Consider the following 225,811-nt stretch of genomic DNA (forward strand, 5'->3'; position numbering starts at 1 on the left):
CCTCCCTAGTAGCTGAGACTACAGCTGTGTGCCACCAGGCCCAGCTAATTTTTTTTTTTTTCTGTAGAGAAAGGGTTTTCCCATGTTGCCTAGTCTGGTCTCAAACTCCTGGTCTCAAGTTATCCGCCTGTCTCAGCTTCCCAAAGGGCCGAGATTACAGGTGTGAGCCACTGCGCCCAGCCTTCGCATCATTCAGCAGCTCCACTGCCTGGGGTAAGGTCCAGTCCCCATGCTGAGGCTCCATGAGGCTCTGCTGCCAGGTGTTTGGCTGAGGTCCCCTTGTCACCTTTGGAAATGGAACAGTTGTGGGCGGCCCCAGTCTCTGTCCCAAGAACATCAGCCCAGACCCTTGGTCAGAAAAGACTCGGAACGGATTTCGAGGAGCCGCCAGTTCTCCTCTCTGCCTCACAGTATCCCACTGGGTCTGCCAAGTCGAATTCCGAATTGGATGAAGCGACCACTGGTTTGCGCATCGACTAGTCCAAGCTTCAGAGGCAAACAGTACAGGTTTCAGGTCACCTCGCTGTGGCTCCCTTACCTCATCCACGCGCCGGGACAAATCGACAGCCTAGCCTCCGCCTCTCACCGGTTGCATTAAGACAGAGAGAGAGCAGCTGGCTTTGCATCTCCAATGGGTTAAAAAAGAGAAAGCAATTCCATCTATTTACAAAATAGGATTACAGGGTTGCAGAATCCTGCTGGGGCCTGGGGGGAAACTTTGAAAACACATTCATTTTGTTTCATCCTTATCAGAGCCACCTGGTCTCCCTTCCCCCACACCAGCCATGTTGATTACTCAGAGACCAAGCCATGAGCAGGAGCTCCTGGTACCCCAGCCTGCAAAAGTGTCGCTGTGGCTCCTTGGGGCTCCTCAGCCATTTGGACTCCTGGCTGGGAGGCTCACGTCCTCGTCAAAAAAGTGCCCCTCCGGAGAAACAGAGGCACCAGCAGCTTTCCCACCAGAGCAGGCCTGCGGAGACCTTGGCCCCTCCCCGAGACCTCCACAGAGCCCTGAACCTACAACGGAGGAGGAATTGATCTTCCTCGGAGACTCCGTTTGTCTATAGGAAAAAAGAAACAAGCCAAAGAAAAGCAAGGGCAAGGGAATCACGTTATTGTGAAGGGTGTTCGGGCTCCTGAAATAACAAGCACGTTGGTTAAATTGCAGTTTCACTGTGGAACGACTCATCTTGATGCAAAGCCTTTCTTCCCTGCACCAGAGGGGGAAAAAACCATAGTAAACAGGAGGTGGGGAAAATCAATTCCTCATGCACGTTGCTCATTGAATGAGGGAATCTCAACCCGACTCTGTCCTTTCCTGTCTTCTATTAATTTGTCAATTTCCCACCTCCTGAGTTGCTGGCTTTGCATGATGAGGTGGGTCAAGGTTTGCGGAGGTGAGCCGGAGGAAGTTGATGGCCCCTTGGGCTGGGCCATGGCCTTTTAACTCTATTATGTTTCTGATGGGGGGCTTTGTCTTCAGATTGGCTGCAAGAAATCACAGAAAACGAGGGACCTTAGAGAGCATCTATTTCAACCACCTTATTTTACAGATTAGGAAAATAAATCTCGGAGAGCTTAAGGTCTCACCCAAGGTTGTTTAGCCATGAGTGGCAGAGGCAGCCCATAAAGGAGCTAAATGAATGGAGAGTCCAGTGGGCAGGTACTGCCCGGGAGCAGAGGGAAGCGCTTCTGCAGCTCCTTGGATTTTGTTGCCTGAGGTCGAATGAAGAACTCTTAAAGGGATAATGGCTCAGTAACTCAGGCGCTAAAGTAATGGAAGCGAGAGGGAAGATCACCTCCTGACTAAATCTCTGGGGGACAGGGGGCGGTGGGAAGGGGAGAGAATTGATGGGGGCCTCCTCCTGTGTCCCTGAACAAACACAGAGCACTTGCTAGAAAAGTGCTTAGGAACTAATCACACCTACGAGTGGGAGGGGTGCCCTTCAGATGGTAAATCTCCCCATTACCAAGGATGCTTCCTTTATTGTGGATGCACAGGCTCCTCAGAGCACCCAAGGCGCTTGGCATCTCCCTTGCTCCTGGTGAGACCGGAAGGCAGGCTGGTCTCCAGCTCTGCAGAGTGGAGCTGGGAGGAGCTGCAGCTGCCCCAGCCCTGGGAAGTCACCAGTACTTAGGGTTGCTAGGTTTAGCAGACGAAAATTCAGGATCGGCCAGGTGCGGTGGCTCACACCTGTAATGCCAGCACTTTGGGAGGCCAAGGCAGGTAGATCACCTGACTTCAGGAGTTCGAGACCAGCCTGGCCAACATGGTGAAACCCTGCCTCTACTAAAAATACAAAAATTAGCTGGGCGTGGTGGTAGGTGTTTGCAATCCCAGCTACTCCGGAGGCTGAGGCAGGAGAATCACTTGAACCCGGGAGGCAGAAGTTGCTGTGAGCCAGGATTGCGCCACTGCACTCCAGCCTGGGTGACAGAGCAAGACTCCGTCTCAAAAAACAAAAAAATAAAATAAGAAAAGAAAGGACAGGACGGCCACGTAAATCTGAAAACCAGCTCTAACTGCGTACCTTTTGTAACGTTTTGGTGAGAGAAAGCTAAATAAGAACATTTAGGGTATTCCGACAGGGTCAATATGGGTCAAAGGACAACATCTGTTAGCTCAGAAGAAATCTGTCAGCACAGAGCATATCATGTGCTGGCTGGGCGTGGCGGCTCATGCCTGTAATCCCAACACTTTGGGAGGCCAAGGTGGGAGAATCACTTGAGCCCAGTTCAAAATCAGCCTGGGACAACGTAGGGATATCCCTGTCTCTACAAAAATAAAAAAATGAGCCATGCCTGATGGCACTACCTGTGGTCCCAGCTACTCGAGAGGCTGAGGTGAGAGGATTGCTTGTTGAAATCAAGGGTGCAGTGAGCTGTGATCACGCCACCGCATTCCAGCCTGGGAGACAGAGCAAGACCCTGTCTCAAAAAACAAACACACACACAAAAAAACAGTGCATACACAGGGCCCCTGGCCACCCTCCCCACTCCAAACCCCAAGCAAGTGTGTGGGAAGTGCCCCGCCCCACACACAGTAATCTGTCTGCTCCTCCTGGAGTGAACTCCATATAAATACCAGCCTGGCAGTCTGTGTGTGCTTCCCCACTGGGGTAGGGGCCCAGAAAAGAAGGGCTCTCAAAAGTGGGCTGATAACCTTCTAGACTTGCTAGTCTTTTCATCCTAGGGGGCCTTCCTGGTGGAAGCAGGCTTCAAAGAAAGGAGATTTACATACACCACAGAGCTCCAGCATCTCCTACATTTAAAAGTCTGGGACACTCTCAAAGGACCAGATAAGTTGCACTGGAATAAAAGTGTCAAACGGGAAGGCGGGGCGGGTAGGGGGCGGGTGGAGCCATGGGGCTTGGACATTGTGGCTGGCAGGTCACTTCACCTTTCTGAAACTGGCTTTTTTATTTTATAGTTACGGGATCTCGTTATGTTGCCCAGGCTGGTCTCAAGTGCCTGGGCTCAAGCGACCCCCCTGCTTTAGCCTCCCAAAGCTTGGGGATTCCAGTGGCCGGCTTGAAACTCTCTTTCTTATTTGTGGGATGAAGACTGCCCAGCCCACAGGTTGGTTTGAGGATCATGTGGGGTGATGGAAATAAAAATGCTTTTAAATAGCAAGCTGCTGTGGGGCGCAGTGGCTCACGCCTGTAATCCCAGCACTTTGGGAGGCCGAGGCAGGTGGATCACAAGGTCAGTAGATTGAGACCATCCTGGCTAACACAGCGAAACCCCATCTCTACTGAACAAAAATAGAAAAAAATTAGCCGGGCGAGGTGGCGGGCGCCTGTAGTCCCAGCTACTTGGAGGCTAAGGCAGGAGAATGGCGTGAACCCGGGAGGCGGAGCTTGCAGTGAGCCGAGATCAAGCCACTGAACTCCAACCTGGGCGACAGAGGGAGACTCTGTCTCAAAAAAAAAAAAAAAATAGCAAGTTGCTACGGACTGGCATATAAGCTCCTAATAAAATTGAACATGACCTGACACCGAGCACCACGCTAAACATTTCACGTGCTTTGTCTCGGAGCCGCTCAGTTAATCTCATCATCACATGCCTATGGGGCAAATCCATGACTTCTTCACTTCGCATCTGTGGAGCTCAGAGGTCTCATACTGCCTGGCCCCACAGTCGGTAAATGAAAGACAGACCCTGGCCGGCCGCGGTGGCTCAGGCCTGTAATCCCAGCACTCTAGGAGGCCGAGGCGGGCAGATCACGAGGTCAGGAACCATCCTGGCTAACACAGTGAAACCCATCTCTACTAAAAATACAAAAAAATTAGCCAGGCATGGTGGCGGGTGCCTCGGGAGGCTGAGGCAGGAGAATGGCGTGAACCCGGGATGCGGAGCTTGCAGTGAGCCAAGACTGCACCACTGCACCCCAGCTTGGGCAACAGAGTGAGACTCCGTCTCAAAAAAAAAAAAAAAAAAGACAGACCCTGATTCCAAATCTGGTGTTCATTCATTCCTTTTTCAACAACAATTCAGCAAGCGTTTGCTGCTGTCAGCAAAGTTCAGGGTATCAGAGAGAACGCAGAGGATGGGAGACACCCACTCTTGCTCTCATAGAACTCACAGTCTATTGGAACCATAACCACAAGAGAAAGGATCCTTTTCCAAGCCTTTACAAGGCACCAGGGACTGTGCCAGGTGCTTTCCATGATGTAGGAACTAATGTTATTCCCATTTTATCAATGAAGAAAACCGAAATTGAAAGAGACGAAATGATAAGCCCAGGGTCACACGGCTACGGTGGAGCTTGGATTTGAACCCAGGTCCTGGACCCCAGAGGACTTGTTCTCCCTCACTGCTGTGCTAGATAAACAAAAAACTTTTATTATGATGATTTAAAGCTTAACCTTTACTCTCAGGATAGGGTCCCCATATCTTACCATGTCAGGTTTTCAGAGTCTAAGTTTGTGAAATTAGAAAGAAGAGGAGAATCGCTGGGTACAAAGGTGAAACAATGCTTTGTAGGAAGGATCTAACATTTTCTTTCAGGATGAGGGCAGGAGTGCGTATCTGAGGCTTTGGCTCAAAGACAAAGAGGTTCACTTCATGATCTACAACATTTCCACGTTGTACCACTGCATCCCGGCTCCCCGATCCCCTTGGAAGAACTTGTTCTCTCAGAGCGAACTCGCATGCTTATCTGTCAGAGGGACCTGCCATGCTCAGGGCTCAGCACCCCCAAGTTAAGGAGACAAGAGCAGCCATCTCCTGGCCCCCAAGCACCCAGACTCACACCCGCCTCTGCTGCGACTTCACTGAGGAAGGAAAAATGGTTCGCACCGCCTGTACATTAAGAAGCATATAATTAGGCATAATAAAAAGACGCCGGCGCTTGTGTATATAAACATAGCTTTGACTGAGTGCCTTCTCCCAAACAGCCCTTCCGGCTCTCAACAGCAGCCGTGGAACATCTTAAACATATGGTGGCCACCCAGGCCGGGAGCCAGTTGTTTGGGGAAGGGGGTTACATGGAAAGCTGGTGAGCCAGGAGTCAGGACATTTACAATCAGGGAATAATCTGTGACCTGCTACCCCAAGTTGAGCTGTCCTTCTCTCTGTCCCTCCTCTGCCCCAGGCTCAATTTGCCCCCAAAGACAATACTAGGGAATTCTGCCACGTGTCTCCAGGGAGGGGGAAGGAGAGCTGCTGAATGGCAGGAATATTTCCTGGTTTTGATTTGGGGGTCCTCCCATTTCTATCTGCACTGATTTCGGCACCTGTCACCTGCAAGGTGCCGAGTAGGCTAAGGAGGGAATCCCCCAGTGGATAAGCCACTTCTGACGGTGTAGCAGTTCAACAGGTGATCAAATGCACCCCTAATTTCAGTCAAGCTCCCAGCCTTGGGTTCTCCAGCCTCAAGCTTTGCCTGGCCTGCCCATCAGGGTGTGCTCTTGCTGCCAGCTGCTCCTGACCAGGGCGGTGAGTCTTCAGGCTGGTGCTAACCCGGAATTTGTGCAGTGGCCCCCAGGCTCCTGGAGACCTCATGCTGCACCATGAAAGGGCCTGCTCGCCACAGTAGCGGGCTCTGTTCCTAGCCTTCCCCACCATCACCGCCACCTCTCCACACAATCCACCACTTCTCTGCAAAACTGGACAGCAGAGCAAAGCTGGCTCCAAACTGGGAAGCTGGGGAGCCAGTAGAGCTGGTCTCCTGCACGTCCTCCTTGGGCCGTCACTAGCGGGCCTCTCTCAGGCAGGCGTGTCGCCCAGCTACGCTGTCACTCTATTTGGGGTGGGGGGCAGTGAGGAGGAAATGAATGCTGGAGGGGACAGTGCTTGGCCTCCTCAACCTGCATCATATGTAGTGTCCTCTCCACACGCCAGACAAACTGGAGATGCTGGTCCCAGTTAGGTTCCGCTGAAAGCAGAGCCTGAAGCGAAGACTTGGATGCAAGTGGTTTATTTGGGAGATGGCCCCAGGAAGCAGGAGTGAGGGGCAGGGAGAGTGAGACTCTCGGAAGGGAGAAAAGCAAGGAGGGGTGCGTTCTTGGGCTTGTCACTACTGCGGACAATGGGACTCAACCCCACTGGGGCCCCTCTGCAAAGCCAGGCATGGGGTGCCCTGTCATGGTTCCTCTGGAAGACCGCAGACTAAGGCATTTTCCCTCTGCCCATCGGCTGAGGTTTGATTCTCCTGCTTTTCCACTTGCACCTGCAGTGACACTCCTTCCTGCTTTGGGGACAGCCCCAGGCAGAGACTCAGGGTACACTTGAGGTTGGGGGGTGGTTTCAGCATACACGGACTGCCCCCCACAGCTATGGACAAATCAGAAGGGGCGAGGCATGCAGACTCAGAGCACGGATGGGTAAGCGAATGAAGGAGTGAAAGAGTAACTTTAAGAGTTTCAGGGAGTGGACCTTGGAGTGCAAAAGCGGCCTCTTCTCTGCCTGAGAATCACCTCTGTGTGAACCTCAGCTTTGTCTCTGAGAAGGGGACAATGCAAAGCCACAGGCGGAACATCACAGCCAGGACAGCAGGGATGTGCTAAGAGGGCACGAGGCTCTGGGAGCAGGAGAAATGGCTCAGGCAGGAGCTGCAACTCTCTGGCACCATGCTAAGGAGTTAGGACTGTATTTTCTTCCCATCACAGGCACGTGGGGACATCCTCCTATGAGCAAAGCCAGGAGATTTACAGTCTGTGGCTTGGGTGAGGCAGGCTGCAGGTCAGGGGCAACCCCTGCCAAGGAGCGGTAACGCCCACATCCCCTCCACTCCCTCCGCCCACACCTGCCCCTTGCTGTGTAGACACGCCCTCATGCTGGCCGTGACAATGAGACTGAGAAGTGAGTCCCTGGGAGTCAGCAAAGGTTTCTCAGGAAAATATGAAAATGATTTGATTTTAGAAAGATCAGACAGCTAACAAGAGAGTGTCTGGGAGAAGGGAAGGGAGTCAGTGTTTCTCAGCTAGGATGGCACCAAACTCCCAGGCACTTGAAAGGTGTTGGGCATTTTTCCTTCTTGCTATGACCGGGGAGGGCACTCCTGAATCAAGTGGTCATGAGAAAGGCATCCTGCGATGCGCACGACAGTCCCCCAGCAGCAAAGAGCAGCCCACTCAGTCCAGGGGCATCTCCCCTGGCCCCACAGTTGGTAAATGAAAGACAGACTCTGATTCCAAACCCGATGTTCGTTCATTCCTTTTTCAACAACGATTCAGCAAGTGTCTGTTGCCATCAGTAGAGTTCAGGGTATCAGAGAGGAAGCAGGGGATGGGAGACACCCACTCTTGCTGTCATAGAATTCACAGCCTATTGCAACCATAACCACAGGAGAAAGGATCATTTTCCAAGCATTTACAAGGCACCAGGCCCCTGGCTCCTGGAAAAGTCACCAGTCTTCCAGGAGTCCCTGTTACTCTCCTCATGACCCAAATGTCACAGCTCCCCCATTGAACACCCCTGAAAGAACACTTAGAAACAGCCCAGGGGAATGATACAGGGAGGGTTGCTGGACTTCCCATTCAGCCAGGAAGAGGAGTGGGAGGCAGGTTAACTGACAAAGGAAGGCAAAGCTTCTAAGCTGTGTGCCCAGCCGGCTGAGTGTTTAGGGATACGATAGAGGACAGCAGCTGAGAGGTACCTGAAATGGGATTAGAGGGAGACAGTCTTGATGTGCAGTTGTCACAGGAAACCGTGAAGGAGCTGGTGTGAGCACTGCTGAGCCGGGCCAGGTCTCTGTAGAGGCAGAAATGAGAGATGAACAAACAGAACCGACCACTCCTTTTGGGGCCCCCCTGCAACGTGGTCACTGCAGCTCGGGCGGCACTGGACAGGTGGGCACCACAGAGCAAGGGGGCTGGCAGAGAAGGGTGGGACTCCCTTGCAATTCTGACATCTCCCTTCAGCAGTCCATCCAGAGAGACGTTTTTATGTAAGCAGTAGCCAGAGAGGGATTGGAGATGCTAATTCCATTTCATTAGATCCCAGCAGCTTTCGATTACAGCAGGCCAGAGGGAGGAAACAGAGCTGATGTGTTTTTAAAAGCCGCAGTTTTGCGCTGTTTTTAATTTAATGCTGCTGGTAAAAAGATGCCGCCTTGGAGTCGCTAATGATTCGCGTGAATTATTTTGGTTGATTTACACACCCCTTCGACTTTAAATAACAAGGGAGGAAGGAGAGCTGGGTCCCCCCTGGAGCTGCGAGCCTGCAGCTGGAAGAGGATGCTGCCTACTTGAGGGTTTCTTTTTTCTTTTTTTTTCAATTGTTTCCTCCATGTGGGGCTGGGCCCTGAGCATTTATAAACAGGACACAAACTTGGGACACCAGACACCGTCGCCCTTGGACCACTCCCCTCCAAGCCATGTCTTGCCTACCAACCTTTGCCAGAAAAAGCCAGTGGTTAGTGTATTAGAGTCAGTAAAATGTGTCAGGCTTAGGACGAAGCTCTTAGATGCACAAACTCTGATGCTCACATTCATGCTGAGAATTAGTGTGACTTTCCCTGTGTCCCTGAGGAAGAAAACAAAGCTCTGAGAGGTGAAGGAGCTTGCTCAAGGTTGCCTCGCTAGGAAGTGGCAGAAACAGCATCCAGACTCATGCACAGCAGGGCCCTTCGGGTTTGGTTCAGTATTGCACCTGCAGGCCTGCAGGAAATGAAAAAGCAAGGGACCCAGATTTGTCTGAATCCGGAGTCAGAACCCTTCTCATTTTTCCAGAGGTCCAGTGCTCTCCAAAGGGACTGGGCTGACCAGAAAGGCCAAGACCAAAGGCTGAAGGGAGTGGAACCCTCCCTTCCAGACCCCCAGCATCCGATAGGCATCTGAGCAGCAGTTTCACCCAGGGCCCCCAAGCAGGGGCTTGATCACGTGCCTGTCTACCAGGAAAACAGTTTGAGGGTTGGAACAAGTGTCCAAAAGGAGCCTTCATTTATCTTGATTCCCAGCTCATCTCCATCAGGGGAAACCTCTCTTGTCTGCCGGTGCTCCTCTCCTTCTTCTTCCCTTCAAAATAAAATTAGAGGCAGCTGGTAAGAGCATTAAGTCCTCTCCAAATTTCCCCTTCTCATCCGTCATGTCCAGGCCCGAACTTTGAGGCTGCACTGGGGAGTGAGGGTCTGTCTGCTGGGAGCAGCAAAAGGCAGACAGGGGGCTGGCGGGGAGGGAGGAACCCAGCTCAGGCAACTAGGGAGAGGCCTGGCCTCGCCATCACCAGGCGGTCAGAGCAGCTGCATCTGTGATTCAGGCCAGCGGGAGGCTTTGAGGCCGGCTGAGCCAAGGCAATCAGGAAAACCACCAGAATCAGGAGGAGAGAAATAGAGGCCCCTGGAAGCCTTGTGGCTTTCCCATCAGGGAGGAGCAATCAGTGTATATGCAAAGCGCTGCAGATTGACATCACAGGCGTTTCATCCGGGGTCTCAAGCCGGGAGAAACAGGTTACAAAGGTGGAAGTCCCAGGTTCAAATCCCAGCTCTGCTACTTACTAGTTCTGCGGTCTCAGGCAAGTTATTGGGCTCCCTTCAACCTCCATTTGCTGATGAAAAACGAACCCAGCAGGAAGCAGATGGCACCCGCCAATAGGCTAAGCAGAAGGCCTTAGCCAAGGGACCAGGAGCAGTGACATAACCTGCAGATCTGGAGCAAAGTGAAATGTGGGCCCCATGGTTAAAAAGTGTTAAGAATTTCCAGATGATGCCAGCAGAGCATCAGACCAGGCATGGGCCCTTCTAAGCGCTGGGCCCAAGATGATGTCATGGATCACAGGTCCACAAAGCTGGCCCTGGAAGGGGCTTTTTACCAAGATGTGGGCGGGGTTTAGGAAAACCACTCCTTGTGTGACAAGTGAGTGACCTGGAGAAAGCGTATCTGTCCCTTCGCTGTAGAAGGCCTCAGAATGGGAACAGAGCTTTGACAGGGGTCGGAGGACTGGGGAAATTCCCACTCTCTCTCTGTGACCTGAATCGAGAGGCTAGTGATGCGGTCCACGGAGCTCTGCCTCGCAGCGCGGAGCAGCGGGGACGGGCCGAGGATGGCTGTGGCGATGAGCAGCTCTCTGCCTCGCTGGGAGGCCCTCATGAATGTTTGTGCATGAAGGCGTCTAGCACAAGAAGGCCCTTATGAGAGCTCTTCGGCTTCTTCCTGGGGCACTGATGACATCCCCCACTCTGTTCTTGTTCCTCTGCTCTATCTTGCTTCCTCTCTTGAGGGTGGACCCACTGGGAGATGTCTTTACACTCCCTGTGGCATCGCCCAGCTGAGAACACAGCCAGTGCCTAGGTAATGGAAGTCACTGAATGAATCTGGTTGTGAGTGGGAGACACCGGCTCAAGCTCTTTCACAGTGAATCTGGTGCTGCCCTGGAATCTGCATTCCCTGGTGAACAAGGACAAGGAGGGAGACACCGAGCAGGCCAGTGCCCACCAAGCTCTGGGTCTCATCTGTCAGGTGGAAACCGAGCCCCGCAGGACACAGCAGCCACACCCCGAGAGGTAAAGAAAGGGACTAGGATCGAAGTGGGAGAACTAAAGGCAGAGCTGAAGGGGCTCCAGGTGGAGGGTGAGGCTAGTAAAAATTGGGGTGTTCCGGAAGCCAGATGTGGTCTGACTCCCTCCTGTAACCCCTCAGGGGGAGCCCCTGTGAGGGGCACAAACACTCAGCTCTGGAAAGCATGCGGTCACATCGCCAACATGTTAGCAGAGTGCCATCTGCCTGGGAACAGCCTCCTCTGTGCAGAAAGCTTGCCATGCCTCCTGGTGATGCCAGCTGCAGGCTATGTGCTGGGGCAGCTGGCACCACCCTTGGACCTGCTCTCCCCTTCCAAGCAAGACAGAGACCCTGCTAAGGTCAAAGTATGAAACCAAGCACAGGGCTCCCAGATCAGAGGTGTGGCTCAGTAATGCTCTAAAATTGGGTCCAACTTTGGAAGACCCAGCGTCCTCTCTGCTGGTCAGGCAAGGTGTGAGCCCACCAGGGGCTCAGCTCCCCAGATGCCCTCATGCAGTGCTGAGCCCTGAGCTGGGGGGCACTTTACTTCTCCACATATCCAAGCTCTGCCTCTCCATAATCATGGTTTGGGTCCTTAAGAAGCAGTTCCTGAGTGGATTTGAGCACAAATCGTTTATTTGAGAGGTACTGGCTATGGGGGGAGCCCCAGCAGGAGAGCAGGCAAATGACCCAGAGAAGGGAAGGCGGCCAGGGAAGGGCTATTCTAAGCCCACTGCCAAAGCAGGTACTAGGGCTGCATCCTGTGGGGAAACTGAGAAACAACACAAAACACAGGATCTGGAACCATCCACTCCCAAACCTACGTAAGGGGTAAGCTGAGATGTTTATATGTCAACTCATGATGATCTTCAGCTGAGGGCTGCTTCTGGGGGATGTTCATTCTAGGCTTTTCTGGGGTCTCCCAGTGCAGGGGTTGGGGGTCCCGAGGCTCTGAGAGACCAAAGCTGGCAGTTGAAAGTTAGCCCAACCGTGTAAAAAGGGATACAGTCATAACACTTATGGTGTCTGCTTCACCCTCTGAGCTCCAACATGTGTTCATAGCACCCCAAAAGCATTTATTAAGCACTCCCAGTTTGTACCAAGTTTAGAAGAAGATACAAAGAAGACTCAGTTATCTCTGAACCTAATGGTCAGATAGGCACAAGGCAAAGCCATTGCCGTGCAACCTCACAGCAAAGGCAAGCCAACATCAGAGCACAGAGGAGGGAGTGGGGAAGTAGAGAAAGCTTCCATGAAAAGAGAAACCTTTGCTCCTGATGGCTTTTAATATCACCTATACGTTAATAACTGTCAAATTTACATATCAGCCTGAACTGCTTCCCTGAATTTCAGACTTGTAGACCTGACTGCCTACTTCCTTCTGCTTGTATGTTTCATACGGATCTATATTTGTTATCTATTGCTAGCTAACAAATGATCCCAAAACTTAGCAGCTTAAAACAACTGGCATTTATGATCTCACATGGTTTCTGAGGGTCAAGTTTCCAGGAGAGGCTCAGCAGGGTGGTTCTGGTCTGGAGTCTCTCATGAGGCTGCAGTTGAGATGTTGACCAGGGCTGCAGTCATCTGAAGGCTGGACTGGGGCTGGAGGATCTGCTTCCAAGATGATGCATTCACATGGCTGCTGGCTGGAGACTTCAGGTTCTTCCCACACACCCTCTCCATAGGGCTACTCATCATATGACAGCTGGCTTTCCTCAGAGCAAATAACCCAAGAAAGAAAGGGAGACAGAGAATGAGACAGGCAGGGCGTACAGTCTTTTACAACCTAATCTAAACACTGGCATAACATCACTTCTGTCACATTTTATTGTTCACACTGACCAACCCTGGTACAGTGTGGGAGGGGATACCAAGAGGTGTGAATACCAAGAGGTAGGGCCTGGCCAGTCACAGTGGCTCACGCCTGTAATCCCAACACTTTGGGAAGCAGAGGTGGACAGATCACTTGAGCCCAGGAGTTTGAGACCAGCCTGGGCAACATGGTGAGACTGCATCTCTACAAAAAACATTTTTAAAAATTTATCTGGATATGATGGTGCATGCCTATAGTCCCAGCTACTCAGGAGGCTGAGGAGGATCACTTAAGCCCAACAGGTTAAGGTTACAGTGAGCCATGATCACACCACTGCACTGCAGCGTGAGTGATGGAGTGAGACTCTGTCTCAAAAAAACACAAAGGGTTATGGTCATTGGGGTCATCTTGAAGACTGGTGACCACAGGATCTTAAACTTAACACGCCCAAGATGGAACTCCCGAAGTTTCTTCCTTCGTGCACAAAGCCGGCTTCACTGTCTTCCTCATCTCAGTGAGAAATGGCAAATCCATCTTTTCAGTTGCTCAAGCCAAACCCTTGGAGACATCCTTAACTCTTTTCCTTCCATCCACATACATCCAATCCTTCAGCGAATCCTAGTAGCTCTCCCCTTAAAATATGTTGGAATTCTGACCGTTTTCCACCACCCCCATTGCTACCATCCTGATTTAAGGCACCTGGTTTATCGTCTCTCACCTGGATTATTGCAATGGCCTCCCAAGTGGTCTGCCTGCTTCCATGTTGGAGCCCCACGCAGTCATAGCGATCCTGTTAAAATGCATTACTCCTCTGCTTGAAACCTTGCCATGAGGGCAAAAAGTCCTCACAGGGCCCTTCAGCATCTGACCGCACCACCACCGTCCTAATCTCACATCCTATGACTGCCCATCCTAATCTCACCCTCCATCTGGCCACCCTGGATATTCCTGGCACACTCCAAGCACACCCCTGCCTCTGGGCCTTTGCACTTGCTGTTCCCTCTGTCTAGAAAGCGGTTCCCCCAGGCATCCACTTGGCTGGCTCCTCATTGCCTTCAGGTCTTTATGCAGTGCCTCCTGCTTGGAAGGCCTTCCCCTGACCACCTATTTATAAACTTTCTATTTCCTTCCCTGCCTTTGTTTTTCTTCTTAGCATTTTTCGCCACCTCCAAATCATCTATTTTATTTATCTTTCTTACTTGTCTGTCTCCCCCACAGAACGTAAGCTCCGTGAGGATCCCTGTCTGTTTTTTCACTACTCTATTCATAGCATCTAGAATTGTGGCTGACTCATTCAGGATGCTAAAAAACATTTGTTGAATCACCAGAAGGAGGGAACATGAAGAAAGGTATTTCAGTTATCTACCACTTCAGACCTATCCACCTTAACTGGGATGCTTAAAACAACAATCACGTATTTGGCTCCTGAATCTGCAATTTGGGCAGAACCTGGGAAGACAGCTCATCTCTGCTCACATGACATAGACTGGGGCAGCTCAAAGTCAGAGGTGACCCAACCGTGGGGGCTGGAGTCATCTCAAAGCCATCATTGCTCTCTGGTGATTGTTACTAGCTGTCCCCTGTGACGTCAGCTGGGGTCATCAGCCAGAACCCTACTCTGGCCTCTTCATGTGCTGTTGGCTTCCTCACAATATGGCGAGTTCTAAGAGCACTGCCCCGAGAGGTAAGTAGGGCAAGCTTCCCATTTCTGAAGGCCTTGTCCCAGAAACAAATGCAGTGTCACTTCCACCATTTTCTACCGATGAAGGGGTCACAGAGCCTGGATTCCGGGGGAAGAGACATAGACTCCACCTTCCAATGGAGAAGCAACAAATAATTATAGGGCCATGTTTTCAAGACCACCACATAAAGTAAGAGAAAGAAAACCTTTCCCAGGCCCCTCCCTTGTGCCGAGCTCAGCATAGGATGTTTGCAATCATCAACACACAGGGAAGGACTTGCCCGCGTGCTGGATCATAGAAAGCGGCAAGCATCTGGTGTGCTTCTGTCCTGGCCCATGAACCCAGCGCTCACTAGGAACTCTAACTTCTTTCCGCCAAATCACACTGCCTTTCAGAGATCATCTAGCTTTCTCGTTGTAATATTCCAGGAGGATAACACACTATTCCCCAGAGAAGGTATTCAGTATCAGGCCAGAGTGTGCTGAGACATTCCCAGAGGGATAAGTTACAGACTAACCCAAATGACTTTTTTTGAAGGCAGTGCCGTATCTCCAGCCCAAAGAAAAAGCTAGATCAGGATTTCTTTTTATTTTTTTTTCCTCTTTTTTTTTTAGACAGAGTCTCACTCTGTCACCCAGGCTGGAGTGCAGTGGCATGATCTCAGCTCACTGCAACCTCCACCTCCTGGGTTCAAGCAATCCTCCAACCTCAGCCTCCCAAGTAGCTGGGATTACAGGCACCCACCACCATGTCCGGCTAACTTTTGTATTTTTAGTAGAGACGGGGTTTCACCATATTGGTCAGGCTGGTCTCAAACTCCTGACCTCAGGTGATCCACCCACATCGGCCTCCCAAAGTGCTGGGATTACAGGCATGAGCCACCATGCCCGGCAGGTCAGGATTTCTTCACTGGGGTTCTGTCGACATTCTGGGTCAAACCATTCTGTGTTTAGGGGCTGTCCTGTGTGCATTATAGGATGCTTAGTGGCACCCCCAGCCTCCACTCTCTAGATGTCAGTAGCAAGCCCCTCAATCTTTCTGCAGCTATGACAGCTAAAATGTCTCCAGACATCAGTAACCTTCACCTTGGGGGCAAAATAACCCCCAGATGAAAACTACTGGGTTAGAATGATGCTTAAAGTATTATTTGCAGTATTTTCTCAGTTCTGGATCTGTTTGAAGTTTTCTCCCCCGGCTCACTTGTAGCTCCTGATCCCTTTCATCTTCTAGACACCGTGAACCATGTACTTGACCATGTGGCCCACTTCACTGTGATGATTGGAAAACTTCGAATCAAAGTTGTTTCCGGGTATATTCCACAGGGACATGCCTCTTTAGTCTTATGTCGGCTCCATTTTACATCATTTCTTCTTTGACCAAACTCTTCATTTATGCCAGTCTTCTTATATGTTATGCATTCTTTTTATCTGTCCTAAATCTTTTCTAGAAGAAAGGAGAGTACAAAGAGCTAAATAAATAACTGCAGTCAGGGTAAATATTCATGGAGATGACGTCACAGAGAGGCAGACACCTGCCTGGAGGGAAATAGGACAAACGGAGCATGAGGGCTTGGCGAGAAGGCAAAACCAGGCAGATGGGAGCCAGATGATGTGTCTGGGCAGTGTGAGTCACCAGAGGGGTGATTAGAGAGGGGAAGATTAGAGAGAAGATGGACAGAGGCTGGGGTGTCAAAACCCTTCCCCCAGGAAAGGATCTTGTTTTGTTGTATTTTCTGTTCACAGGAAAGTCAGGGGAAGGGGTTGTTTGTTCACTCGTTATTTTTGTTTTAGAGACAAGAGTCTTGCTCTGTCTCCCAGGTTGGAGTTCAATGGCACGATCATGGCTTACTGTAGCCTCAACATCCCAGACTCAAGCAATCCTCCCACCTCAGCCTCCCGAGCACAGCTGGGACTACAGGCATTTGCCACCACATCTGGCTTTTTTTTTTTTTTTTTTTTTTTGTAGAGACTGGGTCTCACCATCCTCCTGCCTCAACCTCCCAAAGTGCTGGGATTACAAAGGTGTTTGCCACCATGCCGGGCCAGGAAGCTCTTTTAATCAATAGCGCTTGCCGACAATCAGACCCCACCTGCCACGTGAATAAGTCACCGTGGAAATGAATCTTCCAGCCCCAGTCCAGCTTCCTAAAGTGATGCTGCGTAGAGCAGAAATGGGCTGTCCCCACCACACCTACCCAAACTGCAGATTCTTGAGCAAAATATATGCTTATTGTTTTTAGACACATTTTAAATTGGCTTGTTGCACAGCAATAGATAACTGGAACATCTTTAAATAACTGTCAATCAACCCCTCCCAGACTGTTTCCTTATCTGAATTGTGAGCCTTCAAGGGTCCATGGAGTGCCTGGCATGGGGAAGGGCCTCCTCTGCCATCAGGTATTGGATATGACCGCAAAGGCAGGCAGGTACTAAGCCAAAACACAGCCGTGCCTCCAGTGCAGCTGACGGACAACACAGATGTGAAACTGAAAGACAGTGGAATAAGCGTGCATTCACTCAGAAATGAGGGCTGGAGCTCCTACCGTGTGCCCAGGGAAGGAGTAGAAGGAAGTACAGAACTGTGGGAAGCAGACAGCAGGGAAATCCCACACTGCTCAGTCCTGGCCCCTTTCCTCCCTCTCTTCTCTCTCTCTGGGGTTCTCATCTCTGCCAGCCACATCTTAATTTTTGTGTATGTCCCAAGATAGTCTTTCCTATGAGTCCCCCACCTGTATATCCAACATCACCTCCTGGGTACATCGAAGACCCTCACCCTCAACAAGTCCAGATCCAACCTTGTACCTACCCCCACCTCCCAACATCAAGTTGATCTTCTTCTGCTCTCCCCAGGTCAGACAGTAGCTTTGTCCAGGGCCATAAGTTATCAGCTGACCACCCTGCCTCCTCCTCCTCGCCCTCCTCCCCATATCCTAAATGTCACTGAGTCCTTATGGTTTTGCTTCCTAAATACCATTCAAACTGGTCCACTGCTCTCCGTCTCACAGCCGTCCCCCACCACCATCTCCTGCATAGCCATCGCAATGGCTTCCTTAATAGCCTCCCCCACGCCCATTGCCTCTCCCCTCTCACCTGCCCACACAGCAAGAGCAAGCTTTGTAAAATACCAAATCATCTCTCTGCTTAAAACTTTCCACTGATTTCCTGGTGCACTTAGGTTAAAGGCCCATGTCCTGTCACTATCTACAGCGGGTCCTGCAAGGCCCGGCCCCTGTGGAACCTACCCACTCCACCTCCTCTGTAAGCCCCTCCCACTCCCTGCACTGCTGTCTGTGTTTCAGCCGCCTGGAGCACAGAGCTCACCAAACTCTCCATGCTCTGTCCTGCCACAGGGCCTTTGCACGTGCTGTTCCCTCAGCCTAATATGTACTTGACTTACCCCCTTCCAACATACACCTTTCTTTTTTTTTGAGACAGGGTCTTGTTCTGTTGCCCAGGCTGGAGTGCAGTGGCACAATCTGGGTTCACTGCAACCTCAACTTCCTGGGCTCAAACAATCCTGCCTCCCAAGTAACTAGGACCACAGGCTCACACCACCACATCCAGCTAACCAACACATACCTTTTCTTTTTTTTTTTTTTTTTTTTTTTTTGAGATGGAGTCTTGTTCTGTTGCCCAGGCTGGAGTTCAATGGCATAGTCTTGGCTCATGCAACCTCCGCATCCCAGGTTCAAGCAATTCTCGTGTCTCAGCCTCCCAAGTAGCTGGGATTACAGGCGTCTCCCATAACGCCTGGCTAATTTTTGCATTTTTAGTAGCAATGGGGTTTCACCATGTTGACCAGGCTGGTTTCGAACTCCTGACCTCAAGTGATCCACCCGCCTTGGCCTCCAACACTTTGAAGAAGCTTTTCCCGCTCTCTCTGACCAGACCAACCCCACTGGTACCAAATGATACCTCTTTCCTGTCATTAATCTCCATTTAATTTTACATTCCTTTGTGTGATTCTTTGATGAATGTCTTCCTTTTATGCTAAATTTAAGCTCTTGAAGATTATGACTGTTTTTTGGTACTGTTATAACCCAAAAAGCTAGTTCAGTGCCCTGGCCAATAGTAAGCACTCAATAAATATTTGTAGGCTGAGGACCATGGCTCACTCCTATAATCCCAACACTTTGGGAGGCTGAGGCAGGAGGATCACTTGAGTCCAGGGGTTAGAGGCCAGCCTGGGGAACATAGCAAGACCCTGTCTCTACCAGAAAAATTTTTTAATTAACGGGGTGTGGTGGTGCATGCCTGTAGTCCCAGCTACTCAGTAGGCTAAGGCAGGAGGATTGCTTGAGCACAGGAGTTTGAGGCCGCAGTGAGCTATGATTGTGCCACTGTACTCCAGCCTGAGCAACAAGGTGAGACACTGTCTCAAAATAAATAAATAAATAAATATTTTTAAAATAAATATTTAAAAAATAAAATTAAAAATTAAATGTTTTAGAAAGGGCAAAAATAATTGTAGGGGAGATGCTGAGAGGCGAGATGGTTAGTACTCGCTAGAAAACCTGGGCAGCACTTTATGAGGTGGGTGGGACTTGAGGTGACCTTAAAGGAGATTTTTGTGATGATGGAGGCATTTGGAAGGACATTCTAGGTGGGTGGACCAGAATAAACCAAGAGGTGAATAGTGTGTGTGTGTGTGTGTGTGTGTGTGTGTGTGTGTGTGTGTGTGTGTGTGTGTGTGTGTGTGTTGGATAACAGGAGGATATGGGCCAGGCTAGCAGAGAGGCAGGTTGGGAAAAGGTGGGACACCAGGTAAGCCAGCAGGAGTAGATGACCAAGGGTCTTGAAGGCGGGTGGAGGAGTCGGCATGTAAAAAGCATGGGAGATTTCAGAGCAGAGTGGTAATCCCAGGCAGGCACTCAGCAGGGCAGCGAGTAGCAAAGCCTCACAGCAGAGCAGGAGGGACCCAGGAGTGTGGACGGCTGGAGGCAGAGAGGAGGCTGGTCAGCATCCAGGCATGCACCACCAAGGACCTGGAGGGAGGGCAGAGAGGACAGAGAGGGCAAGGTGGATAAGGAGGCATTCAGGAGAACGCCATCCCCCAGCTGGGTGGCTGCTGTCTGCAAAGGACCATACAGGAAGGTCCCCCTCCACACTGGAGTGTCAAGAACTGGTCTGTCAGACAGAAGGCAAAAGACACCAGTGCCATTTCCCCGGCTCCGACACTGCCTGGCTCCATGCTCTGCTCTGTGCCCCCTTCCAGCTGAGTGGATCAATATCAGCCATCAGGGCTGAGCCAAGAGACGGAGGACAAGGTTAGCTGTCTGTAGGGAACACATGGAACACCCAGAGCACGCCTGCCTGGGTGACTTATTGCTTATTAATAATATAAATATGTAAATGTTACGAGGGCCATATTGATCCCAACATATGAGCCATCCATCATGAGAGTGCAGAACGGGGTGTTATAAATATCAAATAATAAGTCTGCAGCCCAAGACGTATCAATATAGGTGGGCTAAGGCTGGGACAGTCCCCAAGGCAATTTTATAATGAGAGCAACTCCAGCAACCTCCGGCCACCACCCCCGCCACAGTGTGTGTGAAGGGGAGGGGGAGACAGAGGACCCCTCAAATGGAAAGAAAATATTCATATGCAGGGATTCTAGAGAGAGAGCCTCCCCTTTTCTCCTTTACCATGGCAGGAAAAGCTATCATCAGAGCTTCCAATATCTCCAACCTGGCGTAGAGAGGGTTCTCATCCCCACGTATCCTGAGGCAAAATAGCCTAAGGTTTAGCATGTGGGTGTGAAGTCAGGGAGACCTGGGCATGGAATCCTGCCCTGCCCACTGTTCACCAGCTTCGTAAACTTCACAAGTTCAACTGCTTGGAGCATTGGTTTACTCATCTGTAAAATGGGAATGTTGACAGCAATCGGCAAGGTTGTAAATATTAAATGGGACAATGTCTATAACCACCAGTGTCCGTGGTAGGTATGACAACTATGGCAGAGTGGCCAGGGGCTCCTGTGCCGTGAGACCAGGGACTGTATTAGCCCGTTCTCACACTGCTATGAAGAAATACCCAAGACTGGGTGATTTCTAAAGAAAAGAGGTTTAATTGATTCACAGTTCTGCATGACTGGGGAGGTCTCAGGAAACTTATAATCATGACAGAAGGCACCTCTTCACAGGGTGGCCGGAGAGAGAACAAGTGCCAGCACGGGAAACGCCAGACACTTATAAAACCATCAGATCTCGTGAGGACTCACTCACTCTCACCAGAACAACATGCGGGAAACTGCCAGCATGATTCAATTACCTCTGCCTCGTCCCACCCTTGACACATAAGGATTATTACAGTTCAAGGTGAGATTTGGGTGGGGACACAGAGCCAAACCATGACACTGAACAGCTCCAATCCAGAGTATCCCATCACTACCTCCAGAAGATGTGCCCAGTAAAAGTGACATCACACTTGAGGAAGGAGCAGTCTAACCCCAGTCATACCCCAGCCAAGCCCCAGTTTGGTTTTCCTTGTGAATTTCAGGTTGAATGCCCACAAAGCTCGTGAAGGCACAGGGAATGGGGCTCGGAAATCAGCCGGTCCTTACACGGTCTCGGCCTTCAGGAATTTCAGGCTACAGTGGGGGAAGGGACACCTAAAGCCTGAGGCTGAGCAAGTGCTGTTAGAGGGGTGCTCAGTGCCCCAGGGGCCTAAAGAGCAAGGTCATGTCCAGCTGAGGGGAGTTGAGAGGGGCTTCCTGGAGATGAGCCTAGAGTGGGCAGCAAGAGGAGGGAGTGGATCCAAGCTCACCCACCAGCCTGGGCCCTGTGCAGAGCAGGAGCTGGGTGGGATGTTCCCATTCTTAGCAAACCTGGAGGGAGCTCAGGCCTGTGGCTATGAGCCTCATGCCCAAGCCTGGGGGCTACTTCATTCAGCATGAATTTTTTTGCATTAATGTTGGATTTTGATTATTTTTTATATTGCGTGAAAATATTGTTTATCTTGATGACTGCATTTTTGGTGCCCCCTTAAATTTTGAGGTATCCAGCGTGATGCCTCACCCTGCTCCCAGCTCTGCCAGTGACTGCATTTTCTGGGCTTACTCCCCTTGCTCACCAGCTCTCGGCTTCCAGTTATCCAACCCACTTTCAGCTGGCTCCAACTCGGCCTTCCGAGTCTTCTAGACTCTGACTCCGTCTCCCCATTCCGCACCCCAGCCCCCGTGGTCTCACAACCCACCGCAGTGATGATCAGCCTTTGCACCTGGTGGCGGAGGCAGTGCAGGGAGGAGAGCTCCTGCCATCAGTGCCTCCTCCCTAGGGAGCACCCGCATCACCCCAGGCTGCATGCTTTCTGGCACTATCTGGTTGTCTGCCCCCACCCCAGCTCCTGAGAGGTGGACACCGTCAGCCTCCTTTGTCAGGTGGGGAACCTGAGACCCAGGGAGACTGTGGGACTCGCCAAATTCACACAGCTGGTTGAGCAGTGGTGGATCTGGGATGTGGTTCTGGCAAAATGCTCTTTTCACCAGAACCCAACATTTCCCAAATTGTGATCCTTGGAACCCATATTGCATGGGCTGTATATTTGTGAGACCTGAAAGGATCGGCTTGATGGTCAGAGAAGCTTGACTTTAACTCAGCATTTTCCAAACTCATTGACCTCAAAACTCTTCTTTCGTGGAACATCTCCCTGGGCCAGTTGTGCATCTTATACAGTCAAAAAACACTGACCTGTTTTTAGCGTGAGGGTTTTCCAGCAGGTCCAAATGGGTCCTGCCAGGACCCATACTTGAACCTTGACCTTGTAGGGGAGGGAAGCTTTCTTTTCTCACTCCTAGATTCATGGCTGAGACACCTGTAACAAAAGACAGCTTAATAAGAGAAGAGCATACAAACGTATTTAATGTAAGTGTTATGTGGCACAGGAGCCTTCGGAAATGAAGACCCAAAGAAACAGACGAACCTGTGTATTCCTGTGCTTAGGTTTGCTGAAGAGTGGACAGTTGCACAGAAGTGAATGGGACAGAGAGGGTCTGATGTTAACGGTCATAAACTAGGGGGGCTTAGCAAGGCCCGTTTGTTCAGATTCTTCTCTGTGTCCCTGGGTCTTCAGGTCTAAGGATGCTCCTTTTCTCTGGATACAGGGATCGTGCCTCTCACATTAGGGTCTTATGACCTGCTTCAGAGGAAGGGCAGAGGATTCCTTTATGGCCCGTTTCAGGGGAGAAGGGCAGGAGAATGCCAGACAGACCTTCCCTCTTCTTCTGTTCCTCAAGTGCCAGGTGCCATATTTCAGGGTAGTGGCTCCTAAACCCCACCAACCTCTACGCTGTACTCCATTTTCCGACTTAGCTTGCCTTGGTGGAAGAGGAAGGAAGAGGAGAGAGGGGCTTTAGGAGAAGCCCAGAATGGACTTTCAGATTTTACATTAACTATTTCTATATTGTTTGATTGTCTCACACTGCACATGAATTACTTTGTGAGGAGGGAGGGAAAGAGGGGAGAAAGAAGAGAGGGGAAGGTGGGGAGTGCTGTGCTGACCCCTATCAACTCCAATGGGAATGGCACCAAGTTCAAGGGGCTGAAGAAGAGATCCGTAGCCAGCAAATGAGACACGGGGTTTTACTGGGGCTTATACAGAGAGGAGAGAGTGCAGTTGGCAGCAGGCTGGGGAGAAGAATCGCAACCGTTTGCAAAAGGCATGCAGTTTCTATGGCACTTTCACTTAGCACCCTCTCGGCTCAGATGTTCCTCATAGATAAGGAATGAATCTCTGGGTTGGACACTCGGGATTCCTTAGCTCGGAACTCCAAACCTCATTCAGGTGTGTCTGCAATACAAGGTCGTGCTCGGGGCGTGCTTAAGATATTGCTATCAGGTGCATTGACCAAACGGGGAAGGAGAGAAGAAAAAAGAAAACAGGAGAGGAAAGAAAGGAGGGAGGGAAGAGAGAAGGAGAGAGGGAAAGGAACAGAAGAAGAGAAGGAGGAGGAAGGGAGAGAAGAGAGAAGTGGGGAGAGTGAACGTGATCCTGGGGTTTGCAGCTCCGACAGCCCATCCTCAAGTGAGAGGAAATCTCAGGAATGAGAGCAGGCTCAGCAGGCACAGGCATCCCCCTCCCAGGTGCCCCCTTCATCTTCCTCAGTTCCCACCTCCACCCTCTCCCAACCAAACACCACCAATCACACATGAATTAAAAGCCATTTCCAGGTGAGCCCAGTGGCTCACGCCTGTAATCCCAGCACTTTGGGAGGCTAAGGCTAGTGAATCACTTGAGGCCAGGAGTTCAATACCAGCCTGGCCAACGTGGCAAAACCCCATCTCTACAAAAAATTAGCTGGGCATGGTGGTGCGCGCCAGTAGTCCCAGCTACTCAGGGGGCTAACGCATGAGAATCGTTTGAACCTGGGAGGCAGAGGTTGCAGTGAGCTGAGATCGCACCATTGCACTCCAGCCCGGGTGACAGAGCGAGACTGCCTCAGAAGAAAAAAAAAAAAAAAGCAATTTCCATGACAGAGGCTTTGCATCTGCCCCGGGCCTCAGCCACACAGGCTTTCACAGTTTGCAATCTTTTTGTTCAACTCCCCTCTCTCCCCAGCCATTCTAGGTAGGGTGGAGGGGGCAGCTCAGGGTCTTCTCCCTGCCCCCCAGGCCTGGGCACCATTAGTATTCAGCATCTTCTCGGTAATGGTCCCTCTTCATGCTGGTTTGATTTTATTATTATGCCAACACACTTGCTTAATTCTCTGCTGTCTTTCTTCTGCACTGTTGATTTACACTGTTAGTGTTTTAATTATACAATTCAGCACTCCTTAAAACATGAAAAACTGCTCAACTTTTCAAGCAATTAAAAGGCAGCAGAGTATATCAGCAGATCCGAGACGAGATAAGTAAATCAAGCAATTAAAAAACTCGTTTGGTGAAAATGTAGCAACCCATCCAAAACGAGCGAGGCCGGTGGGCCCTCCGGACCAGAACTTCGGAGAGCGGCGCCTCCTCCATCTCACCTTCCTACCCGGGAACGTGGCGCCTTCTGCCTTACTCTCCTTCTTACTTTCCCTGGGTTGAACGTGAGGCCTCGCTGACCTCAGCCCAGCCTGGCTAAGAGGGCCTGCGTGGGATGACCTCAGGACTGGGCCGACCACAGAGTCAGGTTTTAACCTGGTCGCCGAGCAGCTCACAAACTTGGCCGCATTCCTCCTTTCTCTCGGCCTGTTTCCCATCAGCAAATGGGACTGTACCATGACGTTTTTTGTGTGGGGGTGAGTAAAATATACATAACAAAACTTACCATCGTAAGGGAGAAAAAAATATCTTTTCCTCACCATCCTAGGTTCACGGCCAAAGCCCCAATAACAAGACAGATTAACAAGAGGAAAGCGTAGAAAGCACACACATTGATTTAATGTTTTACATGAAACAGGAGACTTCATAAGGAAAGGAAGATCCAAAAAAACAAATAAACCTATGTATTTTTTATGCTAGGTTTGATAAAGAAGTGAATAGTTGTGGAGAAGGATGATCAGATGAAAAAGCACGATCTAGGCCAGGCACGGTGGCTCACACCTGTAATCCTAGCACTTTGGGAGGCCTATATGGGCAGATTTCCTGAGTTCAGGAGCTCAAGATCAGCCTGGCCAACATGGCGAAACCCCGTTTCTACTAAAAATACAAAAATTAGCCGGGTGCGGTGGCACGTGCCTGCAATCCCAGCTACTCGGGAGGCTGAGGCACGAGGATTGCTTGAACCTGGGAGGCGGAGGTTGCAGTGAGCTGAAATTGCACCACTGTACTCCAGCCTGGGCGACAGCAAGACTCTGTCTGCAAAAATATATATGATCTAAAGGTCATACACTGGGGGCACCTAGCAAAGCCTGCTTGTTCAAATTCTTCTCTGCATCCCTGGGTCTTCAGAGATAAGGCCGTTCCTTTCCTCTGGGTACAAGGGAGGGTACATCTCACATGAGGGTCTTATGACCCACTTCAGGGTAAGGTTTCGGAGAAGGTGAGAGAGACCTTCCCGTTTCTGCTGTTTCCTCAAATGCCAAGGTGCATATCTGGGTGTAGCCTGCCTGAACGCCATTATCATCTTTCCCATTTTTAAGTGTACAGTGCAGTGGTGTTACATTCATATGGGTCATTCACATTTGTATGGTACAGTCATACCGTTGCCTAATTGTCATCACCATCCATCTCCAGAACTCTTTTCATCTTGCAGAACTGAAACTCTACACCCATTGAACACTTCCCATTCCCCTTCTCCTGTATCCCTGGTTTCTAAGCTGGTTTCCATGGAGCCCCAGGGTTTCATCTCAGGCCCCTAGAGGGCTGCTAAGAGCAGAAGCAGGTAGCAGGGAGATGAGTAAGCAAAGCTCCATTTTAATCTGTTTAAGCTATTAGGCTTCCAGATTTGATTGCATTTGAGTATAAGGCTCTGAAGATTATTTTTTGAAGTCAGAAAATGACTTTATGAGACCATCTGAAAGACCTAGATTGGGAAGGACTGACTGAGAGGCTTGAGTTTTTTCTAAAGGAAAGTTCTGCCCACGAGCAAGAAGGATGGGTCCTGCTTCTCTGGGTCTAGGGCAGGGCAAAATACACTCCCCCCAAATGAGCTGGGCTCACCACAGGAATCCAGGCTCCTCCCAGGCCTTAACCAGTTCCCTCCCTCACGAACTCTTGGCATCGTGACTTCAGGCTCCAGGGGACCCAGAGAACCAGGGACTCTCCGTTGCACTGAAAGTGAGGGTGAGGAGGGTGGGGACAGGGTGAGGAGGGTGGGGACAGGGTGGGAGCAGGGACAGGAGGTGTGCAGCCCACTTGTCCATCACACAGAGAGCTGGAAAGACCAGTGGTGATACCCAGCGCCCACTCGCTGGCCAGGCTGTCTGGGAGGTGGGTATTGACCCAGGCAAGAAGGGAGGCAAGGTGGCAGGTGCTCTGGAGTGGGCACTGAAGAAGATGGAGGGGCCGAGAGACAGCTTCAACCCGCAGCATATGGCTCAGGGCACAACCTCCCTGAGTGAACACACTTCCCCATCCTTCATCAGCCGCTGTCAGGAGGATTATAAATGCGGAGAGTCGGTATCCAGAATCTTAACCATGTTGGTCACAGCAGGAAGAGGCAAGGCCAGTGCCCCTGAGCTCTTGGCCCTGGGACCCGGGTTCAGGTTTCCTACAAGAGAACAAGCACACCCTGGAGTGTGCCTGGATCCAGCCCTCCCAGAAACTCTCCCCGTTCAGGGGAAGAGGTACAGGATACCTTATCAAGGAAGCAGAGGGCTTCTCTGACATTTCCTTTTCAACCTGGTACCTTCCCTTTAATGACACCCAAGGGACTAGGCAATCAGAATCTAGAAACGGTATCCTTTCAAGAAGTGGCTATTTGCTGGTGGTGTATCTCTCCACCGGGTCTTGTTCAGCAGACAGAGCCTCCCAGCCACCAACGACAGCGGAAAGTAGTCATGGGTCACTATCCAAATGAGGTGGGGGATGGGGGCACAGACAGGTCCTGTCTTTATGATCTCGTCCATCCCCCCAGCTCCAACCCTGTCCACACACTGAGCCAGATCTTCCTGGGTCACCTGCTGGGCCACAGCTCACCCTGGTTCCAGTCACATGTCTGCCCTTGGACACTCAGGCCAGCCTCTCCCCTGGGTTCTGTTCACAAACCCTCCCAACCTGTCCTGCAGTCTCTTCAAGGTTACTCTCCCTGAGCAATTTCTGTTCCAAACAGTTTCAACCGGCTGTTCTTTGTAATTCCAGAACCTCCATTAATCATTCTTAAGCTCTTTGAATACAATATTTTCTCTAAGAACTGAAATTTCTTCACAACTCTGTACTTTCCTGCCATCTCCAATTAACCACACTCATCAGTCATTAACATAAAGCATTAGCATATCTATAACTTCTGTATACCTTGATTAATCTGGCTTGGATTTTTCTCCCAATTGCACCTAATAGGCTGAGGAATGACCAGGATGTAAGGGAGTGTGCACCTCACCCAGCCTCAGCATTAAAATGTTAGAGCAGAAATGAAGTCCCAATGTTGTTAAATCCAACTCTTTCTTTTTGCACATAAGGAAACTGGGCATTGGAGAGGTGAAGTAGTATCCCTCCTCCTCCCACCAGCCACCCCAGGTAGCGTCGCCCCTAGCGTGCCTCCTGCAAACTAGTTCCCAGAAATGCTCTGCAAAAAGCAAAGGGAAGGGGTGGTATATAGAGACCAGGGGACCTGCAGTCAAGTAAATTCAAGAAGGTCTGAATACTAAGTCATTCCCTTGCACATTCATGTTAAAGGCTTTTGAGAAGTCTTACAGTAAAGAAGCCTGTTATCTTTATTTAACCCAAAATTTGTTTAAGCATTAGCTCTTTTTTTCCTCTATGCCACCTATATTATTTATATATTGCTATATTTAAAAATTACCCCCGGCTGGGCAGGGTGGCTCACACCTGTAATCCTAGCACTTTTGGAGGTCAAAGCAGGTGGACTACTTGAGGTCAGGAGTTCAAAACCAGCCTGGCCAACATGGTAAAACCCCGTCTCTACTAAAAATACCAAAAAAAAAAAAAAAATTAGCCAGGTGTGGTGGTGTGCACCTGTAATCCCAGCTACTCAGGAGGCTGAGGCAGGAGAATAGCTAGGACCCAGGAGGCAGAGGTTGCAGTGAGCCGAGATCACACCACTGCACTCCAGCCTGGGTAACAGAGCAAGACTCCATCTCAAAAAAAAATAATAAAAAATAAATAAAATAAATAAATAAAATTATCCCCAAAGCTAAGTAGCTTAAAAGAATAGACATTGCTATCTCACATAGTTTCTGAGGATCAGGAATCTATAAGTGATTTAGCTGGGTGGTTCTGGCTTGGGGTATCTCATAAGGCTGCAGTCAAAATGTTGGCAGGGGCTGCAGTAAGCCAAAGGCTTGACTAGGACCGGAGGGTCTGCTTCCAAAGCCAAAGGCTTGACTAGGGCTGGAGGGTCTGCTTCCAAGAGGACTCAGTCACTCACATGGAACTGATTGTTCGCAGAAAGCCTCAGTGCCTTGCCATGTGGGCTCTCCATAGGACTATATAAGTAAACTCATGGCATCGCAGCTGGCATCTCCCAGATGGAGCCAGAAGAGAGAGAGAAGCTTTAGTGTCTTTTATGACATCATTGGAAGTCACACACCATCATTTCCACAATATCATATTGGTTACACAGGTCAGTCGTACTTGGTGTGGGAGAGACGACAAGAGGGTGTGAATACCAGGAGGTGAGAATCATTGGCCGCCCTCTTGGAGGCCAACTACCACACCAGCTATTAACTCTACACATCTAGAGAACCGCTAACCCAGAACCTACTCTATGGGGATTAAAATACAACCAAAAAAGGTATGAATGTCCCAGATCCTTGACCTGATGTGACAAAGATCAAATGCTACTGGTGTCCTCGCCTGGCCCCACTTTCTAAGGACCAGCAATTGCCTTCATTGCTCGGCTTTCTCTGGTTCCCCCCTTCCATGAGGCTCTGCTCTTCCTCCCTGCTGGTCCAGGCAGACACCAGGGCCTGGTGCCTCTACTGAGCAATGGTCTCTGGGCTCCAAGGCAAGGCCCAGATGCCAACCTTCTCTCCACCTCAAGTCAGCTCCCAGCCTCAGATAAGGCAAGACTGGCTCCCCTTTTTGATATGGGAAGCCCCTACTGAATTGAGTTCCTGATTCCAGTGTGAAAGCAGCTATAATAAGAACAAGAATTGCTGACACTTATTAAGTGCTTATGGTATGCCAGGCACTGTTATGGCCACTAATATGTACTATATTATTTAATCCTCACAATATATACCCATTTGATAGATAATAAAATCGAGGCTCTGGCCAGCCAACGAATATGGCCAACAGCACATAGGTGAAAGTGGCATGACTGAGATTAAACTGGGACTGTCTGATTCCAGATCTGAGGTTGCTGACTATTCAGCTATGTTACCTCCAGCTACCAGGTTACCCATAAAGCAGAGATGACTCAAATATTTGAGGCTGTGTCATGGGAGACTCTCTTCTTACTCAGGTAACCTTCTCCTCCCACTGCTCCAGGAGTTTCAGTGACCCCACACACACCCGCCCATCTCCTCTAGGAGAATGCTTTTGAATCATAAGATTTTAGAAGACCAAAATGCCATATTCAAATAATATTTACAGACAGTCCTCCAACAACAACAACAGAAAGGTTGTTTCCTCATGTGCTCCTTTAAAAAGAATTTTGAGAGATATATTTATTGAAAGATAGCTAATTGTTTAAAGTAAAAATATTAGCATTGTAAGTTGGGGCGTATTATATGCATAGTTGTAAAATACATAATAACAGTAGCACAAAGGAGTAAATAGAATTTTCCTGTACTAAGATTTTTATATTTCATGTTTAGTGTTACAATATTAATTCTAAGTATACTGTGATAGGTTAAGGATGCGTAGAACAACCACCAAAAATAGACAAAGAAATGTAGATAAAAAGCCAATTGAGTTCTTAAAATTAAATTTTTTTTTAATCAAGAAGGCAGGAAAAGAACAAAACACAGTTGAGACAAGACAACCAGAGAACAAAATAGTAGGTGTGGCTGATAGACTTTAAGATGGTCCCCAAAAATCCCCACCTTCTAGAATTTACACCCTTGTGTAAGATACTCCCTGGAATGTAGGCAAGATTTATGATTTGCTTCTAACCAATAGAATACAGAAAGATGACAGGATGCCCCTTCCATGACATCCATTGTATTACCAGATTCTCTCCTTTGTTGACTTTGCTGATACAAACTTCTATGTTGTGAGCATTCCTCAAAGGGCATGGAACTGAGGGTAGTCTCCGGCTAACAACCAACAAGAAACTGAGGCTCTCATTACTAACAGCCTGAGATTAACCAAATCCTACCAGCAACCTCATGACCTTGGAAATAAACTCTTCTCCAGTCAAGCCTTCAGATCAGACTCTAGCCCTTAATAAGACCGTGATTGTGGCCTTGTGAGACATCCTGAAGCAGCTAAGCTATGCCCAGATTCCTGACTCACAAAGACTGTGAGATAATAAATATGTGCTATTTAAGCAAGTAAATTTATGGTACTCTGTTATAAAGCAATAGATAACTATTACAACAGAACAGTAGACCTACATCAGATCATACCAATAATTACATTAAGTATAAATGGACTAAAAACTCAAAATAAGAGGGAAGAGTATCAGATTGGGTTACTTACTATTTAAAATAAAAGGGGTGTATTTTAAATTACACACTTAGGTTAAAAGTGAAAGTATGAAAAAAGATATATCATGCAAACAATAAACATCAGAACGGTGATGTCTCTATAATACTATGAGATAAAGCAAACTTCAAGATGAAGAATATTACCAGAGACAGAATGGAACATTCCATAATGATAAAAGGATAAGTCCATCAAAAAGACATAGCAGTCCCAAAATGTATGTATCTACTAATAGAATTTCAAAATATATGGAAGGAAACTAACAGAACTATATAAAGAAATTGACAAATTTGCAATCATAATTGGAAATTTTAACATTTCTCTCTTAATACTTGATAGGACAACTAGAAAAAAATCAAAGGACATAGAAGATGTGAATAGCACTATCAATCAACTTGGCTGAATCGATGTTGATAGAACATTCTATCCAACAATTGCAGAGCATACAGTCTTTTCAAATTATCACAGAATATTCACCAAGATAGACCATATTCTGCAACATTAGTCTTGATAAACTTGAAACATTCAAATATTACAGCATACTTCTCCATTGAAAGAAAATAAGAAAACATGTTGAATTGAATGAATTCATGAAAACATGTTGAATTTCTGGTTGTAATCAACCAGAAAACTGGAGAAAATATAAAAAACAGCTGTTTTTAGATACTGGACTACGGACAGAACATAACAGTGATCCCTTAAATAAAAGAACAAACAAGGTAAGGCCCAGCTTACAGCTAAGAGGATTTCCAAGCCTCAGCAAAGCGAGGAGGAACTCCAACAGAGCAAAGGGTCTGGCTAAGGTAAGAAAAGAAATGTTGGAGTTTGTGGAATCTGAGGGGCCGAAATTGGGGGCATAACACTGGGCAGAAAGGAGACACAAAAAGAGAGAGCATGCAGAAGATGTCCAAAAGAGTCACTGCAAATCTTCAGCTAAGCATTGATCTGCATGTGTGGAGAGTAAAATTCCATGAGGCAGGGGAAGGAACCACTTGAAAGCAGTGAATTCAACCATTCCTAAAGCTCACACAGGTCTGGGAATGTTTAGCAAGCTTGTTTTCCCACGAACCAGAGTGGCAGGACTTGATAACACACAGAATCTCATAGAGTCCTCAGAAGGGTATTGATTTAGTAGTGGGGATAAATTAGCTCTAGACTAAGTGATGTTCTGAAAAAGCCTGAACAAAGACTAAGAGCAAGCCTCAAAGGGATCAAACTGATCCCCAAGTTAATTTAATTGTATGCCAGAATGAAATCCAAAACATTTTAAAGAAATAAATAAAATCCAGCACAAATTCACAATGTTCAACATTTAATCAAAAATAGCAAGTCATGAAAAGATGTAGAAAAATGTAACCCATGACGAAGAGAAAACAGAGCAAGAAATTACAGAAATAATGGCATTAAGACATTTAAAAATGATGACAAATACTTTAATAGGCTTGAGTGGCAGTCCCCAACCTTTTTGGCACTAGAAACTGGTTTTGTGGAAGACAGTTTTTCCATGGACAGTGTGGGGGATGATTTCAGGATGATTCCAGTGCATTACATTTATTGTACACTTTATTTCTATTATATTACATTATAATATTTAAGGAAATAATTATACAACTCATCATGACGTAGAATCAGTGGGATCCCTGAGCTTGTTTTCCTGCAACTAGATGGTTCCATCTGGGGGTGATGGGAGACAGTGACAGATCATCAGGCATTAGATTGTCATAGGGAGTATGCAACCTAGATCCCTCACATGCACAGTTCACAATAGGGTTCATGCTCCTATGAGAACCTAATGCTGCCACTGAGGAGGTGGAGTTCAGGTGGTAACGTGAGCAATGGTAAGCAGCTGTAAATACAGATAAAGTTTCACTAGCTGGCCAACTGCTTACCTCCTGCTGTGCAGCCCCATTCCTAACAGTCCACAGCCCAGTACCAGTCTGTGCCTCAGGGGTTGGGGACCCCTGGGCTAGAGACTATAAAATAAAACAAGAACATGATGAATAGAGAAATACAATATTTGTAAAATCCCCAAAATATCTTTTAGACACACAAAAAAATGCAATCTCCAAAAGAAAAAGTAAAAATGTATTTGAGGGGACTAACAGCAGATTAGATACTGCAGAAGATCACTGATCTTGAAAGTGGAGCAATAGATCCTATCTAAAATTGAGCACAGAGAGAAAAAGAATAGAAAAAAAGAGAACAACCAGAAAATAAGTGACCTGCAGGACAATATTAATGTTCTAACCTATGTGTAATTGAAACTCCAAAAAATATATATATTTGCAGATGTAATAATTGGCCAGGTGTCGTGGCTCACGCCTGTAATCCCAACACTTTGGGAGGTTGAGGTGAGTGGGTCACTTGAGGTCAGGAGTTCAAGACCAGCCTGGCCAACATGGTGAAACTCTGTCTCTACTGAAAATGTAAAAAATTATCCGAGCCCTGTGGTGCATGCCTGTAATCCCAGCTACTCAGGAGGCTGAGGTGGGAGAATTGCTTGAACCCAGGAGGCCTCTGTGAGCTAAGATCACACCACTGCACTCTAGCCTGGGTGACAGAGAGAAACTCCATCTCAAAAAAAAGAGAGAGAGAGAGAGAGAACAAGAGAGAGAGAATAATCAAATTATTTACAAATTGGATGAAAATGATAAACCCACAGATCCAGAAGCTCACTAAACCCCAAACAGAATAAACATTAAAACACACACACACACACACCAAGGCACATAATCAAATTGCTTAAAAGTTGTGCTAACAAGCCGGAGGGGAAAAGACACATTTTGAAGAGGATTAAAGATAAGAATGACAGTAGACTCTTCAACAATTGTGCAAACCAGAAGACAGTGGAATGACATCTTTAAAGTAGGGAAAGAAAATAACTGTCAAACTAGTAATCTTCAGTTAGTGAAAATATCTTTCAAAAGTAAAAGTAAAACAAAGACTTTTTCAGACATACAAAAGTTGAGAGAATTCCTCACCAGCAGTTCTGAACTTTAAGAAATGTAATAGGAAGATATTCAGGGAGAAGGAAAAGGATATCAGATGGAAATCTGAATCTACACAAAGGAAGAATGTCAGAAATGGTTAATATGTGTGTATTTATAATATCCATTTTTCAATCTCTTCAAAAGATAACTTGCTGCTTAAATCCACATAATAGTTCCACTTCTGGCCAAGATGGAGTAACAGAAAATTGATTTACTCTAAAATGCTAAATGGTATGACTGCTTTCGAATATTAAGAGGCCAGCCGGGCATGGTGGCTAACGCATGTAATGCCAGCACTTTGGGAGACCAAGATGGGCAGATCGCCTGAGGTCAGGAGTTCGAGAGTAGCCTGACCAGCAAAGTGAAACCCTGTCTCTACTAAAAACACAAAATTAGCCAGGCGTGATGGTGCCTGCCCAGCCTGGGCAACAAGAACAAAACTCTGTCTCAAAAAAAAAAAAAGAGAGAGGTCAAACACATACTTACCATATGACCCAGTGATTCTAATATCTTTTCTACCGGATATAAAAGGATATGTCCACACAAAGACTTATACATGAATATCTGTAAGAGCTTTATTTATAATAGCCTCAAATTAGAAACAACCAAAATACCCATCAACAAGAGAATGGATAAAAGGATAAACCATTTGTGGTGCAAAATGGGATTCTACACAGCAATAAAACGAACAAACTACTGATACATACAATAACATGGGTAACTTCAAAAGCCTTATTTGTAGTGAAAGAAGCCAGACACAGAAGACTACAAGCTGCATAATTTATTTATATGAAATTCTAGAAAAGGCAAAACTGTAGTGACAGAAAACAAACCAGTGGTTGGCATAGCAGTTGGAGTGGATTGACTAAAACAGCCACAAGGGAATTTTTTGGGGCGATGAGAATATTTTACACTTTGGATGTTGTGGTGGACCCATGAGTAACAACATTAGTCAAAACCCAGTGAATCATAGACTGAAAATGGGTGAATTTTGTTGTATACAATTTATACTTCAATAAAGTCATTTTTCAAAAACTGTGGGATGTCACTAAAACAGTGATTGTTGAGAGATTTGTACCTTTAAATGCCTTTATTAGAAAAGAAGAAAGCTTTAAAAATCAAATATCTAGGTTTCTACTTTCAGAAGCTAGAAAAAGAAGAGAAAATTGAAACCAAGTAAGCAAAAGAAAGTAAATAAGAGAGACTGGGCATGGTGGCTCATGCCTATAATCTCAGCACTTTGAGAAGCTGAGGTGGATGGATCACCTGAGATCAAGAGTTTGCCTGACCAACATGGTGAAACCCAGTCTGTACGAAAAATGCAAAATTAGTTGGGTGTGGTGGTGCATGCCTGTAATCCCAGCTACTTGGGAGACTGAGGCACAAGAATCACTTTGCATGAGAATCAAAGGTTGCAGTGAGCCATTGCATTCCAGCCTGGGCAACACAGCAAGACTCCATCTCAAAAAAAAAAAAAAAAGATAAGAACAGTGATAAATGAAACAGAAAACAGACAAACCATAAAGAAATTTAACAAAGCCCAAAATATCCTTCCTTTAAAAGACGGATATAATTAATAAATTCCTTTTAATAAAAGAAAGTAAGAGAAAGTTTAATTTACCAGTGAGTGAAAGAAGGGATAAATCCTACAAAAACTCAGAGGATAATAAAACAATATTATAAACAACATTATGCCAAAATATTTATCAACTTATGTGAAAAGAACAAGTTCTTTGGAAAACACAAATTACCAAAGCTGACTCAAGAAAAAACAGAAAATGAGGATAGCTATATACTTATCTAAGTAATTAAAATCCTAATTTAAAAAAAAAATCTTCCAGCAAAGAAAATGCTAGGCCCAGATAGCTTCACTGGTAATGGTATTAAACACTTAAAAACGAAATAATACATAAAACTTACATAAAGCTTTTTCAGAAAACAGAGGGTAAGGGAGTATTCCCAATTCATTTTATGGTACTCTGTACCAAAAACCTGGAAAATAATATTACAGACTAATACCCCTTATGAGCATAGGTTTAAAAAAGAAACTCTTAACAAAATTAGCAAATCAAATCCAGCAATATATAAAATTTATAGCACATTTCATGTATATGAATGTATAAACCCAACCAAGTAGACTTTATCCCAGGAATGCAAGGTTGGCTCAACGGTGCAATTTCCAAGGAATGTAATTCAGTATATTAATGAATTAAAGGAGAATAAGCACAAGATCTCAAAAGATTCAGAAAAAGCAAACTAAGAATTGAAGGATAAATTATTCAAGCAAGTAAAGGGCATGTACAACAAAGCTATAGTTAATATCATACTTAATGGCGAAAGACTGAATGCTTTTCTCCTAAGACTGGGAAAAATGCAAAGATTTCTGCTCTTATCACTTCTACTTAAAATTGAACTGGAGTTCTAACCAGAGCAATAAGATAAGGAAAAGAAATTAAAAGTATACTTATTGGGAGAGAAGTGAACTCTCTTTTTCACACATGACATGATTGGTTACATTAAAAAAAAAAAAAAAAACTAATCTACTAAAGAAAAAGATCTACTAGAACTAAAACATTAATTTAACAAAACTGAAGGACAAAGGCCAAAATTAATTTTTTATATATGTTGTCAGCAAACAATTACGAAATAAAATAGCAATAAATCCTATTAACAATGACATCCAAAAATGTAAAATACTTAGTAATAAATCTAGCAAAACATTTTCAAGGCATCTACATTAATAATTACAAATGCAACTGAAAAAAATCTAAAAAGACCTAAATAAATGAAGCAATATATCATGTTCATAGATTGGAAGGCTCTGTATTTTAAGATGTAGTTCCTCCTCAAATTGATCCATAGATTCAACATCCCTATCACAATCCCAGCAGGCATTTTGTAGGAAATAATGTGATTCTAAAATTTATCAGTTGGCTTTTAATGAGTCTTAACTCAGACTAAAATGTAAAGTCTCTATATCAGCACAGTGCATGCTCTTTTGGCCCTTCTTCCCCTCCCATTTTTTTTATTTTAATCAAGTTATGGTTTAAATGAGGAATAATCAATATATCTAATTATTTCCTCTTTGCATAAAGTAAACTTGTGAACTAGAGCTCAGGAGCCCTTCACTAGGACGGTGGAAAGCCTCATTAACTGCACCAATGAGGAAGATGACTGCATGGACTGATAGGAAACCTCACAGCAGCCATTGGGCAAGCCCTGGGCAGAGCTGCTTTTAAGGCACATTATTCCCTTGTTGGTGCTGAGAATAAACAGGGAATGGTGCTACATACAGTTTTTTCAAAATAAAAGGAAATCTATATGAAATACAAAGGACTTAGAATAGCCAAAACAATTTTGAAAAAAGGGAGGAAGTTGGAAGACTCATACTACCTGATATTAAAGCTTGCTATAAAGCTACAAGACAGTATGTTATTGGTGTAAGGATAGACAAATAAATCAATGCAGTAGAATAGTGAGTCCAGAAATAGACTCACACATGTCAATTGATTTTTTTAGAGGCACCAAGGCAATTTAAGGAAAAAATATCTTCAACAGTGCTGGAATGACTGGGTATTCATATAGAAAAAAATAAAATGTGAATTCCAACCTTATACCACAAATAAAATTAGTTTGAGAAGAATCGTAGACCTACATAAAATATAAAAATATTAATATGGTTTGTCTGTGTCCTCACCCAAATCTCATCTTGAATTATAGTTCCCAAAACCCTCATGTGTTGTGGGAGGGACCCAGTGGAAGGTAATTGAATCATGGAGGCAGTTACCTCCATGCTGTTTTCATGATAATGAGTAAATTCTCACAAGATCTGATGGTTTATAAGGGGTTTTCCCCACTTCACTCTGCACTTCTCCTTGCTGCTGCCATGTGAAGGACATGTTTGCTTCCCCTTTTGTCATGATTGTAAGTTTCCTGAGGCCTCCCTGGCCCTGAATAACTGTAAGTCAATTAAACCTCCTTCTTTTATAAATTATCCAGTCTCAGGTGTGTCCTTATAGCAGTGTGAGAACCGACTGATACAACCGTAAAGCTAAAATCAGAAGGACTAACAAGTGTTGACAAGAATGTGGACCAAATGGAACTCCATCCGTTGTTGGTGGAGAGTGAAGTAGTACAACCACTTTGGAAAACTATTAAACTTTTACCTATCCTATAGCCCAGCAATTGCACTTCCAGATATTGTCTTAGTCCATTCAAGTGGCTCTAACAAAATACCATAAACTGGGTAGCTTATAAACAGAAATTTATTTCTCACATTTCTGGAAATTGGGATTCCCAGATCGAGGCACTGGCAGATTGTATCACTGGCTTCTTGGCCACAGACAGCACCTTGCTGCTGTCTCCTGACATGGGTCTCTCTCGGGCCTCTTTTGTAAGGGGATAGGTATCATGAGGGTACCCTAATGATCTAGTTATCCCCCAAAGGCTCTATCTCCAAATACTAGGAGGTACTCCTAACACTAGGCCCTAACTCCTAATACCTTAGGAATTAGGATTGCAACACGTGAATTTGGAGGGGATGCAAACGTTTAAACCACAGCTGTATTTACTCAAGAGAAAGGAAAATCAATGTCCATAAGAAATACCTGCACAAGAAAATTCACAGCAACATCATTTACAAAAGCCACAAACTAAAAAGATCCAAATATCTATCAATAGAAGAAGAGATAGTATATTAGTATATATTAATATATAGAGAAAATATATATGCTGACATGTACTAATTATACATATATGTGTATTATACGTACGTATGTATGTATGTATGTACTTTTTGAGATGGAGTCTTGCTCTGTCACCCAGACTGGAGTGCAATAGCACGACTCAGCTCACTGCAACCTCCACCTCCCAGGTTCGAATGATTCTTCTGCCACAGCCTCCCGAGTAGATGGGACTACAGGCACCTGCCATCATGCCCAGCTAATTTTTGTATTTTTGTAGAGATGGGGTTTCACCATGTTGACCAGGCTGGTCTCAAACTCCTGACCTCAGGTCGTCTGCCCACTTTGGCTTCCCAAAGTGCTGGGATTACAGGTGTGAGCCACTGTGCTCCAGCCTGTACTTTATTAATTATATGTGTATTGATACAATAGAATACTACTTAGGAATTAAAAGTATCAAACTACTGATAGGTACAAACTTGCATGAGTCTCACAGACACTGTTGAGCAAAAGAAGAAAGACACAAATTAGTACTTACTGCACTCTTCCATTTATATGAGGTTCAAGAACAGGCAAGCCTCATCAACAGTAATAGAAATCAGAGCTGTGATTGCCTCTGGAAAGAGTGGGACTGACGGGGAAAAGGCATAGGGAATTTTTATACTTTGATTGGAGACGGGTTCGGTTGCGTGGGTATTTCCATTGTCAGAATTCATCAAATTGTACACTTACGATCTGTGCATTTCCATTTTTTGTTAATTTTACCTTTAAAAATGCTACAAAAGCACAAGTTTAGAAAGAACCAGGCTGGGTGCCGTAGCTTAAGACTGTAATCCCAGCACTTTGGGAGGCCAAGGCAGGCAGATCGCTTGAGCCCAGGAGTTGGAGACCAGAATGGGCCACATGGCGAAACCCCATCTCTACAAAAAAGTACAAAAATTAGCCAGGCATGACGGTAACATGTGCCTGTAGTTCCAGCTACTCAGGAGGCTGAGGTGGGAGAATCACCTAAGCCCAGGAAGCAGAGGCTGCAGTGAGCCAAGACTGCACCATTGCACTCCAACCCCGGGCGACAGAGTGAGACCCTGTCACCAAAAAAAAAAAACAAAAAACAAAAAACAGAACACCCACAATGGGAAACCTAATGGTTTTGCCTGGCTTGCCTGCCCTACCTAGACAGGACCCTTATATCTGGCAGAGCTCATTCCTTTACTCACCTTGCTCTTGCCTCCCCAGCTTTTCTTTTAGTTCCACAAGCACATCAAGCTCATACCCCTGAGAGCCTTTGTGTTCCCCAGCACCCACCCCCTACACCACCATTTCCAGAGTTCTTTCCTAGATCCTTGCAGGATTGTGTTCTTAAGAGAGGCTCCATGGATCAAGGTTCCCTGCGGAAAAGGGATGGCAGGCAAAACAGTGAACATGGAGGTGAGTTCAGAAAGAGACCATTTCCAAAGCTGAGGCCAGAGTGTAGGGAGCCCACTAGACAGAATGCAGTGCCTGGTGCTCGCGCCCCTGGGCCTGAAAGGGGCAGGGGAGGAGAAGGGGAAGTCCTTTCCAGAAAGGGTTGATCTGTCAGGATGAGAGCCAGGAAATAAAACCCAGCTTCACTCTCCCTCCTCCTACCTGTCCCTGCCGGTGCTCCACATGGGCAAACTGAATCGGAACTCAGGGCAAGGGAGCCCTCTGCTATAGGCCAGCCCCTGGACACAGGGTGGAGAAGGATAGAGAAGAAATTTAGGGGCCAAACATAATATTCAATGTAGACACTGCCCCTGGCTTCCCATCTACATAGCCATCCGTCCCGTTCCCTTCTTAATTTCTTCATGGTACTTACCGCTGCCTGAACTCATCTGACTTTCTTATTTGGTGGCTTGCTGGTTACCAAACGCCCCTCCTCTAGAATATAAACCCCAAGAATCTGGAGACTGTCCTATCTATTAATGTATCCCTAGTGCCTAGAACAGTGCCTTGTACTTAAAACAGATGCACAGCGTGCCATAAATCCTTTGAGAAAATGAACAGATGGGTACATTACTGCCTCCCCAGCAGGCTGCCAGACACAAACTAGCACATTCTCTCCAGCCTTTTTTTTTTTTTTTTTTTGTAATTAACACACTTTTTTTACAGCAGTTTTAAGTTTGTTTAAAAAAAAAAAAAAAGATTGGAAAGTACAAATTTTCCCAATCCCCTTTCTCCCTGCCCCCACCATTTCCCCTGCTATTTATACCTTGTATTAGCGTGGAACACTTGTTACAATTGATGGACCGATATTGATACACTATGATTAACTAATGGCCATATTTTACATGAGGGTTTGCTCTGTGTTACACTGGTTTGACAAATGTAGAATGACATGTGTCCATCATTGCCATCACATACAAAATAGTTCCACTCCCCTAAAAAAAACTCTGTCCTCCACCTATCCACCCCTCTGCCCTCCCCATGAGCCCCTGGCAACCACTGATCTTGTAACTATCTTCATTGCTTTATCTTGTCCAGAACGGCATATAGTGAGAACCACACACTCTCTCCATCATTTTGACCCCTGTGGCACTACAGATCTTCCACCAACATTTACCAAATACACAAATGAGTGGATGAAAGGACTCAGAGATGCCCACATTCTGTGGGGTTTGGAGCATCCCATGGAGCAGTAAGCCCTGGCCCCTTCCCCTATTTGGGGTCGAAACCTTCATTCCATTCCCTTATTTGCCCTCCCCTTCCCCAGCCTCACTTGACGTCTTCATCCCCTTTAAATTATACAAAGATTTCCGTGTATGAAAGCTAATTTAGGCACCATAACAGAGACTATATTTAACGTAAATGGAAGAAGCGGAGGCAGAAGGATTTATGGAAATAATAACCTGCCTGTAATAACATGGGGTGGGTCACCTGCTTAAGAAACAGTGGATTAAGGAGAAAGAAATTTACCTCCCAAAAGAACGAATGTCACTAGAAAACTGCCACAGTGCCAAGTCTTGGATGATCTTATTAAATCCCATAGATCTTATTATGTTTCCTACCAGGAGAGGCTACTTCTTTCCCTGGTACATAAGAAGGGCCAAAGTGAAGCCTAAAGTAGAAAAGGGGAAGGGGAGGGAAAAGGGCAATTCCCAGAAAGGCCTGGAGTCAGCGCCTACTGGGCCGAGGGCCCTGTGTGCACAGAGCCCAGCACGGGCCACATGCTCTGGGCATGGCGTAGAGCCCTGGGGTTGGGCAGGGGATTCTTGATGCAGGAGGATGGGGGGTAGAGAAGGATCTAGGAAGCAGGAAGCTGCCCATGCATGACAGATGGCTCTGACATCACAGATCCCACCTTGTGCAGGCGTGGGTAACAGGGAGGTCCCTAGCCATGTTTCAGACAGCTGGGGTGCAACAGATGCCACCCCCGAGATGGTGGTTGGAAGTAACAGGAGGCTTTGGTTACATGGGCAAGCTCCTCATTTAGAGAAATCTGGGTTCAAATCCCAGCCCCATTCCTCACTGTCTGTGTGATCTTGAGTAAATCGTAAAACTGGCATCAGCTATCCCAGCACTGAGTCGATTCTCACTCTGTCCATTTCCTTTGGGAAATTAGCCCTGGGACCAGGATGGCCCTGCCCAGGAGGAGAGAAGCCTCCTGGTTGCTGGCCAGATTCAGACTTGGATGCCTTTCAGTAAGAGTAGGAGCCGTATAACTGCCCCCCAACCTCATCAAGAACCCTTGTTCGCAGGAGAAACAGCGCCCCCAGGCCTTGCCGTCATCCCCAGCATGGAGCAGTAGTGGGGACACAACCCTGCGGCCTGTGAGTTTAACCTCTGCAGCTGGTGCCCCAGCCTGAGCCTCTCCCCGCTCCTGCCCTCCCCACCTCCTTTCTGCATGAAGGTTTGTTAGGAAGTGGCTAAGCTGTAGAGGGCCATTAAGGCCACAGACAGAGATTGCACACTAAAGGATTACGGCTGCTTCCGTAGTGCACTGCAGCTATTTGAATGCGTTTGCATGAACTCATAAGTCTCAATGCACTTATTGTGGGATGTCCTCATATTGGTGAGGGGGAGCTGGGGGAAATGGAGGGGAGGGAGACCATGCCAGGGAATGAAGGCAAAGCCACCTGGGCCAGGAAGAGTGGGTGGCTTCCAAAAATCCCAAGAAGCCATTCTGGAACTCCTTAGAGGACTGTCTCCATATGAGGTCTCAAATCAAGATGGACAGGACATAGACTCATCTCCCTGCAGGAAACCTGTTCCTGAGTTCCTCTCGCAATGAGGAGGGCTTGGGCGCTGAGAAACAGGAAGTGTCATTTGCCTGGTGCAAGTCAAAGATGGGCCACCCACAGGGCTTGCATAGGGAACCATGGCTCACCTCCTCCAAGGCTCTGCTGCAATCCCACCTCCACAGCAAGTCATCCCCTGACCACATTATTAATTCTGCAAACTACTCCCCATCCTGTCCCTTCCCCATCATCTTATTCCTTTTACTCTCTGCTCTACTTTTTTTTTCAATATCACTGTGGCCTTCTAACGTACCACATGGCTTCCTAAGTTATTATGATCATTGTTAGGTTGAGCTCCACACTAGAACGTAAGCCCCACGAGGGCAGCAATGGTTGTCGGTTGTGTTTGCTGATACATCCCAAATGACTAGATCCGTTTCTGGAACATAGCAGATGCTCGATAAGTGCTTCTTGAGTGAAAGCATAGATCAAGCTCTCAAGAAAAGAAGTAGCCAGGTGCTGTGGCTTCTGCCTGTAATCCCAGCACTCTAGGAGGCCAAGGCAGGAGGATCTCTTGAGCCTAGGAGTTTGAGACCAGCTGGGCAACAAAGTGAGACTCCATCTCCACAAAAAATAAACAAAATTTGCCAGGCATGGTGGTGCTCACTTGTAGTCCGAGCTACTCGGGGCCTGGAATGGGAGGATCGATTGAGCCTGGGAGGTTGAGGCTGCAGTGAGCCATGATTGCACCACTGCACTCCAGCCTGAGTGACAGAGCCAGACCCTATCTCAGAAAACAAAATGAACGAACGAACAAAGAAAGAAAGAGAGAGAGAGAGAGAGAGATGAAGGAAGGAAGGAAGGAAGGAAGGAAGGAAGGAAGGAAGGAAGGAAGGAAGGGCAGGAGGAAGGGAGGGGAGAGGGAGGGAGAGGGGGGGAAGGAGGGAGGCGGGGAGGGAAAACATAAAGGAAGGAAGGAAGGAAGGAGAAACAGAAAGAAGGAAGGAAGGAAGGAAGGAGGGAGAGAGGGAGGGAGGGAGGGAGGGAGGGAAGGAGGAAGGAAGGAAGAAGGAAGGAAGGAAGAAGGAAGGAAGTGGACTGTTGTCCCACCTCATTTATTCCCAGTCCGCATGTTGTTCCCCCGCCTTCCTGGGAATCTCTGTCCATGTGTACAGTAACCCAAACCTAAACCACATCCCCAGCCTAAACAGCATGAGGAAAACCTTCTGAAAGTTGATGGGAACACTTAAGACAAACCCAGCATTTTGCTCAGAGGCCAGCTGTGAGGCTGCCCCACACTCAGAGGCCCACTCAGGGCCCCTGCACTTCTGGGATAAAATGGGCAAAGGGATGGCCCTGCTGGGAGCCAGGCAGCCCAGCCACAGCTCCCTGGCTGTGATCCGCTGACAAGGTCCTCAGCTTCCCCTCCTGTGGGGTCCCTCATCATCCCAGAAATGTTTGCATTTGCAGGTTGCAATTAACATTAGCCTTGGAAGATCTCCGTTTTGTGGGAGCCTCTTAATGAAGCCATTGTTCTTGGCACCCGCCCCCCACCCACCTCATCCCAGCACCCACACACACTCACACTGGGTTCTATTTGGGCTATCGAGCAATGATGGGCCCGGAGCTACTCAGGGATTGAAGTGGCCTCCAGGGTCTGGGCAGCTTCTTCAGGCCCAAAAGGTCTTGTACCCCATAATATGGGCCCCATCACCCAGGGGGTGCTTCAGAGCCCATTGGTCTGAGAACTAAGGAGAAATTAGGAATCAGAAAGAGAAAATCCACCTTCCCTCCCCCAGGCAAGGCCCCTGCCTGGGAAAGCCAGGCAGAAGCAGGGGCATTGAGGGAGATGGAGGGCTGGCCGGGAGGGAGATGGAGGGCTGGCCGGGAGTCCACACAGGCAGAAACGAGGCGGGAGTGCCTGAGACTGAGAAATACAGCAGCCTCTTAGAGCAGCAGGCGTCCCAACGAAATGACTTCTTTTAATCTAAATTTGATGAGACCAGGCTGCCTTTCGCCAAAGAGAGAGGGAAGTGGGTGTACCCCTTGCTCCCTGGCCTTGAGTCCTCCCTCCCCGCCACCTCCCCACCTCCCCTGCAGAACCTGTCTCGCCTTCTCAGGCCACTTCCTCCTCTTTCATGCCACCAGGAATGCCCAGCTGCAGCACATACATTCCTCGGTGACCAGGGTGTAATTCTTACTGACCCGATGCTTTTCTTATCACTGTCCGGCCAGAGCTCCCAGAGTTCCCCAAGGGAGTGACCAAAAGGACTGGTTTGCCCAAGACTGAGTGGATTCCCAGAATGCGGGTCTTTCCATGCTTAAACCAGGAAAATCCTGGCAAGCCAGGGTGGTGGGTCACCCTATTTCAAAGATAGTTTCAAGGGGCTTATGGGAGACCCTTCCCCGAACAGCTGGATGCCATCCTGAAGGCCAGAACACCTATTGTGGCACGAGGGCTCCACCTGCCCAGGGAGGAAGCTGGGTCTTATGACTTGTCACTACACCCCTGTCTGCTCCACTTCAATGCTAGCAGCACTTTCAAACAATTAATCAGACATAAATCCTGAAGGCTGGGAGGCCAAGGCAGGCAGATCATGAGGTCAGGAGTTCAAGACCAGCCTGGCCAATATGGTGAAACCCCGTCTCTAATAAAAATACAAAAAAAAATTTAGCTCAGCATGGTGGCATACACCTGTAGTCCCAGATACTTGGGAGGCTGAAGCAGGAGAATTGCTTGAATCCAGGAGGCGGAGGTTGCAGTGAGCTGAGATCATGCCACTGTACACCAGCCTGGGTGACAGAGGGAGACTGTGTCTCAAAAAAAAAAAAAACAGAAAACAAAAAACTCCTGAAGCCAAGTCATCCTGACTTTTCTTCTTGCTGCCCGCCCCTGACATCCATGCCCTGCCCGTCCCATGCACTCCCCATCTCTCATCTGTGCCCACCTCTGTCCACCCTGCAGCGCCACTATCTTGATCACCTGGGCTGGGTGGAACAGGGCTAACTGATTGGGACAGCCCAGCCCAGCCCAGTTGCCAATGTACCAGGAATACACTGGGTGTTACGGGTTGAATTATGTCCCCAGAAAAGATATGTTGGGCTCCTAAACCCCAGTACCTATGAATGTGACCTTATTTGGAAACAGGGTCTCTGCAGATGCAATCATGCGAAGATGGGGTCATCAGGTTGGGCCCTAATCTAATATGACCAGAGTCCTTAGCCAAAGAGGAAAATTTGGACACAGAGAGAAGACAGCCATGTGACAATGGAGGCAGAGATTGGAACGATACATTATACATGCATCCTTATGGAGCCAGGGAGTGCCACAGATGACCAGAAAAGACCAGAAGCTAGGAAGGGTCAAGGGAGCACCCTGCACTGCAGGTTTTGGAGGAAGCACAACCCTGCCGACACCTTGATTTCAGATTAGCCTGCAGAGCTGTGAGACCAGGCATTTCTGTGCTTGAGGCCACCCAGTTGCAGATCTCGGTTCCAGCAGCAACAGGAAACTCATACACCAGGCCAACATAGTGGATCAGCCTGAGAAACCACCAGGAAAGTGGAAATCAAAAGAGGGAGTGGAAGCGAAGTGGATCACCCTGGCTCCGGGGCTGCGCAGGGTCCCCGCTGGAGCTGGGGAAAGTGATAGAGCTCCAACCATCAAGCCACATGGCCGGGACTTTCACCGTTCCCATGCTCAACCAGGCCAGAGTGCTGCCTTGCTCCATCCGTAGCCCTGCCTTGTGCAACGTCAAAGTGGCCAGGCCGTGGGCCACCTCGTGACCCCACTGAGCCCAGCTCCAGGGACTCAGGCCAGTGCCAAGTCCTCTCTGCCTCCTCTCACTGCAAATGGAAGAGACAGGTAAGGTCGGGCTGCAGGTATTTCATCCCCTGCTGAGTCCCAGGAGAATACCAACCAGCACTCAGAACTGGCCCGGCACCTGGAAACCATAGCCCCACTTTATTTCTGTGTTCCTCCTGGAGACCCCCTGAAATACGGGTGTCTGAGCCTGCCAGGCTCTCCCCAAGGCAGAGCCTGAGATGAGGACATTTGTAATAGGGGTGTCCTATCTGGGAGGCAACCCCAGGAAGCAGTAATGAAAGAACAAGAGGGTGACATAGGGACAGAAGAAAGTCAACACAGAAGTGCTGTTGAGGCCATTACCGTGAGCAGCAGGAACTCCTTCCTCCAGGACCTCTGAAGAGTGAATGGCACATAATGCTGCCCAGAACTGTGCCCTGTAGGACTAGGGGCGGGGGCAATAACCTACTGCCCACGCACTGCCTGGCTGAAGATGCTCATAGACCAGACAAGCGCCCTAGAAGCTCCCGCCAGCATCCTCCAGGTTGGAGGAGCCCCGGGGGCAGAGATGGGAAATGTATGCCCTTGCTTGAGGCAAGGTGGCATCAGTGTGGATGCAGTGGGAGCCTGCAGGGCACCGTCTCCTGGCTGGCCTGGATCAGAGGTGGGACGGAGCAGATGCAGGTCAGGCAGCAGACTGCCTGCTCAGTAGATAAATCTCTCTGCAGACCTTTGAGGAATGACTCATCACTTATACCCAGGTGTGGAATTTGTCTTCCCCTTGCAGGTCTAGGTTAAGAAAAAAAGAGAGAGGGTGACACATGATTGAGAGCTTTTGATGTTAGGTTTCCCTGTGTTACCAGCCCAAGACACCCTCCAGTGACAGGGAGGCCTGCCTGGGGACAGAGCACAGTGTAATCAGGGATCGTGTTCTGCTTCAGAAGTGGCCTGGGGCAGAGATCCCAGCAGCCAGGGTGGCTGGCAGGAGAGAAGCAAGCCAGACGTCCCTGCTCCCCTCTGCCGGCCTGTCTTTCTGAGTCCAGAAGCCAGCACAGGCTGTCCCCAGCCTGAAAATAGGCTGGGCTCCAAAAAGTGTTTTGAAACATCTGCTGTTTGGAGCTGGAAAGCACCTTCTCATTGAAACGAGACTGCACAGCTCCTCAGGCCCCAGCCCAATTCACAGGAAACCCACTGAGCGTGAGCCACCAAAACACCGTGAAATCAACGGGGTCAGCACGTCATAGGGTCCCCTTGGAAAGCACAATCATGGTCACAACTCGGGGAGCCAGGAGCACAGAGTCCCCTAGGCAGTGAGGTCAGGGGATCCTCCCCCTCCCATCCTCTCAACTGCTGGGCAGTGGCACTGGGCAGTTTCCAAGCTCCAAACTTCTGATGGCAATCTTACAGCCGGAGCAAGGACTCCAGCGAACAGGGCCGGGATGAAGCTGGTGGAATTTGAGGGGCTTCTGAAGCTCAGATTCATCTCCAGGAGCTAAGGAGGCACAGGGGAAGGCCCAGGAGAAGGTGGCACGGTACCTTCTTTCTGGCTGTGTCCTAGGGTGAAGAGAGTAGCCTCTGCCCCAGGATTAGATGGAAGTCACTACAAGTCACTGACGCCTGTAGCTAAGGCTGACTCCCAGCCTCCTGGATTTTCCCCCACTGCTCAGACCACAGCTCCTAGAAGCTCCTCCTTCAACGTCTATGGGCCCCACTGGGACTCAATCCCCAACTCCCAGCTCACTTCTCCAAGGACCCAATACAGCCTCCATCTTCTGGACGAGCCAGCTGAGGCCCAGCATCACCCAGGAGGCAAGTGCCAGAATCTAGACAAGGACACAGAACCGCTCACCCCCAGCCAGCCCACCTACTCACTGGGAAGGCGCAAGAAAAGCTCCTGTTTCTCAGGTAATGAAGGCCGCTCAGCCCCTGCCTGGGGATGGGAGCCTGGAGCGAATCTTTTGGGAAATTACAGGTATCACTTTATCTTTCCGGGGGAAAAAATAACCATGGAAAACGCCTGCAATTACAGCTCATCACCGCTGACTGTGTAACTGCAGCCTAAGTGCCTGGTAATCAGAAGACCGCAGACAATGAGAAATTACCTTTATTGAGCACCTTTCCAACCCTCCACCTCAAACCCTCTAGCGTGATGTGGCAGCAGGAACCTGGTTTTGCAAACACCCGATACAGCCTTTCCATAGTCTTTCCATACAAAGATCGGGCCACTGACCCTTGGCTATCCACGGAAATGTCAACTTCTTTTCTTTCCCCAGAGGTCCGGCTGAGTGTTACTGGCCGCCTGGACCCTCTCAGTCCCTTGCTCTCATCCGAATTTAGTCTTTTATTCAACCACATTTGTGGAGTGTCACCTCTATAGCAGCCATGGAGAGAGGAGCAAGCAACACAACAGTAAACAAGCCAGGCAAGGCCCTGCCCTCATGGGGATTACATTCCAGTCTGGGAGATAAAGAGTACACAGGGCAACCTGTGAGTACAAGAACTGTAGCACATTGCCAGAACTATGAAAAAAACTTAAAGGGGCCGGGTACAGTGGCTCATGCCTGTAATCCCAGCACTTTGGGAGGCCGAGGCGGGTGGATAACCTGAGGTCAGGAGTTCAAGACCAGCCTGACCAACATGGTGAAACCCTGTCTCTACAAAAATACAAAACTTAGCTGGGCATGATGGCAGGTGCCTGTAGTCCCAGCTACTCAGGAGGGACAAGCAGGAGACTCACTTGAACCCGGGAGGTGAAGGTTGCAGTGAGCCAAGATTGTGACATTGTGCTCCAGCCTAGGTGACAGAGCAAGATTCTGTCTCAAAAAAAAAGAAAGAAGGAAGGAAGGAAGGAAGGAAGGAAGGAAGGAAGGAAGGAAGGAAGGAAGGAAAGAGAGAGAGAGAAAGAAAGAAAGAGAGAGAAAGAAAGAAAGAAAGAGAAAGAAAGAAAGAGAAAGAAAGAAAGAAAGAAAGAAAGAAAGAAAGAAAGAAAGAAAGAAAGAAAGAAAGAAAGAAAGAAAGAAAGAAAGAAAGAAAAGACAAGACATGCAGGTGATGGGGTGGATAGCAGCACACAGGGACATGTTCGGGTGGTCAGTGAAGGCGTCTCTGAAGAGGTGACATGCCTGCTGAAACCTGAAGGTGAGGACGAGTGGTTCCTTATGGTCAAAGGTGAGGAGGCAGCAGATGCAAAGGCCATGGGGCAAGAAACATCTTGTTGGGCCCTAAGTGCTACGTAAAAGCTAGTGAGTGCCCAGAACACAGTGAGAATGGAGGAGAATTGCACAAGCTGAGTGTGAAACGGCAGCAGAAGAGATGCCAACTGACACAAAGGAGTTTGGATATGAAGTCCATTGATAGGTTTTAACCAAAGGGACGAAATGATATGATTTGTATTTGGAAAATATCATTCCAGTTGCCAGGTAAAGAATGGATGGGCAGGCCGGGCGTGGTGGCTCACGCCTGTAATTCCAGCACTTTGGGAGGCTGAGGCGGGAGGATCGCTTGAGCCCAGGAGGTGGAGGTTGCAGTGAGCCAAGATCGTGCCACTGCACTCCAGCCTGGGCAAAGAGCGAGACTGTTGCATCCTCTCAGGAGGACAAGCCAAACCACATGCACATCGGAGGCCTCTGCTCATATCACATCTAACAGAAGTCCACCGCAAGTCACACGGCCAAGAGTAACGCCAATGGGGTAGGGAAATATACCACACAAGATCACATGACAAAAGGAATGCACGAAGACTCAGGAATAATGCAACATTGTCTGTCTCAAAAGAAAAAAAACGAATGGATGGGCAACGGACAACATGGAGAACATGGGGGTGGGGCAACCAGCAGAGGCTGCTGCAGGGACCTGGGAGGTGATAGGAAATGGCAAGAAGGCTATTTATCCATTTGCATTTTGGGGAAGAGCCCACAAGCTGGATTAGTGATAACGGAGGTGTGAGGATGTAGAGAGGATGGAGCAGATGCTCCCGGGGTCTGGCTGAGCAGCTGGGTGGACAGGGAGGCCATCTGCCAAGGAGGACAAGGTTGCTAAAGGCATGTACAGGAAGGAAGTGCTGGTCCACAACCTGTTTGCTGCCAAATCCATCCCTTATGCTGCCCTTGCCCTTCTCTGTGTCTCGGGGGGGTGCTGACCTCAGCATTTCCCAGGCTCCTGTATCAGCTGGGTGCAGCCAGTGGGAGACACTGGCAGGGGATTGAAGGGCAGGAGGAGCAGAGTTGGGCCATCTGCCTCCCTCTCTGCTTCAAGCAGAGTCCAGGAAGCAGGGGTTATCTCCTCTGAGGCTCCAGCTCCCAGGAGGCAGCTCCCCTGGCTGTGGCTCCCACTGGGTCTCCCCAGCCCCTGAGGTTAAGGACCCACCTCTCTTCCTTGTTCCTCCATCCACACATAGTTAAACTTCATGACTTTGCTAACCTCTAGGTTTCTTCATCATTCCTTGTTTGGTTTCTCAGTTTTTCCATTATCTGTGTAACCAAATTCCTACAAAAAATTCCCTCTGCTTTAAAAATTTAGAGTGGTGTATGTAATCCTGATTGGACCTTGACTGGTACATGAAATACCTAGATGAGGTGGGAGGTGCAAAGCTGGTCTGTGTGGACCTTAAAATTTTAATCTTATATTGATCCTGCCTCCTAGAATTCCAAGTACCAGTCTCCAACAAGCAGAGTTAACCACAACTCTCTTTGGAACATAAAACCACAGGGTCCAGAGGCTGAAAATCACCTTAAAGATGCCCTAGCCTTAACTCTTACCCAATGCTGGATGCCCTTTGTAATGCCTTACCAGATGATCTTAAGCCTGGGCTAATCACCCTCGGTGACAATGTATTAGTTAGCTGTTGCAATTATAATGCTGTGTAACAAACCATCCCAAAACTCAGTGGCTTAAAATAACAAGTAGTTTATTTTCTCGCTCATAGGTCTGTGGGTGGCTCGGGTGTTTCTCCTTCAAGCTGAGGGCTTGGTTCCAATTGGGTTCAAGTCTGCTCCATGTGTCTACACATTCTCTGGAGACCAGAATCCACCTGAGCACTCTTCTGACAGATCACAGGCTCTCAGGAGGACAAACCAAACCACACGCACATTGGAGGCCTCTGCTCACATCACATCTAACAGAATTCCACCACAAGTCACACGGCCAAGAGTAACACCAGTGGGGTAGGGAAATATACCACACAAGATCACGTGATGAAAGGAATGCATGAAGACTCAGGAATGATAACATAACCAGTAAGAGGTTTCCTCTGTCCTGATTTTGAGCTGGAATCTGCCTGTCTATGTGTGACAGTTAATATAGGTTGGTGCATCATCAAAAGTGATGGCAAAGACCCCAATTCCTTTTGCACCAACATATATTAGGCGTCAACATGATTGTATTGAAGGACACCTAGATAACTGGTAAAGTATTATTTCTGGGTGTGTCTGTAAGGGTATTGCCAGAGGAGATTGACATTTGAGTCAGTGGACTGGGAGAGGAAGACCCACCCTCAATGTGGGTGGGCACCATCCAATCCAGCAGGCAGAAGGAAGCGGGATCACCTTGCTTGCTGAATCTTCCAGTTTTCATCTTTCTCCCATGCTGGATGCTTCCTTCTGCTCCTCCTGCCTTTGGACCCCAGAATCCAACTTCTTCCGCCTTTGGACTCTAGGACTTACACCAGTAGCTTGCCAAGGACTCTCAGGCCTTCGACCACAGACTGAAGGCTGCACTGTTGGCGTCCCTGCTTTTGTGCCTTTGAGGCTTTGGGACTCGGACTGAACCAATACCAGCTTCTTTCTTCCCCAGCTTGCAGACGGCCTATCGTGGGACTTCACCTTGTGATCATGTGAGCTAGTTCACCCTGGTGAACTCCCTTTCATATAAACATAGATCCCATTAGTTCTGTCCCTCTGGGGAGCCCTCTAACACATGATGTTAAGCCAAGTTTTCTGTATCCCCGTTCTTCCACGTGATATACTAGACAACCTCCCACAGGTCCGAAGCCCACTTTTAATCTTCTTCCTCGTGAACCTCCCTGATTCCTTCAAAGCCCTGATTTTCAGACCTGTCATCCTGTTTGCTCCCCTCTGAATATGATCCCATTTTATTTTGATTACACCTTATGTATAATGTCCACAACCGACTGCACTTGGTATTTTCTAACCATGACAGATTCCTTGTCCCTGTGGCAAGGGCCCCATCACCAGTGGAAGCTGAACCCGTATAAGCAAGAGAAGAGAGCTTCCCCCAAAGCACTGCCTCCAGAAGGCTCTCTTGGTTATGCCACCCACACAGATCCTCCTCTTACGCTGAACCCCACAGTCCTCATGCATCACTAGGCCTGTGCTGGTTGACAAACTGCTTCTGGTCCTTAGCCTTGGGTCCATGGACGGGCATCATAGCTCTATTTGGGCCATAAGAACCTAGAAGACAGGGTCTTTTTTGGGACCACAGTACCTGGTACTAGGCTCTGGGAGCCCCTAAGTTTATGTTTGATGATTGATCAAGTGGTCATGACTGAGGGGCTCAAGTAGCTTTACCCAAAGGCACTCAACTATTCTTTAAGGGATCAGGTCTTAGCTCTTCCTAAAGCAGCCTCCACCAGAATGCAAAGCTGGGTGTGAGATCTCAGCACCAGCCCTAGTAAACATCTCAACTCCTCTAGACTGTAGAGATGTTTACAGGAGCTGTCTACACTGATTTATCCTGGTCAGCTGGAGGGAGTCTCTCTCTCTCCCTCTCTCTCTCTCTCTCTCTCTCTGACACACACACACACACACACACACACACACACACACACACACACACACTCACAGCTAAGAACCCAACAGGATTTCTGAAGGCCCAAGCAAAGCTGACAACTGATCTACAGCCTCCTTCCTTCAGCTGGAAGGAATCTCACATCCAGGGAGGGAAGATGCCGCTGTAGATGAGAAATAGAATAAGGAGTGCTTCATCAGGAGAAGAATGGAATAGCAGGCACTAGAATTAAAGGAGGACTTTTCCGCATAATGTTAGTGGAACCATTGGCCGGACAGCTTCTCCAGTGTGCTAGTCAGGATAGAATAGGATAAGCTGCAATAACAAATATCCCCAATACCCTAGTCCTTTAGCACAGATACGAGTTTGTCTCTTAGACTACATAGGCATCACAGATCAGCAAGGGGCTCAGCTTGTCACAATCTCTCAGGAAGCCAAGCTGGCAAGGGCATTATTTCAACATGTGCTCCCCCTGCCTACAGCACTCCCCCTGCGCACAGCAGTGGGAAAGATGTGTCACAGACCAGGCACCACTCTGAAAGTTGCTGCCCAGAAGTGAAACATATGTGTTCATATTTTCTTGATTAGAGTGAGTAGCATAGTGATTGCCAACTTTAAAAGAGGCGGGCCAGTGTAATCCTTCACATGCACAGAGGGCAAAGAGCACAAAAGACCACCATGCCTAATGTCAAGGTGTGAGCCTCAGCCCAGGGGCAGGATGTCCACAGGGCAGAGCTGCCCAGGGCCCAGTTCCTCCCTGGTGGGCCTCTTCTTTACTCTCTCTTGCTCACTCCTTCTCCCTCTCCCTCTTGCTGTCTTTTTCCATGTATTCATTCATTTAACAAATACTGACTGTGCTCTCATATGGCAGAATATGGGGCAACCCAGGGAACACAGCAGATTCAGCCCTGATCTTGTGAGCTCTTGTCCATCAGAGGACACCAGCAACCAAGCAAATCCCATGTCCACCGTTTCTCAAGCCAAACCTCATGTCTTCCTTGATCCCTCTCTTCCTAACTGCCCACATCTAATTCATGAGTAAGTCCCGTCCACTTCACTCCAAAATCATGCTGAATCTGACTCCCTCTCCACCACAGATGACCCCTGTCCCATCACCTCTCTCCTGGACCCCTAGAGACCCCTGGCTGGTCTCCCCATCCCACTCTTCCCACCTGGAGTCTGTTCTCCACACAGCAGTAAAAGCGACCTTTAAAAACCCAATGTCACCAGGTGCGGAGGCTCATGCCTGTAATCCCAACACTGTGAGAGGCTGAGGCAGGATAATCACTTGAGCCCAGGAGTTTGAGACCAGCCTGGGCAACATGGCAAAACCTCATATCTACCAAAAATACAAAAATTAGCCTGGCATGTTGGTGCATACCTGTAGTCCCAGCTACTTGGGGTACTGAGGGGCGTGGATCACTTGAGCCTGGGCGGGGGACGGGGTCAAGGCTGCAGTGAGACAAGATGGCAAGCCAATGTGAGTGGAAGGCAAATGTAAAATAGGTGAACAAACATAAACTAAACACAAATTGTGTTAGGCATTATGTGGGCGACAAGTGAGGTGCTGAGCTAATGAAACTCACAGGGACGGCCTGGAGACAGGCGGTCAGGGAAGGTGTTTCCAGCACCTGCCATGCCACTCCGGCCTCACCTCCTACCCCATCATCTGCTGCAGCTCCCAGTCCCGCACAGACCAGCCTCTCGCAGGTGCCATAGGGCAGCGCCTGGCCTCAGCCTACACGGTGACTCCGAGGCCCTCTGTCACTGTGGAAGGAAACACCCGAGGGCTCTCGCTCCTGTGCAATCCCGGAGAGTGGGCGACTTCCTGTCCTTGGAGGCACCGCTGACCAATGGACCGATGGGAACAGGAGCCCATGCCTAGATGCTTTTCCCTTTCATCCTCGGGGGGAGGACTGAGATGCACACTATACAACCCCATGGGGTGGAGCGCCAGTGCCTGTGGCTGCAGCTGCCTCCAATATTGCTTTTCCCTCCTTCCCTGCTTTACTCCCTTCTTCCTTGCTCCCACTTCCAAGAATCATATTCCCAAATAAACAACATGGCAGTAAGCCCTCATCTCAGGGGAACCAAGGCTGAGGCAGAGGCCTCCTTGAGCAAGTGACGGCTGGACTGAGCTGCAGAGGCTGAGAGGAGAGGAAGGAAGACCACACCAGGCAGCCGGGATGAGTGGGAGCAGATATCCAAGGGGTCCCAGGGGCTCATGTGTATGGGGAATAAAGAAGGGGCAGCCAGAGTGGCCTGAGGGTAGGGAGGGAACAGGCATCAGCCCTTGAAGGACCTTCTGAACAAGGCCAGAGAGCTGGGACTTCCTCCAAGGGCAGCCGGAAGTCATCAAAGGGTTGAATCAAGAGAATTCACAGTGCTCAATACAGCTTTGAAAACGGCAGCTGCTTGTGTTCGTTCCATCTAGTCTCTGCGTGTCTTACATCCTCCCTTTTTTCTTTCCTAACCTGGCTCTCCTCCACCTTTCATTCTCTCTACCTTCCATGCCTACCTGACCCTCTCCCACTCCTTGCACCCACTCACTTCTGGGGCCGCTCCCTGGACCTCTCCAGCCCTCACGTCCCATTAAGGACACCATGAAGAGTGAGGCAATAAAGCAGGGGAGTATCGTAGTGGGGACCATATTTTCCGAGCCCATCCAGGACAGAGGTCTCAGAAATCTTGGTGCACCCGCAGGAGTGTTGGGGCAATGTTTGAAACTGGAGCTGTCGTGAGAGTTCTGAGATGTACGTTTGCCGTGACTGCATGGTGAATCCAAATGGCAGGGGTCAGACAAAGAAGAAATCGCTGTCCCCAGGATGAGGGGAAGAATTCAGGGATGGGCAGTGGGAGGCATTGAGCTTTGCAGCCAACACACCTGGCTTCTCTCCAACATCCACCACCGCTCGCCAAATGGCCATGGGCAAGTGACTTAACCTCTCCAAAATTCAACTCCACTCTTTAGAAAAATGGCGCGATGATACAGAATTCATTAGGACTCTCGGTCACAAGTAATGGGAAACACACACGAACTACCTTAAAATGAGGAGGGGAACTTGCTCTCATAGAACACCAGGAGTCTTCCAGAGAGAACAAGACAGGCGCTTGTTTCTCCTCCTCTCATTGTCTCTCCAGCCGGCATCTTCTACTTCCCAGCCAGGGTGGGGAAAGCCAGACAACTGAAAGAAAGCCTGAGTTACAACCTGGGCAACAGAGTGAGACCTCGTATCTACAAAACATAAAAATGAAAAAAATCAGCCGAGCATGGTGGTGTGCACCTGTAGTCCCAGCTACTTGGGAGACTGAGAGGAGTGGAATGCTTGAACCCTGGAGTTCCAGGCTGCAGTGAGCCATGATTGCACCAACGCACTCCAGAGGGAGACCCTATTTCAAAAAAAAAAAAAGCCTGGGTTTAGATGTTAAGATTTGGCTTCCTGGCCAGGCACGGTGGCTCACACCTATAATTCCAGCACTTTGGGAGGCCAAGGCAGGCAGATCACCTGAGGTCAGGAGTTCGAGACAAACCTGGCCAAAATGGCAAAACCTCATCTCTACCAAATATACAAAAAAATTAGCCAGGCATGGTGGTGCATGCCTGTAGTCCCAGCTACTCGGGAAGCTGAGGCAGAAGAATTGCTTGAACCTGGGACGCAGAGGTTGCAGTGAGCCAGGATGGTGCCACTGTATTCCAGCCTGGGCAACAACAGAGCAAGACTGTCTCAAAAACAAACAAACAAGCCAGGTGCAGTGGCTCACACCTGTAATCCCAACACTTCAGGAGGCCGAGGCAGGCGGATCACCTGGTCAGGAGTTTGAGATCAGCCTGGCCAACATGGTGAAACCCCATCTCCACTAAAAATACAAACATTAGCCGTACGTAGTGGTGTGCACCTGTAGTCTCAGATACTTGGGAGGCTGAAGCAGGAAAATCACTGGAACCTGAGAGGCGGAGGTTGCAGTGAGCCAAGACCGTGCCATTGCACTCCACAGGCAACAAGAGCAGAACTCTGTCTCAAATAAACAAAAAAACAAAAACAAAACAAACAAAAAGAGTTGGCTTATTTTGAGAGACATCAGTCTGTGTGTGCATGTGTGCGTGCGTGCGTGCGTGCGTGTGTCTGTCTGTCTGTCTGTCTTCTGTCCCAATTCCAAATTCCTAGTAGTATCTGGCCCAGTGGGTCAAGAGACACGTGCGGGCCAATCAGCTGTGCTAAGGCACCATAATCTAGGGAGAGAAGTCTGAGTGACTTAGATTAGCCTGGACCAAGCACCCATAGTCATGGGCGAGGTTGTGATGTGCCAACTCGACTGTCAGAACCCCACCCTGGAACCTGTATGTATATGTGTGTGTGTGAGAGAGTGTGAGAGTGTATGAGTGTGTGTGACTGTGTGAGTGTGAGTGTGTATGAGTGTGTGTGAGTGTGTGTGAGTGTGTGTGGGTGTGTGAGAGTGTATGAGTGTGTGTGACTGTGTGAGTGTGTGAGAGAGTGTGTGTGAGAGTGTGTGGGTGTGTGAGAGTGTGAGAGTGTATGAGTGTGTGTGACTGTGTGAGTGTGTGAGTGTGAGAGTGCGTGTGAGTGTGTAGGTGTGAGAGTGTATGAGTGTGTGTGACTGTGTGAGTGTGTGAGTGTGAGAGTGTGTGTGTGTGGGTGTGTGAGAGTGTATGAGTGTGTGTGACTGTGTGTGTGAGTGTGAGAGTGTGTGTGTGGGTGTGTGAGAGTGTATGAGTGTGTGTGACTGTGTGTGTGAGTGTGAGAGTGTGTGAGTGTGTGTGAGTGTGTGTGGGTGTGTGAGTGTGAGAGTGTATGAGTGTGTGTGACTGTGTGAGTGTGTGAGTGTGAGAGTGTATGAGTGTGTGTGACTGTGTGAGTGTGTGAGTGTGTGTGACTGTGTGAGTGTGTGAGTGTGAGAGTGTATGAGTGTGTGTGACTGTGTGAGTGTGTGAGTGTGAGAGTGTGTGTGGGTGTGTGAGAGTGTATGAGTGTGTGTGACTGTGTGTGTGAGTGTGTGAGTGTGTGTGAGTGTGTGTGGGTGTGTGAGTGTGAGAGTGTGTGAGTGTGTGTGACTGTGTGGGTGTGTGAGTGTGAGAGTGTATGAGTGTGTGTGACTGTGTGAGTGTGTGAGTGTGAGAGTGTATGAGTGTGTGTGACTGTGTGACTGTGTGAGTGTGAGAGTGTATGAGTGTGTGTGACTGTGTGACTGTGTGTGTGAGTGTGAGAGTGTGTGTGAGTGTGTGTGTGTGTGAGTGTGAGAGTGTATGAGTGTGTGTGACTGTGTGACTGTGTGTGTGAGTGTGAGAGTGTATGAGTGTGTGTGACTGTGTGACTGTGTGTGTGAGTGTGAGAGTGTGTGTGAGTGTATGTGTGAGTGTGTGTGGGTGTGTGAGAGTGTATGAGTGTGTGTGACTGTGTGACTGTGTGTGTGTGTGTGTGAGTGTATGTGTGAGTGTGTGTGGGTGTGTGAGAGTGTATGAGTGTGTGTGACTGTGTGACTGTGTGTGTGAGTGTGAGAGTGTGTGTGAGTGTATGTGTGAGTGTGTGTGGGTGTGTGTGAGTGTGAGTGTATGTGTGAGTGTGTGTGGGTGTGTGTGAGTGTGAGAGTGTGTGTGAGTGTGAGAGTGTGTGTGAGTGTGAGAGTGTGTGTGAGTGTATGTGTGAGTGTGTGTGTGTGTGAGTGTGAGAGTGTGTGTGAGTGTATGTGTGTGTGTGGGTGTGTGTGAGTGTGAGAGTGTGTGTGAGTGTGAGAGTGTGTGTGAGTGTATGTGTGAGTGTGTGTGTGTGAGTGTGAGAGTGTGTGAGTGTGTGTGAGTGTATGTGGGTGTGTGAGTGTGAGAGTGTATGAGTGTGTGTGACTGTGTGAGTGTGTGAGTGTGACTGTGTATGAGTGTGTGTGACTGTGTGAGTGTGTGTGAGAGTGTATGAGTGTGTGTGACTGTGTGACTGTGTGTGTGAGTGTGAGTGTGAGAGTGTGTGTGAGTGTATGTGTGAGTGTGTGTGTGTGTGAGTGTGAGAGTGTGTGTGAGTGTATGTGTGAGTGTGTGTGTGTGTGAGTGTGAGAGTGTGTGTGAGTGTATGTGTGAGTGTGTGAGTGTGAGAGTGTATGAGTGTGTGTGACTGTGTGAGTGTGTGAGTGTGAGAGTGTGTGAGTGTATGTGTGAGTGTGTGTGAGTGAGTGTGAGAGTGTGTGTGAGTTTGTGTGAGTGTGAGTGTGTGTGAGTGTATGTGTGAGTGTGTGTGAGTGTGTGAGTGTGAGAGTGTGTGTGAGTGTATGTGTGAGTGTGTGAGTGTGTGTGAGTGTGAGAGTGTGTGTGAGTGTATGTGTGAGTGTGTGTGAGTGTGTGAGTGTGAGAGTGTGTGAGTGTATGTGTGAGTGTGTGTGTGTGTGAGTGTGAGAGTGTGTGTGAGTGTATGTGTGAGTGTGTGTGAGTGTGTGAGTGTGAGAGTGTGTGTGAGTGTATGTGTGAGTGTGTGTGTGTGAGTGTGAGAGTGTGTGTGAGTGTATGTGTGAGTGTGTGTGAGTGTGAGAGTGTGTGTGAGTGTATGTGTGAGTGTGTGTGAGTGTGTGAGTGTGAGAGTGTATGAGTGTGTGTGACTGTGTGAGTGTGTGTGTGAGAGTGTGTGTGAGTGTATGTGTGAGTGTGTGTGAGTGTGTGAGTGTGAGAGTGTGTGTGAGTGTGTGTGAGTGTGTGAGTGTGAGAGTGTGTGTGAGTGTATGTGTGAGTGTGTGTGTGTGTGAGAGTGTGAGAGTGTGTGTGAGTGTGTGTGAGTGTGTGTGGGTGTGGGTGTGGGTGTTGGGTGAAGGAGAGACATCCTTCCCAGAAAAGCAAGGGGGGCTGTGGCTGGGCAGTTGACAAATAGGGAATACCACAAAAACGTAGTCCTTGAAATGGGATCATGTTGGTGAAGTGCCCACAGCAACAGCTGCCATAAATGGTTCCCGTGACTGTAAGCTGACCCCTGCAGTGTATTTATCTCCTCCTCCAGCAAAACTTCCTTAGAGCTGCCCAGGGCCACAGTCTTCACTTCCTTATCTCTCGTTCCCTGCTTACCGCTCCACGTGGACTAAAACCACATCTCTGTGGTCACACTCATCCAAGTTCCCAAGTTCCCATCCTCCTACTGATCACCAAAGTCGGAGGTAACTTTTCTGTTCTTCTCCTGTGTTATTTCTCAGCAGCATTCAGCATGATTGCCCACTCTGTCCTTCCTGAAGTGCGTCCTTCTCTTGGTCGTTGGGATCCTCCTCCCAGTTTTCCTCCGCCTCCACTGGCCTATATTTCTCTGTGCTGGCATGCCCTGAGGCTCAGCCCTTGGCCCCCTGCTTCTCTAGCCGGTATCTCTCCAAGAGTCTCATCCACTTCCATGACTTTGTCATCTATGGCCAATGACCTTCACGTCTCCATTCCAGCCCTCACTTCTCCCCAAATCTCCAAACACCTCTATCCAACTGCCTGCATCTCATGCTGTCTTCACATGGGTGTTGTAAACTCAGCAGAGTGAGTTGAGCCCCATCCACCCTGCCTTTCCCATGCCATTGAAATAGCATTCAGTGGCATAGGAGTTGTCCTAGCTTCCTCTCTTTCCCTAACCCCCTACCCCCAATCCATCAGCAAGTCCTGCAGTCTCTGCTCATCTGTCACAGGCTGAATTCATCCACTTCTCTCCAGCCATCTCCACTGCTATCAAGCGGCCATCACCTCTTGCCTGCACTACCCCAGTAGTCTCCTAACTGGTTTCCTCACTTTCTCTGCTGTCCCCTACAATCCATTCTCTGTTCAAACACCAAAGCAATGATTTCAAATGAGTAAGCCCAATTATGTCATGTCCTCGCTTAAATTCCTTTCTTTAACACTCAGAACAGCACGCTGACTCCTTAGGATCTGCCGCTGCCCCCCACCCTCCCAGGTGCTATGCACACCATCCCCCCTCCCACATTCTGCTTCAGGCTTGCTGGACAGCTTCTGTTTCTCTAACACTCCAAGCTTATTCCCGCCTTCGCACCCACCCACTCTGCCTAGACAGCTTCTCCCCGTCCACACCTTTCACCAAACGCTAAAGTCCCATCTTCATGTGACTAGCTCCTCTAATCTTCCAGCTCTTAACTGAAAAGTCACTCCCTCCAGTGGGCCTTCCCTGATTGGTCTATCTAAAGAAACCACTCAGGGCTGGGCATTGCCGCTCATGCCTATAATCCCAACACTTTGGAAGGCCAAGGCAGGAGGATTGCTTGAGCCCGGGAGTTTAAAACCAGCTGGCAACACAATGAGACCCCATCACTTAAAAAAAAAAAAAAAAAAAAAGGTTTTCTTAATAATCTGGGTGTGGGGGCAAACGCCTGCGTACTTCCAGCAACTTGGGAGAAGTGAGAGGATTGCTTGAGTCCTGGAGGTTGAGGTTGCGGTAAGCCGGAATTGCACCACTGCACTCCAGCCTGGGTGACAGAGCAAGACCCTATCTCAACAAAAAGAAAACAAAAGGAAGCTGCTTAGTGGATCTGTATTCATCACCTATTGATTTCTCTGCATAAAAATCACTTTTCAGCCAGGCTCACACCTGTAATCCCAACACTTTGGGAGGCCGAGGCAGGCAGATCACTAGGTCAGGAGATCGAGACCATCCTGGCTAACACAGTGAAACCCTGTCTCTACTAAAAATACAAAAATTAGCCAGCCGTGGTGACAGGTGCCTGTAGTCCCAGCTACTTGGGAGGCTGTGGCAGGAGAATCATTTGAACCCAGGAGGCAGAAGTTGCAGTGAGCTGAGATCAGGCCACTGCACTCTAGCCTGGGCAACAAAATGAGGCACCCTCTCAAAAAAAAAAAAAAAAGAAAAGAAAGAAATCAGTATTTTTCAAATTTATTTATTGGTTTATGCATCTGTCCTTCTCTAACGTATTTATTTCTTTATGGTCTATCATTCACCAAAATAGAATCTCCATGAGAGTAAGGACCTCATTTATTCTTCCGTCCCCTATGCCCAAAACAGTGCCTGTCACATAGTTAGCACTTAACAAAATAGAAGAAAAGTATAAATAGTAAAGGGGCAAAAAGGGTAATAAATCAAACATTATTTAAAAAAAAAAAAAGGGTCACTTGTGGATGAAGAAATGCAACAAATATCTGGAAAGGGAAAAGTGATGGAAGTGTGCGATGGAGGATGGAGGAAGCTGCCTTCGGAATATGCTCCAGGGAGGCTGGGTTGAGTCAGCCACTGAATTTGCATAAAGAACGCTAGAGACATTGGGGCTTGCAGTTGTCAAATACAACCTGTGGTGGGAGGGAAAACGGAGAGGTGGTGCTAAAAACACAGGGGTTAATTGAAACTCTGTGGAACAAATTTGTCATTCACCACCCTCCAACCCCACTCCCACCTAACAGAGCAATAGGAAACGCAGCAAAAACCAGAAAGGACTCCTGGCTAAATCAATGAAACTGCTAGTAGAGAATGGGAGGCCAGCGCAGTGGCTCATGCCTGTAATCTCGGCCCTTTGAGAGGCCAAGACGGAAGGATCACTTGAGCTCAGTAGTCTAAGACCAGCCTCAGTAACAAAGGGAGACTCCCTCTATACCTAAAATTTTAAAAATTAGCTGGGCATGGTGATGTGTGCCTGTAGTATCAGCTACTCAGGAGGCTGAGGCTGGAGGATGACTGGAGCCCTGGAGTTCAAGCCCGCAGTGAGCTATGATTGTTCTACTGCACTCCAACCTGGGTGGCAGAGCGAAACCCTGTCTCAAAATAAGAGAGAGAGAGAATACAGCAGCTGTTATGGCTGCTGGTGTTCCGTAGTAAAGTTCATCTCGTTCTGCCATTTTTGCGTCCCCACAACCTAGCTTCACAGCCACCTCCCTGGCCAGTCCTCATAAAGCAAAGCCAGATAGTAAAGTAAGCCTTGCACATGAGCCCAGAGGTCCGAGGCAGCATCTCCACGTAGGGAAGGTACTCAATGGGAAAGTAAAACCACACATAAAAATCAGGAGCTGGGCGCGGTGGCTCACGCCTGTAATCCCAGCACTTTGGGAGGCAGAGGCGGGTGGATCACGAGGTCAGGAGATTGAGACCATAGTGAAACCTCGTCTGTACCAAAAATACAAAAAAATTAGCCGGGCGCGGTGGCGGGCGCCTGTAGTCGCAGCTACTCAGGAGGCTGAGGCAGCAGAATGGCATGAACCCGGGAGGCGGAGTTTGCAGTGAGCCGAGGTCGCGCCACTGTACTCCAGCCTGCGCTACAGAGCGAGACTCCGTCTCAAAAAAAAAAAAAAAAAAAATTCAGGAAACCCACGCCAACCTCCTAGAATAATTACCCCCATCCTTCATTCTTAAATAGAAACAGACAAATGAGATTCACTAGACATGTGACAAATGAAAGAGAAACTCTAAGATTAAAAAAGAAAATGAACAGCAATCCAAATGTATCATCAAAGAAATGTGGAAGCCGATTACGTCCAAAAAACAGAACAGATTGCAATGAAAAAAGGAATTATCAGAGAACAAGAAAAAGTTCTTAGAATTTAAATCATATGGTTGTCACCATAAAGGCCACATACGGCAAGCCCACAGCTAACATCATACTCAATTGCAGAAAGTTGAAAGCTCTTTCCTCTAAGATCCAGAATGAGACAAGGATGCCCAGTTTCACCACTTCTATTCAACAGAGTACTAGGAGCCCTAACCAGAGCAATTAGGCAAGAAAACGAAATAAAATACATCCAAATAGAAAGAAAGAAGTGAAATTGTCTCTGTTTGCTGACAGCATAGTCTTATAAATAGAAAATCCTAAAGACTCCATCAAAAAACTGTTAGAACTGATAAAGGAAGTCAGTAAAGTTGCAGGATACAAAATCAACTTACAAAAATCAATAGCATTTATATACACTGCTAACAAACTATCTGCAAAAGAAATTAAGAAAACAACCCCATTTTTAATAGCATCAAAAAAACATGGGAGTTAATTGAACCATGCTGAAAACAATAAAACATTAGTGAAAGAAATTGAAGATAACACAAATAAATGGAAAGATATCTCATGTTCGTGGGTTGAATTAATATTGTTAAAATGTCTATAATACCCAAAGGTATTTCAGATTCAATGCAATCCCCATCAAAGTTTCAATGTCATTTTTCAAAGAAATAGAAAAAACAATCCTAAAAATTTGTTCAGAACAACAAAGGAGGTAAATATTATGTTAAGTGTTTGTACCCCCGACACACACACACGCACACACACAAAAACCAAATAAATAAAGTCAATAAGAGGAAATTTGGAGACGTGATGGATATATCTATGACCTTGATAGTGGGAATAGTTTCACTGGTATATACTAATCCCCAAACCAATCAAGTTGTATACATTAAATAGGTACAACTTTTGTATGTCAATCATACCCTAATAAAGTGGTTTTAAAACAAGAAACAATATAGTTGTTGAAATATAAATACATTAGAAAGGTTAGAAGGTAAAGTTGAGAGAATTTCCAAAATGTCATAAGAAAGAGAAAACCTACATATGCAGAAAGAAAGAAAAGATAAGAGACATAGCACATCAATCCAGGAGGTCCAACATCTGACTAATAGACCCTATAGAAAGAGAGCAGAGAAAAAACGGATATAAATAAACTACAAAATAAAAGCAGAAGAAAGTTTCCTATTATTTAAGGAAGAAAGAAGCTTTCGGAATATAATATTGGGAAACATTAGTTCATCAAACAAAAAGACCCTGAAAGTCTGCAGGGAGGGGAAGAAGTTACCTACAAAGGAATTAGACACCACCTGTGGTTGCTCATCAGCAGTACTGGATCCAAAAGTAAAATGAGGCCTTCAACATTCCCAGGGAAAATTTGTTTTGAAACTAGAAATCTATGCCTACCCAAACTAATGAAGGAAAAATAAAGTCTCAGACATCCAAAAACGCAGAAAAACTACCTCCTCTGCATCATTTCCAAAGAAATTACCGGAAAACGTACTCTAACAATATGAACAAGATACCAAGAAAGAGAAAAAGTTGGATTCAAGAAAAAGCAGAACTCTCACTAAAAAGGAAATCCCAGGATAATGGCTGGTTGGAACCAAATGTCAGTGTACTCTAAAGACAAGGTCTTCAAGAAGAGCACAATAAATTTCAAATGAGGCCAGGCGCGGTGGCTCATGCCTGTACTCCCAGCACTTGGGGAGGCTGATGTGGGCAGATCACTCAAGGCCAGGGGTTCGAGACCAGCCTAGCCAACATGGTGAAACCCCATCTCTACTAAAAATACAAAAATTAGCCAGGCATGGTGGCGTATGCCTGTAATCCCACCTACTTGGGAAGATTAGGCAAGAGAATCGCTTGAACCTAGGAGGTGGAGGTTGCAAGATAGCTAAGATCGCACCACTACACTCCAGATACTCTGTCTCAAAATAAAGAAACAAAAAATTAAATAAATAACTAAATAAATTCTGAATGATAGGTAGACTTAATAAGAAATTGGAAGATATTTGTGAAATGATGAGTAAGATAATTTTGCTTCCTCCAAAAAGAATAAAAATATACACTTAAAGCCAGGCGCAGTGACTCACGCCTGTAATTCCAGCACTTTGGGAGGCCGAGGCAGGCGGATCACCTGAGGTCAGGAGTTCCAGACCAGCCTGGCCAACATGGTGAAACCCCGTCTCTACTAAAAATACAAAAAATTACTCAGCATGGTGGCACGCGCCTATAATCCCAGCTACTTGGGAGGCTGAGGGAGGAGAATCGCTTAAACCTGGGAGGCAGAAGTTGCAGTGAGCCGAGAGTGTGCCACTGCACTCCAGCCTAGGCAACAGAGTGAGACTCTGTCTCAAAAATAATAATAATAAATAAATATATACAATAAAAATAATAAATAAATATATATATATATATACACACTTTAAAATGCCATGAAAAATTTGTACCAAACAATCACAATCTGAATCATGAAGCAAATTAAAATGTGGCATGATTTTGAACAAGTGATGGAGAATACAAAAATATTTGATTTTGTATAAGGGTTATGATATGAGATTGAGAGAGGAAAAAAACATAATCTCTTTACACCATACTACTGGTTCATTGCAGAAAACAATACTTATATCATCACAAAATGTAAAGGCTGTTGACTGGATTTCAACTTTTAAAATCATTGTATAGATAAAACATGAATGACATAAATGTGGTTAAAAAACAGACTTTCAATGTCGCCAATTTTGACAATGTGAAAGATAAGGATGCAGAAGCTGGAAAGTTACCAGGGGTGGGGAGAAGAGGAGAAAGGAGAACAGGAGATGTAATCATGTCCTCATGTTACAGAGTGGGCACACAGAATTACTGGCTCACATTAAGGGAGTAAGAATTGGACTTTTTAGGCCGGACATGGTTGCTCACGTCTGTAATCCCAGCATTTTGGGAGGCTGAGGCGGGTGGATCACCTGAGGTCAGGAGTTTGAGACCAGCCTGACCAATTTGGTGAAACTCCCATCTCTACTAAAAATACAAAAATTAGCAGGGCATGGTGGCAGGTGCCTATAATCCCAGCTACTTAGGAGGCTGAGACAGGAGAATTGCTTGAACCTAAGAGGTGGAGGTTGCAGCGAGCTGAGATCGTATCACTGCCCTCTATCCTAGGTGACAGATATAGACTCCATCTCGGAAAAAAAAAAAAAGAAAAGAAAAAGAATTGGACTTTTTTTTGAGACCAGGTTTCACTCTGTTGCCCAGGCTGGAGTACAGTGGTGTGATCATGGTTCACTGCAACCTTGACCTCCTGAGCATAAGTGATCCTCCTGCCTCAACCTCCTGAGCAGCTGGGACTACAGGCACTTGCCACCACACACCTAATTTTTTGCTTTTTGTAGAGATGGGGTCTTGCTGTGTTGGCCAGGCTAGTGTCAACTCCTGGGCTCAAACGATCCTCCCACCTCGTGCTCTCAAATTGCTGGGATTACAGATGTGAGCCACCAACAGAATTGGATATTTTGAATATATTAATTAAAATTGATAAGGTAACCAGTAGAAGAAATAATTACCAAAACAGGACATAGATGAGGGAAGTAAGCAAAGTCTTCATATCTCACAGTAGGGAACCAATATGGGCCTAAAGTTAACAAATCAAGAAATGGAAGTTTAACAATATTAGAGGCCACCAAAGACCACACATACATGCACGTGCACACGCACACACACACACACACACATGACAGTGGTTGCCTCTGAAGGACAGAACGACACCTATGGAATCGTGGGGAGTTCTTTATGATCAGCTGACTGAAAAGGAAATAAATCAGATCTAATTTACAGATGGTTCTGCATGGTATATTGGCATCAACCAGAAGAAGACTGCTATTAATACATCACCACTGCAATCGAGAGCATTTCTTAAAGGCAGTGGTTAAGGGAAATCCTCCCACTAGACAGAAGTTCAAGCGTTATCTTTGGTTGTCTACTTGGGCTGAACGGAAAGATGACCAAAAGTATGGATCCACACTAACTCATGGGCTGTGGTTAATGGCTGGACTAGATACTCAGGGACTTGGAAATAACAAGATTGGAAGATGAAGACAAGGAGCTCTGGGAAGGAGGAAGGTGGATGGACTTCTTGGAGTAGGCACAGAGGACAAATATGTCTGTGTGCCATCTGAATACTCACCAAAGTCTAACCACAGTAGAGGAGGTTTTCAGAAAGATGACACATTTTGTGGCTATCCATTTGCATTTTTCCCCAGGCCCCTTGATGGTTGTGCAATAGGAACGTATACAAAACAGTCACAGTGGCAACAGCAGAGTCTATGTGTGGGCTTAGTAATAAGAACTCCTCTCACAAAATCCACCTGGCTACCACCTCTGCTGAATGCCCAAACTGACAACAGCAGAGACCAACGCTGAGCTGGTCTCTAGTATCATTCTGCAGGGGGATTAGCCAGACATGTGGTAACAGGTTGATTATATGGAAAGGGGCAGCAATTTGCCCTCCCTAGAATAATGTGTATTCAGGATATAGATGTACCTTCCCTGCTGACCAAGTTTCTGCCAGTACTACCATCCATGACCTCATAGGATGCCTTATCCTGTGAGGATAAGGATATCCACCATCATGATAGTCCATGGATATGGTTTGGCTGTGTCCCTGCCCGAATCTCATCTTGAATTCCCATGTGTTGTGGGAGAGACCTGGTGGGAGGTAATTGGATCATGGGGGCAGGTCTTTCCCATGCTGTTCTCGTGATTGTGAATAAGTCTTATGAGATCTGATGGTTGTAAAAAGGGGAGTTTCCCTGCACGAGCTCTCTTCTCTTGTCTGCCGCCATGTAAGACATGCCTTTCACCTTCCACCATGATTGTGAGGCATCCCCAACACATGGAACTGTAAGTCCATTAAGCCTTTTTTTCTTCCAAGTCTCAGGTATGTCTTTATCAGCAGTGTGAAAACGGACTAATACACCCACATGACAATGTTTCTGATCAAGAAACTCACTTTGTAGAAGTAAAGTGGGGCTGGGGGAGGTGGCTCATGCCTGCAATCCCAGCACTTTGGGAGACCAAGGCGGGAAGGTCTCTTGAGCCCAGGGATTTGAGACCAGCCTGGGCAACATAGTGAGACCCCACCTCTACAAAAAAAATACAAACAAAAATTAGCCAGGTTTGGTGGCATATGCACCTGTAGTCCCAGCTACTCAGGAGGCTGAATTAGGAGGGTTGCTTGAGCCCAGAGAGGTCAAGGTTGCAGTGAGCCATGATCGTGCCACTGCATCCCAGCCTGGGCAGCAGAGCAAGGGCCCTATCTCAAAAGAATAAAAATTAAAAAGTAGAGCAATGGGCTCATGCCCCTGGAAATCAATGGTGCTCCCACGTACCCCATCACCTAAAAGCAGCTGGTCTGACAGAACAAGCAAATGACCTCCTGAAAACTCAGTTTGCCAGCTGGACAATAACATTCCAAAAGATTGGTCTGTTTTACAGGATGTAGCATATGTTGTGAATTGATGTCCAATCTACAGCCATGTTTTTCCCAGACCAGAATACACAGGCCAGGGAAACAAGGAGTAGAAGTGGAAGTGACTCCTCTTCCTATTTTTTAAAAAATACTTCTCGTAGAGAAGGAATCTCACTATGTTGCCCAGGCTGGTCTCAAACTCCCGGCCTCAAGTGATTCTCCTGCCTCAGCCTCTCAAAGTGCTGGGATTACAGGCCTGAGCCACCACACCTGGCCACCTCTCACTGTCACACCTAACAACTCCCACAGAATGTTTGTTTCCTATCCCCTCTTTAACTTTGAACTCTACTGGTTTGGAGGTTTTAGGAATCAAGGGAGGAATGTTTCCACCAGAGACCCAGTGATGGTTCCACTGAACTGGACATCAAGGCTGACACCTGGACATTTTATAGGCACTTTAGGCTGCTGAATAAATAGGCAGAGAATATAATTACTTTCCTGGTTACCAAAGAGAAACTAGGTAGCTACTATATAAAGGAGACAAGGAACCCAGGAAGTTCGCTGGTGACCCGTGTAGTACTTCCTTGTCTAAGGGAAGAATAATGGATGTGGAACGGGCAATGAGAGAAGGAAATTAATACCAGCATGACCTCATAAAAACAAGAACATAGGCCGGGCACGGTGGCTCAAGCCTGTAATCCCAGCACTTTGGGAGGCCAAGTCGGGCGGATCACGAGGTCAGGAGATCGAGACCAGACTGACGAACACGGTGAAACCCCGTCTCAACTAAAAAATACAAAAAAAAACTAGCCGGGCGAGGTGGCGGGCGCCTGTAGTACCAGCTACTCAGGAAGCTGAGGCAGGAAATGGTGTAAACCCAGGAGGCGGAGCTTGCAGTGAGCTGAGATCTGGCCACTGCACTCCAGCCTGGGCAACAGAGCGAGACTCCGTCTCAAAAAAAAAAAAAAAAAAAAAAAAAAAACAAGAACATAGAAAGCAGGAATATGTTCTCCCTTGCCTGTTGTATATGTGTACATGTTTGCACTGGCACATATTAACTAATGTATCTTCTCTCTCCTTTGCCATTTTTATTTTATGTAAAGATTATTAGCAGTGGTTAACTTCACAATTTCATCTGTAAGTAACAAAATATTCAGACGGGACCATGACTAACTTTTGGGGGTGATCAACATCATCCAGAAACGAATACCATGTCTGTCACTCAGAGGAGGATAATAGCTCTTGGGATTTTATGTCTTCTCTCTTTGAGAACAATGTGAGTGTCTTTGTACAAAAAATAATTGCAGGTTATAAGGTAAAGCTGTATGTTTGTTGTCATCTTAGGTGGTGTTCAATACATGTAAGTGGATGCTGAGTAGCCAAAGGGGTGGAGGACTGTGTTCAGTTATCAGGCTATCATCTCTCAACTCCAAGCTCACCCTTCTATTTATTTATTCATTCATTCATTTAATTTTATTTATTTTTTTGTATCAAGATGGAGTCTCGCTCTGTCACCCAGGCTGGAGTGCAGTGGCACAATCTCAGACACTGCAACCTCTGCCTCCTGGGTTCAAGTGATTCTCCTGCCTCAGCCTCCAGAGTACCAGGGACCACAGGTGCCCGCCACCATACCTGGCTAATTTTTGTATTTTTAGTAGAGGTGGGGTGTTGCCATGTCGACCAGGCTGGTTTCAAACTCCTGACCTCAGGTGATCTGCCTGCCTCAGCCTCCCAAAATGCTGGGATTACAGGCATGAGCCACCACACCCAGCCTGAGCTCACCCTTCTAAACTCTACTTTTTGGTGTTAAGATTAGGGCTCTGCACATAACATCTCTCCTTTGTCAACTGGCTCCTTGTTGGGTTCTGCCTGTAGGAGGACTAGAGAGAAACCAAAGGCTGGAGGAGAGAAAAGATGCATGCTCTTTCTGCTAGTTTATTCTTCTTGTCCCTGTCTCTCTAGCAACAGATCTCCCCAAGCAGCAGCAGTGCATTCCAATAGCCAGTTTTCTACTGCACAATCTCATCATGCTCCTTCAGAGATAGCAGCACCAGTCAGCCAGGCTGCAGCGCCTGAGGTCTAAACCCAGCTTCATGGGGCCTCTTCTTCAAGCTTGTAGAGTCAGATAACCACGACATCTCCCTTTTGTTCTGTCCGTCCTAGGGATGATGGCTTCTTTCTATAGTTCCTTTAACCGTGCTACTTCAATGTTCTCTTTGGGCTTTTTCAGTCCTCCAATACCTGTTTAGCCAATTCTCTATATTAAATTCTCTCTGTTAAGGTAACTGGTGTGGTTTCTATTTTCCTGACTGAACTCTGACTGATACGAGCAGGCAACTGTAACGTTTTATTATAGGCCTCCTATACAATTGGAATTCGTTTAAATTCTGCACGTATACTACTTTTTGTTACTCTTTTCCAATTCTTCAATGTAACTGCAAGGAGAGTGCAGTTACAGAGTAGTGCCAGGCCATTTAGAAGAAGAACCTCCTCAGCCTGGCACGGTGGCTCACGTCTGTAATCCCAGCACTTTGGGAGGCCAAGGCAGGCAGATCATGGGGTGAGGAGATTGAGACCATCCCCGCTAACACAGTGAAACCCCATCTCTACTAAAAAATATATAAAAAAAAATCAGCCAGGTGTGGTGGCAGGTGCCTGTAGTCTCAGCTACTCGGGAGGCTGAGGCAGGAGAATGGCGTGAACCCGGGAGGCGGAGCTTACAGTGGGCCGACATTGTGCCACTGCGCTCCAGCCTGGGCAACAGATCAAGACTCCATCTCAAAAAAAAAAAAAAGAAGAAGAAGAGCCTCCTCTACACCGGGTTGGTCATGGAAGACTTCCTGGAGGAAGTGACATCTAAACATAATTTGAGAAACTCATTGAAATTAACTAGGCAAAGAGTGTGGGATAGTGAGCCAGGCATGGGGAATAAATAACAAGTACAAAGGGAAGGAGGTAATAAGGCCTCATTAAGTTCAAGGAAGAGTCCGGCTGGAGCATTGCCAGTATCAAGATGGGAGGCTGGGGAGGAGAGAGGTAATCAGATCAGAAAGGACCTCTGCAACCTTAGTGAAGAGTTGGGACATTTTCCCAGGGACTGTGAAGATCTTCGAGAGTTTCAGCAGGGAAAAGGCATGACTGTATGGCCGGCAGCAGACACCCAATGTCCTTGTGCCCACCTTGAGCATTGCTCTCAGCCAAGTCACATCATCCCCAGCACTTGCCCAAACTCCAAATCTCCCCCTCTTCCCAGGCAGGCGCCTCCTCAGAACACACCTGTACTGAGTTTCCCCCTCAGAAACCTTGTTAGGGCACTAGTTAGTGTGATAAACTAATTCACGGTGAAGTGTTAGCAAATGAAAATGGTTTATCCCTCCTCGGGGTATTTTCATTTTAAGGAGACTGGGTTGACAAATATTTACTGAATAGTCTATTACATGCAAGAAACTATGGAAAACTCCTAGGGGGAGTCATGGCTTGACCTAAATAAATCAGTCTCTAACGATAGAATCCCGGGCTCACAGGGAAGCATTGCAGGCACCAGACAGCCTTTCTTATCTCTGCTTAAACCACATTAGCATCTCTCTTGATCTGCCCTCCATCCCGACCCCTACTCCTCCCCTCCAATGGGGGTGAGCAGAGGCCGTGGCCCCCGGCGTTTAACTGTGACTTCCCTGAGTAGTGTTGACATTGCTGGGACTGCACTGGGGGCTCAGGAGTCAAACTTTGCCCCATGTTTTGGAATCCCCAGGTCTTCCCCATGGGAAGTCAGAAGGAGCTGTACTGGGGGAGCTCCATCTCCTGTCCTTGGCCACGCTCTGCCCCCACCTCCACCCAAACACACTTACCGAGGGCCTCCTGCACACCTGGCCCCGCGCCAGGAGTAAGGGCCAGGGAGCAGGGGGCAAGGACAGGAAATAGCACAGAAGTCCCACACCTGCACTTCAGTTCAGCGCGGGATGGATTCTCCCTTGAATAGTGGAGCGTCAGGCCGGGCACAGTGGCTCACACCTGTAATCCCAGCACTTTGGGAGACTGAGGTTGGTGGATCACCTGAGGTCAGGAGTTTGAGACCAGCCTGGCCAACATGGTGAAACCCTGTCTCTACTAAAAAATTTTTTTAAAAAATATTAGCTGGATATGTTGGTGGGCACCTGTAATCCCAGCTACTCGGGAGGCTGAGGCAGGAGAATCACTTGAACCCGGAGGCAGAGGTTGCAGTGAGCCAAGATAGCACCATGGCACTCTAGCCTGGGCAATAAGAGCGATACTCTTTAAAAAAAAAAAGTGGAGCCTCCTCACCTGGTTGATTCTCCTCTTCTCTTTCTGTGTGTGTGTGTCTCTCTCACGCGTGCTGCCTTCTGAGTTAACAAACTGAAACAGAAAGGAGGATGAGAGGCAGGAAGGAAGGAGGAATGCTGGAATGGGATGAACAGAGCTTTTCCAGCTGCTGATCCCCCAAGTCCTCCCTCTCATCCCCTCTCTCATTGTCAGGCCCCACTCCTCCCAAGCTGGATTCTCCAGAATCACTCTCATCCCCTCCGGCCCCTCCCCACTTACCGGTCTACAACGCCCTTCTTGGACAGCACAGGTGAGACACATCCCAAATAAAGACGCTGAATGAGGAAGTGGAAGCCGGAACCCTGGGGCTTTCATCAGATTCACTGCAGTGTCCAGAGAAGCTTACCTGTGCCTTAGCTAAGTTCCCAGGACTCACTTTTCCCATCTATAAGATGGGCGTAGCCCAGGCCCTGTTACACTCTAGGACCATCTAGACCATCCCTCTCCGTCAGCCCTTCCCAGGCTCCCCCTTCCATCCATTAAGAAACACTGACATCTAGTGGTTGCGTGGGGGACCTGCAGTGCAGACCCGGCTTCCAAGGACAGGGCCCACAGATGCAGAAGCCTCTGGCAGCCTTATATAGAAACAGGGAGCCCGGTATTCCATGGTGCCCTCTGCAGCGTCCCTCCCTCTCCCTCCGAAGAACCCCTCCAAGACCCCCAAACAACATGGGAGTAAAGAACCAGTGTTGAAATGGCCATATTGCCCAGTCCTTGCTGAAGACCACCCGGACACTCCCTGGAGACGAGGAGGTGAGAGAACCTGTGGATGAAACACCCCATGGCCAGTCCACAAAGTGAGTCATTAGGAGCTGAGCACAAGCCCAAATTCCAGGAGCCACGCGGGGCCCCACCCTCCCTGCCCAATGCAGGGAGGGGCAGACGAATAGGACAGCTTCCTACCACGGCGGCTGCCAATCATCCATCGGCCAGCCGCTCCATCATGTGACCCCCCCGCCAGACGCTTAGTCAGCACTCCCAGGTGCTCAGCGTCATATCAGGCTGTTGACAGTGTGTGTGCCTGCGTGTGCGCGCGCATGGGCGAGCACGGGGAGAGATGTGTGCAGAGGAAAGAAGAGGCACACAGCATGAGTCACTGGCAGACGTAAGCAAGTGAACCATAAAATAATCTAAATTCATTTATTCAACAAATACTTCCCAACACCTGCTGTGCACCAGAGAGAGCTGCTCCCAAGCCACCAAGGGCTCATCCCAACCCTAGCACCTGACGGCTACCTGAAAGTAGTCTACCCCACACTCCTACCCTCCAGTTAACCCACTCTGCATATGTTAAAGACAGTTTTACCACTGGCTTGCATGTCTGCATCCCCAGTAGCTAGCACACAGGAGGGACCTCATATGTGCTTATTGAAGTCATTAATCCAGTCCAGCGCCTGCCAAAGCGGGAATCTCTTCTGATAACGTCACCGATGGCTGCTCTCCCAGCCCCCTCAAGGGCCATCGGTTATTCCATACGCTGTTGTGTCCATCAGGGTTCTGTGGCAAGGGACAGAACAGCCACTCAGATTCACTGGAGCAGAGAAGGGAGCTGCACAGGGAGAGAGGGCAGAGTCGGGTGCTGGCAGGCACGGATTGAGGGTAAGAAAGAGAACGGAGTCAGGTGCTGGCAGGCCTGAATGACCACATCTGGTTTTCCCATCCTTTTATTCTGTTTTCCTTAGCCCCCTGCCACACCCATATCCCCATGTCCAGGTTCTGCCTCTGTTTGTTGCTGGCCCCGGCCTGTCCTTCTGCGTAACAGCTGCCTTCATGCAGCCTGAGGAAGGGAGATGGCCACAGGCTCCTCCAGGCTTGCATGATCCTAGCACAGGATCCCAGAGGCTCCCTCTCCCTCTCCTGTTGAACATATCTGGTTTTGGGGTTTTTTTTTGTTTTTTGGGTTTTTTTTTTTTTTGAGACAGAGTTTTGCTCCTGTTGCCCAGGCTAGAGTGCAATGGTGCAGTCTCAGCTCACTGTACCCTCCACCTCCTGGGTTCAAGCAATTCTCCTGCCTCAACCTCCCAAGTACCGAGGTAGCTGGGATTACAGGCACGTGCCACCACGCCCAGCTAATTTTATACTTTTTTAGTGGAGATGGGGTTTCGCCATGTTGGCCAGGCTGGTCTTGAACTCCCGACCTCAGAAGATCCACCCGCCTTGGCCTCCCAAAGTGCTGGGATTATAGGTGTGAGCCACTGCACCCGGCCATATCTTGAGGAATATCTAAATCTCAGGAATGACTCTGTCTGAACCAGCTCCGATCCCTGAGTCCCCACTGCCCAACCTCCTGTGCATTCTTAAGGCCTGAGAGACAGGTACAGTGTCCCAGGGGGCACATGTCTGCCCCTGTGGTCAAGAGGAGGGGAAAGGACACGGTCATTGCCTGCCCATCAGAATCATGTACAATGGGGAGTAGGACAGAAGAATCTCCCAAATGAGGAAGGGTATCTTACCAGGAAGAGGGAAGGAGACATGCTGAGAAAGTGCAGTGTTTCAACAGTGTCCCCCAAAAAATTCACTTCCATCTGATCCTCAGGATGTGACCTAGTTTGGAAATAGGGTCTTTGCAGATGTAGTTAGGGTAAGGATCAAGAAGAGATTATCCTCCTGATAATCTCTTTGAAGGGTGTTTTGGAGGTCCAGCCGTGGTGGCTGACGCCTGTAATACCAACACTTTGAGAGGCTGAGGTGGGCAGATCACCTGAGGTCAGGAGTTCAAGACCAGCCTGGCCAACATGGCCAAACCCAATCTCTACAAAAAATACAAAAATTAGCCAGGCGTGGTGGCACACATGGTGGCTGTAATACCAGCTACTTGGGAGACTGAAGCAGGAGAATCGCTTGAACCTGGAAGGCAGAGTTTGCAGTGAGCTGAGACTGCACCACTGCACTCCAGCCTGAGCAACAGAGTGAGACTCTGTCTCAAAAAAAAAAAAAAAAAAAAAAGAGATTATCTTGGATTAGGGTGGGTCCTGAATCCAGTGAGCATGTGTGTCCTTTTAAGAGACAGAAAAGGAAACACACAGACACAGGAAGGGGGTCACGTGAGGATGGAGGCAGAGACTTGAGTGACGTGACCACAAGCCAAGGGACACCAGAAGCCCCGCCAGCAACTGGGATAGACAAAAAGGAACCCTGCCCTAGAGCCTCAGAGGGAGCACAGCACTTCCGACACCCGGATTTCAGACTTCTGTCCTGAAGAACTGGGAGAGTATCAGTTTCTGTTGTTTTAGGCCAACAAGTGTGTGATCATTTGTGATGGCAGCTCTAAGAAGAGAACCCAGGAGGCCAAGACCAAAAGACGTCCACTGTGCCATGTTCTGGGGTGGCGGATGTTTTGGGGGACTGGAAAGCACCTGGTGGAGGTGCCAGCTCACTTCCCAGAGCCATGCCCACCAGCTGCCACTCTGCTGAGGAGACTCGGCTCAGGACCACTCCTCCCTAAACTGTCTGTCTAGAGCCTGCACACATGTGTGACACGGCAGACGCTAAAGGGTCCAGAGATTTTAGGACCCTCCCACCACCATCAACCACTTATGAGTAAACTGAGGCCCAAAGAAGCTAAACAGCCTGTCCCCTTCAGATAGTTAGAAGAATTTCTGAATAAAGGGAAGAATTCTTCAGTAAAATTGATACATGACCTCTTTCTTCTTTGTTAAAAAATCGGATTAATTAGTAAAAGCTGGAGTGTTTGATAGTCACTGCTGAGAACACTGGAATCGTCAGGAAGCTAAACGCTTCTGAGCAACGGGCAAAGCGCTGGAGATGAAGCGGGCACTTTTTTGGCCTAAGATTTTGACAGGGTCAAGAGGACGTTCAACCCCTCACTGAGCCTTCACGCTCCTTGACTACTTTAATTGTTTGGAAGTCAGAAAGTGCAGTAGCTTTCTAGTTTCTTCTTTTCCAGGCTGAGATTTCATTCCTTGAAACATTCTCCTTTCCTCGATACAGTTTGCAGGGCCTCCACCTCGCTGGCAAGCCGTCTGTGCACACACTCACCACTGCTCACTGCAGCCTCACTGCCAGGCTGCCTCCGGTTCTGCCCCTGCCAGGAGACCTGGGCTGGGACAGGATGTTGGCTGCTGCCCGTAGGCACGGGGCTGGGAGAGACGTGCTGAGATCAGGCCTCTCCTGCAGCTTCTCCATCAGCCCCCAGGCCCGGGAGTATACCCAGAACATGGAGAGCCCAGCTCCTGACTCCTCCCATTCCAGTAAGATTGCAACCCTCCCTGGCCCCTCCACATAGAAATCCAGAGCCCAGCCCAGGCAGCTTCTCCAGGCAGCAGGGGGTTCCACAGCCTGATTCAGGACCTCTGGTCTCCCCCCAGGTCCCCAGCTTCTGAGACTTTGACGTACTGACTCCTGCCTCCCACCTGGGAAGCCCAGCAAAGCTGTTGCCTCTCTCCCACTCCTGGAGTTGACAGACTCCAAGCTATTTTTCAGGTGATTTAGGGACCTTCCTGGGAGACACTTTGAAGCCTCTTCAAAGCCAACTGTGTTGTGAGCAGCTGCCAAGCTGCAGAAAGGCCCCGCAGCCTGGACCACGTCTAATTACCAAGCCCACCGTCACCCTGTTGGTGCCCTTGGTGGGCCCTTCCTCTGCAGCCAGCAGCAAAGGTCCACCGTTCGTTACCCAGGAGCAGGAGAAGGGGGGGGAGTCTGCAAGGAACTTCTTCCAAAGGACACCGCACTTCCAAAGAACTGCACTGGAAGAGTTCCCATGAACAAACATGAACAACTGGTCTTACATTTACTAAGCACCAGCACATCCTAGCCCCTGTGCTGTCTCACACTGAGCTAGGCACGAGAAGAAAACAGAAGTTGTGCAAAGGCTCAACTTCTGTTCTCCCCAGCTTCTCTCCTCTGCACTCTAGGCTCTGAGCTGCTGAGCTCCCTGCCCAGGCTGTCTCCGTCTCCTCCAGCCTGGCAAAGGAGCACAGATCATTGATTCTCTCCTGGGCTCCTCACAGGCCCCTCCCCTTGTCTCCGCCTCATTCCCCTGGATCCTTAGTTAAGAAGAGGCAAATGTTCCTTCTCCATTAGCAGCATCATTTAAACAGATGGCTGCGGGGCAGGGCCCGAAGCCTCCCCCTCCCCAGGCCCTGCAGCTTTTCCTTCTACCTGCTTCCCACTCCCAACCCCAGGCAGGGAAGACTGGTGAGAGGCTGCTGGGTGGCTGGGGGAGACCGAGGCAGCAAGAGGCCCCAGAGCTCCACCGGCCTACCTGCCCCCTTAAAATCCCCAGCCCCCTCTCCACCCTGGGCCTGTAGCTTCAGAGCATGGGGCTGAATCTCATCAACACGAAATTTGAAGCCATTAAAATACAATAAAAGAGAAATTAAATGTAATCGCTCTGTAAATTATAACTAATTGAAACATCAATTGTAATTTTTATGATCTGCATTCGGAGTGAGTGATGGTGGAGTTGCGAAATGAAAGTTAAATAATGATGGTGATGTCCCGAAATGCCCTCTGGCCCCCAGCCTCTGCCTCCCTCCTCCTGCAGGCTTCCCTCCCTTCTCTTCCAGACCCTGCCCGAAAGCTCTGCCTTCCAGAAGTTTCCTCCATGCAACTGTTCCGCATGGCCTCAAAGGCCTCAGTCTGCTCATTCGTGGGTCCTCCTACATTGGGAGGCCTCTTGTATAGGGCCTCAGCAGGCCCTCCTATTTCCCTGCAACCCCCAAAAAGGGCTGGAAGGCCTTCCCGGTTCCACACATTTGGATCACGACCCCCAGGTCCCACCCAACATGCTTGGCCAAACTCCAAGCTTGGAAATGAGAGTGCCTGAAGCCTCCGATTCTCCCAGAATGTTCCCAGTTTCTGCCACACGGCCATGGAATCATGAGTCTGGAAGGACTACAGGTCGCCTGATCCATCCCCCTGCTTCCCTCCCAGCTCGAGCAAGGAACTCCAGGGCCCTGGGTCAGTTGTTCAACACCGGCACCAGCTTCCCTCCCCTCGTCCCGTGGCCGGCAGTGATGGGGAAAATGTGAGTGACCCTGCCTAGGTGTGGGGACCCTGCCATGTTCTGGCCGCCCTTCCTCCTCCCTGCTTGCCACCTCTCCACGCTGTGTGTGGCACCCACGAGAGCACGGCACCCACGAGAGCACGGCACCCACGAGAGCACGGCGTGTGTGCTGCGGAGGCCAGCAGACCTGCATTACGTCTCCACCATGAGGGCACTGCTACTCGGCTTCTCTCAGACTCCGTTTCCGAGCAGTGACTGAGAGACAATAATGACATTCACCTGAGAGGCCTGGGCTATTTAGTAACAACAGTGTTTGTGAAGCTCTTAGCACAGAGCCTAGCACAGAGCCAATCACAGAGCAGGCACCTATTAAATCTAGGGATGACCACTGTCATGGTTTGTCATTATGTAGCCCAGCTCCAGGCTGTTTTCATTTTGCTCCCAGCAGATCCCCGGGACCTGGTCCCTTCCCCCCCGACCCCTACCAACTCCCTCTCCAGTACATTGGCTGCCCCTCTGCAGATGTGAGGCAGGCAGCTGGCTACAGGCGCTCCCCACACCTTCTCCTGGCTGAAGACTTCTTTGGATTTTGTCAGGAAAATAATGGATCTTCCACAGGGTAAGAAAACAAACCCCTGGTCTCCGCTGCTTCTGGCAGAGACAGGCCAGCTCCTGGCCCCCTGGATCCCAGCAGACTGGCCGCTGACTGACAGAGGAGGCCTGGTCTCTGGAGTGGCCAACTCCCAGCTGAAGTGGATGGGGAGACAAGGTTAGGAAAGCCAGTCTACTCCCACCTCCTCCCAGAAAAAGCCTTGAAGAAGTTTTATTTTGATAGCCCGGTGTGGCGACTTACACCTGTAATCCCATCACTTTGGGACACCAAGGCGGGTGGATCACCTGAGGCCAGGAGTTGGAGACCAGCCTGGCCATCATGATGAAACCCCATCTCTATTAAAAATACAAACATTATCTGGGCATGGTGGTACATGCCTGTAGTTCCAGCTGAGGCAGGAAAATCGCTTGAACCTGGGAGGCAGAGGTTGCAGTGAGCCGAGATCGCACCACTGCGCTGCAGCCTGGGCAACAGAGCGAAACTCCACCTCAACAACAACAACAACAAAAGCTTTATTTTGAGGTACAGACTTCTAGAATCATCACAACATTCCCCCAATGCCTGTTTCTCATGAGCTGACCTCTGCCTAGAACCGCTCCATCTCAGAACATAACAGACACTTGGCTGATTTCCCTAGTGCTGGTTATTTCCCTAGCTCAGGAATCAGGACCTGAGCCCTGGGCCGCCTGACTTTCTCACCCAGGTAGCCTGGTCACTCCTCCCCTTGGCTGGCACACAGCTTTGCACAGAACAGATGAGCTAATTCAGTCCTTCTACAGCTACCCGAGGTGCGGGACCTGTGGGTTTTTTTTAATCACCAGTCTGTGACAGATCAATACGTTAAAATATTTTTATTAAGATATAATTCACATACTATAAAGTTCACTCTTTTAAGATGTGCAGTTCTGTGGTTTTCAATGTATTTCAGAACATTGCACAGCCATCACCACCACCTAATTCCGCAACATTTTCATCAGCCCAGAAAGAAATCCATACCCCTTAATACTTACTCCTCATTTCCTCCTTCCCCTGGCCCCTGGCAATCACTAATCTATTTTCTGTTTCTGTGGATTTGCCTATTCTATACATTTCATATCAATGGAAACATGCAATACGTGGCTTCTTTCACTTGGCATAATGTTTTCAAGCTTCATCCATGTCATAGCATGGATCAGAACTTCATTCCGTTTTGTAGTTGATTAATATTCCATCCTATAGGCCGGGCATGGTGGCTCACACCTGTAATCCCAGCACTTTGGGAGGCCGAGGCATGCGGAGGAACTCCTGAGGTCAGGAGTTGGAGACCAGCCTGATGAAACCCCATCTCTACTAAAAATACAAAAAATTAGCTGGATGTGGTGGTGCACACCTATAATCCCAGCTACTCAGGAGGCTGAGGCAGGATAATTGCTTGAACCCCAGAGGCAGAGGTTGCAGTGAGCCAAGATCGCACGCTGTACTCTAACCTGGGCAACAAGAGTGAAACTCTGTCTCAAAAACAAACAAACAAACAAACAAACAAATCCGTCCTATAGATATACCACTTTGGAATTTTTCTAGGGGGCGGGGGGATGGTTTGTGTTGTTTTTGTTGTTGTTTTGAGATGGAGTTTCGCTCTGTCACCCAGGCTGGAGTGCAGTGGTACAATCTCAGCTCACTGCAACCTCCACCTCCCAGTTTCAAGTGATTCTCCTGCCTCGGCCTCCTGAGTAGCTGGGATTACAGGTGTGTGCCACTACGCCCGGCCAATTTTTGTATTTTTAGTATAGACGGGGTTTCACCATGTTGGCCAGGCTGGTCTTGAGCTCCTGGCCTCAAATCCCAAAGTGCTGGGATTCCAGGTGTGAGCCACTGTGCCCAGCCAAGATATACCACATTTTGTTTATCCATTCATCAGTTGATGTACATTTGAGCTGTTTCCACTTTTTGGCAATTGTTAGTGATGTTATAACAAATATTTACGTACAAGTTTTGGTGTGATCATACGTTTTCAATTCTCTTGAGTATACCCCTGGGAGTAGGATTCCAGGTTTAACTGTTTAAGGAACTGCCAAAGTGGTGTTACCATCACTGTGTTTGCAAAAATAAGATGAATATTAATTATTAGAAAAAATAAAATTCGAAATAACATACAAAACGCAAGGCTAATTTTTATTATTAAATCAACGGGCGTAAAATTACCTTGTCAAATTGCTATGACCATTTCTATTTCCTCTCAGTTTCTAAACTTGCTTGGTCAATGATGGGTAACACACAGTTCTTAGACTGGCACCAGCCCTTGGGCCATGCTTTGAGCAGCCTGGACCATCTGCATCCTCTCCACTGCCTCCAGCATGAAGGGCAGCCCCTTGGTGTGGGGTGCAAGCCCCACCCAACACCGGCCTCTCCAGCCTCATTTCACACCAGCCACACTGTGTGCCCATTCTGTCCCCAGGACTCCCTTCCTGCCCCACCTTGGACTGATCAATCCCTCTTTTTTTTTTTTTTTTTTTTTTTTTTTGAGATGAAGTCTCACTCTGTCGCCCAAGCTGCAGTGCAGTGGCGCAATCTCGGCTCACTGCAACCTCTGCCTCCGGGTCTCAAGCGATTCTCCTGCCTCAGCCTCCAGAGTAGCTGGGACTACAGGTGCGTGCCACCACGTCCAGCTAATTTTTTGTATTTTAGTAGAGACGGGGTTTCACCGTATTGCCCAGAGTGGTCTTGAACTCCTGAGCTCAAGCGATCTACCCACCTCGGCCTCCCAAAGTGCTGGGATTACAGGCTTGAGCCACCACGTCCAGCCTAATCCCTCTTATTTCCAGTTGGCAGCCGAATCACCCCCTCTAGGAAGCCCTCTTAAGACCCCGGATCTGGATTAGGTGCCTCCTCAAAGGCCTCCCAGTTACAAAGCTCAACCGTTTACTCCCCTGTTTGCTTGGTAACGATCTGATTGGCGTCTCTCTCCTCCACTGTTAGAGCCTCCTTTAGGGCAGAGGCTCTTCCTAGAAGAGAAGCATCCAAGACACAGGGCGACTGTGTCATAGAGTGACTATGTAATTTAAAGTCCAAGCCAGGACATTTTTTAGAGTGAAAGAGGGAGCTGTTAATGATTATGCCAGGACACCAGGCATAAACCAGAGCTGTCCTGGGCAAACAAGGACTCGCAATCACTCTGTCTAGAAACTTCAGTCCCAGGGAGGGGCCTATGGGAAAAACACAGGGATGGGAAGAAACAAGGAAGTAAACAGCGCTGGGGAGGGCCAGAGCAACAGGTCCCCTCCCTCAGGACCCAAGTGGTCCTCTGCAGTCCTGCGGTCTGGTCGTGCTCCTTGGACACCAATACCATGGCCACTTTCTCTAGCACCAGCTGGACCACCCCCACCGAGCAATCTCATCATCCCTACGTCCCAAGAAGATGGCCTTCTCATGTCCTTCTACATGCTTGCTTTAGGCTCGGATGTTGATCCTGGGTTCCAACAGTCAAGGCCAAGTTTTCCGAGTCGTGGAGAGTACCAGACAAGAGAAGCGGGGTTCCTGTGGCCTCTCACTTCACATGGGGACACAGGTGGATCCGGTACCTTGGAGTCTTGCAGGCTGTCTGCTACGTTGTGGGTATGACTGGCTAGGGCTGGCCTTGCAGGCAGTAAAAAAATGTAACAAGACAGTCCTAGGTAAAGAAAGGCAGATTTATTAGAGAAGGTGCAAAGATACATTAAGAAACATTGCAAGGGTCCAATGGGCAGCACAGCAGAGAAGGGGCTGTCTGCAAAGGGGCAGGGGCTGCAGGGCAGTTTCACAGGGTCGTGTTTCTGGGGCTACGTGCAGAGTGAGGTAGTCGTGTCAGCAGGTTGTCTGTTATTAGAACAATTGTTCTCCCCACCCCTCCACCCCATCCCCACATCCCCGCCCCACCACCCCAGACCCATTCTTCCTTGTTGCTTACTTCTCGGGACTCCACATACTAGAACTGAGTTTTTCATTTTGGTACCCCAGCACCCAGCCTAGTGAGTACTCCATGAGTGTTGGCTGAATGAATGAATGAATGAATGAATGAATGAATGCAAGCCTCAATGTCCCCATAACAACAGGCAATAGGATTTCCTAGAAACTAAAGAATCTTGGCCTTGTCACTGGCCAGAGGCAGTCAGCCAAGGAGTCATCTTTTCCTGCTAAAAACTCGAAAAAAAAAAAAGTGATGAGAAAGGCCAGGTGCAGTGGCTCACGCCTGTAATCCCAGCACTTTGGGAGGCCAAGGCGGGTGGATCACCTGAGGTCAGGTGTTCAAGACCAGCCTGGCCAACATGGCGAAACCCTATCTCTACTAAAAATACAAAAAGTAACCAGGCGCAGAGGTGCACGTCCGTAATCCCAGCTACTTGGGAGGCCGAGGAATGAGAATTGCTTGAACCTGGGAGGCAGAGGTTGCAGTGAGCCAAGATTGTGCCACCGCAATCCAGCCTGGGCGACAGAGCGAGACTCCATTTCAAAAAAATGAAAGTGATGAGAAGCAAAAGCTGTGTAAGGCTGGTGGCTCCCCTGGTTCCTGGGTTACGAAGTGGCAGCGTCTCCCTTGGGCTGAGATTTGTAGTTCCTGGGTAAATGCCAGGGTTTAATGGGTGTGCTAGGGAAAATGTTTTTTAGTGAGTGGTAAATGTCTCCCTGGTGCCTGCGGCGGTAATTACTTCAATGGGACGATCTCTCTTTAGCATGCTCCTGGCCAGGAGGTAGGGAGGGGCTCTGAACAGAGGGACCAGCTCTGGAAGCTGTGGCCAAGGGCATCTCTTGGAGGAAGCCGAGGGAGGAAGAAGGAAGAGACACAGGTGAGCCCACACCTGGCCCAAGCCAGGAGGACAGCGGCCCGGGGGTGCCTGGGTTCAGGGTAGCCAAGGCAGGAATGTGTGTCGTGTGTCAGTGCTTCAGGTTTAATTATTGGGTCATTATTGGGTCTCTACCTGGATGAGGTTACAAGAAAAAAATTTTAAAGTTTTTATTGAATTATAAAACACGTACCTAAAATGCACAGATGATAGTGTTTATTTAGCAAGGCAAATTTTCACAAACTGAACCTTACAGCAAACCAGTTCCCAGAGCAAGAAATAGAACAGAACAGCCCCCAAGAAGCCCAAAAGTCCTTCCCAGCCACTCCCCACCCCCAAGGTGACCACTGCCCTGACCTTTGTCATCATGTCAGTTTTGCAGGAAAACTCGGTAATATCACAGGGGATGGTCAATGCTGAGGGAATCACATGCATGGGGGACTCAGGGGGCACAGAGGACGGACATGTCACACAACCCACAGCTTGGAGAAGACTCCAGGAGGAGGTGATGTCTGAACCAAGTCCTGGAGGATGAACAGACGTGAAGGCAGAGGTGGAGAAAGGGGTGTGTGTGCGTGTGCATGTGTGTATGTGTGCATACGTGTGTGTGCGTGTGAGTATGTGCGTGCACGTGCATATGTGTGCATGTGTGCACATGTGTGTGCATATGTGTGCGCGTGTGTGCATGTGTGTGTGCGCGCATGTGTGTGCCGTGCGTGTCATCATCCTAGTTTATTGGTTCCTTCCACCTGTGGCTATTAATCTTTCCATTCTACGAAATTAAATGAGTTCAAGAAGAACTCAGGGGCCAGGCACTGTGGCTCCCACCTGTAATCCCAGCACTTTGGGAGGCCGAGGCGGGCGGAAAACCTGAGGTCAGGAGGTTGAGATCATCCTGACCAACATGGTGAAACCCAGTCTCTACTAAAAACTACGAAAATTAGCTGGTGACCAGCACCTGTAATCCAAGCTACTCGGGAGGCTGAGGCAGGAGAATTGCTTGAGCCCTGGAGGTGGAGGTTGCAGTGAGCCGAGATCGTGCCATCGCACTCTAGCCTGGGCGACAAGAGCGAAACTCCATCTCAAAAAAGAAGGAGGAGGAGAAGGAGGAGAGAAAGAAGAAGAAGAATGCAGGTTAGCTTGAGGTTTCTCAGTCTCCACACTATTGACATTTCAGGCCAGATTGTTCTTTGTTATGGGGCTTTCCTCTGCACTGTAGGAATTTGGCAGCACCCCGGCCTCTACCCACTAGATGCTAGTGGAAATTCTCCTCCCAAGTTGTAACAACTAAAAATGTCTCCCAATGTTCCTGGGGAGGGGGACAAATTGCCCTTCTCTGTCTGAGAACCCCAGATTAGCTGAAGAGAACTACCAGTGGCCAACAACTTGGTGAATAAATGACGTATGTGAGCTGTCAGGAGGATCCTGGCAGAGACTGGCCTACCCTGTGCCTGGAGGCAGGGGGATGAAGAGGTTGTGTTTGGGAGGGCCTGCCTGACCCCCAGCTCCAGCACTGGGCAGCATCTCCCAGCCACCAGTGGGGACCTAGGAGGTTGCAGGTGGTCAGCCCTAGGACTGGGAGCAAAGAGGAGAGACAGGGAGGCGATGTCTGAACCAAGCCCTGGAGGATGAACAGATGCGAAGGCAGAGGTGGAGAAAAGTGTGTGCATGCGTGTGTGTGCGTGCGTGCGTGTGTGTGTGTGTGTGTGTGTGTCCCTGAGTGGCCCAAGCCAGGAGCAGGACTTGCTCCCTGCTCCAGAGAGATAAGGGGGAGAATATCACAACAGAAGGGCCTTCCTGTTGCTGAGATCGGATTTCAATTAAAATGATTAGCTCTGTTTATTTAGGCTCCACAGCTGCGTACAATCTATTGCGTGTTATTGCAAGTTTAAAGAAATAAAGGAGGGGCATGGGGGGAGGGGAAGCATTTCAGCCTAAATGGAAAAAGTCCTCCTGTAATTACGAGATTGGAGAATATCCGCGGAGGGGATCAATAATGGGAAATCTAAGTGCCACTGTTTGCCGAGATTACAGTTTTGAATCGCTCCATCTTGGATTTTAATTTTCTTTCTCATTGTCACATCACCCTGAGCTGTGATCCCAGCCCCACCTCCCCGCTTCAGAGAGGCAGGCGGTAGGGCTGAACCAAAGCGCCGCAGTCAGGGCACATCTGACCTTCTTTCACACCTTTTATTGCGGTGTAACAAATGACCACGCACTTAGGAGCTTAAGACAATACACGTTTATTGTCTCACAGTTTCTGTGGGTCAGGAGCCTGGTGATGGTTCAACTGGGTCCTCTGTTCAGGGTCCTGAAAGGCAGCACTCAATGTGTCTCCTGGGACTGGGTCTCATCTGACGTTCGGGGTCCTCTTTCAACCACATGGAGTCGCTGGCAGAATTCATTTCCTTACAGCTGTAGACTCGCGGCAGCTTGCTTCTTCAAAACCAGGAGGAGAGAGGCTCTGATGTCCAGGTCTTCTTTAAAAGTGCTTGCTGAGCTGGGTGCAGTGGCTCATGGGCTGGGGGCAGTGGTGCACGTCTGTAATCCCAGCAGTTTGGGAGGCCAAGGAGGGCGGATCACTTGAGGTCAGGAGTTCCAGACCAGCCTGGCCAACATGGCAAAACTGCATCTCTATTAAAAGTACAAAATTAGCCAGGCATGGTGGTACACGTCTGTGATCCCAGCTACTTGGGAGGCTGAGGTATAAGAATCGCTTGAACCTGGGAGGTGGAGGTGGTAGTGAGCTGAGATCACACCACTGCACTCCAGCTTGAGCAACAGAGAGAGACTCTGTCTCGAATAATAAAATAAAATAAAGTGCTCACCTGATTAGTCCAGGCCCATCCAAGATAATCTCCCTTTTGATCAACTTAAAGTTAACTGTTTAGAGACCTTAATGACATCTGCAAAACGTCTTCAACTTTGCCATATTCTTTTTAGAGATGAGGTCTTATTCTGTCGTGCAGCCTCCACTTCGACCTCCCAGGCTCAAGCAATCCTGCCACCTCAGCCTCCTGAGTAGCTGGAACCACAGGTGTGTGTGACATCATGCCTGGCTAATTTTCTTTTGTTTTTAGTAGAGACAAGGTTTCACTATGTTGCCCAGGCTTGTTTCAAACTCCTGGACTCAAGCAATCCTCCTGCCTCAGCCTCTCAAAGTGCTGGGATTACAGGCGTGAGCCACTGTGCCCAGTCATCTTTGCCATATTCTATTAACTAGAAGCAAGTTACATGTCTCACCCACACACAAGGGGAGGGAATCATACAACGGTGTGTAAGCCCTTGGGGCTCATCTTACAATTCTGCCTAACTCACCCTCCATCAGAGCTCTCTCTCTCCAGCTTCTTCTTCCCAGATTCCCAGAGCGAGGCCTTGAAAAGACATCCCTTCCTGAGCCATCCTCACCCCGACAGGCCTCCACAGTCCCAGCTTGCTGAACTGACCCCAGTAAACAATCCAGCAGCCAGCCTTGATTGAGAGTCTTCCCAAATGGGAGAAGAAATGAAGAAAACAACCAAGAATATGACATAATCCTCTGACTTTCTGTCCAGGGCTCTTCCCTGCAGACCAGGTTTGCTCCCACTGGTCTACTGGCTCTTCTGTGTCCCAAACACTAGCCAGGATTCCTGGCTGCCCTGACCCAGCAGCCTTGACCTGTTACCTTTCTTCTTCTCAGGATACAGAGCACAAGGTGAGATGCAACTGAGCTCTTCCAGTGTGGATGAGGGGAGGAGCCCACTGTCCTCAAAGGACCCACACTTTTATCATGTTGTTGCCTGGCTTCCAAGTCTGAGACAGCTGCTTCAGCTCCAGCCATCACTCCCACCATCCAGCCAACAGGAAGGAGAAAGGGACAGAGAAGGACATGTGCTATGGTTTGAATGTTTGTCGCCTCTGAAACTCATGCCAAAACTCATGTTAAAACTTAATCCCCTGTGGAACAGTATTAAGAGGTGGGGTCTTTAAGAGGTGATTGAGTCACGAGGGATAAATTCATGGGTTATTGAGTTATCCTGGGAATGGGTTAGTTATCACAAGAGGGCTGTTACAAAAGTTAGTTTGGTGTGTTCTTGTCCTCTCACCCTGTGATGCCCTGTGCTGCCTCGGGACTCTACATAGAATCCAAATGAGCAAGAAGGCCCTCACCAGATGCAATCCCTTGGCCTTGGACCTTTCAGCCTCCAGAACTGTAAGAAATAAATTTGTTTTCTTTACAAATTACCCAGTTTCAGATATTCCTTTATAGCAACAGAGAACAGATGCCAGCTCCCTTTACACATCTTCTTACACCCCATTGGTCATAAGTTAGTCACATGGTCACAAATGACTGCAAAGAGTGCTGGGATATGTAGTTTTACTATGAACAGCCCTGTGCGATGGGAGGATGGAGGAGTGGATGTGGAAATTTCTGGAAATCTCTGTTCTAACTTCCCTCTGCCTGGCTTGTGTATGCAATCTAAGGGATGGGATGTTTCTTTTGAATCCAGATCCTTACCCTCCCTTTTGATAGCCTGGTCTATGGTTCCATTGCTATTAATTGTTACATTAAACCCATTATTCATGCATTCTTTCCTTCACTACTCTACCTACTCATTTGTTCACTAGTTCATTCATTTAGTCTCAGAAATTCTCTTCCTCTGTCTTTCACAGTATCTGGTCAGCATTCCAGTTATGGAGAGAATGACACAGACCCTGCACTCAAGTTACTCAGAAGCTGGCAGGGAAAACAGCCAAGGGAATGTATCATTTTAGCACTATGGCATAGGCACTATGAGAATGTGCAGAAGTCATGCAAACACTGTGGCCCTCACCCACCTGGGGCTGTGTGCAAGGTTTGCAGGGGGAGGTGACACCCCATCTGAGTCCTGGTCAAACAAACTGGCTGGGAGCAGAGAGGAAAAGGCATTCCAACCCACAGGACTTTGAAGAACAGTGCTGGCCCTGTCCGTGGTGCTGACCCACAGGCCCAGCCTGGAGCCCAGTTTCAAGCTGAGATCAAGCCAGTCCGTTTCTCCCACCAACCTACCCAATCTAGGCTGGCACACAGGGGTGGGCTGGTGGGATGGAAGTGAGGTGGTATTTAGCTACAGACTTCATTTTCATAACGACCTTCCCGTTTCTCCTCGCTTGTCAGTCTGTGACCATTAAATTCCTCATTAGCAAACGAGATTTGGATGAGCCCATTAAGATGAGGGATGGCCTCACAATGCAGCTGGCTGGGGTGAGCAAGAACTCTCCTTCTACCTCCCTATTAGAAAACAATGCGCGTCACATTCTGTGCACCCCTCTCCAGGTCTACTACCAAGCCCACACAGGCCCCTTGGGGTTATTCAGAGGACCAGCTTAAAGGACAGCCAGGGCACAATAGAAAAACAAACAGCAGGACAGCTGTTGGCTCACACATATACCCATAGCCACCCAATCAGGGTTTAGGCATTTGCTGCTTCATATTAAAGCTCAAACTCCCAAATGTGACGTTCAAGCCCTTCCCAATCCTCTCTCAGTCCACCTCTCCAGCCTCTTCTCCTATCCTCTCCACCTGCCTCTGCATTTTGGCAATGACGGATGACCTGATGCTGTGGCACACCAGAACTGGCTCATACCAGCATCCAGCTCGTGAGAGCTGCTTTTTACATACTCAAAAGTTTTGCAAGGCAATTGGCAGCTTGAAATCTGCCATGGTGAGAGTATTTACACCACAGGAATCAGCAAATGCCACCAGTTAAGGTTTTCTGGCTTTTTTGGGGGGGAGGGGGCGGTCAGAAATCTGGATTTTAGGCCACGCACAGTGGCTCACACCTGCACTTTGGGAGGCCTAGGCGGGTGGATCACTTGAGGTCAGGAGTTCCAGACCAGCCTGGCCAACATGGAAAAACCCCGTCTCTACTAAAAGTACAAAAACTTAGCCAGGCATGGTGGCAGGTACCTGTAATCCCAGCTACTCAGGAGACTGAGGCAGGAGAATTGCTTGAACCCAGGAGGCGGAAGTTGCTGTGAGCCAAATTCGCACCACTGCACTCCAGCCTGGGCGACAAGAACGAGACTCCGTCACAAAAAAAGAAAAAGAAAGAAATCTGGATTTTAGACATGTGCCAGCACACCCGTCTGCAGGCCTCTGAGCACGTCATGCCCTTGCATAGCCCCCTCAACCGTTAACGCTCTTCCCTCTGCCAAGTTCCACTCCTTCCTGGAATGCCTTCCCAGTCCCTCTTCCCTGCCTGGTGAAAGCCCAGTCATTTGTTCAGGCCCCAGGGAGGCGTCTAGCTCCCCATTTGGTGTTCCCACAGTGAAAGGGGTCTTATGTCCTAGGCAGGACTTCCTGTCTTCTCTTCCACCTTAACCAGGACTTCTCATTCACTTTCAATTTTGGGGACCACAGGTGAGCACCACCATGCCTGGAAAGGGAGCTAAAGGAAAAAGCAGAAATACGTGGAAAGGGAAGTTAGGGGGCAGGAAAGTTCACAATACCCAGGGGCAGAAAGTACACCTGGTCTCACAGGGACAAAGAAGAATGGAGAGAATGGCACAGACCCTGCACTCAAGCAGCTGCTATTATTATTATTATTATTATTATTATTATTATTATTGAGACAGAGTCTCACTCTGTCGCTCAGGCTGGGTTCAAGCGATTCTCCTGCCTCAGCTTCCCAAGTAGCTGGGATTACAGGCACACACCTCCACGCCCGGCTAATTTTTGTATTTTTAGTAGAGACAGGGTTTCGCCACATTGGCCAGGCTGGTCTTGAACTCCTGGCCTCAGGTGATCCTCCCACCTCGGCCTCCCAAAGTGCTGGGATTACAGGCGTGAGCCACTGCACCCGGCCACAGCTGCTCTTTTTCTAGGGTCACCTACTCTCTGGATTCTGCCTACAACACCCATTGTGGCTTCCCCCAAATAAGCGCCCTTTGCCCCTGGTTCACATGAAATCTCAGGCCAATCAACCACAAACCAGAGAGTCTCTGAGTCTCAGTCCCAACCCCAGGATTGTCCCAGGATAGTCAAATCATCGGAGGCCATCAGGCAAGGCGCGGAGCTGGGAAAACAGCCCATCTCCCAGGCTGGAGGCAAACTCCACCAGGACAGGGAACATGTTTCTTCATCTCTAAGAGAAGATCATCTCCTAGTGAAGAGAAGGTGCTTAGTAAATACTTGTAGAATAAATGAGTCACCTCACAGTTTGGGTCCTACTCGAGCAGCACGTGACCCAGCTCATCCCTGGAGAAGGAGGCAAAGGCTTTGAGGCATTCAATAAGGTAACACTGCACACTTGAGTCATGAGGCTTCCTTGCCCTCCAGTTACTAGCTGTGTGACCTTGGGTGAGTCACTTAACCTCTCTGTGCCTCAGAGCCCTCATCTATAAAGTAAGGGTTGCAATTTTGCCTAACTTAGAGCCATGGTGAGGATTATAGATGATCTTCATGGAGCAGCTGGTGTGGCTCCTGGCTCATAGTAGACACTTGACACAGCAGAAGTTATTGTTCCCTGTTCTATGCTGAAACCACGGGACAGGGTTCCTCTCTGCTCCACCAGCAGGCTTCCTCCCCAGATCGGATGTGACTCCAGCCAGCCACACACACTGACCCTCTGCCAACCCAGCCAGACCTCTGTTCTCAGGGCATTAAATGCGAGGGGAAGGCCATGTTGACAACCAACTGCAGCCACGCCTCCTCTGCCCTCCAAAGCAGCCTGGGCTGAGGACTTCAGCTGCTGTAATTAACAAGCCAACTGCAGCTGTCTTGCTCCATTAATAGCAGATCAGCCTGTCAGGCAAGGGCTGACAGGGAGGTTGTGAACAGAAAGGTAAGAAGGAAGTGGGCCGGGCGCGGTGACTCATGCCTGTAATCTCAACACTTCGGGAGGTCAAGGCAGGCAGATCACTTGAGGTCAGGAGTTAGAGACCAGCCTGGTCCACATGGTGAAACCATGTCCCTACTAAAAATACAAAAATTAGCCAGGCATGGTGGCAGGTGCCTGTCATCCCAGCTACTCAGGAGGCTGAGGCAGAAGGAACCTGGGAAGTGGATGTTGCAGTGAGCTGAGATTGTGCCACTGCACTCCAGCCTGGGTGACAGACCGAGACTCCATCTCAGAAAAAAAAGAAAGAGGTGGATAGGACCAGGCGCATGATGCAGTGGCGTCCGGCCTGCCCTTCCACCTCCACCCCTTCTCCTCCCTCCACCCCTGAGGCTGTATTTCCAGAAGCCACAGGCTACAGGGAAGGGGAAAGATGACTGAGTGACGGGAACAGCCCAGGCCCCCCTCCAAAGTGCTCCTGACAGCAGGTGGGGGTTAGGGATAGAGCCAAGGCTTGGAGGCCCAGACTGTGGAGAGCAGCCATGCCCTCTGCAGAAACCCTTCCTCCCCAAGACTCAGCCAGGCAGGAGACTGGTTAGGGGTTAGGGTCACTTCTACCTCCATCCCTCTTTTTCCAAAGATGTTGCGATTCCTGTGACATGGGAACACGCAGCTGCTGGTGAGCTTTCAGGAAGAGGTGGCTTCTTACCACTTAGGCCAATGGCAGCCACTTCCTCCCTTTTTAACAAGCAGGTACATCTCCTCCCCATCCCCTAGCATCGAGTCTAGATTCGCACAGATTGTTTTGTTATTGTTGCTTGCACACACCAGAGAAGAAAACAGAAGAAAGACGGAACACAGTGACCCAGGCCCCACCTGTGCTGAGGGGCTGCTGGCCTCTGCTGGTGCGTTCCTGGTGTGTCTCCTTCCCCTACATCCCTCCCGGGTCTGGCTGCTCTAAGCACGTGTGTGCTCACAGGCAGGTACCCGCAGGCTTGTCTCTGATGTATGCAGCACACGGACCCCTCGAGTCCCTGCTTCTAGCCAGGAGCCGTGTCTTTAATCTCCTCACCTGGGGAGGCATTGCAGCACTCTGGTAATTGCTTTTGGAAACATGGTCACCAGTTGAATTGGTAGAACTTGTCCTAGGCAGTGTAACACCACCAAGCAACCTCAGGCCTATCTGTTTCTCCAGATGCCTTGGCGGGCATGTAACTGTGCGTGCATGCGAGCTCACCTGTGCACTGGAAAGTATGTCTGGGCTCAGCTGTGCACTGGAGAGGTGTGTCTGGGCTCAGCTGTGCACTGGAGAGGAGTGTCTGGACTGTGCACTGGAGAGGTGTGTCTGGGCTCATCTGTGTGTTGTGCAGGCTAGCTAGAGTGTGCCTCCAATCTCAGCTAAAGGCATGGCCAGGATTTAGGGGATGAGGGAGAGAAGGGCTCCTGAGAGCTAGTGGGACAGGATGGAAGAGTGCCAGCCCAAGACCTGGGGGACTTCTCTGCCTTGTGACCAGAAAGGGGAGAGAAGATCTCTCACAAAGCCATCCCGACGCCACCTTTGATGGGCTCCTTGCACTGTGCTGGGGAGGGGGTGGGTTGGATATCTTGCTCTGTGCCCAAGGAAGACCGCCTTGAACCTGTTGGGCTCAGCCAATGGGGTGCCCAGGCAGGACACTGAGAGAAGGAAGGGAAGATTGTGAGCTCGATGCTTCATTCCCCTGAGAGGCGGCCACGGGCTGAGGGCGTTGCTCGGCTGAAAGCCCCAGCCCCATCAGGCAGGTCCCTCCTCGCAGCAGAGCTGTCTTGGGTCTGGTGACCCCTCCCCTCCCCCATGGTAGTAACAGTCCCCGTTGACACTCGCTGGAGCTCCACACTCTCCTCTCTGGTGTCCTGCACCTGCCCACGCTTGCAAACAGACCTTTTATGAAAATTACCCTCAAAGCACACAGTCTGACTGTGCCTCTGCTTCCTGTTAAGACCTCAAAGGATCCCTCAAGTGGGGGGCAAACAGCATTTGGGGAAGGCAGCCCCTTCTCTCCCGGTTGTTTCTTCTCTGGTTTTCTTCTCTGTTGGGCCCCCATGGACAGATGAGCCCAGGGTGAGGGTGACACAAAGTTATCTCAGGGGGTCAGGGACAGTTACTCAGTCCTTCTACCCCTCGAACATTTCTCTCCCGAGCCTCTGCACCAGCTCTCTCACACCCCAAGCCAGGCTGGCCATCCCTGGGCAGGACACAGAGGGGACCCACGACCACTCAGGCCTCCTCACAAGGGCCGCTGGCCCACGGCTGGAAAGAGGGAGCAAAGTAGGAGTCAGGCGCATTGGCTCATGCCTGTAATCCCAGCACTTTGAAAGGCTGAGGTGGACAGATCACCTGAGGTCAGGAGTTCCAGACCAGCCTGGCCAACGTGGCAAAACCCCATCTCTATTAAAAATACAAAATTATCTGGGTATGGTGGTGTGTGCCTCTAATCCCAGCTAATTAGGAGGCTGTGGCAGGAGAATCGCTTGAACCCGGGAGGCAGCGGTTGCAGTGACCGAGATCACGCCATTGCACTCCAGCCTGGGCAATGAGACTGAAACTTCAGCTCAAAAAAAAAAAAAAAAAGGAAAGAAAGAAAGAAAAGAAAAGAAAAGAGAAATAAGGGAACAAAGCAGCACCTGCAGGCTCCACTGCAAAATGAGAGGGACAGAGGGCAGGAGCCTCTGTGGCAGAGGGAAGAGCAGGTGCCCAGCAGGCAGGACGGGCTCACAGACAGGGAGAGTGGAAGGAGCAGACAGACAGGAAGCAGCGGGGGTGCAGAGGAGAGGCAGGCAGGGCTGACAAAGTGCAGGCTGCGGCGCTCTCCATGGGGTCGACTCCTGCGGCCCAGGGAAAGGGTCAGGGACGCAGCTTCAGCCTTCAGATGCCAGAGCTTCCCAGGAGCAGTTACCAGGGAGCAAAGCCTTGTGCTTCCGTCGAGATGCTGCAACCCATCCACGTACGCCCACCCAAAGGACACTCCCCCCACACAATCCGGTTATGAGATCACCTCCATTTCACCCTATGCCGCCATGCCATGCCCCAGTCCAGCCCACACCCACGCCCTCCATCCCGGCACTAACACCAGCAAGGCCAGAGGTCTGCCCCGCCCTCCCCTCCCTCCTGCAGGGAGTCCAAGCCTGGAGGAGAGAAGCCCGCCCACTGGGTCACCAGCCTCCCCCTGGGGGACTCTGCCTGGCAGAAGGACCTACAACCCGTCCAGCACTACTGCTAAGACGCTCATGTCATTCACGCCCGGGACGCTCGTGATTTATGGACTTTAATTTCCCCAGATCTTCAATGGCTTCCCTCCTTTTCCTCTGGCCTGTCAGGGTGTTTGTCTCCCAGCACCCCCAGCGCACCCTCCCCCGGTTTTTAATTTGAAGCATCCGTCTGGAGCATCCTGAGGAGGGGACGTCTGTGAGGCTGAATGCATGACGCAGCTGACAGCTCTATTGATTTCCTCTCTCCCTCCGCAAAATGCAAGATATATATGAGCTGATAGGCCGGCCCTCTTTGAAGGGTCTGTGCCCTTTTTTCTCACTCTGATGTCCCCTCACCCTGGCACATGTTGATCTATAGGAGGGGTGCTTGTCCCTCACACTGAAAACGCATTCTCCTCTGCCTCGGTGTTATTCTCCTCACTGTTGGTGAATACGGCCTCATCTGTCCTTTCTGCGCTAGCAGACTGGACACGCAGGAAGCAGCTCTTGGAGTGAAAGGGGCCAGTGGGGAAAAGTGGGGCGGAGGTGTCTTCTGTCAAAACTGACTCTGCCCCCCGTGCAGGAGATGGTGCGGGGCTTTCGGAGTGGCCCTACCCTGCCTCACAGGTCTGGGCAAGCGGGGCTGCTCGCCACTCCAGCCCACACCTCCTCTAGGTTGCAGGTTGCAGGTTTTTTCCTCCAAATCCATTGGCAACTCTTGCCTAGGACTTACATTCAATTAGCAGCCACAGAGCCGGGTGCTGGGCTAAGCATTTTTCTGTTCTTGGTGCCTTCTGTTTTCTCATAAGCAGGGCAGCCGCAGACAGTTGTGCAAGCTGCACACAACTGGCCACAGCGGCCTGAATCCCAGCAGGAATTAATACTCAACAGAAACTGAGGCTCAGAGCTCTCAGGAGACTCATTGACATTCTCCCAGCCAGACACTGATTTTGAATCTAAGACTGCCTGCCTCCAGGAACAGTTTTCCTCCTACCCCATCACACTGCCTCCTCCAGGAAGACCACCTGATTTGATGCCACTCAATCTGATGGTTCTTTCATTCTTGTCACCCTGGAACTTACTTGCTACGAGGGTTTGCACGCTCTAGCAGGCTCCTCTGGTTGTGTTGGGTGGGTTTTCAGGACAAAGCAATATTCTGCTCCTCTCTGTGAATCACCATCAATGTTACTCCTAGAGGACTTTCCTGGCCCAGCCCTTCCCCAGCCTATATCAGACCCCCATGGCCTCCATCTGGTCCCACAATTCCAAACACTTCCTACACCTAGGGCCCAACCTCGTCACTGGGTCCCTTACTAGTCTGTGTGTCCCTTGAGGTGGGAACAGGGGCAGGATCTTATTTCTGCATCTTTACCACTTAGGAACCTAGAGGTACCTTAAAGACAGGCCCCATGCCTCTCCTTCCTTCTCCCACCCCAGCTCCCCACCCCATCCCGAGGCTTCCCACTGGAAAAGGTGTTCCCACCCGCTCTGGGCTGACATCAGTGCTGTGCCTCCCAGAGTGGGGACGAGGGTCCTGGCCAATGGGGCTGCCACGATGCTCCTGATAACTAGAGCCGACTGAACCCCACCTTGCCCCCCGTAGAGCCCAGGCAGAGGCAGCACCCAGGGCGGTCCTCCTTACAGCATCCACAGAAAAGCTTTGAAACCCTAGGCTAGGTGCAAATAAGACAGTAGCCTGAGCCCATGAGTTACCTGGCCATAGGTACAGAAGACAGATACCCATTATGACAAAGAATGTCCTCGTGGTTTTGGCCTCCTAGTCAAGCGGCTCTCAAGCACAAAGGGCACTGCCCTGCTTTCCCCCGGGGACATTTGGCAATGTCTAGAGACATTTTTGTTTCTCACAGTTGTGAGGTTCTAGCATTAACCGAGTACCAGCCTGGGATGCTTACAAAGCTCAGAACAGTCCCAGCCCCTAAACAGAAAGTGAAAGTAACTCCATCTACAAAGGTCAACCACGTGGGGCATGAGAATCCCTGTTCCAGTCTGCCCGGCCTTGCCTGGTGGCTTCTAGCTCAGCAGTGGGGAGAATGTTAAACCTGTCTACCTCTCAGGGACTCACGGACTCTTTGGGGTCCAGGGGGACAGTAAGTAACCAGCATCCCTTTAAACTCACCATCTTCACTTTCCAAAAAACAGCAGTGGGCCGGGTACAGTAGTGCACACCTGTAATCCCAGTACTTTGGAGGCCAAGGCAGGAGGATCATTGGAGGCCAGAAGTTTGAGACTAGCCTGGGCAACATAGGGAGACCCCATTTCTACAAAAGAAAAGAAAAGAAAGAAAGAAAAGAAAAAAAGAATATAACCACATGCCTGTGGTCCCAGCTGCTTGGGAGGCTGAGGCGGGAGGACCACTTGAGCCTGACAGGTTGAGGCTACCATGAGCAGCGATTGCACCTCTGCACTCCAGCCTGGGCAAGAGAGCAGGACTCTGTCTCAAAAATAAATAAATAAATAAATAAATAAATAAATAAATAAATAAAGCACCAACTCACCCTCCACCACCTCCCCATCCTTTCCCAGGGAAATGAGTTCAGTGCCAGGGACCAGAGTCCCCGCCTGCTGACAACCTTTAAGGTTTAATAACTCCCTTCCGAGATGGTTTAAAGGCCAGCCCTGCTGGCAGCCAAAGGCAGGGGCCTCTTGGGGGCCTCCTGGAGATTAAATGAGATGGTGGATATGAAAGCCCTCCACCAGGTATGAAATCGCATATAAATATTCCCGGTAATTTATGTACATTTCTCTCCGCCTGAGCTCCCAGGAGTCGCACGGAAGGGACTACTCCGTTTCCAGCCGCGGCCTCAGCGCCCCCGTGCGGCCGCCGGTGGACACAGCACCCAGGGCGGGCCTTGCCTGAGAGGTGCGGGTTGGAAGCTTCGCTGCAACCCTGAGAGGCGGGAGAGAGGCGACAGCACACCCCCTACCCCCAACACATGCACACACGTGCACGCACACACACAGAGCATTAGAAACCAGGAAACCAAGGCTCGGAAGATCACCGCTAGGCATTGAAGGAGGTGCTATGGACCCCAGGGATGGGCCCTTCGGTGACGATGACCACAGCGGGCATCCGTGAGGCTGTAAGGGGAACTCCTGAAGTCCCTGGACTCCAGCCCAACACCCCTTCCAGCCTCTTCTTCCCGACCCCCGGCCCCAGACCCTCCTTACCTCTGCCACACTGAATTTCCCACCAATTCTCATAAACACCTCGCATTCTCCCGACCCTGGGCTGACGTCAGCTCCCTCCCTCCTTCTGTCTGCAAGTTCTTCTCCTGGCAAGCTGCTGCGCACCCCTCCCGGAGGCAGCACACTGTGTCCCCCCCTCCACGAAGCCTTCCAGGACTCCCTCAGGAGGAATTAGACCCCTAGCCTCTGGGCATCCTCCACAGCTTGTTATGGGATCCCAGCAGTCATGAGTGTTTGGAGCTGGAACCGCATTCTGCTTATTCCCAGGCCCAGCCCAGTGGCTGCCTTAGAGTAGTAGCTCAATCGATGTTCACCACGTGAACAGAATGGACTGAATGGGAGAAAATCCCGGAGGCTGGGAGGTTTTGTCAGCCATGTGCCATGCCAGCCCTCCGCCCACCTGCAAGCTGGGGCATTGGGGTTTTTTTGACCGATCCTGGTCCTCTTTCCAATGTGTCCCTGAAAACTGAAGAGAAAACTCTAAACCATTCGGCCTTCAGGAGTGGCCGGGGCGGGGCTGCTGGAGGGAGGAGGGGAGGCCATGTGCCTTCTGAGGCCCTCTCTACCCAGAGCCAGCAGAGTGAGGGAAGGGAAGGAGGGGAAAGTGTTAGACTGTACCCTGCAGCTCCAGACATGCCCTCCGTGCCTCTCCAGCTTCCAATCACGCTGCAGCACCCTGCTTCAGACCCTCCCTTCCACCTCTTGACAATGGGAATAGCCCTCACCGTCCTGCAGCCGCCAGCGTTGGACATTCCAGCCCACCAATGGCCAGAACGACCATAACAGGCAGCCTGACCCTCCTGTCCTCGAGTCCGGGGCTTTCCTCTCCTGCAGGATCCCCCCTGGGCCTTAGAGAGTTTCATTTCGTGTGTGTATGGCATTCACCAGGGAGGCTCATGTCCGGGGCAGCATCCTCTCAGGGTCTCAGGCTGTGGCGCTCAGGGCCAGGGCTCTGCCAGCCTTGGTCTCTGACAGTCCCCGACCACTCCAGGACATTTGAGGCTCATCCTCCCATACAGCAGGGAAGTGTGCCCTCTTGGCGCCTTGCCTCACTTTTAGTGGCTGTGGCTTATTTTGCTATTTGTCCCCCTTGGGGAGCTGGAGGTCTTTGGTACTTGAACAAATGTGCCATTGTGTTTTGCTACTACACATCTATGGTCCCTTAAATTATACAACTCAAGAGGGCGAACATCTGTCTCCCTGGGATCGCCGCCAAAAGGGAGGTGCAGCTCCTCCTTCTATCCCTGTCCTTGTCCTGTCGGGCCTGCAGTGAGGTGAGAAGCACCAGTCATTCATTCAACAAATAGTTTTTGGACCTACTACATGCCAGGCACCGCTTCGGGCACATCAATGCCTCCTTCTAGCTCTCCCTGAATTCCTCCCTCCATCCACCCCTCCATATCGTGAGTGATCTCAGATGCCGCATCCAGCCGGATCATCCTGCAGTGTTAGCATTCAGCTCTTACTGTACAGATGGGGACTGCACTTAGAGAGTTATCGACAGAATACTGAGCACTGTCCTTGCCTTCAAGGAAAAGTGGTAAGGTGGGGCATAGTGGCTCACACCTGTCATCCTAGCACTTTGGGAGCTCGAGGCAGGAGGATCCCTTGAGCCCAAGAGTTAAAGGTCAGCCTGGGCAACCTAGGGAGACCGTGTCTCTAAAAAAGTTTTAAAAAATTAAAAATAGGCCGGGTGCGGTGGCTCTAGCCTGTAATCCCAGCACTTTGGGAGGCTGAGATGGGCGGATCACGAGGTCAGGAGATCGAGACCATCCTGGCTAACACGGTGAAACCCCGTCTCTACTCAAAAATACGAAAAACTAGCTGGGCGAGGTGGCGGGCGCCTGTAGTCCCAGCTACTCGGGAGGCTGAGGCAGGAGAATGGCGTGAACCCGAGAGGCGGAGCTTGCAGTGAGCTGAGATCCGGCCACTGCACTCCAGCCTGGGCGACAGAGCAAGGCTCCGTCTCAAAAAAAAAAAAAAAAAAAAAAATTAAAAATAAAAAGAGCGGTACACATGTATGAAAAGTGAAACACCTCCATGCAGCCTACGGAGAAGTGATTGCGAGGAACCACTGTATGAGTGGCAAGCGACATAAGTCAGGGGTGAAGGATCCTGCCTGAAAAAGGGGAGGCGGGAGCTGAGCTCGGAAGGACCAGTAGCATTTGGCATCAGAGTGGACACCAGAGCGAATACCTGGAGGGCGGAAAGTGCCCCGCACATGAAGAGGCCCCTCGGCTTGGCTGAATGGGTGGTTGCTTGTGGAGGAGCAGTGGGGTAGAAAAGACCAGAAAGGCATCGCCTAAGATGGGAGGGGCTGGCAAAGCCAGGCTCTAAGGTACAGGAAAGTCCTCAGGTCAGAGCTGAAGCACTCATGATTCTCAGATGGGATCCAACCTTTAGGCATCTAAAATTAGGCTTTTGCCAATTAACTTTTCCCACTGCTGGAATCCTGACACATTTACAGTTGCAGAGACAACGTTCAGTTTCTTTAAAAGACTCTTCAGTGCTATTACAGTATTTTGTGATCTCTCTGCAGCAAGGTCTATTGGTTCCTATATCTCCAGCACCCCCAGGAAGGTGCTCAGCCTGAGCTTGTTAATGGAAGGGCAGGAGGGAGGAAGAAAGGAACGTAAGTTAAATAAGTTCTAAGTAAAGCTCGCGGCAAAGTGCTCTTTCTCTTCAGGAGGGCTGCTCTGTAATAATAAGCACGAAGCAATTACATTCTGCCATGTGGTTATTAAATTTGGGGGAAACAAATATAATAAAATGTAGACATTTGTAGAGAGGTTGGAAATAAAATAAAAGTGGAGGATAAAAATAAAATCGATAACCACACGTTGCTAAGAGCCTAACCTGAAGGATGTTATGGGGGAGAAAGGAAGGCTGCCCTCCCCAAACTGCCCAAGCCTCCCCAAGAAGTGGCTGGTGCCTGGACTGGGGAATCTGCCCAGCAGGGGTTCAAGTCCTGAGTCCACCTCTCCCCTCTGGGGTGGTGGTGAGAGCTGGCAACAGCAGGAGAACTCCCACTGCTGCACCATCAGCCCTAGAGGTGAGACACTTAGCCAGGGGCAGCCCTGCCACAGCTGTTGGAAGTATTATTATTATTTTTGCTAGAGATGGGTGTGGGGGGGGGCCTTACTAGGTTGCCCAGGCTGGTCTCGAACTCCTGGCCTCAAGCGATCCACCGGCCTCGGCCTCCCCTAATGCTGGGGTTATAGGCGTGAGCCACCGCGCCCGGCCTTAACTTGCTTTCATTGTACACCAATTCCTAAAGGAACTGGAAGCAGCAGGCAGGAACGCTCCCTCTTACGGAAAGAAGATCCCAGGGCCCTGGTCATGACAGGTTCAGGTCCCAAAAAGGAGACTGGAAGAAGAAAACGTGAGGCGCCAGAACAAGAGGTTCTACAAGGTGCACACGACGGTCTCTGCCATTAAATGAAGAATTCTCTGTGCAGATGTCCCGTGCACAGGTCCAGTGAAAGCCGTGGAGAATAAGCGTTAGCTCTTCGAACTGAATCTGAACTAAAACCCAGCAAAGCCAGGCTAGGGTTGGGAGGTTGCGAGGGAAGACAGGAAGTGTGGATGGGGAAGAGGCGGGGGTCATAGAAGGAAGAGATGGGGAGCAGTGGGAGGAGGGAGTCGGAGGGAGGGCGGCAGCCAGGATGGTCCCTTCCATTCTTGGAGCTGCACTGTTGACCTCGACCACGAGGGGGCAGGGCTGCTGAAATTGGAAGTGCCAACGCCTACATGAGTCTTGACCCTCGGCAGGCACCGTATCCAGTTTCCTCCGTTGGGAGGGTTTAACTGCCCGGAAACGGAAGTCTCGTTCTTTTTCGTTCTTTTACTAGGTCGCTGCTGGCTGTGAGTGTCTCTAGAGTGGTACGCGGGTGAGAAGGGTAATCTGGGGCAATCCACGGCCAGGTGAAATCTGGGGACCCCAGGTCCACGTGGAGGGTGTCGGGGAGGAAAAGGGAGTGCGATGGGGGCGATATTTCGGGGGAGGGCGGGAAAGCGGGGTTGACTGCCATCCCCCGCGCCGTGTTAACGCCAAGGACTGTTTCCTGCAGGTCCCGGTCCGCGCCAGCTCCCTGCGCGCCTTGTCGCCATGGTGAGTACGGTCCCTGCCTGGCGCCTTCCCGGTGTGGGTTCGTGGGATCCGGGGCGAGGGCGAGAGAGCCTCCCCAGGGCCTCCGGAGGCCGGGAGGAGCTGGTGGACTGGACCGTCACCGGAAGACGTGTCTCTTTGCTGTCTGTTTACCCGCTTCCTTTGTGTTGCAGCCTCGGAAAATTGAGGAAATCAAGGACTTTCTGCTCACAGCCCGACGAAAGGATGCCAAATGTAAGTGGTTGCTCCGAAGGTTCAAGATGACCGGTGCCTACCCTGCCACCGCTCCGGTAGCGTCTTCCCCGGAATGGCTGGCAGGAGGCGGGTTAGGCTGTCTGGGCGTGTGCCTGGCCCTCTGGGACCAGTGGTTACATCGTATTTCCCATGAGAAAGACCTGTGTGGGGCACGTTGAGGCCCTGGAATTCTAGAACCATCTTAGCTAATCGCGAGCATCTCAGAGGCTGCCCAGAGTTCAGTTTTCTTTTGTATAATACATCAAATTTCTGCAGTTGTGCAAAATCTTAACACAAAACCCATTTTGTAATGAAGTGCTGGATACTTGCATGTAATGTGTTGAGCACGGCACACTGTGCAATATAGTCGTTTATATCGTGATCCTGTGGTCGATGGCCAGTGTCAGAAAGTGTCATACTTATCTAGCCCAGAAAAAGATTTTTTAAAAAAATTTTTTTCTTTTTTTTTTTTTGAGACAGTATGGCTCTGTGGCCCAGGCTGGATTGCAGTGGTGCGATCTTGGCTCACTGCAGTTGCCGCCTCCCACGTTCAAGCGATTCCCCTGCCTCAGTGTAGCTGGGATTACAGGCACGCGCCACCGCGCCTAGCTAATTTTTTGTGTTTTTAGTAGTGACGGTGTTTAACCACGTTGGCCAGGCTGGTCTCGAACTCCTAACCTCAGGTGATCCACCTGCCTCCACCTCCCAGAGTGCTGGGCTTACAGGCGTGAGCCACTGCGCCCAGCCAAGATCAAAGTTTGAAGCAGGGCTTCTACTGAATGCACATCGCATTCCCACCATTGTAAAGTCACAAAGGTTGAGTTGGACTGTGGTGAGGCTGTCTCCCAGCTTGTACATACAGGGGAAAGAAGGTGATTCATGAAAATCCTTGAACAGCAGATTTTCGATGGATAGGTGCCAATCTCTGCTACCCACTTACAGTTTTACACCAAGTGTGAGAGAGGTAGTTGTGTTATCCCTTTGTGATACTTGAAGATTTGGGGGCTTGTGTTTTTGTGTTTCATAGGTCTTGAGTTATGTTGTTACTTTAACCCAGAGTCATATTTTTTCAGCTGTATGAAAGAGAATCAGGTCACATGTGGAAGTGGGGTTGCATGGGACAGGCCTGTTAAGGTGGGCGAAGACACCAGCTAATGCTCCGTGCCCCAGTGATGGTGCCAGATGGTGGTTGGTGTACAGGGAGAGCCTTTCAGTGAGTTGGGGGTAGGCAGGGATGGGGGTCATATTTGTGTCCCCATTACCCAAAACAGGCTGTCACCTTTGAGGTGGTGACCACCTGTGGGAACAAATAGCATCTGGTGGGAATGATGTCTGTTTGCCAGTGTTTTGTATAAAGAGATGAGGTTATCAGGTTAGTTTTATTTCAGGCCATATGGGGTCGCTGCCTAGTTCAAAGCCCAACTCTACCAGTAGATAACTTACCCTTCTGAGCAAGTTAAACATGACACCACCCTTTGCTTGTGTTTAAAAAGGGTGGTGGTCCAGGCGTGATGGCTCATGCCTATAATTCCAGCACTTTGGGAGGCCAAAGCGGGCAGATCGTTTGAACCAAGAGTTCAAGACCAATCTGGGCAACATGGCAAAACCCCATTTCTACCAAAAATTTAAAAATTAACCGGTCATGGTGGCACACGCCTGCAGTCCCAGCTACTCAGGAGGCTGAGGCAGGAGAATCAGTTGGACCTGGGAGGTGGAGGTTGCAGTGAGCTGAGATCGTCCCACTGCACTCCATCCTGGGTGACAGAGCGAGACTGTCTCTCACAAAAAATTGGGAACCTGGATTTTAGATGATGCAGCTTTAAAGGTAGGGGTCACAGTCCCCTAGAGATAGTAAAGTGTCAGTAGCTGTTGAAAAAACTTTTGAAATTGTTATATTAATTTTTAATGTGTAATAGGCGTAGCATAAAATTCACCATTTACACTGGGTATGGTGGTTCCCATCTGTAATCCCAGCACTTTGGGAGGCTGAGGCAGATGGATGAGACTAGCCTGGGCATCATAGTGAGACCCTGTCTTTACAAAAGAAAAAAGTTAGCCAGGCATGTGCCTGTGGTCTTAGCTACTCAGGAGGCTGAGGTAGCGATTGCTTGAACCCAGGAGATTGAGGCTGCAGTGGGCCGTGATTATGCTGCTGCACTCCTGGCTGGACCACAAAGCATAATTGTACAGTTCAGTGGCATTCAGTAAATTCACATTGTTGGGAAGCTGCCACCATCACCACCCATCTCCAGAACTTTTATCTTCCCAAACTGAAACTCCCTCTGTTAAACACCAGCTCCCAATTCTTCCCAGTCCCTGGCAACCAGCTTCCAGTTTGTCCCTGAATGTGACTGCTCTGGATACCCCATACAAGTGGAGTCTGCTATTGCATATTTGACCTTTTGTGGCTGGCTTCTTTCTCTTCAGAGTTCTCTAGCATGTGTCAGCATTGCCTTCTTTTTCTTTTTTTTGAGGTGGAGTCTCACTCTGTCGCCCAGGCTGGAGTGCAGTGGTGCAATTTTGGCTCACCTCAGGCTCCGCCTCCCGGGTTAACACCATTCTCCTGCCTCTGCCTCCTGAGTAGCTGGGACTACAGGTGCCCACCACCATGCCCGGCTAATTTTTTTTTTTTTTTTTTTTTTTTTTTTTAAGTAGAGACGGGGTTTCACTGAGTTAGCCAGGATGGCCTTGATCTCCTGACCTCATGATCCGCCCGCCTCGGCCTCCCAAAGTGCTGGGATTACAGGTGTGAGCCACTACACCCAGACCGAGTTTTCCATTGTGGGAGGCCATGGTTTGTTTATCTGTCTATTGATGGACATTGGGTTGCTTCTACATTTTCGCTATTGTGAATAATGCTCTGAACATGGGTGTGCGAATATTTCTTCTGTGGTTGCTGTCTGTTCTTCAGGGTATATATCTAGAAATGGAATTGGAGTGCTATGGCGGGATCATGGCTCGCTGCAATCTCTGCCTCCCATGTTCAAGTGATTCTCCTGCCTCAGCCTCCCCAGTAGCTGGGATTACAGGCACCCGGCTAATTTTTCTATTTTTTAGGAGAGGACGGAGTTTCACAGTGTTGGTCAGGCTGGTCTCGAACTCCCGACCTCAGATGATCTGCCTCCCCCGGCCTCCCAAAGTGCTGGGATTATACAGGCGTGAGCCGCTGCGCCCAACTGAGTAACCATTTTGAAGAGCTCCAGATGTTGTGCAAGTGGTGTTCAGCTTAGTTCAGTTGCTAGGGTCAGTGTTACACTGAAATGGGTTAGTTTGGATAGATACCCAGGTGCCTGGATGTATTAAGAACAAGAGCCCAGGCACCTCATGCCTTAGCAGGCTCTGAGTCACAGTGCTGCTTCCTCTGATGTGCCCATTCCCATAGCAGTTACTGGCAGAAATGGAGTTGCAGCTGGGCACGGTGTCTCACACCTGTAATCCCAGCACTTTGGGAGGCCGAGGCGGGCAGATCACGAGGTCAGGAGATCGAGACCATCCTGGTGAACACGGTGAAACCCCATCTCTACTGAAAATACAAAAAAATTAGCCAGGTGCGGTGGCGGGCGCCTGTAGTCCCAGCTTCTCGGGAGTCTGAGGCAGGAGAATTGTGTGAACCCGGGAGGCGGAGCTTGCGGTGAGCCAAGATCACGCCACTGCACTCCAGCCTGGGCAACAGAGCGAGACTCCGTCTCAAAAAAAAAAAGAAGGAAAGAAATGGAGTTGCAGAATTGCGAGGACAAGATTGTCTTGTGCTGCATCTGTCCACGTCCTTGCATTGGTGCGTTAGAGCCTGTGTTCGGCCCTCAGCCACCTTTTTCTTGATGGGCACATCACTGCTATTACAACAATTCCTGGGAGTGTCTGGGCAGTTTTTAAAGTGGTTAGAACATGGCATTTGGCGAGTACGTGGAGTGGTAACTACTCCCTGGAAGGGGTTGTCTCACAGCAGCCAGATGGCAATGCATTGACGCTGCTAGTACATAACCAGAGTGGTGCACAATTCAGACCCCACGCAGCTGAACTTGAGGTACATGTTAGAGCTGTTTCTGGTCTGAGCTGTGATCCTGAGATAGAACTTGGCAGCAGGAAAGAACCCAGAAAATGGATTCCACATAAATTCAAGGAAAGGCCTGGGTGCGCATTGTGTGCAGTGGCTGGAGGCATCCTGAAGCACAAGCTCTGTCTTACTGGCCCAGAACGTCATCTCAGATGCGGAGACGTGATTTCCAGGAGTGGAGTGTTGAAAAGCGCTCAGTCCCAGCAGACGGCCCATCTCCTTTATCGATGCTTCCATCCTTTTTAAAAAAGATAATAGGCCGGGCGTGGTGGCTCATGCCTGTAATCCCAGCATTTTGGGAGGCCAAGGCTGGCGGATCACGAGGTCAAGAGATCAAGACCATCCTGGCCAACATGGTGAAGCCTCATCTCTACTAAAAATGCAAAAAATTGGCTGGGTGTGGTGGCGCACCCCTGTAATCCCAGCTACTCCAGGAGGCTGAAGCAGGAGAATTGCTTGAACCTGGGAGGCGGAAGTTGCAGGGAGCCAGATTGCGCCATTGCACTCCAGCCTGGCAACAGAGCGAGACTCTGTCTCAAAAAAAAAAAAAGTAGAGATAAGAAAGATAGTAAGGTTGATAGAGGATGTTCTACAATGCTGTGTTCAGTGTACCCAATAAAAGTTCGAAGTTGCAGGAATGGGTAATAGTGTTTTCTGTTTGTGCAGAGGGGCAGTGCTGGAGGTGGGTGCTGACTGTCCCTTGCGTGCTGCTGACTGCTTGAGTATATTTGCATGTGGACTGTGTCACATTTGTTTTTTGTGATACAATTTAATTCCTGATTCTGGTCTCCGGTAGCTGTCAAGATCAAGAAAAATAAGGACAATGTGAAGTTTAAAGTTCGATGCAGCAGATACCTTTACACCCTGGTCATCACTGACAAAGAGAAGGCAGAGAAACTGAAGCAGTCCCTGCCCCCTGGTGAGTGAGCCTGAAGTCACTTCAGGGGCGGGTGGGGTTTGGGAGGTTGCTGTGTGTGGCCGTCTTGTATCTTGTTTTGAATCCCTCCCAGATTTCAGAGCCCATTTTATGGTCTTAACAATCTGCTCTTGCTCTTGGGAGTGTGAGGAATAGTTGTGATTCTCAGATTATATACAGTAGCAGAAATCCTTTCCTTAGCCAGAAGAGAGGTTAGAGCTCATTTAGTGCTGTTCATGTCCTTCGAGGCTGGTGCTGGTACCGATAATCCCCATTTTTTACAGGGAACAGATTGAATATAATAGACCAAGTCGTTTTATCAGACACTAAACCAAAACTTCCCTGGTGGATCTAATTTCTGAACCTTGTGTGCTCTCTTTAGCTTAAGTACAAAATCTAGACAAGGAGCAGCAACTTAGATGTGTCTTCTGGATGGCTTACTTTTGTCTCTTTTCCTCTAGGTTTGGCAGTGAAGGAACTGAAATGAACCAGACACACTGATTTGAAGTGTATTAAAATACTAAAAATCCTAAGTGTCTTTCGTCTTTGAGGATGGGAAAGGAAAATATGCTACCTGGTAGTAGCTTCCGGTGGGAACAGGACACGGGTCCTGTTGCTGCCTCCCTGCATCCTGATCTTTTTTTGAGACGGAGTCTTGCTCTGCCGCCCAGGCTGGAGCACAGTGGCACGATCTCAGCTCACTACCACCTCCGCCTCCTGGGTTCAAGCGATTCTCCTGCCTCAGCCTCCCAAGTAGCTGGGATTGTAGGCATGCATCACCACGCCAGGCTGATTTTTGTGTTTTTAGTAGAGACAGGGTTTCACTGCCCGCCTCAGCCTCCCAGAGTGCTGGGATTACAGGCATGAGCCTCCGTGCCCAGCACATCCCTCATCTTGAACATGATCTCAGTGGGCAAATGAGGCCATCTGTTTTCAGCCCAAGTTTGAAAATAAGGAGATGTGGGGAGGCCGTGACGGAAACAGCACGTGGGGTTAAACATACTGGCAGATGTGGGAGCGACGGTGGGGCATGCCGTTCAAACAGGTCCCAAAATGGGTGCAACATGGTGTAGCACATCTGCCACTCGCTAACTTGACTGACTGGAAGAAATGACTACACTTTTGCCCGTTTCCTCAGTTGCAAAACAGCCACATTAACACCTCTTTCATTGGCTTGCTGTAAGGGTACTGGGATGTGGGGGGACACGGTGGAGGGAGGTGCGCGGGTCGGGGTGGCCACCAGGTGGTGCTGTGCCACAGCAGACAGCCCCACTGGAACTGAGTCTGCCTTTTAAAGTGTGGTGTACAGTGCACTTGGTGTTGTGTTAGGCATTTAAACGCACTCAGGTTGTGAGGTGTAAGTGCCAGTCTTTGAATATCTGTAGGGATTGTGAGGGGGTGAGGTGGTTTTGTCTGGTTGGGGGTCGTGTTTCCTCTGGGAGAGGGTGGGTACATCGGCCCTCAGCCCCAGGTGTGGCACTGTGGGCAACTTTCAGCCTTCCCCATTCTGTAAACATTTCAGATTCCCAAGGAAGAGTGAGCGTTTACCACGTGGGTTTTCTTTGTTCCCAGCACATCCTCCAGAGATTCGCCCCAGCTCCTAGGAGACAGGCCATGAAGGGGTGTGTCCAGCCTTGTGTAGAGAAGGCCGCCTTTCATACAGTGCCTCCCAGCCCTGGCTTGTGACTCAGAGTCATCTGGGGCCCGTGGCCAGGGCTGACTGGAGGTTGTGATTGCAGTGGTCTGGGGCATAGGTGTGTTTCCAAGCTCCCAGGTGGTCACTGCCTTGCTGGGGCTTCAGCAAGCCCCTAAGTGGTGCGTAACAGGTGAATGAGGGGGACGGGGATGGACTACAGCTGCTGGTTTGCTGACTTCTGCAACTCCCTGCTGAGTCTCTGGGAGGTCTGTCCCTGTTCTGCCTCAGCTTTTTGACACCTCTCTGGGTCAGCAGGCCTCCGGGGAAGCAGCTAGAATGGTCGCTGTCTGGCTGGGGGCAGGTGGGCTGAGCAGGTTTGGATAGTCCGGGCTGCATTCCGGTGGCTGTGGGAATAGCCCTGAGGGAGAGCCTTCGCAGTTTTTTTCTTCCAGTGCCATGGGCAGGCCTCCAGCCTCCTGGGGCTCCCCTGTACTGGGTTCAAAGTCAGTCCTCTGTGACCACCCACTGCCTAGGAGGCAGGCCCTTCCCACTTGGGGGGCCTCTGAGGGCAGGGGCTATAAAGGCCATTACCAGAGCCCTACCCGAAGAGTCCACTTTCCCCAGCAACTGCAGGGACTGAGTCAAGAGACCAAGACCTTTTAAAATGAGGTTTTCACCCAAAGAAGTTCCCTCCCCTGCCGCAGTCTCCAAGCTGATCGTCTGGCTTCTGCAGTTCTCCGGCTCCCCTCTCCTGTTCTGGAACTTTCTTGCTTCCCCTTCCACCGGTCCTAGTCCCTGATCTCACAGGGTCCTGTTCCCTCTGCACAGAGGCCTCCCCTAGCACCTCCCTCTTTGACTCCCGATTGTCCTTCAGCTCATGTCACTGTCCTTTGGGAAACAACCCCGATGCCCACATTCCATCTCCTCCCTACAGCAGGGACTCTGGCATTTCGCAAGGGCTGTAATCGCTGTTTGCAGGATGCAAGTCCACCTCACCTCACCTACTAGGTTGTAGACGCCGTGCAGGCGGGAATGTGTGTTTCATCCATTCCTCTAGCTTCTAGAACAGAACATGCTCAAGAAAATTTGTTGAAAGACACCCCAATGAGAGAAGAACGGCTTTTTCCAACTTCCCGTGTGCCCCTCAGCTTTGGGCTCCTGCAGGGCCCCAGAACTGTGGGATCATGGCCACGAGGAGAGGCCCCGAGGCCAGGACTCCCTCTAATGGATACAGGGCCCTTGAGCACGGGGTGACTGGAGCCCCACCCCCCAGCAGCCACGTGTGTTTACCAGCCTTTTCAGCCTGCCAGCATCCACCTGGTTCCTTCAGCCAGAACCCTAGGAGCCACACCCCCATCCTCCCGGGGCTCCTTTCTCACCTACATCTCTGCCGGGGTCGCTATGCACCCCTCAGGCTGGCTGCGCAGTGCGGTCTCTACACCCAATCTGCTTCGACACCATCACTCCACCCTACCTACCCCTGACCCCTACTTGTCCTTCAGCCTGGGCTCCTCCCTCTGCTGGCCAGTCACGCCAAGCAGTTTGTGGTTACAGGATGGGTGGGGGCCTCTGTATGTGTGCAGAGTACTGAGGGCCCAGGGACGCAAGGCTCCCTGATGGGCAACCTCCCCTGCCTTTGCTTTTCCCCAGAGCCCCTCCTGGCCTGCGTTCGGCATCTTCCCGGTACTGTCATCACCCTCTGCAGTGCCTGCGCTCGGGGTGAGGGTTTTTGTCGGCTGTTGTTACATCACCGATGTAACAGTGCCTGGCACTTAGTAGGTGCTCAACAAATGTGTTGTTGCATGCGCTTCGGTCTCCCCGAATGCTCGTCCCTTCCGGGCGCTCTCATCACTCTCCTACCTTCCCCACTACACAGCTCGAAGGCCCCCTCTTCCAGGAAGCTCATCCTGTCCCATTTGCCAGGAAGAATCAAGCAATTTTTCTCAGTCCTTAGGACACCCTGTCCTCACTCAGGCGCGCGGCAAGCAGCTTCAGTGAGTCGTTGGGGCAGAAGCGCCGGGAGCTCCCAAGGGCAGGGACCGCGTCTTATTTCTCTTTTTAAGTCCACAGGGCTTGCACAATAGATGCCCAAAAAATGATTAAGAGTGAATTTAGAATGAGTGACCGAGTGGCTGAAGATTGCCTCCTTCCGTTCCCAGTCTGTCGGTTACTTACCCTGTGACAAACCTTTGGGACGGGCAGTCGCCCCTCTCTGGCCTGTGACTGCTGGCTGCCCCCACTGACACCTTATACCCTTGATCTGATCATAAATAAGCAGCAGCTCGGGGACCTCGAGACTGAAACCGATTTAGAGACTTCTGGGAGCTTTTTTCACGTCCCTCCTTCTATCCGGCCAGGACAGATCCCCGCCCAGAACTGGGACTGCAATCGCGGCGGGGCGGGCGGGGGGGGCGGGGCGGGGGGGGCGGGGGGGGCGGGGGCGGGCCCAGGGAGAGGCGGGGCCGGGGGCGGGGCGGGCGCGGGGCCCGGGCCGGGAGTTGAGCGCAGCTGCGGCTCAGCGTGTGGATCGCACTCGGGCCGAGCCATGCAGGCGGCGCGCGTGGACTACATCGCTCCCTGGTGGGTCGTGTGGCTGCACAGCGTTCCGCACCTCGGCCTGCGCCTGCAGCCCGTGAACAGCACCTTCAACCCTGGCGACGAGAGTTACCAGGAGGTGAGTTCGCGCCGCCCCAGACCCCAGCCACGCGCGCCCCAAGTCCCCGCACTACCCCCTCTCTCCTCGAGAGCCTGCACTTTCCCACGTGCCTCTCAGACCCCTTCTCTCCCCGCGCAGCCCTTTCCCGTCTCCCCTCTCCCCTTCTCCCCCACCCTCCCAGGCCCGTGGCCCGCGTCCCCTCCTGTCTGGGAACCTGGGGGCCCAGAAGACTGAAGAGATCAGAGTGAAGCGGGCGTGGGGAAGGGAAGGAGGGGCGCGAAACCGCCTGCAGGGACAGGGGCTGAACGCCGAGCGGGCAGGTTGGCGCGGGGTAGGGATAGGGGCATTCGTGTCGGGGTAATCCTGGCGCTCGAGGTGCGGGGATGCTGAGGGGGTGCCCCGGCGTTTTCGACCTTCTGGAGATTCCAAGATGGGGCGCTCTCTTTCCGAGGCTAAGTGGCCTGGGAAAGTTTGGCAGAAACTGAGTAGTCTCCCGAGTCGGTCTCCGCAGCACCCCTCCTCCCCAGTCCTGGCCTGCAGGGTGGGAGTCCCAGCTGGAAGGCTGCAGGGCTGGGGGAAGCGGCGTGGGTCACTTCCCCTCTAGCGCAGAGAACCCACAGCTGCTTGTGCTTGTTCCAGGGAAGGAAGGTGGCCTCCCTCGGCCCATCTCACACTGTCGTCCTGAGGACCCCCTTGCATTGACAGCCTCTCTGTGTCCCCTGGTCCTAGACTGGCCCGTTCCTGTTCCCCCACACCCCTCTCCCCACCCCACCCCACCTTCTAAGCCCTGAATTTCTGGCCTAGGGCAGCCACTCCCGGCTTCCCCGCCCTTTCCCTACTCTGCTGGCCCTTGGCGGGATTCTGCACCCCACAGACAGGGCCAGGGCTCCCCTAGACCTCCCTACCCAGACAAACAAAGCTGCAGAATCTCCCAGCCTGTCTCAGGTCTGGTCACACCTGCTCTGGCCCCAGTGGCCCACCTGTATCAGTTCCGTGTGTTAGGTCAAAGATTCTGGGGCCAGTGGCCCAGGATGGGGTCCATTTGTTCAGAGCCAGGCGCCCATCTCAGGACTTTGACCCCCGGCGGCCTTTCTCTGTGTCAAGTTCTCCAGATACGGGACAGGTGGGAGCAAAGCAGGGCCTCTTGGAGGGAATCCTGATCCAGTGTGAGGTGCCCAAGTGCCAGTGACAGGGAGTCTAATAATAACCCCTGGCGACCCGGCTGCCATCAGGCCCAGGCAGATGGTGCCTGCCCTACCAGAGGGAGGGGAGCATCAGGACCCCTTCCTGGGGGTCAGTGGGCAGTTGCGAGCAAGATGGCAATCAGTGGGCACACCCGCCCTCCCTCCCCCGGACCTTAGCCTGTGGGAGTCCGTGTTCCCTGAGAATGTGACTGCCTGGGGATAGCTCCAGGGAATCTTCCTCTCCCAGAGAATGCATGAAAAGAGGCGGATATGATTTCAGAGACAGCTCTGTGTGTGTGTGTGTGTGTGTGTGTCCCCATCCCACACCCTGTGCCCCAGATCCCACACCCAGGGTCTCCAGCCATAGTTTTCTCCTCTCCACTGGAGGAAATCTAAACTTCTCATTGGTCAGGAAGACCCCTTGGTGGGGCAGGGATGATAAGGGGACTCCCTCAACCTACTGGCCCCAGAGACAGTTCCTATCTGCCCAGCAGCTGTGGCTGGTGGAGCCTGGGCCTGCCCACAGCCCCCTCAGTCCCATGGACAGGTGGCAGTTGAGCCAGAGGAACCTACTTCCAGCCTCTGCCCCTCCTCCCAGGATTCCAGCCCCGGCTCACTTTGTGCTGGGCATCAAATGGTTCCAGAGGGTGTCCCTTCCCATCGGCCACTGCTCCTGGGCAGCTGACACCGGCCCTGCCCACTGGCTCCTGGTCCCGCTCACCCCTCCCCACCACCCAGATCGCTAAGTAGGAGATGAGCGTGGTGGGCCAGGGCCGGAAGTCTGGCTCTGGGTGTTATTTAAGGCGGCTCCTATTTTGGTAAGTTCCCTGTTGTGACCACAGGTCTCTCCTGGATGTCTTCTTTCCTCCTGAGCACCAGTCACTAACAGAGTCAGGTGGACCGTCAGTCATCCCAGTTCTCAGCAAGCTTGACTGGGGCAAGTGCCGTGCCAGGTGTGGGGTGACCATGGTAACCAAGGCAGCAGGTCTTCAGGAGGAATTCCTGGGGATTCTCCGCGGCTGGGCTCTGGGCTCAGAGCTGTGGCAGACACCACGCAGTTTGAGGTGGGGGCTCTGCCCTCCAGTTGGCTGGGGTGGATTCCCAGTTCTTTCCATGTGTGACCACTGGTAGGTGTCTTAACCTCTCTGAGCCTTGCTCCCTTCATCTGCAAGAATTAGATGAGATATTCCACTTATCATGCCTAGTACAGAGAGCTCATACCACATAACAGGAGCTGATAACGCAGATCGTTTAATGGAGTGGCTGTGAGGTTCAGCAGTGTGTCAGGACAGTACCCTGTGGGGGGATGGAGAGGAAGGAGATCTCTTCCACAGACTCTGATCAGGGGAGACTGAACAAAACGCCTGCAGAAAGGGCTTCAGCTCATGCCCCACATGTTCAAATGCACAGTGCTGGCTGGTGGTACAATGTGTGTGTGTGGTGGGGGCTGGTGCGTGTGCATCAGAGACGAAGCAAGGTTGGAAACAGGCAGGTGCTGGCCTCGTGGGATGTGGGTGGTGCATGGGATTTCAAAGGCAAGGGGGTTCTTGGAAGTGCAGAGATGGTGAAGAGCAGGTCACCTGGTGAGCTGGGATTTCCTGAGCAAATTCAGTGTTCCAGAACCTTCCTCAGGAGGTAGGGGCTCTCACTCACTTTCTGGGGTCTTTAGGAGCTGTGGAAGCCCCCAGTCCTCCTGATAGTTGATCCTCACCCCTTTTCCTGCAGTGAACTTGAGCCCAAGTCCTCACAAAGGCCACTTGGCCTGTGTCACCAGCCTTGTGGGGAGGCTACCCTACGGTCAGCAGAGTCATGAGAGGTTAGCACCAAGGCAGGGCTGTGGATGAGGGCGCCCTGGCCCTGGCGGGCACCCGGCTCTGGACTGCCAGATGTGGCTGTGTGTCTGGAAGGAAATCAGCCTAGACCTGCAGCCCGAGTCTTCTCACCTTTGACAGATGAGGGGGATTGGATTTGGAGATGATTCCTACTCCAAAGAGTTGGTAAAAGGACTGATGAGTTCATGGATTATGAAGCCTGCGGCCAGTGCCTGGCACACCGGAAACTGCCACAATCGCTGCTTGGGAAGGAGAAGACTGCAGCCGGCCAGGTGTCCATTGGGCGGTGTTGGGGACAAGGGAATGGGCACCTGGTACTGAATCCAGCACTGTCTCTCTGAGCAAATGAACAAGGCACTTCAGTGTCCTTGCCTGGGCGTGAGCGCCACCATCACCATCCAGCCAGCCCCTCAGGGGAGACCAGATGCTGATGAGCTCAGTACTTGAAACATCTTAGTAAGCTCCCACAGGCTGTGCAAATGTTAGTTATTGCTACTGTCAACAGGCAGGTGGCCACACGTGTGCTTCCTGTTCCAGCTTCCCTTGCCCGGGATCAGCTGACCAGCCGCTCTTTCAGGACATGTGTTAGGAGGCAGAGGAGATGTTGTTTAATTTTTTGTATATAAGCATGTATTTCCATGCGTTTTCTCTTTGGTTGGTCTGGTTCATAGATTCGCCAAAGTACAGAGTGGAGGGTACAGCGTTGGGAACTAGACCGGAACTACAGGACTTCCTGCTTCTGACTTGGGGGCAGGTCTGAGGAAGAAGGACCAGGCAGCAAGCCCATCCCAGCCGAGATCTGAGAAGAGCCGAGGTTGGGATGAGGAAGCCCCGTGCATCCAGTGTGAATTGAGTCACGGTCATCAGACAGTCATGCCGCGCTGGGAGAGGGCTTAATCTTTCCCAGTGGGCCTGTGGGGGGAGCCTCTCCCTCTAGGTGCTCCTCGTTTCTCTCTCCCAGCCTCTCCCTGAGACCGGCTCACCTCTCTCCATGTCTTCTGGGGACTGGGGCTGTTGTCCCCTCCCCCACCCAGTGCAGAAGCCCCTTGGGTCCAGCTGCCGTGGTCACTGCGGCCCCCAGCTTGGGTCCCAGCTTGGCACTGTCCGCTCTGGGTTTTTCATGACACAGTGACAAATCAGAAATAATTGAAGTCCCTTTAATGAGGGGAGAAGCAGAGCCGGAGCACCAGTGTGGGAGCTGGGGGCCTGGTGTTGCTGTGGGAGAAGGAGGTGGCTGCAGGGCACAGTGGGAGGCGTGGGGTGGCGTGGGAAATTGTCTTGGCAAAACTCTGTCCATCTGAGCAGGGGGACCTGGAAGCAGAACTCTTGGCTCCCTCTTCCATTCCCCTCCACCTCCATGCACACGGGGACATGCAGCGTTAATTAGGAGCAAGAAAATAATTGCCCATTAGAGAGCAGCAGGTGACACCAAGCTGGCCCTGGGAGATGGTGCTGCTGGGGGAGGGGTGGGGAGCCTCCCTGCTCCTCTTTTCCCTCCTCCTTCCTCCTCCCTTGCCCACCTTCCCTCTTCTTTTCTCTTCCCTTCCCACTCCTTTTCCCTCACACCCTCTCACCCTGTCCCACCCACCACCTGTTTTTTCCCAGCACCTAGGCAGGGTTCCCAGGAGGGTTTTGGGAAGTAACTCCCTAACAAAAGGCTTCCAAAGGCTGGGCAGGGTGGCTCACGCCTGTAATCCCAGCAGTTTGGGAGGCCAAGGAAGGAGGATCACATGAGCCCAGGAGTTGGAGACAAACCTGGCCAACATAGTGAGAGCCTGTCTGTATTTTTTTTTTTAACGGAAATTTAAAAAAAAAAAAAAAAAAAAAAAAAGGCCTCCGAGTTTGGGTTTCCCAGGCCTCGCTTTCACTGGAGCTGGACAGCATTATCAGTAACCTAATTGAGGCCAGCTGCCCAGCTTGGAGAGGCCCCAGACCACAGAGGCTCAGCGCCTGCTGAAGGGGGAGATCAAGAGGCTGGAGGAGACTTGAGAGAGCAAAACGGGGTAGCCGGCTGCATCACCCACAGCCTGATCCTTCTCAGATGAGCCTTCCTCGCTGGGTAGGGACACTGGTAGATTCAGGAGCTTCTCCCACTAGTGATAAAATGATAGTGGGGCTGTTCAGGAGGCAAACTCGAAGTAAAGGGTAGCTGGGGGCAGGCTGGACGGTAGCTGGGCTCTAGGCTACACAGGAGGTTTGTCTGGGGTTCCCTTACATTGTTTTGTCATTAGGAATAACTTGGTTGGGCCTGGTGACTCACACCCATAATCTCAGCACTTTGGGAGGCCAAGGCAGATGGATCACTTGAGGTCGGGAGTTCAAGACCAGCCTGGTCCTTTTGTGCCAAAAGTACAAAAAAATTAGCTGAGCTTGGTGGCACACATCTGTAATCCCAGCTACTCAGGAGGCTGAGGCAGTAGAATCGCTTGAACCCAGGAGGCGGAAGTTACAGTCAGCCGAGATCATGCCATTGCACTCCAGCCTGGTAACAGAGCAAGACTGCGTCTCAAAAAAAACAAAACAAAACAAAACAAAAATTAGCTGGACATGGTGGCGTGTGCCTGTAATCCTGGCTACTCGGGAGGCTAAGGCAGGAGAGTCGCTTGAACCTGGGAGGCGGAGGTTACAATGAGCCAACATTGCACCACTGCACTCCAGCCTGGTGACAGAGCAAGACTCCATCTCAAAAAAAAAAATACAAAAAAATTAGCTGGGCATGGTGGCACATGCCTGTAATCCCAGCTACTCAGGAGGCTGAGGCAGGGGAATCACTTAAACCCCGGAGGCGGAGGTTGCAGTGAGCCAAGATTGCGCCACTGCCCTCCAGCCTGGGTGACAGAGTGAGACACTGTCTCAAAGAAAAAAAAAAACAGGAATAACTTACAGGAAAGGGTGTAATCTTAAGTGTGCAGCTCAATGAATTTATACCCTCGAGCACCTGCGTGCATGGTGTGTGTGTGTGTGTGCAACACCATCCCAATCAAATCGTATTCTGATCCCCCAGAAGCCTCCTTCATGCTCCCTTGAAGGCAGCACCCTCCCAAAGGTAGCGATGATTCGATGATTCACATTTCTCTGGCTGTTGATGAGTATCTCTGACTTTGAACTTCATATAAATTAATCCATACGGTCTCTGCTGTTCCGTGTCTGGCTTTCTCCCTCAACCTGACTTCTGGGATATTCGTCCCAGAAATATCGTCATGTGTGGCTAGTTTCCTTTTCATGGCTGTGTAGTATTCTGAGACTATGACACATGTTCTGTATCTTTTCTCTTGTTGGACGTTTTTGTCCTTTTGAGTGTTGGCTGTGACTGCTGTGTGAAGCTGCTGTGAACATTTGTGTGTCTTCAGAGGGACACAGCCCTCCTTTCTGTAAAGCAGAATTGCTGGGTCATGGCATGCATATTGCACAATGGTTTGCAAATTGTTTTTTGGCTTGGTTTGGGGTTTTTTTTGGGGGGGGTTGAGTTATTTTTTTTAAGGGTATGTTGTTGCCTAGCCCAGTCTAGACTCAAACTCCTGGGCTCAAGTGATCCTCCCATCCCAGCCTCCCAGTAGCTGGGATTACAAGTGCATGCCACCAGGCCTCGCTGGTTTACAAATGGTTGGGAGGATCCCTGGGCTTTAGCGGAGGGCCCTCAGGGGCTACCAAGGGGCGGCCAGGACAAAACGTGACATTTCTATCCATTCCTTATTCAGATGGAGCTCTGTGTTTCAGGGCTCTGCTAAGCAAGTCAGTTCGAAGAAAACGTTAAGCTATTGGAAAAAGTTTGAGAACTGCTGTGTGCTGCCCAGACTTTAATGGAATATATATTGCCTGGGATCATCTCTAGAGGCGGGTCTGATTCACTGGTTTCAGGGTGGGGCTTGGGATTCTGCACCTCTGACAAGCTCCCAGAAGATGTCAGGGCCACAGGTCACGGGCTGGTAAACTTCACTTTGAGGAAAGAGGCTCTCAACTCCCAGCTATCTTGGCCTCCTCTGCCTTGGCCTGGGCTGTAGGGCCCTCTGGCGAAGGGGCATGGACTGAGGACCAGAAGAGGGGCAGTGACTTTCCACCATCTCTTTCTACCCCTGGGCTTGCTGGGGTCAGTCCCAGGGACAGGCTGTGCTCATGAGTGGTCCAGGCAGGGAGAGCCCCAGCCCCAGCCCCCTGTCACACTGTGAAGTCTTTGGGAGAGGGAGGTGCCCAGATCTACTGGGCCCTGGCTTCCCAGCTGCCACTTTTTTTTTTTTGGGGGTGGGGGACAGGATCTCCCTCTGTCACCCAGGCTGGAGTGTAGTGGCACAATCATGGTTCACTGCAGCCTCAACCTCCCAGTCTCAAGCGATCTTCCCACCTCAGCCTCCTGAGTAGCTGAGACTACAGGCACATGCCACCATGCCCAGCTAATTTTTATTTTTTATTTTTTTGTAGAGACAGAGTCTCCCTATATTGCCCAGACTGGTCCTGAACTCCTGGGCTCAAACAATCCTCTCACCTTGGCCTCTCAAAGTGCTGGGATTATAGGCGTGAGCCACCACACCTGGCATAAAGCCACATTTTAAGTCAAACCCATCTGTTCCCCTCCCAAGTGAGCCATCTCTCCTGCCTTTTCCTGGGCTGCCCCCACCACTTCAGCTGAGAAGTCTGTCAGCCAAGAGTGACCAGCAGAGCAGCCCGTGCCAGAGGCCCGAAGGTCTGCCCGCGTCTCACAGGGCTAGCAGCATGGCCTCCAGTAGGTGTCTGTCCCCCTGGAAAACTGCCCCAAAGCCTCGGACTGCAGAGCCCGGCCCTGGTTTGTCGGGGCTGTCTCCGTGTGTGCCTGCCCCTGCACTAGTCTCATCTCCCCCTTAGACCGCAGGGTCCCGGAGTCCCACTTGCTGCCGATGGCCACCTCCTGCATAGGGCTCCCTGAAACAGGCTTTCCTAGGCAGCCCCCCTGGGGCACTAGGGATTCGGGACCAGGAACCCCTATCGGGGGTGCATGGGAGGCAGGGACGGCTGTCAGCTCAGGAGCCTGACTTAGAGCCAGGTCCAGCCCTGGCTGGCAACCGCCAATCTCAGTGCCTTCTGGTGCCCATCTGGCAAAATCAAGAGATGAGTGAGCAGAGAGTGGCACCGGGCCTCCTGATAGACAGTGGCTCCCATTGCAGGACCCCGAGGTGCTAGGCAGGCCTCAGGCCCCTCCGACCCCCTCAGAATTCTGGCTTTGCTGCTGCTGGCCCTGGAGGTTCAGCTGTCCCTGTTGGGGTGCAGTGGAAGGGACTCCATAAGTTGCCTATCCTGACTGTCCCGCCCCCTCACGCATCCCCCAAGCATGGAGCTGGCTTCTCGATTCTCAGGATGGACCCAATACCTAGAACAAGCTCTTCACATTCTGGGTAAAGGATGATGCCCAGACTGGGACAGTGGGGTCCTTGCATGGAAGAGGCCTGTCCTTCCAGGCCCTGTCTCAGTGGCACTCAGCGCCCAAGGCCTCTAGGTACTCTGGTCCTGGACGGCATCGCTCTCCTTGCCTGTCTCCCTAAGCCATAGAGCTCACCACCCACAGCCCTGCCTGCCCGCCGGGGATTCCTGCCTTATCTCCTGAGTGACTCAGACTCTTCATCAGCAGGACCTGGTCCTTATCTTCATCCAGGATCTGAACCAGAAACTGGACACCAGATCTGACACCCTTCCCTCACTGACCACCAGGCCCACCACTTGGCCTCGTGCCCTCCATTACTCCTACCCAAGTGCCTTAGCGCCGGGCCCTCTGTTGACAGAGTAGGAACTTGAACCATAGGTGGAGCTTGGAAGGATGGATGAGAGACACAGCTCAGCTCTGGTCCTATCTGCAGCCCAGGCGGTGGGGCACTCGGGGCTCGAGGACAGGGCACTTCCAGAGCCCCGCACTGCAGGGATGAAGAGTGACAACAGGCCTCTGCTCTCTTCCAGTCGCTGCTGTTCCTGGGGCTGGTGGCTGCAGTCTGCCTGGGCCTGAACCTCATCTTTCTTGTGGCTTACCTGGTCTGCGCGTGCTGCTGCCAGCAAGACGATGCGGTACAGACCAAGCAGCGCCACTCCTGCTGCATCACCTGGACAGCCGTGGTGGCCGGGCTCGTCTGCTGGTGAGTGTCCCTGGGCTCTGGGCCTGGGGTATGTGACTCACTCTGCAAGGGGCCAGAGACTGTCTGGCCATGTTCTCCTGACTGAGCTCTGGCTACCTTGATGGAAAAGCTTGTCCCCAAATGAATGTTGTCCCTTTTCTTACCAAGCATCAGGAATCAGATGCCCGGGGTGGTGATGGGGTCTCCAGAAAGGTCTCCCAAGTGGCCCCCCAAACCCTGCCCCAATGTGAGTTTGTCCTGTGCCCAGCAGCCTTGCAGGCAGCATTTCTGCACCGACACTGGGCATCTCCAGTCTGTGTCCCTGTCCCCTGCCAGCTGCTGCCCTGGGTCTGTGAGATCAGAAGATAGTCTGACTCCAGCACAAACCAATTCCATCTTCTTGTAAGATCAATAGCCTTTAATGTCATTAGCCAGTTCTTCTTTGCTTTGGATGAGGAGGTGAGAATTTCTTTTATTTATTTATTTATTTATAAGATGGGGTCTCACCCTGTTACCCAGGCCAGAGTGCAGTGGTGTGATCACAGCTCACTGCAGCCTCAAACTCCTAGGCTCAAGCAATCCTCCCACCTCAGCCTCCCAAGTAGCTGGGACTACAGGTGCACACCACCATGCCTGGGTTTTTTGTGTTTTTTGTTTGTTTGTTTGTTTTTGGTAGAGACAAGGTTTCATCGTGTTTCCCAGGCTGATCTCAAACTCCTGAGCTCAAGTGATCCACCTACCTCAGCCTCCAAAAGTGCTGGGATTACAGGCGTGAGCCACCACACCTGGGCTGAGATTATGTTGCTCAGGCTGGTCTTCAACTTCTGACTTCAGACGCTGCTCCCCACTCAGCCTCCCAAAGCACTGGGATTACAGGCATGAGCCACCATGCTGGGCCTTAAAGTGAGGATTTATAATTCCCATAGCAGGAGTCCGTACCCAGCCCACCACACTGCCTAGCCACTCCACCCCAGCCAGCGTCCACAGGCATGCTGGCTGTTTTCAGGAGTTGTTGCATTTTTCTTGTTTTTAAATCTATAGAGGCTTTTCCAAAAGCCTCTAGTGTCCACACAGAGATGCTTCTTGGGTGTCGTCACCCCAAAGAGTAGAGTCTCCCACTACCCGGCAGCAGGCTGGCAGCCAGGCAGGTCCTGGTCAGCCTGGGGGTGAGGATGCCTGGGCTTTCATACCCAGGCAGCTCACCTTGCCACTGCGATTTTCTTCTCTGTTGGAAGATGTTCTTGATCTCGTCCTGCCTGTAGTGTGAGGCTCACCTAAGCCAAAACGCAGGCGAGACGCTAAAGCAGCCTTGTGGGGCGGACAAAGCTCTAAGCACAAGGAAGGGGATCAAGGCTGCTGCAATACATGGCCGGGGCTGAAATAAGAGACTCAGAGGACAGAGTTCTGGACAGGCCGAGAGGTCATAGACGAGTGTGGTTCCCAGTAGACTGGAAGAGCTTTGAGAAGTGACTGTGGTGTTAAAAATCCTCCTGCATGGCCGGGCAGTGGCTCACGCCTGTAATCCCAGCACTTTGGGAGGCTGAGGCGGGTGGATCACCTGAGCTCAGGAGTTCGAGATCACCTTGGGCAATGTGGTAAGACCTCACCTCTACAAAAATGAGCCAGGCCTGGTAATGCGTGCTTGTAGTCCCGACTGAGGCAGGAGGATGATGAGCCCAGGAGGCGGATCGTGATCGCTCTCCCGCACTCTAGCCTGGGTGACGTGAGACCCTGTCTCTTACACACACACACAGTTACACACACGACAAACTTGTTTTTGAAGAATACTTTGGAACGGTAAGAATGGCATGAGGAGTCCATTCTTCCAATAAGGAAGGATTATCAGCAGTGTAGGGGAATCTCAAAGTGGAAGGAATGTGCATGGCAGGATCCGTCCCACAACATTCTGGGCGTTACTTGTACTAGGCAAGAGGGCACCAGCAGTAAGAAAACAGGCACCAAGTCTGCTTTCATGATCTGTCAGCAGAGGCTGAGAACTGTGCACCAGTTTGCTTTGAATCATTACAACTAAGGAGAGAGGGCCGGGCGTGGTGGCTCATGCCTATAATCCCAGCACTTTGGGAGGCCAAGGTGGGTGGATCACTTGAGGTCAGGAGTTCGAGACCAGCCTGACCAACATGGTGAAACCCCATCTCTACTAAAAATACAAAATTAGCCAGGCGTGGTGGCGGGTGCCTGTAACCCCAGCTACTTGGGAGGCTAAGGCAGGAGAATTGCTTGAACCTGGGAGATGGAGGTTGCAGTGAGCTGAGATTGCACCACTGCATTCTAGCCTGGGTGACAGACTCTGTCTCAAAAAAAAAAAAAGAAAAGAAAAAAGGAAAGTAAAGAAAAACCAAAAAACTAAGGAGAGAGCTCTGAAGGAAAGGAGCAGGCATAGAAGTGGATGGCCCACCTGAGTCCAGGCGTTGCTGGGTGACAAGGGCACCCAAACCCATAGGATGAGAAGGCATTAACTTGGCAAAGGTAGGGGCAGGGGAGGCGGAGACACCTCCAGGCAGAGGGAAGAGAAACGTGCAAAGGCCCTGAGGCGGGAGCAAGCATGGGGCTAAAGGAAGCCAATGTGGCCAGAGCAGAGGGAGCAGATGAGGGGGTTGGGGGCACTGCCAAGGGTCGGGGTGAGCAGTGAGTGGCAGTGGGATGGGGAGAGTGTCATGGGGTCGGAAGACACGGGGAAGATGGGATCCAAACCATGGAACAACTCATAGGCTTTGTCAGGGGTTGGGGTCTTTATTCTAAGAGTCAGGGGAGCCACTGCAAGGGCTCTGCAAAGAGGTAGGGTCACCGGATAACTCGGATTGAATGGAAGCAAGGCTGGAGGGAGTATTCGGAACAGCGGGACTTGAATGCGAAGAAATGGCCGCTGGGCCACTGAAGAGCTCAGAGGCCTAATGAGGGCAGTGAGCGACCCTGGGATTAGCAACAGCAGGAGCCACCACCACCTGCAGGCCAGAGGGACAGAGGGAGAGGCTATGTCACCAGCGAAGTTGGAGCCACACAGCCTGCCTATCAGCGGCTGCAGAACGAGGGGAGCAGGGCCCTGGCTGCCTTACCACCACCTCCAGTCTCCTACCAGCACCTCCATCAGCAGAAGCCAGCTGCCAGGGGAGCCGGAGACATTCAGTGTGAGGGATCAGCCCCCTGTGATGGAGAACAGGGCAGGGGACAGAGGAGGGACAGGTCCAGGCAGAGGGTCGCATAGACGTGGGCAAGAGTGAAACTCAGGCCATCAGGGAGGCCCAGTTGGAGAGCGGCGGGCTTACACCCACGCGTGGGCAGTGACCAGAGGGGAGTGCACAGAGGAAGAGTCGGCCAGGGAGGTTCAGGGAGGAGCTGCTGAAGTTGATCTGCAGGTTTCTGGCTTAAGCCCCAAGATGGGGTGGCGGTGCCATCCTCCAAGGCACGGGACATTGGCGGGGATCCGGAAGAGCAGCAGACCAAACAACAGTTTGGTTGTACACAGATTGAGTTTAAGGTGCCTTTGAAACATCCAAGCGGAGTTGGAGTTATAAAGCCAGGATCCTGAGGGTGGCCAATGTGGAAGTCGCACACACAGGTGGCCTGCTGTAGGAAGCACAGAGTGAGAAGGGGGCCGGGGCCAAGCCTGGAGGAAGCACAGTGTTTCATGGCTGGGACGCAAAAGGTGCCTGTGAAGGAGACCAGGAAAGAGTGTCCCGGCCGGGCGCGGTGGCTCAAGCCTGTAATCCCAGCACTTTGGGAGGCCGAGGCGGGCGGATCACAAGGTCAGGAGATCGAGACCACAATGAAACCCCGTCTCTACTAAAAATACAAAAAATTAGCCGGGCGCGGTGGCGGGCGCCTGTAGTCCCAGCTACTCAGGAGGCTGAGGCAGGAGAATGGCGGGAACCCGGGAGGCGGAGCTTGCAGTGAGCCGAGATCGCGCCACTGCACTCCAGCCTGGGCAACAGCGTGAGACTCCGTCTCAAAAAAAAAAAAAAAAAAAAAAAAAAAAAAAAAGAGTGTCCCACCAGGAAGGGCCGGGAGTGCCACAAGGGCACAGGAGTCACGGGGCGGCGTGTTCCAGGAAGAGGACCCAGGCTGATGACTGCGTGTGGGAGAGGGGTTGGGAAAAGCCCTCAGGTATAGTGGCAGGGGGGTCATTGGTCACCTTCATTGGAGCTGTGTCCACTGGGACACAGGAACAGCCAGATTGGTGAGTTATGGGAGGGGCAGGAAGGAGAGTCGGGACAGCAGCAGGAGAAGGGATGGAGGTAAAGGCTGGGGGACTGAGGTGGGAGGACAGATGAGCTCTGCTGATATGGTTCCACCTGAAAGTGGGGGATTGAATCCACAGAAGACCAACAAGGGGTTCCTGAAAAAGCAAAAGGGGTACGAGGATACACCTCTTAGTGCTCCTCTATTTTAGGGGGAGGGTAGTGATTTTATATTGGGGAAAGAGTGGTGTGAACACACCGGGGGAAGGCAACACCACCAACTCACTTATTCTTGTCAAGCAGAACAGTTTTTCCCATGGCCCAGGCGGGACCAATGACCCCAGGAGGGACCAGGAGACCCTCATTAAACAGCCAAGGCGATTTCTTTTTTCTTTTTTTTTTTTTTTTTTGAGGTGGAGTCTCATTCTGTCTCCTAGGCTGGAGTGCAGTGATGCGATCTCAGCTCACTGCAACCTCTGCCTCCCAGGTTCAAGAGATTCTCCTGCCTCAGCCTCCCGAGTAGCTGGGATTACAGGCACTCACCACCATGCCCGGTTAATTTTTGTATTTTTAGTAGAGACAGGGTTTCGCCATGTTGGCCAGGCTGGTCTCGAACTCCTGATCTCAGGTGATCCACCCGCCTCAACCTCCCAAAGTGCTGGGATTACAGGCTTGAGCCCCAAGGTGATTTCTGATCCCCAAAGATGAGGCGTAATTTCACAGCCCCTCCTGGGCCATCACTGACAAACCCACAGGGCCCGAGAGAATGAGAAGGTTGGGAAAGCCCTGGCTTCATATTGAATCCCCGGAAAACACTAAATCCTGGCTCAGAGAGCTAGAAAAGGATGAACACGAGTCGACAAAAGGGCTTCTCAGAGCACAATACAATTGGTTCATTTTCTTTTAAATAAAGTTACAAATTGGAGGATCATGGAAAGACAATTCATGTAATGTATGAATATCTCAGCTGAGCGCTCGGTGAAGCTCCTCACCTCTGTGTGGATACCGTGGAAAAAACAGGTTGCATTTTGCATGATGGTGCATTTGACTGGGTTCAAAGCTAGTTACACAACTCTGGCTGAATCCGATGAATATTGACTTAATGCAGTGGATTTCTAAACTGCAGAGGGGGTGTGTGAGAGAGAGAGACAGAGACACGTGATTCATGCAGGAACCTCATTTTTTTTAATGTCTCCCGCCCCCCATCTTGGATGATGCAGGAACCTCATTTTAAAAGGCACATTCCCAGACCACACTGATGGAATGGGCCGGGCTGCTTATCCGCACTTAACAGGCTCCCCAGGTGATTCTGTTCCTGTGGTCCGAGGACCACATCCTGAAAAACACTGAATTAGGAGTCGAGGGCGCCCTGGAGGGAGGTTTCTTTTTTTCCTTTTTTCTTTTTTTTTTTTTTTTTTTGAGATGGAGTTTGCTCTGTCGCCCAAGCTAGAGTGAAATGGTGCAATCTTTGCTCCCTGCAACCTCCTCCTCCCGGGTTCTAGCCATTCTCCTGCCTCAGTCTCCCGAGTAGCTGCGATTACAGGCACGTGCCACCATGCCCAGCTAATTTTTGTATTTTTAGTAGAGACGAGGTTTCACCACGTTGGCCAGGCTGGTCTCAACTCCTGAGCTCAGGTGACCCACCCGCCTCGGCCTCCCAAAGTGCTGGGATTGGGATTACAGACGTGAGCCACTGCGCCCGGCAGGAGGTTTCTATCACAGCCCTCCAGGGGGTTCCATCCTAGATCCTGTCTTGTTTAAAGAACAAAAGAACAAATATAAGTGTGGACGTGTACATTCACATCCCCCCACCCCAAACCAAATGAGCATTTTGGATGAAAACTCAGGAGGCTGCTTAATCAGTCTTCAGATGGTCTCAAGTGGTGCGGGTCAGATGGAATATGATGGATGACAAGAGTCAAGATTTGAAATGATTTGTTCATGCTGGAATGTTGGACTAAAACCAACTAGATGAGATTTCACAGGGATAAAGTTCTGCTTTTGGTTAAAACAAAACAAAAATCAATACAGCACTATAGGAAGGAGGAGAGACTGGGCTTAACAGCAATTCTTGGGAAGAAATTCAGGGGCTGTTTGTAGACCACAAGATCGGCAGAGGGGGGAGCGGAGCGGGGAGCGGAGGGGGAACCAGGGTGGGTGCAAGTTAGCTCAGTGCCCCGGGAAGTGGAGGACCTAAGGCATGAGCCCCACTGCGCTCAGAACTGATGAACAACCTGGACTTGAGTGACCCACTCAGGCCACATTTAAGAGTGACATTAACCAATCATCTAGAGGACGGTGATGGCATGGGCAAGGGTCTGGAGACCTTAGCCCCAAGCAGGACACCTGTCCCACTTGGAGAGCACGAGGTGAGCGGGTTATGAAGAAGCCAGGTTCAGCTGTCTGATGGGGCACCATGCAGAATTGGAAACTTCTTCCAGGCTGTCCTAGAAGACAAACGAAGATCCAGCGGATGAGTGGCTTAAGGAGGCAGGTGTCATCTCAGTAGAAGAAGGAACATTCTATAAGCTGAGACTAGGCCGGGCGCGGTGGCTCAAGCCTGTAATCCCAGCACTTTGGGAGGCCGAGACGGGTGGATCACGAGGTCAGGAGATCGAGACCATCCTGGCTAACATGGTGAAACCCCGTCTCTACTAAAAAAAAATACAAAAAACTAGCCGGGCGAGGTGGCGGGCGCCTGTAGTCCCAGCTGCTCCGGAGGCTGAGGCAGGAGAATGGCATAAACCCGGGAGGCGGAGCTTGCAGTGAGCTGAGATCGGGCCACTCTGCACTCCAGCCTGGGCGACAGAGCGATACTCCGTCTCAAAAAAAAAAAAAAAAGCTGAGACTTCACAGTGGAAGAACAGACTGTCACATGGGTGGCCTGTGGGGGAAAGGGTGGAGGATGTCGAGGGAGTCCACAATCCCTGGAGGTGTCAAGAGAGACCCAAGGTCAGCACTGAGTGTGTGATCTCAGTAGACCTCAGCGCTTCCCAGGCCCACCTGTGTCAGAATCCCCTGGGGGCTGGTAAAAGTGCAGGTACCTGGGCCCTCCTCAGACCTACTGCATCAGCATCCCTAGGGCTGGCTACAGTCTCCCACCTTTTGGAGTCACAGGACTGGAGGACGGTATTTTCCTATTGCCCGAATAAAATGTCCTGTAGAGCCAGCTTGCCAGGGACCCTGAACCTTCACCTCCCCACCCCCAGCCCCACCTGCCAGAATGTGAGTTGTCATCTGCCTACTCAACACGGCCCCCAGGAAAGAGATCCTCAGCTATAGTCAAAAACCTGCTCTCCATACATGTTTATAGCAGCTGTATTCAGAATTGCCAGAACTTGGAAGCAACGAAGATGTCCTTAATAGGTGAATGGATAAATTGTGGTCCATCTGGATGATGAAATATTATTCAGCACTGAAAAAAATGAGTTACCAAGCCAGAAGAAGTCACGGAGGAATCTTAAATCCCTATTACTAAGTGAAAGAAGCCAATCTGAAAATGTTCCACACTGTATCATTTCAACTCTATGGCACTCTGGAAAAGGGAAAACTAAGGATTAAGGCCAGGTGCAGTGGCTCACGCCTGTAATCCCAGCACTTTGGGAGGCCGACGGGGTGCGGCGGTGGGGTGGGGTGGTGATCACCTGAAGTCAGGAGTTTGAGACCAGCCTGGCCGACATGGTGAAACCCCAACTTTACTAAAAATACAAAAAATTAGCTGGGCGTGGTAGCACGTGCCTGTAGTCCCAGCTACTCAGGAGGCTGAGGCAGAAGAATCGCTTAAACCCAGGAGGCGGAGGTTGCAGTGAGCCGAGATCATGCCATTGCACTCCAGCCTGGGCAACAGAGCAAAACTCCATCTCAAAAAAATAAAAATAAAGGGATTACAGGGGAGGGGGAACTTAATGGGCAGAGCACAGAGGAATTTTAGGGCAGTGAAACTACCCTGTATGATATGGTAAAGGTGGACACATCATTTTTTCATTTTTTAAAATTTTTTGCAGAGGTAGGATGTCACTATGTTGCACAGGCTGGTCTCCAACTCCTGAGCTCAAGCGATCCACCCGCCTCAGCCTCCCCAAGTGTTGGGATCACAGGCGCGAGTCACTGCACCCAGCCAATGCATGTCTTTATCCATATGTCCAAACCTATAGAATGTGCAATGCTGAGAAGAAACCTTACTGGAAGCTGTGGGCTCTGGGTGACGACGGTGTGTCCATCTGGGCTTATCGCTTGTAACGGATGTGCCACTCTGCCGCAGGATTTTCGAGTAGAGTAGGAGGCTGTGCATGTGTGGGGCAGCAGATATATGGGAACTCTCTACTTTCCACTTAATTTTGCTGTGAACCTAAAACTGCTCTAAAAACAAGGTTTGTTTTGTTTTGTTTTGTTTGGAGACAGAGTCTAGCTCTGTCACCCAGGAGGGAGTGCAGTGGCGCAATCTTGGCTCACTGCAACCTCCATCTCCTGGGTTCAAGCAATTCTATGCCTCAACCTCCTGAGTAGCTGGGATTACAGGCATGAGCCACTGCACGCAGCCCTAAGCTTATTTTTTAATATAAACAAACATTCTCCTCTGCGTATCACCTCTAACCTCTGTTTGGGATCTTGCTTGTAGTGCTGCAGTGGGCGTTGGTTTCTATGGAAACAGCGAGACCAACGATGGGGTGTACCAGCTGATGTACTCCTTGGAAGACGCCAACCACACCTTCTCTGGGATCGATGCTCTGGTAAGGCTCCCAGGCAGCTGGCCGGGTACAGGCACAGCCCACAAGGTCAGTGTGGTCAGAGTAAGGGCCCCCGTCAGATCCCAGCTGGCTCAGCTACACACAGAGGGGGTGTGGTGCCCGAGGGCTGACCCCTGCCTGTGCTGCAGTTGCCTCTGCTGAGGCAAATGGGCAGCTGTGCGCCCCAAGCCCGGAGGGGTGGCAGGAATGGGGGTGAGGACCAAACGAGGCAGCTGTGGGATCAAACCCCATTTTCCAGCAAGCTCAGCACTTTCTGATATGTCAGAGGAGACCTTGAATGTAGAAAATCAGCTCCACTGCATTTTTTGTGTTCATTTTAAGTGCTGCATATCGAGTATTGCGGGGTCCAGGAGATGCCAAGAGGAAAAAACTGTCTTCAGAAACAACTGGGGGCTGAGTGTGGTGGCTCACTCCTGTCATCCCAGCACTTTGAGGGAGGCCAAGGCATATGGAGCTCAGGAGTTTGAGACCAGCCTGGGCAACATGGCAAAACCCTGTCTGTACCAAAAATACAAAAATTAGCCAGTGGTGGTGTGGCTCCAGCTACCCGGGAGGCTGAGGCAGGAGGATCACTTGAACCTGGGAGGCGGAGGTTGCAGTGAGCCAAGATCACACCATCACACTCCAGCCTAGGCACCAGAATGAGACTCCATCTCAAAAATTAAAACACACACACACACACACACACACACACAATTGAAGAGCCCCATGGCGTGGGTGCTGGAGACCTGCCCCAGCTCTTTGGGGCTCTGGCTTCCAGGCGGTGACTCCAGGTGGGGGCTCACAGTGAAGGATGCGCTGGCCTGGCCTGGCCAGAGGACATGTCAGACTCTTAGGAGAAGGGGAAGGCTACTCTGCTAAGCCAGGGCTGGATTTTGTGGCAGAGGCTGCTTGATACCACGAGCCTTTTGCTGGGGCTGCCACCCCTCTGCCGGAGACATGGCCCAGGGAGGAGCACGATGAGGGTGGACATCTGAGGACTTGGTTCCCTGAAAACTGCCTCTGCCTTTTCTACCCCAGCTGCCTGGAATTGGAGTTTTCCCACATTTTGACCTTGGCCCCTACACACGTCATTCTCACTCTAAGCACCCGGCCTTTTCAGCTGCTTATCAGAGCAGCCTCTGCCACAAAATCCAGCCCCAACAGGAGAATTTGGCCACTGCCCCAGCATCCTCCAGAAGAGGATTGGACCCCATTTGCCCCCCTCCTGCTCCCTTAAGCTCCTCTAAGGCTTTAATCCCTCAGTCAACAAGGGGGATCGGGGGTGTCACCTTAAAGAGACAGCCGTGCTGCTCCTCCGTGCCCAAGTCAATTGTGGGAGGAGGCCCTGGCCTCCAGAAAGGGGCTGAGGGTGGCTACCAGACCAGGGGCCCTGGTCCTTTGCAGAGTTCATTCGGCCACCCGTGTCCACTGGAACCCGTCCCCATAGCTGAGGGCTGATTCCCGGTGTGTAGATGCTAGTCTGGGACAGCCTTGCGTGGTGAGCTGGGGCGGCTGGGATGGAGGAACTGAGTGACAGCCAGCTCCGGCCTGGGAGGCAGAGGTGTCACCTGGCCTGGCTGGGGAGAACTCTCCCTCTGGGCACCCACCCTTGCCCCAGGCCCTGGGGGGGAAGGGTCCCATGGTCACTGCCCTCTAGGCTCTCTCTGCCCCTCCCTGCCATCCTGCTGCCTGCCTCCTCTTCACCCACCAGCACCAGGATCGCTAGAGGAACAACCTAGCCACGAGCGGAAAATCCCCTGCCCTGCCCTGCCCAGGAAGGCCCCAGGGCCATGACCTTCACGGGTTTAGAGAAACTCCCGAACTCCCTTATGGGAAAATGTCAAGTCCTAGAAGTCCCTGTCCCACAGGATGAGAGCCGCCAGGGAGGGGAGCTGGGAACGAGCCCCCATGCTGGGGCCTTCCACGCCACGGCCTGATGGTGCTCCGGGGCCAGGTTTGGACATTTCACAGCAAGCCCCACTCTCTGAAATCCCCCGTGTCCCCAAAGGGACAGGTTCTGTATCTCTGGAGATCAGCCCCTCATCCTCGCCATTGTTACCGAGAAGTGAGGCCAGGAGTCCCGGGGCTTCACACTGGTCCAGCCAGCCCATAGCTGCCTTCAGCCTGCGGGTGGCCACCTCCCCCTCTGGCATGAACCCCTAGGGCCCAGATATAGCTGCTGCCTCCAGGTGGAAAGGCAGCACCTGGGTCCTTGCTAGGACCTGTGAGGCTGGTTTGGTCCTCAGGGTAGACGCCCAGCACACTAGTCCTCAGGGCTCCAGGGGAGGCAGCAGATCTAAAAGACTTCCCAGATCCAAGGGGGAAGTCCAGATATGAGGTAAATGACATTAGTGAAATAATGTCAGTGAAAGTGCCGGTAGACTATCAAGTACGCTCAACTGTATGACTGTGATTCTGAGTGCTATTAGAGTAATTACTGTAATCACCTTGGGGTCAACGGGAGGCTGGAATCTGGGACGCTGTGGGCGGCAGAGGCAGGTGGGGAACTCGTGGGCAAGTCAGGCAGGACCTGAACCTGGGCCTTGCCAAAGCCCAGATCATGCAGGTGAGTGGCCAACAAGAGGCCCTCTAGGGATGCACCCACAGAGTGGGTTGGGCCCTGCTCCAAGTCCCCCTTTCCTAGACTGGAAGCCCCACACCTATGCGTGTCCAACTATAGGGACACCTGTGCCTTGGTGGGTAGGGGCGGTGGTCCAGGGATCAGGCGGTCCTGGGAGGGCTGCACACCCCAGTCTGGGGGAGTAGAGAGGAGTCATTTCAGGATACCAAAACTTCCTGTACCTGGTAGCCAGCATGGCCCCTCCAGGCTCCCTCATGTGAGCCCGCAGCGGGCTGATGGGCAGCCCTCAGGTGAAGAAACTGAGGCACAGGGAGGTTGCATTGCTGGCCCGAGATTGAAAATATGTATGTTTCAGAGCAGAAGCCAGAACCCAGGCCTTCTGGTCTTAGCCCCTTACCTCCACTGACCTGGCCCATCCACCTTTCCTGATAAGCTCACTGAGTGCGGGAGAGTCCTCCCTCCCAGAGGTTTTCATACTTGAGCTTGCATCAGAATCACCTGGAAGGGTTGGTAAACACTGATTGCAGGGCCCCACGCCCGGAGGTTCTGATTCAGTGGGCCTGGGGCAGGGCTGAGTGCTTTTGCGTTTGTGAATGAGTTCTCAGGGGGTGCATCTTATGCCTCTGGTCCCAGGACCACACTTGAGAACTGCTCTTTCCTCTAGACCATGGTCTCCGCCACCTGTAGCTCGTCCCTAACTCTGCCCAGCCTGGAAAGCTGGCCTGTCCCTCCTGTTCCCAGAGCTTCCCATGAGAGAGAGCCTGATTCCATCTCTGGGTCATCCCACCTGTGCCTGGGGGGAGTGCTATGTCCCGAACCTTTAAGGAATTGGGGATGGTATGGAGAAGTGGTGGGGAGTTGTAAGTCGGTCACTGCTGTTATTCTTATTTTTTAAAATTTTAGGATCTTTTGAGCCTAGGAGTTCAAGAACAGCCTGGGCAGCATAGCGAGACCCCATCTCAAAAAAACAATTTTTTAGTGTTGTTTCCTGTGGGAAAATATCAGGAAAAAAGAGAAGGCATGACAAATACAAATATTGCCTTCTTCCCCCGTCCCCCCGAGGAGGAGTTTAAGAAATGGAGAAGTTAAAAATGTAGAACTGTGAAGGAGAAAACAAGTGGCCTTACAGAAAAAGTTTACAGATAATTTTTAACAGCTCTTTGCTCTGAAGTTTGTTTGATATAATATAGAAATATAGAAATGTCACCTATTACTGGGTTTGTTCAGAATGGCACTATTCTTTGACAATAGTGCCATTTGTTATCAGTGGTTCCAAAGTGGTTGTACATTTATCTTATTAAATTGAACAGCCAAGTGTACTAGCATGACATTTAGTTACTGAATGTACTTTTACGTGGTATGAGGTCTTTTTCCCCTGTGCTACGGGCTGTTGAATCTGTACAGGGTAGAGTGTCTCTGTACACTGGTATCTCTTAGTCCTTAACCAGCTCGTAAGAACCAAGCATAAGCCAGAAAACGGAACAAGCCGCTGACACTGAAAAAAGAAAACAAAATGAAACAAAGAGAGCCATTCTCTTTTCTGGAACCAGGAACTCCCAGCGTAGCGCAGATGTAAAAGGCCACACAGCTGATGTGAAGTCCCAGTAACACAGAGAACACCGTTTGCCTCCAAGAGTGGAATCTCATCAGCCTCGCTGATCTCACTGTGGGAAGTTTCTGCCTCTTCTTCTATGTTTTTATCTCCCAGACCTGTGGGAGCTGAAGGCTGCCGAATGTGGATTAGTGCACACTGCCCTTGTCCCGGCCCGTTGTGCTTCTTGGTTTAGCGTGACAGTTTCAGAACAAGCCCTTTCTCCCCTCGCTGCCAGCAAGTGCTTCAGGCTGCCGAGCTGCGCCCCGGGGCTCTGCAGGCACCCTGGGTCTGGGCTGTGGGAAAGCCCAGCTAACCAGTACGAGCCCTGCCTGTGCTCTTCAAAAGCCAGTAAGGGTCAACCACTTGGACCATTAGAAATGGAGGGACACGGCCGGGCGTGGTGGCTCATGCCTGTAATCCCAGCACTTTGGGAGGCTGAGGTGGGTGGATTACTTGAGGCCAGGAGTTCAAGAGACCAGCCTGGCCAACATGGTGAAACTCTGTCTCCACTAAAAATACAAAAGTTAGCCGCACATGGTGGTGCGCGCCTGTAGTCCTAGCTACTTGGAAGGGAGGCTGAGGCAGGAGAATCGCTTGAACCCAAGAGGCAGAGGATGCAGTGAGCCGAGATCGCACCACTGCACTCCAGCCTGGGTGAGACAGAGTGATACTCCATCTCAAAAAACAAACAAAGGAAGGAAGGAAGGAACGAAAGAAAGAAAGGAAGAAATGGATGGGCAGGCTACTCTGGAACACTGCCTATAGGGTAGCCCTGCTCTGCAAGGAGCAGCACCTTTAAAAATAAATAAATAATGTTTTCAACTGGATGGCCAGCCATCAACTTTCTATTTCTGTCTTTGCATTGGCAGATGTTTCCTTTAGGGTCCACTCAACCCCAGGCCCTTAGGGCTCAGCCAAGGGACAGGAGCCTGTCTGCCCACCCAGCGGGACACACGTCCAGGGGAGGATGTGAATACAGGGAGAAGGCGCGGGTTTCCTCCTCCTGCCTCATGTCCAGGCACGTCAGAGAGGGGATCGCAGCTGTTTTTGTTTTTGCAAAGTCCCATTGTCCTGCCTTCACTCAGTGTTCAGGACGCGGTGTGCTGCTGCTAGCGCCACAACAAAGCCTTTCTCTGATAGAACAATTAGCAATCCTGTTGTGGGGATACAAGGTCAAGGTAGCAACATAGAGTCTGTTTCTCTAGAAGAGAATTCGTAAGCCTAAGTGTTGAAAGTTTTAAGAGAATCTTCAAAGAATAATGGATTATTTTGTTGGTTTCTCCATGTGGGTGTCTCTCTCTAAATATAGTAAGGTATAGTAATGAATGCATACGTTTATTCCAGCCCTTTACAGCAGGGGCCACGTGGTGAGCATACAGCATAGCCTGCTTAGTAGACAGCAACAGAGACTCCAGAGTGCAGGGATGTGCCTGCACTCCCAGCGCCAGAGGCTAGACCTGGCCGCAGCCTCCAGCACACAGTGGTGTGCTCCTCTGGCACCAGTATTCTGTCTCTTGGAGCCCACATCCTGGTTAAGGCCAGTTCAGGGACTGCCCCCTGGTTTGAGGAACATGAGGGCTGGGTGGGTAGTGGCAGCCTCTGTCTTCAGTCCTTCCTCCAGGGGCACAGGCTGGAGATCTTCAGGGCTGGGGCAACATGGTGTGTTCATTCGTGCCTGAGCAGGCCAGGTCACCTTTTTTTTTTTTTGGAGACAGAGTCTCACTCTTGTTGCCCAAGCTGGAGTACAATGGTGCAATCTTGGCTCATTGCAGACTCCGCCTCCCAGGTCCGAGCGATCGTCCTGCCTCAGCCTCCCAAGTAGCTAGGACTACAGGTACATGCCACCACACCTGGCTAATTTTTATGGGTTTTTTTTGTAGAAACAGGGTCTCACTGTGTTGCCCAGGCTGGTCTCAAACTCCCGGGTTCAAGCAATCCACCTGCCTCAGCCTCCCAAAGTGCTGGGATGACAGGCGTGAGCGTAATTATCGCACCTGGCCAGGCCACCTTCTGCCGCCTGCAAAGACCTCTTCCGGGATGAGAATCAGAAGCTTTACCTCCCTGGCTTTTGCCCCCTGCTCCTCCCTAGGTTTCCGGAACTACCCAGAAGATGAAGGTGGACCTAGAGCAGCACCTGGCCCGGCTTAGTGAGATCTTTGCTGCCCGGGGCGATTACATGCAGACCCTGAAGTTCATACAGCAGATGGCGGGCAGCGTTGTTGTTCAGCTCTCAGGACTGCCCACGTGGAGGGAAGTCACCATGGAGCTGACCAAGCTATCCGACCAGACTGGCTACATAGAGTACTACAGGTGAGGGGCCGGTGGGAGGCAGAGGGAGGGGCAGCAGGGGCTACATCCGCTTCATCCATCCAAACCTGCATGTTGAGCTCCAGCTGGAGAAGGGCCACCGGAAAGTCTTTTTTTTTTTTTTAGACAGAGTCTTGCTCTGTCACCCAGGCTGGAGTGAAGTGGTGCAATCTCAGCTCACTACAACCTCTACCTCCCGGGTTCAAGCGATTCTCTTGCCTCAGCCTCCCTCCCAAGTAGCTGGGACTACAGGTGTGTGCCACCATGCCAGACTAATTTTTGTATTTTTAGTAGAGACAGAGTTTCACCATGTTGGCCAGGAGCTGGTCTCTCGAGCTCCTGGCCTCAAGTGATCCGCCCGCCTCAGCCTCCCAAAGTGCTGGGATTACAGGCATGAGCCACCGTGCCCAGACCAGCCTCACTTATGAGTGATGGGGGCTGAGGGGCACCACCCTCACTTAGGTGTACAAACTCACGGCCGTGTCATCTGACCTCTGGAGCTTTGTTTACATCTCCCCTGCCTCCCCATTCGCCAAACCCCAGCCCAGGCAGAGGCACTGGACACAGTCGGCAGAGCAGGGACCTACTGCCTCTCTCCAGGTGCAGGGTCCAGCGAAGGTTGCTCTGGGGAGAGCGCAGGAAGGAGGCAGCAGCCCCAGCCTTTGGAGGGCTCCCGGCTGAATGGTGGCCTGGGCTTGTGCTCCCAGGGCCCCAGGCCTAGCCTGGAGGAGGCACGCGGGGAGTGGAAGAATGAGTCATGAGGAGCGAGTGTCAGTTCTTTGGATCCCTCCCGGCTCCCTCCATGTGTTGGCTCCTCTTCAAGCCATTGAGGAAATTCAGAGCCTTTAGCTCAGGGTTGCACAACTTATTCCTGTTTTCTGGATTTGTGTTCCCTTGTGTCATAAAGCCCCATGCCAGGAGGTCACTGCTGGACTGAGTCCCGGGGCCTCTCCCCTTCCCAAAAATAGGAGGTGGCAGATCCCTCAGCAGAGGGAGCTTATGAAGTCCCCAGCTCTGGGGGTCCTCCCCACACCTTGCCTCCCCAGCCCGTCCAGCCCCCGCGTCTCCGCCATGTCCTGGATTCTCTGGATTGAAGGGACCTTGGTCCTGCTTCCCAGCAGAGTGCCCCCCTCCCAGGGGACAGAAGGAAACTGCCAGCTCTAAGGACTGTCTGTGACCTCCTGCTCCTGTGGCCCCAAAACAGGGGTATCTGATGAGTCTCCTGATGCGTGGGCCATTCATTGCCTGAGCCTTCGAAATCTTATGTCAGGCAGGGGCAGGGGTACAAAGGTATCCATTTTGACCTCACTCTTCTCTGAGCACACCTAGCAGAGGACTGTGTATGTTTAAGAGCTTCATGTGGGCATTTTGATAATGACACGGATGGAATTAAGTCAGAATTTACATATCAAAGGGGGCTTATTGTTAAGGCGATTTTATTAAAATAGTGGAAGGATGGTGCCAACTGCACATCAGCTATTTTGGCATGGGTGATTGACAGGACCCCCTGTGAGCCCATCCCCCACTCCCCACTCCTTATTCAGGTTGAGGCAGAAGAGGTTTGGCTGAGCACGGTGGCTCATGCTGTAATCCCAGCACTTTGCGAGGCCAAGGCAGGCAGATCACCTGAGGCCAGTAATTCGAGACCAGCCTGGACAACATGGAGAAACCTCATCTCTACTAAAAATACAAAAATTAGCTGGACGTGGTGGCACATGCCTGTAGTCCCAGCTACTTGGGAGGCTGAGGCAGGAGAATCGCTTGAACCCAGGAAGCGGAGGCTGCAGTGAGCCAAGATTGTGCCATTGCCCTCCAGCCAGGGCAATAGAGTGAGACTCTGTCTCAAAAAAAAAAAAAAAAAAAGCAGAGGTCTAGTCCAAGGTTGGCACCTGTGGCTCCTAAACATCAATGATGTCTTTGCTTCCATCTGTGGCTCCTCCTCTTACCTGAGCTGCTCTGGAACACAAGCCCTCCCCTGAAGGGCCCCCGTCTTTGCTTTTGGGGTAGTCCTTGAGCATGACCATGCAGCGAAGCAAATATTTCCTAGCATTTTTATACAAGGCCTGGCGAAGTATGGGAGGAGATAAAAAGCCGAGGGGCTCCTCTCTTTGAGAGGCTACGGTTGAGGGAGGAGGGAGCCAGGGTGGGAGTGGCTCTGGCAGACAGCCGAGTTCTGGGTTAGGAATACATCCCCCAGTCCTCGCCCGGCTCCTCTGGGAAAACACATCCGCCTAGAGGAGATGTTTCCAGGAACCCCTGACAACAGGAGGCGTGGAGGCAGGGAAAATACACTGAATCACAGCCACAGAGAGTGGGTTAGAAGCACCCCTAACTGGATTTCCTCCTGCTCTACAGAGCGGAGGCAAGAGGTGAGAAGAAATCTTTAAGTTTGAAACGTGAACTGGGTATTTGGAGAGGTGCCCTGTGGCTGGCTGTGTCCCTTGCAGGAAGCTTGATGGAGACAACGTGGAATTCCTGGGCCAGGCTCTCCCCACCATGGGGCCTTGGCTCTCCAATCTGTAGAATGGGATCCAGCTCACACCTATGATCCCAGCACTTTGGGAGGCTGAGGCAGGAGGATCTCTTGAGTCCAGGAGTTTGAGACCAGCCTGGACAACACAGAGAGACCCAGTCTTTATAATACGTGTGTGTGTGCGCGTGTGCGTGTGTGAAAATAAGAATGTGATCCAAACACTAGATGGTTTGCGACGTTCCTTCCAGCTCTGAGCTGAGTCTAAGGAAACTGGCTTCCTGGTGGCAGCAGGCTCTGCCCACTCTGCAAATCCCCCAGCTCCATTCCTGGAACTCCCAGAGACCTAGTGTGCATTGCCCCCTGCTCTGTGCAGAAACAAGGACTTTGATTAGTCCCCTTCTCTTGGCAGTAAGCCTCGATTTGGGGGTCAGAAAGAACCTCCCTTGGCTGCTGGGGCCTGCAGCTTGCTCCCTCCCCTCTCTCCCTTAGAGCCTCTTTGCCACTTTCCGCTAGCTCCAGGGCACTCCCTGCCCATGCTCCAAACTCCTTCTTCCCCTTTATGATGTCAGTGAAGCAGAAAACCATTGCTGGAGAGGAGAAGTCAGCAACTTGACTTGGCTCTCGCAGCAAGAGAAATAATGATCCAAATACTTCCCTCTTTGGGGACTGGGAAGGCCCTGTCTCTGCACCCTCCCTCCTCTGTCCACTCTCCCGCTGGTGCCCAGCACAGGGCAAGGGGCATGGCTGCCAGGGGAGACCACTGGCCTCGTGAGGACCACCTTGGGGACCTGTGTGGAAGCGAAAGGAACAAGGGCACTTTGGGGTCTTCTCGGTGCCCTTGGGCTTAAGGTACTTTGATTCTTCAGCCTGTTCTCTGGAGAAGCAGGAGGGCAGGGCCTTTGAAGTCCTGGACTGCCTTGCCCCGTCAACCTTTATATTTAGCAAGCACCTAATCCTTACTCTGGCCCTGTGAGATGAGGGGTTCCAGCTCCCTTTACAGATATGGAAACCAAGGTCCCAAGGGGTGAAGTAGCTTACCAAGCTCTCCCAGCTGGGGTGTAACTGCCTTTCCCCATCAGCCCAGCCTTGGGGGCAAAAAGGCCAGAGGAATGAAGGGCTTGGAGGAGCCTAGAGGTCTGCAGGGCTGTCAGTACCCTGACCCAGACTCCCGGGTTCCACACTGAGCTCTCTGATAGTCAGAAATGAGCCCACTCACCTGGGTATCCCTGGTGCCAAGCTCAGTCCCTGGCACAAATGTTGCTTAAAAATGAACCTAAAGGCCGGGCACGGTGGCTCAAGCCTGTAATCCCGGCACTTTCGGAGGCCGAGACTGGTGGATCACGAGGTCAGGAGATCGAGACCATCCTGGCTAACACGGTGAAACCCCGTCTCTACTAAAAAAAAATACAAAAAAGTAGCCGGGCGAGGTGGCAGGCACCTGTAGTCCCAGCTACTTGGGAGGCTGAGGCAGGAGAATGGCGTAAACCTGGGAGGCGGAGCTTGCAGTGAGCTGAGATCCGGCCACTGCACTCCAGCCTGGGTGACAGAGCGAGACTCCGTCTCAAAAAAAAAAAAAAAAAAAAGGAACCTAAATATAAAATCTTTTGTTGTTGTTATTTTTGAGATGGAATCTCACTCTGTTGCCCAGGCTGGAGTGCAATGGCGTGATCACAGCTCACTGCAACCTCTGCCTCCTGGTTTCAAGTGATTCTCCTGCTGCAGCCTCCCGAGTAGCTGGGGCTACAGGCGCCCACCACCACACCTGGCTAATTTTTGTATATTTTGTAGAGATGGGGTTTCACCATGTTGGCCAGGCTGGTCTTGAACTCCTGGCCTCAAGTGATCCACCCATCTTGGCCTCCCAAAGTGCTGGGGTTACGGGCTGAGCCACTGCGCCTGGCCTGAACCTAAAAGTCTTAAGTTATGGATCCCATCCAGCAAGGGGGCAAGATGGGAGGCCTTGGGGGGCCAGACTGGGTGTTTGTCAGAGAGGCACGTTAGGGGCTGTGTTAGATCTGTGGTTATAAACATCAGGCCTTGGCTGGTCTGATGCTGTCTGAGAGTTCTAGAAGCAAAGGGAAGCAGGGTCCTAGGAGATGCCTGCTGGGAGGCTACAGAAAGACACGTCAGAGCTGTGCTGTCCAGGGTGGTAGCCCCAGCCGTGTGTGGCTATTTTAATTAATTAAAATTAAGTAAAGTTTAAAATGTATTTCTTCAGTTGCACAAGCCATGTTTCAAGTTCTCGGTAGCCACCTGTGGGTTGTGGCAAAGGAGGCTGCACAGCAGGGATTTAGAACAGTTCCTCCACTGGGGAAAGTTCTGGTGCACAGTGCTGGTTTTGACACTCAGCCTGGAGGTGAAGGCAGGGAGTGGGAAGTGACAGCTTTGTCCGGGCAGCAGTGGGGGTGGAGCTCCCAAGCCTTCAGCCCACGCATGCTGGGTGCTCGGGGGCTCTGGGCAGTGTGTCGTAGTAAAGGGTCTAGTGGGTCCTGGGGCTGCTGCGCAGGCCTCCCAGGTGGCCAGCAGGTCAGGAGGTCCACCCTGTTGCTCCTGACCATCCCTGCCCGTCTACCCAGGTGGCTCTCCTACCTCCTGCTCTTTATCCTGGACCTAGTCATCTGCCTCATGGCCTGCCTGGGACTGGCCAAGCGCTCCAAGTGTCTCCTGGCCTCGTGAGTATCCCTACCCATGGACCTGGGACAAAGAGCTGGGCAGGATGCCATCATCAGAGAGAGACGAGGGCCTGGCCAGCTCCGGAGTGTGGGGAAAACAGCCAGGCTGCCTGAGGCCACCTTCTGCCCCGTCCTCAGCACTCAGCAGAGGAGACAGACGCAGCCACCAACTCGCCATCTGGTCACCCAACGAGCAAGCACTAGGCTTTCCTCCTTCTCTGGGCCTGACTGTTGAGCGGCTAAGAAACGTGGGCCCACGCATGAAAGCCTCCGGCCATCTTAGCCAATGCTGCAAAGGAGGCCTGTGCTGTCACGCCTGGGTCTCTTTAGCCCCAAGGACCTGGGCTCCGTGGCTCTTTCCTAGTAGTGAGCAGGGCCCACATCAGGGCAGGGACTGAGGCTGCCTTTGGATCCACTGCAAGGGTTTTGGGGGCAGGGTGGGCAGGGTGATGGCTGAGAGGAAGGGGAGCCCGCCTACCAACCTTGTTGCCTGCCTCTCTCCTAGGATGCTGTGCTGCGGAGCACTGAGCCTGCTTCTCAGCTGGGCATCCCTGGCCGCTGATGCCGCTGCGGCAGTGGTGAGTTGGGGGACGGGGTGGGTGGTCGGTGGTCTGCCAGGATACTCCAGTGTGTCTCCAAGCAGGGCCAGCTTCCGGTCCCAGCTCCTAACCTAGAATCTCAGAACCAAAGGGACTTGCGTCATCTGAACCGGCCCCTCTCGTTACAGATGGGGAAACAGGCCCAGAGAAAGGAAGGGGCCTGCCCAGGGTCACAGCCAGGATAAGACACTCATGCTTCAGACCCAGAGAGAAGCCCTCAGCTGCCCAGGCGTGCTTAGGCTTACACATGCTTAGGCTTAGGTGTGCCTGGGTGACCAGGGGCTTCTCTCTAGGTGTGAAGAACTGACGGGGTCTCCTGAGAATGAGTAGGCATCCGAGCCTCAGACCAGGGAGTCCCTCCCGTATCAGAAGCCGCTACTTTGCCAGCTCCCCAGGCCCTGGGACTGTAGAATGTGGTGTCTGACTTGCCTTCCGTCCCAATGTCCCAGGACTCCCGCGGTCTGAAGCACACGTGCTGTATGTTTCTGGATGTGATGCCTCAAAAGGGTTTAAAAAAGAAAAAGGTGGGGGTTTCCTATGCAGGTCCACATGATCTTTAATGGACCTAACACTGGCGCTAAGCTGTGTGCATGAGGCTGTTCATTCACTCAGCTGATTGTTTGCTGGGTGGCACTCGATGGTACAAGATGCCTGGGGATGCGGAAGCCAAGAGGACGTGATGGTTGCTGTTGACAAAGTTCCAGCCTTTGGAAGCAAGACTTGTAGGCAGATAACTGTGATACAGTGGAGGTGCAGTGTGTGTGTGTGTGTGCGCGCGCGTGTGTGTTTGTGTTTGCGTGTGTGTATTTGTGTGTTTGCGTGTGTGTTTGTATGTGTATGTTTGTGTATGTTTGTGCGTGTGTGTGTTCATGCACGTGCATGTGATAGAAGAGAACACAGTTTACCAGGGGCATTAAGGAACCCCTCCCTGATTCAAAGGCCGCAGACTAACCCTGGGACATGCATCTGTTCTGCCCTAGTGACCTGGGGCTTGATAGGGATAAGATGGGAGTGGCTTGTACCAGAAGCTCCCTAAATACACTCACACCTTGTCCAGTGACTTGGGGGTTGGCCACTAGCTCTGGGTGTGGACACAGTGCCCTCAGGGACTCTGGCACTGACTTAGCACCTCAGGCAGAGGCTTATGCAGAAGGGAGAAGAGAGGGCATGTCCTGTCTTTGCTCCCCGCCACCTCAGTGCAGTGACCACGGACCAATGACTGGCAGAGAAAAGGCCCAAGTCACGTTTGAAAGCATGCGGGAGCTGGGACACTGCTGCCTGGCCTGCAGCCTCTCCTCTGGGGCCAGGGGCACGCACAGGGAAGCCACAGGGAGCGCACGGCGAGCTCCTCCAGGGCCCCATCCCGCTTTCTGGGCAGCCTCTGCCTTCTGGAGGCAGCAGTGGCTTCCAGCTTGCCGCTGTGAGCTGCCCTGTGGTGGCCACACCCCTCCCAGGGGGGCTCCTCCCTCTCACCAGGCTTCAGTGTTCACAAAAACCAGAGGCCATTTAATCTCCCAGCGGGGCGCCCTGGAATGCAGGGAGCTGGGGAGAAAGGCCATTTCCCTAATTCCTCTAGTCAGGCCCTTGTGTGTGAGAGGGGGAGCAGGCGGTGGAGCTGAATGGGCTTTTGACGGGCTGGAGATGCTGCTGCATTTTAATAGGAAGCCGGGTGAGGAGGAGCCAGGAGGGCGGGGAGGGTGGCCGGCTGTCCCGGGGTTATTGTGGAGAGCTTTTGTGTGGCCTCCCAATGCCACCCTGCTCTCTGAGGCCTGTTTTGACAGCCATGGGGCCAGAGGACTGACAAACCCTCCCCTCTCCGCCCCCCACCCCACCCCTCTCTGTCCCTAAAAAGGACTCCATGAGGACAGAGGGCTGCCCTGGAGATCTGCTCCGGGTGAGGCGGGAGAGGAGGGCCGGCAGGACTTGAGCAGCCAAACTCTGAGCCTCCAGGCCCTGGGGCTACCCCTTGTGGTCAGCACTGCGAGTCAGGAGGTGTCTAGGGTGAGGGACTAGAGCAGGCAGAGAGGCTGGGAAGCCCTGGAAGAAGGAAGGGGGAGGAAGTGGGTTCAGCTGTGAGGGAGGGAGGCAAGGGCTGTCACAAGTGCTTTGGCCACCGAGCCCAGGGACAGAGCGCTCCAGGGAATTCCTCCAGCCAAGGGGCAGCCAGGCCTGCCCCTGAGTCAGAGAGTGGGAGTGTGGCCTCTGCAGCCACTCTGTCTGGGCTCACATCCCCCCCTTCAACCCTTCCCAGCAGTGGAAACCCAGGAAGGTTCCTGAAGTTCTCTGTGCCTCAGTTTCCTCCCAGGTGAACACGGAGAATAACAGGACTTACCTCAAAGGGCTGTTGCTAGGGAAAGATGAGTGGGTTAATCCTGGGAGGCACACAGAACATGTCCAATAAACAGTGGCCACCACTGGCTTCCTGTGCATTCATCATCATCATGCTAGGGTCACGGGGCGGCCATTCAGACCCACACCTCCATTCTTAGGAGCTGCCTGCAGGCTTAGCCATCGCCTGGGCTGGTTAATGGGCAGCCTCTCCCACCTGCCCCAACTGTGCTCAGTGCCCTCCTTCCTGTCCCCTCTCCTGCCATCCCCATCACCATGGCATGAGTAATGCACACGTGTATTAGTCCATTTTCACGCTGCTGATAAAGACATACCCAAGACCAGGCAATTTACAAAAGAAAGAGGTTTAATTGGACTCACAGTTCCACATGGCTGGGGAAGCCTCATAATCATAGTGGAAGGCAAGGAGGAGCAAGTCACGTCCTACATGGATGGCAGCAGGCAAAGAGGCCTTATGCAGGGAAACTCCCATTTTTAAAACCATCAGATCTGCCGGGTGCGGTGGCTCACACCTGTAATCCCAGCACTTTGGGAGGCCAAGGCGGGTGGATCACCTGAGGTCGGGAGTTCACAACCAGCCTGACCAACATGCCAGAACCCTATCTCTAGTAAAAATACAAAATTAGCCAGGCATAGTGGTGCATGCCTGTAATCTCAGCTATTCGGGAGACTGAGGCAGGAGGATTGCTTGAACCCAGGAGGCGGAGGTTGCAGCAAGCTGAGATCACGCCACTGCACTCCAGCCTGGGCAACAGAGCACGACTGTGTCTCAAAAAAAAAAAAAAAAAAAAATCAGGTCTTGTGAGACTTACTCATTATCACGAGAACAGCGTGAGAAAGACTTGCCCCCATGACTCAGTTACCTCCCACCTAGTCCCTCCCATAACACATGGGGATTCAAGATGAGATTTGGGTGGGGACACAGCCAAACCATATCAACACGTATACACACAAGTGCATATGCATCACACACGTACATGCACATGCACACAGGTGTTTGTCTTCATTAATAGGGGAGTTGACTCCTCACTGAGTCCCACACCCCAAACCATCCTATGCACCTATCCCAGGAGATGGAGGCTCCAGGGTGGCCAGGGGGTGTGAAGAGCAGGCCTGGCCTGGGAGGGGGAGGAGGGAGGCAGGAGGACCACGTCACTGTGGAGCCTTGGACTGGGGCCTCTGTCCCTCTCCTTTCTTGGTTCCCAAACTTCTCAGGGGTGACCCAAACTGAGATAGTGGCCTCGCTCTTTATTTTCCCAAGGCTTCCCCATCCTCCACTTGGGCCTGGCTGCACTCTCTGCCACTCCATCCAGGGGGCGGGGGCACACCACCAGGCCTGCTGGCGCCACAGCTCTGATAGGTAATAATAGGCCAGGTTGATGTATTATGAATGCTAGTGGTTTCTGTATAAAGCATTTCTCCCAGGGTCTTAAGTGCATGTGTGCATGCATGTGTGTGTGCGTGTGCACATGGGGCTCTCAGGAAGCTCTGTATCTAGAGGGGCATGTTATTCCCCACCCTCGCTAGACACACATTTCCTAGACCATAAGTGCTGTGATGCACTAACCTGTAGTTGCTAGAACCCTGCACGGCACCGAGGAAGTACTCCATAAATGTCTATCAACTTAACAAGTTAGTGAGTGATGCTCTATTGTGACCCCTGAGGCGGTGGTTCCTGAAGGAGGACAGGGCCACCGGCAGAGCAGGGCACTCAGAGGGGTCCCCTGCCCAAGGAGCATGCGCCAGAGGAGGGGGATGCCCCTAAGGACAGGCCAGAGGACTTGAGCTCTCCCTGGCTACTCTGGAAGGCAGAGGCCCCCCGTTTTTCCAGTCCCCAGAGCACCCCAGGCCAGATCTGGGGTACACCTGGCTTAGAGGCCATGTACTTGCTGACGCCTCTCCTGGGGCCTGTGTCTGCTCCCACCCTGCTGCATGGGCCTTAGCAATCACCTAGCCAGGCCATGCTGTGGGGCCAGGCCCTCCAGCTCGTAAGTGGCAGCCACCTCTCAGCTCCATGCCCTTCCCACCCCGTGTCTTGGCAGGTGAGGACCTGCCCCCCAGGCTCACAGATGCTTCAGCACCAACCTCCTTCTTTAGAAAAAGTTCGGGGAAGCCTTCATAGATTGTCCACCCGTCCCTGTAGGACTTGATCACAGCAAGACAAAATGTAAAACAGACATGAGCAGATGAGGCCATGGTGTAATGAACTCCCACACACACAGCCTGCAGCTGCCCTGGGGCCCAGGATGGTGGCCCCCAAGGGTCTGTCCCAGAAGAGGCATTTGGGAATAAGAGTAACAGCATGCTCTCCACCCCAGTCACTTTTCCGAGCACTTTACATGCAGTGGGTGAATAGCATTATCTCCATGTTATAGATGAGGCAGCCGGGGCACAGGAAGAATAAGTAACTTGTCCAAGGTAACAGTGCTAGGAAGGGGCAGAGCCAGGTTTGAACCCAGGAGGCTGGCTCCAGACTCTGTCCTTTGCCACCTGGGAGGGAGCTGAAGGGGCTGGGGTGATGGGCTCCTGGCTCCTCCCAGGACCCCGACGTCCTGGTATCTGACTTTCCTCCACCCCGTCCCTCTCTCCCTCACTCAGGCCACCAGTGACTTCTGTGTGGCTCCTGACACCTTCATCCTGAACATCACGGAGGGCCAGATCAGCACAGGTAACACGCTCTCAGGCCGCTGCTGTAGATGCATGGGTGGCCAGACTGTGTGCCCCTACGTACCTCTTTCAGCCCTGCAGCCATCCAACCCCTCCTCAACCCTGAACTTGAGGTCCAGCTCTTGCTCTAGGCCATTTCCTAGAAACTGCCTCCCTTGGGAGCTCAGGGACGGGGAGGGAGGTCTGGCTTGGCCACCAAGGATGATAGAGATCTCATCTGGTCATTTGTGAGCTGCCTAACGCCACGCTGTTGCCCTGCAGAGGTGACTCGCTACTACCTGTATTGCAGCCAGAGTGGAAGCAGCCCCTTCCAGCAGGTACGGCCCCCCGAGGCCTGCCCGCACCCTGCCCACAGCCACTCCCCCTTGACCCGAAGCCCCACCACTGACCAGGATGGCGGAGGTGGCAGGGCCTTCCTTGCCTCACCGTGGTCTTCTCCTTAGCTGCTTCTGTGGGGGCGGTGGGGGAAGCTTGCTTTTGGTCACGGGTTCTAGATGGGTGGTTAACGTGTGTGCAGCTCAGTGGGGAGCTGGTTCCATGTAGATGCTGTGCAGCCGCCCTGGGGTGGGGCCGAGATGCTGCACGTCTCACAAGCCCCCAGGTGAGGCCAGGGCTGCTGGTCCAAAGACCACATCTGAGCTGCAAGCAGGGAGAAGACTGTGTAGCTTTCAAGAAGCCAGAGGAGCAGGGGGAGACTTCCTGCAAGTGGAAGGCCTGTGCAGCTGCAGCCAGGTGGGAGGGGCAGGAGCATAGGCCCCTCGGCCGCTGTGGGGCTCCTGGGAGATGGAGCCTCACGGTGGGGCTGTGTCTCTCCTGGCCCAGACCCTGACCACCTTCCAGCGCGCGCTCACCACCATGCAGATCCAGGTCGCGGGGCTGCTGCAGTTTGCCGTGCCCCTCTTCTCCACCGCAGAGGTAAGGCAGCTGTGCAGGAAGAGGGGAGCCCCAGATGAACCCTGACAGCCCTTTCCCCTACCCCAGCCCCAGGGCCAGGCTGTGCACAGCTTGCTGCTGGCTCTCTGCGCTCCCACCCCCGTGACTCGGCTCCCACCCTTGGCTCTAGAGGCCCCTGAGCACAGCTGCCGTGGTGGTTTTCTCCGCCAGCTCTCCTCTACAGCCCCTCGGTGTCTCTGTCTCTCTTCCTGCTTCAGGAAGACCTGCTTGCAATCCAGCTCCTGCTGAACTCCTCGGAGTCCAGCCTTCACCAACTCACCGCCATGGTGGACTGCCGAGGGCTCCACAAGGTGCATGGGGGCCCTGGGGGCACGTGGAGAGTGTGAGGGCACCCAGCAGGCCACACCTTCCAGAGAAAAGCCGGTAGAGGCTGAGGAGAGTGGTGGCCTGGGCCCCCTTCAGGCCCAGGAATGGAGCTGAAGCCAGACAGTGGGAAGGGAGGGGGTGCCTGGCCTTTCTCCAAGGGCTGAGACAGGGAGACTCAGTACAAGGGACCAGGGGTCAGGGATGGGAGGGTTGTATCCGGTTGGCTCTGGGTCACTGGGGGACCCTGACCAATACAAGGGAGGCTATTCCCCGTTGTCCAGACTCCTGGCCATGTGGTCAACACATCCATCTCCCTGGGTTGCAAATGGATGTCCCAATCCCACTGCCAGAGTCTTCCAGGAACTTGGACTATCAGACAGACACAATGATGCAGGGAACACATGGCGAGCACATGAGAGCCTCCCACCCCCAAGCAGTGAGCCAGTGTATGGTGACAGCTTTCACATCCCAGGTGGATTTAGTGCAGACGGTCTTTGTCATCATCATAGCTGTCAGCTCCATGCTTGGCCCTGTTCCGTGCATTTTATATCCAGTATGTCATCCAGTTCTCACAGTTATATTGTGAGACACATGTTATTTCCTAGGAAATTGGCATGCGTGTGTGTGTGTATGGATAGACGCATAGATATAGCTATGTGTGTGTGCACGTGTGTGTGTTTTTGCGCACAAGTGTGTATGGATAGACGCATAGATATGTGTGTGCGCACGTGCGTGTGTGTCTGTGTGTACGTGTGTGTGTATGGATAGATGCATAGATATAGCTATGTGTGTGCGCACGTGCGTGTGTGTGTATGGATAGATGCACCGATATATCTATGTGTGTGCGCACGTGCGTGTGTGTGTGTGCGTGTGTGTGTATGGATAGATGCATAGATATACCTGTGTGTGTACGTGTGTGTACGTGCGTGTGTGTGTGCGCGCACGCGTGTGTGTATGGATAGACGCATAGATATAGCTATATATGTGTGCACGTGCATGTGTGTGCACTTGTGTGATGTGTATGTGTGCATGTGTGTGGTGTGTGTGTGGTTGTGTGTGTGCACAAATGTGTGTGTGGTATGTGCGTGTGTGTGCACATGTGTGGTATGCACGTGTGTGTGGTGCATGTGTGTGTGCATGTGCCTGTATGAATGTGGGGGGTGTGATGTGTGCATGTGTGTGGTGTGTGCATGTGGTGTGTGTGCATGTGTGTTCACACGTGTGTGCGCACGTGTGTGGTGTGTGTGCACGTGTGCATATGTGTGTGCATGTGGGGGGTGCGTGTGGTATGTGGTGTGTGTGTGCATGTGTGCGTGTGTGTGTGCATGTGTGCATGTGTGTGTATGTGGGGGGTGCGTGTGGTGTGTGTGTGTGGGGTGTGTGTGTGTAAAGTGGCCTACTGAAGAGTCCTGACTTGACACATCAGGGGCTTGGGTTTTGATCCTGGTCATCTGACGTCAGAGCTAAGAACATGGCAGTCACCCCTGTCTCCTCTCTCCTTCCCGTTCTACACTAATCCCCAGCAAGTCTTGGCAGCTCTCCTCTCAGCTGTACCCTGAGTCCATCCATTTCTCTTTCTCTCCACGGCTTCCACCATGACCCGGTCCTGCTCCTCCAGCAGACAGTGGCCTCCTCCCACTTTCTCTTGCCCCCTCACCACCCATGAGCTTTCATACATTCTGCCAGAGCAGTCCTTTTGCAAACTAGATTGGATCACATCCCTTCCATTCCCACACGCTCCGATGTCTTTCTGACCCCTTATAAAAGTCCGTACTCCTCTCCTGCGCTGCAAGACCCAGCATGACCTGGCCCCTCCAACCCCATCTCCTGCTGGCCTGTGTTCTCTCTCTTTCCTGAACAGGCCAAGCCTGTCCCCTTTGCCCCCTCTTCTCAAAGTGTGCTGCTTCTTGCCATCCTGGCCTCAGCTTCAGTGCCCCCGTCTCTGGTTCCCCACCCTGCAACCTCATCTGCCCTGTTCAGAGCCAGCTTCTTAGTGCCTAGCGCACAGTAGGTGCTCAGCAAATGTTTGCAGAGTGAACCCAAGAAGCCCCATTGTGTTAGGCTCCAGAGTGTGGATCCTTAATGGTGCTACAAGGTGCTCAGGATGGGGAGCAGCCAGGAGACCCCGGGTTCAGTCTCAGGGGAGAGGGGCTTCCAGAGGAGAGCCTGGCCCCCAGGCTTTGCCCCCGCTCCTTCACTAGCTGCATGTCCCTCCTCTTCCTCCAGGACTATCTGGACGCCCTTGCTGGCACCTGCTACGACGGCCTCCAGGGCTTGCTGTACCTTGGCCTCTTCTCCTTCCTGGCCGCCCTTGCCTTCTCCACCATGATCTGTGCGGGGCCAAGGGCCTGGAAGCACTTCACCACCAGGTGGGCTGCCTAGTAAGGAGGGGAGCCTCCCACGGCCTGGGGGTCTCCTGGGAGAGCAGCAGACAGGGGCCTCTGCTCTACGATTTAGCTGATAACCCAGGACTGAGGAGGGCAGCAGAGGGCCTGGGCATTCAGCCCAACAGGCTGGCTGGCTTCTACAGAAGCTTCCCCAAGAGTCCAGACAGACCCTCCAAAGGAGTTCGGTGGGGCCCAGAGCAGGAGCTGGGGCCCAGGGTGGTGACAGCCCTCAGGCCACAGCCTGGCCTCCCTTCTCCTCTCTTCTCACCAGGACTTTGCAATCTGGAATGAGGAGAGTTCCCGGTGCTGGGAGGGGTGCCCCGGGAATACCAAGAAGGATACATGGGGTCACTGTTTTCAGGGAGCCTGCAGCCCTCTTGAGGAGATGGGAAGGGACAGAAGGTGTATAGGCACCTCATGAGCAGGTTAGGCAAGAGGACGCAGGGTAGGGAGGACCCACGTGCACACGGTCAGCATGGTGGGGAGCCCGGAAGAGCTGGTCGTGAAGCTGGGAATGGGCCAGAGTGATCTGCAGGAGGCAGGCCAGGGACCGTGTTTTAAAGGAGTCTCAAGGCCAGAGACATGGCCAGAGAGTCCTGGCAGGAAAGGCAGGGAAGCAGGACAGGACCTGGCTGCCTCGGTGCCTCCTTCACCCTTCACAGCCGGCCATCTTCTACCCGTTGTTCTAGAAACAGAGACTACGACGACATTGATGATGATGACCCCTTTAACCCCCAAGCCTGGCGCATGGCGGCCCACAATCCCCCGAGGGGGCAGCTTCACAGCTTCTGCAGCTACAGCAGTGGCCTGGGCAGTCAGACCAGCCTGCAGCCCCCTGCTCAGACCATCTCCAACGCGCCTGTCTCCGAGTACATGTACGGCCTGCTCACACACCCAGGCTGGGTAGCACTGCCTGGACAGCATGTTGGGTGGGGTCTACAGCACCAGGTGGGGGAAGGAAGGCATCCAAGGCCACCCGTGGTCCCCACTACAGCCACGGGGTGCCTGGAGAGAAGGCCCCCCGGGAGCATCTGGTCACCCCTCACACCCACATGTGCTGGGGGAAGAACCCACTGATGTCAGCAGCCTCTGCCACAAGCTGATGGGACAGGTCCCAGGCCCGAGAAGCTGCATTTCTCCAGGCCATGCTGCTCTCAGCCTTCGTTGCCCATCAGCCACTTGTCCCCAGGCTTCCCAATGTGCTCTTCTCCATATCTGCCCACCGCACCTCCTCCACTCTAGCTGTGGTTCAGGTCCATCCCCTGCCTCCCATGTGCTCACCCATGGGACCCTCCTGTAGAAATCTGCACATACCTCCACTCCCATACCATCCCCTCCTGAGCTCTCCTCTCATCCCCGCAGGAACCAAGCCATGCTCTTTGGTAGGAACCCACGCTACGAGAACGTGCCGCTCATCGGGAGAGCCTCCCCTCCGCCTACGGTAATTAGAGCTCTGGCCCTTCCTTGTTGGGGTAATACGTAAAGACAAAACCTCCTGCCAACCCAGTGAATCCTGTCCACAAAGGCAGAAAAGAATGAAACAGTTCTGTAATTGAATACACTCTAAACCAGACCGTCGCGGGTATCCCAGGCAGTCCGCTAAGGAGATTGCAAAGACGCGAGAAATCTCACTCCTTCCTCTAACCAGGCAGGAATAAGACACAGCCCACTGCATACCTGTCATCCAGCAAGAGGACTTGACGGCACTGTTTGTCACAGTAGTCCACCTTAATCCACTTGCTGATTGGGGTGGCCGTCCTGGTTAAGTAATTGCCTTTATTTATTTGTTTTATTTATTTATTTTGAGATGGAGTCTCACTCTGTTGCCGAGGCTGGAGTGCAGTCAGTAGCACAATATCGGCTTGCTGCAACCCAGGTTTCAAGCAATTATCCGGCCTCAGCCTCCCAAGTAGGTGGGATTACAGGTGCGTGCCGCAACACCTGGCTAATTTTTGTATTTTTAGTAGAGATGGGGTTTCACCATGTTGGCCAGACTGGTCTCGAACTTCTGACCTCAGGTGATCCGCCTGCCTCGACGTCCCAAAGTGCTGGGATTATAGGCATGAGCCACTGCAACTGGCCAGCTAATTGCCTTTATCCAGAGGAAAAATAAAACTCCTATTTCCGTAACAATCAGATAGTTACAACTTGGAGCCAGGTCCCTAAGTGAACTGTCACTGAGAAGGAGATGAGGTGCTGTCTTCCTGATGTTGGTACTTCCAAGAGATGGCTCCCAGACCGTGAGAACCCATGCCTGGATTGTAACACTGGCAAGGGCCATATTCAGCCTTTAAGAAGGTTTGCAGACATCTCAAAAGACAGAAATTATTTACAATGATACGTTTTCTAAAGGAAATAATGCAAGAAGAGAGGGGGCCTCATTCCCTTTGTGCACCAGAGAAAATTAAGGAAGTGTTTTTCTTTGTAGATTTCTGTTTACCTTAATCTTTGGTCTTTCTTGGGCTGGAAGGTGGGTGGGCTGTGGTGGCGGGTCTGGGAGGGCTGAACCCGAACACAGCCTTCCTCAATCCGTCTCAGCTCCCCGTGTCCCTAGGACTGTGCCCGAGTGGGGTCTGTGCCTCTTGTCCACCCCACCACCTCCAGCCAGGGTACCTGAGATGCAGCCTCAGGGGAGTAGCTCAGGGTGGGAGGTTGAGAAGCAAAGACCGTGCTGTCTCATCCCAGAGAAGTATCCAGAGGACTCAGAAACACTGGCTGAGACAAAGAGCTGCAAACCGACAGGGAAGTGACCACCGAGGTTCAGGGACACAGACCCCAGTGCCAAATGCCTGGGTTCACATCCCAGCTCGTCGCTTGTGGCCTCTGTGACTTTGGACAAGCACTTTGCTGCTCTGTGCCTCAGTTTCCCCATCTATAGAATGGGTATGGGAATACTAGCACGTTCCTTCTCAGTGGTGTGTGCATTGGGGAAATTGATTGTTATCAGAGCGTACGTGTGAAGCATCCAGTGAGTGCCGTAGGACAAGGAGCTGTTATTTGTGATTTTCTTCCACCCCACCTCCACAGAGCTGTGGCATTTATTAATTTTATTTTATTCTTTTACTTTTTATGAGACGGAGTCTCACTCTTCTGCCCAGGGTGGAGTGCAGTGGTGTGATCTCAGCTCACTACAACACCTCCCGGGTTCAAGCGATTCTCCTGCCTCAGCCTCCCTACTAGCTGGGATATACAAGCATGCACCACCACACCTGGCTAATTTTTGTATTTTTAGCAGAGACAGGGTTTCACCAGGCTGGTCTCGAACTCCTGACCTCAGATGATTCACCCTCCTTGGCCTCCCAAAGTGCTGGGATTACAGGCGTGAGCCACCGCACCCGGCCAGAGCTGTGGCATTTATAAGAAAGGACAAGGGCAATCAAAGGCCAGAAGTCTGCCACAGGGTGGGCAGAAGGGTTCTGGAGCCAGGCGTCTCCCTTCATTTGGCTGGGCGAGGCACTTCACTGCCCCCGCCCAGGTAGTTTGGAAGGGAACATCCAACAGGAAAGCAGAAGCACTGGAGCCCGAGTACCTGGGACCAGCGTGATAGACCTGGGCCCTGAGGACCCAGGAAGTGCACGCACAGGCACCCAGGGAGTCAGCTTCCTAGTCATGGCGCTTGGTGAAAATCATACCATCAGACCCAAGAAAAGAGCAAGTGGGACCCAGTCCCTGTCTTCAGGAAGTCCCAGTCTATAGAAGGGGCACACAAGAAGGCTGCCTGTAGAAAGTGCTACAAGGTACTTTGGGACCAGAAAGAAGGAGCTGTCTTTGCTGCTGCTCTAGGGAATTCCAGAAAGTTCTATTTAATAGTTGGCATTTGAGCCACAGTGTAGAGCAGGGGCTCACTCAGGAGCAGTTTTCCCCCCGAGGACATTTGGCAATGTCTGGAGGCATTTTCATTACCACACTTGGAGGCTGGGGAGGGAGACTGGATGCTATTGACATTAGTGGGTGGAGCCCCCACCACAAAGCCTGGTGCAGCCCCAAATGTCCATAGGTTTTGGGGCCTGTCCTCTGCATGTGGGATGTTTAGCAGCGTCCCTGGCCTCGACCCACTAGCAAGCCTGCTGAAACCAATCCCCCTGCCATTCACTCCTGTGCCACCACCTCGGTGCTTTTGCCTGGAGCACCTCACCTGCTGTGCCCGCAGCTTTACCAACACAAGCCCCGGCCTCATGTTGTTGTTCTTCCTGGAGTCCTCGGAAGTGGGCTGGTTGAACCTGTATTCAAAGTCAGCACCATTTATTATTTATTCTTATTTTTTTTAGACAGTATCACTCTGTCACCTAGGCTGGAGTACAGTGGCGCAATCTCAGCTCACTGCATCCTCCACCTCCTGGGTTCAAGCAATTCTCATGCCTCAGCCTCCCAAGTACCTGGGACTGCAGGCATGTGCCACCACGCCCGGCTAATCTTTGCATTTTTAGTAGAGATGGGATTTTGCCATGCTGACCAGGCTAGTCTCAAACTCCTGGTCTCAAGTGATCCACCTGCCTCGGCCTCCCAAAGTGCTGGGGTTACAGGCATGAGCCACCATGCCCCGCCTAGAAGTCAGCACCTTTTAAATCCCAGCCTAGCTTCTCTCACTAATCGGAAGCCTCCCGGGTTCCTTTTTCCAACCACCAGCTGCTATGGCCCCAGGAATGCAGATTGGCTTTAATATTAATCTAAGCACAACGTAATTAGGGGGAATCTGCTGTGAAAAAAGAATTACTCTGTGCATTGTGGTGCCAAATAAAAATGATTTTCGGATTACCTTCTGTTTGAAAGATCCAGGCCACTCGTCCTGCCGTTAGCAGAGATAATCAGCAACTGACCTTATTTGCAAGGCTCAAGGACAGAAAACCCTTCCTCCCTAGATTTAAGACCTGCCCAGAAACACTTATTGCTTTGGCCAAGTTGACTGCCCAGTCCTACCTAGCTCAGCCTGCCCTGGGAAGACCCTTCCACCTCCATGCCTGGTAAGGGACCTAGAGAGACATCTAATGATGCTGCAGACCAAGGAACCCCACAGCGTGGAGGATGTGGGGGTCTGCCCCAGTAAAGACAGCACAGCTGGCTGCACCCCACCCTCCCCGGGGTGCCTGCTCTAAACACTCCTTAGGATTGAGCAAGTTCGAGAAGTGGATAAACTCCTCCCTCTGCCGAGCGCCCTCTCTGGGACAGTCCGGGGATCTCACTGGGTGGGTGATGTCACGCCTGGTGATCAGGATATACAGCCTGTCCCTTGCTGGAAATGTCTCTTCGCCCAGCTCTGCCTTCAAGGAATAATGTCTCCTATCTTTTTAGGCACTGTTTCCTGGACTTGATGAACAAAAATGACCCAGGGCAATTAAAATTGAGTGAACAAAAATGACCCAGGGCAATTAAAATTGAGTGAACAAAAATGACCCAGGGCAGTTAACAATACTGACACTGAGACTTCTCTTCACACTTATAGAAACAGAATATCTTGGGGAAAGAGCCTGGGAGATTCTAAGTTTAGCGAACTTATTATCATTCAAGTTGGGAAATACTGCTTTAAGAAGGAGGGTCTTGGCCAGCACAGTGGCTCATGCCTGTAATCTCAGCACTTTGGGAGGTCAAGGCAGGTGGATCACTTGAGGCCAGGAGCTCGAGACCAGCCTGGTCAACATGGTGAAACCCCATCTCTACTAAAAATACAAAAATTAGCTGGGCGTGGTGATGGGTGCCTGTAATCCCACCTACTCGGGAGGCTGAGGCAGGAGAATCACTTGAACCCAGGAGGCAGAGGTTGTAGTGAGCCAAGAGTGCAACACAGCACTCCAGCCTGGGTGACAGAGTGAGTTTCTGTCTCAAAGAAAATAAAAAAGAAGGAGGGTCTCATACTTGCATATGCATCAGAATCACCTGAGGGACCCACCCTGTTTCTGATTCAGAAAATCTGAGTTAGAGCCTGGAGATGTGCCTTTTTTTTTGTTTTTTTGAGACTGAGTTTCGCTCTTGTTGCCCAGGCTGGAGTGCAGTGGCATGATCTCAGCTCACTGCAACCTCCCCCCAAGATCAAGCGGTTCTCCTGCCTCAACCTCCCGAGTAGCTGAGATTACAGGCCCCCACTGATTTTTTTGTATTTTTAGTAGAGACAGGGTTTCACTATGTTGGCATGGCTGGTCTCGAACTCCTGACCTCAGGTGATCCACCTGCCTCCGCCTCCCAAAGTGCTGGGATTATAGGCGTGAGCCACCGCGCCTGGCCGGAGATGTGCATGTCTGACATATTCCTAGGTAAAGCTGATGCTGCTGCCCTGGAAATCGTGCTTGGAGAACCACTGCTCTGAGGCGGGCTTCTTCAACCTCAGTGCTATTGATGGGCAGGGTCATTCTCAGTGGATGGTTCCTGTGCATTGTAGGATGTCTAGCAGCATCCCTGGCCTCTACTTGCTACATGCCAGTGGCATCCCAGTCCCCAGTTGTGACAACCAGAATGTCTCCAGACATTGCCTAATGCCCCTGGGTGGCAAAAACACCCCTGGTTGAGACCCACTGGGTCGAAGAGCCTCATGCTCCCTCCTTCCCGACCCCAGCCCAAGTGGAAGCATTTCATTCTCTCTGATGTGAATGGCCTGAACCCCTGAAACTTCCCTGTATCAGAAGAGTGGCAGCTTCTGGAAGCTTGTTAGAAGTACAGAATCTCAGGTCCTGTGGACAAGATCCCCAGGTAGCCTGTGTACAGGGTATAGAGTGAAAGGCCCTCTCCACTGCCAAGGACGAGTAACTAAGGTCTGTCGAGCACCTCCTCTGTACTGGGTCACTGCTTCTCCAACCTGAATGCACACTGGAGTTGCCTAAAGAGCTCTAAAAACACTGATAGCTCTTTAAAATGCTTAGTTTTATGTTATGTGCATGGTTTTTTTTTTTTAAGAGACAGGGTCTCGCTCCATTGCCCGGGATGAAGTGCAGTGGTGTGATCTTAGCTTGCTGCAACCTCCACCTCCTGGGCTCAAGTACCTTCTCCTCCTGCCTCAGCCTCCTGAGTGGTTGGGACTACAGGTGCATGCCACCGTGTCCAGTTCATTTTTTGTATTTTTGATAGAGACAGGATTTTGCCATGTTGCCCAAGCTGGTCTCGAACTCCTGGGCTCAAACAATCCTCCTGCCTCTGTCTTCTAAAGTGCTGGGATTACAGGTATGAGTCACCACCGTTATGTGCATTTTGCATCAACAAAAATATACATATCTATATACTAGCAGGTGTGGCCTGGGCATCGGGATGTTTTTAGGCTTCCCAGGTGTTTCTGGCGAGCAGCCCGGTTTGAGAGCAGCTGTGTTAAGGCTCTTCCCTGCTCCATATCATTTCACCCTTTCTTTTTTTTTTTTTTGAGACAGAGTCTCACTCTATAGCCCAGGCTGGAGTGCAGTGGCGCAATCTTGGCTCACTGCAAACTCCGCCTCCCAGGTTCACGCCATTCTCCTGCCTCAGCCTTGCAAGTAGCTGGGACTACAGGCGCCCGCCACCATGCCCAGCTAATTTTTTGTATTTTTAGTGGAGACGGGGTTTCACCGTGTTAGCCAGGATGGTCTTGATCTCCTGACCTCGTGATCCGCCTGCCTCGGCCTCCCAAAGTGCTGGGATTACGGGCGTGAGCCACCGCGCCCGGCCTCATAATTTCACCCTTTCCATGTAAGAGCTGGGTGCTCTTATGTCCATTTTGCAGGTAGGGAAACTGAGGTTAGAAAAGGCTGGAGAACCTAAGCCAAGGTCAGGGGGTAAGATGCACAACTGGGATTTGAACCTGCTTTTCTGAGTCTCTGGGCCTCTGCCCCCCAGCCTGCTGGCTGCTGACTGCTCCTCCATGAGTTGGTGGACCCTGATGGTGCCCTCAGTGTGAGGGGACATGTTGGGTGCTGGGGCAGAGTGGACATTGGAGGACAGCTGGTCTGTGTGTGTATTTTTTATCTGAGGCTGAGAGCCAGATGATGGCCTGGCACGGCCGAGTTTCCCTCATTCCCTAAGACACCCGGCCCAGTTCCACTCTGAGAAGTCCCCGGCACCTTTGCTGGTGTAGTGCCTGGCTGACCCAGCTCTGACCATCCCCTCTCTTCTCTCTCGGCAGTATTCTCCCAGCATGAGAGCCACCTACCTGTCCGTGGCGGATGAGCACCTGAGGCACTACGGGAATCAGTTTCCAGCCTAACAGACTTTCAGGGGTTCCTGCCTCCTTTTTGCATTTTGGTTTTTAATTAGTACAAATACAAGCTGCGTTTCTTTAATAGAAACCAAAGGCATCTGGAGCCCGAGAGGCCTCCTACTGTGGCAGAGGAGCAGCTGGGATTCCCAACCAAAGCCCCAGGGGGGCAGAAGACTCACCACGTGGGCCAGCCTCTCTCTTTCCGCCCTGCTCTCCACACCAGAAATGCCCCCAGGTGCTTGGCTGCCTCAGAGGTACCATCCCTGAGCCGGCTGCCTGGCCCTGCTCACCCCTATGCCTCGCCCTCGCCAGGAGGGGAGTGGCAGTGAGGAGGGGGCCAGGTCAGGTGCTGTGTGTTCTCCCTGGTCCCACAACCATGACTCTGCCTCTTGTCAGCCTGGCCAGGAGCCCAGACGACCCCTGTCGGAGTCACCTTGTCCTCCGTTCCCTGCAGGTAACATGAGAAGGGCTGATGAGGAGATGCTCTTTAAGAAGGTCACACCCTTGATGACACCAGAACAGCCCAAATCAGAGTTCCCAGGGCCAAACATGCTCTTCCTGGGCCACAGAGGGGAGGCGTCAGGAGAGCTCTGCAGTGGGGGGCTGGTGGCTCCGGGGCTCGGGGATCCCAGCCTGGTGGACCCCGGTGGGAACAGAGGCGAAAGCCTGCCACGTTCTGCCTGTCTCCCTAAGCTCCATTGCCTCACCTCTGTTCCAGAATCAATGCTGCAGATATGTTCGCTGCAGATAGGCGCGGTCTCAGGTATGAACGGACACTTTGAAACGACTTTAAGTCTTTCTTTTCTCCAGTGTTTTAAACATGTTGATTATCCAAAGAATTGAAACTCCTAGCACATCCAGTTTTTACCGTAGATTTGCGGCTCATTCTTCACCCTGGTTAGGTCACTACTTTTGCAGATTTTGCTGGCACTGGCCAGTCCTACAGATCTGGAGGAGAGGGGAAGGACCCGATTCTTAAATAAGGATCAGTGAGACATGCTGCCCGAGCTGCTGTTTGATGGGTATCTGGGTTCATCTCACCCACGGAGGGAGGATCTTTAAGAGGAAAAAAAAGCCAAGAGGGAAAGTCAGAGTTCCCTGTTCTAGGGCACTCGCCGAATACCCACAGCAGCTGCCCCCTCCTTGTTGTCTCCAAGTAAGTTTGCCAGAAAAGGTTTTAGCAAAGTGATACAACTGTGTCTTTATGGGAGGATAGGCCTCTGCCCTGCCCTGCCCCACTTCCCCCGCCACCTGTCCCCACCCAGTGTCCTGGGCCCCTGGCCTGCCAGGCCACAGGAGCTTATTGGCCAGGAGGGAATAATGTCCCCCAATCCTGCCTGTTGAGGGACCAGAGTTGGGGTCTTTGGTGCTTCCAACCTCCTGCCAACCTGGAGTTCACAACACCAGAGCCCCACGGCCTCGCACACTGAAGCAGAGGCGTGGGGTGACTTGGTGTTTCTGTTTTGGAAGAACCACCTGTCATCACAACACGGACAGCAGGGTGTTCTCAGCTCCCAGCGAAGCCTCCACAACGGAATGGGGCCGCAGGGCAGCCGGGACTCCCTGTCTCACCTGCATTAACCCATGCATACTGTATGCCATAAACTCACTTTGGTATGTCCGCGTCACATGCAGAGAGGAACTCTGCGACGTCAAAGTGTTGCTTCTTAAAGTTTCATTATTGGCAACTAGAGGGTTGTTTTTAATGCATGGAAACTAAACAGATTCCTCGGGGACTTCCTGAAGGAACCAGGCGGGCGAACCTTTGCTTATATATGTGCGGCCTCACCTGGAAGAGAAATAAACCACTTGTACTAAAATGTGCGTTCCGTCTCCGACTTCCTCAGCTGCAGGGAATAACGAGGGTATTGAAAGATGGAGCGGTCCCCTCCAGCAGGGTCATGTGGTGGGACGCTTAGAAGCAGATTCCAGTCGCAATTTCCGTGCCAGGACTGAAAGAGGGGCTTGAACGAATGTCATGGGGCTCTCGCGTGGCTTCCAGCTGCTCTTACAGGACCAGGGACAGGACTTATTTCTGTCCTGATCTTTCTCCAGAACTCCCCCTAAGGGTCACTGTTTTTTCTTGTTGTTGTTGTTTTTTTTTTTGTTTTTTTTTGAGACGGAGTCTCGCTCTGTCTCCCAGGCTGAAGTGCAATGGCGCCATCTCGGCTCACTGCAACCTCCACCTTTGGGGTTCAAGCAATTCTCCTGCCTCAGCCTCCTGAGGAGCTGGGATTACAGGTGCGCACCACCACACCCGGCTCATTGTTGTATTTTTAGTAGAGACGGGGTTTCACCATATTGGCCAGGCTGATCTCGAACTCGACCTCAGCTGATCCGCCTGCCTTGGCCTCCCAAAGTGCTGGGATTACAGGCGTGAGCCACCTCACTCAGCTGGTAACTGCATCTCAGTACCCAAATGAGATTGGTTTTGGGGGCCTCCATTGTCTCGGAGCTGGAGTGGGACCTGACTTGTAGGCCGGCCCTGCATGAACTAGAAAGGAAGCCTTGGGAATGCACAAGCCCAAGTGTGGTCTGATCACTCTGCGTGTCATCTGCCTTTCCCATCTCAGCTACATTAGTCTCTCCCACAAGGTAAAGGAGTGGGGTGGGGAAGTGGGTCCTGGGCCCTGGTTTTGCCTGCCAGCCTGCAGGCAGGCCCACCTTTACCCTTCTAAACATCCTCTGAACAGCAACCTGACTGCAGACCCAGAACAGCCAGCTTAGGAGGAAGGACTGGAGCTTAACCTGCTCCTGGAAAGAGACAGCAGCAAACTCCACCAGACCCCTTTTGCTGAGAACAGTGGGCGGAGCTTTTGCCAGGAACAGGCGAGTGTCCCAGGCTGTCATTTGGAGCCCACAACTTACCCACAGGGAGCAGCCAACAGAGTGGTTTCTTCTCCAAAGCTAATTCATCTCCCAGCGAGCTTTCTGCCCCTCCAAAGCGGCACAGTCTTAAATTTAGGAGCAGCTGGGGTGTTTCCACAGTCTCTTAACTCCGCACATTGCAGATCAGTCAGGAAGCCTGGTGTGTCTGGTGACGGATACACCCATATGGAAAATTTACCTTCCTTTCTTCTCCTTTTCATTCATTTAAAAATGGATTGCCACCAGGCGTGCTGGCTCGTGTAATCTCAGCACTTTGGGGGTCCAAGGTGGGGGTCAAAGGCGGGAAGATCTCTTGAACCCAGGAGTTCAAGGCCAGCCTGGGTGATATAGTGAGACCCCATCTTTTAAAATAAATACTGCAGGGCGCAGTGGCTCATGCCTGTAATCCCAGCACTTTGGGAGGCTGAGACGGTTGGATTGTTTGAGGTCAGGAGTTCGAGACCAACCTGGCCAACATGGTGAAACCCCCATCTCTACTAAAAATATAAAAATTAGCCGGGTGGTAGTGGCTCACGCCCGTAATCCCAGCTACTTGGGAGGCTGAGACAGGAGAATCACTTGAGCCTAGGAGGTGGAGGTTGCAGTGAGCCGAGATCGCACCACCACACTCCAGTCTGGGTGACAGTGAGACCCTGTTTCAAAAAACAAATACATAAATAAATAAATGATGGATTGATTGCTTAACACAGGAGCCAATAACTAGAGCCGGTGAGCCCAGCTTGGCCAAGCTGCCCTGGAAGGCCTGTGAGTATAAAATAGTTTTTATATTTTTAAATGGTTAACAAAAAACTCAGACATTCTCAACTATTTTTTGGGTTTTTTTTTTTCTTCCTCGAAGTCTTTTCTTTTTTTTGAGTTATTAAAAACACACACACACACACACACACACACACACACACCCCCAAAAGAACTGATGAGAGGAAGACAAAGCGTCGGGATCAGCTGGAGACCAAGCGGCATGTGGAATAAGGCACAGGTCAGGCCTAGCTGGGTCTGTGGAGCAAGGTGGTGGGAAGTCCCAAGGCCTTTGGGCATGTGGGGTCTGCGAAAGGAGATGAGGTCACTTAAAAAAGTACATATACTGTACACATCTATACGAAGTGTCCCATGTTGGGGGAGTGGGGTAAGGTCATGGGAGCTGGTCCACTTTCTCCTCGGACCAGCCTCCCCGCAGGCTCACGGGCTTGGCCAGCACAGGGACCCCTGCAGTTGGCTGTCGTCTTCTGTAGAGCCAGGGAAGGTAACCGTTTAGTTCCCACCCATGGTGGGCAGAGGTCAGCAGAGGTCAGAGGCATGGAGATGGCCACCGCCTGGCTAGGAAATCCCTATGCCTGGTGCTGGTGCCCGGAATACAGTCTGCTTTACTGTCTTCTTTCTACCTTTTTCTTCTGGGACGTTGATTCAGGATCTTTGGCTGAGGGCTTTTCTTGAGACAGAGACTTGCTCTGTCACCCAGGCTGGAATGTAGTGGCACAATCTTGGCTCACTGCAACCTCCGTCTCCCGAGTTTAAACAATTCTCATGCCTCAGCCTCCCAAGTAGCTGGGATTACAGGCATGCACCACTACGCCTGGCTAATTTTTATATTTTTAGTAGAGACGGGGTTTCACCATGTTGTCCAGGCTGATGTCAAACTCCTGACTTCAAGTGATCCACCTGCCTTGGCCTCCCAAAGTGCTGGGATTGCAGGCATGAGCCACCGAGCCCAGCCTGCAACTAATTTTGATGGTCGAGAACACTAACTGTGAACCTCAATTAGGCAAAATGTTATCTCCCTCCCCAAAGATTCCGTTCTTCTCATTAATAGACCTGTATTACCAAAAAATTATACTTAATTATTATAACATTTTTCTTTCATCAATTAAAAAACTGTGGAAATCGGGCGGGTGCTGTGGCTCACACCTGTAATCCCAGCACTTTGGGAGACTGAGGCAGATGGATCAGTTGAGGTCAGGAGTTCAAGACCAGCCTGGCCAACATGGTGAAACCCTGTCTCTACTAAAAATTTAAAAATTATCCAGGCATGGTAATGGGTGCCTGTAATCCCAGCTATTCAGGAAACTGAGGCAGGACAATCGCTTGAACCCAGGAGGCAGAGGTTGCAGTGAGCTGAGACCACACCACTGCACTCCAGCCTGAGCAACAGAGCAAGACTCCATCTCAAAATCAATCAATCAATCAATCAATCTGTGGAAACTGGTTTCCTTTCTTGTCATATAGGTACCTATGACAGGTATGGTGACTTACATCTGTATTCCCAACACTTTGGGAGGCTGAGGCAGGAGGATTGCTTGAGTCCTGGAGTTCAAGACCATCCTGGGCAACATAGCAGGGCCCTGTCTTAAAAAAATATAAACATTTAAAAAGTAAGTACTTACGTGATATCTTTCATTTTGCCTCTTGGCCCAAAAAACCTAAAATATGTATTCTATTTTCCAGTAGTTTCCAGTTTGCTGGCCCCTGGCTAAGCACAACACCACGTTGTCTAAATTCCGGGACTACAGAAGTATCTAAGGCAATCAGGGTCCTTGACTTCATGCAGTTTACAAATTAGCAAGGAAGACAAGGAACGTTATCAACACTGACTTGCTTTACATACAAATTCAGGGTCTCATCTGGACATTTGGTTAAACTCCTGGAATCTTGGGCCTCTTGTTTTGGCTTGTCTGTTTTAATTGTCATCATTTTTCTTCCTTTCTTTTTTTCTTGCTTTTCTTCCTTCCTTCCTTTTCTTTCCCTCCTCTTCTCTCCTTTTTTTCTTTTTTCTTTTCTTTCTTCATAGGGTCTTGCTCTGTCGCCCAGACTGGAGTGCAGTGGTGCGATCTCGGCTCACTGCAGCCTCCACTTTCTGGGCTCAAGCCATACTCCCATCTCAGCCTCCCCAGTAGCCAGGACTACAGGCACACCACCATGCCCGGCTAATTTTTGTATTTTTTTTTTTTTTTTTTTTTTTTTGTAGAGATGCGGTTTCACCATGTTGCCCAGGCTGGGTCTTGAATTCCTGGACTCAAGCAATCTGTCTGCCTCAGCCTCCCAAAATGCTCAGATTACAGGCATGAGCCACCGTACCCAGCCCGTCATCGTCTTTCCTGATTACAAAAGAATGTGTGTGGTGCAAACATTTCAAACTTTACAAAAATGTGTGAGAAAGTGAAAATCCCCTATAATCCATCAACCCAGAGCAAAATACCGGGACCAGTTTGGTTCACATTCTCCATGTTTTGTCCTAATTGTGTGTGCAGAAATATAGTCACACTATACATATTGTTCTGCAATTGCTTTTTCTACCTCATGCTTTATCTTGGACATCTTCTTGTCACTCTTTAAAACTTCGCTCCACTTTTGGGCCAGGCACAGTGGCTCATATCTATAATCCCAGCACTTTGGGAAGCCGAGACCAGCCTGGGCAACATAGTGAGACCCCGTCTCTACAAAAAAAAAAAAAAAAAATACAAAAATTACCCAGGCGTAGTGGTGTGCACCTGTGTGTGGTCCCAGCTACGTGGGAGGCTGAGGTGAGAGGATCGCCTGAGCCCTGGCAGGTCTACAGTGAGCTGTGGTCGTGCCACTGCACTCCAGCCTGGTGACAGAGCAAGGGCCATGTCTCAAAAAATAAAAATAAAAGAAGTAAAGCAATGGGCTCATGCCCCTGGAAGCCAATGGTTTCCCCACATACCCATCACCCAAAAGCAGCTGGTCTGACAGAACAACAACAAAAATGTGTTCCACTTTCAACCACCAATGCAGGAGTACAGAGAAGAGCGGAGACTGTGTCAGCACCAGAATCCCATTGAGAAAAACACTCTGGCTGGGCGCGGCGGCTCATGTCTGTAACCCCAGCACTTTGGGAGGCTGAGGCGGGCAGATCACCTGAGGTCAAGAGTTCAACACCACCCTGGCCAACATGGTGAAACCCCATCTCTACTAAAAATACAAAAATTAGCTGGGCATGGTGGCAGTGAGAGGTGAAGCCAGCTGGACTTCCTGGCTCGAGTGGGGACTTGGAGAACTTTCCTGTCTTACAAGAGGATTGTAAAATGCACCATTTAGCACTCTGTAGCTAGGATTATAAAACATACCAATCAGTGTTCTGTAGCTAGCAAGGGGATTGTAAAATGCACCAATTGGTGCTCTGTAAAAATGCACCAATCAGCACTCTGTAAAACGCACTAATCAGCAGAAATCTAAAAGTAGCCAATCGCAAGGAGGACTGAAAAACAGGCACTCTGATAGGACAAAAATGGAACATGGGAGGGGACAAATAAGGGAATAAAAGCTGGTCACCCAACAGCGGCAACTCACTCGGATCCCCTTCCACACCGTGGAAGCTTTGTTCTTTCTCTCTGCACAATAAATCTTGCTGCTGCTCACTCTTTGGGTCCGTGCCATAATTAAGAGCTGTAACACTCACCACAAAGGTACACCACTGCACTCCAACCTGGGCGACTGAGTAAGACTCCATCTCAAAAAAAAAAAAAAAAAAAAGAGAGAGAAAAACTCTTCCCACCTGCCAACGATTTGTCGATTTGATGGGTACTTTCTGAAAGCACAATGCAAATGCCTTCCTGAGGCTCATGCGCACAAAGCAGCACTCATGTTTGTCTTTGAACAGGTGAATGCAAGTCAGTGCCCATGGTCATGGTAGTTGTACACACATCTATCACCCTGTTTCATAGGAACCCATCAAGAGCTGTTAAGTCCTAGGTGATCAGGTAGACAAACGGGTGCTAGTAACCCATCAAACACCGGGGAGGAGCTAATGGGGAGAAGAGGGCCTCATTGCTGATAGGTTTGAGAGGGTTTTGTAACATCAGAGGGCAACATCAGGCAGGCAACTCAAAGTCTGGACTGATGAGGCCTGGAGCTGGGAGACAACACATAGATACAGTCACTAATGCTAAGGAGAGAGTGGAGGAGCCCAGAAAGAGTGGGCAGAGTCCAGTTTGGGACCCCAACAATTGAGGAGCAGGCCGGGTGTGGTGGCTGAGCCTATAATCCCAGCACTTTAGGAGGCTGAGGCCAGCTGGGCCAACGTGGTGAAATTTGAGACAAGACCAGCTGGGCCAACGTGGCAAAACCCCATCTCTACAAAAAAAAAAATACAAAAATTAGCCAGCTGTGGTGGCACATGCCTGTAGTCCCAGCTACTTAGCAGGCTGAGGCATGAGAATCACTTGAACCCGGGAGGTTGAGGTTGCAGTGAGCCAAGATCACACCACTGCACTCCACCCTGGGCAACAGAGCCAGACGCCATCTCAAAAAAATAAAATAAATAAATAAGGAGCAGGCAGAAGAAAGAGCTGAGAAAGAACAAAGAAGCAGGAGGGAAACCAGAGAGCTGGCACAGAGGAAGTGATGAGGGGAGGCCTCACAGAGGGGCATGGGGTGGTCCACACCAACAAACCACCCCAGGTAGAACAAGGTAGAACAAGGGCGAGAGAGCCCAAGCGACTGGGCAAGAGGTCTTAGCCTTTGCCTGGCTCTCAAGGGAGAGGTCTGTCCTCCTGTGGAGGAGGGAAAGAAAAGCTGACCAGGGAGAAATGTTTGAAGTTTGTGGTTGACAGCCTGGCACAGCCTCTTCCAGGACTCCCTCAAACTCTGGATGCCCTGTGGTGACCCAGAGCCCCACACCCTGACTCCACAGTCTCCCGGGTCTCAGCCAGAGTGGGAGGAGAGCAATCTGATTCCACCTCCCCTGCGATTGCCCCATCGCTCTCCAGCATTCCCATCTCTACCGTTCCCAGCACATGTGCTGTGCAGTGGGGGCTTTTCAGGCAGGATAGAGGTGCCTTGTCAGAGAAGCAGAAGGTGCTAGTCCCCCAGGGCTTATAAGGATGTGGGGTCTTCCCAAAATGCCTTAAAAGAGCTTCTGGCCAGGCGCGGTGGCTCACGCCTGTAATCCTAGCATTTTGGGGGGCCAGAGGAGGATCACTTGAACCCAGGAATTTGGGACCAGCCCGGAAAAGATGGTGAAACCCTGTCTCTACTAAAGATACAAAAATTAGCTGAGCATGGTGGCATGCACCTGTGGTCCTGGCTACTCGGGAGGCTGAGGTGGGAAGATCAATTGAGCTAGGCGGTCGAGGCTGCAGTGACTGTACCACTGCACTCCAGCCTGAGGGACAGAGTGAGACTCTGTCTCAAAAAATAAATAAAATATTTAAAATTAAAAAAAAAAGGCGGGGGGTCGGGTGTGGTGGCTCAAACCTGTAATCCCAGCACTTTGGGAGGCCGAGGCAGGTGAATCACTGGAGGCCAGAAGTTCGAGACCAGCCTGGCCAACATGGTGAAACCCCTTCTTTACTAAAAATACAAAAATAAGCTGAGCATGATGGCGGGCATCTGTAGTTCCAGCTCTGTAGGAGGCTGAGGCATGAGAATTGCTTGAACCTTGGAGATGGAGGTTGTAGGAAGCCAAGGTCGCACCACTGTACTCCAACCTGGGAGACAGAGCGAGACTCTGTCTCAAAAATAAAAGAGTTTCAATCTTTCCAAAGTCTCCTTTTCCAGTTGACCCCAGAAATGCACTCGGATATGGCTCCTGCTCTGTCTTCCACTCTCCTATTTTGCTTTCTTTGGACATGGATTATGAATGACTTTTTTTCATTCTGGTGCCCCCTATTTCCCAAGAAAAGTCACACCTGCATGAGTGGAGCATGTCCCTTGGCAAGTACAGCTGCCTCTGGTTAGTCAAATATTGCTCAGAGTTTTAGAAAAAGAGAGGGCAAGGGGCCTTGAGGAGGGCTCAGCAGGACTGACCCTAGGACTACAGTTCCAGAAAGAATGCAAGGGAGTCTGGGCACGGTGGCTCACGCCTGTAATCCAGCACTTTGGGAGGCCAAGGTGGGTGGATCACCTGAGGTCAGGAGTTCAATACCAGCCTGGCCAACATGGTGAAACCCCATCTCTACGAAAAGTACAAAAATTAGCCAGGCATGGTGGCACATGCCTGTAATCCCAGCTACTCGGGAGGCTGAGGCAGGACAATCACTTGAACCAGGGAGGCGGAGGTTGCAGTGAGCCAAGTTCATGCCACTGCACTCCCCAGCCTGGGCGAAACAGCAGAGATCTGGTCTGCGTTAGCAAAAGTGCAACTAGTGTTACTTAACTGCTAGCAACACGAGGGCTTGGTGGGCTTGCCACTGATGTGATGAATTCCATCCTGGGAAGCTTTTACAAACCAGGCCCCCCCCACAAGAACTTGACTATGAAGATGAATAGAATGAGGTCTCCACTTTCTAGGCACTCGCAGTCCTGGAAGGAAGCTGGTGAGGCAGGCAGACGCTTTGGGAAGGGGTGCCACAGCAGCCAGCCGGCACAACGAGCTGCCTGCACCTCACTCCGGCAAACCACGCGCAGCTTGTTTTCAGCATTGGTGGGAAGAGCAGATGGTTTCTACCAAATGTTATTGTATTGCACATTATGAGCCAAGCAAAGTTAAGTCTAAAAAAGTGACTAACGAATCTCTCACGCAGGATTCCAAATAATTTATGTAGATACTCTGCCTTCAAGAAGGTAGCATAGGCCTGGGTGTGGTGGCTCACACCTGTAATACCAGCACTTTGGGAGGCCAAGGTGGGCGAATCGCTTGAGCTCAGGAGTTTGAGACCAGCCTGAGCAACATGGCAAGACCCTGTTTCTACAAAAAGTACAAAAAAAATAGCCAGGTATAGTGGTGTACACCTGGTGTATTCAGGGGGCTGAGGTGGAAGGATCGCTTGAGCTGGGGTGGGGTGGAAGTTGCAGTGAGGTGAGATAGAACCACTGCACTCTAGCCTGGGTGACAGAGGGAGACCGTGTCTCAAAAAAAAAGAAAAGAAAAGAAAAGAAAAGAAAAGAAAAAAGAAAAGAAAAGAAAAGAAAAGAAAAGAAAAGAAAAGAAAAGAAAGGTAAAACACAAGGCCGGGCGCGGTGGCTCAAGCCTGTAATCCCAGCACTTTGGGAGGCCAAGGCAGGAGGATCGCTTGAGCCTAGGAGTTGGAGACCAGCTTGGGCAACATAGGGATGATGCAGGGCAGGCAAGGCCCAAATTGAGGCTTGGCCCAGGAGGGTTCTTGGCTTTGCCCAGGAAAGAATTCAAGGGTGAGCCGGTGGTAGAGGAACACTGCTTGACTGAGGTGACAGTGCTACAGCTCATGGCTGCTCCTGCAGAGCAGGGCTACCCGTAGGCAGTGTGCAGAGACTAGCAGCTCAGAGGCAGTTTGGCAGTCATATTTATGCCCATTTTTAATTATATGCAAATTAAGAGGTGGATCATGCAGACATTTCTAGAAAAAGGGTGGTAACTTTCAGGTCATTGGGTCATTGCCATGGAAGGAACGGATAACTTCCGGGTGTTGCCATGGCAATGGTAAACTGACATGGCACACTGGTGTATGTGTCTTACGGAGAGCTGCTTCTGCCTGTTTCCTGTTTTAGCTAGTCCTCAGTATGGTCTGGTGTCTGAGCTCTGCCTTCAGAATCAAGTCCTGCCTCTTCACTGTGGCTACAAAAAAATGAAAAAAATTAGCCGAACATGGGTATGTGCAGCTGTGTTGCCAGCTACGTGGGAGGCTGAGGAGGGAGGCTCTCTTGAGTCCTGGAGGTCGAGGCTGCAGTGAGCCATGATTATACCACTGTACCCCAGCCTGGGTGACAGAGCGAGACCAAAAGCAATGTGAATCAACTTAATACCACTGAACTATACACTAAAAAATGGTTAAGATGGTAAATTTTATGCGTAGTTCACCACACACACAAAATTTTATGTGTAGTTCACCACACACACCAAGAAACTGGTGGGAGCCAGAATGGATCAGGAGAGATTGGTGGGACTAAAGGGGACACAGCAGTGCAATGGGTTGTGGCAGTGCCTGGGGATGTCCAGGGCCAGGGGTGGCTCTCAGCAAAGAATTTCTGTTGTCAGTTATGCTGTGATTCGGTGAAGATCTGAGAGGCACCGCAATTGTTTTCAAACTAGGTCCTTGTGAATACTCCTAATTATATGACCTCATGCTGAGGCAGGCCTGCCAAGGGGTGACTGTTTGGCCAGTGAACAGAGCTGCCCTCTGTAGTCGGCGGCCTGCAGCCTTCTGGGTGAGGGTGGGGGTGGGGAGCCTATACTAAATTGTTGGATAATACGGTAAAGGTGGCTGCAGTTTCCGTTCAACTTTTCCTGTTTCCCCTTCTAACCCATTTTCCCACCCACAAAATAATGGGTCTTCAGAAAGCCCTCGGCTCCCCAGGGCTGGAGGTGGAGTGGAAAGGGTTGCATTATGATTGCAACCCCAGCCAGCCACTGCCTCATCATGGAGTGGATCGTTTCCTACTCTTGGAGACTTTGGGTCCGATTCACCTCTGACCACACAAAGTCATTTCAGTGGGGCTTTTAGGAGCTCCTCCACCCAGCCCCCGTCAGGACCCTCAGCACCCACCCCTAAGAGTTCTTTGTCCCGAGAAACTGCTGGGAGCCAGAACGGATCAGGAGAGGTTGGTGGCAGCAGTCATTTAGCGGCTTGTCTTTTGTTAGTGTGGCCTCGCAAGGTGCTGTCTCACTGGGAATTTCCTTGTACCTGCCCCACTAAAGGCAGGTGGGTAGTGGTGACCACACATTTATGGAGAAGTTCGGAAGTGGGAGAGAAATGTTTGCTTCCTGCCTGTTCTTTCACAGATCCCAAACCCGCTGAGGGCTTCCCATGGAAAGCTGTCTGGGCCCCTCAGCCTGCCTCTCTTGGGACCCCCCACACACTGGCCCCGGCTGACCTTTGCAAATTCCTCTCTCATTTTTCCCCTGCAGGGACTCTCGACCCCAGCCAGACTGATCCACCCACCATCCTCGCAAAATGCCTTTCTTCCATGACGGCTGCCCCTTCCTTCCTTGCTCAAGCCATGCCCTCCCCCAATCTGGAACGCCCTCCCCACTCCTCTTCCCTGCAACTCATAACCATTTTTCAAGGCCCAGTTCCAACCCCAATCCCACTTATTGGATGACGCACTCCTCTTCTGTCCCAATCCAAATTTCCAATGTCAGCGTCTGAACTCCGGATAACCTCATTCCCCGAGCTGCCTTCATTCAGGCACCAGTAGCTCTGGACAGGGCTGGACACGCCCCTGTGTTGTCTCTCACTTAATCCTCCCCATTATCTAATAAGCACCGCCACTGTCCTGCCACTTTGCGGATGAGGATAGCTGAGTCTTAGAAAAGGAAAGGAATTTGTCTGGGGTCATGAGATTAGTAGGTAGCCAAACTGGGATTCAAATTCATTTTTTTCTAGCCCCAAATTCCCTTATTTTAATTTACATGATCTCAATTGCCTTAACTCCCTGAGAAACATGACTCGTTTCATTCATTCATTCATCCATCCATTCATTCAATGAACCTAGTACATTTCGTGCCAACCACCCAGCTAAGCTGTAAAAATCCCCAGCTTCTACTCCCAAGGAGTTTCCATTCTGGTGGTGCAGGAAGGTGTGTTTGTTACATAAAGTGCAGGAAGGATGGTAGCGGGGGGCGGGGGGGCGGTTATACTTCCCACTGAATGGATGCGGAAACTGAAGGAAGGCATAACAACACACTCGGCCAAGATCGTAAGCAGAGCCCGCCATAACCACCCAGGGACCAGGGCTTCCCAAGCACTGACTATTCTTACTTGCATTTTCTGGGTACCTTGCTCGATGCAAATGCATACAAACGTAGGTTTGGATAAGCGCTTTGGCAACGCTCCTACAAATGTTCATGATCATTACTGGTATGTTACCAACTTATTGGTTAATTCTTCTCCTAACTCCGGAGGCCTCCAAAAAGAAGACGGACGAGCTGCGCTTCCGACGTGGCAGAACGGGAGTCACGTGGTCCGGGGTCCTTCCGCGTTGCCCCGCGCGTCCGGAGCCAGGCTGGGTTGCCAAGCAACCGGTAAACGCCGCCGTTTGAGAAGCACTGGAGCCGGGACCGTGGATTGGGCGCTTTCCCAGAGACCCAGAAGCAGGAGGAGCGGACCCAGGGTAAGGGGCGGGCGCCAGGAGGACGTCGGAGGCTAAAGACTAGAGTGGAGAGTGACAGGGAGAGACTTCTAGGGTAATAATCACCAAGAGGGCCAAAAATTCCTCTTGGGGGGGCTTCCTTCTGGGATAGCTCTGCCGGATGGTGGCTGTCAGGACTAGCGCTCCTAGTGCTCTCTGTCCCCTTAATCCTCGCTGCCCTGGATCCGCCCCAAGTCGCAGGACCCTGCAGCCTCTGAACACCCTGCCTCACACCTTCCTACCCGCCCAGGTCCTGATACAGTCCGTGTCCTGGAGTGGACTGGAGACCTCTGAAGGATTTACAGCTGAATGGATGGAAAAAAACAGCCTTGGGCTAGGGTGATGGGAAGATGGGCCCTTTAAGAGGAGAGCTTTCTGCTCAGGATAGAGGGACGTAAATTAACAATATCGCACACCTGCTAGGTGGCAGGTGTTTTAAGTGCTTTCTTTCATTTCTTCCTCAACCTTGGAGCTGGCGTTCTCGTGTGATCGAGGTCAGTCCGCGAGTTCCTCCAGAGCGTGTGCGGTTCCTCCTTTCTGTTCAAGATCAAGGTTTACCACATTCTCTTGAACCACAGAAGTGTGTCTTCTCCCAGCTTTCAGACCCTACGTGTTTTCCTCTCGAATCCTCTTTGCTTGTTTGCCACGGTCAGCAGAGAAGGAACAGGGGAGAGAGCTGTAGAGAGAAGCCTGGTAGGCGCTGTTATCGCAGTCACTAACGCAGAAGGTGACAGGAGTCTTGGGCCCCTTCTGTGTGCCAGGCCCGGGGGACTGGAGTGAATAAAAGACCACAGTCTTTCCGTCAAGGAGACCACAAGGTAGTGGTGAGGGCGGGTAGACACTGACTCCCATCGCTCTCCAATTCTGAGGACCTCTTCCCACCTCGTCCTGCCCTCAGCCTTCACCTTCCTTGGGGTGCTCAGCCATGCTTAGTGTTACCCTGGGAGAAAACAAATGGGGGCTTTCTAGGGAGGTCTGCCTCTTTTGAGGGTACCGTGAGTCCCTCAGGACCCTGGAATTCCACAAAGTGCACAAGGCCATAAGAAAGGGAGGGAAAGCCGGGTGCGGTTTTCACGCCTGTAATCCCAGTGCTTTGAGAGGCCCAGGCAGATGGATCACTTGAGGTCAGGAGTTTGAGACCAGCCTGACCAACATGGTGAAACACCATCTCTACTAAAAATACAAAAATTCTGGCCAGGTGCAGTGGTTTACGCCTATAGTCCCAGCTACGTGGCAGGTGGAGGCAGGAGAATTGCTTCAACCTGGGAGGCGGAGGTTGCAGTGAGCTGAGATCAGGCCACTGCACTCCAGCCTGGGTGACAGAGTGAGACTCCGTCTCAAAAAAAAAAAAAAAAATTAGCCGGGTGTGATGGCACGCACCAGTAATCTCAGCTACTCGGGAGACTGAGGCACAAGAATCACTTGAACTTGGGAGGCAGAGGTTGGAGTGAGCCAAGATCACACCATTGCACTCCAGCCTGGGTGACAGAGCAAGACTGTCTCAAAAACAACAACAACAAAGAAAGAGGGAAGGAAGCCCTCTCCTGCCAGGTGCCATGCAGGCCTACCAGTCGCGGGAACCCAGTAGGGGCTGCGTCAGGGACCAAGAAGAAGAGGAAAATGTTCTCATCTCCTTATTCCACTAGGGAGTTCAATGCGGAGGGCTGACCTTCCAGCTTGCCTCCTTCCCAGTCTCCCACGCTGACACTCCTCCTCCCCATCGCTCCCTTGGCCTCCCTCCCGGCCTGGAAAACACACTTTCCCTTAAGCCACCGGAGGTTCTCTCCAGGAATTACTTTGCTCATTCGCACTGCACAAGACAAGTTTTGTCTTTATAGTCAGCGAAGGTTCCCATTTGACTGCCTCCCTGGGGATGCGGGAGACGCCTGAATCTTTGATGTCGGGACCACAGTGTCCCTGATTCTGCGTGTTCCTGTGTTTGAGACTCATGGTGGTGTCCTGCACACCTCTGGGACTCTAGGTTCCCATGGGGGGAGGATCTTCCCCCAAAACTCCCAGAGGGCAGTGACACTGCTCCCGTCCCCGCTGTGTCCCCCCATGCAGACACCCCTACTCAGGCCTTGCTTGGGGAAGCCCACCCTCTAGCACTTGTCTCACAAGAGGTTGCGGGAGACCTCCTGAGACGCCCTCTGCTGACCTCGCTATTCATCTGCGTACCCTGCCAGCTTATGAGAAAGAGCTTGCTCTGGGTCCTTGAATGGGTTGTCTTCCCGTCACCGGGCCAGTCTTTAAATGTCCCCTCTGTCTGCCTCCAGACACAAGACAATGCTTCTGTTCTCGCTCGGGACTTGGCCTTGGGAAGCACCAAGAAGGAAAGCAAAGCTGTTAAAAGTCTGATCTGGGCTAAAGAGGCTATTTCTGTCTTCCTGGGGTTTCCTCATTCTCTTCAGCCTCCTTGTGTCCCCTAGGAGCCAGCTGGCTTGCAGCAATTGTCTTTGAAAAGACAGAGACAGGCAGCCCTAACTGCCTGAGTCCTGCAGCCCCATGTGGGAGGCACAGGTGCTTCACACTGCCTTGGCAAAGGAGAGGATGCCACAGGATTCCCATGCTTTTTCACAAGGCCCTAGCTTTGTCCACGTGGGATAAACACATTGCGGCACCCCTGATACAATCTGGGCTTCTCATCCCACCCTGTGCCCTCTAAGCCATTGCTTCCACCCAGGAAAGAGAATTTCCAAACTACAAGAAAGGGAAGAAAACAAGGCTGGGCGCGGTGGCTCACGCCTGCAATCCCAGCACTTTGTGAGGCCGAGGCGGGTGGACCACTTGAGGTCAGGAGTTTGAAACCAGCCTGGCCAACATGGTGAAACCATGTCTCTACTACAAATACAAAAATCAGCCGGGAATGGTGGCATGCACCTATAATTCCAACTATGGGAGGCTGAGGCAGGAGAATCGCTTGAACCCGGGAGACGGAGTTTGCCGTGAGCCTAGATCAGGCCACTGCACTTCAGTCTGGACAACAGAGCGAGACTCCATCTCAAAAACAAACAAAAAACCAAAAACCACTTTCTGCAACAGTCTGGTTGAGGTTGAGTTGCTCCGGGGCTAGGAGTGGGATGGGGATGGTACTGTCTTCAAGGAACAATGTATATGGATGCAAATGGTTAACCTTCCTACCCTCCTTCTCCCTACCTACTGCCCCACTCCTCCAGGGTCCAAGTTTCCCCTGGCACATGCTTCTAGGGGAACACAGCTCCTGCCCTGCCTCTCAGGGGCCAGTGGCCAGGGCCCACTGGTCTGGTTCTTTGTAGCCCTGGAGGCGGGAGAAAGTAGGTTAGACACAGGTCTGGTAATCATGTTCATCTAGGGTGACTGTGAAAAACACGATGCTAGACCCTGCCCCAGGCATCTAGTTCAGCATTTGCAAGAGAGAGGCCTGGGAGTCTGTATATTTTTAAGGAAGATCCCAGGTTTGAGAAATGCTGGTTGAGAGATTAAGGTCCCTCACTTTAAATCAGTGGTCCTCAAACTTGGCTACACATGGAATTGCCTGGAGAATTAAAAAGAAAAAAAAAAAATACTGATGAGAGATTCTGATGTAGTTTTTCTGGGGTTCAAACTCAGCATTGTGATTTCATAAAGCCCTCCAGGTGTTTCTAAATGTGCAGTCAGGACTAACGATCACTGCTTTAGAGCCAGACATGCCTGGTGGTTCTGCCTGAACTGAAGAACTGTGACCTTAGACGCTGTATTAATACTTCATCTCTCCAGGCCTCAGTTTCTTCATCTTGAAAATGGGCTCGTGCCTGTAATCCCAGCACTTTGGGAGGCTGAGGCAGGAGGATCACTTGAGCCCAGGAGTTTGAGAAAAGCCTGGGCAATACCAAAAAAAAAAAAAAAAAAATTAGTCCAATGTGCTAGTGTCTGCCTGTGGTCCCACTTTCTCAGAAGGCTGAGGTGGGAGGATTGCTCGAACCTGGGAGGTGGAAGCTGCAGCAAGCCGTGTTCATGCCACTGTACTCCACCCTGGGTGACAGAGCAAGACACTGTCTCATAAAAGGAAATTTTAATAAGAATTGTGATCACTGTTTTAGGAGTGGTGCTGGAAACTGTTGTTCATAGTGCTGGGAACCTGGTCAGTCTTTCCATATTCTGGATGCAAGTTCTTTATCAGATAAATAATTTGCAAATATTTTCTCCAAGTCTGTGGCTTCTGTTTTTGTTAACATTGTTGGCCGGGCGTGGTGGCGCACACCTGTAATCCCAGCTACTCGGGAGGCTGAAGCAGGAGACCCGCTTGAACCCAGGAGGCAGAGATTGTGGTGAGCAGAGATTGCACCACTGCACTCCAGCCTGGGTAACAAAATGAGATTCCGTCTCAAAAAAAGAAAGAAAAGAAAGAATAAATAAGACCTGCTATTTGATAGGACAAAAAGGTGACTACAGTCAGTAATAATTTAATTGTACATTTAAAAATAACTAATAGGCCGGTCGCGGTGGCTCACGACTGTAATCCCAACACTTTGGGAGGCCAAGGCGAGCGGATCACGAGGTCAGGAGATTGAGACCATCCTGGCTAACACGGTGAAACCCTGTCTCTACTAAAAATACAAAACATTAGCCAGGCATGGTTGTGGGGACCTGTAGTCTAGCTACTCGGGAGGCTGAGGCAGGAGAATGGCATGAATCCGGGAGGTGGAGCTTGCAGTGAGCTGAGATTGCACCACTGCACTCCAGCCTGGGAGACAGAGCGAGACTCCATCTCAAAAAAGAAAAAAGAAAAAGAAGAAAAAACTAACAAAGGATAAATTCTTGAGGGGATGGATACCCCGTTCTCCACGATGTGACTACTAATATCTAGTATTTGATAGCACAACACGGTGACTATAGTTAAAATAATTTAATTATACATTTAAAAATAACTGAAAGAGTATAATTGGATTGTTTGTAACACAAAGGATAAATGCTTGCAGGCGTGCCTGGATACCCCTTTTCCCATGATTGTATATTGTATATTGCATGCTTATAGCAAAACCTCTCATGTGTCACATAAATATATACACCTACTATGTAACCATAAAAATTAAAAATTAAAACTTAAAAAAAAATAGCAAAACCTGCTCACCTAATCTTTTTTTTGAGATGGAGTCTCACTCTGTCATCCAGGCTGGAGTGCAGTGGCATAATCTCGGCTCGCTGCAACATCCACCTCCCGGGTTTAAGCGATTCCCCTACGTCAGCCTCCTGAGTAGCTGGGATTACAGGCACACGCCACCACGCCTGGCTAATTTTTGTATTTTCAGTAGAGATAAGTTTTTGCCATGTTGGCCAGGTTGTTCTTGAACTCCTGACCTCAAGGGATCCACTGGCCTCGGCCGCCCAAAGTTCTGGGATTATAGGCATGAGCCAAAATGCCTGGCCTGCTCACCTAATCTCTTGGGCGTTGAAAGGCCTTTGGTTGTAAATCTACCAAGGCAAGCTCTTCTTCAGTTTATCTTCCCTACACCAGCACCAGCCACTCATCCACATCTTTCGTCCTAGGGCTCTGTGCAACCCCAGGAGCCTTGCACAGACCCACAATCTGAGCCCCTGGGAACTTGCTATCAAAGGCACAATTTCTGAAAGCCCAGGTGGCCAGCAGATGGACATCTCTGGCTAACTCCATGGTGTGATGTGACAGGCACACAGGTCAAAGGGCCAGCCATTGAACTCACTGAGCAAGCCTTCAGACCCAGTGGGGTCTAGTGATGTCATGGAGGAGTCAGAAAGGTCAAGGGTAATACGTGGGAATGGCCCAGCCCATTGCATTTTTACAACTTCTAATCAGCATCAGTAAGAAACCCTTCCTCGCATGGCCTGTGAACCCCACCTCTGACGCCACTGGAGCACTTTCATTTCACTTCTCAGCATTCTGTGGATGTGTCAGGTCTCGGACGGACTAAGTGGCCCCGCCCAGGTCACGCAGCTGGTGACGGCAGGCCCGGAACTTGAAGGCAGGGCACAGCCCAGCCCACTTCCCAATTCCCTGCTGTGCCCCATGGCCAGCAGCACATGTCAGAGGCTTTCCCAAAGGCCTCCGTGTCCCGCCTGTTGGGGAAGCCCCTGACTTTCTCTCTGTCTGAGGTCAACTCTCAGCTCTGTCCTGGTTGGAGGGAAGAGATTTCCAGGGTGGCGCCCAGAGAGTGGTAGAGGCCAGAGTCTGGCAACCAATGAGCCTTTTGGACAATTGGGTGAGAGTTGGGCCATTGGGTTGGGGAGGAAGGGTTCAAGAAGGGGCCCAGGGGTCTCAAATCTGTCCTGTGTGTTTCATGCCCAGCATGTCAGGGAGTTTAGTCCAACGTCATCACCATCAATATTTCCTCCTGCCTGTCAGTAAACACTGATTCAGTGAAAACCGTATTGTGCTGGGTGCAGTGGCTCATACCTATAATCCCAGCACTTTGGGAGGCTGAGGCAGATGGATCACTTGAGCCCAGAAGTTCAAGACCAGTCTGGGCAAAATGGCGAGACCCCATCTCTACAAAACAATACAAAACTTAGCCAGGTATGGTGCTGCACACCTGTGGTCCCAGCTACTTGGGAGGCTGAGGTGGGAGATCACTTGAGCCCAGGGGTTGAGGCTGCAGTGAGCTGTGAGCACACCACTGCCCTCCAGCCTGGGTGACAGAACGAGCCTTTGTCTTAAAAAAAAAAAAAAAAGAAAAGAAAAAAACCTAAAAACAAAAGACAAAAACTGTATCATTTGGTGGGTAAGAGTTTTGGAATCGGCTCAGGCCAGCTGCAGCATGTATTAGCTATAGGGCCCTGGGCAAGTCACTGAGGGCATCTAAGCATCAAACGCCCTCAAATAATATGGTGATTTTTTTTTTTTTTTTTTTTTTTTTTTGAGATGGAGTCTTGCTCTGTCACCCAGGCTGGAGTGCAATGGCATAATCTCAGCTCACTGCAACCTTCTCCTCCCAGGTTCAAGTGATTCTCCCACCTCAGCTTCCTGAGTAGCTGGAATTACAGGTGTGAGCCACCATGCCCGGCTAATTTTTGTATTTTTGTAGAGATGGGGTTTCACCATGTTGGCCAGGCTGGTCTTGAAATCCTGACCTCGGGTGATCCACCTGCCTTGGCCTCCCAACGTTCTGGGATTATAGTTGTGAGCCACCTTGCTTGGCCGAAATGATGATTTTTATTGCCTTCCTCAGAGAACAATTGCACGAGCTAAATAGGGTACTGCTTAGCATATAGTCGGCACTCGGGATTTTTTAAAATGCAGATGCAGCTTCTGGACAAATTCCTAGGATCTCCCTAGCACCCCTTGCTTCCTGCCCCAACCAGATTGAGAACCTGGAGCTGTCCCGGCGGGACCTGTGGAGATGGGAAAGGGGCCGGTGGGGTCCCTCACCCACACCCTCCCTCTTCCCCCCAGCAGCCGGCACCATGGAGATTGTGTACGTGTACGTCAAGAAGCGCAGCGAGTTCGGGAAGCAGTGCAATTTCTCTGACCGCCAGGCCGAGCTGAACATCGACATCATGCCCAACCCTGAGCTGGCCGAGCAGTTCGTGGAGCGGAACCCAGTGGACACAGGCATCCAGTGTTCGGTCAGCATGTCGGAACATGAGGTGGGTCCCTGCCCCAAGGGCCCCGGCCTGTGAGGTGTGGCCAGGCAGGGCGGCCAGCTAGGGCAGGTGAGTGGTTCCGGGGGTCCTTGTCCACCTGAAAGCCAGTTAGAGTGGACCAAGTAGAGAAGCTGGAAGTGAGGCTAGAGGCTCCTCCTGAGTTCCACGCAGTGCCCAGGATCAGAAGAAGACCCAGCACCAGCCTTCCTCAAGCCAGGGGAGGGAAAATCACAATGTTCCCTCTCCCAAGAGCTCTTGTTTCACCTCGAAGACACTTACCAGAGTTGTTCTGGATATTTGGTGTAGCTGGGAGATATATATATTTTTAAACAGGGTCTCACTCTGTCTTCCAGGAGTGCAGTGGCACAATCTCGACTCACTGCAACCTCCGCCTCCCGAATTCAGTAGATCCTCCCACCTCAGCCTCCCTGGAAACTGGGACTACGGGTGTGCACCACCGTGCCCGGCTAATTTTTGTAATTCTTGTAGAGACGAGGTTTTGCCATGTTGCCCAGGCTGGTCTCAAGCTCCTGGGCCCAAGTAGTCCTCCCGCCTTGGCCTCCCAAAGTGCTGGGAATACAGGCATGAGCCACTGTGCCCAGCCTGGGAGAGATATTCTGAGGGAGCAGAGGTTCATATCTACAGGCAACTACCCAGCTTGAGAAAAGGGAAGTGTCCCACAGAAAGTTCCGGCCAGAGGGGCCTCCATGATAAGAGAACTTACCTGGAGGGTCGTGGTCATGTGTTCAGAAGCCAGAGAGTTCCCTGTTTCTATGGACTAAGTGATTCACCCTAATTAGGTCGACAACTGCTGAGATAAAACGGTAACCAAATCACTTGATTTGGCCAAAACACGTCCAACAGTCAGGTGGGTGTGGGTGGTTTCAGTGACTCAGAGTTCAGATGAAGTAGGTGCTTCTCTCCCAGGACCAGCTGCTGTCCCGGGGATGAGAAGGCCTGTGGCCGTGGTGTAGCCAATAAGCAGAATGGCCGCCATGTGGGCCACACCCTGGGGGGCCCTCCTGTCGTTTCCAGCAGCTCTGCCTTTTCCAGACTTTTTTTTTTTTTAACCTTTCCTATGGTGCTGATCCAGACTTTTACCTTTTGTGAGAGCTGGCTTAAAAATGGAAAGGAGGCCGGGCGCGGTGGCTCAAGCCTGTAATCCTAGCACTTTGGGAGGCCGAGACGGGCGGATCACGAGGTCGGGACATCGAGACCATCCTGGCTAACACAGTGAAACCCCGTCTCTACTAAAAAAATACAAAAAACTAGCCGGACGAGGTGGCGGGCGCCTGTAGTCCCAGCTACTTGGAAGGCTGAGGCAGGAGAATGGCGTGAACCCGGGAGGCGGAGCTTGCAGTGAGCTGAGATCCGGCCACTGCACTCCAGCCTGGGTGACAGAGCGAGACTCCGTCTCAAAAAAAAAAAAAAAAAAAAAAAGGAAAGGAGATGGGAGTGACTTCACGAGGATGGGGTTTCCATTCTGGGTGATGTGAGAGTTTTGGAACGAGGCGGGGTTGATGGTTGCACAGCCCTGTGTATGATAACACTGCTGCAGTGTACGCTTTAAAATGGTTACGTGGTACATTTTATGTTACGTGTATTTTGCCACAATTTCTTAAAAATAGGAAGGGCTGGGCGTGCTGGCTCAGGCCTGTAATCCCAGTACTTTGGGAGACCAAGGTGAAAGGACGCTTGAGGCCACGAGTTTGAGACCAACCTGGGCAACATAGTGAGACTTCATTTCTACACTTTTTTTTTTTTTTAATTAGCCAGTTGTGGTGGCTCACACCTGTGGTCCCAGTTACTTGGGAGGTGGAGGCAGGAGGATTGCTTAAGCCCTGGAGTTCACAGCAGCAGTGAGTTGTGATCGCACCACAGCACTCCAGCTTGGGCAACAGAGCAAGACCCTGTCTCTAAAAATAAATAAATAAATAAATAATTTTTTAAAATAAAGTGAAAAGAAGGCAGAGGCGGGAGGATCACTTCAGCTCAGGAGTTTGAGACCAGCCTGGGCAACATGGTGAAACACCGTCTCTACAGAAGAAAAACAAAAACAAAAATTAGTCACATGTGGTGGTACACGCCTGTAGTCCCAGCTACTTGGGAGGCTGAGGCAGGAGGATCCCTTCAGCCTGAGAAGTCAAAGCTGTACTGGCCAGGTGCAGTGGCTCATGCCTGTAATCCCAGCACTTCCAGAGGCTGAAGCCAGTGGATCACCTGAGGTCAGGAGTTCGAGACCAGCCTGGCCAACATGGTGAAACCCCGTCTCTACTAAAAATACAAAAATTAGCTGGCTATGATGGCGAGCACCTGTAATCCCAGCTACTGAGGAGGCTGAAGCAGGAGAGTCACTTGAATCTGGGAGGCGAAGGTTGCAGTGAGCCGAGATTGCGCCATTGCATGCCAGCCTGGGCAACAACAACAACAAAAAAAAGCTGTAGTGAGTCGAGATCATGCCACTGCACTCCAGCCTGGGCGACAGAGCGAGACTCCGTCTCAAAAAAAAAAAAAAAAGAAGAAGAAGAAAGGAAAGAAGGGAAAGTGGCGAGACCCACGTGTAAAACTGTCCTCCCTGCTACAAAGGACAGGCAAAGCAAATCCAAACTCGGAGTTTTAACGTTCAATTTCTGTGACACTGACATTGTCAATGATAGGGTGGCATTGTTAATGATAGAGTGAAGAAAGACTATTCACTATTCACTTTTTCTTTTATTTCTTTCTTTCTTTTTTTTTTTTTTTTTTTGAGACAGAGTCTCACTCTGTCGCCCAGGCTGGAGTACAGTGGTATGATCTCGGCTCACTGCAACCTCTGCCTCCCAGGTTCAAGCGATTCTCCTGCCTCAGCCTCCCGAGTAGCTAGACTACAGGTGCCCACAACCATGCCTGGTTAATGTTTTGTATTTTTAGTAGAGACAGGGTTTCACCATGTTAGCCAGAATGGTCTTGATCTCCTGACCTCGTGATCTGCTTGCCTCAGCCTCCCAAAGTGCTGGGATTGGGATTACAGGAGTGAGCCACTGTGCCTGGCCAATTATTCGCCTTTTCTTTGGATTCTCACAGAGCAGATGGACAGGCTTCTCTGGTCCATTAGAATTCAGATAAGGTCAAAACTGGATTTTCATGACCACAGCTACCAGTTGCAAAGCTGCTTAGCTCCACAGGGTTGCGCTGTTGCAGCTACCTGTGCCCACCTGAGCACCAGGAATTTCCTTGCCTGCATCTGAAAATACTGTGGCTTTGGCCAGGGCGCCTCAGCATCCAGCCCTGGGAGCCCGCATGGGACCTGGATTGCAGAAGCGGCCGAGGGTTTGGGAGTATACCAGGGTGACATCTTCCCTCCTGCGGCTCTCTGTTTAGGCCAACACAGAGCGGTTTGAGATGGAGACCCGGGGAGTTAACCATGTCGAGGGGGGCTGGCCCAAGGACGTGAACCCCCTGGAGCTGGAGCAGACCATCCGTTTCCGGAAGAAGGTGGAGAAAGATGAGAACTACGTGAACGCCATCATGCAGCTCGGCTCTGTAAGGCTTCCTCCAGCCCCAGCTGCGAAAGCCCCATCCAGCACTGCAGCTCCCCGAGGGGGGCAGTGCCCAGCTGTGCCTGGCCCTCCCTGTGAGGCTCGTGTAGATGCTGGGGGAAGGGGACCAGCTGCTGTCTCAAGGAGCCTTCTGTCTGGGAGCAGGCAGAGGTCCTAATCGCAGACCAACAGGGAAGGCAGGCAGGTACAAGGGCTGACCAGGCATTAGGAGGAGTTTGACCTTGGGCAAAGGTGACCCCCAAGGTGCCCCACCCAGCAGCCAATAGGGATCATTCATTCATTTGACACATTCGGACTGAGCTTCAAGCCTCTGCCAGGCACAGTAGAGGTTGCAAAATGAATCTCACATAATTGTTCTACATAATTGCCAGTGCAAAAAAAAAAAATTGTTTTAAGGAAAAACAAATTTTAAATTTAAATTAAAAGAAAAAGAATCTCTTATACATCCTGTCCCAAAGAGTTTGCAGTCCATTGGAGGTCGAAGACAAATACAGAGACATCACCAGATAACACAAAAAGAAAGAAATGCGGAAAGAGAAGGGTGACTTGTCCTTTTACTCCATGAGGAGGCAGGGTCAATCTCCTGCTGAAGGGATCAGGAAGAAGTGGCAGGGCTTGGTTGTCCTTTGGTGGACATTTGCAATAAAGGGATAAAAGGGAGGGCATTCTGGGTGGAGGAACCAGCTGTCTGCAAGGACAGGAAGAAGGAGATGAGTGCCATATATATATACACACATATATATACACACACACATATATATGGTGAGTGATTAAATATATATTTTATGTATACACACACACTTTTATATATATACATATATATGGTGAGTGATTAATAATTTTGTTTGGGCTGGGCTTGGTGGCTCACACCTGTAATCCCAGCACTTTGGGAGGCCGAGGCAGGCAGATCACTCGAACTCAGGAGTTTGAGCCAACATAGCAAAACCCCATCTCTAGTAAAAATGCAAAGATTAGGCCGGGTGCAGTGGCTCAAGCCTGTAATCCCAGCACTTTGGGAGGCTGAGACGGGTGGATCACGAGGTCAGGAGATCGAGACCATCCTGGCTAACACGGTGAAACCCCGTCTCTACTAAAAAAAATACAAAAAACTAGCCGGGTGAGTTGGCGGGCGCCTGTAGTCCCAGCTACTCGGGAGGCTGAGGCAGGAGAATGGCCTAAACCCGGGAGGCGGAGCTTGCAGGGAGCTGAGATCCGGCCACTGCACTCCAGCCCGGGCGACAGAGCGAGACTCCGTCTCAAAAAAAAAAAAAAAAAAAAAATGCAAAGATTAGCCAAGTGTGGTGGCGCATGCCTGTAGTCCCAGCTACTCGGGAGGCCGAGGCAGGAGAACTGCTTGAACCTGAGAGACAGAAGCTGCAGTGAGCCCAGATCGCACCCCTGCACTCTAACCTGGGTGGCAGAGCAAGACTCTGTCTCAAAATAATAATAATAATAATAATTTTGTTTGGCTAGCATGGTGTTCTTCAACCTTTTTTTCATTATTGCCCCTCGTGTTTTTTCTAATGGCCTCCTACCTCCATAAAATGTTTGTTGCTGTTGTTGTTATTGAGACAGAGTCTCGTTCTGTCACCCAGGCTGGAGTGCAGTGGCGTGATCTTGGCTCACTGCAATCTCCACCTCCCGGGCTCAAGCAATTCTCCTGCCACAGCCTCCCAAGTAGCTGGGATTACAGGCGCCCGCCACTATGCCTGGCTAATTTGCTTTTGTATTTTTGGTAGAGGTGGGGTTTCACCATGTTGGCCAGGCTGGTCTCAAACTCCTGGCCTCAAGTGATCCACCCGCTTCAGCCTCCCAAAGTGCTGGGATTACAGGCGTGAGCCACTGCACCCGGCCCATCAAATGTTAATGCCATAGCGCATGTTCATGCGCTGCTTGTACTTCTATGCTTTGTACATAAAAAGTAATATTATTTTACCCCCAAGAACCAATTGAAAATTCCCCCATTGAAAGCACATGGTTAAGTGGATGGGAAAAGGCCCCTGGCTATGACCTGTCCCTCCCAGACTCCATTGCAGGCCTGGGCAATCTGAAAGGACCTCCCCTTACCTTACCACTGAGAACTTCTGACGTGTCCCCTCTAGATCATGGAGCACTGCATCAAGCAGAACAATGCCATTGACATCTATGAAGAGTATTTCAACGACGAGGAGGCCGTGGAAGTGATGGAGGAGGCCCCTTCAGCTAAAACCATCAATGTTTTCAGGTAGCACCATAGCCAGGCAGGTGTCTGGCCACCCTCGGTCACCCCCATGCAGGGGCGCCCCCAAAGGCAACTCCTTGCCAGTTGCTGCATGCCCTGGGTGCAGCACTCTCTGTGCTCTGGGCTTGATAAGCCACACGGTGATAAGGTGCCCAGCAGAGAAGTGGCCCGGCTCTGGGGGCGGGTCTGGCTGATGGAAAGGGAGTACAGACTCCAGAGAAAGTGAAATTGCCAATCTGTGTACAAGTGGAGCGTGTTCCTGCAGTGTAGAGTAAGTGCAAGTACAAAGCGTGAGCAGCTAGCAGCACTGTGGGCGAACAGGCCCCCGCTATGGCCTGCACTCATGCCAGTATATCCATGAATAACCCCAGAGGATAGCAGTTTGACACGAGGGATTCATCCCACGGGTGTGCATGTGTGTGTGTGTGTGCGTGAAATCACTGCAGGTGTGGATATTCACTGCAGAGGATGTGTGCCAGCCAAAGACTAGAACAAGCTAAGTCCATTTATAGGGGACTGGTTCTAGCAGTTCTGGTACACTCACATGACGGAATGCCATGCAGCTGGGAAAATGAGCGGGGCAGTCTGGGCGTGGTGGCTCACGCTTGTAATCTCAGCACTTTGGGGGCGCATCACCTGAGGTCAGTTTGAGACCAGCCTGGCCAATATGGCGAAACCCCATCTCTACTAAAAATACAAAAATTAACTGGGTGTGGTGGCACATGCCTGTAATCCCAGCTACTCAGGATGCTGAGACAGGAAAATCACTTGAACCCGGGAGGCAGAGGTTGCAGTGAGCCGAGATCGCACCACTGCACTCCAGCCTGGGCAATGGAGCGAGACTCTCCCTCAAAAAAAAAAAAGAGCAGTGCAAGTTCTTATGTGCTGATATGGAGTCATTTCCAGGATTCAGTATGGAAACAAAGCTGGTGCAGAACAGGGTGTGCAGAGTGCCACTTTTTGTGGCAGTCCCCAGCTTAAACCATTTTTTGACTTTGCAAGGGTGCAAAAGCAATAGAAATCCAGTAGAAACCGTACTTCAGGTACCCGTACAACCATTCTGGTTTTTGCCATCAGTACAGTATTCAGAAAATTACATGAGCTGTTCACCTTTTTATTATAAAATAAGCTTTGCGTTAGGTGATTTTGCCCAGCTCTAGGCTAATATAAGTGTTCTGAGCATGTAGGCTCAACTAAGATGTGATGCTAGGTCGGTTAGATGTATTCAATGCATTTTCAGCTCCTGATATTTCCAACGTACTATGGATTTATCAGATGTAGCCAACATCATCAGTCAAGGAGCATCTGCATATGTGTATAAATATATGCATATGTGTATGTGTGTATATATATATATGTATATGTATGTTTACATGCTTGATGTGAGGAGAATGTCTGTGATTTTGGACTTCTGGTGTCCGGAACTGTGAGAGAATCAGTTTCTGTTATTTGAAGCCACCCAGTTTGTGGGACCTCATTGCAGCAGCCCCGGGAATTGAATACCCCATCCCAGAGCACCTTTGTAGGGTGTCCAAAAGAAGCTGATAGGCCGGGCGCGGTGGCTCAAGCCTGTAATCCCAGCACTTTGGGAGGCCGAGACGGGCGGATCACGAGGTCAGGAGATCGAGACCATCCTGGCTGACACGGTGAAACCCCGTCTCTACTAAAAAATACAAAAAAACTAGCCGGACGAGGTGGTGGGCGCCTGTAGTCCCAGCTACTCGGGAGGCTGAGGCAGGAGAATGGCATGAACCGGGAGGCGGAGCTTGCAGTGAGCCAAGATCACGCCACTGCACTCCAGCCTGGGCGGCAGAGCGAGACTCTGTCTCAAAAAAAAAAAAAAAAAAAAAAAAAAAAAAAAAAAAAAAAAAAGCTGATAGGAAGGAGAGCTTGGGGACAGGGATGGGGAGAGGACTGGGGAAGAGGGACTCCTCGGCCTTGAAGACTGGTGGAAGGAGTTGCGGAAAGTGGGTGGAAGTGGGAAGGACCGTGCTCTGTGGCCTCAGTTTTGACCATGAAGAAAAAAGCAAGGCTGTCCTCTCAGATGACTGGAGATGAGCAGGAGGCTGGAATAGGGCAGTGGGAGGTACCGGGGGAATGTGGAGGGGAAGCCTCTGGACCTGGGGCAGGGGTCAGACCTTGGGTCTGGGTGATGCAGGGCTAGAGGAGTGAAAGGTGTTTTGGAAATGACTTGCCTCAGATCCCAACTCTGGGGAATTTCACTACCACGGCTGACTGAGGGGCCTGGGAAGGACCTAGCCCAGTCCCAGCACAGCAAGAAAGAACTCTTCTGAGGCAGGGCTGACTCATGGTGTGCAAGCAGGGCCAATGGCTGTCAGCAAGGGGTGTGCAGGAGAGGGCACAGTGGGACAGAGGCTGCCCTTCCTGTTGCCCTCCAGCCCTGCTGGGCTCTGACCTCATATATGGACCAACGGAGCAGGATGATGCGTTAGAAATCATTCAAGGGGCCGGACGTGGTGGCTCATGCCTATAATCTTAGCACTTTGGGAGGCCGAAGTGGGTGGATCATCTGAGGTCAGGAGTTTGAGACCAGCCTAGGAAACACGGTAAAATTCCGTCCCGCCGGGCACAGTGGCTCAAGCCTGTAATCCCAGCACTTTGGGAGGCCGAGACGGGCGGATCATGAGGTCAGGAGATCGAGACCATCCTGGCTAATACGGTGAAACCCCGTCTCTACTAAAAAATACAAAAAACTAGCCGGGCGAAGTGGCGGGTGCCTGTAGTCCCAGCTACTCGGGAGGCTGAGGCAGGAGAATGGCGTTAACCCGAGAGGAGGAGCTTGCAGTGAGCTGAGATCCGGCCACTGCACTCCAGCCTGGGTGACAGAGCAAGACTCCGTCTCAAAAAAAAAAAAAAAAAAAAAAAAAAACCCCGTCTCTACTAAAAATACAAAAATTAGCTGTGTGTAATGGGAGGCGCCTGTAATCCCAGCTACTCGGGAGGCTGAGGCAGGAAAATCGCTTGAACCCAGGAGGCAGAGGTTGCGGGAGCCGAGATTATGCCACTGCCTGGGGGACAGAGCAAGACTCCATCTGACCAAAAAAAAAAAAAGGAGAAATTGGGGATCCTCACATTCCGCCTTTTGCTCTCTTCCCTCTCCCCTGCAGGGACCCCCAGGAAATAAAGAGGGCTGCCACACACCTCTCCTGGCACCCTGATGGCAACAGGAAGTTGGCAGTGGCATACTCCTGCTTGGATTTTCAGCGGGCGCCTGTGGGCATGAGCAGCGATTCATACATCTGGGACCTGGGTGAGAAGCAGCAGGGTCCTGGGAGGACTGAGGGCTGGGACCAGCACAAGCCGAGGAGTGGGAGGGAGGGGGAGGAGGTCAAGGACACTCACGGGGTTGGTACCTCAAGGGAGGGGCCCACAGTCGAGGAGGAAGCCACTCTTCTCCTTCCTACCTTGTCTGGTTTCAGGCAGAGCCTGAAATCAGAAGCAGTAAACCCCCTCCAATTCCAGATTCTTAGTTCGAGGCATGAAGACCTGACCCCATGGGATCTCAATTCTTAGCTCCTAAAGAGCATATTAGGCCGGGCATGGTGGCCCATGCCTGTAATCCCAGCACTTTGGGAGGCCAAGGCGGGCGGATCACCTGAGGTCAGGAGTTCAAGACCAGCCTGGCTAACATGATGAAACCCCGTCTCTACTAAAATTACAAAAATTAGCTGTGCTTGGTGGTGGGTGCCTGTAATCCCAGCTACTTGGGAGACTGAGGCAGGAGAATCGCTTGAACCCAGGAGTCAGAGGTTGCAGTGAGCCGAGATCATGCCGCTGCACTCCATCCTGGGTGACAGACAGAGTGAGACTCTGTCTCAACAACAACAACAAAAAAGAGTATATGGAAAGAGTGCCCAGCAGACTGAGAAGGGACTCAGGGGCAGTGGAATGGAACTTGGGCCTTTGTCCCGTCTGTCCTGACACTTGCCTTTAATTCATGGCCTGCAGGAGCAGCGTGTCCCTTTATTAGCACAAACCATTGTCTACAGAAGGGCTGGCAAGACACAGGCAGGGAGAGGGTGGTGGTGGCTTCATGCTCTCCAGCTTCCCTTCGTTGGCAGCATTATTAAAATAAACGTGTAGGTGCCAGGCACAGAGCTAACGCCCGACACCCCAGCAGCTCAGTGAGTTCTGGCAGCAGCCCCATGGGGTGGACTCCGTCGTTATCTGCAGTCCACAGACCTGGTTTGAAGAAACTGGCAGAGAGCTGACTTTACATAAAAACCTTAGTATCAAAACCTCGTTTGACACCAAACCCGGGAATTGGACTAGAAATATAATTATCACACACATAGGCACACCCCAATCCTGTTCACCGAAAATAAAAACCATCAGCAAAGCCCCTAGGTCAAGAATGCCAGATTCTGGCCAAGGTGGACCAGGGGGTGCAGCCTGGAGAAAGACTGGAGGGGCTCCCAGGCTTCCCCCCCTGCCACCATGTCCCCACTACCCACCTGCAGAAGGGGTGAAACTTGTTGATCCTGTCCTTTTCTTTCCAGGCCTGATGGGATATTTTTTTTTCTGCTTTATAGAAAACCCCAATAAGCCTGAACTTGCTCTGAAGCCATCATCTCCACTTGTTACCTTGGAGTTCAACCCCAAAGATTCCCACGTGCTCCTGGGTGGCTGCTACAATGGACAGATAGGTAAGGAGGGACCCAGGCTTTTTTTGTCTTTTGTTTTTTGTTTTTAAGATGGAATTTCACTCCTGTTGCCCAGGCTGGAGTGCAGTGGCGCAATTTCGGCTCACTGCAACCTCCGCCTCCTGGGTTCAAGCGATTCTCCTGCCTCAACCTCCTGAGTCACTGAGATTACAGGTGCCCACCACCACGCCTGACTAATTTTTTTGTTATTTTTAGTAGAGACGGGGTTTCACCATGTTGGCCAGGCTGGTCTCGCACTCCTGACCTCAGTTGATTCACCCACCTGGGCCTCCCATAGCGCTGGGATTACAGGTGTGAGCCACTGCGCCTGGTCGGGACCCAGGCTCTTAGTCAGAGCCAATCCTGCTGCCTCACCCAGACTGGAGTGCAGGGGCACGATCTCGGCTCACTGCAGCCTCCACCTCTCGGATTCAAGTGATTCCCCTGCCTCAGCCTCCCAAGTAGCTGGGATTAGTCTCATGTCACCACGCCTGGCTAATTTTTGTCTTTTTTCAGTAGAGTTAGCGTTTCACCATGTTGGCCAGACTGGTCTCGAATTCCTGACCTCAAGTGATCCTCCCTCCTTGGCCTTCCAAAGTGCTGGGATTACCAGCATGCGCCACCATGCCTGGCCGGTATTAATTCTCGAAATGTTTGGTAGAACTCATCAGTGAAGCCATCTGGTCCCTGGCTTTTCTTTATTGGAAGCTTAAAAGTTACAATTCCGTCCCTTTACTTGTTATAGATCCTCTTCCCATTTTCTGTTTCTTCTTTTATTGGTTTTGGTAGTTTCTGGCTTTCTAGGAACTTTTCCATTTCATCAAGTTGTCTAGTTTGTTGACATATAATTGTTCACAGTATTCCCTTATAATCATTTTCTTTTCTTTTTCTTTTTTCTTTTTTTTTTTTTTTTTTTTTTGAGACGGAGTTTTACTCTGTTGCCCAGGATGGAGTGCAGTGGTGCAATCACGGCTTATTGCAGCCTCGACCTCCTGGGCCCAAGCCATCCCTCCACCTCAGCCTCCCGAGTAGCTGGGACTACAGGCGTGTGCCACCACGCTCGGCTAATTTTTGTAGTTTTTGTAGTCACAAGGTTTCATCATGCTGCCCACGCTGGTCTTAAACTCCTGGGCTCAAGCAATCCACCTGCCTTGGCTGGCCTCCCAAAGTGCTGGGATGAACCACCATGCCTGGCCTGATTTCAATCTTTTAAAATTTATTGAGACTTGTTCTATGGCCTAGCATATTGTCCATCCTGGAGAATGTTCCATGAGCACTCGAGAAGACTATATTCTGCTTATTGTCCGGTGGAGTTTTCTATAGATGTCCAGGAGGTCTTGTCTATAGGGCTGGTCAGGACTTCTATTTCCTTGTTGATCTTTCACCTAGTAGCTATGTCTATTATTGAAGGGAGGATACTGACATCTGCCATTGTTATTGTTGACTTGTCTATTTCTCCTTCAATTTTGTCAGGTTTTGCTTCCTGTATGTTAAGGCTGTGTTATTAGGTACATGCACATGTTTATAATTCTTAAGTTATCGTAGTGAATTAACCCTTTTATCAGTATGTAATGTCTTTATTTGTCTCTAGTAGCATTTTTCATCTCAAAGTCTGTCTGTCTTTGAGACAGGCACTCCAGCTCTGTTTGGTTACCGTTTGCATGGTATATCTTTCCCCATCCTTTTACTTTTAACCTGTTTGCCTCCTCGAATCTAAAGTATGTCTCTTGTAGCCAGGTGTGGTGACATGCACCTGTAATCCCAGCTACTTGGGAGGCTAAGGCATGAGAATTGCTTGAACCTGGGAGGCTGAGATTGCAGTGAGTCGAGATCCTGCCACTGAACTCCAGCCTGGGCGACAGAGCGAGACTCCATCCCAAAAAAATAAAAAGTAAATAAATAAATAAAGTATATCTCTTGTAGATTACATGTAGCTGGCATACAGATGAATCATAGATTTTTTGTTTGTTTGTTTGTTTTTTGAGACAGAATCTCACTCTGTCACCCAGGCTGGAGTGCAGTGGTGTGATCTCAGCTCACTGCAACCTCTGCCTCCTGGGTTCAAGTGATTCTCCTGCCTCAGCCTCCCAAGTAGCTGGGATTACAGGTGCCAGCCACCACACCCAGCTAATTTTTGTATTTTTGAGATGAGGTTTTACCATGTTGGCCAGGTTGATCTCAAACTCCTGGCCTCAAGCGATGTGCCCACCTCGGCCTCCCAAAGTGCTGGGATGACAGGCGTGCACCACCGTGCCCAGCCCGGATCATGGTTTTTTTCCTTTTAATCTATTCTGTCAATCTCTGGTTTTAAGTGGAGAGTTTAATCTATTTATATTAATTTAATTACTGATACAGTTTACATCCGCTATTTTGCTTTTTTTCTATATGTCTTAAATCTTTTTGTTCTTTCTCCATAACTGCCTTCTTTTGTGTTACATATTTTCTAGTGTACCATTTTAATTCCCTTATCATTTCTTTTTTTTTCTTTTCTTTCTTTTTTTTTTTTTTAGAGACAAGGTCTCACTCTGTCACCCAAGCTGGGGTGCAGTGCCATGATCATAGCTCACTGCAGCCTCAAACCCCTGGGCTCAAGCAATCCTCCCACCTCAGCCTCCTGAGTAGCTGGGACGACAGGTGCATGTCACCACACCCAACTACTTTTTTATTTTTTAATTTTTGTAGAGATGGGGTCTTGCTATGTTGCCCAGGCTGGTCTCGAACTCCTGGCTTCAAGCAATTCTCCCACCTTGGCCTCCCAAGGTGCTGGGATTTCAGGCATGAGCCACTGCACCCAACTTCAGCTGTTGATCTTATTGGTGATCCCGTGTATATTATGAGTCATTTTTCTCTTGCTGCTTTCAAGAGTCTCTGGCTTCAGCTTTGATTATGATGTTTCTAGGTATGGATATCTTTGAGTTTATGCCACTTGGAATTCATTGAGTTTCTTGGATGTGTAGATTTTTTTAAAAACAAATCAAATATGGGCCGGGCACGGTGGCTCATGCCTGTAATCCCGGCACTTTGGGAGGCCAAGGCAGGCAGATCATGAGGTCAGGAGATCAAGACCATCCTGGCTAACATGGTGAAACCCCATCTCTACTAAAAATACAAGAAATTAGCTAGGTGTGGTGGTGGGCGCCTGTAGTCCCAGCTACTTGGGAGGCTGAGGCAGGAGAATGGCATGAACCCGGGAGGTGGAGCTTGCAGTGAGCCTAGATCATGCCACTGCACTCCAGCCTGGGCGACAGAGCAAGACTCTGTCTCAAAAAAAAAAAAAAAATCAAATATGGAATATTTACAACCATTATTTATTCAAATATTCTTTCCTACCCTTTCTGTCTCTCCTCTCCTTCTGTGACTTCCATTATGTGTATGTTGGCATGCTTGATGGTGTCCCATAGGTCTTTAGACTCTGTTTTTCTTTGTTCTCTTTTGCTTCGCTTCCTCAGACTACATAATCTCAATTGGCCCATCTTCACATTCAGTGATTCTTCTGCCTGCTCAAATATGCCATCCTGTAGCTTCTCTACTATATTTTTATTTTGGTTAATGACTCCAGAATTTCTATTTTGTTCTTTCTTTCAAAAATAATATCTGTCTTTTTCGGATGTGGTGGCTCGTGCCTGTAATCCTAGCACTTCGGGAGGCTGAGGTGGGAGGATTACCTGAACTCAGGAGTTCAAGACCAGCGTGGGCAATATGGTCAAACCCTGTCTCTACTAAAATACAAAAAAAAAAAAAAAAAAAAAAGAGCCAGGTGTGGTGGAGTGTGGCTGCAATCTCAGCTACTTGGGAGGCTGAGGCAAGAGAATTGCTTGAACCCAGGAGGCGGAGGTTGCAGTAAGCTGAGATCGTGCCCCTGCACTCCAGGCTGGGCAACAAAGCGAAACTCTGTCTTCAAAAATAATAATGATAATAATTTTTGTCTATTTGTAATTTTTATTTGGTGACATATCATCTCAGGCTTTTCTTTAGTTCTTTCAATGTGACTTCCTTTACTTCTTTGAACATGTTTAGCACGGCTGATGTGAGGCCTTTGTCTAGTTAGTCCAACATCTGGGCTCCTTGGGGACAGTCTCTATTTATTGCTTTTTTATTCCTGGGTTTGGGCCACACATTTGTATTTCTTGGCATGTCTTATAACTTTTTTTTATTAAAAACTATACTTTTTGTATGATTTAATGTGGCAACTTTACAAATCAGATTGACACACCTCCCAGAGCTTGTGCTGTTGCTGTTTGTTGTAGTTGTTCTTTGTTTCATTAATGAATTTTCTTAGCTAGTTCTGGAAAGTCTGTATTCTCTGTCACGTGTGACCACTTATAGTCTCTGCTTAGCTTAGTGATTAGTTAATGATTGGACAAAGATTTCCTTAAGCATTTGTCACCAAAAAATCTCCCCTTCTCTGCCAAGGGGCTCTGTGTGCGTGTGTGAGCATGCCTTCACACTCAGCCAGGCAGTTGTCAACTCTGCCTTAGTGTCTGTGCAGAGATGAGGTCAGCCAGAGACGAGAGTTTAGGGCTTTATCAGCTTTCCTGAGCATGACACAGCTCTGGGCGTGCACCCAGCACTATCCATGCTTGTGACTTTCTAGACTCCCAGGAATACGTCAGATCTTTTCAAAGCCCCGTGGGCACATCATGCTTCAGCTTTTCCTTGTATTTATCTACTGTTGTTGTTTAAATTTAATAGAGGCTGAGCACAGTGGCTCACGTCTGTAATCCTAACACTTTGGGAGGCTGAGGCAAGAGGATCGCCTGAGTTCAGGAGTTTGAAACTAGCCTGGGCAGCTTAGTGAGATCTTGCCTCGAAAGAGAAAGAGAGAGAGAGAGAGAGATAGAGAGAGAGAGAGAGAGAGAGAAAGAAAAATAGGGACAGGGTCTTGCTATGTTGAACAGGTAGGTTGTGAACTCCTGGCCTCAAGCAGTCCTGCCTCAGCCTTCCAAAGTACAGGCGTGAGCCACTGTACCCGGCCCAGCTTTTCCTTTTAAGCTTTTTCATCGGTTTATTCCTTGCCCCACTGTTATCCACTGCCTCAGGAAGCTGCAAAGTTAGTCAGTTGCCTGCAATTACACCCTGATGAAAAGACTTTTCACACCAGGCAAAGGCTGAACCAAGTCAATTACAGCCAACCTTGCAAGAGGAGCCTTATCAGGGAACCACCAGACACTGAGATAATGACAGTTCTTTGGGCATGAGACTTGAAAGGAGCTCCAGCCCATTCTGCTCCCTCTTGTGGCGCCAGGCTACTGTTTTTCATCGGGAGTGCAGGATGTGAATTTTCAAGGCTACCACGGAACTGCAGAGTGTGCATTCTTAACTAGGGCAAGTGAAAATGCCACTGTTTTTACCAAGATTCTACTGTTTTTCTTGAATAAACATTCTCCCGACTGCCCTAAGCCTCTGGCTAATTTCCAGAGTTCTGAAAAAGTTGATTGTGACCATTTTTGCCAGTTTTCTCACTGCTATTATGGAGGAGAGAATTTTTGGAGGTCCTTACTTCATGGATTTTGCTGATGGCACACCTGGAAAACTGATTTTTTTTTTTTTTTTCCTTGAGATGGAGTCTTGCTGTGTCACCCAGGCTGGAGTGCAGTGGCCCGATCTTGGCTCACCGCAAGCTCCACCTCCTGAGTTCATGCAATTCTCCTACTTCAGCCTCCCAAATAGCTGGGACTACAGGTGCCCGCCACCACGCCCAGCTAATTTTTGGTACTTTTTTTTAGTAGAGATGGGGTTTCACTGTGTTAGCCAGTATGGTCTAAACCCCTGACCTCGTGATCTGCCTGCCTCTGCCTCCCAAAGTGCTGGGATTACAGGCATGAGCCACTGCTGCGCCTAGCCTTTTTTTTTTTTTTTTTTTTTTTTTTTTGAGACAGAATCTCGCTCTGTCACCCAGGCTAGACTACGGTGATGCGATCTCAGCTCACTGCAACCTCCGCCTCCTGGGTTCAAGAGATCCTCCTGCCTCAGCCTCCCCAGTGGCTGGTGCATGCCGACACGCCTGGTCAATTTTTGTATTTTTAATAGAAATGGAGTTTTGCTATGTTAGCCAGGCTGGTCTCAAACTCCTGGCCTCAAGTGACCCACCCACCTTGACCTCCCAAAGTGCTGGGATTACAGGCGTGAGCCACTGAACCCGGCCCAAACTGCTTTTTTTAATCTCTAGTGAGATCAGAAGTCACCTAACTGGATTGGCTCTGAATGTCCCTACTTGCTCTGTTCCCTTGACCCTGGAGTCATCAGACATCCAACCCATGACTACACCCAGGCCAGTCTTGACCCTGGGCATGAAAAACATTCCCCACCCCTCCCCCTCTGTATGTTCTTTTTTTTTTTTTTTTTTTTTTTGAGACAGAATCTTGCTCTGTCACCCAGGCTAGAGTGCAGTGGCGCTATCTCGGCTCACTGCAAGCTCCGCCTCCTGGGTTAACGCCATTCTCCTGCCTCAGCCTCCCCAGTAGCTGGGACTACAGGTGCCCGCCACTGCGCCCGGCTAATTTTTTGTATTTTTAGTAGAGATGGGGTTTCACCGTGTTAGCCAGGGTGGTCTCCATCTCCTGACCTCGTGATCTGCCCGCCTCGGCCTCCCAAAGTGCTGGGATTACAGACGTGAGCCACCGCGCCTGGCCCTCTGTATGTTCTTATACTTTTGCTTCTTCTTTGGGAGTGGGAGCCAGGATGCTGAGAAACTCCTCCTCCGAAACTCTGTTGTCAGCTGCTTCCTGAGGCCCGGATCTCCCTCTCAGACCTGCTGCCTCCTGCTCAAGGGAGCTTTCAGATTATGGAATAGACCTGGGCTCCCATAAACGTCCCTGCCAAATTATCTGGGTGCCAGAGCTCTAACAGACCGAAGCGGAGCCACTTTGCCATGATTAATTCAGGAGCCTTGCCTCACTCATTATTCATAACCTCTTTCCGTGGTTTTTCATGCCGGCTCATACCAGCCCAGACTCTGGCGCTCCACTGCTCCAAGAAGGGCCCCTCTAGGGACCATGTAGGACCCAGTGGGACCTACCCTTGAGCACTGCTTTGCCAAAGCAGAGCAGGCTTATCTTTTATTTTTATTTATTTTTATGTTTTGTTTTGTTTTTGAGACAGTCTTGCTTTGTTGCACAGACTGGAGTGCAGTGATGTGATCTCAGCTCACTGCAACCTCCGCCTCCCAGGCGCGAGCGATTCTCATGCCTCAGCCTCCTGAGAAGCTGGGATTACAAGTGCCCACCACCATGCCCAGCTAATTTTTTTGTATTTTTAGTAGAGATGGGGTTTCACTATGTTGGCCAGGCTGGTCTTGAACTCCTGACGTCAAGTGATCCAGCTGCCTCAACCTCCCAAAGTGCTGGGATTACAGGTGTGAGCCACCACACCTGGCTTATTTTTATTTTTTGAGACAGGGTCTTGCTCTGTCACCCAGGCTGGAGTGCAGTGGCACGATCATGGCTCACTGCAGCCTCAACCTCCCAGGCTCAAGCAATTCTCCCACCTCAGCCTCCCGAGTAGCGGGAACTACAGGCGAGTGCCACCATGCCCAGCTAGTTTTTAAATTTTTTGTAGAGACGGGATCTCACTATGTTGCCCAAGCTGGTATTGGATTCCTGGGCTCAAGCAATCCTTTTGCCTCAGCCTCCTAATGTGCTAGGATTACAGGCATGAGCCACTGTACTTGGCTGAGCAGGCTTATCTAAGGAAACATGTTTCTGGGCCAGCTTAGTTCAGGGGCAAATGCCTTGGACTTGGAGAAATACTAAGTCAAAGCTTATGAACTAAGTACTTTTGTTATTTTACAAAACGGCCTTTCCTAGAAACAGCGCTGAGTGACAGGGTGAGCCCTCATTGTGCATTCATGGGAAAATGGAAATGAAATCTAACAGGACAGAGGACAGATAACCTTCCCGTCTTTCTTGGCGAAGCACTAATAACAGATCACAGTAAAGGCTGAAGCTCCTCTGTGAGTTTCTTTCCAGCAGAGGCAGCAGAGGTATAAAGGATAAAAGGGAAAGAGCTAATGCAGCAGAGAGAGTCACCTACATGGGGCCCTTCCACGTGCTCTTCCCTGCGGTAGGGACTCGGCTTTCCTCCCGCCTGGCTCCCTCCACCTTGAGGCTTATCTTCCATCTCAGCTACCTGTCACTTCCTCCAGGAGGCCTTCCCTGACCACCCTCATGTGTTCCCCTGCCACTACGCCTATGCCATCCCCAGAGGCTTTCCCAGGGCCGAGTGTTGGGTAGGGAGGGGCTGAAGGAACTGAATGAAGCTTGCACTCCGGGAGTCTCTCCAGAGAGTCTGTGGGGGTGGTAGGAAACTCAGGCTGATTGGAACCAAGCCATGATTCTAAAACACCACGTATCTGCCAAACCAGAAACAGCAGTCCCCCTGTCTCCCCTGCTCCCTGCCCCAGGGAAGGAAGCCTGTGCCCCCCTCCACTCCTTCATCTCCTTCCTCACCAGCCTGCTGGGACACCCGAAAGGGCAGCCTGGTGGCGGAGCTATCCACCATTGAGTTCAGCCACCGAGACCCTGTGTATGGCACCATCTGGCTGCAGTCGAAGACGGGCACCGAGTGCTTCTCAGCATCCACGGATGGGCAGGTACCCACCAGCCAGACACTGGGGAGGGGAGGGAAGGGAGAGGCAGTAACTGTTCCCTGGTTCCCCATCAGAATCCCTGGGGACATTTCCTTTAACACATTTTATTTTGAGACAGAGTTTCACTCTTGTCGCCCAGGCTGGAGTGCAATGGCACGATCTCGGTTCACTGCAACCTCCGCCTCCTGGGTTCAAGCGATTCTCCTGCCTCAGCCTCCCGAGTAGCTGGGACTACAGACGCCTGCCACCATGCCTGGCTAATTTTTTATTTTTAGCAGAAATGGTGCCTCACTATGTTGACCAGGCTGGTCTTGAACTCTGACCTCAGGTGATCCACCCACCTCGGCCTCCCAAAGTGCTGGGATTACAGGCATGAGCCACCGCGCCCGGCCATGCACTTTATTTTTAAATTGAGTAGTGATAATACATGCCCTCGGAATAGAATCTAAAGAGTGCAAAAAAGAAAATGCCTTCCTCTCATCTCTGCCTGCACTTCCTCCTCTCCCTCCCTCTCCTATGTCTGCCTTCGGAGCTAGTCTCTGCACATGCAAGGAAACACATCTCTCTCTTCTTCACTCTTTATTTTTGCACACTTTACATACTAGTCTGTACTTGATGTTTTTCATTGTGTATACCTTGGAGATAGTTTCATGTTTCATACACTACCACCCCCTGCCTGTTAATAATTGCATCCTGTGGGTGTACCATAATTTATATATGGATTCTAATATTTTGTTGTTACCCCCAAAAAAATGTAGCAAAGAGCATCTTTATACACAGATTATTGCACACATGCAGGGATACATCTACAGCAGACATTGCTGGCAGTGGGACTTCTAGGTCAGAGCATACATGCTTTTTTTTTTTTTTTTTTTTTTGAGATGGAGTCCTGCTCTGTCACCCAGGCTGAAGTACAGTGGCGCCATCTTGGCTCACTGCAAGCTCCGCCTCCTGGGTTCATGCCATTCTCCTGCCTCAGCCTCCCGAGTATCTGGGACTACAGGCGCCCGCCACCACGCCCAGCTAATTTTTGTATTATTATTATTTTTTTTAGTAGAGACAGGGTTTCACCATGTTAGACAGGATGGTCTTGATCTCCTGACCTCGTGATCCGCCCACTTCGGCCTCCCAAAGTGCTGGGATTACAGGCGTGAGCCACCACGCCTGGCTGCACACATGCATTTTTAACATTGCTGGATATCGCCTTATTGAGGGGAGTGTTGGCATACACGGATTCTTGGCCTTGCATCTGGAGGTTTTGATTCAGTAGGTCGAGGGCAAGGCCTCAGCATCTGGGTTGTATGAAGCTTGTCGGTGACTCTGATGATCAGCCAGGTGTGGGAACTGTGGACAGAGCAGCAATCCTCAAAGTGTATTTGCTCCCACGAATTGCTGGGAGCTCCATCTTTTGTGGCCCAGGGGCTGACCCCAGGAAGGTGGGGTGAGGGTGGAAAAGACAAAAGCCGGGGGAAATACAGGGCCTCGAAGTCTCACTGTCGTCCCACCTCCTGCCAGGTCATGTGGTGGGACATCCGAAAGATGAGTGAGCCCACTGAGGTTGTGATCATGGACATCACCAAAAAGGAGCAGTTGGAAAATGCCTTGGGGGCCATCTCCCTGGAGTTCGAATCTACTTTGGTGAGTGTCCCTTGCTGTCCCTTCCCTGACTTGCATTGCCAGGGCAGCCAGGGCTAAAGACAGGCCATTGCTAGGATATCAGGTGCTTGTGGAACCCAGCACCAGCCCAGGGAGGCCAGCCTCACTGCCCCCATCCTAGACGTGTGTGGCCTTTACAACAACTTTCCAGCAGGGGGCAGCAGAGCTTCTCGAAGAAGGACACCGTTGTCGTGGCACCATTTTTGGCCCGTGGCCCAGCTGAACACAGAGGGCAATCTTTTGACAGGACAATTCCAGAAAAGCCCTGTTTCCTGGGGAAGGTCACGCCCAGGACCAACATAGGGAGGCCTAGACTCCAACCCAGGCCCTGGCTCTGCCTGGCATTGGGGCCCTAGGCTGGTCACCTGCCTTCCTCTGGGGAAATGAGGTCAGACCAGGCTCCTTGGAAAACCAGAGCACATGCATGGTCTTGGTGTTCAGTAACTGAGAAAGAATGACAAAGAAATATCAAAGTTCAGGCTGGGCAGGGTGGCTCACGTCTGTAATCCCAGCACTTTGGGAGGCCAGTAAGACCCCCCCAAATCTTTACCAAAAAAGAAAGCAAGAAAGAGAGGGAGAGAGAGGAAAAAAAGGAAAGAAAAAGGAAGGAAGGAAGGAAGGAAAGAAAGAAAAAGAAAGGAAGAAAAGTATCAATGTGAGGCCAGGCACAGTGGCTCACACCTGTAATCCCAGCACTTTGGGAGGTGGGAGGATCACTTGAGCCCAGAAGTTCAAGACCAGCCTGGGCAACATAGCAAGACCCTATCCCTAAATAAGAAAAGAAAAAAAGGACTGGGCACGGTGGCTCACACCTGTAATCCTGGCACTTTGAGAGGCCAAGGTGGGCGGATCAACTGAGGTTGGGAGTTCAAGACCAGTCTGACCAATATGGAAAAACCCCATCTCTACTCAAAATACAAAATTAGCTGGGCATGGAGGTGCATGCCTGTAATCCCAGCTACTCAGGAGGCTGAGGCAGGAGAATCGCTTGAACCTGGGAGGCGGAGGTTGCGGTGAGCCAAGATCGTGTCATTACACTCCAGCCTGGGCGACAAGAGTGAAACTCCATCTCAGAAAAAAACAAAGAAAATAAAAGAAAAACAGGAAATATCAAAGTTTGAGCATAATGCAAATGTGTTAGAGGAGGGAAGCTTCTAGAAGCAGTAAAGGAAGACTTCCTCACTAGAGTAAGAAGATACCTTTCCCTTGTTGTTGGTTTTTGGCTTGGGCTGAGTCTTGGTTTATGTCTCAGTGCAGCCCAGGCCTGGTTCCCCCTTGGAGGTGTCACTTGTTTGCTTCGGGGTCATGTGCCATCATTCCTAGGGCTTTGGGAGGCTCTGGCCTTGAACCTGCCTGGGCAACCCTAGCTCAAGGCTGAGAGATGAGTGTTGGTGGGATGAGGAGACAAGTCCACTGACCCCTCCCCAGAGGACAAGGCACTGGGCATGGAGGTTGGGGTGGCAAGGACTCAGGAGAACATTCTGTCCCAGAGGCAAGGCTTTCTAGGCCAAGTGCTAGACATACAACCACATCACAACTAGGGCCATCTCCTCCATGTCTGGCCTTTGCAGGGTGCACACGGTGTGCTGAACACTTGTGGCTGCCTGATTTCATAAGCTCGTGCAATCGCCTATAACCATTTCGTGGGGTAAAGTTTTTATCCATACTTGCCAGATACACACGATGAGTCTTCGTGAGATTACGTTGTGAGTCCTAGTACCTGGTAAAGCCGAGACTCAAACCCAGGGTTCCAACTCTAAGGCCCAGGGTGTCCACCCGCAGCCCGCCACAAAGTCTGAGGCCAGAGGCACGATGGGCCACTCGGATCTGGGTGGCCTTTCTCCTCGGCTCACTGATGGGCAGCGCATAGTCGGCTTGAATACTTTCTTCTCTGGACCTCTCAAGCTTGGTCTTTTCACTTGCCCTTGACACCCAACTTGAAGCCCAGATTTTTGTTTTGTTTTTTTGAGACATGGTTTCGTTCTGTTGCCCATGCTGGAGTGCAGTTGTGTGATCTCAGCTTACTGCAACATCTACCTTCTGGGCTCAAGCCTCAGCCTCTTGAGTAGCTGGGACCACAGGTGCATGCCACCACGCCAGTCTAATTTTTTTTTTTCTTCTTTTTTTTTTTTTTTGAGACAGAGTCTCACTCTGTTGCCCAGGCTGGAGTGCAGTGACATGATCTTGGCTCACTGCAACCTCTGCCTCCCGGGTTCAAGTGATTTTCATGCCTCAGCCACCACACCTGGCCATATTCTGGGTATTTTCTAGAGATTTTATGTTTATCATTTTAGTAATTTTCTGGTAGAAGAAAATGCACACTAAAACAATACATTTTTAAAAAAATAAAAATAAAAAACCTGGGGGGGACGCAGGTGCAGTGGCTCAGCTCTGTAATCCCAGCACTTTGGGAAGCCAGGGTGTGCAGATCGCTTGAGCTTAGGAGTTTGAGACCAGTCTGGACAGCATAGGGAGACTCTGTCTCTACAAAAAATACAAAAATTAGCTGACCCTGGTGGTGTGTGCTTGTGGTCCCAGCTACGTGGGAGGCTGAGGTGGGAGGATTGCTTGAGCCCAGAAGGTCAAGGATGCAGTGAGCCGAGATCGTACCACTGCACTCCAGCCTGGGCAATGGAGCCAGATCCTGTCTTAATAAATAAATAAACTAGGAGTTCTTTTTCATTTTTTTCTTTTTTCTTTCTTTCTTCTTCTTTTTTTTTTTTTTTTGAGGTGGAGTCTTGCTCTGTAGGTCAGGCTGGAGTGCAGTGGCATGATCTTGGCTCACTGCAACCTCCTCCTAAAACCTGGGAGCTCTACAGGGGCAGGTTCACCACCGGCAGAGGACATCTGAGCCCGTTGACAAAGTCCCTCCCCTCAGCATGCCCCTCCCCTGCCTAACTCAGCTGTTCTTTCCATTTGGAATGCTGAGGACACAGCGCCATTGTAGGCTCAGGCCCTGCTGGTGGAGGTTGTCCAGTCTAGCCCAGAAGTGAAGACATGGAACAGTCAACAAGGCAGGGCATTGCATGACGGAGGGGGTCATGCTCAGAGACGCAGAGGGAGCACTGGGTCAGGAGTCAGGAGACTGGCCTTTGTGCATTCAGTCCGCAGTAAAGTGAGTAACTACTAAAGCTCAGTTCGTGGGCAATGGACCCATGTCAGACAAGCTTGCGCCCCTCAAAGAGCTCACCCACCAGCAGTAGGGGGACGAATTACATCACTGACTGCCAGGTGGCTTCCTGAGTGCTGGTTGGTCACCCGCTCTGAGTTCTCAGGGACACCAGCCTGGACAATGCTATGACAAATGTCACTGTCCTGCCAGGGAAGGCTCTGCCTATCCTGTGAGTGATCTGGGTGGACCACCCTGGCTCCCCTCCCTGGGTCTGCTTTACTCCCTCTGTAAACAAACATTCAGGATCTTGATGGCCAAATGCTTCGAGGACACAGTGATGCTCTGCAGAAGGGGCTAGTGGTGACCCTCCAGGACTGGAGGAGCCAGGGAGGACTTCATTCAGCACAGGCTCCTTGAGCAACTTCCAGAAAGGTGGGGTCTGAGGAGCCCGGGAAGAGTGGGGACAGCTCTCCAGGAGGGGCCACAGCCCTTGCCGAGGCTTGATCTGAGGGCCTTTCTAGGGCCTGCAGACCCCCCAAGCAGGCTCCTGTCCATGCCCGCTAATCCGAGTTGACGGTTCATGGAGCCTTCCCCTCCCGTGTCACTCCTTCCACAGCCCACCAAGTTCATGGTGGGGACTGAGCAGGGCATCATCATCTCCTGCAACCGCAAGGCCAAGACGTCAGCTGAGAAGATTGTGTGCACCTTCCCGGGCCATCATGGCCCCGTCTACGCCCTCCAGAGGAACCCCTTCTACCCGAAGAACTTCCTGACAGTTGGTGACTGGACAGCCCGCATCTGGTCTGAAGACAGCCGGGAATCGTCCATCATGTGGACCAAGTAAGAGGCAATGCTGGGGACGGGAGGGGATGCAGAGGACAGGAGGGGATGGAGGGAGCCCAGCTGGGCCCAGGAGAGTCCTGAGCCTCCATACGTAAAATGGAGAAAAAAGCCTTCCACAAACACCCGAACTCGTGTTAGCAAGTGACTTGCTCCAGCCACTCCACAAAGCGACAGGCTTCAAACCACCCAGCTGCTCAAAATAATGGCCATGGCTTAATTTTCTTTCCTTTTTTTTTTTTTTTTTTAGACATAGTCTTACTTAATTCCCCAGACTGAATGCAGTGGCGTGATCTCGGCTCACTGCAACCTCCACCTCCCAGGTTCAAGTGACCCTCCTGCCTCAGCTTCCCGAGTAGCTGAGACTACAAGCACCTGCCACCATGCCCAGCTAATTTTTGTATTTTTAGTCGAGATGGGGTTTTACCACATTGGCCAGGCAGGTCTTGAACTCCTGACCTCAGGTGATCTGCCCACCTTGGCCTCCCAAAGTGTTGTGATTACAGGCGTAAGCCACTGCGCCTGGCTGGCTTAATTTTCATAATCCTCAAAATACGCCTAGGAGGAGGCAGCATTGCTCTTCTCCTCATCTCATTTTTCATGTCAGGGAAATGGGCTACAGAAAGGCCAAGCCACTCGCTCCTGCTCTCCCAGCTAGTGAGGAGCCAAGCTGGGGTGTGAACCCAGGAAGCTTGGCTGGGAAATGTGGGTGCCTTGGTACGATTCAGCAATGCGGCATAGCCTGTCTTGCTCAGTGCCCACTCCTCTGAGGGGAGCAACAGACAAGGAGCCTGTGATAGCTGTGAGCACAACGGTTAGATCAGAGAAGCTTGGACTATCACATCCCCCTCCGTTTTTCTTAGGGCCCATGTACCTTGCCTAAAAGTGCCCTTTCTCCTCCTCCTCTTCATCTCCTAAGTTAGGTAATAAGCCCGAATTCTAACCACCCCCTTGAGTCACTCACTGCTGGGCGCTCCCGTGGGTATTGTGCATTGATGTATAAATAAATTCCTTTTTTCTCTTGCTAAAAAAAAAAAAAAATCCTGGGGCTCCTTTCCTGCCCACAGAGCCACAGACTCCTGTAATGTCAGTGCCACCATCAACCCTAATGAGCATCTTTGGTTCCTCTGCTTCCCACATCTGTTTGCATCAGAATCTCCTGGGAGGAGTTTTTGTTTGTTTGTTTGTTTTTGAGACGGAGTCTTGCTGTGTCCCCCAGGCTGGAGTGCAATGGCACGATCATGGCTCACTGCAACCTCCGCCTCCCGAGTTCAAGCCATTCTCCTGCCTCATCTTCCCCTGTAGCTGGGACTACAGGTGCACGCCAGCACGCCCAGCTAATTTTTGTATTTTTAGTAGAGACAGAGTTTCACCATGTTGGCCAGGCTGGTCTCAAACTCCTGACCTCAGGTGATCCACCTGCCTCGGCCTCCCAAAGTGCTGGGATTACAGGCATGAGCCACCGTGCCTGGCTGAGGAGTGATTTTTTTAAAATCCAGATTCCCAGCCCCAACCCTGGGGGTACTAACAGAATCTTAGGCTTAGCCTAGGAATGGGCTTGTTAAGGAGCTCCCTGGGGCTTGTGACTCAGCCAGTCCTTGCTTTGGGAGCAGAAACCTGGTTCGATGTCATTCTACAGGGGTAGGAACGCTGGCTGAGAAGGGCAGCCCATTGTTCCTGAAGGGGTGGCCTGCCCCTCCACACCTGTGGGCGTTTCTCGTCAGGTGGAACGAGAGACTTGAGAAAAGAAATGAGACACAGAGACAAAGTATAGAGAAAGAAAAAGTGGGCCTAGGGGACCAGCGCTCAGCATACAGAGGACCCACTCCGGCACCGGTCTCTGAGTTCCCTCAGTATTTATTGGTCGTTATCTTTACCGTCTTAGAAAAAGGGAAGTGGCAGGATGATAGGATCATCGTAGGGAGAAGGTCAGCAGTAAGACATATGAATAAAGATTTCTGTGACATAAGTTTAAGGAAAAGTGCTGTGCCTTGATATGCATATGCAAACATCTCCATAAACCTTTTTAGTGCATAAAGAGCAGCATTGCTAGCAAGTCCCACCTTTCGCCCTAAGGCGGTTTTCTCCCATCTCAGTAAATAGAACATAAAATCGGGTTTTACGCGGAGATGTTCCATTGCCCAGGGATGGGCAGGAGACAGATGCTTTTCTCTATCTCAACTGCCAAGAGGCCTTCTTTCTTCTTATACTAGTCCTCCTCAGCACAGATCCTTCATGGGTGTCAGGCTGGGGGACGATTAGGTCTTTCCCTTCCCATGAGGCCATATTTCAGACTATCACATGGGGAGAAACCTTGGACAACACCTAGCTTTCCTAGGCAGAGGTCCCTGCGACCTTTGGCAGTGTATGTGTCCCTGAGTACTTGAGATTAAGAGAACGGTGATGACTTTTCACAAGCATACTGCCTTCAGGCACTTGTTTAACAAAGCACACCCTGCACAGCCCAAAATCCTTTAAACCTTGAGTCACCACAGCACATGTCTCTTGCAAGGACAAAGTTGGGGGTAGGGTCAGAGATTAACAGCATCTCAAATACAGAACAGAATGGAGTCTCTTATGTCTACTTCTTTCTACATAGACACAGTAACAGTCTGATCTCTCTTTCTTTTCCCCACAGTTCCAGGCCTCATAGCAAGTAGGGGGTTCCCAGTAGACATGAAGCCCTTCACAGGCTATAGGAGCCTTGCCAATGTCATCAGGTCCTGCAGGCTGCCAGGGCTGTGTGAAAGGAACAGGGAGGGCAGGGTGTCAAACACAGCACCCTTAGGCCTTTCACAGGGCTGGTTCCTAGAGGGACTTGATGGACCTGTGTCCTAGAACCTGGGTCTCCCTTGTCCTCCTCCTGCATAGGGTTAGACAAATAAGAATATTTGGCATTGGGCCGGGTGCGGTGGGTTCATGCCTGTAATCCCAGCACTTTGGGAGGCTGAAGCAGGAGGATCACTTGAGGTCAGGAGTTCAAGATGAGCCTGGCCAATATGGCGAAACCCCGTTTCTAATAAAAATACAAAAATTTAGCCGGGCTTGGTGGTGCATGCCTGTAATCCCAGATACTTAGGAGGCTGAGGCAGGAGAATCGCTTGAACCTAGGAATTGGAGGTTGCAGTGAACTGAGATCATGCCACTGCACTCCAGCCTGGGGGACAGAGTGAGACTCAGTCTTTAAAAAAAAAAAAAAAAAAAAAAAAAGAGGGCTGGGAAGGATGGCTCATGCCTGTAATCCCAGCACTTTGGGAGGCCGAGGCGGGTGGATCACCTGAGGTCAAGAGTTCAAGACCAGCCGAGATCACACCACTGCACTCCAGCTTGGGTGACAGAGTGAGACTCCATCTCAAAAAAAAAAAAAAAAAAGAATAGTTGTCAGTTAAATCTGAATTAAAAAAAAAAAACTAATTTTTTTTTTTTTTAGTATAAGTATGTCCCATGCAATATTTGGTATATACTTATACTAAAACTTATTCATTGTTTGTCCAAAAATCTCCAGTGTTTTTTTTTTTGTTGTTTTTTTTTAAGTGAAGTATCTTTGTTGCCCAGGCTGGAGAGCAGTGGCACGATCTTGGCTCACTGCAGCCTTCACCTCCTGGGTTCAAGCAATTCTCCTGCCTCAGCCTCCTGAGTGTCTGGGATCACAGGCCCCCACCACCACCCCTGGATAATTTTTGTATTTTCAGTAGAAGTGGGGTTCCACCATGTTGGCCAGGCTGATCTCGAACTCCTGACCTCAGGTGATCCACTGTCCTCAACCTTCCAAAGTGCTAGGATTACAGGCATGAGCCACCGCGCCCAGCCCAGATCCTTTCTTCGTCTTGATCATTTCTCCCACTGTGGCCTACCGGTCAACACACTCAGCTGCAAAGGTGACTGGGAAATGTAGTCTCTGCCTTGCCCACCAGGGGCCCAGCTACAACTATATTGCAATGCAGGAAGGGAGAAGAGGTCTGGGTGAAAATCTGAAGGCTCCACTGTGTGTGCACGTGTGTGTGTCTCTTTTTAAAAAAATGTTCAATTTTCACTGAAGAAATTCTTGAAAATCCACATGAAACAAAGTAGGAAATGCCACTCTCCTCATCTCAGTAGTAACAGCTTTTCTGGGTATGTCCTTCCTCTGACTCCTATCCATGAGTCCCAGGGCTGGGACCAGGTACAGCGACACGTGCCTGCAGCCTGGAGTTAGCAGCAGAGAAATGCCAGTGGCCAGCCCACAGGAAGGACTGTGCTCAGAGCCCTTTATTTATTTTATTTGAGATGGGGTCTCACTTTGTTGCCCAGGCTGGAGTACAGCAGCAGAAACATGGCTCACTGCAGCCGCGACTTCCTGGGCTCAAGCGATTCTCCCATTTCAGCCTCCCGAGGAGCTGGGACCACAGGTGCTTGCCACCACACCCGGCTAATTTTTTTATTTTTTGTAGAGACAGGGTCTTACCATGTTGCCCAGGCTGGTCTCAAAATCCTGTCTTCAAGCGATCTTCCTGCCTTGGCCTCCCAAAGTGCTGGGATTACAGGCATGAGCCACTGCACATGACCAGCCCAGAACGCTTTAAAGAGCAGCCTGTCAGACACCTGAGGTCAGGAGTTTGAGACCAGCGTGGCCAACATGGTGAAACCCCCATCTCTCATAAAAATAAAAAAATTAGCTGGGTGTGGTGACGGGCACCTGTAATCCCAGTTACTCAGGAGGCTGAGACGGGAGAATGGCTTGAACCCAGGAGGCGGAGGTTGCAGTGAGCCGAGATCGCACCACTGCCCTCCAGCCTGAGCAACAGAGCAAGACTCTGTCTCAAAAAAAAAAAAAAAGGCAACCTGTGAGCTGTGGGTGAGTGAGGTCAGCACAGCTAGAAGTCAGACACAAGGAAGAACGTCCCGCCCAGCAAGACTCTGATACCCTGGAGCCCAGAAGGGACCAAATGAGCCGAGCTGTGGCTCAGAAGCCTCTGTCCCTCCAACCGTGATGTTGGCTACCTCCCACAGGTACCACATGGCTTACCTCACTGATGCCGCCTGGAGCCCCATAAGGCCGGCCGTTTTCTTTACCACCAAGATGGACGGAACCCTGGACATCTGGGACTTTGTGTTCAAGCAGTGCGACCCCGCCCTCAGCCTGAAGGTCACGCGCATATCCCTCCCCGTGCATCCCGGTCCTCAGGGAGCCAGGCTCCGGCGTGGGTGTGAGTGTGGGGTACTGTAAGCACGTGTGCAGTGTGTGGCCAGGTGCGTTTGGGCCTCTGTGGAGGAGCCGTGTGCAGGCTGACTGCAGAGATTGCTTTGGAGTGCGTGCTCCTACAAAGGTTAAGGGGCCTGGGGGACTTGGCACCCCGGTGGCACAACAAAACCACCTGGGGGAAATTTAAAAAGAAACAAAAGCAGGTACCTGGCATCTCCTGTCCACAGGCTGATTCCTTCAGAGCCCCTGGTGGTTGGCTGCTGGACCTTCCCCTTCATGTCAGGGAGGCCAGAGCGGAGCCCTGCTGGCTGGGGCCATGAAAGGGTGGGGGCGTTAGGGTGACCGTAAGGCAGAAGTGAAGGGGTGGGGCGGGAGATGAGGCAGGGAAGCCAGGGACCTTGACAGCCAGTCTCCGAGTTTGAACTTCATCCTGTGGGGCAGAAGCGTCCCTGAGGGTGTTTGAACAGAGCCAAGTGGCTGAGCCTCCCCAGGGGCCAGTTAATCAGACACATGTAACTTTGCTTCTCTCTCCTCTACCTGGGTCTGCCCGGCCCCTTCAACAGGTGTGTGACGAGGCCCTCTTCTGCCTCCGGGTGCAGGACAATGGGTGTTTCATCGCCTGCGGATCCCAGCTGGGGACAACCACCCTGCTGGAGGTCTCGCCTGGGCTCTCTACCCTCCAGAGGAATGAGAAGAACATAGCCTCTTCTGTAAGCACCGCATGCCTGGGGAGAACCCCTCCAGCACGTCCCGACCTGGCCCCACCACAAAGCAGGCTGGTCAGAAAATAGATGGCCCCTCCCTCCCACCCCCTAGGACATGGGTGCACATTTCTGGGGAGGCAGTGCAGTATGCTGACATGGGCTCCATAAATAGGTGTTGGCATGTCCATTTGCCCTTGCTCAACTGCTGGGCAGCTAAGTGGGCTTCAGTTAGTCACTTCACTCTCCAGGATTCAGTTTTTTTACCTGTAAATCAAAGAGGTTTGACTTGGTCAGTTTGTCTAGTTTCAAATAACCCTTTTTTTTTTTTTTTTTTTTTTTTGACAGAACCTTTCAAATGAAGGCTTAGTATTTTATTGTATTATATTGTATTTTAATTTAATTTAATTATTTTTATTTATTTATTTTTGAGACGAAGTCATGCTCTGTTGCCCAGGCTGTAGTGCAATGGTGAGATCTCGGCTCACTGCAATCTCTGCTTCTCAGGTTCAAGGGATTCCTCTGCCTCTGCCTCCTGAGTAGCTGGGATCACAGGTGCACACCACCACTCCCAGCTAATTTTTGTGTTTTTAGTAGAGACAGGGTCTCACCATGTTGGCCAGGCTGTTCTTGAACTCCTGGCCTCAAGATGATCTGACCACCTTGGCCTCCAAAATTTTGCTGGGATTACAGGCATTAGCCACCGTGGCTGACCTAATTATTTTATTTTATTTTACTTTTATTGTATCTATTTATTTTATTTTATTTTGAGACAGGGTCTTGCTTTGTTGCCCAGGCTGGAGTGCAGTGGCACAATCATGGCCCACTCAAGCCTCCACCCCCCAGGCTGAATTGGTCCTCCCGCCTCAGCCTACCTAGTAGCTGGGACCACAGGCATGTACCACCATGCCTGGCTCATTTTTTAATTTTTGTAGAGACAGGGTCTCCCTATGTTGCCCAGGCTATTCTCAAACTCCAGGGCTCAAGCAATTTTCCCACCTCAGCCTCCCAAACTGCTGGGATTACAGGTGTGAGCCACTGCGCCTGGCCTGAAGGCTTAGTAGAATGCCAATAGAGAAGCCAGATGGAAGGGGGCTTGAAGAAGGGGACTGAGATCCATTCCTACATCCTTTCCCCAGTGAGCAGCCCTGTAGGCAACTCCCCAGAACCATGGGGAACACTGTGGAATTGAAAACCCCTAGTGCTGGGGCCAGGTACAGTGGCTCATGCCTGTAATCCTGGCACTTTGGGAGGCCGAGGTGGGCGGATCACCTGAGGTCGGGAGTTCGAGACCAGCTTGACCAACATGGAGAAACCTCGTCTCTACTGAAAATACAAAATTAGCTGGGTGTGGTGGCGCATGCCTGTAATCCCAGCTACTCTGGAGGCTGATGCAGAAGAATTGCTTGAACCCAGGAGGTGGAGGTTGCAGTGAGCCGAGATCACGCCATTGCACTCCAGCATGGGCAACAAGAGTGAAACTCCCTCCCAAAAACAAAGCAAAACAAAACAAAAAAGGAAAACCCCTGTGCTGAGGCTGGGAGAGCCTCCTGGCTCTGCCTGAGACTGGGATCTCACTATTGAGCTGGTCCTTGTTGGGCCAAGTCTGCCATATTTCATAGCCCCAAAGGGTGCTCTTCCGTCTGTGGTCCTGCAACTCCACGCTCCTTGGCATTGAGTAACTCAGCGTCCCTGCTGCAGCCTTCCAACCCCAATATTCAGCCCTCCTTCCTTGACACCAGCCCTGGATACAGACCTCTACAGTACAGGGACTGTATGGAGAGCGAGGAGGCTCAGCAGAAGCCCCACCTGGCCCCTGCACTGGAGTCGCTTGCCGTCCCGCCCTCTCCCCACCCGGCTCTCTCTGTCCCTATGTATGCAGATGTTTGAGCGTGAGACCCGGCGAGAGAAGATCCTGGAGGCCAGGCACCGGGAGATGCGGCTGAAGGAGAAGGGCAAGGCGGAGGGCAGGGACGAGGAGCAGACGGACGAGGATCTGGACATAGACCTGGAGGTGCTGGTCAGCAGGGCTGAAGAGGAGTTCTTCGACATCATCTTCGCAGAGCTGAAGAAGAAGGAGGCAGACGCCATAAAGCTGACGCCAATGCCTGTAGGGGCCTGGACAGGGGTTGGGTGGGTTGGGGACTGGGTGGGAGACATGGCACTTGGGTTCTGCTTCTGCTTGCTGACTTCCTGGGTGACCTCGAGCAAGTAGCCTTACCTGCTGGACCTTAATTTATTCACCTGGCGAATGGGAAGAATCATTCCTTTCCTTCCAAAGAATCTTAAGTCTCCAAACAGACTTCAGGCTCCCAACAGGCAGGAACCATACTCCATGCCTCCTGGTATCCTCCCTCCCTTCCTCCCAGAGAGGGCACATCTTGAACATGCGTGTTGAGTGACTGAACGAGGGAACATGTGTGTTGAGTGACTGAACAAGGGTCCTAGAGGTAAGTGAGCTGTCAGAGAGGAATGGACCTTGAGACCCCTGGAGGGAAGGGCTGTGACATTAGCGGTGTGCACATCATGCTGGCTTACCCAGATTTGGTGTCAGGAGTGTGACCTGTGGTCAGCTCATCTGCCCATGGCCCCAGCTCTAAAGCACTTTCTAGCTGTATCACGTGAGCTGGTCACTTCACTTCTTGCTTCCTTCATTTCCATCTGCAAAATGAGGAGATGTTGCTATAAAGATGGTGTCTAGTCACCTTCCAGGCCCTCTTTTGTACCAGCAGAGAGAGGAAGAAAAGACATTGTCTGTCTGGGTCACCTCCTTTAGGCACCACAGATAAGATGCCAAGGTATGAAAGAACCAAAGAGCAGCATGGAAAGGAAAAGAAACAGTGGGTATATGCCAGGATTTACCCTTATAGGCAAGACTGGCTGCAGACTTGGGGATTGGGGGCACTGCAAAATGAAAATGTGAGGGCCCTCATTTAAAAAGTACTAAGAATTTTAAAATGGTGACACTAGAGCATTAAACCAAGTGTGGGCCCTACTGAGATAGGGTCCAGTGTATTTGCACAGAGCACCCACCCATGACGCCTGCTTGCAAGAAGAGCTGTATGGCAAGTTCTTGGCCCCTGATAGAGTGGACAGAGCGAAGGATGGCACATGAGCACACAGAGAAGATAATTGGTTCCACCTTGTGACTTCTTTCCTCTTCTGCCTCCCTCCCCCTTGGTCTAAAGTTGTGATTTCCACAGGTGCATTTTGCATTTGAGGGTACTTGGTTATGAGATGTTTTCTTCTCACACTGGGTAATACAGGTGGGGCAGAGAGCTCCCTCCACTTCTGGTGGAGGCAAAACTAGAATCCTGGATTCTGATGCCTTGTCCAGGGCTCCTCCCACTCACCACTCCTGGCCTATCCAGCCCTGTGGAAAGCAAAGATGACACTGGCCACCTTTTACAATGCAATGGTGGCTGGCAGGCACCATGCTTTGTGACATAAGTCCCAAAAGGTGCTTCTCACCATGGCTTGAACATTCTACATGAAGAAGTTGAGCCTTGGAAGGGGTTCAGGTTCACAGAACTTGGCCCCTTCCTCTTCCTGCCTGCCACACACTTCCTGTCTCTCTCTTAGTCTGCAGTTGGCCCAAAACACTGGTGGTCATAAAGTACCGTGTGGTACTGAAGCCGTTTTTTTGTTGTTGTTTTTGTTTTTTTTGAGACAGAGTCTTGCTCTGTCGCCCAGACTGGAGTGCAGTGGCCGGATCTTAGCTCACTGCAAGCTCTGCCTCCCGGGTTTACGCCATTCTCCTGCCTCAGCCTCCCGAGTAGCTGGGACTACAGGCGCCCACCACCGCGCCTGGCTAATTTTTTTGTATTTTTTAGTAGAGACGGGGTTTCACCGTGTTAGCCAGGATAGTCTCGATCTCCTGACCTCGTGATCCGCCTGTCTCGGCCTCCCAAAGTGCTGGGATTACAGGCTTGAGCCACCGTGCCCGGCCTGAAGCCATTTTACATAGGCTGGGTCCTTATGCCCACTATTTCTTTTTTTTTTTTTTTTTTTTTTTTTTTTTTTTTTTTTGAGACGGAGTCTTGCTCTGTCGCCCAGGCTGGAGTGCAGTGGCCGGATCTCAGCTCACTGCAAGCTCCGCCTCCCGGGTTTACGCCATTCTCCTGCCTCAGCCTCCGGAGTAGCTGGGACTACAGGCGCCCGCCACCTCGCCCGGCTAGTTTTTTGTATTTTTTTTTTTTAGTAGAGACGGGGTTTCACGGTGTTAGCCAGGATGGTCTCGATCTCCTGACCTCGTGATCCGCCCGTCTCGGCCTCCCAAAGTGCTGGGATTACAGGCTTGAGCCACCGCGCCCGGCCTATGCCCACTATTTCTAATCCTGGCCACAGTCCTGCAAGGTGTCGCGTCCTCTCTATGGGTGAGGGAGCCAAGGAGACTCGGAGGAGCTAGCCCGAGACCTCCCAGTCTGCATATGGCAGAAGCCAGGCATGTACACAAGTCTGCCAGATTCCCCCAGTTCTGCCCATCTTCTGTACTGGCTGGACCCTCGCCAGCCACAGAGCTGGCACCACAGGTTCCAGAGTGCTCAACGACCCAGGCTTCAGCCATTTGGCTGCTTTGGGCCTCGTGGGGTTCACATCCCAGGGGAGTGGGGAAGGCCTGCCCCCCACCAACACCAACACTTCTGTGCTGTCTTTCCCCTGCAGCAGCAACCAAGTCCAGAGGAAGACCAGGCAGTGGAGGAGGGAGAGGAAGCAGCGGGGGAAGGAAAGAGTGAAGAAGTGGAAGAAGATTTAGCCTAGAAGTCAGCCTTCGACTGCGGCGCTGTCCCTGTGTGCCTTCCTTTCCCACCTCTTGGTATTGCCCTGCTCTCACAAGTGGGGGGCTGGGCTCCCCCTTAAAGCAGTACTGGGTGGTGGGTGGGGAGCATCGGGCCCTGACTCCCACCCCTACAAATCACTAGCCCCCACTGACTCACTGGGCACTGAGTCCTGAGCCACCCCTTGGAGGGAGGGAAGGGGCAGGGCTTGTCCCGGAGCTGGCTGCCCCCTTGTCTCAGCCGTCCTGAGCCCACCCCAAGACCGAGGCCACCTTAGTCCTGGCCCTGGATGTTGCCTGGGATTCAGCTTCTCACAGGCTCCCCAGCAATCATTTTTGTTTGTAATCTTGCAGACCCTCAACCAGACTTGCATGGCCATGGCAGGGCCTCAGGAAGACCTTCGGGAGCGGGGAAGGGTTTCTCCTCCATGATCGACCCTCCTCGTCCACCTACAAATCAGGGAAGTCTGTCCACTTTGAAAATGCCTTTCCAGGCAGTTCCCTGACCATCTGGACACATTGCCACGACAGGAGCCTCCAAGTGTGTGGGAGGGGACGGGCGGGACGAGCTTGGCTGTTCTGCTGCAACTGAATGCTTTCTGTTATCCGAATTCTTGTAAAATTAAATGAATCATAACAATGCCATGAGTTACTATGTGTGATGCATCCCGCACCCAGAGCCTTTGACATTAACTCGTGTAATTCATTCACGACATCCCTGGAACTGTGTGCTCCTATCATTTTTACACTACACAGGAGGTTCCAGGAGAGGTACAGGGACATGCCCAAGTCTCAGAACTTGTGACTGGGCACAGCGGGAACGGGAGCCCAGGCAGCTCATTCCTGACCCTGCCCACAGTCATCAACTGTGGGCCAGAGGCTGCGCAGGCCTCTCGGGGACTCCAGGGTGGGAAGTGGGCTGCCCTGGGGGTGCCCTGAAACCACAGCTCAACAGAGCAGTCAGTGACCATTACCAGAGACATCAGGAGGTCAAGAGGGCACCTCAGTGCCAGCCTTGCATGAGGAACAATGCCCTGACCATCATCATCCTGTGGATGGCAGGTGACCTTGGCAGGGACCCAAAGTGCCCTTGAAAAATGCCTGTGTTGGTTGGGTGTCGTGGCTCACGCCTGTAACCTGAGCACTTTGGGAGGCCAAGACAGGAGGATCACTTGAGCCCAGGAGTCAAGGAGGATCACTTGAGACCAGCTTGGACAGCATAGTGAGACCCCCATCTCTAATTTAGAAAAAGAAAGAAAAATGCCCACGTTAAGAATCTCCTTGGCTGGGTGCAGTGGCTCACACATGTAATCCCAGTACTTTGGGAGGCCAGAGTGGGAGGATCACTTAAGCCCAGGAGTTCGAAACCAGCATGGGCAACATGGGGAAACCTCCTCTCTATAAAAAATACAAACATTAGCCTGGTGTGGTGGCGCACCCCTGTAATTTCAGCTACTCAGGAGGCTGAGGTGGGAATATCACTTGAGCCCAGGAGCTCGAGACTACAGTGAGCCACGATTGCACCACTGCTCTCCAGCCTGGGCAACAGAGCAAGGCCCTGTCTTGAAAATAAAATAAAATGGCCGGGCGTGGTGGCTCACGCCTGTAATCCCAGGACTTTGGGAGGCTGAGACGAGTGGATCCTGAGGTCAGAAGTTCAAGACTAGCCTGGCCAAAATGATGAAACCCCATCTCTACTAAAAATACAAAAAAATTAGCTGGGCTTAATGGCGCATGCCTGTAGTCCCAGCTACTCGGGAGGCTGAGGCAGAGGATCGCTTGAACCTGGGAGGCAGAGGCTGCAGTGAGCTGAGGTCATGCCATTGCACTCCAGCCTGGGCGATAAGAGCGAAACTCCATCTCAAAAATAAATAAATAAAATAAAATAATCTCCTTGAGGGGGGACCCAGGGCCAGCTGCCTCTCATACCCAACGAGAAAAATTGAGTTGTCGACTGTGGTTAACCTTGATAAAAACAATCTCAGGTTATACTGAGTGCTTGCTCTTCACAAGCACCCCAGGAGTGATCTCACTATCTTCAATCCGCACATTATGGATGTGGCAGGCAAGACAGAGAGAGGGGGTAACTTGCTGAGTCTAATGGGAGTGGGTGGCAGAGCTGAGACTTCAGCCCAGAGTCCCAGCCCTACAGCTTACACCATGCACACTGCACTCCCGGGACCCTGGTAAGAGTAGTGGGCTGGGCCATTTCCGCTCCCTGTCATTCCAGCATCAGAGAGAGGGGGCCGTGAGAGGCCAGCAGGCCCCTCATTGTGCGGGTACACACAGACACCCAGTGCTGTCCTCGGGAGTGCCCTACTTAGAGCAGCGATTCTCTACTGGGGAAGATTTTGCCCCCAGCAGGACATCTGTCAGTGTCTGGGGACAACCGGTGAGGGGAGTGCTCCTGGCATTGAGTGGGTAGAGACAGGGACCCTGCTCAGCATCCTGCATTTTGGACAGTGCAGTCACGGTGGAGAGGACCAATTTAGAGAAAAATCTACCCAAGTGGAGTGTCCCAAGAGAAAGTACGGGCTCTGCACACGCTAACCTGAGCACACTGAAGGCCCTGGTAAGAGACTGGCACCGTGAGCTCGAACGCAGGAGGACCTTCTTTCGCTGAACTGGAATTTTGGCCTTTGGCTCATGCCTGCAAAAGGAGGCCGCCTGCTGGAGTCGGCAGGTCCCTCGTGGGTGCAGAGAATGCCACCGGGCAAGCACAGCATTTGAAGAGGCATTTGAGGAGCGGCTGTGGAAGTGGAGAGGAGAGCCCCGCAGATGGCACCTGGCAAAGGGCAGCACGAGCTCAGTGGGTGCGGTGTCAACGCTGCCAACCCGCACGATGACCTTCACTGACCTCCCATGCTGGCCTCACCGGGAATCTGTAGGAGGCAAAGGTGACTGCTGGCCTGACGCAGTGGCTCACACATGTAATCTCAGTACTTTGGGAGGCCAAGGAAGGAGGATCACTTTAGCCCAGGAGTTCAAGACCAGCCTGGGCAAACTAAGGAGACCTCATCTTTATGATATATATATATATTATTATTATACATATTATACATATATATTATTATATAAAAATTATTTTATACATATATATATATTTTGCGACAGTTTCCCTCTTGTTGCTCAGGCTGGAGTGCAATGGCGTGATCTCAGCTCACTGCAACCTCCTCCTCCCAGGTTCAAGCAATTCTCCTGCCTCAGCCTCTCAAGTAGCTGGGACTGCAGGTGCCCGCCACCACGCCTGGCTAATTTTGTATTATTAGTAGAGACGGGGTTTCACCATGTTGGCCAGGCTGGTCTCAAACTTCTAACCTCAAGTGATCCACCCGCCTCGGCCTCCCAAAGTGCTGGGATTACAGGCGTGAGCCGCCGTACTCCGCCTATTAAAATTGTTTTTTTTTTTTTGAGACGGAGTCTCGCTCTGTCGCCCAGGCTGGAGTGCTGTGGCCGGATCTCAGCTCACTGCAAGCTCCGCCTCCCGGGTTCCCGCCATTCTCCTGCCTCAGCCTCCCGAGTAGCTGGGACTACAGATGGCCTACCAGGGTCAGCATCCAGAGACCCCCGGGCAGCCTCTCTGTGTGCTGAGGTCCTGGGGGAGCCTGCAGCACTGATGGGAAGTGTAGATAGAGGCAGTGTTTTCATGGCGTTTCCAGGCAGGAAGTCCGAACCCAGCTCAGGAGCTTGCCGTCCGGGTAACGTTGCCTACACTCAGCCCTGTGCCAGGCACCGGCCACGAGTGGAGAATAAACCAGACTCAGGCCCCGCCTCCCAGAGCCTGTATACCAGTGGGAGGCAGTGAAAGCTGATAGATAGGCAGATACCTACAGAACGACAGTTGTGCAAAGTACATGTTAAGAATGAGTACAGGGTGCAGTGAGAGGGATAACAGGAAGAACTAACCTAGACTCTAGAGAAGAAGGAGCTGGCCAGGAGGCCTCCCTGAGAAAGCGACAATGCAGCTGAGACCTTAAGAACAAGCATGAGGCAGAGATGTGTGTACACATGCAAGCACATCTGTGTGCATGTGTGATGACATGCACATCTGTGTGGAGGGGCACCCCAGGCAGGGCAGCTGCATACACAATTCCGGAAGGAGGAAAGAAGCCGGTGCTGCTCTGTTTGACCAACAGGGAGTCATCAGTGTGGCTGGAGTGAGTAAGGGCTAGAGCCTGGAACCAGCCAGGGACAGCAAGAGTCCGCTGGGGCAGGGCTTGATGTCAAGGATTTTAACTTTGCTCCAAAGATCACTGAGAAGCACGGGTGTGGTTTGATGAAGCATTTGCTGGTGGAGGAAGGCCTGGAGGGAGGAACCTGGGGGCTGGTTGGGAGCACACTGTGGTGTCAGGCAAAAGAGATGGCAGCTTGGAGTGGGGTGATGGCCACGGAATTACTTACCTCTCTACACCTCTGCTATCTACCTTCAGGAATATTTGGGCGAGTAAATGAAATAACACATGAGCCACTGGATTCAAACGAAGTGCTCAATAAACGTCTATCACCTCCCTCACTTAGAAGCATCTGACGACCACCTGGGACAGCCCTCATGGCCGGTGGCAAGTTCTAGGTTAGTACGAGGAGCTACTAGAATGACTTGTGAATTTGTTTATTGGGGTCCTTTGAGCATCTGCACCCCAACTTTGGAAGAAGATGCTGGGGCTTCAGAGAAAAGTCCTCAATCCATGTTTCGTTTTCCCAATAACTCTCTTCCATTTCACCTCCTGCGTCGTAGCTCTAGGAGCCAAGCCTGTGAGTCGCCATGCCCAGAACAGGAGGAGGTGGGACTTTGCCCAGGCTGCCCCAGAGCTCTAGAGGGCCAACGGGCTTTAGAAAGTGCTCAGGGCTTATCAAAACCAGTGGCTTCCAACTGCAGGTGGGTTCGGGGGGAGATGGAGAATGTCATATATCTCTGATTGAAAATATCAGGCCGGGCGCAGTGGCTCACAACTATAATCCTAACACTTTGGGAAGCTGAGGTGGGTGGATCACCTGAGGTCAGGAGTTTGAGACCAACCTGGCCAATATGGTGAAACCCTGTCTATACTGAAAATACAAAAATTAGCTGGCCGTGATGGCACATGCCTTTAATCCCAGATACTCAGGAGGCTGAGGCAGGAGAATCGCTTGAACCCGGGAGGCGGAGGTTGCAGTAAGCTGAGATTGCACCATTGCACTCCAGCCTGGGTGACAGAGCAAGACTCCGTCTCAAAAAAGAAAAAAAAAAGAAAAGAAAATATTGTTGCTACTTGGAGATGGTCATCAATGCCATCTACACTTGCTTTGGCAGCAACAGCCTTCTTATTAAGCAAGAGAGGTTTTGCCCATTGGAGTGAGACCGGCAGATTGCAGGTGCATGCTAAACCTTAGTTTCCTGGGCTGAGGTGAAGCTGAGGCTGTAAGTCTTCCTTCCTTCCTTCCTTCCTTCCTTCCTTCCTTCCTTCCTTCCTTCCTTCCTTCCTTCCTTCCTTCCTTCCTTCCTTTCTCTCTCTCTCTTTCTTTCCTTCTTTCTTTCCCTTCCTTCCTTCCTTCCTTTTCTTCTTTCCTTCCTTTCTATCTTTTTTCTTTTTTTCCACAGTCTCACTCTGTTGCCCAGGCTGGAGTGCAGCAGCACAATCATAATTGACTTGCAGCCTCAACCTCCTAAGCTCAAGTGATCCTCCCACCTCAGCCTCCTGAGTAGCTGGTACTAGAGGTGTACACCATCATGCCTGGCTTATTTATTTATTTATTTATTTATTTATAGAGACAGCATGGTGGTGGGAACAGGGGCGGTCTCCCCATGCTGCCCAGGCTAGTCTCAAACTCTGAGCTCAAGAGATCTTTCTGCCTCGGCCTCCCAAAGTGTTGGGATTATAAGCATGAGCCATCACATCTGACTTAAATCCCTTTTTTGACGAGATGTCAGGTGTCTGCAAGGATCTTAAATGTCTGCATGTGGGTCTAAATCAAATGCTGTTGCTGTGTGTGGGCAGGTTCGCTTGAGTAGATTTTCTCAGTCATTCATTGACTAAACTCTCACTAGACACTGTACTGGAAATACCAAGTTAAGAGCCAGCTTGGCCGGAGGCGGGTGGCTCATGTCTGTAATCCCAGCACGTTGGGAGGCCGAGGTAGGCAGATCACTTGAGTCCAGGAGTTTGAGACCAGCCTGGCCAACACAGTGAAACCCTGTCCCACTAACAATAGAAAAAATTAGCTGGGCATGGTGGCGCATGCCTGTAATTAGCTGGGACATGAGAATCACTTGAACCCAGGAGGCAGAGGTGGTAGTGAGCCAGGACAGTGCCACTGCATACCAGCCTGGGAGACAGAGCCAGCCCCTCAGCTGAGACAAATGGACGGATGGTTCTGATCTCCAGTGGTGAGTGCTGTTACAGAGAAGTACATAGGAAAAAGGACCTGGGCCGAGTGCCGTGGCTCATGCCTGTAATCCCAACACTTTGGGAGGCTGAGGTGGGTGGATCTCTTGAGGCCAGGAGTTTGAGACCAGCCTGGCCAACATGACAAAACCCCATCTCTACTAAAAATACAACAATTAGCCAGCATGGTGGTGCCTTCCTGTAATCCCAGCTCCTCAGGTGGCAGAGGCGTAAGAATTGCTTGAACCCAGGAGGCAGAGGTTGCAGTGAGCTGAGATCACACCACTGCACTCCAGCCTGAGTGACAAAGCAAGACAGAGGAGACAGAGAGGGAGAGAGAGGGAGAGAGACAGAGAGAGAGAGAGAGAGAGAGAGACCTAATCCAGTGGGATTCAGGCTGTCACCCCTGTATTTGTCAGGACTCCTGGTCACATGTTTCAGAGACCCACGCTAGCTAAAGCCAAGAAAGAATATTTATTGGCTCAGGAAACTTGGAAGACCAGGGCTAACAGCTTCAGGTGTGGCTGGATCCAGCAGCTCAGCTGTTGTCATTTGGTATCTCTCTGCACAGCTTCTTTCTTTGCCTCAGTTTTATGCACTTCTGCTTTAGTGAAGCTGCTTTCACTGGATAAGGGGAGGAATTAGATATGACCCCCCCCCCCACCGATTTTAGTCATCTCAGCCAGTAATCCCAAAGGCAAGAGAGAGCTCCTCCCTCCCAGTATAACAAAATTCCAGGGAAAGGCTCTGATTGGCCTAATGTGGGTCATAGCCCATCCCCTTGAACCAATCATCATGACTACGGCCAAGCCTGGTTCTCATGCCTTCTGCCATGGCTGGGAGTGGAACAGGATGCTGTGATGGGCTCCACCAGAATGACAAGGACTAGAGAAGAGGCAGTTCCCCCAAGGAAAGGGGAGGTGACACGTAAGATGAGCTTGGAAGAAGGAGTTAGCCAGATAGATAAGTGGAAACAGACTTCCAGGACAGAGTGGCAGGAACAAAGCCCAGGGAGGAGAGAAGAGCTGCTCATGCAGAGGACTACACGTGGTTGAGCATGGCCAGAGCAAGGGTGGTAGGAGGGGATGAGCCAAGAGGAAGCAGGGAAGGCTGCAACTACAGGCTAAAAGGCCAACCCCAAACAAAAAGCAATGGGGCACCATGGCAGGATTTCAGGTAAGGTCATGACACCCATCTGTCCTAGAGCAGTGAGGGAATGGAGCCAAACTGGAGGCAAAGAAACCAGGGCAAGGGACCAGGCAGTGTACGTGGTCACCCAGTTGAGAAACTGTGAAGTCCCAGGCTGCAGGCAGCAGTGATGGGAGTGGAGAGGAGGGACAGGAACGGGTTCCAGGGCAGGACCAGGATGCAGAGCACACGGACTGAGCATACACCAAGTGCCTGGGTCTCTGCCCGTGCAAGGCTTACTTTGATTCCGGCTCTGTAAGGGCATAACGAGAGTTCCATGGACCAGGAGAGGAGGGGTCTGATACAGAGGATGAAGAGAAATTTGACAGAAGTAAGTTGGAAAGGGTATACCAGGTTGGAGGACTGGCATGAGCAAAGGCCCCGGTGTAGGGCCTGGTTCTAGTATACATTTGGGAATAAACAAGAAGTGAAGGTGAGTGGAAGGCCAAGCCCACAGAGCAGAACGAGTTTAAATGAAGCCGGGCAGGAGGCTGAAAAGAAGGTTGTGGAGAGTAAGGTGTCTGCCTTTACTTCTGTGTTAGAGAACATAGGAGGTCTCTGCCTGTCAGATCTCTCCCCTTTCAAAGGTCTCTGCCTGTCAGATCTCTTCCCCTTTCAAAAGTGGGGCTGGGGCCAGACACAGTGGCTCACACCTGTAATCCCAGCACTTTCGGAGGCCGAGGCGAGTGGATCACCTGAGGTCAGGAGTTCGAGACCATTGTGGCCAACATGATGAAACCTCGTCTCTACTGAAAATGCAAAAATGAGTCGGGCGTGGTGGTGGGCACCTGTAATCCCAGCTACTCAGGAGGCTGAGGCAGGAGAATCGCTTGAATCCGGGAGGCGGAAGTTACAGTGCACCAAGATTGCGTTACTGCACCCCAGCCTGAGTGAGAGCCAGACGCCATCTCAAAAAAAACAAAAAACACAAACACAAACAAACAAACAAAAAAACTGGTGGGGCCAGGGCACAGCAAGAGGCCATGGCATTGTCCAGGTGAGAAGGGGTAAAAACTGGAGCCCAGGGCTTGGCAAGAGATGATGAAGAGAAGAAACATTTGCAGATGTAGAACCTTCAGGACCTGAATGTAGAAGATGAGAAAAAAGAGGCAGTAAAAAGTGCCTTAAAGGGGTGGGTACAAAGGGGATAGTGGTTTAATTGACGAAACCCAGAAGTCAAGCAGAGGACACTGTTTGAGAGCATAGCTGACTGTGATGAGTCTTTATGTAAGACGGGTGGGGATTTGTTGCTTAGAAGCTTCTTATTTATTTATGTATATATTTATTTATTTATTCTTGAGGTGGGGTCTCACTCTGACACCCAGACTGGAGTACAATGGCACGATCTCAGCTCACCGCAACCTCTGTCACCCGGGCTCAAGCGATTCTCCTGCCTTGGCCTCCCAAGTAGGTGGGATTACAGGTGCCTGCCACCACGCCTGGCTAATTTTTATATTTTTAGTAGAGACGGGGTTTCACCATTTGGACAGGCTGGTCTTGAACTCCTGACCTCAAGTGATCTGCCCACCTTGGCCTCCCAAACTGCTGGGATTACAGGTGTGAGCCACTGCGCCCAGTCAAGAAGCTTATTTTTTACCCATCAATCGCTATAGGCCCAGCGCGGTGGCTCACATTTGTAATCCCAGCACTTTGGGAGGCTGAGGCAGGAGGATCGCTTGAGCTCAGGAGTTTGAGACCCCGCCTCTACAACAATTAAAAAAAAAAAAAATGAGCCAGGCGTGATGGCATGTGCCTGTTGTCCCAGCTACTGTGAAGGCTGAGTTAGGAGAATCGCTTGAGCCCAGGAGGTTAAGGCTACAGTGAGCTGTGACTGCACCACTGCACTCCAGCCTGGGCTACAGAGTGAGACCCTGTCTTGAGTGTTGGGGAGGCAGAAGATAAAAGAGAGAGAGAGAGAGAAAGACCTTTTCAAAAAAA

General features: G+C 50.8%; 3 protein-coding genes and 2 long non-coding RNA genes across 31 annotated transcripts; 3 read left to right on the forward strand and 2 right to left on the reverse strand.

The window, feature by feature from the left end:
* The first annotated feature begins 102,758 nt into the window (after positions 1-102,758).
* On the forward strand, positions 102,759-108,772 carry RPL38 (ribosomal protein L38). 5 transcript variants are annotated; one of them, XM_015120257.3, is made up of 5 exons: positions 102,759-102,851; positions 102,998-103,038; positions 103,209-103,269; positions 108,120-108,242; positions 108,701-108,772. In XM_015120257.3, exons 2-5 carry the CDS (start codon positions 103,036-103,038, stop codon positions 108,724-108,726), a joined length of 213 nt encoding a protein of 70 aa, XP_014975743.2. In that variant the 5' UTR covers positions 102,759-102,851; positions 102,998-103,035; the 3' UTR covers positions 108,727-108,772. The 5 variants fall into 5 exon arrangements, with proteins under 5 accessions (XP_014975743.2, XP_028692582.1, XP_014975738.2 ...); XM_028836749.2 differs by having other exon boundaries at positions 102,759-102,826; XM_015120252.3 differs by having other exon boundaries at positions 102,759-102,817.
* LOC144335922 (uncharacterized) lies at positions 104,326-108,250 on the reverse strand. The gene is made up of 2 exons (XR_013407192.1): positions 107,603-108,250; positions 104,326-105,231 (listed from the first exon to the last, which is right to left on the reverse strand). It is a non-coding gene; the product is annotated as an uncharacterized LOC144335922 (long non-coding RNA).
* A 3,632-nt stretch (positions 108,773-112,404) lies between the features above and the next one.
* Positions 112,405-161,402, forward strand: TTYH2 (tweety family member 2). Of its 22 annotated transcripts, none has more exons than XM_077972644.1 (15): positions 112,405-112,549; positions 116,219-116,361; positions 121,467-121,639; positions 130,433-130,544; positions 136,809-137,029; positions 142,076-142,171; positions 142,677-142,749; positions 147,718-147,787; positions 148,048-148,103; positions 148,609-148,701; positions 148,938-149,030; positions 151,273-151,415; positions 152,123-152,308; positions 152,796-152,874; positions 159,508-161,402. In XM_077972644.1, exons 4-15 carry the CDS (start codon positions 130,494-130,496, stop codon positions 159,586-159,588), a joined length of 1,242 nt encoding a protein of 413 aa, XP_077828770.1. In that variant the 5' UTR covers positions 112,405-112,549; positions 116,219-116,361; positions 121,467-121,639; positions 130,433-130,493; the 3' UTR covers positions 159,589-161,402. The 22 variants fall into 22 exon arrangements, 19 of the variants coding, with proteins under 19 accessions (XP_077828770.1, XP_077828772.1, XP_077828773.1 ...); XM_077972645.1 differs by lacking the exon at positions 112,405-112,549 and adding an exon at positions 114,451-114,533; XM_077972646.1 differs by lacking the exon at positions 116,219-116,361 and having other exon boundaries at positions 130,433-130,569; positions 136,768-137,029.
* LOC144335921 (uncharacterized) lies at positions 115,185-117,392 on the reverse strand. Its single transcript, XR_013407191.1, has 2 exons — positions 117,234-117,392; positions 115,185-117,114 (listed from the first exon to the last, which is right to left on the reverse strand). It is a non-coding gene; the product is annotated as an uncharacterized LOC144335921 (long non-coding RNA).
* Positions 161,403-173,337: 11,935 nt separating the features above from the next.
* On the forward strand, positions 173,338-216,968 carry DNAI2 (dynein axonemal intermediate chain 2). 2 transcript variants are annotated; one of them, XM_028836750.2, is made up of 14 exons: positions 173,338-173,451; positions 180,854-181,047; positions 184,405-184,566; positions 186,686-186,807; positions 189,933-190,075; positions 191,358-191,471; positions 199,919-200,058; positions 201,571-201,693; positions 205,440-205,663; positions 210,653-210,788; positions 211,409-211,555; positions 213,429-213,656; positions 216,212-216,362; positions 216,678-216,968. In XM_028836750.2, exons 2-13 carry the CDS (start codon positions 180,865-180,867, stop codon positions 216,305-216,307), a joined length of 1,818 nt encoding a protein of 605 aa, XP_028692583.1. In that variant the 5' UTR covers positions 173,338-173,451; positions 180,854-180,864; the 3' UTR covers positions 216,308-216,362; positions 216,678-216,968. The 2 variants fall into 2 exon arrangements, with proteins under 2 accessions (XP_028692583.1, XP_077828757.1); XM_077972631.1 differs by lacking the exon at positions 173,338-173,451 and adding an exon at positions 179,430-179,663 and having other exon boundaries at positions 180,763-181,047.
* Positions 216,969-225,811: the final 8,843 nt, after the last annotated feature.

This window comes from Macaca mulatta, chromosome 16, assembly GCF_049350105.2.
Source record: "Macaca mulatta isolate MMU2019108-1 chromosome 16, T2T-MMU8v2.0, whole genome shotgun sequence".
NCBI classification, from domain to species: domain Eukaryota; kingdom Metazoa; phylum Chordata; class Mammalia; order Primates; family Cercopithecidae; genus Macaca; species Macaca mulatta.

Bases quoted from the DNA above. Each gene is read 5' to 3' on its own strand.
- RPL38 (XM_015120257.3), top strand. The intron at 103,270-108,119 runs GTAAGTGGTTGC...GGTCTCCGGTAG, and splicing joins CCGACGAAAGGATGCCAAAT to CTGTCAAGATCAAGAAAAAT. The intron at 108,243-108,700 runs GTGAGTGAGCCT...CTTTTCCTCTAG, and splicing joins GAAGCAGTCCCTGCCCCCTG to GTTTGGCAGTGAAGGAACTG.
- TTYH2 (XM_077972632.1), top strand. From the start codon at position 112,421: ATGCAGGCGGCGCGCGTGGACTACATCGCTCCCTGGTGGGTCGTGTGG. The intron at 147,788-148,047 runs GTAACACGCTCT...GTTGCCCTGCAG, and splicing joins GGAGGGCCAGATCAGCACAG to AGGTGACTCGCTACTACCTG. The intron at 148,104-148,608 runs GTACGGCCCCCC...CTCCTGGCCCAG, and splicing joins GAAGCAGCCCCTTCCAGCAG to ACCCTGACCACCTTCCAGCG.
- DNAI2 (XM_077972631.1), top strand. From the start codon at position 179,643: ATGAGCCTTTTGGACAATTGG. The intron at 211,556-213,428 runs GTAAGCACCGCA...CTATGTATGCAG, and splicing joins AGAAGAACATAGCCTCTTCT to ATGTTTGAGCGTGAGACCCG. The intron at 213,657-216,211 runs GTAGGGGCCTGG...TTTCCCCTGCAG, and splicing joins TAAAGCTGACGCCAATGCCT to CAGCAACCAAGTCCAGAGGA.